Source organism: Capricornis sumatraensis, chromosome 3 (genome assembly GCF_032405125.1).
Source record: "Capricornis sumatraensis isolate serow.1 chromosome 3, serow.2, whole genome shotgun sequence".
Taxonomy (NCBI): Eukaryota; Metazoa; Chordata; class Mammalia; order Artiodactyla; family Bovidae; genus Capricornis; species Capricornis sumatraensis.
Genome location: NC_091071.1, coordinates 157,059,723 through 157,348,080, shown reverse-complemented (window position 1 = coordinate 157,348,080; position 288,358 = coordinate 157,059,723). Strand labels below are relative to the sequence as shown.

At 40.1% G+C, this 288,358-nt stretch overlaps 2 protein-coding genes across 3 annotated transcripts; both read left to right on the top strand.

The window, feature by feature from the left end:
• The first annotated feature begins 47,061 nt into the window (after positions 1-47,061).
• CUL3 (cullin 3) lies at positions 47,062-152,762 on the top strand. Of its 2 annotated transcripts, XM_068967170.1 has the most exons (16): positions 47,062-47,168; positions 77,358-77,555; positions 102,523-102,636; positions 120,563-120,723; positions 121,385-121,499; positions 124,567-124,795; positions 128,677-128,822; positions 129,564-129,740; positions 131,130-131,300; positions 131,905-132,012; positions 136,209-136,333; positions 136,922-137,018; positions 138,510-138,644; positions 145,372-145,558; positions 149,379-149,524; positions 151,693-152,762. In XM_068967170.1, exons 1-16 carry the CDS (start codon positions 47,103-47,105, stop codon positions 151,822-151,824), a joined length of 2,307 nt encoding a protein of 768 aa, XP_068823271.1. In that variant the 5' UTR covers positions 47,062-47,102; the 3' UTR covers positions 151,825-152,762. The 2 variants fall into 2 exon arrangements, with proteins under 2 accessions (XP_068823271.1, XP_068823272.1); XM_068967171.1 differs by lacking the exon at positions 77,358-77,555 and having other exon boundaries at positions 47,103-47,168.
• An 80,225-nt stretch (positions 152,763-232,987) lies between these two features.
• On the top strand, positions 232,988-246,417 carry FAM124B (family with sequence similarity 124 member B). The gene is made up of 2 exons (XM_068966864.1): positions 232,988-233,719; positions 245,764-246,417. Exons 1-2 carry the CDS (start codon positions 232,988-232,990, stop codon positions 246,415-246,417), a joined length of 1,386 nt encoding a protein of 461 aa, XP_068822965.1.
• Positions 246,418-288,358: the final 41,941 nt, after the last annotated feature.

Genomic DNA, 288,358 nt, shown 5'->3' with positions numbered 1-288,358 from the left:
TTCACCTGGGTAAAAATGTATATATCTGTGTGTGTAAAGAAAAAATATGAGGATACAACACAATCTGACCAGGGCTCTTCTCTTCCTGCCATTAAAGTTCACCAAGTTCTTACAATTTACTGTATTTTTGAAGAATTTTTTCTTAATTTCTAGAAATTTTGAATAACCATTTTTTAAAAATCTGTCAGTAAAAGACATATGATCAAAAATATAATATTAATTATATAATATCATTATCCAAATGTGGATATAATATTATCCAAATGTGGCATAATATTTATTTTCTACCCATTAAACTATTTTCAAATCAAAGGGAATATAACTTTATTTAATTTGGTCATTTTTCTTATGAACAACTAGGGAATCTGTATCGCACCCAAAACAATGTATTCAGTAAAATCACAATATGAATTTCATACAGAATTAATTGTTGTTATACTAATCACTTTTTACCACCCAAAGGGCTAGCATGGAGCAATGAAAGCAAAAAGAATCTTTAAAAATAACTTCTTTGAGAATATAAATACGGATACAAAAGTAAAAATAAATAACGACTTACATAAAATGCTCTCCTTTTCATTGTTTCTAGTGCATGAACATGAAAAGAAGAGGAAGTGAAGTGCTGTAATAGTAGCTATCTCTGAAGAGGTGGATGGTGGGTGGTCTTAACCTTTTCCTGCACATCTGACTTTTCTGTAATAACAACCTCATAAAAGAGGATGTGGCCAAAATGAGGGAGTAGGAAGACTCTGAACTCACCTCCTCCCAAGGACATACCAAAATTACAACTATTTATGGAGCACTTATCTTTGAGAAAAACATGAAGAGTAGTAGAAAAGAATTTTCACAGCAAAGACATAAGGAAAGAATCACAACATGACGGGAAGACGGGTCAGACATAATATAATCAGGATCCACAGCCCTGGGCCAATGACTCACAAACAGGAGGGGGTCACAGTCGTAGGGGTCCTCCCCCAGGAGCTAGAGGCCCAAGCCCATCATCAGGCTCCCCAGCCTGGGGGATGTCCACTGGGAAGGTGATCCCCCAGAAGTCTGGCTTTGAAGACTGTCAACGCTTGTGTTTGGGAGAGCTGGAGGCTACAGGAAAACAGGAACTTCACTCTTAAAGAAGCACACAAAACCTCACGTGCTCTGAGTCCAAGCAGAGATGATAATCTGAAAAAAGCCTAGGTCACAACCACTGGAGAGACAGAAGGCACCTGGAATTCCCTGGGGACCCTGGAAGCAGCCATCTTGGGAGCTTGTTGTATCAGAGCCACAGCAGAGCCAGCATTACCAGCAAACACCATTAGCACTGAGACACAGCCCCAGCTGCTGGCTGGCTGGCATCAGCCTCCAGGTCTGCAGGCCACACAGACGGACCCCCAGAGAACTGGCGCCACCCACCAGCGGATGAAAGAAGCTCAGCGTCCCCATGGCCTCACAGGCAATTGCTAAAGAAGCCTATCCACCTTGCAGCAGGCCCCTAGCCACCTCAAGAGGCAGGGCGTCACAGCCAACCAGGCCCAGGGTTCAGCCCCACCTACGGACACGCCCACTGCAGTCAGCCCCACCACAGCAGAGGAGAGCATGCAGCCTACACAAGGGGCACTCTTAGAGCATACAGCTCAAGCGACCAGAAGGGAGTGTGCCGCTGGGCCGGTACATAGGCTGACTCCTGCTGCTGCTGCTGCTGCTGCTAAGTCATTTCAGTCGTGCCCGACTCTGTGCGACCCCATAGACGGCAGACTACCAGGGGACTACTGTGTATAAAATGGGCTTCCCTACTGGTATGATGGCAAAGCATCCACCTGCAATGCAAGAGACTCGAGTTCGATCCCTCACTGGGGAAGATCCTCTGAAGAAGGGAATGGCAACCCACTCCAGTATTCCTGGAAAATCCCATGGACAGAGGGGCCTGGTGGGCCACAGATCATGGGATCCCAAAGGAATCCCACACGACTTAGCAACTAAACATCAATATATAAAGCAGAAAACTAATAAGGACCTAATGTATGGCACAGGGAACTCTACTCAGTACTTTGCAGTAGTCTATACGAGAAAAGAACCTAAAAAAGAAAAGAATGCACATAAAGGTAAGTAAACTGAATCACTTTGCTACACACCTGAAACTAACACAACATTGTATATCAACTATGCTCCAATAAAAATTTTAAAAAGTAATAATTACCTAGCCATAAACAATTATTCACTAACATGACAAGAAATAAAATAACTTTTATTTTAAAAAAGAAATTTTACTCGCTAAAAGAGTAGTATAGCACAGCTAAAAGGTTTAGATACACTTTAGATTCCTTTTACTATTAGTAGAAATATTACTGAGAAATCTACCTATTTTTCTTATTTTTTTCTTATTCACAATTGCACTCATCAGCACATGCTAGTAAAGTAAAGCTCAAAATTCTCCAAGCCAGGCTTCAGGAATACGTGAACTGTGAACTCCCTGATGTTCAAGCTGGTTTTAGAAAAGGCAGAGGAACCAGAGATCAAATTGCCAACATCCGCTAGATCATGAAAAAAGCAAAAGAGTGCCAGAAAAACATCTATTTCTGCTTTATTGACTATGCCAAATCCTTTGACTGTGTGGATCACAATAAACTGTGGAAAATTCTGAAAGAGATGGGAATACCAGACCACCTAACCTGCCTCTTGAGAAATCTGTATGCAGGTCAGGAAGCAACAGTTAGGACTGGACATGGAACAACAGACTGGTTCCAAATAGGAAAAGGAGTACATCAAGGCTGTATATCGTCACCCTGCTTATTTAACTTCTATGCAGAGTACATCATGAGAAACGCTGAACTGGAAGAAACACAAGCTGGAATCAAGATTGCCGGGAGAAATATCAATCACCTCAGATATGCAGATGACACCACCCTTATGGCAGAAATTGAAGAGGAGCTAAAAAGCCTCTTGATGAAAGTGAAAGATGAGAGTGAAAAAGTTGGCCTAAAGCTCAACATTCAGAAAACGAAGATCATGGCATCCGATCTCATCACTTCATGGGAAATAGATGGGGAAACAGTGGAAACAGTGTCAGACTTTATTTTTGGAGGCTCCAAAATCACTGCAGATGGTGATTGTAGCCATGAAATTAAAAGATGCTTACTCCTTGGACGAAAAGTTATGACCAACCTAGATAGCATATTCAAAAGCAGAGACATTACTTTGCTGACTAAGGTCCATCTAGACAAGGCTATGGTTTTTCCTGTGGTCATGTGTGGTGTGAGAGTTGGACTGTGAAGAAGGCTGAGCGCTGAAGAATTGATGCTTTTGAACTGTGGTGTTGGAGAAGACTGTTGAGAGTCCCTTGGACTGCAAGGAGATCCAACCAGTCCATTCTGAAGAAGGTCAACCCTGGGCTTTCTTTGGAAGGAATGATGCTAAAGCTGAAACTCCAGTACTTTGGCCACCTCATGCAAAGAGTTGACTCACTGGAAAAGACTCTGATGCTGGGAGGGATTGAGGGCAGGAGGAGAAGGGGACGACAGAGGATGAGATGGCTGGATGGCATCATTGACTCGATGGACATGAGTTTGTGTGAACTCCGGGAGTTGGTGATGGACAGGGAGGCCTGGCGTGCTGCGATTCATGGGGTCGCAAAGAGTCAGACAGGACTGAGCGACCGAACTGAACTGAATCTTGGGCTTCCCTCATATGTCAGTTGGTAAAGAATCAGCCCACAGTGCAGGAGATTCCAGTTCAACTCCTGGGTCACGAAGATCCACTGGAGAAGGGATAGGCTACCCACTCTAGTATTCTTGGGCTTCCCTTGTGGCTCAGCTGGTAAAGAATCTGCCTGCAATGTGAGAGACCTGGGTTCGATCCTTGGGTTGGGAAGATCCCCTGGAGAAGGGAAAGGCTATCCACTCCAGTATTCTTGCCTGGAATAGTCCATGGAGTTGCAAACAGTTGGACACAACTGAGTGACTTTCACTTCACTTCGCTTCATACATAATCTTAAATTAAGCTGAATTTTGTCATATAATAGCAGGTGGTGTTTACTGTTTCCTTCCATCTGGTATATATGAGTTTAATATGAACTGTGTATAAAGGTTTGCTAATAGGTAAACAGATTTGCTAAGCCATAGGAAGAGACTAATTTATAACTATAACCACAGCTAACAATACATGCAGTGTTGCAGGTGAGTTGTAGATAAAAATGCCAGGCAAGCAGTCTTTGGGATACATGTGCAAGGACTGGGAATTGCTTTTTGTTCAATTCAATTGCAATTGACAAAGGAAGGTTTTTAATAAAATCTCAGAATTCTGAGACATTCCTGGTATTGGACTAGAGAAACATAAGGATATTATCAGAAGGGGGTTTTCTTATCACTTATGAGGGAAGCCAAAGTGAAAGGGTTAGTCCCTCAATCGGGTCTGACTCTTTGTGAACCCATGGACTGTGGCCCACCAGGCTCCCCTGTCCATGGGATTCTCCATGCAAGAATACTGGAGTCGGTTTCCATTCCCTTCTCCAGGGGATCGTCCCAACTCAGGGAATGACCCAGGATCTCCTGCATTGCAGGCAGATTCTCTACTGTCTGAGCCATCAGGGAAGCTCCATACCTGGGAAAATGGAAATCTGAGGAAAGGGAGATTAAGAATTTCTGCTTTCAAAAAATTGGTAATAAAGTCTAATGGAAACATGTGGACAGTGAGTACACATGCAAGTACGTGGAAAGTGGAGATTTTAACATAGCAATACTTTCCTCTATACATAGATTTCTTTGACACTACATCTTTGCATTGTTGTTGCTCAGTTGCTAAGTAGCTCAAAGCATTGGAGCTTCAACTTCAGCATCAGTCCTTCCAATGAATGTTCAGGGTTGATTTCCTTTAGGATTAACTGGTTTGTTTGGGCCACTGAGGTGTCTCAAGTGCCTACTTAGAGTGTAGGACTGACTTGAACTTGGAGTTTCAAATAAGAAATGTGCAGCTTGCAGGATTTGGTTATTTTAGAATCCTAGACTCCAAATCAGGGCAACACATCACCTTTTATCATCTTTCATAAATGTTTTGTTTTGCTGGCTATTTATTTCATTGTGTTTTATTATTGTTTCTGTAGATCCGAGACAACACTAACTGTATATGTCCCAATAAAAGTGCATTATTATGTAACCCACAGGGTAGACTTTTTTTCTTTGTCCAGAAGGCATTCACTGTCTGCAGGATGATTCTTCTGGACCCCAGAAGCCCCTGATGAGGTCTCTGTGTGACACAGGAGTAACGAGACAGAGGAAAGACAGCCCTCCTGCTCATGGACACTGTCCCAGGTGCCTTTGGCTGAAGCTACCTTGGAGCTGACTCATTGAAGAATTAAGGCAGAGCTTGCAAACAAAACAAAAACCACACAGAACCTTTTGGTACAGAGGGCAATTTTTTTTTCTTTTTTGAAAATTTGAGTCTAAAAGCCTTTAGGTGAGACACGAACTCACCACAGCCCCCAGCTGTCTTACAGTTGGCTGCCTCTGACTTCTCTGATACCTCTGTGGTCCCTGAAGGCCCCTGGAGCAGGTCTCTCCCACCAGATTGCTTATATTTATTCCAAAGCTGCATTGAATACAGAAGGTAGGGGTGGGATCAAATGTTGTAGCCCGTGTTAAGATGCCAGTTCTTTTATTTTTTAAATAAAAATTTATTTTCTTGAAGTTTAGTTGATTTACAATGTTGTGATAATTTCTGCTGTACAGTAAAGTGGTTCAGTCATGCACGTATATACGTTATTTTTTTCAATTTTTTTAATTGGAGAATAATTGCTGTACAATGCTGTGTTGTGCATGTTCAGTCACTTCAGTGATGTTCGACTCTTTGCAACCGCATAGACCACAGCTTTCCAGGCTCCTCTGTCCATGGAACTTTCTAGGCAAGAATATTGGAGTAGGTTGCCATGCCCTGCTCCAAGAGATCTTCCCGACCCAGGGATCGAACCCACAGCTCCTGCATCTCCTGCATCACAGGCAAATTCTTTACTGCTAAACCACCAGGGAAGCCACAATGTTGTGTTAGTTCTTGCTATACAGCAAAATGTAAACAGGTATACATATACAGTCCTAAAAGATAATGGTGTGAAAGGGCTACACTCAGTATGTCAGCAAATTTGGAAAAGTCACCAGTGGCCACGGGACTGGAAAATGTCAGTTGTCATTCCAGTACCAAAGAAGGGCAATGCCAAAGAACGTTTAAACCACCACACAATTGCACTCATTTCACATGCTAGCAAAGTAATGCTCAAAATTCTCTAAGCTAGACTTCAACAGTACTTGAACTGAGAATTCCCAGATGTTCAAGTTAGATTTAGAAAAGCAGAAGAACCAGAGGCCAAATTGCCAAAATCTGTTGGATCATAGAAAAAGAAAGGAATTCCAGAAAAATATCTACTTCTGCCTCATTGACTATGCTAAATCTTTGACTGTGTGGATCACAACAAACTGGAAAATTCTTCAAGAGATGAGAATAGCAAACCACTTTACCTACCTCCTGAGAAACCTGTATGCAGGTCAAGAAGCAACAGTTAGAACCGGACATGGAACAACAGACTGGTTCCAAATAGGAAAAGGAGTACGTCAAGCTTGAGTATTGTCACCCCGCTCATTTAACTCCTATGCAGAATACATCATGAGAAATGCCAGGCTGGATGAAGTACAAGATGAAATCAAGATTGCTGGGAGAAATATCAATAACCTCAGATATGCAGATGACACCACCTTTATGGCAGAAAGTGAAGAGGAAATAAAGAGCCTCTTGATGAGGTGAAAGAGGAGAGTGAAAAAGCTGGCTTAAAACTCAACATTCAGAAAACTAAGATCATGACATCTGGTCCCAACACTTCATGGCAAATAGATGGGGAAACAATAGAAACAGTGAGAGACTTTATTTTTTGAGGGGCTCCAAAAGCACTGAAGATGGTGACTGCAGCCATGAAATTAGAAGATGCTTGTTCCTTGGAAGAAAAACTATGACAAACCTAGACATGAGTATGAAAAAACAGAGACATCACTTTGCTGACAGAGGTCAGTATAGTCAAATCTATGGTTTTCCCAGTAGTCATGTAAGGATATGAAAGTTGGACCATAAAGAAGGTTGAGCACCAAAGAATTGATGCTTTGAACTGTGGTGCTGGAGAATACTCTTGAGAGTCCCTTGGACTGCAAGGAGATTAAATCAGTCAATCCTAAAGGAAATCAACCCTGAGTATTTTCTGGAGGGACTGATGCTGAAGCAGAAACACCAGTACTTTGGCCACCTGATGCAAAGAGCTGACTCATTAGAAAAGATCCTGATGCTGGGAAAGATTGAAGGCAGAAGGAGATGAAGGCAACAGAGGATGAGATGGTTGGATGGCATCACTGATTCAATGGGAATGGGTTTGAGCAAGCTCTAGGAGATGGTGAAAGACAGGAAAGCCTGGCATGCTGCAGTCCATGGGGTCGCAAAGAGTCGGAATGACTGAGTGACTGAACAACAATAACAGCAACATACATATATCCCCTCTTTTTTTCAATTTCCTTCCCATTTAGGTCACCATTGAGCACTGAGTAGCGTTCCCTGTGCTATATAGAAAGCTCTCATTAGTTATCTATTTTATATGTAGTATCAATAATGTATATATGTCAGTCCCCATCTCTCATTCATCCTACCGCTCCTTCCCCTTTGGTATCCATATATTTGTTCTCTAAGTCTGTGTCTCTATGTCTACTTTGCAAATTAAATCACTATGCCATTTTTTTAGATTCCATAAATATGTGTTAACATTCCACATTTGTCTTTCTAACTTACTTGATTCTGTATGACAGGCTCTAGCTAGGTCCATCCACATGTCTGCAAATTAGACGCTCCGTTTGTTTAAACCTCATTATGGCTAAGAATTGATACCTCACTTTCTTGGGTGAGGGGATAGCCCCATGAGGAGGCATCTGAAGCGTTCGGAGTGAGTTTCTTCCCAACCCTGATCTCTCTTGTTTCCCATCCTGGATCCTCCATTCAACCGTCTTCCCCTCTAATATCCCATCTCCTTTATCTTTCCAGGGTGCTTCTTACCCCTCCCTGAAGAAATAACCAGGTAAATTCCATATCCCCAGGCACCAAGTGTCAATGGCAATAATGATGGTTAACAGGGATAGAGTTTATACTATATACAATATAATGCTGAGGGAATTGTTAACCATAGTTTACATAAGAAGACGTTGAGGCTTCAGGCACAAATGAACTTCTTGGTGCCACAGGCTGTGGGATTGCAACCTAAACTGCCTGTCCTGGACCCTCCACCACAATATCTCTTCTGCTTTCTCTCCCATCCGTCCAATACTTTCTGCTCTAATGGAAAGAGAACTGAGCTCTGACTCAGGCTGTGAAAGTCTGCCCCAGAGAAGGGAAGGCAGAAAAGAGGAAAAGCGAGAGTCTTTCTTCAAACCCTGATCCCATACCTACCCACTCTTATACCTCCTCTGCTGAGAAGCAGAACCAAACACATTCACCAAGACGAAGACCTATTTTCTTCTGACACTTGGCCTGAGGGTCAAGAATAGAAACTCATATTCTCCCATTATTTATGCAAAGTAATATCCTAATCTTTTTAGATCTAGAAAGCAATTGCTCTCATTTTTCCTCTCATCACACAACACAAACCATCTTTGTGAACCAGATAGTGAATAATACAAGGACAACACCACCTTTCCTAAAACAGGAGGCGGGGGAAGGGAAGAAAGATGTAGGGAAGAGTCTCAGTGTTCCTTTGATAGTTTAATATACAATTAATTTAGATTAAATATTGATGTATTTTTAATATGATGTGTAGAGTCTTTAACACTTATACACAAAAGGGGGAAAAAGACACCAAGAAAATGCAGCCTGATATTTGGTCCTAGGGATTCAGAAACACCTATAAATCTCAAACTTGGCTCTGTCCAAGTGGATCCTAAGAGGCTGGCTTCTTTCAGGGAAGCTGGGCTGTGTAGGCCACATTGAGAGGCCTGCTAAGCTGACCCAAACCTCTTGTCACCTGGGAGTCCATCCACGTGATTGATGGTAATCACAGAGACTTTTTATAAAAGTTAAATAAATGAATAAGAAAATAAATAAAGGCATACATACATTCATACATTCGTAATGTATTCAGGGTAGACATCCATTCAAAGCTAAGCAAATTAACAGGCTAGCTGAATTGCCCAGAAATTGTTATTTCATGTGGGTAGCATAAGACAGTGTGTTAAATACAAACTATCGTTGACCCTAGAGGAACTTGTATTTAAGAAGGGGAGGAAATTATGCCTTAGAGCATTCATTTTTTAAGCTCTTTGCTATCTATTTGGGTGAAAGACCATATAAAGACCGGTAATCACCATTATCACTAATCACCTGTCACTAGAAATCTTTTTCAGTTTACCATTAGCATTAAATGTGAAGCAAGAAGCAGGCTTATTAAGTCCTAGAGGAGATGTTAATTCTCTATAGACATACATAGTTTACAAAACACTTTTGATATTCTAATGTGGACTCTATGTCTAATTGCTTAGGATCCAGTCCAGCTTCACTTTTGTGCATGGAAGTGCCTGCTAGTTCCTCAGATCTGGTGTTGTGTAACCTGGGCTCAATTAAGTTCTGACCCAGTTAGATTCTACCTGATTATCCAGTTACCAGGAAGACTGATAACTATCCATATGTGCTAGACAAGAATGTTCATGGTATGGATGTCAAAAACCTCAAAATTCAGAGATTCTAGGCCCTGAAAGAGAAAAGCTATGTATGCTTGTGTTGCTGCTAGTTGCTCTTTCTGACCCCATGGACTGTAGCTTGCCAGGCTTCTCTGTCCATGGAATTCTCTAGGCAAAAACACTGGAGTGGGTTGCCATTCCCTTCTCCAGGGAATCGTCCCGACCCAGGGATTGAACCTGGGTCTCCTGCATTGCAAGCAGATTCTTTACTGTCTCAATCAACAGGTAAGCCCTTATGTCTGTTTACTAGACAGTGAATAAAATCCTCATTCACTTATTCTGCTTCATTCATACAAGTGCTTAACACAAAGTGGAACCCAGGGAAGAAGCATGAAAAATGTTAGTTGTTGTTTTTAAGTAGAATGACTTGTGGCTTATTGGCTTCGTATTTAATGAAGTTGTTTCCAGTGATCTACTGACTTTATTTTTCGAGAGTTGAGATAGTCTATCTTTCTCAAGAGCTTACTAAGCAGACTCAGATTCCAGTTGCCATATATCTAGATTGTCATTTCATGGTGTGATCTCCGTCTTGACACTCTATGTCAACTAACACTCTATGTCAACTTGACACTCTATGTACAACTAAATTAACCTGCTACTTGACTCTGGAGCCTAGGACTTACCTAGCAACCAAAGAATATTTTATAGAAAAACATGGCAGCTTTCCTCCATGGTATTCTTCAGTTCAGTTCAGTTCAGTCACTCAGTCGTGTCCGACTCTTTGCGACCCCATGAATCGCAGCACGCCAGGCCTCCCTGTCCATCACCAACTCCCAGAGTTCACTCAGACTCACGTCCACTGAGTCTGTGATGCCATCCAGCCATCTCATCCTCTGTCGTCCCCTTCTCCTCCTGCCCCCAATCCCTCCCAGCATCAGAGTCTTTTCCAGTGAGTCAACTCTTCGCATGAGGTGGCCAAAGTACTGGAGCTTCAGCTTTAGCATCATTCCTTCCAAAGAAATCCCAGGGTTGATCTCCTTCAGAATGGACTGGTTGGATCTCCTTGCAGTCCAAGGGACTCTCAAGAGGCTTCTCTAACACCACAGTTCAAAAGCATCAATTCTTCAGCGCTCAGCCTTCTTCATAGTCCAATTCTCACACCATACATGACCACAGGAAAAACCGTAGCCTTGACTAGACGGACCTTAGTCAGCAAAGTAATGTCTCTGCTTTTGAATATGCTATCTAGGTTGGTCATAACTTTTCGTCCAAGGAGTAAGTGTCTTTTAATTTCAGGGCTGCAGTCACCATCTGCAGTGATTTTGGAGCCTCCAAAAATAAAGTCTGACACTGTTTCCACTGTTTCCCCATCTATTTCCCATGAAATGATGGGACCGGATGCCACAATCTTCGTTTTCTGAATGTTGAGCTTTAGGCCAACTTTTTCACTCTCGTCTTTCACTTTCATCAAGAGGCTTTTTAGCTCCTCTTCACTTTCTGCCATAAGGGTGGTGTCATCTGCATATCTGAGGTGATTGATATTTCTCCTAGCAATCTTGACTCCAGCTTGTGTTTCTTCCAGTTCAGCGTTTCTCATGATGTACTCTGCATATAAGTTAAATAAGCAGGGTGACGATATACAGCCTTGATGTACTCCTTTTCCTATTTGGAACCAGTCTGTTGTTCCATGTCCAGTCCTAACTGTTGCTTCCTGACCTGCATACAGATTTCTCAAGAGGCAGGTCAGGTGGTCTGGCATTCCCATCTCTTTCAGAATTTTCCACAGTTTATTGTGATCCACACAGTCAAAGGATTTGGCATAGTCAATAAAGCAGAAATAGATGTTTTTCTGGCACTCTCTTGCTTTTTTCATGATCCAGCGGATGTTGGCAATTTGATCTCTGGTTCCTCTGCCTTTTCTAAAACCAACTTGAACATCAGGGAGTTCACAGTTCATGTATTCCTGAAGCCTGGCTTGGAGAATTTTGAGCATTACTTTACTAGCATGTGAGATGAGTGCAATCGTGCGATAGTTGGAGCATTCTTTGGCATTGCCTTTCTTTGGGATTGGAATGAAAACTGACCTTTTCCAGTCCTGTGGCCACTGCTGAGTTTTCCAAATTTGCTGGCATATTGAGTGCAGCACTTTCTAGTTAGAATAGGAAAGAGGAGTCCAAGGTGGCAGTGGCTAAAAGACAGACAAAGAAAGGGGTAAAGCCCACAAAAAGGGAATGAAGGAAAAATCCGTAGGCCAGGGTGAGAACCTCAGATGAAACAAACACACCTCCTTCCTGACTAGCCCTAATACTCATAGGGCAGGCTCAAGGAGGAGGAGATAAAACATATAAAAAGTGGGATCCAAGATTGGTTGAGGCCTCTTCTTGGGGGTCAGCCCACCTTCATGCCTCTGGGTATACTATCCTTAATAAAACTCTGAGCTGTAACCAAACTGTAACATTGGTCCATCATTTCAAATTTTTGTTGCTGTGAGACAGAATGGAGCAAATGAAACACTCTCCCAACAGTGTGTTCTCTGAGATTACAGAGACCCTGGAAAGTCTAAATGCCTCAGCTTACCTCTTAAAACCCTTAACAATCTGATACCACTCTATATTTCCAGCTTCTTTACCTAATTGTTCCCTATATGAACTTGGGCTACAATGGATCCAGGCTATATAATGATCTCTGAATCTCAGAGTTAATCTAGAAAATTTACTGACTACATTCATTTTACTGACTCTTGTGCTGTACCTTTATTCATGCTTTTTCATCTTCCAAAAGTTAATTTCTTCCATATGCTACTTACATTTTAAAGTTGTCATAGATGGGTTTTCAAAAATGTATCTTCCCAAACTCCCTTTCTTGCCACCTACCACCACCCACCATCCACTCCATCCTGCTAGGGCTGCAAAAGAAAGGGGTATAGGGGCCCATGTTTTTACCATGTGTTTCCAGTCCTACTCTCAGCTGAGTGAATTGTGTTGGGTGCATAGCTAATCAAACTGGACCAATCAGAATTTCCTCTTGGGAATCTAGAATTAACATAGAGTCAATTCAACATAGAAAGTTATGTAAAACTCATCTAGAGTCTCTTCTTGAGTTAGTCCCTTACCAACCCAAAGTCATGCATAAAACAAAGTTATGGAGGATCAGAAAGCAAAGAAAGTTGGTTGGCCAAACAGAAGAGAGCATGCTTATGAAATTATGTGCAGAAGAAGAATTATTCAGCCACCAAAAGATAATGCAACCTTGGCAGCTCCCCAGGTTACAGCGCCATTTCCAGCTGGATCTCATTTATGTGAGAGCTCCATTTCCTAAAAATAAACCCTCCTTTCAGTTGGAATTAATTTGAATGAGTTTCCATCCCTTACAACCACCTAGATTTGCCTTTTAAAAAATAGCTCTACTTAGGTCTGGTCCCCTTGTTGCTTTTCTTCTCAAATTGAGGTATGTGGGTGAGGTAGTGGTATGCTGACCAAACCTTGGCCAGGTAAGATAAGATAAGCATGGCAGTTTCTCTGGAGCAGTTATTTTCCTGGCAGATTTTTGAGGGAATGTTAATTAATGGAAAGATTATTATTACATTGTTGAATTCAAAAATTGGATTAAATGTAATAAAATCAAGTAGCTTAAAAAAAATACCTACACTTAGATGACAACCCTTCTACGGTTGTTGTTTAGTCTCTAACGTCATATCCAACTCTTTGCAACCACATGGACTGCAGCATGCCAGGTTTCTCGTCCTTCACTATCCCTCAGAGTTTGCTCAAACTCATGTCCACTGAGTCAGTGATGGCATCCAACCTTCACTTCTGTCACCCTCTTCTCCTCCTGCCCTCTATCTTTCCCAGCATCAGAGTCTTTTCCAATGAGTTAGCTCTTTACGTCAGGTGGCCAAAGTATTGGAGCTTCAACTTTAGCTTCAGGATCAGTCCTTCCAGTGAAAATTCAGGGTTGATTTAGGATTGACTGGTTTGATCTCCTTGCTGTCCAATGAACTCTCAAGAGTCTTCTCCAGCAACACAATTTGAAAGCCTCACTTCTTTGGCATTCAGCTCTCTTTATGGTACCCTCTTCTATGGTACTTTGAATTGTCCCAACTGAAACAATTCTTGCCTTGCTATGCTACCTTGTCATGAGCTGCCTGATTTTCTATTCTTACTGTCTCCTAGTCTCTGCACATACACCCCTCTAAGCTTAACCCCAACTCTAAGCCCTGGATAAATCATGTATTATTATCTGGGGAAACCAGAGAAGGCCTAGTTCAATTGCTCAGTACTACTAGACTTCAGCTTGTTTCTGTCACCAAACTCCCATCTTTGTCCTTGGTTTGATAATTTGGTATATGACACCTTTCTAAATTGATCCTAACTAGTTGTCTTCTGAGAGTCCAGTTCTAAGGCAGGGGTTTTGCCAGACCTCTCTAACCTTAGTAACCTCTTGGTACTGGCAGTGGTGTTCAAGAAGTGACTTTGGCATATGGTGTTATCTTTTATCACAATCTGATAGGCAGGTGGAGTGGCTTGCATCTAGCATCTCTTGAGTCCCGAGATGCTGATAAACATCCTACAGTTGCACAGGACTGTTGCCCACAACAAAGAATCATCCAGCCTAAAATGTGAATAATGTGAATGTTGAGAGTACTGGTTAAATGACCTTTAGCCAGTTATTTAACAACTGTATGCTTTAGAATTTCCCTCCATGAGAATACAGATCTATTTCTTGTAGGGTTATCACAGCACCTAACATAATGCCTTTAGTACTTTGTCATGATTCAGTTCAGTTCAGTTCATTTTAGTCACCCAGTCGTGTCCGACTCTTTGTGACCCCATGAATCACTGCACGCCAGGCCTCCCTGTCCATCACCAACTCCTGGAGTTAATTCAAACTCACGTCCATTGAGTCAGTGATGCCATCCAGCCATCTCATCCTCTGTCGTCCCCTTCTTCTCCTGCCCCCAATCCCTAGCAGCATCAGAGTCTTTTCCAATGAGTCAACTCTTCTCATCAGGTGGCCAAAGTACTGGAGTTTCAGCTTCAGCATCATTCCTTCCAAAGAAATCCCAGGGCTGATCTCCTTCAGAATGGATTGGTTGGATCTCCTTGCAGTCCAAGGGACTCTCAAGAGGAGTCTTCTCCAACACCACAGTTCAAAAGCATCAATTCTTCGGCGCTCAGCCTTCTTCACAGTCCAATTCTCACATCCATACATGACCACAGGAAAAACCATAGCCTTGACTAGACAGACCTTAGTCGACAAAGTAATGTCTCTGTTTTTCAATATGCTATCTAGGTTGGTAATAACAATTCTTCCAAGGAGTGAGCGTCGTATAATTTTAAAAAAATATATTGTTAAATAATTATACCATTATCTAACTATTCCTTCCTTATTCCATCTATACTTCAGATTTGGAAAAGTTTTTGGCAGCGATGAATTCCATGTTTACTCATCAAATCTCTTAGGATTCTGGTCTTTGATCGCATTTGTCTCAATTTTAAAATAAGATATCTTGATGAAACTTTTTACAGTGGTAAAATACAATAGCATAAAATTTAAATTTAATCATCTTTGTTGTTCAGTCTCTCAGTTGTGTCTGACTCTTTGCGACCCCATGGACTGCAGCACACCAAGCTTCCCTGTCTGTCACTCTCTCCCAGAGTTTGCTCATACTCATGTCCATCGAGTCAGTGATGCCATCCAACCAACTTGTCCTCTTTCGTCTCTTTTTCCTCCTGCTTTCAATCTTCCCCAGCATCAGAATCTTTTCTAATGAGTCGGCTATTTGCATCAGGTGGCCATCTTAACCATTTGAATCATCTTAGCCAGTTTTACGTGTCCAGTCCTGTGGTATTAAGTACATTCATATTGTGCAACCATCACCATCATACCTGTCCAGAACTCTTCGTCTAGCAAAACTGGAACTCTGTACCCATTAAACAATAACTTCTCATTTCCTCCTCCCTCCTACCCCTGGCAATCACCATTCTACTTTCTATCTCTACGTACTTGACGACTCTAGGCACTTGTATAAGTGGAATAGTACACAGTATTTGTCTTTTGATGAATGAGTTATTGCAGTTAGCATAATACTGTTAAGGTTCAGCCATCTTGTAGCCTGTGCTAGAATCACATTCCTTTTTAAGACTGAATAACATTTTATTTTATGTACATATTTTTTGCCTATACATTCATCTGTCAGTAGAAAGTTGGGTTGCTTCTATGTTTTAGCTTGTTGTGAATATAGTTATACAGCTTCAGTGAATATAGTTATACAAATATCTCTTCAAGACCATTCTTTCAATTTTTTTGGGTACACACCCAGAAGTAGAATTGTTGGATCATTGGTAATTCTAATTTTAATCTTATAAAGTACTGCCATTTTGTTTTCCATAGTGGTGTACCATCTTATTAATACTTTCCCACCAACAGTGCACAAGTGTTCCAATTTCTCTAAACTCTCATCAACACTTGTTATTTTGCATTTTAATGTGTGTAAAGTGTGAAATTTTGATTTGCATTTATGTAACAACTCATATTGTCACCCTGCTTATTTAACTTATATGCAGAATACATCATGAGAAACACTGGGCTGGAAGAAGCACAAGCTGGAATCAAGATTGCCGAGAGAAATATCAATAACCTCAGATATGCAGATGACACCACCCTTATGGCAGAAAGTGAAGAGAAACTCAAAAGCCTCTTGATGGAAGTGAAAGAGAGTGAAAAAGTTGGCTGAAAGCTCAACATTCAGAAAACGAAGATCATGGCATCCGGTCCCATCACTTCATGGGAAATAGATGGGGAAACAGTGGAAACAGTGTCAGACTTTATTTTTCTGAGTTCCAAAATCACTGCAGATGGTGATTGCAGCCATGAAATTAAAAGACTCTTACTCCTTGGAAGAAAAGTTATTACCAACCTAGATAGCATATTCAAAAGCAGAGACATACTTTGCCGACTAAGGTCTGTCTAGTCAAGGCTACGGTTTTTCCAGTAGTCATGTATGGATGTGAGAGTTGGACTGTGAAGAAAGCTGAGCGCTGAAGAATTGATGCTTTTGAACTGTGGTGTTGGAGAAGACTCTTGAGAGTCCCTTGGACTGCAAGGAGATCCAATTAGTCCATTCTAAAGGAGGTCAGCCCTGGGTGTTCTTTGGAAGGATTGATGCTAAAGCTGAAACTCCAGTACTTTGGCCACCTCATGTGAAGAGTTGACTCATTGGAAAAGACTCTGATGCTGCTAGGGATTGGGGGCAGGAGAAGAAGGCGACGACAGAGGATAAGATGGCTGGATGGCATCACGGACTCGATGGACGTGTGTCTGAGTGAACTTCGGGAGTTGGTGATGGAGAGGGAGGCCTGGCGTGCTCCAATTCATGGGGTCACAAATAGTCGGACACGACTGAGTGACTGAATTGAACTGAACTGAATGACTCATTGGAAAAGACCCTGATGCTGGGGAAGATTGAAGGCAGGAAGAGAAGGGCACGACAGAGGATGAGATGGTTGGACGCCATCATTGACTCAATACACATGAGTGTGAGCAAACTCTGGGAGATCATAACAGACAGGGAAGCCCGCATGCTGCAGTCCATGGGGTCGAAAATAGTCAGATACGACTTAACAACTGCACAACAACTGTTAGTGATGTTGGGCATCTTTTTGTTAGCTTGTTTGTTACTTGTATATCTTCCTGGGAAAAAGGTCTATTTAAGTCCCTTTGTCTACTTTTGAACTGAATTGTTTGTTTTTTTCTTCTTGAGTATTAGGAATTCTCTACATACTCTTTATACTAATCCCTTATCATATATCTATATATATATAATTTGCACATAATTCCTCCCATTCTGTGGATTATCTTTTAGTCTGTTAATAGTGTCTTATGATGCACAAAAGTTTTCATTCTGATGAAGTTCAATTTGTCTATTTTATTTTTTATTGTCTGTGACTTTACAGGCAATACTCAACAAATCATCCCCAAATCCAGTGTCATGAAGCTTTTTTTCACACATGTTTTTCTGAGCTTTGTGGTTTGTATCTTGGGACAAAATTTTGTAGCCTAAATATGTCCTGTGTAAAACATACATAGATGAATTACTCATCTGCAAAACCCAAAGATAAGTAGCTACTGTATCTGTACTTGTGCACATGTGTGTACCCAAGTACTCGTGCATGTATGTTAGGGTATCACTTGCTGAAAGAAATAGAAAAAGTGTTTAATACTAGTACAGGAAAATATGGACATATTAGAGTGTATAGGTGGAGAAGGCAATGGCACCCCACTCCAGTACTCTTGCCTGGAAAATCCCATGGGCAGAGGAGTCTGATAGGCTGCAGTCCATGGGGTCGCTAAGAGTTAGATACGACTGAGCAACTTTACTTTCACTTTTCACTTTCATGCATTGGAGAAGGAAATGGCAACCCACTCCAGTGTTCTTGCCTGGAGAATCCCAGGGACGGGGGAGACTGGTGAGCTGCCGTCTATGGGGTCGCACAAAGTCGGACACGACTGAAGTGACTTAGCAGTAGCAGAGTGTATAGGCTAATGGCTAAACAAACAAACCCCCAAATTTTCCAGCTGTTCAAGCTAAAAAAGAAGTTTATTTCTTACTTGTGTAATATCCAAAGCAAATTTGATTGATTGATGGCAGGCTTTCCTCAAAGTGATGATCCAAGGACCCATACTTCTTCCTTCTTGCACCAGCTTTCATAGGCTGCATGTTCATTTGCATCAAGCTTGGGAAAGGGGGCAGAGAGTGAAGAAGCCACACGTGCTTCACCTTAGTTTAGAAGTGACATGCATAACTTCTATTCCCAAGTTTTTGGCAATATCTAGTCACTGGGCCCTTGCTAGATGAAAAGTAGCCAGGAACTGAGGTTCCTTAAGAACATAACTGTTGCCCAGTGATTGCTTTGTCTTTGGGATTCAATATGGTAGCCACCAGACACATGTGTGGGTATTGGATGCTGGGAATGTGGTTCATTCAAACTGAAATCTGCTATGAGCATAAGGTGCATACCAGTCTTTGATGACTTTAGCATGAATGAAAGGATATAAATATCTCATTGATAACTGTTAGTGGTTACATAAAAAAATGGCAAGATTGTGAATTTGTGAATAACTGGGTTAAATAAACTATGTTGTTAGAATTAATTTTACCTGTTTCTTTTTACTTTTTTACCAAGGCTACTAGAAAATTTTAAATTACATATATGGCTTATGTTCTATTGGGTTGGCCCAAAATTCATTTGGGTTTTTTCCCCATAACACTTAAGACCCAAACGAACTTTTTTGGCCATTTTAATATTTCTATTGAATAGTCTTTCAATGGAAACCAGCCTTCTCTCTTATACAGATTATCTCACAGGCTTGAGATAGGGAGTGTATCTGAGCCATTCACAGAATCCAAAGAAGGGGACTTGGAAAGCTCTCTTGAATCAAGATGTGTGCTGTCTCTCTTTCTCTCTTTCTTTTCTCTCTCTGGAGCCACATGGTTACTGGTGTCTCTCTCAATACCTACTGATTTGACTCTTCTCTTTCTGTCTGTCTCTTTCATCCCTGTTGCAATCAGCTGGGGTCAGGAGGCTGAGGTCAAATGGCTCGCTGCCCATTCACCAGAAGCAATGGAAACAGGCTCTCAGGAAAAGGGCATGAGTAGGTCAGGCAGACTGACTGACATGTTTGCTCAGCATGTAAATGTGTAGAGACTACACGGGCTTGGCAACTGTCAACATTCCCCAATTTTTATATTTAAAAGACTATATTTACTCCGAGGATTTTATAAGAACTCTGTGTTGAATAGATGATAAATTTAATCTGAGGGTATACTATTTAACTCAAGTCATCTCTAATGAGAACATGTAACTAATTTTATTTCTGGGGTTTGTAGCAGTGCCCAGAAATAGTCAATCTCATGGACAAAGCTTAAATTTCCAGCAGTGTACTTTGGGCTCAATATATATTCACAGAATGTCAATTTAGCCCATAGGACCAAGTTCATTAAACCATATGCTGAAATTATGTGAGAGTACAAAATTAATAAATGGGTGATATACCCCCAAATATAACTCACATCTAGAACTGGAACATTTGAATTATAATGCCTTTCTCTGGAGTTTAATTAATGTCTCCAAGTAGCCTCTGTTAGAATATGTACATATGGACTAGAGAGATTACCAGATGTGTTTATATTCTCAGGAAGCATTTATATGCCAGACACTGTCCTAAATCTATGATCACCACTAACAATTTATCGAAATGGGTTTTTCAAATTATTCTCTTCCATCTAGAAAAAAAATGGGGCCCATAAGGAATGGAATTAACTTTTGTTAAAGCAGGATTTGATTAGCCTCAAAATATGTCAGACTTCCTAGATAGCTCAAGAGGCAAAGAATCCGCCTGCCATGCAAGAGATGCAGAAGACATGGATTCAATCCCTGGGTTGGGAAGATCCCCTGGAGAAGGAAATAGCAACCCACTCCAGTATTTTTGCCTGGAAAATCTCATGTATAGAAAAACCAGGCAGTCTATAGTCCGTAGGATCACAATGAGTGAGACAAAACTGAGCACGCACACAAGCGCACATGTACAGGGGTCCCTGTAGAAACTGGACAGCCAGTACATGCACTAGGATCCTGGCCATCAGGGAGGGAAGAAAGGCAGGAGATGATGAAGAAAGAGGGGATGGAAGTGTCACCAAACACACATTTTGCATTCTTTATTTTTCTGATGCAACCAGAGCTTTGACAGTGGTAGTCCTTTCGCAGGTGCAACCTCGCAGCCTTGCCTTGAGGCTATGTCCTTCAAAGTAGGGAGGCGTCTCCTCAGTCTCTGAGATTCTTTTGGACTTCTGTTAGTCAGTGGATGACTTTCCAGAAATGAGCTGACATTTCCTGTGGCATTTTAAGGATGCTGAGTGTGGCTGGCTGCAAGCTGAGCTGTTGAGGATACATACTTTGCCTTTTTCTCTCCTACAGAGCTTACTCAGAGTCCAGTGGGGGTGTGGGTCTGCCAAGAGAGGCCTCTACTACACAGTGCATCAAGCTGGACCTTAAATCTCCTACTGACATAATGACCTGCCTCCCAAGAAGCCTAGCCTATTCCCAAGGGGGATCCTCTTACCCCTTCACTAAGAGGAGTTGGGGTATAGTTGCCAGCTTGGAATCGAGACAAATTCCAGCCAGGATATTTGCCAGAAAGTGGGAAGTAGCAATGCAAACAGCTCAGATATCTTCTACTACTTGTGGATGGCTTTGAGGGCTACACATAAATCTTGATGGAATCACTGGCCTTATGATTTATGTAACAAATAGTAGTTCTTAGCTTTCTAGTACATGTTCCTGAAATCAAACACACATCTTACAAATAACGTTTGACTACTAGAGCTAGATTATTAGCTCTATGAAGTCAGGGACCACTTCTGTCTTTATTGTCTTGTTTTTCCTACTATCCTTAGAGCTAAACACTGATTTAATGAATGAATGAATGAACAACAAATTTACTTATACTCTTGGTGATATGTTGTTTATATTTATCATTTTTACTATAGTCATTCTTTTAAGGAAGAATAAGATCTGTTTTACTTTATTGTGTGTCCAGGAGACAGCTTTATCAGGGAACCACTTACTAAAAATTATTGCTAATAAACAATTGGATGGGAATGATTAGAGTTTTAGTTGTAGAGAACAAATAATCCTTTGCTCTAAAGAATGGACTTCTTTTTTCCACTTGCCATGTTGAAAATAAAAATTAATGGAGATCACAGAGAAATAATAAATAGTATCTGCCTCAAACTCTATCATGTGGGGAAAAAAAAGGAACACTTTCACATACCCTATTTCATTTTATACGTAAAGGAATCTTCTCAGAAATAGAGCTGAGATTGTCATCTGTTTTATTAATAAAAGAGTAATTTAAGATGCAGATAGTTGTGTACATCTCCAGTAAAACCAAAAGGGTTGGGGTCACTAATTGCAACATCTTAATTTTGATGGCTCATCTTAATTTTGAAATCTGGATACAGATTTCTGTGTTGACTCTTAGGTTACAGACACAATTGCAGCCAAAATCATTACTTTATGTCTGACTCCTATGCATCCCTCAGATCTCAATTCAGATGTCTCTTCCTCAAGGAAGTCTTCTCTCTATTTCTCTATGGGCTAGATCTGGTCTCTCTAGAAATGCTCTCAAAGTACCTGGTAGCCTTTGTGAGTGTGTGCTAAGTCACTTCAGTCGTGTGCAATTTTTTGTGACCCCACGGACTGTGGCCCACCAGGCTCCTCTGTCCATGGGATTCTCCAGGCAAGAATACTGGAGTGGGTTGCCTTGCCCTCCTCCAGGGGATCTTCCCAACCCAGGGATCGAACCTGCATCTCCTGCGGCTGCTATACTGTAAGTGGATTCTTTATCCTTGAGCTGCTGGGGAAGTCAGGTAGCTTCTGTACATGGCACTTATCACACTTGTCTCTCACAGGCTTTTTCAATGGCATTATTTGATTACTACTATTATTAGTAGTAGTAGTATTTGGCGGCATTATTCGATTACGAAGAAGCATTCTGTTTTTACCTTGTTATTCCTGGAGCTTAGCACACAGTAAGATTTGGTAAGCATTAATAAGTAAAGGAATAAGGGCTTACTGTATAGTACGATGAACTATACTCAATATTTTATAAAAACTTATAAGGGAAAAGAATTTGAAAAAAAATATATGTCTGTATGTGTATAACTGATTCACTGTGTAGTACAGCTTAAACTAACACAACATTGTAAATCTACTAAACTTCAATTAAAAATAAATAAATAATGGAGAAGGAAATGGCAACCCACTCCAATATTCTTGCCTGGACAATCCCATGGACAGAGGAGCCTGATGGGTTGCAAAGGAGTCCATAGGGTTGCAAAGAGCTAGACACAGCTGAACCACTGAGCACATTACTAAGCAGGAAGGGAGCGTACCTAAAGGGAGAATCTTCTGTGTCTGCAAAAAAATGGGTATATGTTTTAAACAGAATAGTGGGGAGATATATTTCAAATAAGAGTTTTCATCAGAATCTTAAAGAGGTCTATTAAAATTTATAAATAAAAAAACCACTGTTCAGACCAGCACCAACTATTTTACTATGTAAATATATAGATTAGTGGTATCTTTTTAGATTATCACATGTCTGTGCTGTGAGCAGGAGAGTAGAAAGGAATAAATAAGCAGAGGTTCAGTGCCGTCATATATATAGTATCAATGCCATTTTATAATCATGGTTTATTATTTTAATTTGCCATCTTAAATCAATCACTTTACATAAGTTAGTGACTTCTTTTTCATGCACTCTACTGATGCTGTAGTACTTAAAAGATTTTTAAGCAATTTAAAATTGTGTCTACCCCTTCTTCTTTCATCATTTGGATTCTAATCTCAATTCTTTTTGAGAATTAGTTGAGTTTTGCTTTTCATAATTAATTTCAAATTAATAAAGCATCAGTTCAGTTCAGTCGCTCAGTGATGTCCGACTCTTTGCGACCCCATGAATCACAGCATGCCAGGCCTCCCTGTCCATCACCAACTCCCGGAGTTCACTCAGATTCACATCCATCGAGTCAATGATGCCATCCAGCCATCTCATCCTCTGTCGTCCCCTTCTCCTCCTGCCCCCAATCCCTCCCAGCATCAGAGTCTTTTCCAATAAGTCAACTCTTCGCATGAGGTGGCCAAAGTACTGGAGTTTCAGCTTTAGCCATCATTCCTTCCAAAGAAATCCCAGGGTTGATCTCCTTCAGAATGGACTGGTTGGATCTCCTTGCAGTCCAAGGGACTCTCAAGAGTCTTCTCCAACACCACACTTCAAAAGCATCAATTCTTCGGGGCTCAGCTTTCTTCACAGACTAACTCTCACATCCATACATGACTACTGGAAAAACCATAGCCTTGACTAGCTGGACTTTAGTCGGCAAAGTAATGTCTCTGCTTTTGAATATGCTATCTAGGTTGGTCATAACTTTTCTTCCAAGCAGTAAGCGTCTTTTAATTTCATGGCTGCAGTCACCATCTGCAGTGATTTTGGAGCCTCCAAAAATAAAGTCTGACACTGTTTCCACTGTTTCCCTATCTATTTCCCATGAAGTGATGGGACCGGATGCCATGATCTTCGTTTTCTGAGTGTTGAGCTTTAAGCCAACTTTTTCACTCTCCTCTTTCACTTTCATCAAGAGGCTTTTCAGTTCCTCTTCACTTTCTGCCATAAGCGTGGTGTCATGTGCATATGTGAGGTTATTGATATTTCTTCCGGCAATCTTGATTCCAGCTTGCACTTCTTCCAGCCCAGCATTTCTCATGATGTATTCTGCATATGAGTTAAATAAGCAGGGTGACAATATACAGCCTTGATGTACTCCTTTTCGTATTAGGAACCAGTCTGTTGTTCCATGTCCAGTTATAGTAAACATCAAGCAATCAATAAATAAAAGAATAAATAAATGTTGGCTTTTTAAAATGGAGTTTAATGTCCAAGGAGGAATTCATTGAAAAAGCAAGAATTGAAATCCATTTTCAGAGGATATGAATTGATGTTTACATTTCAGAAGTAAGAATAATTTTAAAAATTTAAATAAATGCAGCAAAAAGATATTTCAAAGTTATTACTAAATAAATAAAGATGTATTATTTTTATAAGTATATATATATACAGACTACTTAAAACATTTAAAATAGTTTCTTAACACCCATAAATCTGTAATACAACTTGAACTTTTTTTTTTAACTTGACTTATGTACTTTCTTAATAAGAGCATCGGTTAAATCATGAATTTTATTTATTTTTTTCTCCCTAATGATCTGTTTTTAAGATAAAAACATTTGATTCGTATTATCTATAGTAATATGTTTTATTAAAATGATGCTGAGAGAGAAAGAAAATGGCTATAAAATTCAAGAAATAAAAATAATGCTATAGTACATATGAATTAAGTTTATAGGAAATCTTAATCTACCTCCTACTTAGAAAAATTTTATAGGCCAGTAAGACATCAAAAAAAAAAAAAAAAAACCTCTTTTAAGTTGACTAATGGAAGAAAAGAATGATTACAGGTTTTTCTAACTTTTCTTGGTCTATAATAAAAATAAGTACCATTTAATAGAATTCAAATGTAAGACATTTAAATGTGGAAAAAAAGAAGTACCTAAAAATAAAACGTCTCATTAAAACTGTCAAAATCTTTCAGTCTAAACACTGGTAAGATATTTATAGAAAGATTACAACTTTCTTAACTTTTAAAAAATATCCACATATATACTGCATTAAGATAGCTTCAGATTTAGACATAGAATATAATATCTAAATTAGCAACTGCAAAAGTGAAAAAGGATTTTGGGCAAAATGCTTGAGACAATTTCCTCAATATAAAGACTTAACATAAAAACTTAAAAGTCTTAATTTAAGACACATAATACATTTATAAAAGTGAGAATTCTTTAAATAAGAGATTAAAAGTCAAAGCAGAGCAAGGCAAGAGGACTGTTTGGGAACAATTAAAGGTAATGGAGATCCAGGATTTTATTAGATTAGGAAATAGGCAAATCTGTAGACCTTTGAGGGCTTCCCTGGTGGCTCAGCAGTAAAGAATCCACCTGCAATGCAGGAAATACAGGTTTGATCCCTGGGAAGATCCCCTGGAGGAGGGCATGGCAACCCACTCCAGTATTCTTGCCTGGAGAGGAGCCTGGCAGATTATAACCCATAGGGTCTGTAGAGTCAGACATGACTGAAGCCACTGAGCACACAAGCATGCATAGACCTTTGAAGAGCTGGTTTCCATAAATATGTCTGTTCCTTGGTAAACCGTGCTTTCTTTCTCTTGTGTTTAGCATAACAGCAGAATTTTACCAAGAGGATTACTAAAATTCTTGAGTGTTTTCCTTTGGTGAATTCCATAGCTACCATGATGCTGATTTGCAGGAGCCTAACATAAATGATACATAATGCTAAAAAACTGAGTTTAAAATATACTTCTCTTTTATATTCTCATTCCCATAATAGAAGAACAGAAAACTGAGTTTAAAACTGCTGTGTTACTGACACTTCAAATAAAGTTTAATTGGTTTCTCTGACAAAGCAGTTAATCTTAAAATTAAAGAGTTTAGGAGTGCTTAGCCCCTTAAAATTCTCTAAAGAAATTTAAATAGGAATAATAAGTTTTAAACACATCTTGACAGCCAATGTTGGCCCTTGACAAACACAAATATAAATACACCTTGAATCTGTTAAGAGTCCATCACAGGCAGTTACTAAAATCAGACTTCTTGATGTTTGGGCATTAGAAGTTGACCTCCAGGATATCAGAGAATGATATGGAAATACTAACCAATCAATAAATGTCATCTTCTTCTATAACAATAGCCAACATTTTATTCTGTGCTTAGGAAATGCTATGACCTACTTTAAGTATTTTACATGGATTGAATCTGGAATCCTTCTCTCAACCCTAGATGGTTGGAGCTATTATTATTTCCATTTTATGGAGGAGGAAACTAGGGTTTAAACAGGTTGAGTGACCTCCTAAGAATATATTGATAGAGGATGTCTGTAGCAAAGGCTGTGGGTGTGCCAATTATAGTTCCTTGGCCTTATCAATGTAGTACACACCCAGGCCATACTTCTAACTGCCAGGGCCTGCTGCAGGCCGCTCTGTGTATGTTTTGCTGCATGTTAGACAGGCCAGAAAAGCCTAGAATCTGTCCCAACCTCCTCCCAGGAGTCCTCAATCAACGATGAATGGGATTTGGTATAAAATATCTTGAGTCCCTCCCTCCTCAGGCACATGTTCTATACTGCCTCCTAAGAGTTTCTGAATGGAATTAAACTTTTGTTACCCACAGTTATAACTTACTTAAAAATTCATCATTTATTGGCAGTCTTCCCTCCCCTTTTTTTATTTCCTTACTTCCTACCAGTGATGTCTGGGATTACCTCCCAAATAAACTGTTTTCTCTCATATCCTTATCTCAGAGTTTGTTTCTGGAGGAATTCAAACTAAAAAGAGTCCTAGACATGATTAGAACCCAGACAGTCTGGCCACAGAGCCTAGTGTTTATTCCTACCACATGCTTCCTATTCTCTCAAAAAGGTGATATATATTTTGTAAACCTGGTCTCAAGACATGAGAGGCAAAAAGGTTTTGTCTCTGTTATACATCCCAACTTCTTATCAAGAACTGTGAAGGGTCTGAGATTTTACGTTTCTTGCCAACAAAGAAATTAGCCTGCCATAGACTAGCCGAGTTTTGCCAAGAGAACATGATGGTCATAGCAAACATACTTTTCCAACAACCCAAGAGCTCTATACACGGACATCACCGTATGGTCAATGCTGAGATCATATTGATTATGTTGTTAGCAGCCAAAGATGGAAAAGCTCTAAAGTTAGCAAAAACAAGACCTGGAGTTGACTGTGGCTCAGATCAGGAGCTCCTTATCGCAAAATTCAGGCTTAAATTAAGAAAGTAGGGAAAAATCACTAGGTCATTCAGGAATGACCTAAAACAAATCCCTTATGATTATACAGTGGAGGTGACGAATAGATTTAGGGATTAGATCTGATAGACAGAGTGCCCGAAGAACTATGGATTAAGATGAATAACACTGTGCAGGAGGCAGTAACCAAAACGATCCCCAAGAAAAAGAAATGCAGAAAGCAAAATGACTGTCTAAGGAGGCTCTAAAAATAACTGAGGAAAGAAGAGAAGTAAAAGGCAAGGGAGAAAGGGAAAGATATAACCAACTAACTGCAGAGTTCCAGAAAACAGCAAGGAGATATAAGAAGGCTTTCTTGAATGAACAATGCAAAGCAATAGAAGAAAACAATAGAATGGGAAAAACTAGAGATCTCTTCAAGAAAATTAGAGATATCAAGAAAACATTTCATGCCAGGATGGGCACGGTAAAGGACAGAAACAGTAAGGACCTAAGAGAAGCAGAAGAGATTAAGAAGAGGTGGCAAGAATACACAGAAGAATGATACAAAAAAGGTCTTAATGACCTGAATAGCATGATGATATGGTCACTCACCTAGAGTGGAACATCCTGGAGTGTGAAGTCAAGTGGGCCTTAGGCAGCTGTGTTATTAATAGGAACAAAGCCAGTGGAGATGATGGAATTCCAGCTGAGCTATTTCAAACCCTAAAAGATGATGTTGTTAAAGTGCTGCACTCAATATGTCAGCAAATTTGGAAAACTCAGCAGTGGTCACAGGACTGGAAAAGGTCAGTTTTCACTCCAATCTCAAAGAAGGGCAATGCCAAAGAATGTTCAAACTACCTTACAGTTGCACTCATTTCACATGCTGGCAAGGTTATACTTAAAATCCTTCAAGCTAGGCTACAGCAGTACATGAACCCAGAACTTCCAGATGTATAAGCTATGCTTTGAAGAGGCAGAGGAATTATATATCAAATTGTCAATATTCACTGAATCATGGAGAAAGGAAGGGAATTCCAGAAAAATATATACTTCTGCTCCATTGACTATGCTAAAGCCTTTGACTGTGTAGGTCTCAACAAACTGTGCAAAATTCTTAAGAGAGATGGAAGTACCAGACCATCTTACCTATCTCCTGAGGAAATCGTATCTGAGTGAAGAAACAGCAGTTAGAACCAGACATGGAACAATGTACTGGTTCAAAACTGGGAAAGGAATATGTCAAGGCTGTATAGTGTCACCCTGCTCATTTAATTTTTATGCAGAGTACATCATGCAAAATGCCAGGCTGGATGAATCCCAATCTGGAATCAAGATTTCTGTGAGAAATATCAACAACCTCAGTAATGCAGATGATACCACTCTGATGGTAGAAAGTGAAGAGGAACAAAAGAACCTCTTGATGAGGGTGAAAGAGGAGAGTGAAAAAGCTGGTTTGAAACTCAACCTTAAAAAACTAAGGTCATGGCATCTGGTCCCATCTGCTGCTGTTGCTAAGTCGCTTCAGTTGTGTCTGACTCTTTTCAATGCTTTGAACTGTAGCCTGCCAGGTTCCTCTGTTCACAGGATTCTCCAGCCATGAACACTGGAGTGGGTTGTCATGCCCTCCTCCATGGTAAATAGACGGGGGAAAAGTGGAAGTAATGACAGATTTTATTTTCTTGGGCTCCAAAATCACTGAGGACAGTGACTGCAATAATGAAATTAAAAGATGCTTGCTCCTTGGAAAGAAAGCTATGACAAACCTAGACAGTGTATTAAAAAGCAGAGACATCACTTCGTTGACAAAGGTCCATATAGTTAAAGCTATGGTTTTTCCAGTAGTCATATACATATGTGAGATTTGGACCATAAAGAAGACTGGTGTGCTCAGTTGCTCAGTTGTTCTTTGCAACCCCATGAACTGTAGCCCACCAGGCTCCTCTGTCCATGGGATTTTCCAGGCAAGAATACTGGAGTGGGTTGCCATTTTCTTCTCCAGGGAAATAAGACTGACCAGAGAAGAACAGATGGCTTCAAGTTGTGGTGCTGGAGAAGACTCTTGAGAGTCTCTTGGACAACAAAGATCAAGCCTGTCAATCCTAAAGGAAATCAACCCTGAATATTCATTGGAAGGACTGATGCTGAAGATGAAGTTCCAACACTTTGGCCACCTTTTGCAAAGAACTGACTCATTGGAAAAGACCCTGTTGCTGGGAAAGACTGAAGGCAAAAGGAGAAGGGGTTGGCAGAGGAAGAGATGATTAGATAACATCTCTGGATCAATGGACATGAGTTTGAGCAAATTCCAGGAGACAGTGGAAAACAGAGGAATCTGGCATGCCACAGTCCATGGGATTGCAAAGAGTCAGACATGAGTTAGTGACTGAAGAGCAACAGTTTCATGAAGACTGACAGAAGACACAAAACTCCTGGGTCAGAGACAAGAGCTCTGCTCTATCATACACAGCAGTGATAGTAGCTAAAAAATCTGCATTTGCTCCCCAAGGTCCGTTTCCCACAGGATGACACACACAGGCCCAGATGGATAACTACACATACAGCGGATTGTGTTATGGGAGAAAGGACCCTGAGGTTAGAAAACCCAAACCATTTATACAGGACAATAAACATGACTGTTCTTTGCTCCAGAGATAGTCACTACCTCTGTCTTTCAAGGCTGTTAACTATACCAAAATCTTTGAAAAGATAGTCCATAATAGAGGAAATCAGCGTCTCACTTGAAATGTATGTAGCTATGCAAGCCACTCATAAAGAACTGTCTTTTTTGTTCTAAAATCACAAAAGTTTGTTCCCAGTTTCATCACACAATGGAAACATAATTATGCCTTACAGAAAATGGTGAAAACAAATGGCAAAGTTTAAGAACTGTTCATTGCATGGTCTTAGTTTTTATAGTTTTGTCATTTTGTTTTCAAGGTATAAACGGGCTTTCCTGGTGGCTCAGATGGTAAAGAATCTGCCTGCAGTGCAGACCTGGGTTCCGTCTCTGGGTCAGGGAAGTCCTCCGGAGGAGGGCATGGCAACCCACTCCGGTATTCTTACCTGGAGAATCCCTTGGACAGAGGAAGGAGCCTGGGGAGCTACAGTTCATGGGATTGAAAAGAGTCGGACACAACTGAATGACTAACACTTTCACTTTTCAAAGTATAAACACATTTTCCTTTGATGCCGGCAATAATCCTGTGAGGTAAGTAGTTATTTCCATCAGTCAAATGACTCGGAAGATAAAGAGCTTCATTATAGTCCTCTAGTGAGTGGTGGGCCCACAGGTTAAACCCAGGATTTCTTATTCCCAAACTACCTAACATTTGACCAATAGCACTAGAGCAGATGAGCATCTGCTGAGAACTTAAAACCTGAAAGCTTTAGTGGGTCTCTTTATTTCCTCGGTGCTGCCACACTCCCATGGCAGAATTTTGGGGGCAGAATTGAAGACATACGTTGGAAGGAACACAAGTGGAGGAAAGGATATAAATATGCCCTCTTTGTCTTTTGATGCTCAACTTCCCTTTTCTACATTCATTTTTTTCCCCCTTTTGGTGGTTTGCACTATATAAATCAGTCATTGCTTAAAAAAAATCCCACAACGACATGGATTTGGAATTAAACTGTGAAAAAAATCCATAATTATCAGAATTATAGCATTTTCACTCAAATGGATGGATGCAATACATATTTATTTTAGAATTTTGTGTGTTTCTCCCACCGAGAAGTGTGCACAATTTCAGTGCATTCAAAACTTCAAGGGAATTTACATTTTTGGACATACTGTTCATAGCATCTTGGTGCTGCTGTTTATGACATATACAATACCTGAAAAAAGTATACAGATCAAATTCTGCTGTATTGTATGATAGTTGGAGTACATTATAGAAATCTGTTACTTAAAAGAATCCTATAGTGAATCCATTTTGTAGCCAAAACCAAAACCAAAAAACTGTACTTTGAGAGAGATTATGTGGCAAAAGCCTTGATCAAAGAGTAGAAATTCTGGGATTCTCCTTTGTGTCATTTGTACCAAGGAGCGGGAAAATTTAATCTCTAAACGTCTCTAATTTAAATGTCCTTTTCCTGGGGACTTCCATGTTAGTCCAGTGGGTAAGATTTCACATTCCCAATGCAGGGGGCCAAGGTTCAATCCCTGGTAGGGGAACAGATCTCACACATGGCAATGAAGATCCCACAAGCCACAACTAAGATCTGACCCAGCCAAATAAAGTAACTTTAATAATAATAGATTTGCCTTTCCTGGAGTACAGTGACTTATGTGGTTTGCCTCTCAACTGTGCCACTTACTGGATATACATTTTCCTGAAAGTCATGTAACCTTTTTATATCTTTTCCTAACTAGTGAAATAAGGATAATAATATGTACTTCAAATAGTAATTGTATTACATTAAATTAGAAAATGGGCTTCCCTGGTGGCTCAGCAGTAAAGAATCCGCCTGCAATGCAGGAGATGGGTTCAGAATCCCTGGGTCTGGAAGATCCACTGGAGAACGAAATGGCAACTCACTCCAGTATTCTTGCCTGGAAATTTTCATGGACAGAGGACCCTGGTGGGCTACAGTGCATGGGGTTGCAAAGAGTCAGACATGATTTAGCAACTAAAGAACAATAACATACTAAGCACTCATACTTTTACATACTAAGCACTCAATAAATTACAGTCAATACCATTAATTCTACATTTTCATGTATCAAGTTCACTTACAGTGAGACTTCTTATAACACATACATTTTTTGGACTCTTCAGTTAAATCTGACTATAAGCAATTTTTTTCAGTAGTCACATATAGATGTGAGAGTTGGACCATAAAGAAGGCTGAGCGTGGGAGAATTGATGCTTTTGAACTATGGTGCTGAAGAAGACTCGAGAGTCCCTTGGACTGCAAGGAGCTCAAACCAGTCAATCCTAAGGGAAATCAGTCCTGAATATTCATTGGATGGACTGATGCTGAAGCTGAAGCTCCAATACTTTGGCCACCTGATGCAGAGCACCGACTCGTTGAAAAAGATCCTGATGCTGGGAATGACTGAAGGAAAAAGGAGAAGGAGGCAGCAGAGGATGAGACGGTTAGATAGCATTACTGACTCAATGGACATGAATTTGAGCAAGTTTCGGAGGTAGCAATAGACCAGGGCTATTGGTGTGCTGCAGTCTACAGGGTTGCAGAGTCGGACACGACTTAGCAACTGAACAACGAAATAAGTAATTTAATCCACACATTCATATTTTTTCTAACATTTTATTGAAAAATTTTAAATCTACCTAAGGTTGAAAGAAATATGCTGTGAATACCTATCCACCCATGGCCTGCATAGTACAATTAACATTTCCCTGTGCTGTGCTTAGTTGCTCAGTCATGTCCAACTCTTTGTGACCTCATGGACTGTAGCCCGTCAGGCTTCTCTGTGCATGGGGATTCTCTAGGCAAAAATACTGGAGTGGGTTGCCATGACTATCAAGAATATTTATATATTATCAGGTATCTGTCCACTTACTCCTGTATCCATCCAGCAAGGCTTCTTTTCTAATGCAGTTCATATTCTATGGAAAACATCAGTACACTTCTCTCCCAAAAATATCAGCCTGCTTATTGTTAAATAGAATCCAGACTTTGTCTGGGAGTCTTTTTTTCCCACTTGGGGTACAACTTTACATATAAGGAAACAATGCATTTCTTCTTGTATTCCAGGGTGATTTAAATATTTCAAATCAACTCTTTTGTGGTGACTTAAATACTCAAGTTAAATCACCAATTATATTTGCTATAACCCATAATATAATGCATTGAAATGCCTTCAAAATCCTGGTATCAAATAGCAAGCTTGTCTGATAGGTCAGCTGAACTATATCAAGGTTCTCTTTGCTGATTGTTTGATTTGAGCATTTTCAGTTTGATCTTGTGTCATAAATCCAAATCTATCTGGTATATCCATTTGTAAGTTAAAATATAAAGAAGTTCTACCACAAGAAAAAAAATTATAAATTTGTAACTATGTACTGTGATGATCATTTCACAGTAATCATCATATTGGACACCAGAAAGAAATAGAATGTTACCATGTCAATTATATCTTGATTTTTAGAAAGAAGAAAAGGAAATAAACCTATAAATATATAATAAAACCTCAAAAAATAGAAAAGAGAATGAATATTGCAAGTCAATAAAATCAGCATGATGACAAGGGTCATGTTCTGGTTCTCCAGCTTTTGTTTGATTCTACCATGTCAAAGCACTTAAACCCAATAGTTCCCACGTGTAACACTAAGGGGACAATGTGGATAATGACTGATGAGATCCCCTACCAAAGGAAGGGTTTTGGCAATCTCAGTCTTTTGGGGTGTGCTCCAAGAAAAAAGATTTCAACAAAATTATCCTCTGACATGTGCCTGTTCACCATGTTTTATAATTCACACCTACTCCCTCTCATAATATATTTGATGTAGAAAGTAAGCCCTGGACAGAAAACAAAACAAAAACATTCCAGTACTGTTATTGAAAAAAAGCAACACATAATCACAGTTGGGACTGTCTCACATATCTATCTATACATTCTGGTGAGCTAAAGAAATGAATTTCCCTTCAAAATCTCTGTTTCTCTACCATGTGAAGAACATACTCAGCAAAACTCAATTTTTCCTAGCTAACTTATGTCTTAAAAGACATAGAGATGATCTTCGTGAGTAAAGATCACAGCAATCTTATTACATTTAAGACAGAGAGATGGTCTTCGTGAGTAAAGATCACAGCAATCTTATTACATTTTCAGATCATCACTGAGAATGGCAAAATACAGTTATCTCTCAGCATTCAAAGGGGATTAAGCTCCAGGACCACCATGGATGCTCACGTCCCTTCTGTAAAGTGGTGAAGTATTTGCATATAACCTATGTACATCCTCCTGTGTACATCAAATCACCTCTAGATTACTTATGATACCTAATACAGTGCAAAACTAATTGCAATGTGTGGCAAAGTCTAGCTTTTTGGAACTTGGTGGAATTTTTTCCCCCAAATTATTTCGTTCCTTTAATTGGCTGAATCCCTGGATGCAGAACCCTTGGATACAGGAGGTCAATTGTAGTTTGTCAGGGTCTTAGGCAAGGACTCTCCATCATTCAGCATTTGGCAACATCCACTTAGGGCCCTTAAGTACAGATCACTAAGGAAGATACAAACAACAAAAAAAAATCCCTCTCTCCAAATTTTAGGGAGCTTCATCCTATTATCCTGTGTGGAGTAGAGCAGTGAAGTAGATGATTCAGCAAGAATATTAACTATTTGTGAAAGATGCAGACTCTAGAAATGGATCAACCTGAAATTAGAAAAAAGTGTTTGAATCCCTCTCTCATGATTTATTAATGCAGTGACCTTAGGCAAATAACCTCTCTCAGATATGACAAGTTACTTAATCTCTTTGAGAGATGACTTTCTGATAGGTAAAATAAGAAAAACCATAAAATACGAGCAGATTTCTATTAAGTTCTTATTATTTGCATGGTCTAAATTTGAACTAAGAGTGTTGAAGATTCCTTAACTGATTTAATATTTACAGCAATCTCACAAAGTAGGTGTTGTTACTATCTTCTTCTGTAGGAGAGCCCAGGTCGTTCAGCTTGAGTGCAGTACCTGGGCTTGAACCCAAAGCCCTTCATTGTTTTATCCTAGTAAAACTGAATTGCACAGGGCTGCTTTCAAGAGAAGTGAGCAAAACTGAGGCATGAAAGACATGTAGTAGATGTTCAATCAACGGTAAGCTTCCCTCCTTTGCAACCTAAATAAGAACGTCCAGAACTTATACTTTAGATATTTTTTAAATTTATCTATTTATTATTGAAGTATAATTAATGTACAATATTGTATGTTACAGGTGTACAATATAGTGATTCACAATTTCTAAAGGTTAGATAGTGCCTTACTCTTAGGAAGTTAGTGAATCAAGCAAACTAAACAATAGATCAGGAATCGATCTGACCTAAACATCAAGTACGAACTTCTATTCCCAAAGGAAAGCTTCCTTGTTACACCATCTCTTTACATCTCTGGGGGACACACACCTTTGCTCTCAAATAGTAAAGACAGGATCAAGAGCCAGAAGGGCTCCAGAATGATTAAAAAACCTTTTAACATCAATGAAGTACAAACATTTCTGAGCTAAATATCCCGATACAAAGTTCTCACATTCCTATTCATTCCCTTGTTGTTGTTTAGTCGCTAAGTCATGCCTGACTCTTTTGCAATCCCATAGACTGTAGCCTGCCAGGTTCCTCTGTCCATGGGATTTCCCAGGCAAGAAGACTGGAGTGGACTGCCATTTCATACTTCAAGGTATCTTGCTGACCTAGGAATTGAACCCTCATCTCTTGAGGCTCCTGCATTGGCAGGTGGGTTCTTTACCTCTACCACCACATAAGAATACTATTGTGGGTTGCCATTTCCTTCTCCAAGGGATCTTTCCAACCCAGGGATTGTACCCATGTCTCCTGCATTGGCAGGCAGATTCCTTACCACTGAGCCGCCGGGAAAGCCCACTCACTCCCTTAGGAGGGTCTAAAATGATCCCAAAGTCATACTTGATTCTTGGGAATCTTAATTTCCATTGTAATGTGGAGAGGAGCCAATCTCTCACCAATAAACAGGAGGTGGAGTAAAGAACACAATCCCAGGATTCCCCTTGCAAGACAAGCCAGGGAAAGAGGAGATCCCAGAGGGCTACCGGCCTTCTCCTGAGAGGCTTAGTTCCTGGTTTCTTCCTCATATATTGGTTCAAGTAGGACACATGTTTGAATTTCATCATCACATTATTTTTCTCATGTGTTTTACATAGACATGCTTGTCTTACTGGAAATCTAAGCAAATTGATACAGCAGTTTTATCTCCTTTTTTAAAGATGCTATCCATCTAGGAAATTTGCTTGTTTTCAGGTACACTTAGTTTCTGTGATGTAACAATTAATGCCAAGGTGTTAGTGGCTTAATGTAGTCTACTTCCCATAGACATTTACTTTTTTGTGTTTTATTTTTATTGGAATATAATTGCTTTCAATGTGGTGTTAGTTTCTTCTGTACAGTGAAGTGAATCAGCTCTATGTATACATATATTCCCTCCCTCCCTCCTCAGCCCATCCCACCCTCCTAGGTCATCACAGAGCACCAAGTTGAACTTCGTGTGCTTTACAGCAGGTTCCCACTTGCTATTTTATACACGGTGGTGAATATATGTCAATCCTAATGTCCCAGGTCATCCCACCTTCCCCTTCCCTGCCTGTGTCCAAATGTCCGTTCTCTAAGTCTGCATCTCCATTCGTGCCCTGGAAATATATTCATCTGTACTATTTTTATACATTCCAGAATGTTCATTGCAACACTATTTACAGTAGCCAGGACATGGAAACAACCTAAATGCTGCACAACAGATGAACGGACAAAGAAGACGTGGCGCATGCATACAATGGAATATTGACTCAGCCACTAAAATAAATGAAATAGGGTTATTTGTAGAGACATGGATGGACCTAGTGTCTGTCATACAGAATGAAGCAGGTCAGAAAGAGAAAAACAAATATCTTATATTAACGCATATATGTGGAATCCAGAAAAAGCATTACTTTTGAAAAAACTTTAGGCATGCTTTATCCAGTAGTGGAACTGATGTCTTTGGTCTGAGAATGGGGTGCCACGGGGGCTTGGAGAGACAGCACAGAAACTCTTTCGATATATCATGGCTAGCTAGCTTTCTTGTCCATCTAAGCGGATGGCTGGTTTGATTTCTCTGTGTTTTTGTGCATTTCATTTCCTTTGTGTTTGAGGGGAGCATTTTGGAGGGTGGAGAGGCCTCTCCATCACCTGTCATGTTGCTCTGTGTGGGCACCCACCTTGTGCGCATTTGCCTGTGGTGGTCCTGATCTATAGATCCCATTAAAGCAGGGAGCAGAGAATAAGGTTTCTTCAGTACCTCTGAAAGAAGCCTGTGACCCCTGAGAGAAGTGTGCAAGTGTCTGTGTACATGTGCACGCCCGTGGCATCTTTTTGAGACAAGCTGCATCTTTCTGTGGATTCCTGGCAGTGATACACTTCTCTTTGATTTCCTTTTCTGTGTTTGAGAGCTATCCTTTCACTTCATTGTAGTTTGAGGCCTGAGATCATGCCCCTTTATTCACACACACACACTTCCCTTTCCTTAAACTTAATCTCCATGTAGACTCTCTTCACAGATAAATAAACGTGTTCTGTACTCGTAGTTGACTCCGAAAATCCATTTTACCCCAATGATTAGCATAAACTAAGGTCACTCTCCTTGCTACTGAGTGGGTTAAAATATACATGTAATCTAGTCTTGGCCAATGAGCCACAAGAGAGTCTCCTGCTTCTGGGAACAGCTTTCTGGCTCATTACACAGAAAGACAATTCTCTCCTTCCTGCATTGTTGACTTTGTTGTGTCTGTAAGTGATACAGACACACACACAGATACAGAGGTGACTGCAGCTACCTCTCCATCAGTCCAAGACCAGGGCCGGGAAGATTGTCACAAGGCTGGGCTGGAGCCTTGATGTACCATACCTAGAACCCACGCTAACTTTGGACTTGCTATGTGAGACAGCAGATATGATTGTCGCATATGCCTGTCTGAGTTGAGTTTTCTCTTACTTGCAACAAAATTAATTTGGCTGATTCAGATACGCTACTTTTTAAAATTGTATATATTATTTGTTTGTTTGGCTGTGCTGGGTTTTGCTGTTGCACGCAGGTTTTCTCTGGCTCTGGTGTGTGGGCTCCTCACTGCTGCAGCTCCTCTTTTGCAGAGCACAGGCTCTAGGCACATGGGCTTCAGTAGAGTGGCACAGGGGCTCATTAGTTGTGGCTCATGGGTCATAGAGCATGCAGGCTTCAGTAGCTGTGGCTTATGGGCTCAGCAGTTGTGACACATGGGCTTAGTTGCTTCATGGCAAGTGAACTCTTCCTGGACCAGGGATTAAACCTGTGTCCCCCGCATTGATAGGCAGATTCTTATCCACTTCACCACCAGGGAACTCCTCGGGTGTACTATTTTTATGGACAACCATAATTGTTCCGTGGCTTTGGTATAACCACTTGATAACTGCTAATATTCTTTGAGTTCAGACCATATGCCAGGTATTTATATAAAGGAGAGTATGTTGGCTTGTTTTAAAAAGTGATGTTTCTCATAATCAGTTCATTCATAATCCTTCTCCATTCCTAGCCATGGTCACTTGTTACCACATTAGTTCAAATGGTAGATGTGTAAATGCACCAAAAACTGATGGTGAATGAGTTGATCAAACGAGAGTCTTATGGACCATTTCTATTACTTCTAAAAGTCTGGACACAATTATGGAAAGAACTGCCTACTTATCAATAGATATAAAAATACTTTAGATTTTAATATAGCATCATACTTTCAATCAAAACCTTAAGGACTAAGTTGTTATCTGAGATTAAATCAATGCAAGCGTGTCAAGGGGAGTTTGCTATCCACTCCTTTTAAACTGAGGCTTCCCAGGTGGCTTGGTAGTAAGGAATCCTCCTGCCAATGCAGGCGATATGGGTTTGAGTCCTGTGCTGGGAAGATCCCCTGGAGAGGGAAATAGCAACCCACTCTAGTATTCTTACCTGGGAAATCCCATGGATAGAGGAGCCTGGTAGGTTACAGTACTCACACTCACAGAGTTGGACACGACTGAGCGACTGAGCATGCACGCCTTTTAAATTTGCATTCTGTTAATATTATTGGCAAGTATTAGGGTTAAATGAAAATTTAAAAACATGTGCTGAAGTATAATAAAGGTGAAAAGTGATGAGAACACAGAAGGCTTAAGGATGGATTTAATTTGTCATGTACTTAACACTGACATGAGACATAATTTTTCAGTTGTCATGATGTCAGTTTGAACCTCGCTGCTCTCTTGTGCACAACAAAAGTGACATGGCAGTGGAGAGAGAAAAGCGGAAGTGCACATGATGATGAATTGCACCACGTGTAATTTATATATCCACGGTTTATGCTTTATATGCTTTGGAAGGTAAGAACACAGCATAAGACAGATCATGACAAGGGACAGTTGGGTTACATTGCTTTGCGTGTTTATTTTTTATTTTTTTAAGTCCACTGCCGGCCCTTAAAACAAGCACAGTAGATTTACAATTTTAATCCTAGAATTGTGGTAAAGTCAAATCTCAAACTACAGAAAGGATATCCTAATTGTATAAAAGTTAGTGAAGATTTTGATTTGCAATTTTAATCCTAGAATTGTGGTAAAGTCAAATCTTAAACTACAGAAAGGATATCCTAATAGTATAAAAGTTAGTGAAGATCTTGACAAGGCTGGAAAGTCAAAGCAAAATTCCCATCATTGTTTCTCCTTTTCAGTTGTTTTAGAAGACTTGCTGCTCCTGGGTCTCCCTGGGAAGACAGATACCTTGGGAGCAAGTTTCATAGGTAAGAGACAGCTAGGAAATAGGCCTAGAGAAGTGAAAGCTGCAGGGAAAATGAAAGCTGATTGGAAAGTGATATGATTGAGAAGATGATGGTCGTATAGATACCAGATACAGATGACAGAAAGGCTACTGTGTAAGTGGTGATGGTACTTCTGCCGCCGGGGAAGAGATCAAGCAAACAGGATATGATGGTGGCTGCAGGAATGAAAGTCAAAACACAGGGTTAGAAATCAACCATGGAACGATTGTTCATGTTCTTTGAGTTCAAACTGCATGTCGGTGTTGTGCCAAATACTCAACCTCCATTGTTTCTCTTAATCCTCATGTTAGCCTTGAGAAGCTGGTATTATTATTAACCTAATTTCACGGGTGAAAATAAACGGTACATTTATTGATACAACGGACATGAACTCGGGCACACTCCAGGAGATGGTGAGGGACAAAGAAGCCTGGCGTGCGGCAGTCCATGGGGTCTCGAAGAGTCAGACACGACTAGGTGACTGAACAGCAACAAAAATTGATACATTGCAGAATTTGGTTTAGAATCCAGGTGGTCTGATTCTAGCGCGGGCATGCTTAACCACTGTACTATATTCTTTCATAGTTTAAAATTTTAGTGTATGGGTAATGCAATCACTGTTTGTCTACATGATAGGTTTTCAAAATAATTTTATTTAGTTGTGCTGCGTGGGCTTCTCGCTGTGGTGGCTCCTCTTGTTTCAGAGCACAGGCTCTAGGGCTCACTGAGTTGTGGCTCCCGGGCTCTAGAGCACAAGCTCAATAGTTGTGGCACACGGACCTAGTTCCTCTGTGGCACGTGGGATCTTCCCGGACCAGGAATCAAATCTGCATCTCCTGGGATTCTGTACCACCGAGGCACCAGGGAAACCCTATATGATAGTTTTAATACAAATTAGAAAAGGGCCCTGCCCACCACCGAGGGAAACACAGACTCACAGCTGCATAGTTTAGAGGGCAATTGGCACTTCTGATCAAGGAAATAGGTTTCCTTCCTTCAGGTAATGACAGCCCTTGCAAGCACACCTGCTTTGGATATCAGTTCTATTGACCTCCTCAGCGAGGCATCTCCTTATTGCGCACAGACTTTACAACTACATGAAGGGGTTTAAATAAATGTGTATTTTATTTTTATCAGTTAAGTCTTACAAGAACTCTACACAGGTATTCCCTGTTCCCTTCTCCATTCTGCTCTGTGTTCAGGAAGGCTGACCTTTATGGGCTCCATTAATGGCTTCCTTGCCTTCTGGCTTCCAGTGAGCTTCATCCAATGGGAGGTTACCAGCCAGAAGTCTAGAGGAAGGAGAAGAAGAGTAAGGCTGCGGTATTTTCTCCCCTGTCTGCCTACCTATTGAGCCGGCAGCTTGGGTCCTCTCCTAAGGTCTCAGCTTCTCAGACAGTCCTGTTCCAAAGCTTCAGAGAGAATTCTGCCTCCAGGTTCTGGTGGCTACTTCTCGTAGCCCTTCTAGTCTGGAAGGGATGCAAATCTCCCTTCTGTTGTTAGTCTTGAGATGCTTCATCATCCCGTGGCCACTCCCTAACTCTGCCCACACTTCTGTAAATAGTCCCTGAATTAAACTCGCCTCAAGTTCCCTGTATGAGCGAGCCATCTGTTTCTTGCCAGGACCCTGACTGATACACAGTGGAAACAAACTTTGACTATTTTAAGTGAAAATGGAAATTGGGGAAAGCATGTTAGGAGTCACAGAAAGGCAGGGAGGTGGAAGATCAGGGTTGGAGAACAAGCAGGAACCCAGGGATCTCTGGAAAGCTGAAGAGCAGAAATGACACTGAAGACATCCAGTGGGAGGCACCTAGGCCACCCACTGCCACTGCCTGTATGCCTACCAAGTGTCCCTGTGTCCCTCAGCTGCCGCCTCAAGGAGAAGGCCTGCTCGCCTGAGTCTACATAATACATCCCCATGTTGAGCTGGGCAGTGGAAAGTGGGCATGAGGCCCCTTTGGCTATTGCGATAGGAAATGGACACCACTACCCACCAAGACCACACCCAACAGTTGAATCCTTTAAAACAAGAAATCAGGAGATGCTGATAGGAAGTACCACCCCCCAAACAAGGACAAACATAACTATAAAAATTAATAAAATAGCGTGAAACTGCCTTAACAATACAAGCATCTAAAGCAACTTTTCCCAAAAAATGAAGGTTCATGCAGAGGTAGGCACTTCTCAACAAAGTCCCTCAGCAGAGAAGGACAATATCTAAAGTTCTTATACATGAAAAATCTTTACAAGGTTTTAACCTGGGTGAGATATAAAGTTGACTGTTTCATCTTAACAGGGTGTCCACATTGTCCGTTTCTTAGAACCATCCATTAAGTGGATTGTCTGCCCAAAAACCAGTCATTCAAGAACCAGGAGGTTCAGATGCCAGTAACTTCAAATCAACTTATTGGTGGGAATTAACTGATTATATCAACTTGGGGCTAGAAATCGGCCTCAACAATTTAAAACAATAATCTGTAAGTTTCTTAAAGGTAATTCTTCATCTCTACCAGCACTATTGAAAATGTAACAATAAAGAATATAGGTTTACTGTGAACTCAAAACAAACAGCTTATTGAAGAAATTGAAAGATAATACTATTCTATTATATTTGTTGACTGTTGTATTTATAGTTCACACAATTACTAAGTCTAGCACAAAATTTAGACTATTTACATTTATAGTCCTTTGGAACTGCATTTTATCTCATCTTCAAAATTAACTTACTTCACAAAGACAGAGCTGAACAGTTATAAATTTCAACATGCATTTTACTCATCACAAAAGAAAGAGCAATACATATCCATAATTGTCCCCCAGAGGTTTCTTGATATAGTTACTGTTACCAGTAAGAGGAAATTATTTGTCTTCAAAATAAAATTACATTGACACGATGCCTATAATTTTTAATTGAGAATATGTATTCTGTTAAATTAGGTTTGTCGGTTGTATATATAGACATTTTTATTTTCAAAATATTAATTTACTGGATAAATGTGGATTAAACAGAACACTGTCCAGGCCAACTAGAAGATTTCCAGAGCTGCCAGTGAGATGATTTTGTTTAGCATGACATGTGATAAAAAATTGAGATGTGTTTTTTATGATACAATGGGCATTTAAGATTTTAATTCAAGATGTAACTTGTTTCCTATGCTCATAGGTCTTACATGCTCTTGTGTAGATGATATACATATAAAAAAACAGTAAAAAGTAGAAAAGATCTACAGTTTTTATGTCTGTGATTATGTTGTCAATCCAATACTCCTATAACATGTCATCTTATAAAGCAAACATGAATGCTAATGCTCTAAACATGTACAAATTTAATGGCCTACAATACTTACTAGTTGCCTGGTGGAAACAAGGAAGAAAGGAGACCGAGCCCTTCTTTTCAAGGGCGTGATAATATCTACAGATCTTTCCCTTCCAATCTGAAGAATGTGCATCTTTCCCTAACACAGCCTTTGCTGCTTAAAGCCAATGAGCAGATCTTTCCAAATAAATTGGTAGGCTGTCAGCTGTTTTAATAAGCAATATCTGCAGAATCAAATCACTAGGTATGATGCAGTGATTAATGTGGCTTGGTATCCTGGATACCTGGAAATTCATGGCCAAGAAGAAGCTATTGCCTTTCACTGGCTTCTCACAGTCTGTACTGCCCATCTCTAGACTAGGATGTAGAAAAGAGGCTGGTCCACTCAGCCTCCTGGCTTCTCTGACTGCACGTGCTCCCTGCAAATAAATGGAAATGGGGCCACAATTCTCCTGTGTCAGGACACGGTCAGCATAAGTGGGAATACCAACTGGCAGGCATGTAACATCTAGTTGGTTCCTAGTCCCGCGCTCCTTTCTCTGCTGGATCAGGTGGCAGTTGACAGAAAAAGGAATATCCTGAAAGTTCATTTGCTATTTGCGGGTCAGGGAACACGACTGGACTAGGAGAATGGCCTACTGCTGCTTTAGAGGGTATTTCATAGGCATTTTGAGGATGTTGATTTTCTATGAAGGAAAAGTTCTGACTTCTGGACTATAGTGTATAAAAAAGTTATTGCCAAATCCAGCATGGACCTGTCGTTTCCAAGTTTGGGGGAGGGAGGAAGGGCTATATATTATGTGATGGTAGGTCTCATCTGTTTTATTTACCTTACCGCCCGATATATTTACCTTACAGCAGCCATTAAATGAATATCTTTTAAATAAATGTGCAGTAGAATTTTTTATGGCAGTGGCAGACAAATTCATTTTTAAGAATTTTTCTGGGTTTTTGTGGTTAACAACCTAAAGGAAGACAGTAGTGATTCTTTTAAATGCAGCTAAATTTTGCTTCAGTAAAACCATAATATGAAAATCTGAGTTCACAAAGCAAAAGGAGATTATACGCTTCACAATTACATGGATATATGCTTTAATGCAGGGGGGGTTTCCTAAATGCTGGCTTTTAGTGTGGTGTTCACGCTGGTGTTTTCTCAGGTTCACACTGAAAGAAGAAAAATCACCTCAATGAATTGTTCTAAAGAACAAACTTCATTCACAAACTGACCTTCCTCCATTTCTGTGGTTAAAATACTTTAAAAAGCAAAATAAAATAATGAAGCTAGTCTATACTTCCGGTTATTTATTTTCTTTTAATGCTCTTTTGTTGTTGCTGTGTTACTGGCTAAGTCGTGCTCAACTCTTTTGCGACATGATGGATTGCAGCCCGCCAGGCTCCTCTGTCCTTGGGATTTCCTGGGCAAGAATACTGAAGTGGGTTGCCACTTCCTTCTCTGGAGGATTTTCCCAGCCCATGGATAAAAGTGGCATCTCCTGTGATTCCTGCACTGGCAGAGGGATTTATTTTATCACTGAGCCACCTCGGAAGCCCTTTAATGCTCTTACTTGCCAAATACACTTGTCAACCCTACACTGGTTCTCTAGTGTTTTAAAAAACTACTTCATTGGTTTCTGAAATCCAAGTAAGATTCATTTTGTAAAAACATACAGCATTCTTAAAGAAACCTACATATTGAATAAAGGAAGACAGTATAAGCTGGGCCTTAATTACCAAAGACAGTAGCAGCCAACAGGTTTTGAGTGACTACTCTATGCTGAGCACTGCTTTCAGGGTTTTAAAAAATGTATTTATCATCTAAATTTGAGTAGCCCAAGGAAGAAACATTGTTTTTTATCTCCATTTCACAGATAAGGAACTCTAGACAAACAGCCTAGCCCTTGCCCCCAAAGACACAAAATACATCCAGTAAAAGAGCAGAAGGGCTTCCCAGGTGGTTCAGTGCAAAAAGAATCCTACAGTGCAGAAGTGGGTTTGATCCCTGGGTCAGGAAGATCCCCTGGAGGAGGGCATGGCAACCTACTCCAGTATTTTCGCCTGGAGCATCCCTTGGACAGAGCAGTCTTCTTACATCACAAAGAAACTGAGCCATGTGACACTGCAACCAATACAAAAACATTGGTTGTTAATATAGTCTAATAATTATGGAAATGAAGGTTCAATCAGCACACAGATTATAAACTCCTATCCAAGACTCATAGTAACTTACATTTAAATCAGAGTCCCTCCCTTTGTTAGCTTATCAGCAAAATTCTTGACCTATTTTTAGCTTCAGTATTTACATAGATATTGCTTCAAGCAACATCCTTGTTTCTTAAGCTCTGTATTATTAGCAAATACCAGAAAACAAAACAAGAAAATGTTTTCAGTAGGGCATTTCAACCAAGTAAGGGGTGAAAGCACAACACTGGTGAATCTAGTTATCAGGATTAAATTAATTTAAGGAAAATCCAACTTTACAGTGAACAAATCAAAAAGGTATATTCCAGTTCATTTATCAAAAAATAAAAAATAAAACCCCCCAGCTTCCAAATGTTTAAAAAGAATTAAACTTCAGCTTAAAAAAAGGCATTAAAAATAAAATTTAAAAGTATTAACATTCTATTAATATTCATTCCAACAATAGGTTCTTACTTAAAAATGATATCGCAAACTTTGGTGGGAACTCACATACTCCTCTGCAGTCAGAAATACAACTATAACACTACAAAGAGGTAAATTAGGGTGTAAAATTCATAATGAAAAGCAAAACTGACGAATCAAACTAGACTTTTTGAATGCAATGCCAAACTTTTATTCCCCCAAATTATCAGCAAACTGAAAAGAAAGACAAAAATTTTGGCTTTCAAAATGTATCATACTCTTAAAATGACTTGGCAGGTTAAGGTTAGGTTTCCATCATTCTATTTTCTATTTAACACCATTTACCAAAATATTGCACTGAGTTAAGGGAGTTGTTATTTCAAAGGCAACGAAACACAAATTTTAATACTAGTAAGTTCTAGGTCTCTCAGACAATAGTGAAGCAGTTTAAGGAAATTTTATGGATTTCCACCCGTCAATCTTGACAGCTGGAGTGTGCACATCCAATCCGAATACCTTGTTAGGCATACAGGACTCTACTTTCTGACACTGCATATATTAATAACTCCTGCACAAACTCTTCTTTCAACTTTCTGGCTTCTGGTCAAGTATCCATCCCTAGTCCACATGCCCTAGAAAAACACAGGAACCAGTTTCAGGACGTGCTTATCCACCTAGCACCCTACGCTCCACCCCGAGACTACCCTCCTCTCGCTCTAGCCCAGCCCAGCCAGGCGGAGCCGAACACTGCCTACTACAGTCCGGCTCCGGCTCTCGGAACTTCCCCTGCCCACTCCGTCCACGTGAACAAGACCCCGCCCCCTCGCCCGGCGCTCCACCAATCAGCAGCCCCCTCACCCAGGATCCGATCTCCAACGCTCCTCTTTCAAAAAGTCAGCTCACTCCTCCCGCCTCAGTCCCGCCCCTTTCCTACCTCTCCGCCCCGCCGGCCCACCTTCCCAAATCCCCGTTCCCTTCCTCCTCTCCCGTTGCCCTCTCCCGCTCGCAGGCTTCGCCCCGCCCCACCCGGGAAAGCGGGCTTGCCCTCTTCTCGCGAGATTTGAGCGTCCCCCTCCTCCTGCCGCGGCCGCCCGCCTCCCCCTCCTGTCCTCCCCCCTCCCCCCAATCTCTCCACTCTCCGGCTCTCCTCCCTCCCTCCTCCCCCCTCCACCCTCTGGGCCGGATCTCGTCTCGCTGAGGCGGAGGAGGAGAAGGAGGAGGAGGAGGACGTTCGGCCTGCGCAGTGAGATGTTTGTCCGTCGCCGCCGCCGCCGCCATCGCGGAGGAGCGCGATAAAGGGAGCCGAGCCGGGCGTGAGGGGGACCCCGCGGAGCCGCCGCGCCAGCGCAGTCCCCCAGCCGAGCCCGAGCCGCCGGAGACCGAGCCGCCGCTGCCCCCGCCGCGGCCGCCCAGGGGCCGGCCAGCTCCCCAGCCCAGCCCGGGGGCCGCGCCGCCGCCGCCGCCCCCTGCGTCGCCCCTCGCCTGCCCGCCCGCCTTAAATGTGACACCGGCGCCTCGGAGTGCGACCTGAAGCCGCCGCCGGGGAGGGGACGAGCACCATGTCGAATCTGAGCAAAGGCACGGGCAGCCGGAAGGACACCAAGATGCGGATCCGGGCCTTTCCGGTGAGTCTCTTCTCGGCGCCTGGGACCCTGGGTCGGGGGGCCCGGCCGACAGCCGCACGCGAGGCCCGGGCTGAACTCCCCCCCAACAGGCCGCAGGCCCGGCCTCCCATCCCCCACGCCGCCGGCCGCGGGGCGCGAGCCTTCCCGGCAACGGGGTGGCGCGGGGCCCCGGCGCGGCCGCCCTCCGGGGCCGTTCCCCTCGCCCCCGGCGTCCGAGGCCGGCGCCGCGCCCCCGCCCAGGAGCTGCGCCTCCGGTCGCCCCGCGGGCGTCGGCTGCGGCCGGGGCCCCTCGGCCGGTCCCGGCACCTCGCCGCGCTCCTGGGCTGTAGGCCCAACCCCTAGCACCTCGCTTCTGCTCGGTCCCCGGGACTCCCAGCCCTGCAGGGACCGGGACCGTCTACGTCCTCCCGGTGTGGGGCGTGTGTGTAACTTTTCACGTGAGGTTTCGCAGCAGTTGAAAAAAAATCACCATGCCTAAAGGATGGCCTGCTAAAAGATGCCGGGGACGGACCTCTCCCGCTCTTCCCCTCTCCAGGAAGGGCTCCGCCGTCCACCTACTCTCTACGCGGTGACAGACGTTCCGCGTAATGCTCTGTAGTAATACACTAACAACGTCGGTGTGTTTACAGAATCTTTCATCCGCAACCTTCCAATGCACTTTACAAACTCTCCTGTGCAGGAATGGCCTAGCCACTCAAGGGGAAGTAAGACAAAACAAATGAGACGATTGGTTCTTCATTTCCTAGCCATGGAAGCCCAAAAGAATAAGTAGTCACCACCGTGAGTTGCTTTACTCTAGCTTTTAGTGACAGCAAAAGTATTTTTGTTTAGAAACTTTTTTGGCCTTAAATTAAGTCATACCCCTGCGGTGTTTAGTATTATATGGTATAACTTTGGTTGTCGTATCTGAATCAGGTAGCCAGTGGCAAGCAATTAGAGTGTACTCTTGGGACAGAGAAACTGGACATACTTGCTCATGTCGCTTCTGTAACAGGTAGACGTCAAGGTGGACAAACTAGCAATTGAATAGAAGATTTTAAACCAGGAAAACTAGAGAAGAAGCTGTGGTTTCCTGTCTTAGAATCACAAGCACGTTATATTGAGTGGTGGGGGGCGGTGAAGAGGGTTTGTATTCACTTCTTAAAGCATGCTTTTTTCTAAAGTACAGTTCGCACTTTAGAGGAAAGATTAATGTAATTGTCCTAGTTGAGTAAGAAACCGACCTAGAGAACTTGAGGACCTCCCTGAATTCTTAAAATTTAGAAGGAAAAAATACACCTGATGCAGAATTCCCAGATGGTAATAAAAATGTTAATACCTATGTGAAGACTCTTCGGACTTTATGTAAATAAAGATAGGATATAATCAGGAGAGTTAGATGTTTTAATGCACATTAAAGGGATTTTGAATGTCTGAAGTTTTTTCCCTAAGTAATCGTGAGGAAGTACAAAGAAAGTAACAAATGTTGACAGAAGAGCACTAGTGAAGTTCACTTGCACGTTTTCCTTTATAATGATAAACAGTGAACTGGGTTTATGAATTTGTGAGTAGTGATAGTTTTCCTACTGAATCAGTTCCTACTAAATGAGCAGAATCTAGAATTATTCAGAATTTCAAATAGTTTTATACATTTTTAAGAAAAGTTTGCTATTCTTGAAGTCTGACTTCTAATACAGATTATTGTTAAAAGGTGGAATAGCTCACATTTGACATCAACTCACTGTTGTGGATATTCTGATTAATCAGCTTTATCTTTATCTATGTGTAATCAACTCTTTGATCTCTTGGTTTGCCTGTCCCTACCTGTTCTTCCACTCCTTCATTCATTTAGGAAGTACTGAGGACTGTGTGCCAGGTACTGTTCTGGGGTCTTGGGATGTATCAGTATAGCTTCAGAGAACGATATCCCTCCTTTCTGGATCTTGTATTGTTGGGAAGAAGCTGTGGGAGAGAATTTTGTTGTTCTTTTAGCTAAAGAGTATCAGAGTATGTGACAGGTTACCACACAGCACTGAAACTGACTCTCTTTTTCAGGCGCATTATGATCATGAACTAATTCAGACCTTTTCTTATCTGTAATTTGTTGCCCTCTTAAGTGTCTCTAAAATCCTTAAATGAAGTTTGCAAGTAGCTAGTGTTTGATATTCAGTACTTAGTATCTGCTAGTTTTTAAAAGTGTCTAAGAGTTTTTAATTTTCTCATGGGTATTAACATCACTCATGAGCAGTTCCTACAATGAGAACCATTGCATTTTTTTAATATGTAAATTAAAAAATCATAGTTCTTTGAACTTTCATTAAGGATGGCTACATAAAACCTCAGTGGTGTGATTTCAGTGATTTATTTGGTAAATGAATACTTAAGAGTTTCAGATTTTTTTTTCCTTCCAGGTTAGCAGTCATTTACCTAACTGTAGTCTGCATGGATTGCAAGTCAGAAGTAATAAATGCCTGTTATTCCATAAAGAAAATATTTTGTGTGTATTCATGTGTGCACACTTAAAACTACTGTATTTTACCATTTGAGATAACAGCTACTCTAAGGGAAATTGTAGTGTAAGCAGAGGCCTCAAATACTCCTTTCAGAGTGTTTTATAAAACTGATCTGTGAAAAAGTATAAAAATATGTTTGAAGATTGTTTTGTTATCTTTACAAAATAGTAAGTGATGGTACAGGATATTTTGTAAATGTGTAAACCTACCCCAGCTGTAGTCTCATCAGTAAAATCAGGTTCTGAGAAGTTGGTTCTTTTTAAGACAGAAAACAATGAAGAGCTTTTTGTATGTAACAGATTGATGATGGAGGAAATATTTTATTCCAGTTTGTAAACTTTGCTGCAATGAACAACATATATAGCATCTCACATCTTTTGGAGTTTTTTGGTACCCACAGTGACAGCAGGGGACACAAAACTTTTTTAAGAAAGGAAGCTGTAGTTGTGAAACTCCTGGAAACTGTGGCTTTGGACCAAAGAATGCTGTCCCAAGAAGTTCCTGCCCTTATCTCCTTGCTGTTGCCATGTGTCTCACTCCTGTGCTTCAGTTTCACTCTGTAGGATTAGTTGCTGTCAGGTGAACTTTTTGTTTTTACCTTTGTAATAGTCATTCCTCACTGTCTGTACTGTAGTTGGGTAGTTTGTCCGCATGGGCTTGAAAAGCTTGGTTGTATTGGACGGGGGGGATATGGTTGAATGGGAATACTGGTCTCTCCTCTGACTTGCCTTTTTTGACTTAGACTTCAGAGTTTAGGAGACAAATTGTGAAAGTGATTTTCATTAGAACATTTTCTGAAAATGGTTTCACTTACTGGTTTATAGAAGCATCCTCAGTCATGATAAGGAATCTCTGGCTGTGATGTGCATGCAATAATTCTAGATGAGCACCACCTGTGTGGCATGGACAATTAGAGAAGTTATTGTTAAATGGAACCCACAGAATGACTGATACTCATTTGTTATGTTGTTAAATACTTAAGAGCACAAGAATTTAAGGACAAGAGGGAAAGTTAATGTTTTTGTTTCTCCTAGCTCTAGTGTTATTTGTTAGATTTAAGGGAACAGCTTTAATGTTCAAAATAGGTTTCTTTTATTTAGAGTAAGTAGCTAAGGCAATGGCAACCCACTCCAGTACTCTTGCCTGGCAAATCCCATGGACGGAGGAGCCTGGTAGGCTGCAGTCCATGGGGTCGCTAGGAGTCGGACACGACTGAGCGACTTCATTTTCACTTTTCACTTTTATGCACTGGAGAAGGAAATGGCAACCCACTCCAGTGTTCTTGCCTGGAGAATCCCAGGGGCGGTGGAGCCTGGTGGGCTGCTGTCTCTGGGGTCGCACAGAGTCGGACACGACTGAAGCGACTTAGCAGCAGCAGCAGCTGTTGCCTAAACTACCTGGACTGTACATACAGAGAGATTGAATGAGAGTTTCGCAAATCACACAGGGCGCAGAATTAACCTCTAAGCCTGGTTTGTTTTTTATTCTTTAGTTTTTTCTTATAGGGATGTTATGGAGATATAGCATTCATTAAAGTATTGCTTTCACTTAGACTGATTTTTTTTGTATTTAATGGTTTCAAGACAGCCAGCTGTGTTATAGTTAGTACCTCACAGGCTTTAGAAGCTTAAAAATAAAAAAGATACAGTAGTTATAAAGTGTCTATTTTGTATTGTCTTAGAAAGCAGTTCTGAGGAGCCAAGAAAATTATTACCACCAAATTATTAGTACTGAAGTTATTGAATTTGAAACAGTTTTAATAGTATAGAGTATAATGTGAGAATTTGACTTGTTAAATAATACAATAGTCACACGATAAGTTCATTCAAATGAAAAAGAGAAAGTTTCATTCATTAAATGTAGCTAGGTAATAATAGTGTTTTCTCTATTTCAACAAGATTATGTAATTAAGGATAGAAAAAATAGTGTATCTTCCCATTGTGTTATAAATTGGGAGACCTCAGATAATTTTTTGCTGTTATTCGGAAAAAAATTATCTGTTAATCTTAACAGCAAAAAAATTTTGCTGTTAATCTTGGTGTTAGCAGTTTTGCTAGATTTTTATAAAAGTTATTGGACAGTTTGTAGCTTTAAATAATGGAACTTTCATTATAGTTCCTGTTTATCATTATAAAGTCAACAAAAAAGGTGCTACTGGTAAGAAATCACTGAGCTAAAACATGAATTACAGTTAATGTCTATAAGTATATTGTGAAAATTATTCAGTTGTAGTCTAGCAAAACTATGAATTCATTTTAGTAGCTTTTCTAGTTATAAAAGTGATGCATATTCATGATAGCTTAGTATCTGAACATCTAAGTAAGGTAATAATCACCTGTAACCCTGCCACTTGGAAGTAAGCCATATTAACATTTTGATGTGTTTCCTTATAATCTTTCATACATGTGTAAGCACACAGTAAAATTGAGGTACCATCTTTTTATATACTGCCTTTTAAAAAATACAGTATCTTCCTATACATTTATTTCCATATTAAATATATCAAAAACATGATTTTGAATCACTACCTAATACTCTGCAGTGCTTTGGCTTATCCATTTCCTTGCTGACAGGTTTAATTGATTCCAGTGAATACATGCTTTCTCTATTACAAACAATGCAACTGTGATTATTTAGGAGCTTCCCTGGTGGTTCAGACAATAAAGAATCTGCCTGCAATGCAGGAGACCTGGGTTGAATCCCTGGGTAGGGAAGATTCCTGGAGAAGGGAATGGCTCTCTACTCCAGTATTCCTAGCCTGGAGAATTCCATGCACAAAGGAGCCTGGCAGGTTATACAGTCCATGGGGTTGCAAAGAGTTGGACACGACTGAGGGACTAAACAGATTCACTTTTTCACTTAAGATTATGGAGTTGCTCGACTCAACATAACTGATACACTGACCAACCACATTGACCTCCAGAAAGGTAGGAATAATAATAGTTCCACTTGCAGAATGCTTATAATGTGCCACACACTGCTCTCTGTGCTTTGCATGTGTAAACTAATTTAATTTGCATAACTCTATAGGATTCTATCATCATTTTTACAAAAGAGGTCTTGAGACGTTAAGTAATTTGCTTAAGGTCACTTTGCTTGGAAGTAGCAGAACCTAAGGTTCTTTTTAACCTAGGCAGTCTGGCTCTAAAGTGAATGCTTTAGGAATTAATTATATCTCTCAAGGTTGTACTTCTACCCTGTAACAGTGTCTTAGATAAGATATCTTTAATTTCATAGGTGAAAAAATAGTACTTGAATGTTTTAATTTGTATTTCTTTGCCTACTTAAAAGAGTAAAACTATGGGTAGTCTGTAGGGAATTTTCATGTAGTTTTACATTAGAGTATTCAGCATAGGTTTTAGAAACCTGACTAAAAAGTAAAGAGACTAGAGAGCATAATAGTTAAGAGTATGGGCTCATACACTATCAGAGTTTGAATGTCAGCTCTACCTTTTTCTAGTTGTGTTATCTTTAACAAGTTACTTAACCACTTCTAACCTCAGTTTCTCCTCTGTAAAATGAGATTGTAGGACTTTACATGGCTGTTGTGAGATAGAGAGTCAAGCATTAGAACAGGACCTAACACACAGTGGAAAATTGTTATACCAATATTTAGTCATGATTCTGCCACATTTTGGAGAAGGGAATGGCACCCACTTCGGTATTCTTGCCTGGAAAATTCCATGGACAGAGGAACCTGATGGGCTCCCATCCATGGGATCACCAGGGTTGGACACAACTAGGCGACTGACCACTCATGCCACAATTTATATGTTAAATTGAAGGTTAGTTTTGCAGGTAATTTTATTTGCTATACTGTTATTCTAGTGATGCTGCCAGTTTTGGGTACTTACATTTTTAGAACTTATAGTTTGAGAAGCTTGCTGCTGCTGCTAAGTCACTTTAGTCGTGTCCCACTCTGTGTAACCCTATAGATGGTAGCCCACTAGGCTCCCCCGTCCCTGGGATTCTCCAGGCAAGAACACTGGAGTGGGTTGCCATTTACAGATTCAGTCTGTGGACCACATTAAGAAATCAGTCTCAAAGTATATGGGTTTGATACTGCTGGGGTGTTTCCAAAGAATGCCACTGGCTCTTGTAGGGTGGGGGTAGATTCAAAAGAGAAAATACAATATTGATAGTTACTCATTGGGGTAAGTGTATAACCTTTCTGCGATAACTTTATTGAAGGAGTACACACTTGGTGTGTACATTCTAATATACATTAAAGTAAGTGTTAGTTGCTCAGTTGTGTCCCAACTGTTTGGGACCCCTTAGACTGTAGCCCCTCATGCTCCTCTGTCCATGGGATTCTCCAGGCAAGCCAGCTGCCATTTGCTATTCCAGATACGTACATTAAGTGTTTATCTAAAAGTACATTTTGTTTTTATTTCCTTCCTTCTTTTCTTCCACCCTCTTTTTTTTTTTTGTTTCATTCATGAACTAGGTTGTGGTTCCTGCCCGAAGTTTATACCAGATCCCCTTTTCAATCTTGAAGTGTTAGACACAGTGTGGATGGTTAGTGAATGATTGATTAAATGAGAAACTAGTCCTTGAAGCCAAACCGCAGGAATCGATGACTTAGCTAAGTCGATTCTGGGAGTATTCCAAAATACTTGAACTCTTTTTCAGCTGTAAGTGAAGCCTTAATTTGTAGGTCATTAATGATCATCACTTTTCCTTAAACGTTAGTTAGCCTAGTCTCCTAAAACAGTGACTTGAAAGTAAAGATGTAGGTGTGTATTGGCAGTTACTTTGGATTACGTGTCAGAAGACTTACTTGCTAGCCTAGTCTTTTATGTTCACTAGCTTTCTCTACATTTTACTCCCTCCACCATGACTTCTTCCTCCCAGCCAGTTAACCATACCCGGTAAGGCCCTTCTTTCACGGCAGATTGACTACCATCTGCCATCTCTACCTGTTCTGGGAATTCTTTACCCTCTTTTCATCTGAAATTTACCTTTGACCTGAGGATACAGGCTTATCTTCTTGAATTGAGGTGTCCTATTTCCTTAGAATCCGTGAATCATTGGGCCCAGATGCTAATGATTGCCGCATCTATCACTTTTGTGGCTTGGGCCCTTCTGTACCATTCTTTGAGTGATTCCTATGACTGTCTCCTAACCTCTTACACATGCTCCCTCAGTCATTGAAGACTTGCATGCGTTCATTACAGATATTCTCTCTAGTTTAAATTGTAACTTTATACAGTGCGTGTGGGCAGACATTCATTCATTTATTTTAATGTATGTTTATTGTGTGTTCCTACTGGTACTAAATAGTAATGATGGGACAGATCTGGCCTCTTGTCTATTACTGTGGTCTTCACTCTGTCTTGAAACTTGTTATCCGCTACTTTAGAAATCTTAAAACTTCGTACTACATTCTGTCCTAGCTCCTTCATTTATTAGATGTAGGACTTGAGCAAATCACTTAACCTCTGCCTGTTTTCTCTTGTAAAAGAGAAGAAAACAATAGTACCTACCTCATCAGGTAGTTGTAAGGATAGGGTTAATACATACACAGTTCTTACAAGTGGCACATAATAAACACTATAAATAAATGCAACCTGTTCTTATTGAATTATTCTATCCTACGTGTTGCTTGTTTTCTTCTCACATTAAATGTGCCCTGGGATCTCAAGAAGACCCTTTTCATTCTCCCAGGCTGTGGGGCCTGATACCAGTTGCCACTTCTTTCCTGTTGTCTCCCAGGGCAAGGCCAGAAATATCAGCAAAAATCATCTTGAACCATTCCATTCATCTGTCTTCACTGCTCATATTTTTTAAGACTATTGGGCACTCCTGGAGAAAATTCCAAGATTGTGGTCTCTAACCTTGCTGGACTTTTCAGTGCCTCTGGGCAATTTTTTGTGTCCCTGTGAGCTCCGGCTCCCTTTTTCCTGCTTGAAACTATTTCAAACTTTAGTCATTGTCCTCAAGCTCTTTATTGAGAATTCTCTTCTCTCTCTTCTTCAGGAAGCTTAACTACTAAAGTTATCTTGTGTAAGTACCTTCAGCTTTGATCTCTTTCAATTTCATTCATTAACCTGTATCTTTACTTATTCTCAACTCCTTCCCTTGGGTCTCAGAGAAGTAAGATGTTCCTTTTTCTGTCTTCTCTACCTGGTAACTACCATTCCATCTCCTTTCATAGCCCCATCTTCAGAGAATAGTCAGTATCTCCTTTATTAGAATGTGATTTTCTTTAGAGAAGGCAGCAGGGCTCTTTGTATTGATCTTTGTCAGTGCTTTACAGTAACATCCAACAATATTGAGTGAATGAGCTGACAGACTCTTTCTAGTTCGTTTTCCCATCTTTTAGATGGGCACTATAGCAATCTTTCTCACAGATTAATTGTGAGGAATAAAAGAAATAATATTAGAAAGTGCTTGCTAATAAACAGTAACATCACTGAGACTGCGAAAATCATTTTTTAATCATAAAGTTAGTATTTTCAAGCATAAAAGTAGTGTGTTCATGTAGAGCAGGTATTATCAAATTACAGCGTCTCTGTGCTTAGTCGCTCAGTCGTGTCCAACTCTTTGCCACCCCATGGATGGTAGCCCGCCAGGCTTCTCTGTCCATGGGGATTCTCCAGGCAAGAAGACTGGAGTGGGTTGCCATGCCCTCCTCCAGGGGATCTTTCCAACCGAGGGATCAAACCCAGGTCTCCTGCATTGCAGGCGGATTCTTTACCATCCGAGCCACCAGGGAAGCCCTAGGACCCAGGAAGCCTAAGAGGGGTGGAGTGGGTATCTTCAGAAATCTCCCTCTCTAGCCATTTAGAGCCATTTTTGTATTCTTTGCATAGAAGATTTCATTTTTAAAAGTTCTCTGTTGTTTTGAAATCAGTGAGCAATCCAGCATTTTTAAAGTTGAGAGTCCTACTTTCCCAAGTTGATGCCATTAATGAGAAATTGAGAACAGAGTGTGAAGTTGCTTTAACCACTAATCCAGAGCCTTTTGCTACAAGAAAACATTCCTTCTTTCTTTCTTTAAAGTTGAAAATAAAATTTGTTAATTTGACTTTCATTTATTTAAGTGAACTTTGAGTAGAGCATGGAGCTGAGTTTGCTCTTTAGATGAGAAAGGTTATGGCTAAGCAAATGACTTCAAGAGATATCTGTTACCTACTTTAAGAAAATACAAGATTCCTTAGAGATGCTTTTCTGTAAAAGCAAGCCATCATTTCTAAGAGGAATGCTTTAACATACTGATTGCAAGTCATTCTTATCTGAAGCAGCTCTTAACTGAGCAATACTTAGCCTCTTCTCCCTATCCTCTTGAAAGTAATAATGAAAAACTCTTCCCCCTTTGCTTTTCAGTTTAATAGTATGAGAAGTTGCTTTATAAGATTAATAACTGCATCATGTCGAATGTCTACTTTGTGCTAGGCTCTGATTTAGGCTCTTTGAACTGTAATTATCTCAAATCCTCACAACAGTCTTTAGATGTTACTTCTGAAGGACTGATGTTGAAGCTGAAATTCCAATACTTTGGCCACCGGATGTGAAGAGCTGATTCATTTGAAAAGACCCTGATGCTGGGAAAGATTGAGGGCGGCAGGAGGAGGGGATGACAGAGGATGAGATGGTTGGATGGCATCACCAACTCAGTGAACGTGAGTTTGGGTGAACTCCGGGAGTTGGTGATGGGACAGGGAGGCCTGCTGTGCTGCAGACCGTGGGGTCGCAAAGAGTCAAACATGACTGAGCAGCTGAACTGAACTGTTTTAAATCTGTCCTGTGGCTCAGAATGAAGTGAAAGTCGCTCAGTCATGTCCAACTCTTTGTGACCCCATGGACTGTAGCCCACCAGGCTTCTCTGTCTATGGGGTTCTTAAGGCAAGAATACTGGACTGGGTTGCCATTTCTAGTAAAATAATGTGTATTACATATACACCTGCAGAAGGGCAGAGCTGGGATTCAGATCCCAGGTGTATCTGACTCAGAAATTCATGTTCTTTCCATTACATCACACTACCTTAATTATATTCAGTCAAAAACTTGCTAGATTCTGAAGAAGGAAATGGCAACCCACTCCAGTATGCTTGCCTAGTAAATCCCATGGACAGAGGAGCCTGGCAGGCTACAGTCCATGGGGTAGCATGGAGTCAGACACAACTTAGCAACTAAACTGCCTTGCCATATGTAATAAAAGTACTGTTTTTTAAAAAAATTTTTCTAGTTTCTGAAATATTTACTTTCCTAACAGGAATATATTGGGAAGTTAATTCTAAGCTTGCCATTTAAATGATTACCCAGGGGTGGATCCAGGGCCCCTGAAGCTTATACACTTCAGTACTCTCTGTATAAAAAGAACTTAGAGTTAGTTTCCAGGTCTTGGAAGGAGCTTTTGTAAGTTTAAACCTCTCTAGATTCAAAGTGTGTGTACCTCTCAGATACAAGTTTTAAGAACTTTGACTCAATGGAGTCCTATGTTCAGTAAAATTTGACTATTTTATATTGCTTAAGGGGGTCCTAGTGTGTATTGACTTTAATAAAGCAGTCAAAATAATAGCCTATAAGAAAGATACATTAGTTGACGTATTTCTAAGTTAACACTTTGCTTTTTAAGTTGAAGATTCATAGGACACATTTTTAGACTTTTTTCAGTTATTAGAAATTTATCTTGTTAAACATTTTAAAAAGTGATTCCTTGAGGTTAATGTGTTTAAGTGAAAGTGAAGTCACTCAGTCGTGTCCTACTCTTTGCTACCCCATGAAGTGTAACCCACCAGGCTCCTCCATCCATGGAGTTTTCCAGGCAAGAATACTGGAGTTGGTTGCCATTTCCTTCTCCCCAGAATCTTCCCGACCTAGGGATCAAACCTGGGTCTCCCGCATTGCAGGCAGATGCTTTACCATCTGCTGCTGCTGCGTCGCTTCAGTCGTGTCTGACTATGCGACCCATAGACGGCAGCCCACCAGGCTCCCCCGTCCCTGGGATTCTCCAGGTAAGAACACTGGAGTGGGTTGCCATTTCCTTCTCCAGTCATAAAAGTGAAGTCGCTCAGTTGTGTCCGACTCTTAGCGACTCATGGACTGCAGCCTACCAGGCTCCTCTTCCGCCCATGGGATTTTCCAGACAAGAGTGCTGGAATGTGTTTAAATACCTTATAGATAATTTTTTGTGTCTCAGAATATACTAAGAAGTAGGTTAAACAGTGTATGAATTTTGGAATACAAGGATCAGATACTTTAAAATAGTTTGCTTTTCTTCATGCTATGTGCAAATGAGATATGAAAGAAGTGTATTATTTTGATGAGCGTTGTTCAGTTGCTAAGTCATGGCCAACTCTTTGTAGAGGACATGGCTTCCCTGTCCTTTGCTATTTCCCAGAGTTTGTTCAAACTCATATCCATTGTGTGGGTGATGCCATCCGACCATCTCATCCTCTGTTGCCTCTTCTCCTTCCCTCAGTCTTTTCCAGAATCAAGGTCTTTTTCCAGTGAGTTGGCTCTTCGCATCCAGTGGCCAAAGTATTGGAGCTTCAGCCTCAGTCCTTCCAATGACTATTCAAGACTGATTTCCTTTAGGATTGACAGCTTCAGGAGATTCTTGAGAGTTCTTTTCAGCACCACCATTTGAAAACATCAATTCGTGGACTCTCAGTCTTCTTTATGGTCCACCTCTCACATCCATACGTGACTACCGGAAAAACCATAGTTTTGACTCTATGAACTGTTTTCAGCAAAGAGATGTCTGCTTTTTTTAGTATGTGTTGTTTGCCATACCTTTTCTAAAGGAGCAAGCATCTTTTAATTTTATGGCTGCAATCACTGTCTGCAGTGATTTGGAGCCCAAGAAAATGAAATCTGTCATCGTTTCCACTTTTTCCCCATCTGTTTGGCATGAAGTGATGGATCTGGATACCATGATCTTAGTTTTTTGAATGTTAAGTTTTAAGCCAGCCTTTTTACTCTTTCACCCTCATCAAGAGACTCTTTAGTTCCTCTTTACTTTCTGCTTTAGAATGGTATTATTTGCACATCTGAGGTTGTTGAGATTTCTCCCGGCAGTCTTGATTCCAGTTTGGGATTCATCCAGTCCAGTATGTCACATGGTCTACTCTGCAGATAAATAAGCAGTGTGACGGTATACAGCCTTGATGTACTCCTTTTCCAATTTTGAACTGGTCCACTGTTCCATGTCCGTTTCTAATTGTTGCTTCTTGACCAGGTTTCTTAGGAGGCAGGTTAGGTGGTCTGATATTCCCATCTCTTGAATTTTTCAGTTTGTTGTGATCCACACAGTCAGTTTTTAGCATAGTCAGTGAAGCAGAAGTAGATGTTTTTCTTGAATTCCCTTGCTTTTCTCTGTGAGCCAACAGATGTTGGCAATTTGATCTCTGGATCCTCTGGCTTTTCTAAATTCAGCTTGAATATCTGGAAGTTCTTGGTTCATGTACTGTTGAAGCGCAGCTTGAAGGATTTTGAGCATTACCTTGCTATCATGTGAAATGAGAGTTTGAACGTTTTTTGGAATTGCCTTTCTTTGGGATTGGAATGAAAACTGACCTTTTCCAACCTGTAGTCAGTGCTGAGTTTTCCATATTTGCTGGCATATTGAGTGCAGCAGCACTTCAACAGCATCATCTTTTAGGATTTGAAAGAGCTCAGCTGGAATTCCATCATCTCCACTAGTTTCGTTTGTAGTAATGCTTCCTAAGACCCATTTGACTTCATATTCCAAGATGTCTGGCTCCAGTGAGTGAGTGCACCATTCTGGTTATCCAGGTCCTTAAGACCTTTTTTTGTACAGTTCTTCTGTGTATTCTAGCCACCTCTTGGAAGCAAATCTCTTCTGCCTCTGTTAGATCCTTGTCGTTTCTGTCCTTTATTGTGCCCACCTTTGTATGAAATACTCCCTTGATAGCTCCAGTTTTCTTGAAAAGATCTCTAGTCTAATAACAATTAATTTGATCCTATTTGTTTTCATATTTTAATTGTTAAAAGCTAAAAAGAATTTAGAGAGAATCTGTTCTAGATCTTACATAATAGATGGGGGACGCGGAGAACTGGAGAGGGTGATTTACCCAGAGGATACTCATGTCTTGAATTTACTGAAGAACCATGACTTAAAAGCCTGGTTTCTGGTTAAAAACTCTTTAGGCCAAACTAAAAAAAAGCATGTAGCCTTGATAATTTGGTGTTAATATTAACCTATTAATTATTAATTAATTTTGTAGTATCAGACACTCAGGTGATTTGAGTTAACATGGTTTAACAGAAGGATCCGTAGCTCAGGACTCAGGGATTCCTTCATTGCTTTAACTAACAGAATAATTTTGGATAAACTCCCTAGCTTCAGTTTCTTCATTTGTAAAATTAAGAGATTTTAAATTGGGGTTTCCTTAGGCTCATTTTTGTTCTTAAAATTTCAGTCTAGAAACTGAAAGCTGGTGTGTTCTCCTGTGCCCTAGAACATTCTGTGATGTTGCAAATGTCACCTGTCTTTTCAGCTTTAGAATTTCTTTAGAATAAGAATGGTATGTTTCAGTGATGATGATTAAATGCTAATATAAAGGAGTGGAAAAGTTGATTATGTTCTTACATACTTCTTTTTGTGTAAGTTGGTATTTTAGAGAAATTTTGAGATGTGTTGTCAGATTTTTGTAATAATTTTATGAGGTAGGCCTTTTGCTGCATTATCACATTTGGTTTATAGTTAGTCATTCAAAGACAAAGTTAAGTAACTGTAGCAGCTTATACTGTTTTACTTTTTCATTTTTTTCCCCTCTTTGGATTATGTGTAACTTATTCTGGTGTAAACTAATTTGTTATTGTCTAACCGTTTATACAGCTGTACGCATTATTTCCCAACCCAGGGATCGAACTCAGGTCTTGGGCATTGCAGGTGGATTCTTCACCAGCTGAGCCACAAGAGAAGCCCACACATATCATAGTTTTAGAAAAACTGGGTTTACCCACTAAAAGAAACTTTAGAGATGAAGCTACAGAGAACAAAGGATTGTCATTTTTTAATTAAAATTCATAGTTTTAGATAGTAGGATAGAAATATGAAACTCAGACATGCATTTAGACGTGAAGTATTTCTGTCTGCAGTATTGCTACTACTACTTTGAGATTTCATCCAAAATACATGATTCTTGCTTTTCTGTTATTTTTGTTTTCCAGATAGATGTTTAAAGAGCTAGTTTATACTCATGACCTCTTATTATTAATGTTTGGGATTTAATGGTATATTAAGAAAATAGGAAATGTTTTTATTTTAAATTGTTGATCTCATAGGTATAATAACTTCTCACAAGGAGAGTCTTTGAAGAGTTCTAGTGAATATAAATATTGTATTCTCTGGATAAAAGATGTTTTAGAATGCCAAATAACATGTCTTTATCAGAGAAGAAGCACCAATAGGATAGTGACAGACTTCTTGACACAGTGAGAATATGTAACAATTGCATCTTACTTGTTGTGGTCATTATCAGACTATGAAATGTTAGATATACATTTTTTCACATAACATCACTCACAGAGGTAACAGTTGAAAGAATATTGTTCATACTCGTTGTCAGTTGTGACTTAACAGAACTTTACAGGCTAATTTGAAAACTTAACGTCTTTGAAAGAAATTACTTCAAATTTTTAAATTGATTTTTGAACAGCCTACTCATTGAGAACTGAAATGCGGATTATAATAATTGAACCTTCTGTTGATTTAGCTTTCTCATTATAAATGTTACTGTTCTGTAATTTAGTGATGTTAGATGCCAGTTGAGTGTAGATCAGACTTAATTTGTAATTTCATGGTATTGTTTCAGGCTGCTGTGCTTTTCCAATTGATAATCTAGCTTTCCTTCCTTGACATCAGTCATTACATTTGGTAGTACAATTCCAGCACAGAAGGCTGTGTGTTTCTTCTTTGTAAGAAAGGAATTTATTGAGCAAGGGTTATACGTCAGATACTTTCACAAACTTTCTTAATTGCTACACAATGTACCACCTTCTCTCATTTCTCTTGTTACAAGCAGATGAGGAAAGTGAAGTTGAAAAGTTTAAATAACTTGCCTATAGTCTGAGTGTGTCCCACTGCTCTGTTTTCCTCAAAGCTTGGATCTTTGACTATCTTTTTTGTGGTTGAGAATACTTAAAGATTAAGTGATGAGCAAATGGGATTATTGTAGACATCATAAGTCGTTGTGTAGCTATAGGTCATCAAATAAGATTCATCATTATTACTAACTCTTAACGGGACTGCCTTCAAATTATCTAGGCATCATGACATGTATTAAAAAGGATACAGTGAAATAAGAGAACAGGCTTGGTACTACTTTGCGATGCTTATAATCTGGGAGGGAATGTCCTTACAAAATTTATAGTTTTAGTTGTATTTGTCTAGAATATTGCCATTCCTCAGATATTTGTGCCAAAGCAACATTTTTTTTTTTTGAAGCCGAAGCTCAAAATTAAGATCAAGCATTTTTCCTTGTTTATTTTTTTCTAGCTGTGTCATTCTGAATTGCCTGGAATTTGAAATTCTCACCCTTTTCCCCCACCCACCCTGTTCTATATTTCTTGTTGAAAATTATTCACGGGGGACTAAAGACTTCTTGTCCTCTGTGTGTAGTGAATGTGAAGAATACAGTTTTCTTCATTTTAGTTTTAATTGCCTCATGCTGCAGTTCTCCAGCTCTCAGTAATTACAGAACCTTCAAGATGTGTGAGTATATAATAGACATCCTTTTAAATGTAGCATTTTGAAGGTTATGTTTTTATATCTTTTAATGTAGATGAAAAGGCAGAGATGTTTGTGAAAGAAAAGAGATTGTTAGTGTTATTTTTCTTATTTATACTTACTAGTGAGGACACTATAATCCTGGATTGGGTACAGGTAGGGGGATAAAGTTCACTATTTGTTTTCTATTTCTATTACTCTTTGGAGGTCACTTAAAAAAAATAATTTATGGCCACACTTCACGTGAAATCTTGGTTCCCCAACCAGGGATCGAAGCCATGCCCTGTGCATTGGGAGCTTGAGTCTTAACCACTGGACAGTCAGAAGTCCCTTTTTTCTTTTTTTAAAAAATATTTTATTTGTTTGAAGGTCACTTTAAAAAAAATAGTGTTAATTTGGTTTCTAAGAGGTCTCATTAAACCTTTCTTTACTTGCTAAAGGAACTTATTTTGCTGAACACTTTGTAACTTGAACTTGCTGGGGAAGCATGCAGTATGTTCCTAAAATTGTGTGTGGTCTGTGTCCAGCTCTGTGACCCCATGGACTGTAGCCTGTCAGGCTACCCTGTTCATGGCATTCTCCAGGCAAGAATACTGGAGTGAGTTGCCATTTCCTACTCCAGGGGATCTTCCCGACACAGGGATTGAACCTGTGTCTCTTCCATCGGCAGGCAGATTCTTTACCACGAACCACCTGGGAAGCTCCATATACCTAAAATTAGCAAACATTAAATGTGTATATAAGGGTGTGTGTGTGTGCATTTTATTGTTTTGCTGAAGCATTGTTAGCACATTCCTTCCTGAGTGTATTTGCAGTTATTGCAGTGTGAGTAAGTCGGTTTCTCCAATGGGATTAAATTCTACCCAAATAATTTGGAAAATTACTTTAAAATGTTAGGGCTTTTAAATGACTCTGGTGTTTTTTAATGGTCAACGTTGATGACTTCAGAGTTTAACATTTAGTTCTTTTAACTTTCGCTAACAGTCAAAGTTGTGTTCTCTATCAAAGATGGGTGAGACATTCATGCATCAATTCATCACTAGTGTAGTTATCTAGCCACTGTTGTTGACATGTTCACTGATGCCAAGACCAAAACATGTAGGAACCTGCACTTGAAGCGTATTCCCTTGGGTGTATTGTTTTTGTACTTACTTGATTTAGAGGAAGATTGTAGTTGTGGACTCCTCCTGAAGAGCTTTTTTATCCACTGTTTTTGTCCTGCTGCTGCTAAGTCGCTTCAGTCTTGTCTGACTCTCATAGACAGCAGCCCACCAGGCTCCCTTGTCCCTGGGATTCTCCAGGCAAGAACACTGGAGTGGGTTGCCATTTCCTTCTCCAATGCATGAAAGTAAAAAGTGAAAGTGAAGTCGCTCAGTTGTGTCCGACTCTTAGCGACCCCATGGACTACAGCCTACAGGCTCCTCCATCCATGGGGTTTGCCAGGCAAGAGTACTGGAGTGCGTTGCCATTGCCTTCTCCAATTTTTCTCCTAGTTAATATTAATTGATAAAATTAATGATTAAACATCCTTCTGAAGCATTTAGTTAGGTGAATGGGAAAATCTGAAAATACTTGATATGTGAAATTTGAGAATCCTTTGCTTGTACATTATTTGAAAAGGATAGTTGATTATTTTAAAATTAAAATTATACTACTAGATAAGCACATTAAAATATTTCTCTGTTTCATTGTGCTTAGTAAACTCAAATGTTTGTGTTTTCAAAATTGCATTGGTATAACATAGGTAAAACAGCACTCCCCAGACATTTGTTTATGGCCTTCTAAGTGACATTGAAGAAAAATGCATAATCCCTTAAGTATCTCATAGTCTAATGAAGGAAAAAGATTCGTAAATGGATCAATTATGGAGTAGTATGTGAGTGTAGTGATAGATATAACCTGAGTGTTATGAAAAAGTTGGGAGTTGTTAGCTTTGCTTGAGGATTTCAGGGAGGGATTTTTGGAGAATGTGACACTTGAACTGTGTTCAGAAGCTATGTAAGATATCAAGAGGCAGAAGAGGAGTGTATAAAGATGAGAGGATGGCGTATGGAAGGGAGGTATGACAGTGCAGGAAGTGAATGTAAGATAGGTCGCAGTGAGTGACAGATGAAGTTACAGAAGTAGGCATAGACTGGATCATCAAGGGTTGTGTTTGCTTTTAAAAGGGCCACTGCCTCCCCCCACCCATGCTAATAGGAGCTGAGTTTTGAACAGGGCCATGATGCTCATGTGTTTTATTTTAAAGGGTAGATTTTGAGGAAAATAGATTCTAAAAGGTTATTAGAGTCCAGTTCATGATGCCTGGAAGACTGTTGCAGTGATCTAGAAGAAAGTTTTAGGGCAGCAGTATTCAGGATGAAAGAATGGAAGCATGTTTGAGAAATCTCTTGAGCCTGATCTTGGTATCCCTTGATGACTGGATGAGAGAGAGGAAAGAAGAAAAGTTAAGGCTTATGCTTCCAGCTTGTATAACTAGGTGGTTTGTGTTGGCCACTACTGAACTAGAGAATATAGAAAGAAGATTTGAGTGGGTTTGAAGAGTTGAGTTTACCAGAAAGTTTGGACATGATAAATTTAATTTGTGTCTGGAGGATTTTGTTGGGCATGTCCAGCAGGTAGTTGAATACCATAGTTTAGACTTTGGGATTACTGCTGGGCTGGCAGTATAGATTTGGGAGCAATTAACACGTAAGCCACTAATTTATCTTCTTTGAGAGAAATCTGGTAACAGCTACTGACCCACCATCCAGAAAAGAAGTGCACACACAAAATTTTGCAAAATTTTCTATGCAGTTTTAGGGGACTCCAGAATCCCTTGCCAGTCTAAAACTTTATATATTTTAGAATCTTGGTAGTGTTCATAGTAGTTGTAACCCTTATAATGAATGGAAATGCACGCGGACCCAGTGTAGAGTGAAAAGAAGAACCAAAGACAGAGCTCTGGGGATTAAAGTCACGTAAATGACACTGGAAGAATAGGCGATATGAAGTAGGGGGATACTGTTTTTGAAAGAAGGCTACATTTTATTGACTTGCATTTAGCATAGTTGTGCTCTTGTTCAGTCCTTTAAGTTGTATCTGACTTTTTTGCTATCTCATGGACTATAGCCTACTGGAAACAGTGGCAGACTTTATCTTCTTGGGCTTCAGAATCATAGTTGTGTTCTTAAGCTACTTTTGTTTTAGCTGTTTATTTGCTAAGCTTGAAAAACTATGTTTTTTCCCCTGACATTTGATTTCCATAGATGAGAGTTCAAGAGATCCTGTCACTGATGGTCAGCATGTGAGGGATTATATAGTAGTCGCTCAGTATCTTTGGGGGACTGGTTATAGGACCCCTGCAGATACCAGGATCTGCAGGTGCTCAGTGAAGTGCAAGTCGCTCAATCATGTCTGACTCTTTGCAACCTCATGGATTATACTATACAGTCCATGGAATTCTCCAGGCTGAAATAGTGGAGTGGATAGCCTTTCCTTTCTCCAGGGGATCTTCCCAACCCAGGGATTGAACCTAGGTCTCCTGCATTGCAGGTGTATTCTTTATCAGCTGAGCCACCGGGGAAGCCCAAGAATACTGGAGTGGGTAGCCTATCCCTTCTGCAGCAGATCTTCCCAACCCAGGGATCACACCGGGGTCTCCTGCATTGCAGGTGGATTCTTTACCAGCGAAGCTATCAGGGAAGCCCTTGAGGGTGCTCTAGTCCCTTGTATAAGATGCCAGAGTACAGTCTGCTCTGTATTTGTGAGTTCCATGGATACGGAGGGCTGGCCATACTGTGCCCTGGCCTGGGCAGAATTTACCAACATTTGCATTTAATCCTCATGATAGTCTTTTGAGATAGATGTTGTTATTAAAAAAGTGAGGAAATAAAGGTTTGTTGTTATTTAGTCAGTCAGTCATATTCAATTCTTCTGCTACCCTGTGTACTGTATCCCGTTAGGCTCCTCTGTCTAAAGGATTCTCCAATATTGGATTGCCATTTCTTCCTCCAGGGGATCTTACTAACTCAGGGATCGAACCCACATGTCCTGCATTAGCAGGCGGATTCCTTACCAGTGAGCCACTAGGGAAACCTCTTAATAAAGATTTAGAGGAGTTAAGTAATTTTGCCCAAGGTTGTTTGACTTAAGCATTTAGCAAAGGCATGACAAATCTAGGCATCGGTTCAGTTCAGTCGCTCAATCTTGTCAGACTCTTTGCAACTCCATGAACCCCAGCACACTAGGCCTCCCTGTCCATCACCAACTCCGGGACTCCACCCAACCCCTATCTCCATTGAGTCGGTGATGCCATCCAGCCATCTCATCCTCTGTTGTCCCCTTCTCCTCCTGACCCCAGTCCCTCCCAGCATCAGAGTCTTTTCCAATGAGTCAACTCTTCACATGAGGTGGCCAAAGTACTGGAGTTTCAGCTTTAGCATCATTCCTTCCAAAGAACACCCAGGGCTGATCTCCTTTAGAATGGACTGGTTGGATCTCCTTGCAGTCCAAGGGGCTCTCAAGAGTCTTCTCCAACACCACAGTCCAAAAGCATCAATTCTTCGGCACTCAGCTTTCTTCGCAGTCCAACTCTCACATCCATACATGACCACAGGAAAAACCATAGCCTTGACTAGACGGATCTTTGTTGACAAAGTAATGTCTCTGCTTTTTATTGTGCTGTCTAGGTTGATCATAACTTTCTTTCCAAGGAGTAAGCGTCTTTTAATTTCATGGCTGCAGTCACCATCTGCAGTGATTTTGGAGCCCAGAAAAATAAAGTCAGCCACTGTTTCCACTGCATGGTGGGCAGCAAAATCTATGCTCTCTACTATTAATGATATACTGTACCGTGTTTACCAAGATTGTTAGTGATTACTGATACTACTGCTTTACCCAGTTAGCACAGAGGGATGGGAGGTGAGTCCAGTGGTTTGGACTAGATTTGAAAATACGGATTCTCTTCCAGCTCTGTGATTTTGGGGTAAGTCATTTAAATTATCTGGGCCTGTTTTTGTCTTTGTTTTAGATTGCTTCAGCAATCATGAGAAGAAACATTTTGTCCTGTGTCTTCACCTCTACCTATAATGCACAAATATTGAGGAAAATATACATAACATCTTGGATTTTAAAATAATTTATATGTGTGAGATGGAGAAGGTAGTGGCACCCCACTCCAGTACTCTTGCCTGGAACATCCCATGGATGGAGGAGCCTGGAAGGCTGCAGTCCAAGGGGTCACTAGGAGTCGGACACAGCTGAGCGACTTCACTTTCACTTTTCACTCATGCATTGGAGAAGGAAATGGCAACCCACTCCAGTGTTCTTGCCTGGAGAATCCCAGAGACGGAGGAGCCTGGTGGGCTGCCGTCTATGAGGTTGCACAGAGTCAGACATGACTGAAGTGACTTAGCAGCAGCAGCATATGTGTGAGAAATGATTCTTTAAGAGTATTTGTACAATATTTGAAACATTAGTTTGTATTTTATATTCATAACTTCTATATTTTATACTAAAAGTATCTTAAAAATACTTTACTTTCTAATAGAAAATTTAGTAACTCATGCTGAGTACAGACCCTCCTATATGTTTTTTTTAGCTACTATGGGATCTTCGTTACAGAGCCTGAAAAGATCATTTAAGGTTTTGCTGAAATTTTATTTAGCAATATAATTATCTCTGGCATTTTCAGTCCACAGTAACTGCTCTTTCTTTGAAAGAGTTTTGAACATTCTTTATATGTTCAATATTTAACCTCAGGAATGGTGTCTGTCTGCTTTATTGTAACCTCTATATATACCGTCAGCAAACTGTTAAAACCACATTGCACATGTATGGACTGTTAGAGGCCATCATTCTCACATTGTCTTGTGGCCTTTATTTGTGCAAAGTTGTAAAAAGCCACATCTTATTTATATTTTACATGGATGGCATCCTCTGTATAAGGGTATCTGATAAAATAGGTTGTAGTTTAGATATAATGGTAAAGTCTCTTAACGCTGTTTCAGAGAAGTCTCTGATAGACCTGGATTTGAATAAGGTTTGAGAAACAAGAAAGTTGTTGTTTTCTAAAGAGTTCATTTTTAAGCTCTCCAGAAAAGACAAGAATAATAAGACTTAGTTTGAGTCATCTGCCTAAGAATCCTCTTGACTGGGAGTTGAACTTGTTTGACTGAAAAAACTGTTTTGCCTACCTACTCCTTCCTCTTTTCACGTTCATACCCTTTGGACAGGACTTGAAGATTCTTTTTTTTTTAAATGTCTTTTTAAAGATCTCTTTATTGAGATAAGCTGTACATATTAAATGTATGCAACTTGATGAGCTTGGAGGTAAGTATTCATTTGTGAAGAGATTGCAATATACGCAGTAAATATATCCATCACCTCCAAATTTTCTTCCAGCCCTCTTTGGAGAGGATTTTATTAGCTCAGTATCTTATCCATTTCAAGTTAGAAGTAGACATGAGTCGAATGAGTAATTGATGTAGTGTTTCCCTGGTTGTGAACAGAGAACTTGTAGGCTTTATGTGGCCTGAAAAGGGCTGCTTAGTCAGAGAGAAGTAGAAAATTTATCAACAAGTGCTTGTTAAATGCCAGGTATTATTTTAATGGCTGAGTTTATTCAGTAGGGAGGAAAATCCCTGCTTTCATGGAACTGATATTTGAGTGGGAAGAGAGAGACCAGGAAAAGAGATGTGAGGTTGGAATTTGATGGTCACTAGTAGGAGAGAGGGGCCTCCCTGGTGGCTCAGTGGTAAAGAATCTGCCTGCCAGTCAATGCAGGAGACACTGGTTCCATCCCTGGGTCAGGAAGGGTCCCCTGGAGAAGGAAATGGCAAACCACTCCAGTATTTTGACTGGGAAATCCCATGACAGAGGAGCATGGTGGACTACAGTCCATGGGGTTGCATGTTGTTGTGGGAGACAACAGCAAGTAGGAGGAGGCTGCTGCTTTAAATAGAGTAGACAGTTAAAACTTCATTTTAAGGTGACTTCATTAAAGACTAAGCAGTGTTTGTGTTTGATAAGGGGATGAGCTACGCAGATAGCTGGGGGAAGACCATTTCCAGACAGAGAGAATGGCAAAAACCACCTTGAAGTGAACTTGTTTATCATGTTGCAAGGAATAACAAGGAGGCTGATAGGGCTGGAACAGAGAGAGCAAGGAGAAAGGATAGATGAAGTCACAGAGATTATCAGGTCAAATAAGAGTTTGTAGGATAGTGTTTAGGACTCTTAACTCCTGGAGAAGTCACCCACCGAGGGTTGTGAGCAACCAAGTGACATGATTTGGCTTGTTTTCAGAAGGGTCACTCTGATTGCTTTATGATAGTGGGCCAAGAGGAGAAACAGACCAATTAGGAGATGGTTGTAGTAACCTGAGAGATAGTGGTGGTTTGGATTAGGCTAGTAACAGGGGAAGAAGTGAGGACTTAATTTTGGGTGCATTCTGAAGATCAGTTCAGTTGCTAGTTGTGTCTGACTCTTTGTGATGCCATGGACTGCGGCATGCCAGGCTTCCCTGTCCATCATCAACTTTCAGACATTGCTCAAACTCATGTCCATGAAGTCAGTAATACCATCCAACCATCTCATCCTCCGTCATCCCCTTCTCCTCCTGCCTTCAGTCTTTCCCAGCATCAGGGTCTTTTCCAATGAGGCATTTTTTCACATCAGATGGCCAAAGCATTGGAGCTTCAGCATCATTCCATCCAATGACTATTCAGAACTGATTTCCTTTGGGATGGACTGTTGGATCTCCTTGCAGTTCAGGGACTGTTATGAGTTTTCTCCAGCACCGCAGTTCAAAAGTATCAATTCTTTAGCACTCAGCTTTCTTTACAGTCCAACTCTCACATCCATACATGACTACTGGAAACACTACAGCTTTGACTAGATGGACCTTTGTTGGCAAAGTAATGTCTCTGCTTTTTAATATGCTATCTAGGTTTGTCACAGCTTTTATTCCAAGGAGCAAGTGTCTTTTAATTTTATGGCTGCAGTTACCATCTGCAGTGATTTTGGAGCCCAAGAAAATAGTCTGTCACTGTTTCCATTGTTTCCCCATCTATTTCCCATGAAGTGATGGGACCAGATGCCATGATCTTAGTTTTCTGCATACGGAGTTTTAAGCCAGCTTTTTCACTCTCCTCTTTCATTTTCATCAAGAAACTCTTTAGTTCCTCTTCACTTTCTGCCATAAGGGTGGTGTCATTTGCATATCTCAGATTATTGATACTTCTCTGGCAATCTTGATTCCAGCTTGAGCTTCATCCAGCTGGCATTTCTCATGATGTACTCTGCATAGAGGTTGAAAAAACAGGAAATAGGGTGACAATATACCACCTTGACATACTCCTTTTCCAATTTGGAACCAGTCAGTTGTTCCATGTCTGGTTCTTGACTTGTGTACAGGGTTCTCAGGAGGCAGGTCAGGTGGTCTGGTATTCCCATCTCTTTCAGAATTTTCCACAATTTATTGTGATCCACACAGTCAAAGGCTTTGGTGTAGTTGTTAAAGCAGATGTTTTTCTAGAACTTCTTGCTGTTATGATGATCCAAAGGGTGTTGGCAATTTGATCTCTGGTTCCTGAACATCTGGAAGTTCTTGGTTTATGTACTGTTGAAGTCTCACTTGGAAAATTTTGAGTATTACTTTGCTTGTGTGTGAGATGAGTGCAGTTGTGCGGTAGTTTGAACATTGTTTGGCATTGGAATAAAAGCTGCCCTTTTCCAGTCCTGTGGCCACTGCTGTGAAGTCACCCAGTTGTGTCCGACTCTTTGCGACCCCATGGACTGTAGCCCAGCAGACTCCTCCATCCATGGAATTTTCTAGGGAAGAGTACTGGAGTGGGTTGCCATTTCCTTCTCCAGGGGATCTTCCTGACCCAGGGATCAAACCCAGGTCTCTCACATTGCAGGTAGACGCTTTACCGCATCTGAGCCACCAGGGACACTGCTGAGTTTTCAGAATTTGCTGGCATATTGAGTGCAGCATTTTCACAGCATCACCTTTTAGGATTTGAAAGAGTTCAACTGGAATTCCATCACCTCCACTAGCTTTGTTTGTAGTGATGCTTCCTAAGGCCCACTTGACTTGGCACTCTAGGATGTCTGGCTCTAGGTGAGTGATTGATCACACCTTTGTGGTTATCTGGGTCGTGAAGCTCTTTTTTGTATAGTTCTTCTGTGTATTCTTGCCACCTCTTCTTAATATCTTCTACTTGTGTTAGGTCCATACTGTTTCTGTCCTTTGTTGTGCCCATTTTTGCATGAAATGTTTTCTTGGTATCTGAATTTTCTTGAAGAGATCTCTGGTCTTTCCCATTTTGTTGTTTTCCTCCCTTGCTGGTCTTTGGAACACTGCATTCAGATGGATATATATATCTTTCCTTTTCTCCTTGCCTTTTGCTCTTGTCTTTTCTTGGCTATTTGTAAGGCCTCCTCAGACAACCATTTTGCCTTTCTTTTTCTTGGGGGTAGTCTTGATCAGTGCTTCCTTCTTATACAGTGTGAAGAACCTTCATCCTTAGTTCTTCAGGCACTCTTATTAGATTTAATCCCTTGAATTCATTTGTCACTTCCACTGTATAATCGTAAGGGATTTGATTTAGGTCATACCTGAATGGTTTTGTGGTTTTGCCTACTTTCTTCAATTGAAGTCTGAATTTGGCAATAAAGAGTTCATGATCTGAGCCACAGTGAGCCCCCGATCTTGTTTTTGCTGACTGTGTAGAGCTCCATCTTTGACTACAAAGAATATAATCAGTCTGATTTTGTATTGACCATCTGGTGATGTCCATGTGTAGGGTCATCTCTTGTGTTGTTGGAAGAGGATGTTTGCTATGACCAGGATTCTCTTGGTAAAACTCTGTTAGCCTTTGCCCTGCTTTATCTTGTACTCCAAGGCCAAACTTGCCTGTTAACTCCATGTAACTCTTGACTTCTTACTTTCGCATTCCAGTCCCCTGTGATGAAAAGGGCATCTTCTTTTGATGTTAGTTCTAGAAGGTCTTGTAGGTCTTCATAGAACCTTTCAACTTTAGCTTCTTCAGCATTACTGGTCAGGGCATAGACTTGGATTACTGTGAGATTGAATGGTTTGCCTTGGAAACAAACAGAGATCAATGTGTTGTTTTTGAGACTGCATCCAAGTACTGCATTTCAGACTCTTCGGTTGACTATGGGGGCTACTCCTTTTCTTCTAAGGGATTCTTGCCCACAGTAGTAGATACAATGGTCATTCGAATTAAATTCACCGATTCCAGTCCGTTTTAGTCACTGATTCCTAATGTTGATGTTCACTTGTGCTATCTCCTGTTTGACCACTTCCAATTTACCTTGAGTCATGGACCTGACATTCCAGGTTCCTATGCTGTATTCTTCTTTACAGCATGGAAATTTAATTCCATCACCAGTTACATCCACAACTGGGCATTGTTTCTGTTTTGGCTCTGTTTTGTCATTCTTTCTGGAGTTATTTCTCCACTGATCTCCAGTAGCATATTGGGCACCTACTGACCTGGGAAGTTCATCTTTCATTGTCCCATCTTTTTGCCTTTTCATACTGTTCATGGGGTTCTCAAGGCAAGAATGCTGAAGTGGTTTGCCATTCCCTTCTCGAGCAAACCACGTTTTGTCAGAACTCTCCAATATGACCTGTCTGTCTTGGGTAGTCTTACATGGCATGGCTCATAGTTTTGTTGAGTTAGACAAGTCTGCGGTCCATGTGATCAGTTTGGTTATTTTTTTGTGATTATGGTGTTCATTCTGTCTTCCCTCTGATGGATAAGGATAAGAGGCTTGTGGGAGCTTCCTGTTGGGAGAGACTGACTGTGGGGGAAGGTCTTGGTGAGGGGCTATCCTCAGTAAATCTTTAATCCAGTTGTCTGTTGATGGTCGGGGCTTTGTTCCCTCTCTGTGGTTTTTAGCCTGAGGCCAACCTATGGGTAGGGGCAGTTACAGTCTTGGTGACCTCCTTCAAAAGGTCTTGTGTGCGCACTGTTGTATTCAGTGTCCCTGACTCTGCAGCAGTCCACTGTTGACCCACGCTTCCACTGGAGAGTCCTGGACTCTCACAGGCAATTCTGGTTCATTCTTTTGTGGGGACACTGCTCCTTTCTCCTGGCGTGCACAGAGTTTTGTTTGTACCTTCCAGGAGTCTGTTTCCCTAGTCCTTTGGAAGTTGAATAATCAAATCCCACTGGCCTCCAAAATTAAACTCCCCAGGCATTCTCAGTCCCTTAGCCGGATCCCCAGGTTAGGGAGTCTGTTGTGGGTCCTAGAACTTTCTTGACATTGCTAGAATTTCTTTGGTATAATTGTTCGGCAGTTTGTGGGTTGTCTGCTTGGCAGCTCTGTGGTGGGGCTAATGGCGCCCTCCTCCAAGAAGGCTTAACCTCACACGCTGCATGACCAAGGTCTGCTGCAGGCAAAGCCCCTGTCCCCGTGGCAGGCCACTGCTGACCCGTACCTCCTCAGAAGACACTCAAACACTCAAAGGCATGTCTGGCTCAGTCTCTGAGGGGTCTCTGGGTCCTGATGCATACGAGGTTTTGTTTGAGCCCCCCGAGCGTCTCTGGCAGGTATGGGGTTTGATTCTAAATCTGATTCTGCCCCTCCTACTGTCTTGTTGGAGCTTTTCCTTTGCCCTTGGATGTGGGGTATTTTTTCTTGGTGGGATTCAACAGTATCCTGTCGATGATTGTTCTTTAGCAAGTTGCAATTTTGGAGTTCTTGCAGGAGAAGATTAGTGCACATCCTTCAGTCTTGAAGACTGAAGATAGAGACAGTAGAATTTCCTCTTGGATTAGTAGTGAGGTGATAGACTAAGGAGGACTGACTGCAAACTTTTTGGCCTTAGCACCAGGAAAGATGGAGTGGATGTCTTCTCAGCTGGAGAAGACTGTAGGCATGCCAACTTAGGGGAGATTAGCCATTCTGTTCTAGATGTGATTGAGACACTTAGTAGATTTTCAAGTACAAATATTGAGTTAGAGGGCTGGATATGGGAACCTGGTATTAAGTGGTTGGTGGGAGAGGGTGGCTCCAAACAGGATATGTAAATTTTGAGGTTGACTTAAAGCCAGGAGACCGGATGAGTTAACGTCACCTGAAAACTGAGTTTGGATAGATAAGAGGTTCTGATGAGAGTTGGAGGTTGTGGTGATGAGTAAGAATCAGTAAGCAGACTGGCAAAATAGGAGCAAGTGGAATAGAAAGAAAAACAAGAGATGGTAGTGCTTGAAAGGCAAGGGAGGAATCTGTATCAATCTAAATAATTGGGTCTTTCAATTGCTACCAGAGTGGTCAAGTAAGATGAGAAGTGAGACTTTGTTAGAGATAGCATTGTGGAAGGTCACTGGTGACCTTGTGTAGAGTAGTTTCTGTGAAATGGTCAAGTGTGCATGTGTGCTAAATTGCTTCAGTTGTGTCCGACTCTTTGCGAGCCTATGGACTGTAGCCCATCAGGTTCCTCTGCCCAAGGGATTGTTTAGGCAAGAATACTGGAGTGGGTTGCTATTTCCTTCTCCATGGAATCTTCCCGACCCAGGGATCGAACCTGCATCTCTTATGTCTACTGCATTGGCAGGCGAGTTCTTCACCACTAGCTCCATCTGGGCTGGTGAAATGGTAGATATGAAAGCCTTATTAGAATGGATCCAAGATACAGTGGGGAAAATGTGACCTGGGGATAATAAATATAGAAGTCATCTCCCTAGCTCTGTGATTGTGTCGTAAGTGAAAAAGGTTTTCTGGTGGTGGTGGAGAAATATATGGGATTGTGAGGATTTGTTTGTTTTTAAGATGGGAATCTGAGGATATAAATTGCAAATGGAAATTACTTAGCACAGAGGAAAATTTTGATGATGCTGGAGAGGTCGATTGCTATAGGGAGGTCCTTGAATAGATGATTTGGGATGGACCTAGAGTAGTACTTGTTAAACTTTGTTTTGTATAGGTATCACCTGGGGTGCTTGTTAAACTGCAGATACACTTCCGTTGGTCTGGGATGATGTCAGTTTCTGGTACCTGTGCTATAATTCGAGTATAAGAACTTAGCACTTCAAGCACAAGAGCTAGCAGGTTATGTTGGTGTACAGTCATATAGGTCAGTGGATATGACACTCTCTTCAGGTTGTTTCTGTTTTCTCAATGGAGCAGGAAGCAAGTCATTATCCTAGGGTTGAGGATGGAGGAGACAGTATAAAACCATCTAGGAAAGTAGAGTTAGACTAGAAAAGTAGAACTGTGGGATTGTATTAAGGGCCCACTTACAGTTAGTGGTTATGAATTTAAATTGAGATGGATTGAATATGGTTGTATGTATGTATGTCTGGTTACATTCAGCTGTGTGAGTGCCTGTGAGGGTAGGTGGGCAGTTGGGGTGTAGAATGGCAAGTATTTTGAAGTGGGGAAAAGGGGCAAGTTATTTATGGGTATATGCAACAGTACTCAGAAATGACAGACCATGGAATCTAAACTGGGAAAGGAGGAAAATGAGAGAATACTAGGTTAAACAAAGAAAATGTGTGGATTTATTGTTGTTTTGTTTTTTAATTGCAGATCTCCTCCTCATCTTTAATTTGCTAAGGAGCTCTGCAGATCTTCAGGAGAGGAAAATAGCATTCATGTCCCCAGTGTTCTTTCATCAAGGAACATCTGAGCTTATATTCTACTAAATAAACTTAGGGAAAAGGATGTCCTATATTTTTGGCTAAAACAAGTAGTAACATCAGGAATTATGATTTTATTTAAAGTGGAGGGTTGTGCTGCAGATAAGGAGGGAGGTCTTAAAATGATATTTTAAAATCGCTTCTTTCTCCTCTAAGAACTATTTTAAATGTATCCCATTGTTTCTGTTAAAATAGATTGTTAGCATCCTTGTAAGTCATAGCTATATGTAATCGTAATAATATAATAAAATATTTACTATATGGACAAATACAGAAAGATTTTCAACCATTGGTTTTTTCTTTTTTTTTGTCTCTTTCTCTCTTTTGGATATTACAGATGACCATGGATGAAAAATATGTAAACAGCATTTGGGACCTTCTGAAAAATGCAATTCAAGAAATCCAGCGTAAGAATAACAGTGGTCTTAGTTTTGAGGAGCTCTATAGAAATGCATATACAATGGTTTTGCATAAACATGGAGAAAAGCTCTACACTGGACTAAGAGAAGTTGTTACCGAACATCTCATAAATAAGGTATCCAACTTTTAAAGGACTGTTGCTAACTGTATTCAACCTAGAAGTATTATTTTTAAAGGTTCCAGGAAGCCTGTAGAAATAATAGTAGCTATGTTGTAAAACCTCACTTAAAAACTTATAATCAGCTAAACTAGAATTTTTGATAATTGAAGGAAGGTGGAATTTGTGATCTTTGATAAATATAATTTCAGAAATAAGTTTAATATACATATGGTTGTTTATGAATAAGTTAATTATAGATCATTATTTTCTTTAAAATGCTTATCTGCCTATTTTAGTTTTGTCTTCTTTGTATATTTGAAAATAAGATGACTACATTGTTTAAAAAATGTTGTCTAAGACTTTTTACGAAATGAAATTGGCCTTATTCATTTTAACTGAGTTTTATTACAATGAATAGGAATTTTTAAAGATAAATTAGTGTTGGATTGTTAACATTATAAAATGGTTCTTTGGTTCCAAAAAGATGTATTTGTTTTTTTTAGAACAAATGTTTTTTATAAAGCAGACTCTTCCACTATAAGTATGTCCTGCTTTAAGATTGTCAGATAAGATGTAAAATACCACAGATAAATAAAAACTTCTCAGAGTTTTTGCGTGGTATTAGGGTATTTGTTTTTTAAATTTTGTTTTGAGAAAAATGGAAAAGTTGCATCAGTAGTACAATAATTTCTTTATACTGTAGATTTACCAGTTGTCGAGATTTTGCCACATTTTAGCCAATCTTCTATTGGTATTTATTACTATTATTGGTATTATTTTTATTGCCAGACAGAGAATTAGTTTTAGATTCATTTATACTCAAATGCTTTGGAATAGTTCTCCTAAGAACAAGGAAATTCTCTCACTTAACCAAAGAACAATATTCAAAATCAGGCAGTTTAACATGAATATAAAACTCTTGTCTACTATGACCCACATTCAGATTCACCAGTTGTCCCTTGTGGCAGTGATGTCCTTTATGGCAGTATGTTTTCTGATCCAGGATCTTCATCCAGGATCACTCACTCAATTCCTCAGCCTGCTTTTGTCTTTGAGCACATTGACATTTTTGAGAGTATAGGTCAGTTGTTTTGTAGATTGTCCCTCAGTTTTTGGTTTGTCTGATTGTTTCCTCATGACTAGTTTCAGGTTGTGCATTTTTGGCAGGAATTATACATAAGTGATGTTGTGTCCTCAGTGCATCACATCAGGAGGCACATGATGTCAGTTTATCCCATTATTGGTGATGTTAACTTTGATCACTTGGTGTCCGCCAGATTTCTCCACTGTGAAGGTACCTTTTTTCCCTTTGTAATTCATAAGTAATTTGTTCAGATATATTTTGAGACTGTGTAAATATCCTGTTCCCCAAGAAACTTTTCATGTGATAGTTTTAGCATCCATTGATGATTCTTGCATGAATCATTATTTCTACAATGGTTACAAAATAATCACTTTATATTTCTACTCTTCTGTAATTCTTTTCTCTTAAATGGAATTACATGAGCAGGTAACTAGTGTCTCATGAAGCAAGGTGATTAAGTTCTTCATTCATTCAGTAGTTTTTTGTTGTTGTTGTTGTTAAGTGCCTAACTGTACAACTTTCTAAGAAAATGTAGTAGATGCAAAGAGATATGATGCTGTCCCTTTCCAGGTTTGTTTTTGTTTTTATTCTGATGTGAGAGAAGATATACATATTTAGATAACAGTGTGTGGCATCAATAAATGGCTTAGGTATTCAGATAAGGAGATACTACCCTGGGCTGTAAGAGTTCATAGGAAAGGATGAAATTGAACTGAACCATGAAAAATTTCGAATATAAGTGAACAATGCAGCAGGTGTTCCCAGGATGTCAGATGTCTCATGATTATACAGAAATAAACTTTTCGGTGGTAAGTAGAGTTGGATTGAGGTGTGTAACAGTTTATTGGGCTTAGTGGAGTGGAGTGTTGCAGAGTTGATTTGGGAATAGCTTGGAGAAAAACTTGAATGCCAAGCTAAGGAATTTGGACTTTACAGTGGAGGTTTATTGGAGGTTTTTAAGTGGATGATAATACGACAGAATATTTTAAGATTAAGATGAGAGCGATATAAAGTAGAATTGAGGGAATGTATGTGCTAGAAACAGAGGAAGACCTGGAAAAAGCTAATTAAGATGATAGTCTAAAAATGTGATGTCAACAATTCTGAAATAAGACAAGATAACATTTAGTTACTGGGAGAGAATTACGGTGCTACCAAAAGAATTATTGTGAACTTTGGTGGAAAACGGATTTAGAATGGGTAGAGGAGATGACAAATTTTGTTTTAGGTTAATATTGGAAACTTTTATAGTTAGAGGTCAACTTAGAAACCATTTTACATGTGAGGAAATTTGTGTGAGAGATTGTAATAAGGTGTCCAAGTAGAGATATGGTGGGTTTGAAGCTTGGCAGGAACTCAGAACTGAAGAGTGAGATCTGACATTTGGTAGCCTGCACTGAGGAATACGTGTTGGGAGTTCAAAAACGAAAATCCCAGAACCAAGGGATGAAACTTCAAAAGCAGACTATGGTGAACAGGTGTGAAAAATGAAGACTAATATAAGAATCTTGGCATCAAAAAGAGAAGAAAAGTAGAGTGGGAGAGGTTTGTTTAAAGCTGTAGAAGAGAAGTTTGGAGCAGCTGAAGCTTTGGATATGAAGGGAATGTGAAATGGAACAGTGGGGAAGAAAAGGTAGAAGGGGAGCAGATTCTCACAGGGCATGATGATAACGAGCCCAGCTGAGTCTTGCTTAGCGTTTACTGTGTGCTAGGTCCACTCCGAGTGCTTTTGAATATGTTCACTTAGTTAATGGTCACAACCCAAGGAGCCAGATACTGTTATTACCTCTATTTAAAAATGAAGGAACCCCGGCACACAGTGTTGGTTATTTGTCCAAATACACGAAGTTAGGGACTTCCTGGTAGCTCAGATGCTAAAGAATCTGTCTGGAATAGAGGAGACCCATGTTTGACCCCTGGGTCAGGAAGATCCTCTGGAGAAGTGATTGGCAACCCACTCCAGTATTCTTGCCTGGAGAATTTCATGGAAAGAGGAGCCTGGCAGGCTACAGCCCATGGGGTTGCTAAGTGTTGGACACGACTGAGCGACTAACACTTCACTTTCACGAAGTTAGTAAGTATCCTAGCTGAAAACAGTATTCAAGCATTGTGGCTTCAGGCTGAATCCCTAACTTTTGTATAAATCTCCTCCTGAGGCATAATGAATGGATGAAGATGCAGTAAATATGCTGAAATTAAGGGTGCATGTGGAGTTTCATGAAAATTGCCTCAGTGTTTATAAAACTGTAATCCTTTAAATTTTAGTTCTTGGTTTATTTATGGTTAAAATCAAGGAGTTGGCAGGAGTATCTTTGAGATGTTTTAGTTCTAAAACTACTGCAAGTCTAATAATTAAGCAGTGTATCTTCCGAAAATGAGATGAAGAAGCTTGGAGTAGCTCCTGTGGGGAATATACTAAGGAATTGGCAAGTGAGGGAAAAGATATCTCTGTGGGAGTTGGCCTGAATGTATGATTTATCTTTCTTCCTTTTGTTTTTTTCTTTTTTTTAAGAAGTGCTTTGCAGCTTGGGCACAGATGTAGGAAAAAAAAACTCTATGTGCTTTGATTCAAAAAGTGAGGAGAGGAGGGAAGGTCAGAGTTAATGTGACAGATTTTTGGACTCTGAAACATGGTTAGGTAGAAATTGGAGTCATGTGAACAATGACTCTGGTAATTAAGAGCTTCAGTATAGTCTCTTAAAGTGGTCCCATATCTAAGATTAACTGTTATTTCAAAATATAGCCAGTTCTCTACAGTATATTCTAGGGAACATATATTCAAGTTGATTATGCTAAAGAATTAAAAAGTGAATATGCTGAACTTTTATTTCTCCTATAAGTATTAATGAAATAGCAGCAGCATCTGAAGATGTTCTTAAAATTTTTTTTTTTCTTTCACAAATACTCATTTGACCACCTCAAGCTAGTTACTTTCTGACTAGGAAATATGCCATCATCAGCATATCTGATGATTTCTTTGTTTCAGTTGAATTAAGTTTTTGAACCTCTGCTGGTATCTATGCTTTCATTTTTCTGTTTCCTCTTGATCTTATTTCATTTTTAGTTTGATTTTATAAGACATTTTAATCGTACAAATACAGTACTCTCTGAAGGGGACACTGTTACAAGAAGTCTTAACTGGCAGAGCCATCCTACGGTAGCGTAAATACTTGTCCTCTGATGTGGAAGTCGATTTGTTCTACCAAATAGGACTTAGGGATGTTACTGATACAATGTGCAGAGAGATAGTTTGCATGTAGATTAATAGTGCCTGTTTCTACATTGTACCTTCTGCCTGGAAGTTAAGAGAATGGTTTAGGGTTCTGTGGTATCAAAGTTATATGTCTTCAGTCTCACAGAATATATCCCTTTTTATGGTTCTGGAAGTGTTCCTACAGCTTTTTGTTCAGTATGCTTTGAGCAGTTAGCTGAACTGCCTAGCTAATGATGTATTTTTTAAAGCAAAATTATTTTCCATTGAAGTGAACCTTTTAGTGCTGTGGTGTAGATAGCCAGGACTGTCTTTTCACGTTGAAGAAATAAGCTTGCTACATTGAAGCACACGTAGAAGTTATAGGCTGTTTCTTTCTTGGTAGTATATTCTTTCTATCTGTAGAAGAATATTTCCCCAAGAAACTGAGACCCAAAGGAATTCAGTAAATTTCTCAAGACCACAAAAACAAAACCTACTGTGTGTTGTGACCTTCTCTGCCTTGTCATAAATATGAAAACATTTCAGAATTCTCAGGGACTATTTTTTTTCTAACTCAAATACCTTTAAAGGCATGATTATATTGGAGAAAAAAAGATTATGCTACTTTTAAGTTTTAAGGATTTTAAAATTATAGGTCATTTTGTAAAAGCCTCAAAAGTATCCTTGTAAAATTAATCATCACCAAATTTAACATTCAAAAGTAGTATTTGCTGGACTGGCTTGGGTGTAAGAAATACTAAATAGAATGCATCTGATTTCTGCATTCATGGAACAGATAAACAAGTAAATGTTCTATTACTTGTGGGAAGGTTAGGTTAGGATGGAGCCATGTTTTTTTAATGTTTCTGATTTTATTTTATTTTTCAGCTTGATTGAGGTATAGCTGATGAAATTGTCAAATTTAAAGTGTTTTTTTTTTGAGTCATGTCCTTTTAGAAGATTCCTATTTGAGATTCAGATTTCATAGAAAGTCTGTATAGAGGACTTAGCTTTTCTTCTATACACTGCTAAGAACTCCATAATAATAAATAATAATAGATATAATAATAAGAGTTTAATAATGAATAATTTAGAAGTAGATGCAGTGAAAAAAAGTACTGGATAGAAAGTAGGGAGAATGAGGCATTAGGCCTGATTCTACCACTAAATATTGAACCAAGTTACTAGATTTTTCTGGACTTAAGATTATTAATGTATAAAATGATTGGGATTAGTTTTGTTAGCTTGAATGAGCATTAAATTTATATGATGATTATGTACCTTGATAATTTTGGGTTACTTAGGAAAATGATAGTTTTTGAGTTTACTGTTGTCCTTTCATGTGCCATAATACATGTTTAGAATAGAAGTTTTCCCATTTTTAATTGTTTCTTAAGGTCAGGAGAAACTCTTTGGTTTTAATATAGAAAGAACTTTATTATCCTAATCTTGTTATGATTAACAAGTTGCTTAGATTTGCCTTAAGGTTAATTTCCCTCCTTTTCCCCCAAATTTCTACTCTATAGTAATAATAAGATAGTCTCATAAGTGAGTTTATAAAAGCTAATTTCTGTACTGTAAAAGTTTGTTCTTTTAGGAAAATAGCTGAACAGAAAAGATGTTGACTTTTCAACTCTACTAGAAAGTTTATTATTGGTAAAAGGAATATTTATTCCAGTGGTTTTCAAAGTCCTTCTATCTTGTTCTTCAAATAATGTCTTACTTTGATGGCATCAGTGTGAGGAAGACAGAGTAAGAGGAGCTTCATCCTCTTCACTTTTCATTCATTCAGAAAACTGCTTATTGAGGATCTGTTAATGGCAGGCACTGGGCTATGCGTTTGTGTTAAATCAAAGATCTCCATCTTTCTGAAACTTAAGTTAGAGACTTACATACTTGAATCTGTGCCTTGTAATCCTGATCAGTTCTAAGCACTCTGTTTTTCAGGTAGGAAAAATGATGCTTTGAAGAAGAATAATTTCAATTTTTAAGTGACTTGTTGATTGTGTGTGTGTGTGTGTGTATAAATTCTCTTTGTAGAATAACATGCTACTGTTTTTATTTTGTATGTAGGGTCACCTTTGCTGAAAATGATGTTTCTGTGTAAACTACTTGCTCAGTTTATTAATGTTTCTCCTCATCTTTAGAGGGAGAATGGGAAGAACTGGAGTTTTAAATACTATGTTTATTCATAGGTAAATTTAAATGTTTATATAGTGGTACTAATTGTCTGAGGGAATGAAGTTGGTAATTTTATGGTAAGCTCTAGACTGTTTTGTAGGCCACTTACTTAAGTAGACTTAGCTTTTATAATAAAGTTCTTATTAGTGCTTTTCTTTTCTTTCTAGGTAAATATAAATGGATGTAGAGGCACCTTTTAAATAGCATTGTATGTACAAAATATATCGTAAATATAGTGATTGCAGTGAATTAAAAAGGACATTGATAGAAACACTAGGCAATAAGATTTTCATTAGCAAAGACAGATTCAGTTCAGAGGTCCCACAGATACTGAGTCTCTCCTGTGTCTTACCCACCAGAAAAGAATTAAGATACAGTGCCTATCAGCAGGAAACCTCACCTCCCAGTTTTAGTGAGGTAGTCAGATTTGAAGGGGAATTATTTTGCCTGAAGAATTCAGGGCAAAGTAGAAAGAGGAGGTCATGTTTGATGAGCCTTAAAGTATTATAGAAGATTCATCATGTTAAACATAGGCAAAAGATAATCTCAGTAAGGGAAATGGCATGAATAAATAAAAAGGTAGGTAGGTAGGTGCATAGTATGGTGGACCAGTATAAGTTTAAAGGGAACATAAAGGACTTCACTTGGATTTGTAGGAAATGAGAATGGTAAAGTTAGCTGGCCTAACTTTGTAGGGGATTTGACTTTTACTCTGTGGGTGCTAGGAGCTATTGGGTTTTAATCTTCAAAAAGCCTGAAGTGGAAAAGATGAAGTAAAAGGTTTAAATAGAAGTTCCATTTTCAGTCATTCATTGCTACTTATCTTTCATTCTCGTGCCCTCTTGTCCTTTTTTAAAATTTAAAGTTGTTGGAAGAAACTAAGAACCCACTGAATGTTAGAGTCGCTTAGAGTGACACTGACAGTCAGAAAGAAGAGGAAGGCTCTCAGCTAGGTGTACAAACCCTTAAGGAATAGGATTGGAAAGAATGACTTGAATATAAATAGGATGATCCCCAAAGAGATTATTAGTGATAGGGATAGGGTGAGGAGGAGGGATTAATGGAGGGTCAGAAAGATAGCAGTCAGAACATGAGGGGGGTAGGAAATTGAGTAGTTTCTACTGTAAAAGGATTGAAAGAGAAATGCTGGGGTAGAGCCGAGTTTAGAGTGTAGTTTAGTAAGTGCACCCATGTTAAACACCAGCTATTCCTGCTTGAATTGTGGAGTAGACTATAAGCTCTGTGAGAGCAGTGCTCATAGTCTTGATTATATTTTCTAGTGATGTTCTTTTAATATCTATTAACCTAGGGCTTGTTTCATTCATCTTTGTGTCTTCTGCTCTCCACATGCTGCTAAGTCGCTTCAGTCGTGTCCGACTCTGTGAGACCCCCATAGACGGCAGCCCACCAGGCTCCCCCGTCCCTGGGATTTGATTCTCCAGGCAAGAACACTGGAGTGGGTTACCATTTCCTTCTCCAGTGCATGAAGGTGAAAAGTCAAAGTGAAGTTGCTCAGTTGTGTCCGACTCTTAGCAACCGCATGGACTGCAGCCCACCAGGCTCCTCCGTCCATGGGATTTTCCATTCAAGAGTACTGAAGAGGGGTGCCATTGCCTTCTCCGGCTCTCCATATAGTTGGCATCAATAATTGTCTATTGAAATGAATCTCTAAGAACAAATAGAAATAGAATCAAATGGAAGCCATTATGGTTTATATCTGTGAACTGCCGACATCTGTTTTGTCTTCTGTATATGAAGTAATACTTCTTCCTACCGAAGGTCATTACTGAATCCTAACTACTATAAAGCAGTGTTTCACCATTTTAAAGTGCAGTTTAGTTTTGGGGCTGACTACCTTTGATTTCTTGAGTCTGGAGTCTGTCAGTTTGCTGGGAACTCTACATTGTGTGATCTTGTAGAACTGTGTTTTTTCTCTTCATGATACCCGGGAGAGAGTAGTTGCTGTATTGCCATACTTTGTATATGTTTTACTATTTTGTCAGTGTCCCTGTTGTTCAGAGTTCAACTATGGCATTAATGCTGTAATGTACTGGTGCTTTTAATGTATTTAATGTATTTCTTAAACATTGGGGGGGGGGAACCATTGGGAATGAAGTACTTGACAGATGATAATCGTATTGTCCTTCTGTGGTATACTGCTTTGTTCTTGGTTCTCCTTTCCATCCATTGGGTAAAAAGCTACCATTTTTCAGGGCGTGACTTCATCCTTAAATCCTGGTTTTCCAAGTTGTGTTATTTTTTTAAAGTTTTTAAGAAAAATGTTTTTAAAGTAAGAATGTATTTTTTTTTAATCCAAAATTTAGGTGTTTTTTAAAATCTTTAACATGTAGCAAATTTTCTTTATGGAACTATGAAAACCTGTTGTCCTAATAGGCATCATGTGCCCCTGCTTTGACTTCTTTAATACTGTTCATTGAATTCTACTTTGTGTTGAGGTCATATGGATGCTAATATTAGGCTCCTCCCTTCTACCCTCCTCTGTAGAGATTGTTAAGTGAGTGCATTTTATATTCCCCATGGTGCCTAACACCCTGCTTGCTTGTTGAAACTAATCTTTAAATATTAGAATTGTCAGCTCAGGGAAAAAATTTTATGTATCCATTTAAATTAAGACCTTCATTTTGGACACTTTGTGAAATTTTTAAACTTACGTTAATAAACTATGTATACTTAATAAACTTACAGAAGAATCTTTTGACAGTGGTCACAAAAAACGTTTCCCTGAAATGGCTGTCTTTTAGTTTTGATGATACTGGTATGAATCCTCTTATAAAGGTGGCCAACCTTTATTCTAAAAATAAGTGAAAATAATGAGAACAGTACTGTGAATCTAGAAAATATCAAAAAGGCAGTGAATTTTATTCCAGTCAGGAATCTGTCATTAGTGAATTCTTAGACAGTTTAAAGTATCTACAAAAGTTAAAATTAATTCTCCTAATCTTTAGTAGGATAAACCTACTAGACAGTGTATTGAAAAGCAGAGACATTACTCTGCTGCCAGAGTCCATATCCTCAAGGCTATGGTCTTCCCAGTGGTAACATGTGATTGTGAGAGCTGGACTGTAAAGAAGACAGAATGCCAAAGAATTGATGCCTTTGAACTGTGGTGCTGGAGAAGACTCCTGGAAAGTGCCTTGGACAGCAAGATCAAACCAGTCACTCTTAAGGAAAATCAGCCCTGAATACTTGTTGAAAGAACTGACACTAAAACTGAAGCTCCACTATTTTGGTCATCTGATGCAAGCAGCCGGTTCACTGGAAAAGTCCCTGATGCTGGAAAAGATTGAGGGCAGGAGAAGAGGGCATCAGAGGATGAGATGGCTGGAAGGCATCACCGATGCAATGGACATGAACTTGGGCAAACTCTGGGAGATGCTGAGGGACAGGGAGGCCTGGCATACTGCAGACTATGGGTTTGCAAAGAGTTGGACACGATTGGTCGACTAAACAACAGCAACCTTTAGTAGAAGTTTGCTTTGAAATACAAAAGTCTTAAGGTTGTTATATATTATGAATTAGCTACATCTATTCATCAGATTTAATGGAGGTTGGCTGCATTATGAACTCCTCAAAATATGAAGTAAAGTAATTCTTTCTAGTTATGGAGAGATTTTGTTCTTGAAAAGAAAGGAAGGAAAGCAGTAATCAAGTGGAAATTGAGAGTTGAGAATCAGTAGTGTATAAAATATGTGAATATATATGTATGTGTGTGTTGTTTCAGAAAATTTTCTGAGCATGTTGTTAAAATGCAGATTATGATTCAGTGGGTCAAGCTTACAGATGATGACTGTGATGATGAGGATATTGACCATAATTCTACTCTGTGCAGACGACATTCTCAGTAGCAAGATTCAAATAATGTTATAAATAATGTGACAAGTAATATTTTAATGGAAGCAAATGCTTATGTGGCATTTAATGTGGGCTGGGCACTGTTCTAAGTATTTTATGCATGTTGGCTCATTTTATCCACAAAATAACTCCTTGAAGTAAGGGCTATTTTATAAAAACTGATAAACAAATGAAGGTTTCCCTGGTAGTTCAGTTGGTAAAGGATCAACCTGCAATGCAGGAAACCCCAGTTCGATTGCTGGGTTGGGAAGATCCACTGGAGAAGGGATGGCCTATCCACTGCAGTATTCTTAGGCTTCCCTGGTGGCTCAGTAAAGAATCCGCCTGCAGTGCGGGAGACCTGGGTTTGATTCTTGGTTTGGAAGGATCTTATGCAGAAGGGAACAGGTATCTATTCGAGTATTCTGGCCTGGAGAATCCCATGGACAGAGGAGCCTGGCTGGCTGCAGTCCATGGGGTCACAAAGAGTCAAACATGACTGAGCGACTGACACACACTATCATTTCCACACAAATGAAGTCGCTCGGGGTCACACATCTACCTAACATTGGCTCTATGATTTGAATCAGGCAGATGGGGTTTTTAGCATCTGTATTCCTGTGCTGCCTTTATTTATCATGTAATCTTTTAAATCAAGAATCTTTGCATAAGGGGAAGAGCTGTGAAGCGTTTTTCAAAGGATGCGTCAGATTAGGAGCGATATCTTCTACACTTCATGGCTTGGCTTCTGTTGAAATTCACTTATATATTAAGCCACGTTTATTGATAGGTTTATATCACATCACTTCATATTTTGAGATCTTCAGGAATTATTTTTTAATGACATTTTTAGGAAATCCCTGCCTGCCTGCTTAGCTGTGTCTGACTGTGACCCTTTGGACTGTAGCCCACCAGGCTCCTTTGTCTATGGAATTCTCCAGGCAAGAATACTGGAGTGGGTTTCCATTTCCTTCTCCAGGGAATATCCTTGACCCAGGGATCGAACCTGCATATCCTGTGACTCCCGCATTGCAGGTGAATTCTTCACCTATTGAGCCACCAGGGTAGCCCATTTTTTGGAAAAATAGGATTTATATAACTGGTAAAATTTGTAAAATGATAAGTTCCCAGATTATATATGCAGGGCTCTGAAAAATTCAAATGCTGTGAGAACTTCAATGCTATTTTTGATCATGGTAAATGTTGCCTATTTTTGTAAATACTTGGTTTCATCAGGTGAAACAAGCAGTATGTTTTGGAATTTAGAGCCAAGAAAAAGGTACGTAGCGAGTATCCAGTGACTCTTGTCAGTCTCAGGCACACCTTGTTTTATTGTGCTTTTGCTTTACTACATCTAGCAGATAAATGCATTTTTTACAAATTAAGGGTTTATGGCAACCGTCTTCAGCGGGTTTCTGATGAACATTCCTGATAGGTGGGAAGAGGTCAAAATACCATATGGACACAAGTTTGGAAGAAGTTAACTCCTTGGATTACTTTGAAGGGCTCACAGTGTAGAATAAGTAACTTCAGATGTGCAAATAGCAGAAAAAACTAGAATTACAATTGGAACCTTAAAATGTGTTAGTCGTTCAGTTGTGTCCAACTCTTTGTGACCCCAAAGACTGTAACCTACCAGGCTGCTTTGTCCATGGCGTTCTCCAGGCAAGAATGCTGGAGTGGGTTGTCATTCCTTCTCCAGGGGAATCTTCCCGACCCAGGGGTTGAACCCACATCTCCTGCATCACCGGAATCACAGGCAGATTCTTTACAGTCTGAGCTACAAGGGAAGCAAGATGAAATGTACTTCTGGTACAGATACTGTCAAGGCTGTTGACATGACAAAAGGTTTGTTACATTAACTTAGTTGATGAAGCAGGTTTGAAAGGACTGACTCCACTTCTTACTGTTCGTAAAATGCTGTGAAACAGTGTTGCATGCTACAGAGAAATCATTCTTGAAGACTATTCATGTGACACACTTCATTGTCATCTTATTTGAAGAAATTGCCAAAGCCATCCCAGCATTCACCAGCCACCCCTGATCAGTCAGCAGCCATCAACACCTTGGCAAGATCTTCACCAGCAACAAGATTATAACACCTTGATGACTCAGATGATGGTTAGCTTTTATTTGCTACAAAATATTTTTAAATTAAGATCAGTTCAGTCGCTGAGTCATGTCTGACTCTTTGCGACCCCATGAATCGCAGCATGCCAGGCCTCCTTGTCTATCACCAACTCCTGGAGTTCACTCAAATCATGTCCATCAAGTCGGTCATGCCATCCAGCCATCTCATCCTCTGTCGTCCCCTTCTCCTCCTGCCCCCAGTCCCTCCCAGCATCAGAGTCTTTTCCAATGAGTCAACTCTTCACATGAGGTGGCCAAAGTACTGGAGTTTCAGCTTTAGCATCATTCCTTCCAAAGAACACCAAGGGCTGATCTCCTTCAGAATGGACTGGTTGGATCTCCTTGCAGTCCAAGGGACTCTCAAGAGTCTTCTCTTAACACCACAGTTCAAAAGCATCAATTCTTCAGCGGTCAGCTTTCTTCACAGTCCAACTCTCACATCCATAACATAACCACTGGAAAAACCATAGCCTTGACAAGATGGACCTTAGTTGGCAAAGTAATGTCTCTGCTTTTGAATATGCTATCTAGGTAGTAAGCGTCTTTTAATGTCATGGCTGCAGTCACCATCTGCAGTGATTTTGGAGCCCAAAAATATAAAGTCTGACACTGTTTCCACTGTTGGCCCATCTATTTCCTATGAGGTGATGGGACCAGATACCATGATCTTCGTTTTCTGAATGTTGAGCTTTAAGCCAAGTCTTTCACTCTTCTCTTTCACTTTCATCAAGAGGCTTTTGAGTTCCTCTTCACTTTCTGCCATAAGGGTGGTGTCATCTGCATATCTGAGATGATTGATATTTCTCCTGGCAATCTTGATTCCAGCTTGTGCTTCCTCCAGCCCAGTGTTTTTCATGATGTGCTCTGCATATAAGTTAAATAAGCAGGATGACAATATACAGCCTGGATGTACTCCTTTTCCTATTTGGAACCAGCCTGTTGTTCCATGTCCAGTTCTAACTGTTGCTTCCTGACCTGCATGTAGGTTTCTCAAAAGGCAGGTCAGGTGGTCTGGTATTCCATCTCTTTCAGAATTTTCCACAGTTTATTGTGATCCACACAGTCAAAGGCTTTGGCATAGTCAATAAAGCAGAAATGTTTTTCTGGAACTCTCTTGCTTTTTCGTTGATCTGGCAGATGTTGGCAATTTGATCTCTGGTTCCTCTGCCTTTTCTAAAACCAGCTTGAACATCTGGAAGTACACAGTTCACATACTGCTGAAGCCTGGCTTGGAGAATTTTGAGCATTACTTTACTAGCATGTGAGATGAGTGCACTTGTGCAGTAGTCTGAGCATTCTTTGGCATTGCCTTTCTTAGGGATTGAAATGAAAACTGACCTTTTCCAGTCCTATGGCCACTGCTGAGTTTTCCACATTTGCTGCCATATTGAGTACAGCACTTTTACAGCATCATCTTTCAGGATTTGAAATAGCTCAACGGGAATTCCCTCACCTCTGCTTTCTAAGGCCCACTTGACTTCACATTCCAGGATGTCTGGCTCTAGGTGAGTGATGATACCATCGTGATTATCCGGGTCATGAAGATGTTTTTGTACAGTTCTTCTGTGTATTCTTGCCACCTCTTCTTAATATCTTCTGCTTCTGTTAGGTCCAGACCATTTCTGTCCTTTATCGAGCCCATCTTTGCATGAAATGTTCCCTTGGTATCTCTAATTTTCTTGAAGAGATCTCTAGTCTTTCCCATTCTGTTGTTTTCCTCTATTTCTTTGCATTGATCACTGAGAAGGGCTTTCTTATCTCCTCTTGCTATTCTTTGGAACTCTGCATTCAGATCTTTGTATCTTTCCTTTTCTCCTTTGCTTTTCACTTCTCTTCTTCTCACAGCTATTTGTAAGGCCTCCCCAAACAGCCATTTTGCTTGGTCTTGATCCCTGTCTCCTGTAGAATGTCACGAACCTCCGTCCATAGTTCAACAGGCACTCTTATCTATCAGATCTAGTCCCTTAAATCTGTTTTTCACTTCCACTGTATAATCATAAGAAATTTGATTTAGGTTGTACCTGAATCGTTTAGTGATTTTCCCCACTTTCTTCAATTTAAGTCTGAATTTGGCAGTAAGGAGCTCATGATCTGAGTCACAGTCAGCTCCCGGTCTTGTTTTTGCTGACTGTATAGAGCTTCTCCATCTGTGGCTGCAAAGAATATAATCAGTCTGATTTTGGTGTTGACCATCTGGTGATGTCCATGTGTAGTCTTCTCTTGTGTTGTTGGAAGAGGGTGTTTACTATGACCCGTGCGTTTTCTTGGCAAAACTATATTAGCCTTTGCCCTGCTTCATTCCGCACTCCAAGGCCAAATTTGCCTGTAACTGCAGGTGTTTCTTGGCTTCCTACTTTTACATTCCAGTCCCCTATAATGAAAAGAACATCTTTTTCTGGTGTTAGTTCTAGAAAGTCTTGTAGGTCTTCATAGAACCGTTCAACTTCAACTTCTTCAGCATTACTGGTTGGGGCATAGACTTAGATAACTGTGATATTGAATAGTTTGCCTTGGAAACGAACAGAGATCATTCTGTCGTTTTTGAGATTGCATCCAGGTATTGCATTTCAGACTCTCTTTGTTGACCGTTATGGCTACTCCATTTCTTCTAAGGGATTCCTGCCCACAGTAGTAGATATAAGGGTCGTCTGAGTTAAATTCACCCATTCCAGTCCATTTTAGTTTGCTGATTCCTAGAATGTTGGCATTCACTCTTGCCATCTCCTTTTGACCACTTCCAATTTGCCTTGATTCATGGTCGTAACATTCCAGGTTCCTATGCAATATTGCTCTTTATAGCATCGGACCTTGCTTCTATCACCGGTCACATACACAGCTGGGTATTGTTTTTGCTTTGGCTTCATCCCTTGATTCTTTCTGGAGTTACTCCTCCACTGATGTCCAGTAGCATATTGGGCACCTACTGACCTGGGGAGTTCCTCTTTCAGTATCCTATCATTTGCCTTTTCATACTATTCATGGGGTTCTCAAGGCAAGAATACTGAAGTGGTTTGCCATTTCCTTCTCCAGTGGACCACATTCTGTCAGACCTCTCCACCATGACCTGCCCGTCTTGGGTTGCCCCACGGGCATGGCTTAGTTTCATTGAGTTAGACAAGGCTGTGGTGAGTGTGATCAGATTGACTGGTTTTCCGAGAGTGTGGTTTCAGTGTGTCTGCCCTTTGATACCCTCTTGCAACACCTACTATCTTACTTGGGTTTCTCGTACCTTGGATGTGGGCTATCTCTTCACGCCTGCTCTATGCACTGTTTAGACGTAATACTATTGCCCACTTAATAGCCTACTGTGTAATGTAAACGTAAATTTTATATGCACTAGGAAACCAAAAAATTCGTGAGACTCGCTTTAACAAAAAAAATCTTTGTGACTTGATTTGTTGCAGTGCTTGGTTTGTTGCAATGGTTTGGAATCAGAACCATGGTATCTTCAAGGTATGCCTGTATTTTTAAAACAGTGGAAAACCCTGCTTTTAAAATCACACAAAACTGGTATAAATCATATTAATTAGGGGAAAGAGCCCACCCTGAAATGGTTCTAAGGCATTGCATGAGTGCCATTGATCTGATCAACCTGTCATATTCCAGGAAGAGAAACTACAGAATGTATAGGTTAAGTAACTTGTTCAAAGTCTTTGTAATTGCCCTCGGTAACTGCAAATACAAATTTGATTGTTTAGCTCCTGAGTGAACACTGAAATGCTATAGATTTCTAAGAAGTCACACCTCTTAACATGATAGTGTTTCCATGGTACCCTTAAATGTTTTCTCTCTCTTTTTTTTTTTTAGCATATGCACCATATTATTCATGTACCTTTTGATGTTTTTAATACATGGTATATATTTCCGTGGAAAATAATGCCAAATACAAATGTCTGTATTTTTCAGAGGTTTATCTCTATTGGAATTAAGTTTTGTCCCGAGTTTGAAGATTTTTTAAAGCAGAAAGTCCTTTTCAGTAGTCCATATCATCATTAATTATATGGCTTAGTTCTTGTTTCAGTAAAGTTGAGAATTAAAATCTTAATTACTACTTTTAGTTGATAAAATTTCTTGGTGTTACCTAGGTATTAGGATTGGCTTGCTGGGATTTGCTCCAGGCATTTAAACCTTAGAGGGTGAAAAGGTTTTAATTAATGATGAAGAATAAATATGTGTGTGTGTGTGTGTGTGTGTGTGTTACAGAGTGGGAAGTTTATGTGTAGACTATAACTCTCTAGCCATGAGCTGCTGGCCCAAGGGCAGCCTGCTTGTCAGTCCTTTCAGCTCCCACTCATGCTCCTACCTGCTGCCCTCTCCTGTCATTACCGTTTCCACTTTCATACCTTCGCCAGTAATCTGATTGATTTGAGAATGTATTTCTTACAACTTGGATGTCAGTTTATCATTGAACACAGTGAACTTACATTATTATGGCATTGAAAAATAAAGGCTTTGTTTTGATTTACTAATCCACTTTAATCTTCACTGAGGGTGTAATGAAAAGGACTGGGAAAGCTCTGTTCACAGAAATGGAGGATGTAGTATGTCCATTTGAATTATTGAAGAGGCCTCTGTAAAGTTTGGTGTACTCAAAATAATGATTCTTCATTGTTTGGCATTCAGGTTGCTTTTATGAATAATGATTGTGGCATCATCAGTTCAGTTCATTTGCTCAGTCGTGTCTGATTCTTTGTGACCCCATGAATCACAGCACGCCAGGCCTCCCTGTCCATCACCAACTCCTGGAGTTCACTCAAATCACGTCAATCGAGTTGGTGATGCCATCCAGCCATCTCATCCTCTGTCATCCCCTCTCCTCCTGCCCCCGGTCCCTCCCAGCATCAGGGTCTTTTCCAATGAGTCAACTTTTCACATGAGGTGGCCAGAGTACTGGAGTTTCAGCTTTAGCATCATTCCTTCCAAAAAACACCCAGGACTGATCTCCTTTAGGATGGACTGGTTGGATCTCCTTGCAGTCCAAGGGACTCTGAAGAGTCTTCTCCAACACCACAGTTCAAAAGCATCAATTCTTTGGCACTCAGCTTTCTTCACAGTCCAACTCTCACATCCATAACATGACCACTGGAAAAACCATAGCCTTGACTAGACGGACGTTTGTTGGCAAAGTAATGTCTCTGCTTTTGAATATGCTATCTAGATTGATCATAACTTTTCTTCCAAGGAGTAAGCGTCTTTTAATTTCATGGCTGCAGTCACCATCTGCAGTGATTTTGGAGCCCCCAAAAATAAAGTCTGACACTGTTTCCACTGTTTGCCCATCTATTTCCCATAAAATGATGGGACCAGATGCCATGATCTTTGTTTTCTGAATGTTGAGCTTTAAGCCAACTTTTTCACTCTCTACTTTCACTTTCATCAAGAGGCTTTTGACTTCCTCTTCACTTTCTGCCATAAGGGTGGTGTCATCTGCATATCTGAGGTGATTGATATTTCTCCCGGCCATCTTGATTCCAGCTTGTGCTTCCTCCAGCCCAGTGTTTCTCATGATGTACTATGCATATAAGTTAAATAAGCAGGGTGACAGTATACAGCCTTGATGTACTCCTTTTCCTATTTGGAACCAGTCTGTTCCATGTCCAGTTCTAAATGTTGTTTCCTGACCTTCATGTAAGTTTCTCAAGAGGCAGGTCAGGTGGTCTGGTATTCCATCTCTTTCAGAATTTTCCACAGTTTATTGTGATCCACACAGTCAAAGGCTTTGGCATAGTCACTAAAGCAGAAATAGATGTTTTTCTGGAACTCTCTTGCTTTTTTGATGATCCGGCGGGTGTTGGCAATTTGATCTCTGATTCCTCTGCCTTTTCTAAAACCAGCTTGAACATCAGGAAGTTCACGGTTCACGTATTGCTGAAGCCTGGCTTGGAGAATTTTGAGCATTACTTTGCTAGCATGTGAGATGAGTGCAATTGTGTGGTAGTTTGAGCATTCTGTGGCATCATAGCTTATGTTAATAATACAATAATGAAACGGGACCCAATTTGAGAACATAAATGTTGCAAGTTTTAAAAAATAAATATACAATAAAATTATCCTTTTAATTTCATGTACGATTCTGTGAATTTTAACCCATGTATAGGTTTGTATAATTGCTGTCACAGTCAGTATGGAATATCCTTCAGCCCCCCCAACATTTCTGGTTTTCCTTTGTAGTCACATCCTTCTTCCACCCTTAATACTTGGCAACCACTGATCTGTCAGTGTAGTTTTGTTTTGTCAATAATGTTGTATAAATGGAATCATACAGTTTGTAGCCTTTGAGACTAACTTCTGTCATTCACATAATTATTTTGCAATTGAGCCAGTCTGTTGTGTATATCAATAGTTTGTTCCTTGTTGTTGCCGGATGATATTCTCTTGTTATCAGTGTATCAGTTTGCTTATCCATTTACCTATTTATTTATTGCAAGACATTTGGGTTGTATAGTTTCTTCTGGTTGTGAACAGAGTTGCTGTGAACATTTTTCTGCAAGTTTTTGTGTGGATACAGGTTTTCCTTTCTCTAGGATAAATTCCTAGGTGTGGGATTGCTGGGTCATATGGTAATTGTATATTTAACTTCATAAGTTACTGCTAGACTGTTTGCTGGTGGGATTGTGCCATTTTGTATTGCTGCTAGCAATGTATGAAAGTTTTAGCTGTTCAGAATCTTTGCCAGCACTTGGTACTGTCAGTATTGTAGCCATTCTGATGTATGTGGGTAGTGAGTGGTATCTCATCATGCTTTTAATTTGCCTTTCCTTCCTACCTCATGTTGATGAACATCTTTTCATGTGCCACATTGCCTTTTTATATCTTACTTGGTTGAGTGTCTGTTCAAGTCTTTTTCCCATTTAAAAATTGTTTGCTTTCTTTATTGAGTTGTAAGAGTTTGGGTTTTTTTTTTTTTAATTCTTGGTACAAGTCATTTGATACTTTCTCCCTGTCAATAGTTTGTCTTTTTATTCTTTTAAGAATACTTGCAGAACAAAAAATTTCAGTTTTGATGGAGCTCATTTTATCATTTTTTTTTCTTTTATACCTCATGCTTTTGGTGTTAGGTTGAAAAGTGTTTAAATCTCAGATGACATTTTTTTTCTTACATTTCATTCTGCTATACCCTTTTTCTTTGAATTATTGTGGTGTTTCGGAAGTGAAATGATACAGCAAGAAATTTGTCTCTTAAAGTAAAGGTTGATGTTGAATGTTAACAATGGCCTAAGAAAATCAGAACTTAGAACCACATATAGTATGATTATTATTATTATTATTAGAAACATTCATATTGAGGAACTTTTGCAAAGGGAAGGAACAAAAATGGCTGGTTTAGCTCTTAAAGTTAAAAGGCCCCTAATCCTGGCTGTTATATCAGAATCACCTGGGTAGCTCTTTAAAAACAAGAATACCCAAGATTCTCTTTCTCTTAGATCCTGTGTGGGCCCCCGACTTTGTGTGTGTGTGTTAGTCACTCGGTTGTGTTCAACTGTGCGGCCCCATGAAACTGTGGCCAGCCAGGCTCTTCTGTGCATGGAGTTCTCCAGACAAGAATGTTGGAGCGGGTTGCTGTTTCCTTCTTAAGGGGATACTCCTGACCCAGTTCTCCTGCATTGCAGGTAGATTCTTTACCATCTGAGCTACCAGAGAAGCTTTTTAAGATAGGCTCTCTTTTTTAAAGCAGTTTTTGATTCACAGCAAAATTGAGCAAAAGGTATAGAGATTTCTATATGCCCACTGACACATGTACAGTCTCCCCCACCACAAGCATCCCTGCCAGAGTGGTGCAGTTGTTACAGTATTGAACTTGGAACACTGGCTTATCATTATCACCCACAGTCCATCATTTACATGATGTTTATTCTTGGGGGTGTTTATTCTATGCGTCTTGGCAACTGTTTAATGAAATACCATTACAATAGCATACAGAATGTTTTCACTGCCCTAAAAATCTTCTGTACTCTGCATATTCATTTTTCTTTTCACTCTAAGCCCTGGCAACCACTGATCTTTTCTACAGTCTCTTAAAGTTATGCCTTTTCCAGAATGTCATGTGATTGGAATCATATCGTACGTAACCTTTTCAGATTGACTTCTTTCATGTTGTAGTATGTATTTAAGGTTCTTCTGCATCTTTTTTTTTTTTTTTCCATGGGCTTGATTGCACATTTCTTTCTAGTGCTGAGTGATATTCCATTGTCTGGATGTACCACAGTTTTATTTATTCACCTACTGAACGGCATCTTCCTTGCTTCCGGGTTTTGGCAGTGACAGGTAAAGCTTCTATAAACATTAGTGTGGGGGATTTTATGTCGACATATGTTGTCAACTCCTTCGGTATTTACTCTGGGAAGCATAATTTTCTGGATCACATAGTAAGAGTATGTCTAGTTTTGTAAGAAACTGCCACTGTCTTCCCAAGTGGCTGTATCATTTTGTGTCCCTCCCAGCAGTGATTGAGCATTCGTTCCTATTGCTCTGCATCCTCACCAAATTTGGTGTTGTCCTTGTTTGGGATTTTGGCCATTCTAATAGATGTGTGGTGGCATCCCATTGTTTTAATTCAGACATTGAACATCTTCTTAAATGCCTATTTGCTATCTGAGTATCTTTTTGGTGAGGTGTCCAGGTCTTGCCAGTTTTAAAAGTTGAATTATTTTCTTACTGCCGAGTTTTAGAAATTCTTTGTGTATTTTGATTAACAGTCCTTTATCAAGTGTATTGCTTACTCCTTGGAAGGAAAGTTAGGACCAACCTAGACAGCGTATTAAAAAGCAGAGACATTACTTTGCCAACAAAGGTCCGTCTAGTCAAGGCTATGGTTTTTCCAGTGGTCGTGTATGGATGTGAAAGTTGGACTATAAAGAAAGCTGAGCGCAGAAGAATTGATGTTTTTGAACTGTGGTGCTGGAGAAGACTTTTGAGAGTGCCTTGAACTGCAAGGAGATCCAACCAGTCCATCCTAAAGGAGATCAGTCCTGGGTCTTCTTTGGAAGGACTGATGCTGAAGCTGAAACTCCAATATTTTGGCCACCTGATGCGAATAACTGACTCATTGAAACAGACCCTGATGCTGGGAAAGATTGAAGGAGGGAGGAGAAGGGGATGACAGAGGATGAGATGGTTAGATGGCATCACCGACTCAATGGACATGGGTTTGGGTGGACTCCAGGAGTTGGTGATGGACAAGAAGGCCTAGCGTGCTGCAGTTCATGGGTCTCAAAGAGTTGGACTTGACTGAGCGACTGAATTGAATTGAATCAGGTGTATGTATCTTTCCTAAATATTTTCTTCCAGTCTGTCTGGTCTTCTTATTCTCTTGATTGAAATCTCTTAGTCTCTGTAGGATTCTGTCTCTTTGCCAGGTTTATGATCTATTGTTTTAAATTACTGTGTCTTGCTTTATCCTTTGCAAGGCTAGATACTTTGCATAGTCATCAGTTTTCAGCTACTGCTTTAGCCTCTTGTCACAGCTGGTACATCATCCTGCTCTCAGCTTCCATGATCTTGTTAAACTTGTTCTTCATCGTCTCATTCTTCACATTCCAGCTCTTCATCTGCATAATGTTCATATAGATTTTTAAAATAATGGATCTGGTCACAATATGATTGGCAGGACCCTTTGGTTCTGATACCACCTTTATCTCAGGGTCCTTTTTCCCCTTTGCCTTTGCTAGTGCAGAAACTAATTATGGTTTTGGTAGGGTGTAAGATTAATAGTGTTACATATCCCCCACTTTCTGTTTCAAACTTTCTGTATTGTTATGTTAATAATTTGTAAGATAAAGGTTAAATGTTTTGTCATTTTATGTGTGTTTTGCTTTATATGCCAGCTTAGTCTTGAAAAAGCCTGTTTTGATCTTCATAAACATTAAATTTTCATCTCATTCTTACCATTTTATTGTATGTTTGGACAAATAATCTTTCACTTTTCATATATGAGTACAAAGATACTTTCTGAAACAGTTTTAAAGGAACAATTTCTTGCTCAGAGTGATCTGAATAAGAGATGATTGCAGCAAGTATATTTAAGAGCATTTATCTTTCATCTTTTAGTCATATCTGTGTGTGATCATTCAAAAATAAATACAACAAAATTAACTCTTAATAGCAACTTCCTTTCTGCTGAGTAGAATTCACTATTACTGATCTGTCAGGATAATTTTTTGAAGTATAATGCAAATAAAGCAGTGTTATCATTTATAACACTGTGTTAGTTGGTTGCATTTTAATTTTGTTGAAAGGCAGTATCTTATACTTGCTGATATATTTTTAGAATATAATTAGTGGTTACAGAAAATATGCCTTATTTTATAACTTTTAAATTTAATAGGTAAATTTTTCATTTATTCAGCAAATATACCAAGCACATTTTTGCATTCTTAAATCAGAATGACTTTATAAACAGAGTTAACATATAACTTGCTTTTATAACAAAGGGAATATTTTCACTTAAATCCTTTCAAATGATTAATTTCTAGATTTTCTGGTGTTTAGAATGTATAATACTGTTTCTCTAGTATTATCATGATTTTAATTTAATTGCTGCTCAGAGTTTAGAGGGTCAGTGAATATGAAGCTTGATGAAGAATTTTGTAAATAGGCACATTTTCAGCTTGCCTGGGGTTTTTTGTTTAGCATATGGGAGCTTGCATATGATGTGTGGTTGACTTAATTACTTGAAATATAATGTTTTACCACTTTGCATGAAAGTGTTTAACATAGTACTGTCAACTGATACGGATGTTTATCACTTTTAATATTGTCAACATATTTATGGAGTAATCTCTTGGTGATATATTTAAAGTCAAGTAGCTGAGTCTTGTGAACAAGAGTATATAATAAAATTTTTAATTATGTGGTATAGACTAGTGGTTTTCATACTGGATGTTTGGTAGAATAGATTAATTGTCCCACCAGTAAAATCTCCCACTATTTTTCTTCTACATGTAAGAAAACATAAATTACAGTTTTCTTAGCTTCTGCTTTCTCTCCCATGTGTTGAGAATTGTGTGTGTGTGTGTGTGTTTTAAATCTTTGGCACTTAAAATCACTTTATTCTAGTTCTAATACACATGTTTATTTACACGTGTTTATAATTTGGGTTTTAGGTGTCAGAAAGCACTGTGACTTCAGATTCTTCCCAGCCTGAAAAAGTTAAACCACTGCTGTAGATTATCTATGGTAAAGAATGTTTAGAGATTAAAAAAAAAATGTCTCTTTAGGCTGGAGTTACTGAGAGTTGAGGTGGACCGTGGCAGATTGGTTGGATTTGAAAAACTGGCATTAATCGTCCCAAAGTGTCATAGGAACTTAGAGGACAGATGCAGTACTTCATGACAAAGCTAAAACCAGAGTCTAGATTCTGTTTCCTAGTCAAAGAATTTTTCCATTGGACTGATAACATAGCAGAAAGAAGTAATGGTCAGTAACCTGTTACTGGAGAAGGTGTGAATATACTTGCGGATTGTGGGAAAAAATTCCTCAAGTCTTATCAGAATTGCCTTTAAAGGGTATTTCAGACTGGAAGGAACTTTACGCAAAGGCAGATATGGTGAAAGAACTTACCTTGTTGGAGGTGAATCATGGTATTGGAGGGTAGCGATGAAATAAAGGGTCTTTTATATGCCAGGCACTGTTCTAGATGTGGGAGGTACACATCAAGAAGAGAAAAGCCTTGCTGCAACAGAGCAATAGTAAACAGATAAATATGTAATATACTGGTAATTAGTGACGAATACTATGAGGAAAAATAAAGCATAGGGTGAAGAAGTAGAGGTATTGTTATTAAAATAGGATAGTCAGGAAAGACCTTTTTGTGGAGGTTAAACTTGAGTAGAAGAAAAGGAGGGGGAGTGAGCTGTGTGAACTAAGCAGAGATGGCAGAGCACGTTTGCAGTACGCAGCTTCATGGTAGTTGGAGTGCATTAAGTTAGTATATTTTATGCTCATTGTATGTTTGCTGAGTGTTAGGCACTGTCTTATGTGTATTTCAAGTGGTAATTCAGTCCTTAAAACAGTCCTGTAAAATGGATACTATTTCAGATATGAGGAACCTGAAGCATGGTGATGAAATAATTTACCCCAGGTTGCACTCCTAATCAGGGAACTGGTATTCAAGCCCAGGTAGTTTGACTCCAAAGTCAGTGTTTTTGACCATTTTTCAAAGACGGGGGAGGGGTAGTGTAGTAGAAAGTCTAACTGGAGTGCTAGAGCCTGGGACCAGTTCTGTGGCACCTTTGTAGTTCTTTTGTAAGTCTTTAGGATTTTATGCTGACAAGTTACATCATTGGAGGGTTGAGAAATGCCCAGGGGAGGTTGCTTTATGATTCTGGAGGTCAAGAGACTGGTCTGGACTGTACAAAACGTGTTTTGTTAGTTATCTGTATATAGGTTATATTATAGCTTACTTCTACTGGTCTGTAACATGTTTCTTTGATTTAAAATTGAAGATTTCACTTCATTATTTTGTTGAACAGATAATGTGCATGTATACATATGAGTGTGCATTGGGTGTATAAACAAACTGTAATGAACCCTTCTGTTAATAGGTGCGAGAAGATGTACTAAATTCATTGAATAACAACTTTCTTCAAACGCTAAATCAAGCTTGGAATGATCATCAGACAGCTATGGTGATGATTAGAGACATACTAATGTATATGGTAAGTAGAGCTTTGTTGTTTTTCCTTTAAGTTAAGCATTTCAAAACACAGTGTCATTTTTTCTGTCACATTTAGTTAGATTGTGCAACTCAGTGTGGAAAACGTTTCTTTTTTTTAATACCGTTTATATCATAAGGGCCAACTTTAGCTTATATGAATAAAATCTTAGTTGTTCGTATACTTAAGGATTAGAAAGGAAAAGATGTAATCTAGCACTTAAGCTTCAATATGGGAAATACTGAAAAGCCCATCCCTGAGTAAGGGGAGTTGAGTGGCAACATGAGAGATGAAAGCTAAATATTCTCTTGCAGATTTTTAACCCTAATGTGTTTATGTTTTCGGTTACAGGAGATACTGTATTAATGCAACTTTTTTTTGTAATAACTGTACTCTTAATAGCTGCCATCTGTCTCTCCCAATAGTATATGTGTATGCTCAGTCGTGTCTGACCCTTTGTGACCCCATGGACTGTAGCCCCCTAGGCTCCTCTGTCCATGGAATTGCCCAGGCAAGAATACTAGTGAGTTGCCATTTCCTCCTCTAGGGATGTGTGTTTATATGTGTACATGTACACACACACACACACACACATATGTATATATATTCTTCAGATATGTATTCCCTTTTTGACGTATAACTTTTTTGTTTTTAATCATTCAAAAAAAGACCTTGTTGATCAAAACAGGAAAACATTGACTTGAGCTAGATTGTTTAATAGCTTTCAAGGAGATTAAAAACTATCAGGTTTTTTAAAAAAAATACAATTATTAAAGATTCGTCAAGCTTCATTATTGGGTCTGCAGAGTCATCAAGCCCAATAACTTGTTTCTTAAGTGTTTATGGTTGGGAATTGAATTTACGTCTGGGAATAGGACTTAATGATTTTCTTCCAAGATTCTACTCTCTGCTTTGGAATTTTTATTTTCAGTTTCTTTAGTTTTTGATTATTAGTTGTAATGGTGAGAGTGGATCCTAGTTTCTTTAGTTGGTAGAATGAGGCAGTCTTTGAAAAGAATTTCCAGTGAGATCAAAGAACTATAAAGTTTTCTGTTCTGCTGAGTGAATTCAGTCAGGCCTATTACCCCAGGATTTGTGATGCTGGGAAAGATTGAATGTGGGAAGGGAAGGGGGTGCCCGAGGATGAGGTGGTTGGATGGCATCACTGATGCTATGGACATGAGTTTGAGTAAGCTCTGGGGGTTGGTGATGGACAGGGAGGCCTGGAGTGCTACAGTCCGTGGGATCACAAAGAGTGGGACATGACTGAGTGACTGAACTGAACTGATTGGCAAGAGCATCAAAAAAGGGCTACATCATTTTTCAGGGTTTTGGGAAAAGGTTTAGCAGATTATTTAGCCTTTCTGAGCCTCATTTTCCTCTTCACAACAGTTATCTTAATGTGGACATTTTGAGGTAAATGAGGTAGCCTGTGAAAACATATCATAATGTTTAGGATTTAAATGTGAAGTGACTTCGCTTACTGCTGTCTTCTTTAAGTTCCAGATTTGTTGAGTCTTTGAGTTTCAACACAGACACTGAGATAGAAAATCACTTGTGATTTTATAGTCCATTGCTCTGTTGATAAAAGGAGTATTTTGAAATAATATATACTTTTATACCCTGTGATTTCTTAGAATTTCTATTTTATTTCAGCACACACACTGCATTTTTTGTTGGTGGGGGCACAAAAGAAATCTCAGACTTTGAATCCTAGCTGTTATGTGACTGTAGTCAGGGAACTAATTATCATAATCAAGGAACTAATTATTATTCCTTAGCTTCATTTATAAAATGAAAATAATATTGTACTCATGGGTAGAGTAGCCATGAGGCTTAAAGGAGCCCTTCATGTGAAGCACTCATATGGCCTGGACTGTAGTATTTTGTTCAGTTAGAATTAGTAGTAATATTTTCCTTCATCTTTTCATCAAATCCATGCGGTAGTGTAACAGCCCTGGATAAACCCAGCCACTTGCCTTCCTTGGGCTTCTGCTGGTAGAAATCCCATTTGGGAAACCTTGTACTATGTGTCCATTTTCATGAACTTCCTCTACCAACCTTCCACACTGCCCAGAAGTCTCTAGTCAGCTCATTCTACCACTTTGAAACAATTATTTCTCTTCAAGCCTCCTGCTATCCTGCTGGTCCCCTTGCTGTTAATAAACAATCTCATCTGCCTTTCAGGGAAAGAGAAAGCATCAGGTAGAAGCTGTATTTATCTCTTGCCTCTGAGTCTGCAAGTTTCCCTCTACTTTCTCCGCCTTCTCAGAATAATATCCCGCTAAATTTTCTCTTGGACCCCTCCACTGCCACCTAGGATCTCCCATTACTATTCACAGCTAAATGTCTCATAGCAAGTGTTGACACTTGCTGTCTCTCTTTTCTCATCGGTTTGAATCTACCTGCAAGGTAGGAGACACAGATTCAGTCCCTGAGTCGGGAAGATCCTCTGGAAGAAGAAATGGCAAACCACTCCAGTATTCTTGCCTGGGAAATCCCATGCACAGAGGAGCCTAGTAGGCAAGTCCATGGGGTCGCAAGAGTCAGATACGACTTAGCGACTAAACTACCACCGTTCATTTTGAGTATATTTCAGTCATGCTTCTACCTCAACTCTTCTGTTCTGTCTTGCTCCTGTCTGCACATCTCTGAAAACAAAGCTCACTGCTAATCCTCACTTGCCTTGATTTTCCAGCAGCATTGGCACGCTTGAGTACTATTATTCTGGCATGGTTGGGTGCTTAGTTTCTGCGATCAAGTACTCCCTTGGTATGCCTCTGCCTTTCTGTTTCTTCTCAGTCACTCTTCTTTCTCTTCTTGCCCCTTAAAATAGAGCCATCCGTGGGGCTCACCTTAGGCTTCCCTCTCCTGGTACATGGTGCTCACTTCCCTTGACTCTCTGTAGTGCCTTTGTGCACATGACGCCTACCTTCTCTCTCCAGTCTCATGCTCTGAGATTCAGACTCGGAAATTCTTTGATCCAGCTGGTGGCTCCCTTCACTGTCTAGAGAGAGTTCACACTTGGCATTTCCAAGTGAGCTCATAATCAGTGTGATTCCATTTGATCATGACAGGAACCTGGGAATTAATCTTGTCAGTTTCTTCTCCCTTTTTTCCTACATCATATATCTCTAGAATGTGTAATTTCTTATTTTCATATCTGCCACTCAAGACCAGAGCACTTAGATTTCTCAGTAGCTAGTCATAGAACATTCATCATGCTCCCCTCTCTTCTTTTTTACATTGTTCCTAGAATTATTACTTTAAAGTGCATGATTCTTTCTCATCCTTCTCGCTCATCTTGGAATATTCACACCTGTGTTCTGTTGGGAGATGTTTCCAGAATGTTTCCTCTCTTTGTCATGAGTTCCTACTTTGAGGCTTTGCTTAGATTTCTGGTAAGCATTCCTTGCTCCATGCTTGGTACTGCCCGTGGCCCCAGCTGCTCTCATTGTACCTAGCGCTACTCCCTTTGTAGTATTTATCATTACTAGCAAGTGCTTAAAGCCTCACTTCCTCGCTCGACTGGACTGGGAGTGGTGGGGACGGGGCAGTGTTTGTATCATGGCTCTGTCTCCAACACCTAGCACAGCCTCCTGCACAACCTAGGCACTCACTGCATCTTAGAATTACTATACACATTTGTTAATAGATAGTGCATTTTTTCAAAATGCTTATTACAAATGCAAAATTTTAGATTTAGAAAGAGGTTAAAGTGATGTATTTTCATATTCTATAGATGTAATTCTTTCATCTTTCATTCTCTTCATTTTGCCTTTTTATGTGTAGTATTCTGGGCTTAATTAAATAAGTGTTTTTTAAAAATTAAAGTATAATTAATTTCAGTTAACACTGAAATGTGCAGAACTAAAGTGTACAAAGTTATTTTTGACACATGTATGCACATGTGTAACCAGTGCTTCAATCAAGATAAATTCTTCTAATTTTCCAAAAACTGCCCCCCCCAATTTTTTTATATTGACATCTCCGTTATTTTTTATGAAGCTTTTACCCTCATTCCAGACTTACCAGATCACTTTACCTGCTAGGTAAGACATACACCTAGGCAGATTCTTCTTCCTGTGAATACCAGCTCTGCCTGTTGGAATTTTAGAACTCAGGCTCACGGGAGAAGAGCAGGCGCTGCGCTGTCTCCCCGCCTTCCTGCTCCTCAGCTCGCTGACTTTACTCTGACAGGGAGAGGTCCATGTCTAAGATGTGCTGTCTCCCCGCCTTCCTCCTCCACGGCTCGCTGACTTTTACTCTGACAGGGAGATGTCTGTGTCTAAAATGCGCTGTCTTCCCGCCTTCCTGCTCCTCAGCTCGCTGACTTTCATTCTGACAGGGAGAGGTCTGTGTCTAAAATGCGCTGCACCAGCCTCAGTGTATATATACTGTGGGAAACACTGACTCTTGAAAGTGAAAATGGAATAACAGGTTACATGGAGGCAGCTATCGGTCGAAATTTGTCCCTGAACACTTTGTTGTTGGCAGGTTCAGCTTTCTAGAAAGAAAAGTGTACACATACCTCAAAATGGAACATGTGATTCTGCCACTATACTTTTTCTAACATTTGAGACTTAATTTACCTGTATTTAATCTGCTTTATTTTTAATTCATCCTTTTCTTTAAAAAAAGTTAACATGTTAAACTTCTAAGATTGGTTTGGGGCTACTTAGTATGTTTGCTTTTCAGTTTTTTAATTTTATGAAGAAAATTTGTCATATAATAGCTTTAATTATCAAAATAATCCACAGGTATATTAATATTTGCATATTTCTCCCCCTGTAAACTATAAAATAGCTATTATATCAAGGGAGAAATTAAATGTATGGATGGCATTCTGTAGCTTACTTTGGAGCAATTAGAATTCATGTCAAAAGAAATAGGAAAGCATTTCCTATTGTGGTGTGGAAGGTTAATGGAAGGTTAATAGAATTTTCTGCATAAAACTTTGTCATGATTTTCAAAGATACTTTCATATTTTTACTTATTTATCTGTATTTCCAGTCATTTTTACAAATAACAAAGATACAGTTCTATTGAGGTTATCCTTAAAGACTAGAAGCTATAAATTCAAAGTTACGGGGGGAGAGTTGACCAATGGATCACTGCTTCTTTGAGCTATTAGGAAGGTCATTAGGATGGGTGAAGAGGTGAAGTGGAATGTAGGAAGAACTTTGTGAAGAGGAGAGAAGCCAAGGATGGTCTCCTTAATAAAGTAGACCATGAGACACTCAGTTACTGGTCGCAGAAGCATGTGAGGTACTGAGGAATGTGGTAGGCTGAGTAATGGACTCCCAGATAACGCCCATGACTAATCTCTGGAACCTAGAGATTGTCACCATACACAGCAGAAGGAACTTTGCAGAGGTGATGAGGCTGAGGATCATGAGATGATAATTGTCTTAGGTTATCCTGCAGCAGGCTCTGTATAAGAGAGTTGCAGGAGGGTCAGAATAAGAGAAGGTAATATGATGACAGACAAAGAGATTGGAGTGATATGCTTTGAAGATGGAAGAGGGGAATACAGGTGACCACTAGAGATTGAAAGAGACTGGGAAGTGAAACCCCCTCAGAGCCTCCAGAAAGAACCGGTGCTGCTGACATCGTAATCTATCCTAGTGAAACTGTTTTCAGTCTTCTCAACTCGGGAACTGTTACAGAGTAAATGAGGTACTGAAGCTGGTTGTTTGTTCAACAACAATGGGAAACTAACACACAGGGAGGTTTGGAATATCCCCTGTGCTGGGTCAGCCGTCTAAGTGGATCATCTGTAATTGGGAGGGGATAATTTAAGTAAGTTGGCACAAGGTTTGTATAGTGACTGCAGTCAGTAGCCTTTATACTTTGTTTGGAGGGACTTAGCAGTCTCAGAGAAGAATATTCAAAAGCTAAGGAAAAACTACTAATTCAATTTGGCTTATTGGGTACGGGGAATAATTCTAAGATCGTAGCATTGTTAAAATCGTTGATTGTCAATCTGTGCTGTTTTAAGAAGCGGGCAATTGAATCACAAGTTCCCAGGAAACAAGGATTCGGTGTTGGGGATCAGGAGACATGAAGTTCTAGCTGAAGTGAGGAGCTGTTGAAATGTACACAGGGAGAGGTGGGAGGAAAAAGAGGACCTTTAATACCAGAGATATTTGAGGTCTTCTAACGAGGAAGCTGAAAGTCTGTCCATCCCAATATGTGGGTGAAGGGAATCCTGATAAGGTGGGAGGTGGAAATTTAGGCATCTGTAAGGAGTGTGTCAAATTGGTCGTTATTATGAAAATTACAGTTATCAGAGGTGATAGATATCAAGGAACCAAGTTGAGAGATAATATGAGCTGTTTGCTAAAGCTACTAAGGATTTGTATGTCCTTGGATACCAGAAGATAGGATGAGAACATGGAGATCACAGAATTTGAGAGTCTGCATTTTCTTTTGTAGATTTTGGTACTTCTTAGATTCAAAAAATACTTCTTCCTTACTGTATTCTAGATTGAGCACTGAGAAAAGTTTGAGAACAGCTGTATTCTAGAATAGCATTTAAGTTTTCTCGGTACTTTCTCTGCTTTCAAAAGGATACCTTAGAAGGAAATAGGATGTGGCTTTTGAGCTGTTAAGCTTCACAGTTTTTAATTTTTTTTTTTTTCTTTAACTTACTGCTTTTGCAAGAAGGGCCTGTATGAGAGAGGTTCCCCATATGTGCTCTAGTTTTTGCATTTGTGACTGATAGTATAATACCTTGGTATCTTTTTATGGTTAGTCTAGATTGAGCACTGAGAAAAGTTTGAGAACAGCTGTATTCTAGAATAGCATTTAAGTTTTCTCGGTACTTTCTCTGCTTTCAAAAGGATACCTTAGAAGGAAATAGGATGTGGCTTTTGAGCTGTTAAGCTTCACAGTTTTTAATTTTTTTTTTTTCTTTAACTTACTGCTTTTGCAAGAAGGGCCTGTATGAGAGAGGTTCCCCATATGTGCTCTAGTTTTTGCATTTGTGACTGATAGTATAATACCTTGGTATCTTTTTATGGTTAGTTCAGAAGCCAAGTACTGGGCCTTCATGTAAAATAAAACCAGGGCAACATCATAAATACTGTAAAGGTTAAGCGTATTGGGCTTGATAGTTAGGATTTCCTTCCTTGCCATCCATTTAAAAAGTTCCCCTTTCAGCAAATTAATAGAACCATAAACACTTTTGATTACTTACACCCTGTGAACTATTTTTGTGTGTATGCAGTGATGATGTAGCAGTCCATGACATTGAGTTTAAGGAGGGAGGCAAGCTGGTATTAATCCATCATGGGTAGGTCCTGTGGAGGTGCAGTCATAGAGCACAGATATCTTGGTGTAAAAGGAAGATGAAACTTTTGTCAATAAAGGAGACTTCTCCACACGCACTCATACACACACTTACATGTTTATGATAATTTATTTACACAGGGTTTAGCTAACATTCATTTACCTTTGTTGCTTATGTGGATAAAGTCATTAATTCAGCAGGTATGCAGTGAATGTGTATTATGTGTCAAACACTATTCTAAACAACTGGGTTTCTTTTTCCAGTTTCTTCTGTCATTGGGCAGTTTTATGATGTGGACATCGCATTTGGGTAGATAATCCTGTTTTCCCAAGCCTATAATTTAAGAAAAGTGATTTTTATCAATGATCCAAGTGTAAGCTATGAAAACATTTAGATATTTTAGCACTGTTCCTTTTCTCATTTTTAAATTTTGAATCTGATAGTAAAATTCTCATTAAAGAAGTGATTTTCTAAGGATTTAGATACCTAATTGTCATCAGAAGTCATTTAAAACCATTGTTATTAGAATAGTTAGACACTCAGCAAAAATATTAGATACTGTAGTAGTTACAGCAGTTATTCTAACCACTAATTCAGAAGTCCTCTTTTAATTTTTTTAAAAGCACTTTATAACAGGAGGAAGGAAATGGTAACCCACTCCAGTATCCTTGCCTGGAGAATCCCATGGACAGAGGATCCTGGCAGGCTACAGTCCATAGGGTCACAATGAGTCAGATATGACTGAATGATGAACACTTATGTATCAAATTAAACTACACACTTGCCCTTTTTTTTTTAATGTGGGTTTTCTGATTTTTTAAAAAATTTGTGAGAGTTCTTGGTATGTTCTGGATAAAAATACTTCATCAAATAATAAATGTATTGTGAGATATTGTCTTTCATTCTAGACATGTCTTTTTTCCTAATGGTGTCTTTGAAGAGAAGTTTTTAATTTCAGTTGATTTCATTTTTTTTTTTTTAATTTTAAAATCTTTAATTCTTACATGTGTTAGTTTTTCAATCTGCAGTTGCTGGAGAAAGTGTTGTGTATATTATCAGTTGGTCAGATTTACTAATCAAGTTCAGATCTTACATCTTTACTAATTTTTTTGTCTGCCTGTTCTATCAACTACCAAGAAATATTAAAATCTTCAGATTTGGTTTGGGTCTTATTTCTCCTTTTAGGTTATATATTTTGAAGTTTTGTTACACAGTGAATATAAATTTAGGGTTATATCCTTCTTTGTCTTTAGTAATACTTCCTGCTGAAAGACTACTTTGTCTAATATTAATATGAGCTTTCTTATAATTAATGTTTTCTTAGCAAACTTCATCCCACTCTTTGCTTTTCACCTTTTTGTCTGCTTATATTTAAGGTGTGTCTCTTGTAAGTACCCAATAGTAACATGCGTTTTAACCCCATCTGATTATCTTTGCTTTTAAAATGGAGTGTGTAGTTCTTTTGCATTTAATGTGATGACCGACACATTTGGGGTTATGTTTGTCATCCTACTGTGGTTTTCTTTTTTCTGTTTGTCTCATCTGTTCTTTATTGATTTTTTTTCCTTTCAGTTTTCTTTCTTTTAGGTGAGTCAAGTATGTTTTATTACTATACCCCCTTCCCCCATTAGCTATTATTTATATATGCTTTTATTATTGTTTTAGGGATTTAGAGATTACAACACAGACCCTTGACTTACAGTTTACTTATATTTATTTGTTTGTCATTGGTTTGTTCTTAAACACTTCTGGATAGTTTGAGTATAGAGTACTTTGACTTGCTGGGGCTTTTTCTAGTTTTTAGACATTAGATCCTGGGGTGTTTGTTTTGTTGTGCTGGGAACAGACCTGTTAACTATTCCAACATTGTATATGAAAATTTGTGGAGGCCCTGAGTAATGATAACCTTCCTTCTTAGGAAATGCAGTTTTCTTCTGGCAGACAGGCACAGTATGGGCAGATCACCATAATCTAGATGGAACTCGCTTTTAGGCTTTGTTAAGGTTGATCTGTTTTTAGTTTGCCTTTTTGTTTTCTTCAGACCATATTTTACTCACAGAAAAAAACCCTTCTGGGGTCTCAGTCAAAAGCCTGAGTTGTTTACGGTTTGATCTCCACATTATTGTGCCTCGAGATGATACTGACTTGTCCCCGCTGCAGGTCTGCAACAGTCTCTGATCAGCTCTTTAGTCTGCCTGTGCTGCTTTCTGTTCGGAGTTTGGTGTCTCATCCATGCTTAGATGATGTGTCAGTAAATGTCTCAATGAAGTTTGCTTGCACAACTTTGGTTCTTTTCTTTAGACTTTTGCCTCGGAACCCTTAGCTACTTGATAGCCATTCCACCTGTGACTTTCTGCTTGCTGCTGTTGCTGCTAAGTTGCTTCAGTCGTGTCTGACTCTGTGCGACCCTATAGACGGCAGCCCACCAGGCTCCACCGTCCCTGGGATTCTCCAGGCAAGAACACTGGAGCGGATTGCCATTTCCTTCTCCAGTGCATGAAAGTGAAATCGCTCAGTCGTGTCTGACTCTTAGTGACCCCTTGGACTGCAGCCTACCAGGCTCCTCCGTCCATGGGATTTTCCAGGCAAGAGTACTGGAGTGGGGTGCCGTTGGCTTCTCCGACTTTCTGCGTGGCCTCCCAAGTATTGTGAGAACAACAGATGACCCAAGGGAATGAGTGAAGGCAAACATTGGACTCTTCTCAATATACTTGCCTTTTTTCCAGAATATTGGTCTCGCAAATCCAGATGGCTTTTGGTGTTCTTTCATGCTTTTAAACAGTATTTGTTTGTGTGTTTTATTTTAAAATACATATAACATAAAAAACTTTTAAGTGTACAGTTAAAATTCAGTGATGTTAAGTACATTCATACTGTTACACAGCTATCATTGCCTCCATTCATCTCTAGAATTTCACCTTGCAAAACTAAAATCTGATACCCATTAAACAGTAACTCCCCATCCCCCCCCACCCTATTCCTCAGTCCCCTGGTCTCCACCATTGTACTTTCTGACTTATGAATTAGTCCACTCTAGCTACCTCTTAAAAGTGGAATCATAGAATATTTGTCCTTTTGCAACTTGAGTTTCATCCATGTTGTAATCTGAGTCTGAATTTCTTTTCCTTAACAGATGAATGGTTAACAGAGGGAAAGGGGAGTGAGGGCAAGGCAAGATGGTGAAGCTAAACTGTGGTGAGCACGTTGTAACTACCATCTTATTTTCCATAGCAGCTGAACAATTTTACATTCCCAGCAACAATATTCAAGAATTCCAATTTCTCCATATTCTCACTATGTGCTTGTTCTTTTCCCTTTTTTTCCCTTTTATTTTAAAGTTGCAGTATAATTGCTTTGCAATAGTGTGTTAATTTCTGCTGTACGGCAGTGTGAGCCAGCTCTATGTATACATAGTGTGTTTCCCCTGGGCTGACCTCTGCGCTGTGTGATGGCTTCTTGCTGACTGGCTGTTTTACACGTGGTAATGCACATATGTCGTTATCCCAGCATCTCCTTTACCTGCTCTGCCTGCAAGTTCATGCTCTACACGCACATAGGTTCATCAGCATCGTTTTTCTGTGTGTGTTGATACACAGTGTTTGTTGTTCTCTTTCTGACTTCTTCACTCTGTATGACAGCCGCTAGGTTCTTCCACATCCCTTCAGATCACTCGATTTCAGTCGGGTTATGGCCGAATAATATTCTTTTGTATATACGTGCCACGTCTTCTTTATCCTTTCATCTGTCGATGGACATCTAGGTTGCTTCAACGTCCTGGCTGTTGTAAATAGTGCTGTGGTGAACATTAGGGTACATGTATCTTTTTGAATTATTATTTCTTTTTAATAGTAACTATCTTCGTGGCTGTGAGGTAGTATTATTGTAGCTTCTTGTCAAAGGAGTTTGGTTTATAAAGGGTATTCTTTCAATACGAAAAGTGAAAGTACATGATAATAGCTTTTGGGAGATAGGTGTTATTTTATATTGAAGAAACAAACACAGATGTTAAGGTCACACCTAGTAAATGGTAGAGATAGGATCAAGACAGCCTGTCTGGCTCATAAATCTGTGCTTATAAACACTGAAGTATATAGCTTCTCTGATACAGGTGTTCTTTTCTAAAAATCTTACAATCTCATTATTAAAATTCTTATGATTCTATTAGGGACAGTATTCTAGCGTTGTTGCTTTATTCCCCACCATTACATTGGTGAAATTTTGCAATAGGAAACTGCTTTTATTTTGTGATTTGGTGCAATTTATATAGCTTTAGAGAAACATGACTAGGGGTTTGTTTTGTCACATATTCTAAGATACAGTTCTTGAGGTGAATGGGAATTATTTTAAAGTAGAATTTCTTGGGGACTTCCCTGGTCGTTCCAGTGGTTAAGACTTCATTTTCCAATGCAGGATGTGTGGGTTCCATCCCTCCTCAAGGGGCTAAGATCCTACAAGCCTCATGGCCAAAAAACCAAAACATAAAACAGATGTAATAATATTGTAACAAATTCAGTAAAAAGACTTTTTTAAATAATAGAATTTCTTGGAGCTGCACAGCCTTAAACGGCCTTCACATTCCCAAGAGGGAGATTGGGGTCCATTTTACTATTGGTGGAAACTATGACTTTGAACTTTAGTTATGCAGCTAAGTTTTCAAGCCAGGTTTTTGGACACTGTATTCTGTGCTTTTTCATTCACTTTATCCATAATTAACCAGTTACATTTCTGTTAAATTCAGAAGTGTTAATCTGGGCAGTTTACTGTTTCATATCTTATGGATGCCTTTTCAGCAGTGTAGTCAGACACTAGCGTTCTGTAAAAATATTGGGACACTTCTTCAAACATTGCTCTGATTAGACTTTTTTACTCCTACTGTAAGCTCTGCTGTAGAATCTTTTTGTTGCTTTTCTGGGTTTTTGTTTTGTTTTTAAATTTTCTATTTTTGTCTTCATTGTGTTAAGCCATCTTAACATGTGGGTAGAAGGTGAACTCTGTTTTTGAAAACACTTAATTTATTACTTGTTGGTAAAGGATTGCCTGGTGATTAAATTTGGGAAAGTAGGTTCAAACCTACAGTAGCAACTTGTTACAGCGGTATTTTCTTGTGTGTGTGTTTTCTATTAAATGATTTTAATTTTTCAGGATTTATCTCTAGTTCATGAGTAGGATAAATATTTAGTATTTATAAAGATTTTTAACCTGATTTACATTCCTATTTTTCTATTCTCTTGTAAAAAAAAATAAATGAAAGCAGTTATAGGTCATCTTGCCTTGAGATGTGAGAAAGAAAAATGAGTGAAAGTGAGAGAAGAATTAAGTTTTATTAACCATCTTGACAATGTACTTGATAAACCAACTTTCAGAGCTATCCACTTCGATTCAAAAAGTGGTCTTTGCCTAAAGAGCTGCCATTGGTCATAAGTGGGATCAAGCAGGGAAGTGGAGACAAATGAGTATTAACTATAACTGCCCCTAGTTCCTTAGTGTCGTTATGGAAAGTACTGAACTACTGGAATTTGAAGCAAAAAAATGATGAAGATCTGCCCTAAATTTTATAATTGAGGCAAAGGAATGTTGTATATATATTTGTAGTACTAAGTTTTCAGACTTGAATATTACCCAGAGGTTAGAATTTGCTCCGTGAGTACCCATTTAATCTTACAAGAAAACATTGTTCAATGAGACTAGATAAGAATGATACTGAAAGAGCTTAAATTTGTTCTTTCCTTGGCTTTTTCATGACATGATGACTGTTGATTAAAAATATTTCCCAAACCATTTCTTTTGGGTAAATTAAGTAGTATGAGTTACTTTTTGAACTTCATTACCAAATTTTTGTTACTGTTTTATTTTTATTTATCCCTTACTCATGAAACTGTTTAGCCCACTTACACAGTCATTCCTTGACTTTGCATAGATTTAGCTTTCCTAAATTTTTTTTTTTTTTTTGGATAGTGTGTCTTGGACCATCTGAGAATACTTTGCATTCTGAGTTTGACCTTTCATATATTAGTTAGGTATTTAGGTATCGAGGTGAATTAGGTGTCTTGGTGAAGCCAACAGTTAAGGGGAAAAGGTTTGCTTAGCCTAGGAATAGCAGTTCCCGAGAGGGAACCATAGAGATTTAAATGTAGTTTTATCTCAGTAGTGATGAAACATGGATTTTTCAGAACATTTTTGAATTCAGAATGCCTTAAAAAGGCATTTATTTTGGCTTTAAAAAGTCAAATAGAAGCAACCACCAACTTTCTACCTCTGCTTATCTCTCTAGTAGATAACTGACGGAAGTTGAACTCATACAAATTACATTTTGGTCAAATTAAATATCACATAGACATATATACAAAATAAAAAGTCCTGCAGTGATTTAAATGATTATAGCTAAATAGATACTGTATTAACATAAAGTTAGCCATTTATTTCTTAACAAAGATTCCTATTAGAATCTGTTACGAAATGCTCTTGTGTACCCACAGGCTGAAGTCCTTCTGATAGTGCTTAATAAACAGTAAAAAGATTTAGCACGTTCATTCAGCAAGTATTTTCATATTTATCATGTGCAGATCACAAGTTTATTGTGAATGTGATCCTGCATTATTGCTCATGTACATGTAAACACCTAGATGTGTGCATGGGTAGCTTTTATTTTGCTTGATGGCTATCAATCACATGCACCAAACAATATAAATGACCGTTTGGTATTACTGATTTTAAGTAGCCACACACAAGTTGCAGGTTTTCTTTCTCTATTTGTTAGTTCTCTGGTATCCATAGTCAAAATCAGGGTTAACAGGTTTTCTTAATATTATGTCATTTAATTATGATCATTATATACACCTTGACAGCCTCACATTGAAAGACAGGGTTTAGCATCAGTATTTCCTTTGTCCTCAGTCATTTTCCATGGATGTAAATTTTGTGTGTTTTCCTTGAATACCCCAGCCATGTGTTCCCATTATACCTGGCTTCTTTTACTCTGAAGTGTTGTTCGTCTCTGTATGCAACATACCTGAAGAGCTTATCAGCTGCACCAGGCTCCCTTTCTGTCTTTTTGCCAGAAGACTCAAGATAGCAGGTTCTATAGGCCATTTGGTTATAGAATGATAGCATCACTGTGTTTAGGATTGAGAGGGGAAAAACCCAGGCCAGAGGAGCCTGATAACAGAAAGGAAAGGAGTAATAGTGATACATGTCTCGATCCTTAGTATATGCTAAGTCTTGATCAGAGAGTTCAGCTTCAAAGGAAATCAGAGTTTTAGGGAGTATTTTTACCAGCCCTTTGTGTTACCCAGGACCAGAATGGATAAATGACTTACTCAGAATCATACCAGCCATTAATGGTAGGGCCAGACACCTTAAGAAGAATTCTGTAACTGATATGTCCACTTTAGAAAGCAGTTTGGCTATTTCCATGTGGCCAATACTTCTGCTCATAGAAATCTATTAAAAAAATAAAAATGAAGGCATACATCCTACAAGAAGATTGTACCCAAGTGTGCATGGCAACATTACCTGTAGTAGACTGGAAACAACTGGTAAACTGAAACAGCCCCAGATATCCATTAGCTGATAAATGGGTAAACTAAATGTTGTATATCCATGCAGTGGAAAACTGTTCAGCACGGAACAGGAATGAAATACTAATATGTAGTACATTAATGAACCTTAGCAATCTTATGCTTAGTAAAAAATCAGACTCAAAAAGATAACATATTATATGATTCCACTTCTATGAAATGTCCAGGAAAGGAAACTATAGAAAAAGCAGAGGTGCTGATAGTGATGATTAATGCCAGAAGGGCTGGAGGGATTTTTTGAGTGATGGAAATATATTCTATAACTGGGTTATTGCAGTGATTACACAGTATAGAAATGTACTGTGAATTATTGAACCATACTCTGACAATGAGTGAATTTTTTATGGCATATAAATTAACTACAATAAAGCCAAAATTTTTCACTTTTAACACTTTTAATTTATTCTGAAGGTTACATTGGTGCGTCTTCTGTTCTGTAATTTTTAAAGGTAAAATTGCCTTTCACCAAAACCAATAAAATCCAATATAGTTCTTTGACGTTTCTCTTAGCCTAAATTAGAAACATTTGGTTTAAGAAAGAGGTATTTTAGAAGGCATATGTTAAATTTGCTAATATGTATTATGTATATGTATGTTATATATCTCCTACAAGATGTGCTGCTGGTCACAGAGGCATGTAATACATTGATGCTTAACAGTACCTGTTAGAATTGACAGTACTCTCTGCTCTAGCTGTGAAAAGCCTGATTGATAGATGTTCTGTCAGTGCTGTCCCGCTACTTTTCAGTGTATCTTCTCTGTCTTGTTCTTTTCAGTCGCGCTTTCCTTACTGAGAGCCAGTTGTGTTTGTTTTCAGACTTACTTATGCTAATTGTACTTCCTGTTTCTACATAATTTTATATTGTGTCAGTCAATAGGATAGTGTGTAAAACAATACAGTTTGTCATTTGGCAGACTAGATTGAATGTTTTGGAAAGACTTGACAAAGGCAAATCGCTAAGTATTGGGTTATTTGGTACTTTAAAGGTCTAGGGTGGGAAATAAAAATTTAGAAGGCCTTTTACAGTTGGATTGTTTCACAGTTGTCTCTGGCCATGATCCACCTTAATAAAACTGAAAGTGGAAATGCTAGACAGTTTATATTGAATGAGTATATTTGAGAAAGACAGCATTGACCTGGAATGACAGGACGCGTGTTGAAATAAAAAGTATCTTAGTGAACGTGCACATGTTTTAAAATAAAATGTTTAAGGTGCAGGTGTGGTGTGTGTGTGTATATGTGGTAATGGTTTTCCTGTTTTACCACTTTAATTAATCAGTTACTGGTTTTGATGGCATTGGGTAAGAGTGATTCTGTATTTGGTCCAGATTCTGTACCATAGAAATTTATGTTCAAAATTGAAAAAAAAACACATTTATAAATAATTTATGCTTTAATTGGAGTGACTTTTTATAATAAAGATAATTCTCATTGCTTTATGAATTACTAGGTTTTTGTCAGTTTTCATTGAATACGTTTTGTTTTATGCTGAAAAGTAAGCCAGAATCAGGATGATACTGGAGGGTGGGGGAGAGTTGGACCTGGAGATCATGAGTAAGCTTCAGGACAAGTGAGTCCGTTAAAAAAAGAGGGATGTGCACAGGGTGAAACTTAGAATTTAAGATCTCGAGGAAAGAAGTGTGAAATTCTGGAATTTATTGAAGTCACCGGTGAAAATTTTGAACTTAACTGAAGTTGCTACCACAGTTTGAAAAATGTGGTATAAAATGCAGAAAGTGAGCACCAAAGATTAACAGAAGAGCAGCTTTCCTTGTAGCAATTACGAATGGACCATTGTTTGAGATGAATGAAAGTTGGAGGAATAGTGTTTGTGAAGAGAGGCTATACTACTCATAAAAAATTAGATAAAAATTGGTTAGAAAGGTCATGAGTACATGTATATTTTATGTAGAACTATAATATTTTTATATGTTTGCATTTTGTGTATTTGTATTTTTACATTAAAAAAATAGAAATTCCCGCCATTGGGGAAAAAAAGATGAGTACCATTTAATGCCTATATGATAGAACTTCTGTTCATGTTTACTTACGTTGTACTTTATTTGGTATTGCTTTTAGTACAGTGTTTCTTTGAAAGTTCAGAGATAGAGTTTAGTGGATCTTGTTTGGGAATTACAAATTCCTTTAAGAATCTGGTGAAAGCTATGGACTCTTTCCAAAATACTTATGTATTAATATGAACAAACACAAAATAATTTAAAATTTTTCAGAAGTTTGCAGACCCACCAAAGCCCAGAGAGATCCTGGTTAAGAACAGAATGGAATTCTGTTACTAATCCTTTTGTGAATGAAAAAGAGTAGTTTTATTTCAGTGTATCTTGGTGTAAATACAGATTTCTAAGTATTTCACAAAACGAGACTTCTGTGACCAATAATTTTGGATTATCTGTGCTATATTAAGTGAAACACTGGTAAGCATGCTGGTATGAACTTTAAGATAAGATGACTGCCTACTAGTAAATAATCCGAATTGGCATTAGCCAGGGGTGTTTGAATTATGTAATACTGAATGCTGCTCTGTTGTAAGCATTTAGGAACTTTTAACATTTACCAATAAGCAGCCAACTTAAGTCACATGTATCTCTATTTCATTTAGCTCTCGATTTTATTTAAAGAGTATCACCTTCAGGTACAGTATTTAGGAAAATAAGAACCATGTTCACGCAGGGTATGGCTTTGGGGAAAAAGGGAGACCTGCCTGCCTGCTGTCTACCTTTCTCCTCTCTCCTTTCTGCTGACTTGTCTCTCTCCCTGGGTGGAGTGCTTTTTTCCCTCCGTTTTACTTACGGTATATGGGTGATCTTCACCTAACGCCATTGCTTCAGTAGCCATTGTAAATAGTAAATACTTAACTATGAATAACTTTTATGTAACTTGGGAGGTACTAGAAAATTCCATGCTGCCTGGAGTGTTTCTCACCTGAAAATTGACCACTTTTGAAATTTTATTTCCTTTGTTTTTATAACGCAAAATGATTATTTTTATGTACGCAAGAGTTGTACTAATGTTTATATTATGATTTTCTTTTAACTGCAGGACCGTGTATATGTACAACAAAATAATGTGGAGAATGTCTACAATTTGGGATTAATTATTTTCCGAGATCAAGTTGTACGCTATGGGTGTATTAGGGATCATCTCCGGCAAACGCTATTGGATATGATTGCCAGGGAGCGGAAAGGAGAAGTCGTAGACCGGTATGACAGTCTTTCTACTCTTTGGGTTTCAGTTTCTAGTGGTTATATCTTGAGAATTGATTCACTGTCTTAATTTTAAGTTTGTCTAGCAGCAGCATGTTATATAAAAATACTCAAAAACCTTATATCACAGTTAGCAAAGTTAGCTAGATTTTAACTGAAAAGCACACATTTGTTTTTAGAAGAAACCATCCTAAGCTTTTGTTGAATATATCTTTAAGAAGCAAATCAACCATTAATCGTCTTTTTTATTTTTTTGTGTATTTTTTAACGCTGACATTTTGTTCTTTTTCTTTCTTCTGTTTGATACCATGTTTGTCTCTTTGTCTTTTTTTGAAGGGGCTTTTGGTTAGCATTTATTTTTAATATATGTGAAGAAAAAAATGTCGAACATGGTCTAAAACGACCGAGAACTTGTACCCCTTTTGTTAAGTCATATTCTAAGTTACAACAGCATGAGAACAACTTGAGATAAATAACTATACAGTGTGCTTTCCAATTAAAATTGTTCTAAATCCTTATGTTTTAAATCGATTGCTTATGGGAGATTGAGCACTTTTGTTAAAGTTGTTCTGAAAGTCTTTCTGGCTACTTCTATTGCATGTTTCACATGACTTTTGAGTGTGTTTTTACTATCAAGTGGTTTAACTTCTTTTGACAGAGGCGCTATAAGAAATGCTTGCCAGATGTTAATGATATTAGGTCTCGAAGGACGATCAGTCTATGAAGAAGATTTTGAGGCTCCTTTTTTGGAAATGTCTGCAGAGTTTTTTCAGGTAATCAGTTATAAGATATAAATAACTTATATATTTATTTTTTTAAGATATAAATACATACTGAAAAGTTATGACCAACCTAGATAGTGTATTCAAAAGCAGAGACATTACTTTGCTGACTAAGGTCCGTCTAGTCAAGGCTATGGTTTTTCCTGTGGTCATGTATGGATGTGAGAGTTGGACTGTGAAGAAGGCTGAGCCCCGAAGAATTGATGCTTTTGAACTGTGGTGTTGGAGAAGACTCTTGAGAGTCCCTTGGACTGCAAGGAGCTCCAACCAGTCCATTATGAAGGAGATCAACCCTGGGATTTCTTTGGAAGGAATGATGCTAAAGCTGAAACTCCAGTACTTTGGCCACCTCATGTGAAGAGTTGACTCATTGGAAAAGACTCTGATGCTGGGAGGGATTGTGGGCAGGAGGAGAAGGGGACGACAGAGGATGAGATGGCTGGATGGCATCACTGACTCGATGGACGTGAGTCTGAGTGAACTCCGGGAGTTGGTGATGGACAGGGAGGCCTGGCGTGCTGCGATTCATGGGGTTGCAAAGAGTCGGACACGACTGAGCAACTGAACTGAACCGAAGATGTTCTTAAGATTACCATATATAGTTACTAATTTAAACATTTTGACCTTTATTGTCCTGAGGCCCATTGGGGAAATGAGTGCAAATTTTATACCCTTCAGCACACCAACCCTACATGCTCATATTCCAGTGAACGAGTTTATTGAAAATAAATTGAAGAGGTTGGACTTAGACATATAATTTTTAAAAATTTTATTTTTTAATTGAAGGATAATTGCTTTATAGGATTTTGTTGTTTTATGATTTTTAAAAATTATATGCATATGCATTTCCCTAATGGGGTGATTAGGACTTCGCCTTCCAGTGCAGGGATGTGGGTTCAGTCACTGGTCAGGCAGCTGATATCCCACGTGCCTCTCTGCCAAAAAACAAAACATAAAACAGAAACAGTGTTGTTAACGAATTTAATTAAACCTTTAAAAATGGTCCCCACCAAAAAAAAAATCTTTAACAAATTTTATGTTTATATGTTTATAAAACATATAAACTAAGGAGTAACCTTACGTTTTATAATATTTATGTTTGCCATAAATTCACAGGCAGTACATCACCGATGAAGTCTCATTATTCAGGCTTTTGGTAATTTACTAGTAAATATAGATTAGATAATAGGTATGATCCCATAGTGCATATATTTGTGTTAAAATCTATTGATGAGGAAATTATAAGATACAAATTTGCAGCTGTATCTACAACCCCAAACCAACTGAATGGCCAAAAGTAAGGATAAACTAGTACTGATTTGTAATGAAATAACAATGACTGAGTACCGTGACACACGAGACAGTCTTTACAGAGTCATGGTAATTGGGTATTCTTCCTGAAAGCCTCAACCATCTGAGCAGTTTGTAGTAGGAGCTTTGTAGTACTGCTGAAGTAGACTCAGTTAAAACTTTACTGTTCAATTTCAGTAATAAGCTTTTTAAAAATAAGCAGAAAGTTACAGTTACTCTACAATAGGTCATTTTTAAGAGCCATTCAGTTCAGTTCAGTTCAGTGGCTCAGTCGTGTCTGACTCTGCGACCCCATAAATCATAGCACGCTAGGCCGCCTTATTCATCACCATCTCCCAGAGTTCACCCAGACTCACGTCCATCAAGTCAGTGATGCCCCCAGCCATCTCATCCTTTGTCATCCCCTTCTCCTCCTGCCCCCAATCCCCTCCCAGCATTAAGAGCCATTGGATGTATGTAAATGTGGGACTCCTGAAATTTTGCTGTCACTTACCAATAAACAAAAAAAACATACTTGCACACTGCTGCCCACATCACCCTACCACCACCCCCGCCACGGTTTTTAAAAATCAGTTTGTAACCTGATATCAGGAATATTTTTATGGCCTGTACTGGTGAGCCTGAACCATGCTTTATGAAATACTAATTTTGTGATGTAGGAAACAGTCTTTATTTTCTAATAATGCAACAACTAGTTCTGGATATTTTTGACAGTGTTTTTACATTTGCATTTGTTTTAATTTCTTTCATTACAGTGTAGAAATAAAGTAGAAAATTGTTAAGTCGCTCAGTTGTGTCTGACTCTTTGCGACCCCATGGACTGTAGCCCACCAGGCTCCTCCGTCCATGGGATTCTCCAGGCAAGAATACTGGAGTGGGTTGCCATTTCCTTCTCCAGGGGATCTTCCCAACCCAGGGATTGAACCCAGGTCTTCTGTATTAGAGGCGGATGCTTTAACCTCTGAGTTTCCAAAATATATTACAGTGATATATGTATTAATGTAATAGTGAAGTGGTTGTCTCACCATGATTTTTGTTTGGTGTGATAATGTGTATTCTTAAAAACTTTAATTATTTCAAACTACTTTTTATTAAGAGAATGGAAAATACTATTAAATTTGTATATCATTTATATTAACATGTCTAATATTATGTAATTCTTAGATATATTTGTTAATTTTACTATGAGGTTAAAGTTAGTAGGGTCAGCATTTAAAACTTACTGAGATTTCTCTGTAAGACTGGTATTAGCAGACAAGATTGATAGTTATTGAAAAGCTCTTTCTCAGACTTTATATATATTCCTTTGAGAGTGGGAATAGGGTGGCAGGAGGACTTTAGTAACTTCCAGTATGCCAGCAAAACTGTGTGATAAATAGGATGAATCTTTTTAGGCATAATTTTACATTAAAACAAAGAAGAATTTTTCGCTCTCACTTGGGGTCAGATGCTTCATTCTGTAGTTTCAACTTTTACTGGCATGTGCTTGCTTTTTCTGCTATTCGGAATACACTGGCAAAGTTTGAAAAATGCTACTTAAGGATAATGTATTAATTTAGTTGTATGTAATGCTTTAAAGGATACCATGCTTATGATAGGAGTATATATAGACAGTATATAAAATGTTAATAGTGCTTGGGATATTTAGTTTGGTTTATGAGAAACACTGTAGAAACCCAGTTGAAAGCAGAAGCACATTTTGCTGCTTTGTTTAAAAAAGAAAAAAAATCATGCTTTTTGTTTGCAGATGGAAAGCCAGAAATTTCTAGCAGAAAACAGTGCTTCAGTATATATAAAGAAAGTAGAAGCTAGAATTAATGAAGAAATAGAACGAGTGATGCACTGCCTTGACAAATCAACCGAAGAGCCGATTGTAAAGGTGGTTGAGAGGGAACTCATTTCCAAGCACATGAAAACTATAGTAGAAATGGAGAATTCGGGGCTAGTACATATGTTGAAAAATGGCAAGACAGAAGGTAAGTGTTAGCAATTGAAAAACAATTAAATTCTTGTAGGTCTGCCAGGTTCTCGGTTTGTTGGTTTTGTTTTTTTTTTTCTATTGAAGATTATGAATATCAGTTTTTAAGAAGTCATTATGTTTGATTACTTTATCACTGTTGGTACTTTGATAGAATTTTACAGTAAAGCTTTACACTTAATAAGGTTTCTAGATGTTGCTAGTGAATTGAATAGCTGCTTTTTTCTCTCTTCAGTCTGCTCACTTTGTGTTTTTCTTAACCCAGAAGATAAGCCTGATAATGTTCATGAGGCCGGTGAGCTCCTGACCTGCTCCTTACTTTATTTTTATATGCCAGAGCATTTAGACTCTTTTTTTCATCCACACTCTCCACAGTCTGAAGTTCCAGTCTTAAATTTTTGTATGCATTCCTTTGGGGAGTTAGTTGTGATAAGGGAACCAAAATGCAAAAATTTACGTGTCTTGCATGTCGACGTGTTTAGAGGAACTCAAGTTATAGACTGAAAAAGGAGAAAGGAGTATTGTTTACAAGTAAACATTTTGGAGATAACTAACATTTACTCTCTTTTTGACTATTTACCTTATTTTTCTGAAGTGATACTTTTTGATGAATACCCTGGGACAAATTTTGAAAAACAGTCATGTCCTCATTCTTAATTTCTGAAGCTTTGCATTAAAACTATGACTTGCTAAGTCACTGATACAGTATTAAAAGGGCTTCCTAGATAGTGCTAATGGTAAAGAATCTGCCTGCCAGTGCAGGGGACGCAAGAGATGTGGATTCAGTCCCGGCGTCAGGGAAGATCCCATGGACAGAGTATCCTGGTGGACTGTCTGTGGGGTTGGAAAGAGTCAGGCACGACTGAGCAGATGAGCACACAGAGCACATGGTATTAAAAAGTAAATCTGGTGCTGGGTGAAGTCTTAGCGACATTTTAGCCACCTACTTATGAAAGAAATACATACTGTCTATGACTTATGACCCTACCTTGACTCCCTAGATAGAGAGTGAAACAGTTTTTTAAGTTAATAATTTAAAAGAGAAGGGAAAAGAAAGATGGTGGGAAGAGAGGTTGTTCCATTCTTCCTCTAGTGGAATCTTTGCCTTGTATTTTTAGATGATTATGTTTCTGTATACGTTTTAAGTTCCAGAAAAGTTGTATGTAAATTTGTTGTCTTTATTAAGCAGAGAAGTTACTTTTTAAAACACCCTCCGATAAAGCTTTTCTGTAAAAGCAAAACAAAAGTCATTTTAAAGGATATTTTCCAAAATAAGCTACTCCTGGATGCCCATTGTCAAAGTCAGGGATTGGCAAAATTTTTTTTCTAAAAGAAATATTTTAGGGGTGTGGACCATTCAGTAAACTACCCATCTCTGCTATAATAGAAAGTAGGCATAGACAGTAACATAAATGAATAAACTTGTATTCCTATAAAACTTTGATTTTTATTTTTAACCATTTAAAATGTGAAAAGCATTCTTATTTTGTGAACTGTATAGTAACAAGCAGTGGCCTGTACTTGTTCCATGGGCTGTAGTTTGATGACCCCAATCTTAATGATCTCTGGCAGATTAGGACTTTATGAAAAGCAATTTTCCTTACTTAAACAGGATGAGAATCAATTTTCTAATATATTGTTTAGTTACTGAGTTAATGCTTTCTTCTTATTCATGTTTGGTGGGGGTGGCTAAGAGTGGGGAGATTAAATGGGTTTGAAGATTAAGAGGCTAGGAAATGTTTGATGGAGAGATTATTGAGCACACCTGAACTATAGTATCGGTAGCCTGCATGGAGACTTGTGTTAAAGGCTATTAAGTATATCTAACACATGGCAACTGCTTAATAAGCACCTAAATGATAGAGTATCAGAATAGCCACTTACCATAGTTTCTATTTAGTGCTTAATGTTCTCAGCAAGTAAGCAGCTTTCTGTGATGCTAAATTAAATTTAAAAATCATGTCTTCAGTTTTGCTGGTTTTCCACTAGAAACCTAATTGCAAAATGTCTTCATTATGCTAGGACCTGCTCTTGAACAGTATGTCAAGAATATGTCAGAGATGCAACTTCACCATTATGAAGCCAAATGTCTTATAGATCAGAAAGTGAAAGTTTTTTTTCCCACCATGAGTGGAGGATTAGTTGGATTGATAATGAAATGCATGTGGTGCTATGAAATTAAGTTCAGATAGTATCATTTTATTGTTTCAGTGTAAACAAATAATATTTAATTGCTTGCCACATAATTTTTCTTCTCTTTCACTTTCTCCACTATGCCATCCATTTATTTACAGTGGATTACATATAAGAACTTTTATTAGTTTATATACAGTTAAATATATAACATATAAACAAAACTATAACAGCATAGGAACAAAGAAGACAAAGTTGGAAACTATTTTGTTAGAGGTATTTGATAACAAAAGCTTACTATAGTACATATCCATAAATTTCTGTTGCACTTGTAATATATATTTTTAACATGGGCAACTTGGTTATAATTTATACCAAATGTGAGAAACTATAAGATTTGCTCTGTGTAGATTATTTTGGATATATATTGTTGATGAGAATACTTTGTCCAAAAACTTGGCTTTTGAAAGTCATTGAAACAAATTTTGAAGCCCTTTTTATAAAAGTTGCATCCATGTATTTTTAGGATCTAAATTGCTCTTATAAATACAGACAAGGTGGGCAAATTATAGCCTGTCTCAGATCTGGCCCACTACCAGTTAGGCTGGAAAGAAAGTCAAAAGAGTAATATTTCGTTACACATGAAAATTATATAAGTTTTAGATCTCAGTGTCTATAAATCAAGTTTCATTGGAGTACAGTCATGACCATTCATTTATGTATTAGCCATGGCTTCTTTCTGGCTACAGTGGCAACATTGAGTAGTTGCAACAAAAACCATATATGATCCATGGTTTAAAACATTTACTGTCTGATGCTTTACAGAAAACAGCCCCTGATCTAGAAAGTGCTGTTCTAACTCCATTTTTAAAAGTTCTCAGTTATAAAACCTTTTTTTATATTATTGTTAAGTTTTGACATTGTACTCTTCCAGTAAGTTCTTATTTCAGAGATACATTAGACATACGGGAAAGCAGTATCTTAACTCCACCTTTTATTTCTGTAAAAGGCAGTTTAGAGTTTTCATTCTAAATAAAAACAATGTAGTGAGAAAAGCCAGTTTTTCAAATACAGATATTGGCTTAGATCATCTCCTGAAAAATATTAGGGATTGCTCCAAGGAAAATACTAAAACATAGGAGTTTATACTGTAAGTTTCACATGAATTTTACCATGGTGTGTAATGAAATTTATTTCTTGCCACTATTGGCATTGAACTTTTGAGATAGACATGCTTCAAAATATCTGTAAGACTTCTTGGTTTTTAAAGTTCTACTTTATTACATTAACTGTCAGTTAAACCACATTTATTTTTTTAATTGGACATACCAAATTTAAAGTTATTCTTTTGATAGTTGTTTTGTTGTGTTACTAGTTTCTAAATTAGAATTATATTGGATAAATTACATAGGGACCCAAAAGTTCAGTTTTCCTTTTTTGTGATTTTGTTTCTTATGCTATTTGGACATCTCTTCCATGCAAACCAAAACTTGCTACAACCATTTATTGATGCTTAGTATCTCATCTGTATGATATATTTTGTAAGTTGCAATAACAACCATTAACTAGCTTCCCCCATCCCACCCCTATTTTGCTGGAGTTTTGGTTTTGAGTAGTTTTTTTTATGTGGTCATCAAATTATCATAATGGAGCTTCTTTAAATATCACAAATCAGCATGAGCAGATATTCAGGGTTTTTTTCTTAATCTTTAATGTGGCCAATTTGTGTGTTCGTTCTGATTGCAGACCTTGCTTGCATGTACAAGTTATTTAGTCGTGTGCCAAATGGTTTGAAAACGATGTGTGAGTGTATGAGTTCCTATTTGAGGGAACAAGGTAAAGCCCTTGTTTCTGAGGAAGGAGAAGGAAAGAATCCGGTAGACTATATCCAGGTAAGTAAATACGGAAGATTCTCTTTATCATAAAGTAATTTTGTCATGCTAAAAAGATCACTTTTACAAAGTGATGTAGTATGTATTTTGACTGAGCTGTTCCAGTGGTAGGTTAATATGTGTAATTATCGTAAATATTTCAGGAATTTTGGAAAGCACGTATGTTTATATCAGGGAGCCAAACTCAGCCACTTCTTTTTATGTATTAGCTTATCTGATGAAGACCTTATTTAAATAGTGTCAAGAATGAAAGTTCGTTCTTCTTTGTATGCCTTAGTGTTTATATACCCTCATGTGTTAGAAAAAATAATGTTTTAGTGACTTTTTGTTTCAAGATATTTTGCTTTCAAACAGTACTACGAATATATTATGCTCTCAAATTTTTGATGTTTTAGTATCAGCAGTCAGCTTTCTCTGTGTGTATTTTTAAAGCTGATTTTCTCAGGCACACCCATTCAGTCAAGATAGAGGAAGGTAGGGAGAAACGGTGAAAAGGATCTTTGTTTCATCTTTAGTAAAGTAATACATAAATGGAAGATAGAATACTTTTCTCACCACTGATGTTTTTAATACAGGCTTAGATATAGGCTTAAAAATAACAACATAGAATCTGTAAGTTTAACACTGAATGCACACATTTATTACTAGCAAAGTCAAAAATAAATGTGTAGTTACACATGTATTGTTTATAGAAAAATTAACATGTATCCTAAGTTTCTTTTTTCTTTTTTTATTTGGAAGGGCTTGTTGGATCTGAAGAGTAGGTTTGATCGCTTCCTCCAGGAATCGTTCAATAACGACAGGCTCTTTAAACAGACTATTGCGGGTGACTTTGAGTATTTTCTCAACCTCAACTCCAGGTCCCCTGAATACCTCTCATTATTTATTGATGATAAGCTGAAAAAGGGAGTCAAAGGGGTAAGTGTTAAAGCATTTGAAAGTACATTAAGTTTTATTTGTAGATGTAACATTAGGAAATAAAATATAAGATTAGACAATTTTGTATATATAAAATTAAACAGTCTTTTGCTATGCTTGGGCTTCCTTGATGGCTCAGAAAGTAAACAGTCTACCTCCATTGTGGAATACCCAGGTTCGATTCCTGGGTTGGGAAGATCCTCTGGAGAAGGGAATGGCAACCTACTCCAGATTTCTTGTATGGAGAATTGCATGGACAAAGGAACCTGGCAGGCTACAGTCCATGGTGTCACAAAGAGTTGGACAGGACTAAGTGACTGACGCTTTGACTTTTCACTTTTGCTATGCTTAAATGTGCACTGTGATATTTGAAAGGATTGTTTTAAGTGCTTGAAGTGGTCAAAAGTACTTTGACATTTCATGTAATGTGTCATTGGCATCAGAAACAACCACACAGCCATAAACTTTAGATTGTAAGGGTTATGTATGTTACAAGAGATAATAAACTAGAAGACAGTTATGCATTGCACATAGAATATTGCTTACTCTTACCTGGTTCTGGAGGTTATGTATCCAGTAGTACTTGAGTGTCAAGAATTTGAAGGCCTAGTCTAGAATAAGTATCAGAAAATAGTTTGACAACATATATGGAAGCTCAGTTTCAAGTATTTATAATATATGTGGGACCTTGGAAGTGCACTATAGCACAGAAATCAAAATAAACAGATTGGGATTATGTGTAAATTGGTCTTGCTGACTTCATCTTGGGATTTGTGAGACATAAGGGTAAAGCAGCAAGTAGGTAGTAATAGCAGAGAAACAAGAGGAAGATTACCAAGGATACCGAATAGAAAAGACACATCTAAGTAGTCTTCCGTAATTTTTAATATAAACTGCATACAACCTGCCACAGTATCATCTTGCCCTTGTTTAAAAGATTAGGGGCAAGAGACCTTTTTGCTTTGGGAAATATAACATATTGTTATGCTTCTCTTTGAACAATTTCAATTTTGAATGAGCTCATATAAATTTTGTCCAATATGTTTTACAATGCAAGGGCACTGTAAAATTCTCTTATGTGATTAAAATTTCATTTCAGCTATTCTCAGTCATCCTTTAATCCAGCCATGTATCAGCCTCTCCCTTTCAGAGTTAGCCCACTGGGGAGTGGAGCGCCATTCCAACTTCTGATTCACGTTGCACTAGTTCAGAATGTAAGAGCGAGCTGTAGGAAGTGGGCCATATTTTCTCACATTAGATCTCCTTTCTGACCTTGGTCAACCAGATATTTATGTTTGTTATTAATGTTGTTTTAAAACTGAACTGTGATGCTGTTTTTGTAGAATTAAAGCTGTGTAATTGTTAAATTGTCTTCTGATTGATTTGCAGCTAACAGAACAAGAAGTAGAAACAATATTGGATAAGGCAATGGTCCTTTTTAGGTTTATGCAAGAAAAAGATGTATTTGAACGTTATTATAAGCAACACTTGGCAAGGAGACTTCTTACAAATAAAAGTGTTTCTGATGACTCTGAAAAAAATATGATTTCTAAGTTAAAGGTAAGGTGTATTTAAGATGGAACGGAGTGCCCTTAGCTAATGTTTATCACATAATTGAGCACCAACAAACAAATAATTGGGAAATAATTGATTTAAAATATTTGTTTTTGTAAATGAACAAAGCTAGATTTTGAGGGACTTGGGGTTTCTTTCTTTTTTTTTAAGAGAAAGTTGTATTCAGATTTGTTCAAGTTCTGGGACATTCACAGTGTACTGAAATTTCTCTTGGTGAAGCAGATACGTTTATGGCAATCTGAGGGAGGATCAGTACAAGGAAAGCAGTAAATGGAGTATGACAGACTCACAGAGTGTGATCCATAGGCCACCGGTACCCATATCACCTAATATGGGTGTTTCTTGTTAAAAACAGAGAGTTCTGGGCCCCACCTTCAGTTGGCTTTATGGAAATCCCAGAGAGAGTCTGGAAATTTGCATTTTAAAATAAAATTTGTAGGTTATTAATCCCACTAAAGTTGGTGCCTACAGGCGTAAAACAACTATTAGAAAGATTGAGAAAGGATGGCAGTAACATGGAAGAGTTTGTATGTTTCCTCATAACAAAATCCATCATTTGTTTGTGTATATTTGTGTTTTTCTTCTACAGACTGAATGTGGATGTCAATTCACATCAAAACTGGAAGGAATGTTTAGGGATATGAGCATCTCAAACACAACTATGGATGAGTTCAGGCAACATCTACAGGCCACTGGGGTGAGACTCTTCATTAATTTCTACTTATGTAAATGTTTTTTATATACAGTGTTTTGTAATAGGTATTTTCATCCATTTAGATAACTGAATTGCTGGTGTCATTTCTTTAAATGTCATTAGAGACAACATATGTATTGTCTGTGAGGGCTTTAAAAATTATTTCCCCCATATAACCTGTTTTCCTAACTTTTCTAATCTTAAAATATATTCTCATTCTTAAACAACTTAGTTTATCCTCCCTACTTGAAGGAATGCACTGAATATTTAATAAATAGAGTTACTTGGCTGTTATAACTGTTATAGATTATGGAAAGAATACCAGGCTTAGGCAAACTTCTTGTTGCTTAGTCGCTCAGTCGTGTCTAACTCTTTGTGACCCTGTGGACTCTAGCCAGCCAGGCTCCTCTGTCCATGGGATTTTCTCAGGCAAGAATACTGGGGTGGGTTGCTATTTCCTTCTCCCGGGGATCTTCCTGACCCAGCGATTGAACCTGCATCTCCTGCATTGGCAGGCAGATTCTTTACTGCTGAGCCTCTGGGGAAGCTCCCTAGGCAAGCTTACTGAGTTTTAATACTTTTTCTTTACCCTAGGATGGTACTGTCTTATAATTGTTACCTGAGCTTTTTGTACCTCATTATTCTTATTCATGTGAAAGATCGGGATAAATGGGCCTGACATCCTCAGGGTTGGTAAAGGGTGACCTGAGTAGAGCAACGCTGATGCTGGTGTGTTGTAAGTGTGCTTTTGTATTGTGATTGCCAGAAGGCAGTGAGCTGCAACTTACAGTAAGACTTTTGAGTCCAGTGAAGTTTTTGAAAAGATTTCAGTGGGGTATAATGAACTTTAGGATTTTCTCTTTTCTTTTTTGTTAAACTTTTTCAACTTTGCATTCACCTTAAGGTTTTTTTTTTTATAAGTGTCCAAGTACCTTTTCTGTGATAGTTGAAGGCCTTTTGATTGAAAAATTACCATCTTTGTTTACTGTTGACCATTCTGTGGAGATCAGTCCTGGGTATTCATTGGAAGGACTGATGTTGAAGCTGAAACTCCAATACCTTGGCCATTTGATGGAAAGAGCTGACTCATTTGAAAAGATCCTGATGCTGGGAAAGACTGAGGGCAGGAGGAGAAGGGGATGACAGGATGAGATGGTTGGATGGCATCATCGACTCAATGGACATGGGTTTGGGTGGACTCCAGCAGTTGGTGATGGACAGGGAGGCCTGGCGTGCTGCAGTCCATGGGGTCGCAAAGAGTCTGACACTACTGAGCAACTGGACTGAACTGAACTGATTCTTTTGCATTGGGATTGTTCAACGCAATCATTTTATCAGATTCTGTTTCTTTCTATGAAGTTTGTGCATTTTCTCTTCTTCCATTTTGACTGTTCAGATATATCCTGCACTTTATGGTGGAATATTCGTTTCATAATTTGTTAACCCTTTAAGTAGAGTACTTGTCGAGATGCTCAGAGTTATATATCTGCTGATCTTGTTGCAGCTTCCACTTTGTAGAGCCATTATTTGCATGCATTTCCTCACTATTTTGTAATTGTTTATACACTAAGAATCTTAAGCTTTAAGTCTCCTAAGCCTATATTTTCATTAGAAAGATTTGATGAAAAGTGACAGAGTAATCAAAACAAATCTTGAACTTTCTGAAATCTTGGAGCCCTTTTAAAATGTCACCAATCCTCAGATATTTCTGTTACTATCTTAAAGGTTCTTGACCTGTTGAAATAGAATGACTTCTGTTTACTTTCAGAAGTCATATAACAAGTACTTTCTTAAAATTCTGAATACTTGTTGTATACTTTATTTAGACAAGTCATATTTATTATGCTGAAGGAAATTTTAAGTATTTGTGCATTATTTCCTGTGTTTTACTTTTTTCATGGGGATAAGGACAGGAAAACCACCTTGCTGTCATATTTCTGTTCATTTATATCAACAAATTATATCCAGACAGACTTTTCCAGTACCTTGTCTTTGTGTACTTGTCTCTGTCATGTAGTGTCTTTGCAAATAAGCTGAATGGCTTAAAAATATTATTACAATAGCTAGAAATAAAAGGTCCAAACCATTAGAGCAATAGTTCTTGAGGTTCTTTCTCTTTTTATTTTTATTTTTACTTTATTTTACTTTACAGTATTGTATTGGTTTTGCCATACATTGACATGAATCTACCACGGGTATATACAAGCTCCCAATCCTGAATCCCCCTCCCACCTCCCACCCCATATCATCTCTCTGGATCATCCCCATGCACCAGCCCCAAGCATCCTGTATCCTGTATCGAACATAGACTGGCACTTCGTTTCTTACAAGATAGTATACATGTTTCAATGCCATTCTCCCAAATCATCCCACCCTCTCCCTCTCCCTCAGAGTCCAAAAGTCCGTTCTATACATCTGTGTCTCTTTTGCTGTCTCGCATACAGGGTCATCATTACCATCTTTCTAAATTCCATATATATATATATATATGTGTCAGTATACTGTATTGGTGTTTTTCTTTCTGGCTTACTTTGCTCTGTATAATCGGCTCCAGTTTCATCCATCTCATTAGAACTGATTCAGATGTATTCTTTTTAATGGCTGAGTAATACTCCATTGTGTATATGGACCACAGCTTTCTTATCCATTCATCTGCTGATGGACATCTAGGTTGTTTCCATGTCCTGGCTATTATAAACAGTGCTGCGATGAACATTGGGGTACATGTGTCTCTTTCAATTCTGGTTTCCTCGGTGTGTATGCTTACTGTTTCTGTGCCAAGCATTGTTCTAGGCACTGGGTATACAGCAGAGAATAGACAAGAATCCCTACCTTGATGGAGCTCTTTTTAATCTGGGAGGCCTGATGGTAAACAAGTAACTACAGAACACTTCAGCTGGTGATAGGAGATGTAGAGGATCACTGTAGCCAGGAAGAGTGGTCAGAGAAGGCCTCCTTTAAAATATGACCTTTTGAAGAAAGACTTGGAAGATTAGGGAGCAAGATATGTGGGGATATGAAAAAAGAGATAAAAGACATTGTTATTTGGGTGCCCCTTCCCTGCTTGCAAACGTGTAAATAGTTCTCAGGCCTCTTCCATTCATCATCTAAGCATCTTTGCTGTGATCTTTCCTATGTGTCATCTAAGGTTTCTGGGTTCAATTCTTTATAATGGAGTAACTCATTTAAGAGATATTTATGAAGAAATCTAAGTGTGGAATACGTCTTGATATTTATAAACTGGTTTTTCTGTTTTAAAAATTTCACTGAATCATTCAGGATACATAAAAATGGAACAAGCTGTGAATCTTAATGATAAAGCTGAACAGTGATTGTTGTTCAGCTGACTATTTTCGACCTCATGGAGGGTAGCATTCCAGGTTCCTCTGTCCTCCACTATCTCCTGGAATTTGCTTAAACTCATGTCCGTTGAGTTAGTGATGTTATCCGCCATTTCATCCTCTGTTGCCCCTTCTCCTTTGGCCCTTAATCTTTGCCAGCATCAGGGTCTTTTCCAGTGAGTCAGCTGTTGACATCAGGTGGCCAGAGTGTTGGAGCTTTTCCCCTTTAATAATGTCTGTTGATGTGCTTTGTTACTGTTTTCTTTAAAAATTATCTTGTTAAGAAATCTGTTTAAAGGGAAAAAATAACCTCATTGTGACAGTAATGCTAGCATGTATTTTATAGAGGCAGTCAAACATTATGCAGATAGTTAGAGAGCACCTACTGTGTAGAACTGGGCCTAGCATCCTGTGCAAAGATTGGTAGAATGTGAGCTATGTGTGAAAATCTGAAAGTTTTGGTCAGTTTAGTTGAAATGTTAGAAATATGTTGTTTCTGTATTAAGATGGCAGGAGTACTTAAAAACTGAGATGAAAGGTATTATTCTAGAATTTTGTCTAAAATGATACTGGTATGACCCCTTGGCATTTTATCTGGAAAAAATCTTAAAGGCCGCAAACTTTGTACATTTCAGTGACACCAGTAAGACTAAGCAAACATCTTAAGCAATAAAATTTGCCATAGTTAAAATTAGGAAAACATTGGATGAGTCTAACTTTTAAGAAGATGTGTTTTATTTGCTGGCTGTTGGACCTGGAGATAACTACTTTGATAACTGTAACTCTCACAGTGGCTTGGCAATAGATAGCACCTCCTAGCTAACTTGGCGGGGGGACAATTTCTTCTCTTTGCCACAGGTATCTTTAGGTGGTGTTGATCTCACAGTCCGGGTGCTCACAACAGGATACTGGCCCACTCAGTCAGCCACACCAAAGTGCAACATCCCACCAGCACCAAGACACGCTTTTGAGATATTCAGAAGGTAAATGTAGATCAAACTTTGTATTTTTAAGTACAGATTGTCCAGAATTGAGATGAATCGTAGCAGTTAGTAGTGTCCCTGATTGAAGAGGAATATACTCCATTTTTTAATCTTATTTACCCTTTATGCTTTCAGTATGTAAGGATGAATTGCATAATCTCTTTTCAGAGGAATACTAATACCCTTCTTCGGCATTAGTGCATAGTTAGGAGTATATTTTGTATTGTTGATATTTGCCACTAGCTGGGGGTGAATTGTTTTGGGGTTAATTATGGAGAAAGGTTGTCTTATGAACTGCAGTGGCTGAGCAGCAGCCAGGACAAATAAATATACCAGTAGAAAGTATTTAGTGTACTACCTTTATCACTTACTGTCTAGCTAACTTAGGTCTGTCTTTTTCTGTCTCTTTTCCCCCACCCCTTAATTTATTGTTTCTTTTCTATAAAAAATTGGAACTGAACTTGATTTCTAAGATTTTGTTTAGCTTTTGAAGTCTCCCTTACATAAATGTTTGTTAAAGATTGGAAGTTTATAATTTCAAATAAATAAGTTAGGTAATTCTCAAAAACCTGGTTTGATTTGCCGAAGGTTTTACTTAGCCAAACACAGTGGTCGACAGCTCACACTCCAGCATCACATGGGTTCTGCAGATCTCAATGCCACCTTCTATGGACCAGTTAAAAAGGTAAATATTAATAGTTTGAGCATATTTTTATTTAATAACTTAGAAATGATTAGTTAGTTATGTTGATTTGGGTAAATTATTTATTTCTCTTATGTCCCTGCCTGTTTCAAATATTTAGAAGAAGGAAACGTCAACTTTGATTCTTTACTTCTATTCCTTCAGTTACTAACTTCCTTTGACATTATGAAGACTATGCCAGTAGCCTTCCTTATGGAATAAGTAATATAATTACATTATTTATGAGATTAGACTTGAGATAGTATTGCATAATAAAATGTAGATTGATTTGAGAGCATACAAAAACCATGAGTCCCTTTTCAGAATTCTCAGTTTCCTATAATCCTTATTTCCAATAAATTGAAATCAGGAAAGCTAACAATTAAGATTTGTGAAATGTGCAAAATGTTATCAAAGTGATTATTTAAAAATTAGCAATACACTAGTAAATTGCCTTCATTTTTAAAAAATTATTTCTTTTTTGAATGTAAAATTGTGAGCTTTTAATTTACTTTTCATTGCTCGGTATAAATAAAATCACAGTCATTTGCCTTAAAATGGCAAAATAATAAAAAGCTTTTAAAAAAATCATTGAAGAAAAAAATACCCAAGTTGTTATCTAGGCAGCAAGTAAGTTTCATTAAACGTTTTAATTAAAATCTTAACTTTTATATGTCACTGTAACACCAAAGGATTTTTTTTTAATACTGTGAAAATGCCTACAGTTACAAAACTACATATTGTAGTTTTTTATATTTAATTGAAATGGGAAATATTCCTTAGAATTCATTCAGCTGAATTACGTTTAAGACTGTTATATGTCTATTTAGCTGTAAGTGGGAGGGTCAAGGATATTAACTCACTCAGCTTTTAATTCTTGCTTGATTGCTTCTCTTTTAAAGGAGAAGCTTTTTTCTTAAATAATCATGTTAGCTTCTGCAGTTTTATTAAACAGATAAGTAGGTTTTGAAAAGATAATTCATATGTTAATTATTGAGGACTAAATTTGTACTTTTAAATCATAGAGCAGCAGTAGGCTTTAAGGATGACAGAGATTCCCCCCTCTCCACCCTTTGCTATTATTTAATCTCTTACAGTGATCAGACCATGTAAAAAGAAACCTCACCCTACTACTTTGGGCTGCAGTATAATAGCAGCGGTATCTTAAAGTCCAGTATTATCCTTGTGTGTCCTATTACCGTAAATTTTAGCTATAAATAAAAGGAATTATTGATTCATTACTTGTTCAGATAAATTAGCGTGTTCATAATAGGAAAAAATGGGACGGTCCCAAATAAAGACTGTGTGTGTGTTTACACACACATATATACATATACACTTTTAAAGTAACATTTCTTTTTTATGTAGGAATGAGTCCTGTCATTTTGTTAAGGCGGGTTTGGGCATTGCAGAGCTTATTTCACAAACATACTGATTAAGTTATCAGAAGATAATTATATCTTGGTTCTATTTTTATGTTTAAAAATTAAACAGGAAGATGGATCTGAAGTTGGTGTTGGAGGCGCACAAGTAACTGGCTCTAATACACGGAAGCATATATTGCAAGTCTCCACTTTCCAGATGACCATATTAATGCTCTTCAATAATAGAGAAAAATACACATTTGAGGTATGAGTTGGTTGTGTGGATTTTACCTTGTTGTGTTGTTACTTGAGTCTTTCTTGTTTGAATAACCTAATGTAGAATTATTATTGAAAAGGATTTGAGTAATAACCTTTCAGAATATAATCGGAGAAAAAGTATAGCATAAAATTGGACCATGGAACCATGAAACTGTGAACGTTATATACTCTTGGGTCATGTTTCATTGGGTTTTCTAAGTCAACTTTGTTGAAATAGTACGTTTTATATAGTAAAACATAACTCCATCTAAGTTCACAGTTTGAGTTTTAACAGATATAGTCACCTCTGTAACAAGCATCACTGAATCAAGATACAGAATATTATTTTGTTGTTCAGTCACTAAGTTGTGTCCAACTCTTTTGCGACCCTGTGTACTGTAGCCTGCTGGGGTCCTCTGTCCATGGAAATTTTCAGACAAGAGTACTGAAATGGTTTGCCGTTTGCTTCTTCAGGACATATTCCTCACCCAGGGATGGAACACACGTTTCCTGGCAGTTGGATTCTTTACCACTGAGCCAGCAGGGAAGCCCCCATAGAGTATCTTCCCCAAATTTTTATACTCTGTTTCAGTCATTTCCCTCACAGTATCTCCAGACCCAGGCAGCCAGTTGTCTGCTTTGTATCACTGTAAATTAGTTTTGGCTTTCTAGAATTTCATATAATTGGAACCACATGATACATATCACTTTTGTCCAGCTTCTTTTACAAAGTCTAGTATTTTAAGATTAATCCATGTTGTTGAGGGTATAGTTTTCAGTAGTTTATTTTTATTGCTGAGTGATACTCTGCTACATGGATCTGTTATGGTTTCTTTATCCACTCACCTCTTGATAGGCATTTCGATTGTTGGGTTGAATTTAGATTGTAGTGAATAGAGCTGTATGTTTAATTTTTTTTTCTTTTGCACTTTGCATTACTGTGCTTTTGCAAATCCATTTTTAAAAAATGATTATTTTTTTAATTGAGGAGTATTAATTGCTTTACAGTGTTGTGTCATTTCTGCAGCATAGCATGAATCAGCTGTATGTGTACGTAGATCCCCTACCCCTTGATTAAGCCTCTCTCCCATCCCCATCCCACCCTTCTAGGTCATCACAGACCACCGAGCTACCAGGCTGCATCCTGGAGTGATTTTACTTTTTCCATTTCTACCAACAGTGTAGGAGAGCTCTGGTTGCCCCACATCCTCTCTAAAGTCTAATATTCTCAGTCTTTTATATTTCAGCCATTTTAGCTAGTGTGCAATTACACCTATTCATTGTGGATTTAATTTCTTACCTTGATTGCTAGTGGTGATGACCATTTTTTTGTTAATTCATGTGCCACTTAATGTGTCTTATTTGATGAGTTTTTTGTTTGTATAACTTTATTGGGTTGTTTAAAAATTCTTTATAAGGTGTGGATACAGATCCTTTGTCACTTCTATGTGCTATGAATATTTTCTCACAGTCTGTTATTTGCCGTTTTATTTTCTTAATTTTACTAAGAGCAGAACTTTTTAATATTGACAAAGTCCAGTAGCCACTGTTTTATGGTTTGTGCTTTTGATAGTCTAAGAAATTATTGGCTGTTGTGTGGTTTCAAAGATTTTCTTCTACTTTTTCTTCTATAATTAGCTTTTTACATTTAGATGTATGATCAATTTCAAGTTAATTTTTTTGGTATGGTTATAGGTAGGATTAAGAATTATTTCCTCTACCCACATATATTCACTTGTTCATTCAGCATCATTTGTCAAAAGCACTAACTATTCTTTTCTCATTGAATTACTTTAGCCCCTTTATTTAGAAAAAATAAAATCAGTTGGCCATATGTATGTATTTCTACACACTCGCACTGTTTCCTTACTTTCTGTCTGTCCCTTTGGTAATTTTACACTATCTTGATAGTGTCAACTTTCTTTTTTTAGAGTAACTATAAAAATATACTTTTTATTGCTTTTTTCTCCCATTAAGTCATGATTTGATTGAATTATATTCAGTTAGTCTTTTCCCATATATTTAATGAGTAGGTTGGAGTTGAAATGTGGATCATGTGATATTTTAAAATTAAGTTTAAGTGAAAGATAATAATTATTTGAAAAGATGTAAAGTTACTGCCATATTTATACTTAAGTGAAAATGAATTTTCAGATGCAGGTGAACATTGGAAGTTTTAAATTTGAAATGAGCAATTAAATTGTAGGCCTATTTTAGTACTAATCTTCATATTCCCTTTATGTGATGATAATATGGTTGAGAGATGACTATTTTTACGTGATGATGCTTCAGAGAAATATTTTGAAACCTTAGTGTTTTAAGTCAGTGGCTAAGCCAAGAGGTTTTGCTCTCGTAAATTTCCAGGTGTGTATTATGTATTACTTCGGGAAAAATGTTAATTTCGAAACACAAAATTATATGTGATTGAATCCTAAGAATATTGATTTCAAGTAAGTATTGAGTACCTTACCCAAACATTGTAAAGCTTTTCAGGCAGGTAGAAGTGAATTATCTCTTAACAGCTTAGATGTTTTAGTCTGGAGCTATCATGGATAATGTATTTTAAACAAACAAGCTACTTAATAAATACTAGATTTGGTTTTCAGAGTCCTACTTTATAAAGAGCTGGTAAAAATAATAGGATAAACAAAATCATAAATGGGTTTTCTTAAACCGTTATTGGAATGGCTAGTAATTTTAGTGGGTTTTTTAGTGGCTTTTCTCCTTCCCTGTCTGGTTGGGATCATTGAGGCTAACAAGAAGTGATTTAGGTAGAAGGAAAAATTAAGTAGAAAATTGCTCTAATATTTTAAATTTTAGCTGTGTCAAACCAGAATCCTGAGCATAAGTGGCATATGTAAAATGCCATTTCTATGGCTCTAAAACCTCTGCTTGCATCTCGAACCAGGCAATGGTGAAAAGGCTCATGACTCACATTCACACTGTGTGCTTACAGTCTGCTGCATAAGTTTTATTAGGCATTTATTTTGCAAAAATCTTCACATATTAGAGAAGATAGTTAAAAGTATTTAATAATTACTGAAGGAAGCTGGTCTCTTCAAATATTATTTCTTTATGAGTTCAGTAAAATAGAGTATTTTTTATTTAATGCTACATAACAAATCTCAGCTTCATGTTGTAAAACAGCCACTAACAATTCATTATCTTTTGTGGTTTCTTTGGGTTGGGGATTCAGGAGGGGCTTGATTGAGTTGTGGCTTGGAATCTTTAATGAGGTTATGTTAAGATGTCAGCTGGGGCTTCAGTTATCTAATGTTGTCAGGACTGGAAAATACTATTGGTATGCACCTTTTTCCACATGACTGGAAAGTCTGTTTTGGCTGTTAACCAAACTTAGCGGGTGTTAGATTCTCTCCATGTGGGTTTTACCAGACATGGTTGTTTGATTGTCCTTGTATCCTGGTGGCTAACTTTGCCTAGAGTGAGTGATCCAAGAGACCAGGCAGAACCTGCAGTGCCTTTATGATCCAGCCTTGAAAATCACATATTGTCACTTCCTTATTTTGTTGGAGTAATGTCACCCTGATAAGTGAGGGGACCACACAAGATTTAAAACGTACCACGGTCACCGTGGGCCATCTTGAGAACTGCCTTCAAAAGGTAGCATTTATTATAGTGTCACATTTAATCCATAGTAGTCAGGCTGCAGAGACTTTTTCCTCTTTTTATATATTTTTTGGAATGTAGTCCATATTGTGATTTAGAACAGCTAAAATACCAAAATATATATTTAATGGTAGTCTGTACCTTAGATTTTAGTAACTAGCATTTAATTTTTGAAAGGTATGGATATTAATACATGTTTTTCTGAATGTTATTTATTAATACTTTTTTAAAATTTCTGAGAATGAGACTAAAAGCTAATTGTTGACAGTAGCAGAATTAATGTCAGAATTTGCATAGACAATCATTAAACACCAGTGGTATTTCATTGAGAAATTATATCATTATTGTGACATAACAACACATAAAGGAAAATGATTGGAAGTACAAGGAGAAATAGGGAACTCCATTGTTACAGAAAGCCCTCACATATGTACTGATATATGTACTCAATAAAAAAGGATACTAAAGATCTGAATTAACACAACAAATTAAAATTGAAAGTTATACTGGGAACTTTGAACCAGAAATCAAAATACATAAATTGTTCTTGAGAAATAACTCTTTGCGACCCCGTGGACTGTAGCCCATCAGGTTCCTCCGTCCATGGGATTCTCCAGGCAAGAATACTGGAGTGGGTTGCCATTTCCTTCTCCAGGGGAATCTTCCCGACCCAGGGATCGAACCCAGCTCTCCTGCATTACGGGCAGACGCTTTAACCTCTGAGCTGCCAGGGAAGCCTACCTTAGGAGGCTACATAACCTTATTACTAAAACTGAACTAGGAGAATAAAAAAAAGATAAGGAAGCTGTAGGTTATTCAAAAGAAATATACAAATCTTAAATAAAATATTATTAGCAGGTTATATTCAGCAGTGTGTTGAAATAATAATCCACCCTATCCAAGTAGGGTTTCTTCCTGGAATACAGATAAGGAGTTTGTCAACAGAGAGGTATTGAGATTTTATAATAATAATACAATTAACTGAGCAGACATGAGTTCAAGGAGAAAAATCAATGATGTCTATGGATGTACACAAAGCATATGAGAAAAGTCAGTCCTGATTTCTTATTTCCAGATGGGGTACTCTTGGCCACCTAAGAATAGAAAAAAATGCCTTAATGGCATAAAGGTGTACGTAATGAGAGATCTAATAAGCAAGCAGTAATTAGTAGTAAACCTTAGACACCTTCCCCTTAAGGTTAGAAACGATTTATACCTGCCTTTACTCCTACTGTCCAGCCTTGCTCTGCAGGTCCTAATGAACACACTAAAAAGGAAAAAGGAATGAGATTTACAAATATCAAGAGCTGACAAAGTTTATAGACAGTATGATTGTCAAGTATAATAATCAACTGAGAAACTATTCTTTGAGGAGAATTTGGTTGAAAAATCTTTCTATAAATCAGACTTACTAATAGTAAGTCCCTTCTCTCTGCATGAGAATTAATTGGAAAATGACATGAGGAAAGGGGTATTTTAATAATCATAATCTTTCTGGGAATCATTCTAACACAGGAAGTACAAGACTTAAACCAAAAAGAGAAAAGAATATGGAAGGGTAAATGTACCTGAATGAGAAAGGTATGTGTTATAAAGGAATTTGGGTTTTTCTTTTTTTAAGTCATCTATAAATTCAGTGTCTCAATCCAAACCTGTAGATTTATTTTCTATGAAATTTGACAACTGATCCCAAAATTCATCTGGTCAAGGGAATGCACAAGAGTAGGCAAGGAGGGGCAGGGGTTTGGAGATGGGAAAGCCCAGTAAGAGGGAAAGGAATATGTCTTAATACCCAAACATAACTCGAAGTTAAAATTGTTTTTAACATGTGTGAACAAATAGCTCATTTGAACAAAACAGAAAGTCCAGAAACAGAGTAGTATTATACAGAAGTGTTTGGGATGTGATAAATTTGCCATTTCTAATAAGTGGAATTGAAATAACTGCTAATTCATTTGTGGGAATGGAAAGAGTAGTTCCATATGTCACATCAAATGCAAAATCATAATCGAATTCCACTGATCTATTGAGATAATAGAGATTTATTTATTGATGAAGCATGAATTTCTACCTAAAAAGGCATTTCTGGTTCTTTGACTCTGGTTAAACAATAATATAGGTAAATAAGTCACTTTTAGTATGTACATAATAATTAAAATTAACATTGTTTATTAAGAGCACATATTTAATTTGCTAGGATTGATATTGATGTGTCTAAAGTATGTAGACATACAGAGATGATTGGAAGCTAAGGAATGTGCATCGTCACTAAAACTGACAGGTCTCTCAGTCCTCACCTACCTGCAGTCCTCTGAAAAAGCCTAATGGTATTCCTCAGGATCTTGTTAAAGGACGATGACTTGCTCCAGATCAGTTACATAGTCTAAATAACACCATCTTTATGCCCATTCTTCCTGCGCTCCATTTGAGGGGAAAAAAACAGCCTTATACAGTGAATCAAAATGATACATCCCAGTGTGAAAACTTGAGCCATGCAGTACCTGTCGATGTATATCATACAGATGTACAATTCTCTTCCTGTCCCACTGGCATAAAAAAGTATACAACGAATTTACTGCTTTTCATGTTTAATACAAAAATTACCAAGTATTTAAATTTTTTTTCATTTGGTTATACAGGCAGTAAATATGGTTAACTTGGATTGTAAATCTTTGATAGTATACTTTGCTTATTTCTAGGGAAAAGTTGCTAAGCAAAGAGTAGTATGGATAAACTTGGGAGGAAGATTGTAGAGTATTTCTAAAGTTAGCATTTGTATGTTGGTTAACACTTTATTTTTACCTAAATATTAAAGTAAGCCCCTGCTAATCTCTGTTGGATGACATTCTTAGACTGGACTTTATATCCCTGCAGGAAAAAACATAGCTTTTCGATGTTCTGTGACTTGAACCACCTTTTTCTCTAGTGTGTTCAAATAAGTGAGATTTTAGTGAAGTGTCATAACAAAGTTTTTTGTTGTGAATTATTTCTTAAATGGAATTACCTCTCAACTACTGCCTGGTCAATTTTACTTACTAATTAACTAATTTAATCTTTCACACTGTTAATCTGTCCTGTTAAACTCTGTTAATCTGGTGAAATTTCAGGAAATTCAACAGGAGACAGATATCCCTGAAAGAGAACTTGTTAGAGCCCTGCAGTCCCTCGCCTGTGGTAAACCAACACAGCGGGTCCTCACCAAGGAGCCCAAGTCAAAGGAGATAGAAAATGGTCACATATTTACAGTTAATGATCAGTTCACGTCCAAACTACACAGAGTCAAGATTCAAACAGGTATCTGAAATTATCTTTTTCTCTTAAAAATTGCATACATATTTTTTCTTAGAAGTTCTTAACGTTGGATTTCTATTTTTTTAAAAGTAACGTTTTTCTGTCTGCTGCATGATACATAGACTTAAGAGATAAAGTGACTTTTATCATTGTATGTTCCTGTCAAAATGCAGTTGAATCCAAGTTCAGTAAGCATTTGAAAAACTAATTCATAGTGTGAACAAATATTATTTTCATATGGTTTTCAGCAAGTGAAATACAATTTTATGAATGTTTTCTTATAAAAAATTGCTTTTAACTGGTTAACAACTATTCAATGAAGTCTGCTTTTAAAACTGATTTACAAATTTTTCAAAATTGTGAGTTATCTATTTAAAATTTAATCTTTAGATGCAGCTATTTATATTCTGATAAATATTTGTTAAATTTCAAAACTTTAGAAACCATATTATTTCTCTAACTTAAAAACAGAGATAACCCTGTTGTGAACAGTTTTTGGTCCAGCTTTTTTTAGGATGACAGTAAACGTCCTATCTATTGTATATTTAACAATGTAAGGTGTATATTTTCTATGTATTTAAGAAGGCAAAAAAGCACTTCACCTTTGCTGACTATTTAAACTCTTAGTGTAGCTTGCTACCTGGTTTTTAGATGAGCTTCCCAGTGATAATTTGTCCAGTACATCTAATATATCTGTGTAATAAAACCTGTTTATTAATCTAATAAAATCTGTGTAATTCATATCTGTGTATTTTAAAATAAGTTAAGCGTTTAAAATGACTTCAATTTTCTGATTTTTATATATTAATAATAAAAGATAAAGTCTTAAAATTTTTTAAATATTAAGTATACAGTTGATTGCCAGAATACACTGATTCAAGAACTTTGTATATACACTTTAGTTTTTCTTTTTGACTCTAAATAGGATATTTTTTTCACAGCAAAGTGGTATCTCTTTACAGCCATGACTACTTAGTTTATTCATTGGAACCGATATCATTGATCCATATCTTTGGGACACAGATGTATGTTAAAAAATAGAATAGTGCTAAAGGGTGGTTGTGGAATAAAATATCTTTTTCACTAGTGTAAGACATAAGACTGCAGTTTTGGGCAGAGTTTTGGATTTCAGAAGTTACTTGTATCTCAGATTTGGAAGATGTGTGGTGATATAGATCTGAATTACCTAGCCTCAGCCTGCTTAATCCTAAATAAATGTCTTTGTAATTCAAGATTATATCATGCCCAGCTAATATTGTCAGATAGTATTATGATTATTTTAAAAAGTCATCTTCATAGATTTTTGATTTTTGGTGTTAAGTATGTAGTATATATGTATATAGTATTTTAGATTTCATTAAAAAAGAAATACAGTTAAATGTGATGAAAAATTTGACTAGATGACCTTTTTTAAAGTTTTCAGCTATCAAATTCCATAAAGAAAAACGTGTTTCATTTTTGAAATGGTACTTAGAATCTATCTTGGCTCTTACTGATTTTTGTGGAAGTTAAAATTTTCTCTCTGGTGCTAAGTATATTCCTCCTGATACATATAGATACTTAGGTACCCACTTAGGCAGCAAATATCCTTGTTATGCTTCTCTTAAACACATTATGCCAGGCTCTGGGAGTGAACTCCATCCTCACATTTTTAAAAACATAATCCACAGTCTTGGAGTATATTTATTTAGGTGACCAAATTTAGATGAAATAAGTGTGTTGTTAAAAAAAATTTTTCCCTCCACTGTTTTATCTGTTTTCACATCAGCAGAAAAAGTGAAAAATGCTGTAATAGACACTCAATTAAATTTTGCCACATTTGCTTAAGCACCTTTATTTCTACCTTCCCATTCTCCCTCTTCCTTCATATATATTTATAGTTCCTGCAGCATTTGGACTTAATTTGCAAACATCGTAACACTTTTCCCTTAAATACTTGAGAATATACTTTTCTCAGAATTAAGATTTTACCACAAAATTGTACTATATCAGACCCAGAAATTAATTATTAATTAGAAATTAATTCCAAACATCTATATGTATTACCCATATTTGCATGTCCACGGTTGTTTCATTTTCATAATCATATTTTTTGGGTCCAGGATTCACTCAAGAGCTCCACATTACAGTGATTTTAATGTTTCTTTAGTTCTGTTTAAACCAGTGTCTGTATCTTTGTTTTTCCCCTTATGGTATGGAATTTTTGAAGAAAAGCATTTTTCTCCTTTAGTTGAGCATTTTAATCTAATTTTATTCTTTTTCTTGTTAATGTGTTGATTAACTTGGGAGAAGACCCTGAAAGTAGGATTCTTAACCAAGGAGTTCTAATTAGAAATAACTGAATGGGCACATCAGAATGATCTTCTGAATTGTAGTCTGCTGTCTCATGGGTGTGCCCAGGCCTAAGTCAGCAATATTTTATGTGGTACTTTGTAATATTTCAGTTTTTACTCCAGAAACTTCACATCTATCTACTATTGATAACCAAATAAACTTCATCAATTACCACTTTTCTTTCTCTGCTACTTCGATTAGAGCAAGGTTATAAGAGAAAGAACTGTTATACTTAAATCTTGAGAAGTTGGCTTGAAGACTGGGGAATAACAGAGTGAGACTACTCCAAAAGAGTGGAATGTAGTTTACATTGTTGTTCAGTTGCTCAGTCAGGTCTGACTCTTTGCGACCCCATGGACTGCAGCATGCTAGGCTTCCCTGTCCTTCACTATCTCGTGGAGTTTGCTCAAACTCATGTTCATTGAGTCAGTGATGCCATCGAACCATTCCACCCTCTGTTGCTCCCTTCTCCTCCTGCCCTCAGTCTTTCCTAGCATCAGTGTCTTTTCCAGTGAGTCAGATCGTCACATCAGGTGGCCAAAGTATTGGAACTTCAGCATCAGTCCCTCCAATAAAAATATTCAAGGTTGATTCCTTTAGGATTGACTGGTTTGATCTCCTTGCAGTCCAAGGGACTCTCAAGAGTCTTCTCCAACACCATAGTTAAAGCATCAATTCTTCAATGCTCAGCCTTTTTTATTGTCCAGCTCTCATATCTGTGTGATTACTTGGAAGAACCATAGCTTTGACTATACGGACTTTTGTAGGCCAAGAATGTCTCTGCTTTTTAATGTGCTGTCTAGGTTTGTCATTGCTTTTATTCCAAGGAGCAAGTGTCTTTTAATTTCATGTCTGTTGTCACCCTCCCCAGTGATTTTGGAGCCAAATTAGTGATATTGTGACATTTAGGAATTACTAACATAAATGACAAATTGTTGAATAATTGATGAGGTGTCCAAATGGAGTTTTGTTAAGAGACATTCTGGTGATACTTAAAAATTTTTTTATTTAGCTAGCTAAATCTTGGCAATACACGCTCTTTTGTCCTCTTAAAGTCCTCACATTTCTCCCATTTGATGTGGTTTTGGTGAGGCTTAACTTGAAGTCATATTGGTAAGATACTACTTAACATCTGGAAGTCACAAGCAGTGAAAATTCTTTACTGATAATCTTACTGCTAACTATATGTGGCTACCATTTTTCTTCTAGGAAAGGAATCATTCTAGTCTATAAAAATAAAATTGGTTTTATTATCTCTCTAAAATTAAGCTTCTAATATTTAAAAAGAAAAATCCAGAATTAAATTTAATATTCAGTAAACTTTGAATTAGGTACTTTTTGTATGTTTATTTGAATAAAAGTATGTGTATAGTATATATTCAGAGGTTGAAATGGGTTTTTTTAGGTTAAGGTTGCTTATAAATAATTTTTCATTGTGTGTGAAATTTGCATGATAATCACATGGTAAATGTCTTTATTTCTCTTGTAGTTGCTGCCAAGCAAGGTGAATCCGACCCAGAAAGGAAAGAAACAAGGCAGAAAGTAGACGACGACAGAAAACATGAGATAGAAGCTGCTATAGTGCGGATAATGAAATCTAGGAAGAAGATGCAGCACAATGTGTTAGTAGCAGAGGTGAGGACCCTTCCAGACAGCACTGATGTGGAAAAGGCAAAATCACTTTAACAGCTTAAACTTAGGAAAGTACTGTTGTATTTTAAAATACAGTCTTCAAATTTGAAAATGGAGTCAATTAACACAGTATTAAAAACCTGGCACTTTCTTGACAGTTAAGCATAGCTGAGCATCAAATTATGTGCACACCTTAAAAACAAACATGCTTGTAGTAAAGATGTAAGATCTTTGTGAAGCCATTGAAATAGTGAGGAAAGAGGTGATTAGGGTTGAATAAAGTATTGGGTGAAGATAGAGAACCAAATGAAGACAAATGGGAAGAGAAACTGACAGCATAGGAAATGAAAAAGAGGAGTGGAGGATGACTCTGAGGCCCCTAGCTTGATTGGCTGGATAGAGGTTGGTTTCTTTAACTGAAAAGGGAAGGGGTATGCACTGCTGTGTTCCACAGGTCAGTTAAAATCATTTTTATAAGTTGACTTTGTATTACATTGACAAAGGAAGAGAATTATGGGTGAATGGTCAGTAATTTCAAAAATCATTTAAAAACCAAATCAAGTAAACATTTAATATGTGTTGGCAATTAGGTGACTGATTAGTTTTCCCATTTTCATTGGACTGGTAAGAGTGAACATTTGGTGGCAGTGCCTTGAGAAGTAAATGGAGCTAAAACCAAGTGAGTGGCTTGTCCTTTGGGATGCTGTCTTGTGGGAAAGGCCACGAAGAATAACACCTAGAGGATTATGTGTTGAGGTGAGGGCATCTGAACATTTTTTTTCTAGATGGGATCACTTTGTGTTGCATTTATAGTCTAAGGATAAAGAAAGGATGCTTAAAAACAAGGAAAGAACAGGGATGAGGAATAATTGATGTACTAAAGTCTAGAAAAAGAAAGGCAAGAGAATTGTGTAGAGAACGCACAGGCAGTTGATGTGTTAATGAATGCTACTGAATACCTCTTCCTGAAACCCAGGGCAGGAGGCAGGGGTGTTTCTAAAGAAAGGTGGATACATGCTTGGATAAACAGGTTAAGTGCAACATGGTGGGATTTAGAGGAATTTCACATGAAAATGACTTCTTTTCTTACGTAAAACAGGATGTGAGGTTATGGTGCTTGGAAACTTGCTATACTATAAATTTGTGCTATCAGTCTTTACCAGAGTTTGGCAGCCTTTTTTTAAATGGCATGAAAGCAGCTATAGATAACAAATGAGGGTGGCTGTTCCAGGAAAAATTTACAACAGGCAGTGGGCTGTATTTGCCTGTAGGGTGCGATTTGTTGACTCCAGGTCTACACAAAAGGTATAAAAACTACAACTTAGTAAAGAACTGAATGGTGGCTTTTGGGGTGTTGTAGAATGGGTGCTTATGAAATAGAACCAAAGGAATTGAAGGTACTGTTGTGACTGCAGCTAAAGTGATCTTACATGAAAGAAGGAGGTAAGATCAGAAGGATTTAGATTCTCATCTCTTCTGGTTCTGTTTGCTACTTACAACTTATCATTTTTCCTCTCTGGCTTATTTTCCACTTTTGTAAAATGAGACAGCCAACTTTGCAGGGTTAAGGGTATCAAATAAATATATAAAACAGACATATATAGAGAGTGTTTAGTCAGGTTGCGGCTACTGTGCTGTAGTTAACTGTTTTATTATTACTAATGTAACGGCCTAGAATCCTGACAGCTGTTGACGAAAAGAATACTAACAGTAGCACTTAACTGTGGGACAATGCATTATTCTGCATCACATCTATTAACTCATTTAATATACACAACAACTTCATGAGGTTAATAATTTCCCAAGGACCCAGGGCTAGTGAGAGAGCTGGAATTTGAATCTGAATTGGGATAGTAACTTAGAAGGCGCTCGATTATAGCTTCAAAGTGGTTAAACTGTAGGGTGGTAATAAATTGATATGAATTTTTCCAACTAATTCATCTGCTAATCCATTTGCTAATCCTCATATGAGGAGATATGTTCTAGTCAGCCACACAGGACGTTTTCAACAGTATCATTTTTAATTTTCATAATCAAATTACTGAAGTTTGATCTGAGTCTTAAAATGGTACATCATTTCATTTCAGAGATAATTGTGTGTTTATATGGAAATATTTTTTGTTTCCAATTTTCTGGTAGAAGTTAGTTTATTTTTTAACCTTCTCTTTTAGGTAACTCAGCAGTTGAAGGCTCGATTCTTACCAAGTCCAGTTGTTATTAAAAAACGTATTGAAGGACTTATTGAGAGAGAATATTTGGCACGAACACCTGAGGATCGCAAAGTATACACATATGTAGCATAAAATGCGTTCAGAAACTTGATTTATTATTGGACTGTACTCTTCGCATGGACTGGGAAGTTCTTTTAAATCATTAAATATTAAGACGACCATCTCTTCTATTAAATTACAGTACATGTTCTAGACCATTCAGATCAAGCCTTTACTCCCTTTGAGAGTTTTCAACATCAGTTGATTGAGCTTCAGGCTTTACAACGTTTATCCCTGTAGAGATCATCTTTACAGTTCCTCGGGAAAATGTGAATGTGCTGAGTTTTGTTTTCAATACTGTATGAAAACAGGAAAAAATAAAACAAAATTTAGAAAATACAGCTCATTAAAATAAAAATTGTTGGATTTCATTTCCCCAGGTCTTCAGTGTTCATGTAATTGTGTTTTTGTAGCGTTGCTTAGCACTTTGCACATTGTATAAGTTGGGTAACAATAATGGTAAAAGCAGTGACACGATTCCCAGTTATCTCGCTCTGCTTAAGGCATTTCTTTAGCTCGTCTTGTTTTAATTTAAAGGTTTGATTACATACAGAGACCCAAGCATAAAATTTGAGCATGCTTAATTCTACCACTTGCACTTACTAATCTAATAGCCTTATGACCAGGAACCTTTGTTTTGGGCTCAGTACACACCCTGATTTGATTTTTCCCTACTGTAATTTGAGATGTCCCAAATTCTTAACAATGATTAGGTTTTGTTCTGCATTATTTCTAGAGAAAGAAAATATTTTAGTATGTATAAATTGTACAATAATTTTTTGCTGTTGTATGCACTGCTAATAGTGGATTGTATAGGGCAGTGTTTATTTCATTTATTGTAGGCAAACACAAATGAGTTTAGTATACATATACTCACTAATTCACGTATGTCAGAGCACAAAGTTGGCAGCTGGTTATATTTAATTCAGCCCCTCTGAAAAGCACATGTGGTCTACACTTTGTTTCTAAATATCTTAGGTTCCCCCTCTCAAATATATATATTTTGGTGAAGCTGGGATCCACTGTTAATTTTCTGCTTCAGAATGCATTCTAAAGATGCAATAAATATGATTACCTTAATATTTTTTAATAAGATCTTCAGTTCTTGCAGCTGCAATTTGGAAAGTGATTAAGCAATATTTTTCAAACCTGATGATTCTTGGATCTTTAGCTCTTATAATCCAAAGAGTCATCATTTTATGTTTTCAAAGATGTGCTTTGTGCTGAAGATTCACGTCAGTTATCTCGTGCTTCCAACTTTCACCAATATTTTTTACCTGACTGATCTGCCAAGGATTATAGTTCGCTTTAACTTCAGAGTATTTTTATCTTCAATTTTATTTAATTTTGTTTCATTTTGTTTTCATAAGACAATGTTTCAGATATGTAATTGGGGCAAACCACTATAGATTTCTGTTGATAGAAAGATGAAATGTTACTAATAATGTCACCAACTGACCCTTGGTTGACTATGGTAAACTGTTGATACATTTATTAGAATGTATGTCTCAGAAGATGATATCTGTTTAAATTTATGGTCAAGTTAAAACTGAATTCTAATATGGATTAAAAATTCCACATAAATATTTTTTCCCCGTGCGTCTTGGGTTATAATTTTCCTTTCAGACTTGGAAATATGCTCTTATTGCATTTAATTTCGTCTCCATTTGTACTGTAGAAATACAGGCCTTATGCTCTTCTCAGTGCTTTCCAATTTTGCATGATATAGTTAAGATACAAGTGAAAGCTATCATGAACGTTATTCTCAGGATGCTTTGACCATACTTGAGCGGTAGTCAGTCAGGTGTAACATGGGAAGGTGAAAGGTTTCCCTTTCAGACTTTACACAATTGGAATTTCTGTAATTATAGGGTGTTTATCTACAAGAAAATACTGGTATTGCACATTTCATTATTTTTTTTAATTGGTCTCAGTTTCCAATTAAATGATTGATATATATATATATAACTTTAGGGAATAGAATACTTACTGTCAAGTTAATATGAAAGATGTAAAAACTTCCATTTGAAGTCTAAATGAGACATTAAAACAAAAATTTAGGTTGTGGTTTGAATTATTAAAAATCAGTCAAGTTAAATTTGTATCATCGTCTCAAGTATGGATATACAAATCACATGTAGAATTCAGAGACACTTGTTAGTTTTGGAGAACAGGTTTGGTATCTATGCTTCTAAATGCTTAGAAATACATTAAAACATTTCTGAATTACAGTTGAGTTGAACGATCAGTGAATGCAGCCATTTTGCATTCATTTGCATTTCAGTCAATTGCAGTTGAGTTGAATGGTCAGAAAATGATGCTGTACTGAAAAACAAAATTGGATCACCCAACATGTTTTAAATGTTTTAGTGCATTAGCTTTATTTTAGTTCATAAAGCTCATAGTGATACATTTTGACTTTGCTTTCTTTTCAGCAAGAGGTCATTCATGCTGTTCTTTGTTTTTTAATGTCTTAATCTCAAACAATGATCCTAACCATTCATTTAATCCTGTTGATGTGAATAGATTTTGGTGACTTACTTGAAGAATTTTAAGGAGGATGGATACATAGTTTTCCAATTGCAAAAATGATGTACTCTTTGTCCACTTGTTTAATTGTAATTCTCTGCTATCATTTTTGAATCCAGGACAGTGTTTATTTTGAATTGTTATATAGTTATATTATTTAAAGATTGAAAACTCATTGCAATTAGGGAACACACAGCCTCACAAAATAAACTTGTGGTTGTGATTGTAAGGTTCTTATGTCAGTGAATTTTAAAAGGGGGCGGGAGAGGGATGCATGTCTTGCTAAAGGGTATATTAAAATCACCCGTGTAGCACTGTAAACATAGACAGGTACCACCACCACCCCCAAAGATGCTGGTGTACTCTCTTGGCAGAAATCTCGTCATAGCAAAGCACTGATGATGCTTCTCCCTCCGGAGTGTACATTGCATAGCAGGAAAGGCTTAGGTGACAGGCAGTGACCTTACAATTATGTCTGCATCCCTAGGAGACTAGTTTGCATGATGTCAGCCTTCTAAGTATTTAGTTCCCAGTTCTGGAAAACAATTGAATGTTCATTCCAAGTAATGCTGCTTTTGTTTACAGTTTTAAACACATACTTTGAATAAGCATCACAAGGTTTTATCTTTGCCTGCCTTATAGCCTTGTTTATCACAGCGTCTGTCTACAATGTGGGAGACTCGGATTCAATCCCCGGGTTGGGAAGATCCCCTGGAGAAGGAAATGGCGATCCACTCCAGTACTATTGCTTGGAAAATCCCATGGACAGAGGAGCCTGGTAGGCTACAGTCCATGGGGTCGCAAAGAGTCGGACACGACTGAGCGACTTCACTTTCACTTTTCACTTTCACTTTCATCTCATGAGTGCTATTTTTGTCCAAGTCTAGGGAGGAGAGCAGTGAACGTACCACAGTTGTAGATCATGTATTCAATATGGTGCATATAGTCAGGCAGTACGTATTTCGTACACTATCAGTATGAATATTAAAACATTTCGGGTTAGCAAAATGGTTTAAATCATTTCTGTTCCCCAAAGCAGAAACAAATATATAAGTGTTAAGCAGTGATACAATACTTACCACCATGTGCCAGATGGTATTCTGAGTGCTTTGTGTATGTTGTTTAACTTAGTTGAAACATGGTCTCCATGAGATGAGAACTGTTGATTATACTAGTGTTGCCCAAGCTTAATACTGCTTGTTCAGTCACTTAACTTGTCTTGTTTCTTTGTGATCCCATGGACTGCAGCACGCCGGGCTCCTCTGTTTTCCCCTGTCTCCTGGAGTTTGCTCAGATTCATGTCCATTGAATTGGTGATCTAATCATTTCATCCTCTGCCTTTTCCTTTTGCCCTTTCCTTTTGCCTTCAGTCTTTCCCAGCATCAATGGAAAAAGGAGTTGGCTCTTCCATCAGGTGGCCAAAGTATTGCAATTTCAGCAACAGTCCTTCCAATGAATATTCAGAGTTGATTTCCTTCAGGATTGACTAATTTGATCTCCTTACAGTCCTAGAAACTCAAGAGTCTGCTCCAGCACCACAGTTCAGAAGCATCAATTATTGGGCATTCAGCCTTCTTCATGGCCCAACTCTCTCACCCATACATGACTGCTGGAAAAACCGTAGTTTTACTATATGGACCATTGCTGGCAAAGTGGTGTCTGTGCCGTTTTTATACGCTGTCTAGGTTTGTCATGTCTCCTTCCAAGGAGCAAGCATCGTTTTAAATTCATGGCTGCAGTCTCCATCTGCAGTGATCATGGAGACCAAGAAAGGAAAATCTTTCTGCTTGTACTCTTTCCCCTTCGGTTTGCCATGAACCGATGGGACCAGATGCTATAATTTTAGTTTTCTGATTTTTTTTAAATTTAATTGGAGGCTAATTACTTTACAATATTGTACTGGTTTTGCCGTACATCAATATGAATCTGCCACGGGTGTACAAGTGTTCCCCATCCTGAGCCCCCCTCCCACCTCCCTCCCCATACCATCCCTCTGGGTCATCCCAGTGCACCAGCCCCAAGCTTTAAGCCAGCTCTTTTCACTTTCTTCTCTCACTTTGATAAAGAGGCTCTACTTCTGGGCTTTCTGTCATTAGGGTGGTGGCATCTGCATGTCTAAGGTTATTGATATTTCTCCTGGCAATCTTAATACCAGCTTTAGCTTCATCTGGCCTGGCATTTTGGATGATGTACTCTGCATATAAGTTGAATAAGCAGAGTGATGATATACAGCCACCTTGTACTTCCCCAGTTTTGAACCAGTCTGTTTTTCCATGTTTGATTCTAATGTTGCATTTTGACCTGCATACAGGTTTTTCAGGAGACAGGTAAGGTAATCTGGTATTCCCATCTCTGTAAAAGTTTTCCAGTTTGCTGTGATCCACACAAAGGCTTTAGCATAGTCAATGAAGTAGATGTTTTCCTGGAATTCTTTTGCTCTCTGTGTGATCCAGTGAATGTTGCTAATTTGATCTTCTGCTCCTCTGCCTCTTTGCACCCCAGCTAGTACATCTGAAAGTTACTGATTCATATACTGCTGAAGTCTAGCCTGAGGGATTTTGAGCATACCTTGGTACCATGTGAAATGAACACAATTAATTGTACAGTAGTTAGAACATTCTTTGGCATTAGAATGAAAACTATCCCTTTTCCGTCCTCTGGCCACTGCTGAGTTTTCAAAATTTGCTGACATTGAGTACAGCATGTTAAAGCATCATTTTAAATAGCTCAGCTGTCACCTCCACTAGCCTTGTTCACGGTAATGCTTCCTAAGGCCCACTTGACTTCACACTCCAGGATATCTGGCTGTAGGTGAGTGACCACACCAACATGTTTATCTAGGTCTTTAAGATCTTTCTTGTATAGTTGTTCTGTTAGGTCTTCACTGTTTCTGTCCTTTATTGTGCTCATCATTGTATGAAGTATTCCCTCAATATCTCCAATTTTCTTGAAAAGATCTTGTCTTTTCGATTCTATTTTTTTCTTTATTTCTTTGCAATGTTCAATTAAGGCCTTCTTGCTATTCTGTGAAACTACATTGAGTAGAGTGTACGTGAAGTCGCTCAGTCATGTCCGACTCTTGGCGACTCCATGGACTGTAGCCTACCAGGCTCCTCTGTCCGTGGGATTTTCCAGGCAATAGTACTGGAGTGGATTGCTATTTCCTTCTCCCAGGGATTGAACCCGAGTCTCCCACAGTGTAGACAGATGCCTTACTGTCTGCGGTCTCAGCCAAAAGGCCGAGAAGCCTTTTTCCCTTGCCTTCCGCTTCTCAGCTATTTGTAAGTCCTCCTGAGACAATCACTTTCAATTCTTGCATTTATTTTTCTTTGGGATGGTTTTGGTCATTGCCTACTGTACAATATTTTGAACCTCTGTCCATAGTTCAGGCACTCTTAGATTTAATTCCTTGAATCTACCCATCACCTCAACTGTATAGTCATGTGATTTGACATAGGTCATATCTAAGTGGCCTAGTGACTTTCCCTACTTCCTTCAATTTAAGCCTGAATTTTGCAATAAGAAGCTCATGATCTGAGCCATAGTTAGCTCCATGTCCTGTTTTTGCTGACTATAGACCTTCTCCCATCTTTGGCTGCAAAGAACATAACCTGATTTTGGTATTGATCATCTGATGATGTCCATGTATAGAGTCATCTCAGGTTATTGGAAAAGTGTTCTTAACGAAGACTCTGCATGTCCTCTTGACAAAACTCTGTTAGCCTTTGTCCTGCTTCATTTAGTACTCAAAGGTCAAACTTGGTTGTTGTCTGGGTATCTGTTGACTTCTTACTTTTGCATTCCAGTCACCTATGATGAGAAGGACATTTTGTGTGTGCACGCGTGTGTTAGTTCTAGTTCTTCAACTGCTTAACTTCAGCTTCTTTGTCATCAGTGGTTGGGGCATAGACTTGGATAACTGTGATGTTGAATGCTTTCCCTTGGAAATGAACCAAGGTCATTCTGTCGTTTTTGAGGTTGCACCCACATACTCCATTTCGGACTCTTGTTGACTATGAGGGCTACTCCGCTTCTTGGGATTCTCACCTGCAGTAGTAGATACAGTGGTTCAGTTCAGTTCAGTCCAGTCGCTCAGTCGTGTCTGACTCTTTGCGACCCCATGAATCGCAGCACGCCAGGCCTCCCTGTTATCACCATCTCCTGGAGTTCACTCAGACTCACATCCATCAAGTCCATGATGCCATCCAGCCATCTCATCCTGGGTCATCCCCTTCTCCTCCTGCCCCCAATCCCTCCCAGCATCAGAGTCTTTTCCAATTAGTCAATTCTTTGCATGAGGTGGCCAAAGTACTGGAGTTTCAGCTTTAGCATCATTCCTTCCAAAGAACACCCAGGACTGATCTCCTTCAGAATGGACTGGTTGGATCTCCTTGCAGTCCAAGGGACTCTCAAGAGCCTTCTCCAACACCAAACTTCAAAAGCATCAATTCTTTGGCACTCAGCCTTCACAGTCCAACTCTCACATCCGTACATGACCACAGGAGAAATCATAGCGTTGACTAGACGGACCTTAGTCGGCAAAGTAATGTCTCTGCTTTTGAATATGCTATGTAGGTTGGTCATAATTTTTCTTCCAAGGAGTAAGCGTCTTTTAATTTCGTGGCTGCAATCACCATATGCAGTGATTTTGGAGCCCCCCAAAATAAAATCTGACACTGTTTCCACTGTTTCCCCATCTATTTCCCATGAAGTGACGGGACCAGATGCCATGATCTTCGTTTTCTGAATGTTGAGCTTTAGGCCAACTTTTTCGCTCTCCTCTTTCACTTTCATTAAGAGACTTTTTAGCTTCTCTTCACTTTCTGCCATAAGGGTGGTGTCATCTGCATATCTGAGGTGATTGATATTTCTCCCAGCAATCTTGATTCCAGCTTGTATTTCATCCAGCCAGGCGCTTCTCATGATGTGCTCTGCATAGAAGTTAAATAAGCAGGGTGACAATATACAGCCTTGACGTGCTCCTTTTCCTATTTGGAACCAGTCTGTTGTTCATGTCCAGTTTTAACTGTTGCTTCCTGACCTGCATACAGATTTCTCAAGAGGCAGGTTAGGTGGTCTGGTATTCCCATCTCTTTCAGAATTTTCCAGTTTCTGGTGATCCTCACAGTCAAAGGCTTTGGCATAATCAATAAAGCAGAAATAGATGTTTCTTTGGAACTCTCTTGCTTTTTCTATGATCCAGCGGATGTTGGCAATTTGATCTCTGGTTCCTCTGCCTTTTCTAAAACCAGCTTGAACATCAAGGAGTTCACAGTTCACATATTGCTGAAGACTGGCTTGGAAAATTTTGAGCATTACTTTACTAGCATGTGAGATGAGTGCAATTGTGTGGTAGTTTGAGCATTCTTTTGCATTCCCTTTCTTTGGGATTGGAAGAAGAGATAAGAAAGCCTTCTTCAGCGATCAGTGCAAAGAAATAGAGGAAAACAACAGAATGGGAAAGACTAGAGATCTCTTCAAGAAAACTAGAGATACCAAGGGAACATTTCATGCAAGGATGGGCTCAATAAAGGACAGAAATGGTATGGACCTAACAGAAGCAGAAGACATTAAGAAGAGGTGGCAAGAATACATGGAAGAACTGTACAAAAAAGATCTTCACAACCCAGATAATCATGATGATGTGATCACAAATCTAGAGCCAGACATCTTGGAATGTGAAGTCAAGTGGGCCTTAGAAAGCATCACTACGAACAAAGCTAGTGGAGGTGATGGAATTCCAATTGAGCTATTTCAAATCCTGAAAGATGACGCTGTGAAAGTGCTGCACTCAATATGCCAGCAAATGTGGAAAACTCAGCAGTGGCCATAGGACTGGAAAAGGTTATTTTTCATTCCAATCGCAAAGAAAGATACAATGGTTATCTAAATTAAATTGGCTCATTCCTGTCCATATTAGTTCACTGATTCCTAAGATGTTGGTGTTCACTCTTACCATCACCCGCTTGACAATGTCCAATTTACCTTGATTCATGGACCTGATATTCCAGATTCCTATGCAATATTATTTTTTGCAGCATTGGACTTTACTTTCACTATCAGACACATTCACAACTGAGAGTCATTTCTGCTTTGGCCCAGCTACTTCATTCTTTCTGGAGCTATAAGTAATTGCCCTGCATTTTTCTCCAGTTGGAAAAGGAAATGCCAACCCACTGCAGTATTCTTGCCTGGAGAACCGCATGGACAGAGGAGCCTGGCAGGGTCCACAGGGTCAAAAGAGTTGGACAAGACTTAGCGACTAAACCACCACCTTTCCCAATAGCATGTCAGATACCTTCCGACCTGGCAAACATACTGGAGTGGTTTGCCATTTTCTTCTCCAGTGGACCATGATTTGTCAGAACTCTTCACTATGACTGGTCTGTCTTGAGTGGCCCTGCACAGCATGGCTCATAGCTTCATGAGTTACCCCAGCCCCTTCACCAGGACAAGGCTGTTACCCATGAAGGGAAAGTGAAGGTTACTACTAGGAAACGGCAGAACCTGGAATTGGGTCTGGATTTGATCCTATGTCTGGCTCCTAGCTTATCTTCCATATTGCAAATTGACATTTTCTACTTAAAAATTTATCATTTATTTTGTACCTCATTCATGAAAAAGATGTTATGGAAAGCTAAAGGCAGTATAAAAGCATGGAACTTAAAGACTTTTGTTGATGGAGTCAGAAATGGCAACCCACTCTGTATTCTTGGCTGGAAAAAATCCCATGGGCAGAGAAGCCAGCAGGCTACAGTCCATGGGGTCACAAAGAGAGAGACTGAGCGACTGAACATTATTTGTTGATCACAGTTTTTAGTAGGAAGGGTATATAGGGAAGGTAATGGCTACTATTCTGGAGTCTCAGTGAATTTCTTATATATTTCAGTGGGCAACATGGATAGATGCTTTATTTAAAATTAAATCTTGGATTTAAAGAAACATTTTACTTTTTGTATGCCTGTCCTGTACCAAATCATTTAGCCAGAAGTAAAAGGAGACCTAAGAATTAACAAGTAATAATGGTAATGAAGCCAACTTGGGGAAACATGAGCAGTTACAACAACTTAAAACCCCATTCATTTAATAATTTTAGATATAGCCAGTTTGTTTGTGAATGAGTGACTTGATCCTCAGTATTGGGGTCTAAATTGAACCTCCAGTAAGCCACACCAAAATAACTCTGTATGTGAAGAGCTTAGAGTAATCTTACGTTTTAGTCACAGTGAAATTGTCAAATTTCAATATTCAGGTAAAGTACAATTCAAATAATACATAAAACTAAGAATTTTTACAGTGTGGGAAAATTAAAATTTTAAGCCTTAAAATTCTTTCTGTAGTTGTGATTCTTGAGGAAATGCCTCAGCATCGTGTCTGGCATGTGGTGGGTGTAGGCACTCAGTAAATCTCAGATGAATGTGCACAATAATCACGAAATGATTTGAAAGAAAGTCTTAGAAGAATTGAGCTTTATAAAATTCATACTAGAGATATGACAATATGGTATAAGGGTTATATATATATATTTTACTTTTATAAATGAAATCACTTGACCTTTGATTTTTAACTAGGTAAAAAGTGGGAAATGCAGATCAACTGCTGGGTTCCTCCAGATGGTATTAAATGCTTATTTTTGCTCTCTTGACTCAACGTCCTATGGAAAAAAACTCAGACTAGTGATCTAAAAACTCATGAGCCCACTTAGAGCTAATGAGGTGCAGGATTTTAGGCCCAAGTTTCTGAGTCCAAAACCCGTGCTTCCAGCAAGTGTTCATGTGTCCTCAGTTGTTTCTGCAGGCAGTGGACAGAACATGGATTTGGATCCGAAAGGTGATTGTTTTGGTGAGTATTTTGGTGAAAGTTTGTGTTGGCTTCTTCTGAAAGTGTTCTGTGGAGAATTTGATGTTGTGAAACTTCTATAGATCCTGCACAAGAGAAAAATTGGCGATTATCAACTGTGCATATCACTGTATGTGGTATACATGACTTATTTTTGTCTATAATAAGTTTATAGAACCGATGTAAGGTATCCATATCTGTAGAATTAATCTTTCATTTCCTGCCTGATGCGATATCCTCTGTATTAAAAAAGATAGCCACTGGACTGATTTTATTTTATTTAATGGAATAGAATTGTAAGCGGAAAGAGAAAACTTACCTAAAGGGCATGGAATTGAATGAGGAATAGGACTGCATTTTGTTGCAGTGTAGCTCTAGCAGTCAGCAGCCAGTGTATGTCACTAGAGATTGTCAAGAGCTTATTGCAACTTCTACATCGGAGAAGGCCCTTAAGAAAGTCTACAAATACTATGTTTATAGTATCACTTTTAAAAAAAATTCCCTCAGGCATTTTACAGTACTCGTAAGAAGAGCATTCTTACTATTCTTTGACCGAAATTAGTATTATCGAAATTTGTATTAAGGCATCTAATTCACCAAACTGACTTGAGCTAATTAAAAAATAATTCAATCCATTCTCAGAAGAGGGAAAGGTTGCAGTAGCTTTTAAAAGCGGTTCCCGAAGAGGAATGACAACTGCTTCACTGTTTTAAAGCCTGACTGCTCACCATAGTTTCTTAAGGGAGCTTTAAACAAAACAAAAACATAACGCCTCTTGTAGATTATGATTTAGTAGGCCTGAGGTGATTCTTCAATGCAGCTAAATTTGGGAATCATTGCTTTAGATTACATGTGTTACAATAAAGCATATGATGTCCCAGTTTTACTAATTGGAGAAAACATTCCCTTGATAATGTTATGCAAATTATGAGATGTTCTTACACATGTTTCATGCATTTATTGAGCCTCAGCTGATTACGGCAACATGTTGGTCAAGTCAAGACATTTGATTACCAAGTGAGCCAGTTCATTTCAAGCTACGCATGCTCACAGATCACAATATTAATTGCAACGAATCAGTGAATCCTCATAATTGCAGGGGGGAACATCGGGATGCAGTGTCCTCATAGTCAAAGGGAAGGCTGTGGTCTTGAAAAATTTTTTTAATTAGGCCTTTCTGCTGGGAGAAATTAAATTTAGAAACCAGGTGTTCAAAGCCCAATGACCTCTGTCCCATTAGTATGAGTTTAGATAGCAACTTAAAAGAGTGATTCTAAGAAAAAAGTCAGTGCCTACTGAACCTATCTGAATTTTTTTCTCCCATAAAGATTGATTGGTTGTGAATCAGTTTATTGAGATCTGGGTGACAAAGAATTGGTACATTTATGTTGTCAGCCTTGTAAAATCACATGTGAGGGTAAACCATAGTCTGGCTATCATCAGCATAACCCCAATGGTGCCAAGTATTTCCAGGGAGAGTTACTCTGGTTTGAGGAGCATCCACTTAGTCTGATTGAGGTGCCTCCCTTAAGGCCACAGGAATTGCTCCTTCAACCCCAGCATGTACATTACACAGCCTGTTAATGTACTGTTTACTTCTCCACTGGCCTCAACTATAAATCCAGTGGTAGAACAGGGTGCCAAATGGCATTATTTCTCCTGAGGGAGATTTTCCCCTCTGTAGCTTCACTTAGTGGAGAAGGCAATGGCACCCCTCTCCAGTACTCTTGCCTGGAAAATCCCAGGGGCGGAGGAGCCTGGTGGGCCGCAGTCCATGGGGTCGCGAAGAGTCGAACACAACTGAGCGACTTCACTTTCACTTTTCACTTTCATGCATTGGAGAAGGACATAGCAACCCACTCCAGTGTTCTTGCCTGGAGAATCCCAGGGACGGGAAGCCTGGTGGGCTGCCATCTATGGGGTCGCACAGCATCGGACACGGCTGAAGTGACTTACCAGCAGCAGCAGCGGCTTCACTTAGAGTATTTGGAGCTTGAATTTATCAAAGACATGCTCGCTGTCACTATAATACCTCATAGCATGATACCTGCCACTTAGTTCTCAAATTCTAACTTCATTCCACCCCTTAATAGCAGCGTTCACTTATGAGGCAATGGGCTTCCCAGGTGGCACTAGTGGTAAAGAATCCGTCTGCCAATTCAGGAGATGCAGGAGACTCAGGTTCAGTCCCTGGGTCGGGAAGATCCCCTGGAGGAGGGTGTGGCAACCCACTACAGTATTCTTGCCTGAGAATCGCATGGACAGAGGAGCCTAGCTGGCCACACTCCATGGGGTCACAAAGAGTCAGACATGACTAAGTGACTGACACACACACACAACTTCCTTCTTTGGTTTAAAAAAAAAAGTACATACTAGAAAAGCAAAAACATAAAAATATGTCTACATATATACAAAAATGCTGCATCAATCCCAAACAGCCAAAGATTTACCAGATTTGTATTCTTTTCATAATTTCTGGTGTCAGTTTTCTGTAACTGTGTTACACTCATGTCTATACCTTTCTGAGAAGTGAGTGTATACATAATCTGACCTGTCTGATGATTCTGGGTCAATGGACAGCTGTAGTAAAGTTTTGTGCCTTTTGTCTGGGGCTTTTTTATGGCCTCCCTCCAACTCTGGCTGAGTCTGCCTGCAAGTTGCTTCCTTGTTCAGTGGGCTTGCCTGTTAACAGCTTCCATGCTTCTCCTGTGCTAGAGATGGGGAAAAAAATAACTGCAGTGGCACAATTGCTGTTCAGAAGGAAATGAGGCTAAGACACTAGGAGGGAAGGAATCAAGAGCCTGGCTTTGCTAGAGTTTGCCAGGCAATTTGGGTTTGGACTCCTGTTGATTCAGACAGTAAAGAATCTGCCTGCAGTGCAGGAGACCTGAGTGCGATCCCTGGGTCGGGAAGATCCCCTGGAGACGGGAATGGCAACCCACTGCAGTGTTCTTGCCTGGAAAATCCCTATGGACAGAGGAGCCTACCGGGGTACAGTCCATGGGGTCACAAAGAGTTGGACACGACTGAGTGACTTAACACTGTCGCTTCTAAAGTGAGGAAATCGAACCTCCGTAATGTGTATGTGTGCCTGTGCTCACTCAATCGTTTCTGACTCTGTGAGCCCATGGACTGTAGCCCTCCAGGCTCCTCTGTCCATGGAATTCCCCAGGCAAGAAAACTGGAGTGGGTTGCCATTTCCTACCCCAGGGCATCTTCCCGACCCAGGGATCCCTATCTTCTGCATTGCAGGTGTCCCAGATGGTGCAGGAGTAAAGAATTTTCTGCCATAATAATGGTGTGTAATTGCATAATATGAAATTGCCTCTGTATTGACTTCTAATTCTTTAAAAGCTTGTCAGTCCAGGTTTACTAAAACAAACAAAAAAAGACCTTTAAAAAGTAGTGAAGGAGTTAAAAGGGGTCTGTGGAGGATAGGGTAACAATAGCAAATCTCAGAGATTCACTATTGAATTTATTCAAGACAGGGTATATGCAGACAATTTATAAGATGTGCATATTTTCAGAAGTTCCCAATATTCGCAATGAGAACTCGCCTTCATCCACAGGTGGAATTTGGTACTGCTGTTAGATGAACATTCTCAATGTGTTACCTAGTTTGTATATCACGTAACTTACTAAATTTAAGAATGTCAGTGTAATGAAATATATTTAAATTAATTGAATAATGTTTTGCACAGAATTAATTTTTTTATATTATGTGTCTCTACATAGTGAACCATCTTTCATATGTATCTTCATTCACATTTAGGTGTATATCTTCTATATGCCAGGTAGTGTTTTATTTAGGCCCTCGCGACTCAGAAGTGAACAAAACAGACAAGCCATGCCCTCAAGAACAGTGCACTTGGGACTTCCTGGCAGTCCAGAGGTTAGGGTTCCACACTTCCACTGCAGGGAGCGCGGATTCCCCTGATTGGAGAACTAAGATGCTGCATACGGCATGACATGGCCGAAAAAAAAACCAGAGTACACTGAGGAGAATTGTCAAATAAAATTATATAACATGCATAAGGTGATAAGCACTGTGAGGAAAAATAAAAGTAGCTCGAAGGCATGAAGAGGGCATGGTGGAAGAGAGTTCTAATTCTGAATAGAATGATCAGCGTAGGACTGTCTTACTGAGAAGCTCGCATTTGAGCTAGATATGATCTGGAGGAAGTGAAGGAGCAAGCACGCCATGCCACTATTTAGAAAGAATGATCCAGGCAGAGAAATAAAACAGTTCACAGACTGGATTAAAGTGTCAAAGCAACAGACATGGGGCTGACTTCACTGTGCAGAGTCTCAGGGAGGGAAAGAGAGAAGTGAGAAGTAAGAAGGGGCCAGATGGCGGAGGGCTTTGCAGGCCTCAAAAAGACTGGCTTTTACTTCCAGTGGAATGGAGAACCACTGCAGGGGGCTAAGCAGAGGAATGACACCCTCACTCATTCCTTTAGAAAGATCACTCTAGCTGCTATATTCTCTGAGTACTCCAGTAATCTGATGGGTTTACAAGTAGCATCTGATGGATAGGATGTGGGCAGAGAGAGAAAGATGACACCAAGGCTTTTGGTCTGAGGCACTGAAAACATAGACTTGCTATTTGCACTAGTGGTAAAAAAAAAAAAAACAAAAAAACACCTGCCGATGCAGGAGGTCTGATCCCTGGGTCTGGAAGATCCCCCAGAGGAGGGCATGGCAATTCACTTTTGCCTGGAGAATTCCATGGATGGAGGAGCCTGGCGGGCAACAGTCCATGGGGTTGCAAAGACTCAGACACAACTGAAGCGAGTTAGCAGACAATAGGGGGAGAAGGTGAGTAGGGTAGTTTTCTTTTTTCATTTTGTTAGACATTTTTACATTTATCTTTTTTTTTTTAATTTATTTTTCAGAGCAGTTTTAGGTTCACAGCAAAGTGGATCATTTTATTTTCAAGGAGGGGTGAGTTGAGTTCAGTTCAGAACCTGTTCAATTTCACTGTCTAGCACACAACCAAATGTACACAGTGGGTTGGATATGCACATTTGTGGTTTAGGGCAAGGCTGTAGGGTGGCAATAATGAATTCCAAAGCTGTCAGTGCATGCTAAGTCAGTTCAATTGTGTCCAACTCTTTGCGACCCTATTACCGTAGCCTGCCAGGCTCCCCGGTCCCTGGGATTCTCCAGGCAAGAACACTGAAGTGGGTTGCCATTTCCTTCTCCATGCAGAAGAATGAAACTGAAGTCACTCAGTCGGGTCCGACTTTTAGTGACCCCATGACTGCAGCCTACCAGGCTCCTCTATCCATGGGATTTTCCAGGCCAGAGTACTGGAGTGGGGTGCCACTGTCAGTGGGTAGATGGTATTTAAAGCCTTGGGACTGTAAGGAGGCACCAAAGATGTGTGTCAGTTTTCCACGTGTTGCCTCTCAGCTGCAAATACACCCTTCATCTGTGCCAATGGACCTGTATCCTGCATCCTTTCTCCTTTGCCTGCTGACACGTTTGAGCTCTGCCAGTAGAAGGTATTGAAGGGACATTGCATAGGGGAGAGGTTTATTGTCCTGGGTTTGCTGGTTCTCTTTTCCTCCACCTACTGCTCAGCTTGCACTGTTTTCCCAGTGCCAGGTGCCCCCAGGGTGTAGCCCTCTCCAGCATCTGGCCACTTCCCCCAGTGCTTTCTTAAGCCCCTGACTCAGGCTTAGCGGCTTGACTGGGCCCCAAAACGGGGTGGACCTGCAGTCTAGCTGAGACCACTGCCCCCTCACCCTCTCCTTAGTGAACGAGCCCCCTAACTTTCCTGCCATGCAGCATTCTAGCCATCTGGGCCCGGCCATGCACAGACAGTCACTAGGGCTCGCAGCTCCTGGATCACCAGTCTCTACAGTGGTCCCCCAGCCCTCTCTGCACAGACCATCCCCTCTGTGCACCAACCCCCGCTGTTAACCCAGCGAAGCGTCTGCTCAGCTGCGCTCTGGGGCTTGTTTCCCACGGCCTTCCTGACCCGGACACTACATTCCAATCCTGTACCTGCAGTGACACGACTCCCTCTGCACACCTGCCTATCAGTGTTGGCTTGCCTGCACCCTAGAGGGTTGTTCCTTCTTTGCCAGGTGATAAAGGGCCAGGAGATTTCTCCTTGCAGTGGGCTGCAGCCACACCTGCTTCACTAGGACTGAACCCCCTTTCACAACTGTCCTTTGAGCATGCTTCCTTAGCTCCAAGGTGCCCTTTAGGGTTCTCAGGCAATCTCCACAGTTACTTTCCCCAAATGGCTTAATAATTCCTCATTTTAAACTTGCCCTGTTTAAGTTACTGTGTGGTGTCTGTCACCTGATTGGACCTGGATTAATACCATAGTTGAGAGGAAAGAGAGAAGTTTAAGGATCTGAGCTCTGAGTCACCTTACCAGTAAGAGGCTGAGAAGAGTGATAGTGTAAGCAAGTGGCCAGGAAAGGAGAAAAAGCAAAAGCATATGGCATTGCATCACAGAAGCCAAGTAAAGAGCATTTCTATAAAGAAGTAATCATGTCATGTATATACAATGGAATAATATTCAGTCCTTTGAGAAAGAATAGAATTTTGCCATCTCCAGCAACATGGATGGACTTGGAGGTCATTATGCTAAGGAAATAAGTCAGACAGAAAAATAAATACTGTGTCACTGACATGTGGAGTCTAAAAGATACAACAAACTGGTGAGTATAACAAAAAGGAAGCAGACTCACAGGTGTAGAAACCAAACTAATGGTTACCAACGGGGAGAGGGGAGATGGGAGGTCTTTACAGCAGTAGGGGGTTAAGAGGTATAAACTACTACGTATAAAATAAGCTATAAGCATGTATCGTACAACATGGGGAATATAGTTAATATAATAACTATGAATGATGTATAATGTATAAAATGGTGGATCACTATATTGTACACCTGTAACATATATAATATTGTACAGCAAAGGTCTTTGAATCAAGTTTTAAAAAGAAGGAAGTAATCAACTATATTCAAAACAGCTGGTTAGTCATGCGTGCAGAGAACTGAGAATAAAACACAGGAGGTAGCAATGTGGAGACTATGAGTAACCTTCACAAGAAGCAGAAAACTTAGAGCATACAGTTCATCTACCAACCTCCTACCCAAAATATCCTTCAGATCATTTATCCATATATAACTTCCCAAGTTCACTTTAAATATCATTATTTATTAGTTGTGCCATTGTATTTGTGAACTTTTAGGGCTTTGTAGTATTTTTTTTTAAAAAATAGAAGCATCAGTTATTGTAAGCATAGAATATTGAGATGTCTTTTTATAATTCTCTTTATGTATTAATTTAATAATATTTATTGAGCACCTATTGTGTGGCAGGTATTGGTCTAAGAACTGGGACATGGCATTGAAATTGGGAAGCAAATTGTACTCCATCATGAAGCTTACATTTCGGTGGGAGTAACAGGTAATAAACTAGTAAAGAAACACCTAACTGGTGTTTTCAGACCCATATGTGCAGTGGAAAAAACAGTGACAGGAATAGTAGGGAGTTGCATTAAAATTACACCAGTGGGTTAGAAAAGTTCTCTCTGAAGAAAAAGCATTTGAGATAAGACCCAAAGATGGAGAGAGATGAACAATGATCTGGCCAAAAAGTATTTTAGGCGAAGTGTGTGGCAAATAAAAAGGACCAGAGAGCGGAAGCTTTATGGATTCAAAAGATAAGAGAGCAGCAAATAAATGAAGCACAGAGTGAAATTTGGGAGGGAAGTGGAAGGCAAGGGGAAAGATAGGCAAGGGGACTTCCAGTTCAGCCATGATGGAGTAACAGGGATAAGATTTACACTGTAACCCTAAATCCAGAACTGTGACCCCTGAGAAAAGGGAAAAAAGCCAAGTGAACCCTATAATTGCAGTAGGTTCTTAGGGGGAGATAGTTTCCAGGCTGAACTATGGGGAAAGAGCAATTCAAATAGAGCCTGGCAACCTTTCTAAGTTAATGAGTCCAAGATCAGAGTTTCAGAAGGTCAAATATAGGCTAGAATTGGTGGGAGAGGAGACAACTTCACCAAGAGAGCCCTGGGCACCTGCAGACATGTCCTCTCAAGTCTCTGGTTGAATATTGAGCTGAGCATTCAAGAGAGGAAATACCCAGGGCTGGGGAAAGGCCCATCGGAAAGGAGAAGGCTGAACAGTTCTGATGCCCACACAGGACTGGGAATGCTTTGTGCCCGCATCAGCCAAGGGGAAGAGTCTCACAAAATTCAGGGCACTGGGTCAAGTCCTCAGAAGTGTACCAACGTACTAGTGAAGCACAGTGAGCTGTAGACAAAGACATACACCAACAAAGATCAAAAGCAAACTTCAGAAAAATCCAACAGAGTCCAAGTATTTTAACTGTGAACCAGTATTTAAAGGAATGCAACAGTATTTGTTATTCAGTCACTCAGTCGTGTTCAACTCTTTGCGACCCTGTGGACTATAGCACGCCAGGCTTCCCTGTCCTTCACCATCGCCCGGAACTTGCTCAAACTCATGTCCACTGAGTTGGTGATGCCATCCAACCATCTCGATCTCTGTTGTCCCCTCCTCCTCCCGCCTTCTATCTTTCCCAGCATCAGGGTCTTTTCCAGTGAATTGGCTCTTTGCATCAGTTGGTCAAAGTATTGGAGCTTCAGCTTCAGCATCAGTCCTTCCAGTGAATATTCAGGACCGATTTCCTTTAGGATTGACTGGTTTGATCTCCTTACAATCCAAGGGACTCTCAAGAGTCTTCTCCAGCTTTACAATTCAAAAGCATCAATTCTTTGGTTCAACAATATTTTAAAAAATACAACAAAATCCTTTGATCAATGAATAAAATTCACAGTATCTGACATCCAACAAAAAGATTATGAGACATGCAAGGAGTGTAAAATGATCTGCAAATGGTAGAAAAATAAAAGAAACAGACCAAACAGACCCTTGCCTGATGAAACTAGCAGGCAAGGTTTCTAAAACAGCCATTGTGAATATATCCCATGTATTCAACAAGGAGAGAAAAACAAGACCGTAAAAGAGAAGAGAATTAGAAGATGTCAAAAAAAATATGTCAATGGAACTTTTAGAGATGCAAAATACAACATTTGAAATAAAAATATGCTGGATGTGATTAGATTAGACAGCAACTTGACACAGCAATAGAAACAATCCGAAAAGAACAGAAAAGTGAAAAGCAAATAACAACAACGCATCAGCAACTTGTGGGACAATATTAAGTCGTCTAACATATCTGTAATTGAAATCCCAGTGGGAAAAGAAGAGGAAAGGGGAAAATGAAGAAAATTCTCATAATTTTAGGAAGATCACAGTGGTTGGAAATCAGTGGTTGGAAAACTATAACTTAAGGATGAATTATTTCCTAGAGCCTATTTTTTTTTAAGTTAGAAAATTCATAAATGTACATTTATTCTGGAAATACAGTTACTAGAGTCCTTGATATTTCAATGATCATTCCACATAATGTAATATTCACAACACATAGTCTTGTAAGTCCACACGAACTCATGCTGACATTCTTTTCAGATAAGCCATAACCATTTCTTCTATTAAATACTGTAATATCCACTTATATTGTAAACAAAGTACTTGAGTTAAACTATTTAAGTACTTGAGCAAAATAACTTTCAAAAATTTAGAAGAGGAAGACAATGATTAAAAAAAAAACAAAAACACATCTGGATTATCAAACCCCCAAAAATGAGGCCACTATAACCTAGTGTTATACTAATGGAGAAAATGGCCATATTAAGACAGTTCATAATTATCAATGAAAATATCATTAAATATCATCTGCAATTTTTAAACATGCTTTCTCAAATAATAGACATTTATTTTGAAAGTTTTAAAGGCAAAGGGGATAGGCATTAAAAGCTTACATTTAAACTACTAGTAGATTTTATTAAAAAAAAAAAAAAAGCTAAGCTGTAGTTACTTCCCCAATAAGGAATGCCAAGTACCTTTTATTCCTAAAGAAATTACTAGGAAATATAACCGACCCTTACATTTGTAGCTATTTCGTAGTAGCTGTAAACTGAATTATTCTGACGCTTCCAAACTGAGTCCTGGAGCCTATTTTTGTGAATAAAGTTTTCCTGGAACAGAGCTCTGCTCATTTTTGTGTTGTTTATGTATTATGGCTGTTTTTGAGTAGTTGGGATGGAAATTATGGGGTGGAAAGCTTAAAGTATTAATTTACTATCTAGCCCTTTACAGGAAAAAAGCCAGGAGACTGGGAGAGGAAATAACTTTACAGGACCTGGAAGAAATTTTGGAGGTGGATGGTATTGTTCTATATCACGAGTGGTCATTACATGATTTGTCAAAACTCATTGTCAAATTCGTTGTCAAAACTCATTGAATTGGGCTTCCCTGGAGGTCCAGTGACTAAGAATCCGCCTTGCAATGCCGGGGAGACTGGTTTCATCGCTGGTCCGGGAAGAGCCCACATGCCGAGGAGCAGCTGTGACCGTGTACAGCTGCTGAGCCCACGTGCCCTGGAGCCTGTGCTCTGCAACAAGAAGCCACCACAGCGAGAAGCCGACACGCCGCAACAGTGAGTAGCCTTGGCTCGCCACAACTAAAGAAAAGCCTGCAGGCAGCAGTGAAGGCCCATTACAGGCATAAAAATAAACCTTTAAAAAATGTTTGAAGTGAATTATTATACTGAAGGTAGGTGCTCAAATCCCTCCCACCCCAATTGTGAATTAGCAGGTGCATGGGGCAAAAGTGTAGCCTAGGAACGTACTAGGCTACATTATATTTTCACCCTTCACCTAGTTTCTCACTCCAGTGCCTCAGCTAATGTGGAAAAAAAATACTTTCTCACCGCTGACAGCTACAGGTGGGTCCCATCTGCAACTCTGGTGCCATAGGTATTAACTGAAATAATACAGATGAGACTGGCAAATTTGCCATCAGTTATCTTGCTGGGAGAGCCTCACCTACCAAGTGAATTCCCTCTGGTCATTATGAGAAAACAACAAGCCCCACTGGCTTCCTAAGCTCAGGCGGATCACTTTTTAGCTTCCAAGAGATAAAACCACCCCAACATCCTCTTGCAGTGAGACCAACATGAATACTAACAGAGTCCATGGTCTCCAGCCATACAGTCAGGCTCCACCATCCTAGGTGAACATGGAGACAGACAGTAACATGAAACTTGAGCAGCATCAGTCACTTGAAAATATGATGCCAAATCAAATAGTTGATAAATGGTCCCAGTAGATGGTTAGATGGCATCAGCGACTCAATGGTGATAAGTCTGAGCAAGCTCTGGGAGATAGTAAAGGATAGGGAAGCCTGGTGTGCTGCAGTTCACGGGGTTGCAAAGAGCTAGACATGACTTAGACAACAACAAGGTAGAATTAACACAGAAAGCAGAAGAGAATTTAACAGTATTTCATCGTGTATTTTTGTGTTGATTTCAGGGCTGCTGCAACAATAGATAAATCTTGTCATAAAAAGGGCTAACTACAAAAATAAGACTTCTTTCAAATGAAAAGATGGAACTGTCAAAAAATTTTAACTTATTAGAAATGCTGATGGAAAGAACATTCCCCAAAATGAAAATAGTGATTTATATTTATAACTCACTGAATGAATTATTTACCCTTATAAATAATGACTGAACAACAACAAACTGTTTCAGAGTGCAGAGCAGAAAGACAAAGAAAAAGAATGCATAAAAGGAAAGGTAAGACATAAAAACAAAGCAAAGAGACCCCATAGTCATGAAATAGGAATGCTAGGAAACAATCAAGCAGATGGAAAATAAGCCCCCAAAAGAAAAACAAAAGCAAAACAGAACAGATACTCAAAGGAAATTTCCCCAAGTCCAAGAGTCATATGAATTCCAATTCAATACGCTTCACAAATGTTTGGCAGGATTATTGAAAAAATTGAAAAATACATTTGATTTCCAAGGATAAAATAAGCATTTTCCAAAATAAATACAAAATATAGTTTGACTACAAAGGGAAGAGGATCATGCTGACATCAGAATTCTTATTTGCAATACCAAACGCCAAATGCAACATGCAGTGGGATGGGCAAATTTCTGAGGACCAAACACTTTCTGAGAGTTCCATATCAGACCAGGAGTCATCTCTGAGGGCAAAAGAAAGACATTTTTTAGACCAGACACGTAACTTTCTGGAAAGAATTATTTTGAGAGTCTCCAGCTAAAGGTAAATATGAATCTGAATTCAAAAAACAAGTGCTCAGTCATGTCCAACTCTTTGTAACCCCATGAACTGTAGCCTGCCAGGCTCCTCTGTCCATGAGATTCTCCAGGCAAGAATACTGGAGTGGGTTGTCATTTCCTCCTCCAGGGAGTCTTCCTGACCCAGGGATCAAACTTCTGTCTCGCACGTCTGCTGCACCGACAGGAGGATTCTTTACCACTAGCACCACCTGGGCAGCCCTTGAAAAACACAGGGAAATGAAAACATGTTATCCAACAAACTAATGTTGAGCAATGAAACTCAGGCTCCACCCCAGACCTAGTGAATCAGAATTTTTAGTTTGGCAAGAAGCTGTGCTCTTAAAATAATTCTGAACTCCCTTACAACCACCAGCTGCTGAGGAGTGAACGGGAAAAGTTTTAAATTCTAGTTCAAATTAATTCTATTCCAATTTGCTTAAAACATTAATGTATACAGTCTCTAGATTTAAGTCAGTTTATTGAGGAGAAGGAGGGGCTAATGGCAGTCCTGTTTCTTACCACCCACTCCGCCTTGTTTTTTCCTAACATGATATCTGGGACATGGGGTGGGGCCAACAGGGCCTCATGTTATTTGAAGGTAAAAGGAACCCCCCTGATCTCAAATCAGTCCTTGGTTGTGCACTTGGGTCTTCTGAGAGGTGCATGGTCCTGTCCCACCCTGGGCTTCCTGCTGGTGTCTGGCCTCCGGAAGTGATGAACTCACAGTGTTCTTTGTAGGATCTGTCAGCGTCCAGCTGCCCCTCCCTCTTGTCTCATCAGCCTCCCTTCAGTTTTCACTGAAACTGAGACCCTCATGCACACCCTCTATCCCAGTTTCAGCTCAAGCAATCCATCATGGCCTTTATCTGCTGGTCGTCAGCTCAGCATCCCTTACCTCAAAGGATGCAAATGCAGATTGGAGCCACAGGTTTAGACCTTCCAGTTGCATAACTACACTGTCCTCCCTTGTTAGACCAGGGCTTCCCTGCCCCTCAGCCTCCTTCCACAGTCCCAGGTGGGCGTAGAAGAAGCCTTGCTATCCTGTTAGCACAAGTTTCCCTCAACAAGCCAAGGCTGTAGGAGAAACTGGGACACACACGTGACTCCTTCCTCCCAGGTCACAATCTCCCCTGACCTATTTGATTGGTTTCCAGCCACCTCCCCAGCACTAGCAGGGACTAATTCCCTTTATGCCTTCTGTTTAATATCCTCAACCTCTGATTCCAAATTCTTGGCTAATCTCTAGTGGCAGACCAAATTATTTTCTATGAACTTTGGGAGAAATACTGCTTTGTGGTTCAAGCCTAGCATTTGATATATTAAATAGAAGCAAAGGAATTTAGACATTTCTTTGTTTTCAACTGACTTTCAAGCATATTTGCCTATTGTCTTCCTGCAAAATGCCATTTAAATGTCAGAAACTGAAAACTCTTTGTTCATCATTTTATTTCTTCTCTACAAATGAAGCTTAATAATTTTCACCAACATCTCTTGTTGGCAGATGAACACCTTGGTTTTATATACGTAGGAAAAGCATTTTTCACGAAGAGTTGGACATGCCTTAGTGACTAAACAACAACAAAAATAATTTTTAAAATAGAAGAGCATAATATAAAAAATAAGCAGAAAATTTAGTAAAATGTTTTGAGTTCTGCTTTTTCTTTTGGCCAGTGAAGCAAGATTGAACATTAATAAATAAAAAGATAACAAGATTAATCTCTTTGGGAAACTTTAGATTACTCTTCTAATTCCTTTCAAGAAATCAAAGTTGAAACTAGAAGCTTTTTAGGACTGAATGACAATGGGAATATTGAATACAAATAACTATGGAATTCAGCTACAGTCATACTCTGGAGAAAATTCAGGATTTAATGCCTTTGTTATTAAACAAGAGACTAAGCATTCAACTCACTCACATAATAAAAAATAACACCATAAGAAATCTAAAGAAAGGAAAAGGATATAATAAATATAAAACTTGAAATTAATTGATAAGCAAGCAAAAGTAGAAACAATGGATAAAACTAAGAATCTGACCTCTGGTGGGAGTGAAGGGATTAATAACAGATACATTTTTAGAAAAACAAATTGGTTACCAAGTTCACCGGAAAGAACAAATAAAGACCACTGGTTAAAGATGCAAGACTGAAAACATGCATTTAACCTTCACTCCCTCCTGAAATCCTATAAAAATGAGAATAAAAGTATTTTTCTCTTTGTTTGATTTTTGCATAAATTCTCAAGAGGGCAGAAGAAAGCAGTAACCAGTGTTAGGATCTGCAAAGCAGATGGATCATGGCAGCAGACTTAGCAGCTCCTAAAAGCTGAATCCTAAACCTGGCAGTAGAGAAAAATCAAGCAGCAATCTGACTTACATTGTGTGTATGCGCATGTGCGCTCAGTCATGGCCGACTCTTTGCGACCCCATGGGCTGTAGGGCGCCAGACTCCTCCTCTATTCATGGGATTCTCCAGGCAAAAATAATGGAGTGGGTTGTCATTCCCTTCTCCAGGACATCTTCCCAACTCAGAGATCAAGCCTGCATCTCTTGCGTCTCCTGCACTGGCAGACAGATTCTTTATCAGCTAAGCACAGATCTTTCAGTCTTGGGAATTGAATATATTTAGAACCTATGAAAGTGGATGAGAGGTGAAGCAAAAAACTGGAGAACGGATTCCTTATCTCTTTGAGAAGTTAGAATTTTGATACGATCTCCGCCATCTCCAAAGTCTTTTTACTGGCTCCCATTCCCAAAATTGGACTGGAATTTTTTGCTTCCTGGAGAGAGCAAACAGAAGATACCAGAACAAGTTGAGGGTGGGAATATTGTGCTGAAGACAGGAGAGTAAATAAATAAAAGCTGAGACAATGAAGACGAGACTTGCAAACTTCCTCCCCAGCAGAACCCCCAGAATGCTGGCAGCTGGCAGATATCCTCCAGGCAGGATGGACTGACTTCCTCCAGGCAGAAAAATATGCAAAGTGAAGGAAGAGACAAACAGGTATTGATGTCAGGGGTGACTGAAAGAACTAGCCTACTCAGAGCTTCTTAAAGTGAAAGCCACGCTGGACAAGACTGACACTTGCATTCCGAGCTTCCAATCTTCTTTTTGGTTATGTAGTCTAACAACCAAAGAGAAGAGTGTATCATATGAGAAACCAAGACCAACAGGGAAAAGTTACTTGCAAGTCACAGAGAGACTCTCCAGGAAGAAAAACAAAATTCACAAGAACTGTCAGATCATCAGAGGGCTAAGAGAAGATAAAGTGCATGCATGCATGGGTGCTCAGTTGCTTCAGTCGTGTCCTACTCTTAGCGATCCTATGGACTGCAGCCCACCAGGCTCCTCTTCCATGGAGTTCTTCAGGCAAGAACACTGCAGTGGGTTGCCATGCTCTCCTCCAGGGGATCTTCCCAACCCAGGGATCGAACCCGTGTCTGTCTCCTGCATCTTCTGAAGACTCATTTACCCACTGAGCCACCTGGGAAGCCCAAAGATACAGTATTAACGGAATATGAACAGGATGCTCTAAGAAAAAGAGCATTGAGAGAGCAAAGAAAGACTATTAGAAATTAAAAATATCACAGAAGTGAAAGACTTAATGGAAAAATTGGAAGATTCATTTGAGGAAATCTACTGGAAAGCAGGGAGGAAATAGGTGAGAAAAGACGATTGGAAGACTGGTCCAGGAGGTGGGATATCCAAAATAAGAGAAGCTCCAGAATGGGAGGGCAGAAACAAACAAAAATGGAGGGGAACACCATCAGAGAAAAAATTCAAAGAAATCTTCCTGGGATTGGATGAACTTTTCAAGAATGGGCTTACTGATTGCTCAAAATAGATCCAACCCAAAGTATATCATCATATAATTTGAACAGACTGATTACTAAAAGTGAAATAGAATCTATTTTTAAAAAAATCTCCCTATAAATAGAAGTCCAGGACTGTATGGCTTCATAGGTGAAGTCTACCAAGCATACAAGGAAGAAGTTAAACCAATCCTGCTGAAACTCTTCCAAAAGACTGAAGAGGGAGAGAATACTCCCAAAGATATTCTGTGAAGCCACCATCACCCTGATACCAAACCAGATAAAGATTCCACCAAAAAAGAAGTTTACAGGCCAATATCTTTGATGAATATCGATGCAAAAGCTCTCAACAAAATATTAGCAAACCAAATCCAACAACACATGAAAAACATCATACACTGCAACCGAGTGGGATTCATCAGTGTCGCAAGGACAGTGGTTCAACAGAGCAAACCAGGTGGGATTCATCCCAGTGTCATAAGGATGGTTCAACAGAGCAAACCAAATCAGTGTGATGCTTCACATCCACAAAAGAAACGACAAAAACCAAGCAACTATCTCAACAGATGCAGAAAAAGCAATTGATAACAATTCCAAGTATATAATGAAATTGCAGAATACTAGAAACAGAGAAAAGAACCCACAAGTTTCCAGAGAGAAAAAAAGTTTTTACCCAAATGAAAGTGAAAGTCAATCAGTCGTGTCTAACTCTTTGCCACCCATGGACTGTATAGTCCATGGAATTCTCCAGGCCAGAATACTGGAGTGGGTAGCCTTTCCCTTCTCTAGGGTATCTTCCCAACCCAGGGATCGAACCCAGGTCTCCCACATTGAAGGTGGATTCTTTACCAGCTGAGCCACCAGGGAAGCCCAAATAGCAGAATAAATTTTATTTCTTGACAGCAACATCGGAAGTTAGAAGACAATAAAGAGGTGTATTCCAAATTCACGAAAGATAATTTTCCAATAAACGTGAGAAAAACTACATAATATCAGCAATAAAAAAGGAAAATTTAAATATCAATGCCTATTTTCCATTTGTATAATGGAAAAAGTAAAACATGTTGATACTATTCAGTGTTGGTAAAAATAATAGGAAAACAGGGACTTCTCAGGTGTTCCATCGAGTCATTAACACTCAATGCTTCCACTGCAAAGGGGTCAATCCCTGGTTGGGGAACTAAGATCCCCCATATTGTGTGGCATGGTTAAAAAAAAAAAAAACAGCTCATTGTGCAATTTTTTGATGAGATCGGGCATGTTCACAGTGGTATGGCCATAGGCCAATGAGCTGTTTTTTGTTAATAACTGAAATACACCATGGTCCGTGCTTACCAAAGGTCAGTCTGGTGTCGAACTTATACTGGGTCTGATAGGGGATATAGGAGCTAGAAAATACCGCAATTATGTAATTCATTCATTATCCATCCACCAAACCTGATGTGTTTAATACTTTTATTGTACTAGGAGTGGCCTAATATAAAAAATAAATAAAACCTTTTGGAAGGATTATGCACAGGCTTGGGACGATGAGTCAACCTTACTCTCAAAGAGGTCCTGAGATTATTATGAGTTTGGGTTTCATTTATCCCATCTGTAAAATGAAGGTGTTGGATGATTCAGTGTCTAAATTCTTCCAGCCCTATAATGTTATATTCTTCAATAGCTCAAGTATGTTTTATATGTGCTGTACACCAATCAAGCCTTTGTATCACTATGGCATAAAGAAACCACGTATGTATTAGTCTGACTCAATCAAGCTTTAGGTGGTACAGTGGAGTCCAAATGATTCACGTTTCAGTTGTCTGATGAGAAGGTAAGTTTATGTAAAAGTTCTGACATCCATTGTTTAAGGGATAAAGATACTTCCCCACCCCCCCACCCCCCCAGGAATGCCCTAAAGTCCATATGACACCAAACTTCTCCAAACAACAGGGCATACCCAATTAACATTCCAGAATCAAGGCAATTCCAGTATTTGATTACCTATTCTAATTCCAATGGAAACATACCAAGGAAAATGAATAGCAAACTTTTTTTTTATATATAAGCTCAGGAGTGTTCCTTGTTGGCGCATTGTAAAAGAGAGCTCTAACATGAAACTAAAATATTTCTGAGAATTAAGTAAATGTGTTTAATGGAGGAAGATAACCTCCTAGGTATTTTAATAAATGATGAAACTATACTGTAAATAAAAGCTTATTTAAGAGAATTTCAAGTTGCATCTAAAATAAAATTAAATGCAAACATTAAAAAATCTAAAAACTAGCAAGACTGAATTTTTTTAATTTATTTTTTAATTGAAGGATAATTGCTTTACAGAATTTTGTTGTTTTCTGTCAAACCTCAAGGATTGAAGTTTTTGGAATTTACATTTTATATGTTCAGAATTTTGGTTACAGAACCAGCACATTATTTTGTAAATACAGAAACAAGAAAGAGATTGCTTTATTTGGAGAAAAAATTATTCCTTCCAATAGTGTATTTCAGAGTGTCATCTGTTAGCTGCCTCTCTCAGAATTTCTTGTGATGTTTGCTGAAAAAAAGAAAACAAGCCCTGCTGTCTGTACTTCCCCTGATACCACTAAAACAGAATTTCTGAAGAGTGGACCTGGGAATTTTCAAATTTAACAATATCCACAAAGTTTTCTATCACACATTAACATTTGAAAATACAGTCTTACCAAGCTTTTCAAGTTTGTATGTAAATGTCCTGGGCAGCTGTATTATTTTTCTAGATTCCCCATACATGAATTAATGTACCATATTTGTTTTTCTCTTTCTGACTCACTTTACTCTGTACAACAGACTCTAGGTCCATCCATGTCTCTACAAATAGTACAAACAAACTTATTTCCAGGGTAGGAATGGAGACCCAGTCATAGAGAGCGGACATGCAGACCCAGAGGGGGAAGGCGTGGTTGTCATTCAGTCTCTCAGTCGTGTCCGACTCTTTGCAACCCCATGGACTGAAGCATGCCAGGCTTCCCTTTCACCATCTCCTGGAGCTTGCTCAAACTCATGTCCATTGAGTCAGTGATGCCATCCAACCATTTCATCCTCTGTCATCCCCTTCTCCTCTTGCCTTCTATCTTTGCCAGCATCAGGGTCTTTTCTAATGAGTCTACTCTTCACATCAGGTGGCCAAAGTATTGGAGCTTTAGCTTCAGCATCAGTCCTTCCAATGAATATTCAGGACTGATTTCCTTTAGGATTGACTGGTTTGATCTCTTTGCAGTCCAAGGGATTCTCAAGAGTCTTCTGCAGCACCATGGTTCAAAAACATCAATTCTTTCGTGCTCAGCCTTCTTTATGATCCAACTCTCACATCCATTTATGACTACTCGGAAAACCATAGCTTGACTATATGGTCCTTTGTTGGCAATGTCTCTGTTTTTTAATATGCTCTCTAGGTTGGTGATAGCTTTTCTTCCAAAAAGCAAGTATCCTTTAATTTCATGGCTGCAGTCACCATCTGCTGTGATTTTGGAGCCCCTCAAAAAATAAAATCTTTCACTGTTTTCATTGTTTCCCCATCTATTATATGCCATGAAATGATGTGACTGGATGCACGATCTCATTTTTTTTTTTTAATATTGAATTTTAAGCCAGCTTTTTCATTCTCCTCTTTTACCTTCTTCAAGAGGCTCTTCAGTTCCTCTTCGCTTTCTGCCATAAGGGTGGCATCATCTGCATATCTGAGGTTATTGGTATTTCTCCCAGCAATCTTGATTCCTGCTTGTGCTTCATCCAGCCTGGCATTTCACATGATGTACTCTGCATATAAGTTAAATAAGCAGGGTGACAATATACAGTGTTGATATACTCTGTTCCCAATTTGGAATTAGTCTGTTGTTCCATGTCTGGTTCTAACTGTAGCTTCTTGACCTGAATACAGGTTTCTCAGGAGGCAGGTAAGATGGTCTGGTATTCTACCTCTTCGAGAATTTTCCACTATTTGTTGTGATCCACACAGTCAAAAGCTTTAGCGTAGTCAATGAAGCAGAAGTAAATATTTTTTCTGGAATTCTCTTGCTTTTGCTATGATCCAGTTGGTGGGTGGGATAAATTGTGCAATTAGGATTGACATATATACACTACTATGTGTAAAATAGACTGCTGGTGGGAACCTGCTATAAAGCACAGAAAACTCAGCTTGGTGCTCTATGATGACCTAGAGGGGTAATAAGGGTGGGGGGATAGGAGGGAAGTCTAATAGGGAGGCGAATGTATGTATACATATAGCTGACTCACTTTGTGGTATAGCAGAAACTAACACAACACTGTAAAGCAACTATAGTCTAATAAAAATAAAAATTAAAGAAGTCATGGGCAGCTGGCATTTGTACATTAAAGTTTCTATGTACATATCATTTTAAATATAGAGATACTTTTGAGTCATAATCCTATATAAAAATTTGTATTTTATATTTAATAACCTCTCAGACCATTATTTTAAGCTATCAAAGATATGTATATATATGTGTGCATGTGTGTATATCTGAGTTTGTGTGAATGTGTAAATGTGTAAGTACACACAGAGGAACTATTCACCAAGTTTCTTATGCTGCCATAAGGTTTTGTCAGAAGCTTCAGTGGCTGCGCTTGAGTCTGTCTAGTAGAGAACAAGGCATATCAAGGGAAGAGACTGTGAGGGCAAAACTGGAACCAAGAACCCCGTCTCGGCTGCCATAAAAGGCTGAGCTGAAGATTGCCTTGGGGATGCCACAGGCTATTTCTTCACATTCACTGTAACCTGGGGCAGGCTGGGGTGAGAATATGCAGCTCTTCACCTGAAAGCTGCAGGCAGATTTACTTGAATTCCAGAAATATGGTGGTTAAAGCAGAGGGAAGGATGGCGGGACTGGTAGACTGAAAACTCTTGATTCAACAGGGTAGGTGACAGGAAGACACTGCAGTTTCCAAGAGAAACATCAGACAGATGCCAGAAGAATACCGGGTAAGTTTAAATTAATAAGGAAAAAAAAAAAGAGTGAATGCCCTTTAACGATTACCATTAAAATTAATTAAAATTTCCTTTGTAGAAATGCTGTTTGATTTTTCCAAAACATTTCGGTTCTAGAATATCACAGCTCACACCACTGTTACATGAGTCACTCTTATTCTCTCTCATTATGCTCTCCAGTTAAAAATACAGCATATTGGGACAAGTGTCTGATTTTAAAGTCTAAAATCTAAAAAGTAAGAAAAAAATTAAATTTGTGTGACATTTAATATTTTAATTAATGAATTTCTCTGTATAATGTCTCAAATAATGTATAACGCAAACAATTTTCTGCTTAAAACACAGAAATAATACATGAATTCACTTGAAGATTAATGTTTTCCTATCACTGAGTCTTGTCAACAAATGTTTAATCCTAATTATAGCTCCTTATAGCACTGTTGAATGTTTGCTACATTTTTTTAAAGTAAGAGTGAATTATGGAAGGAGTGTTATTTACTTACAAGCCATGTTTTAGTGTGACCTCAGTCCAGATAGAGGGGTACACTATTTGTCCCAGGCATGCGTGCCAAGTTATTTCAGTCATGTCCAACTCTTTGCGACCCCATGGACTGTAGCCCACCAGGCTCCCCTGTCCATGGGATTCTCTGGGCAACAATGCTCAAGAGGGTACCCATTTCCTCTTCTAGGGTATATTCCTGACGCTGGGGTCAAGTCCGTGCTTCCTTCATCGCAAATGGATTCTTTACTATCTGAGCCACCAGGGAAGCCCAACATATCTGTTAAGCCTTATATATGGAAGGTTGACCCAAACTGATGAACCCAGTCAAGCCCCTGCTCTGGGTTTTGCGTGCGCACGTGTGTGTGTGTGTGTGTATTTTGCCAACATCGCGTTCATATGCCTTTGGTGGAGTCTGCGTTCTCGTTTCCCCACACTTGGCATCATGATCTACTGCCAGACACAGAGTTACTTGGCACATTTGCATAACCTGTCTGGCTTCTGAAGGCAACTGACTCTGTATCTCCTGATAAAATCTATTCCAACTCCAAAATCTGTAATAAATAAGCACTTGCTGAATCCACCAGGGGTCAGCACACCAATCCTTATCACACCAGTATCAATACAAGTTGAACCAAGAAAAAAACTATAAAGATTGGAAAAGCCAAATACTTCTGAATACTGTTGAAACTTGCATATGCCCATGATTTTATTTTTCCCCTTTCAGGCAAGTTGCCACATTTGCTGGCTTTGTGCTGCTTTGATCCTTTCCTCTGAGGACTAGGAACTTAATAGCCATTAATTCTAAGTTCCAGTCAAGCAAGATGACTCCAGAAGTTAACCTTTCAACTCATCCCCCTTGCTCCAAACCCAAAGGAATGACAGCTAGCTCATAAAAAGGAGAAGCCATTAATACGAATTTGGGATCAAAGACAAGACAAATTATTTCTGGATCAAAAATGGATCAGAAATGCAGTGCTGTGAAGAGCCAATGCCACACAAAGTTCTTTATTAAAATAATTATTGGGACTTCCCTGGCAGTCCAAATTAAACTCCACACAGTGTGGGTAAAACTCCGCACTGTCAGTGCAGCGGGGCCCGGGTTTGATCCCGGGTGGAGGAACTAGATCCCACTTGCTGCACCTAAAAATCCCATGTGCTGCAACTAAGAAAGACCCAGCACAGCCAAAATAAATAAATAAAAATAAATATCTTAAAAAAATTATTGAAACATATACATTATTGGAAGGAAAATGAGCTCAGAGAAAAGGTATGGAATACAAAAAAGCAAAACCCAGGAGAAGCACAGAAACTGATAAAATATAAGCAAATGTTTATAAACTATTAACTGTAAAAAAATTCTCATTTTTTTTCCTTTTTTTTTTTCAAGAAGTACAAAACCAAATTCTAGAACAATAAACTGAGGAAGTAATGTCAATGGCCAGATAAAGTATGCTAAAGGCTTCTTTGTTATTTTTGTTCAGGACAAAAGCCAAATTATTGAACATTTTGGATTATTTAGAAAAATGTGTGGTCTAATGTGTATGTTAAACAATAAAAGGGAAAAAAAAACCTAAAGACAAATAGTCAAAATATAAAAACACTATTAGTAGCTTTCTACCATGAATGGGGGAAATACAGAAAAGTATTAATTCAATAAAATTCAAAAAAGGGGGAAGAAAAAGATAAATGAAGATGAACAGAAAATTAAAACTAACAGAGTAGAAATAATTTTTAAATCAATCAATCATCAAAAAATGGAAAATAGAATAAAATATAAACAATAAGATTATATGACTAAATTAAAATTTAAAAGCTAAGTATAAGCAAATAATCACTTAGTCGTGTCCCACTCTTGCGACTCCATGGACTGGAGCCCACCAGGCTCCTCTGTCCATGGACTTCTCCAGGCAAGAATACTGGAGTGGGTTGCCATGCACTACTCCAGGAGGTTTACCCGACCCAGGGATTTAACCTGGGTCTCCTGCATTGCAGTTGGATTCTTTACCATCTAGTCTTTCTAAAAAAGATATAGTTAAAATAAAACCACTCATAAACTTTTCAGCTAAAGGAATGGGAAAACTTATCTTCAGTTAAGTTTATTTCACTTCAGTCGCTCAGTCATGTCTGACTCTTTGCGACCTCATGGACTGCAGTACCCCAGTCTGCACTGTCCATCACCAATTCCTGAAGCTTACTCAAACTCATGTCCATTGAGTTGGTGATGCCATCCAACCATCTCATCTTCTGTCGTCCCTTTCTCCTCCTGCCTTCAGTCTTTCCCAGCATCAGGGTCTTTTCAAATGAGTCACTTCTTCACATCAGATGGCCAAAGTATTGGAGATTCAGCTTCAGCATCAGTCCTTCCAATGAATATTCAGGACTGATTTCCTATAGGATGGACTGGTTGGATCTCCATGCAGTCCAAGGGACTCTCAAGAGTCCTCTCCAGCACCACAGTTTGAAAACATCAATTCTTTGGTCCTCAGCTTTCTTTATGGTCCAACTCTCACATCCACTAGATGGACCTTTGTCGTAAAGTAATGTCTCTGCTTTTTAATATGCTGTCTAGATTTGTCATAGCTTTTCTTCCAAGGAGCAAGGGTCTTTTAATATGGCTGCAGTCACTGTCCACAGTGATTTTGGAGCTCAAGAAAATAAAGTCTGTTACTGTTTCCATTGTTTCCCCATCAATTTGTCATGAAGTGATGGGACTACATGGGAAATAGACAGCCTATTAAAATAGACAGCAAACCTAGACAGCATATTAAAAAGCAGAGACATTACTTTACCGACAAAGGTCCATCTAGTCAAAGGTATGGTTTTTCCAGTAGTCATGTATGGATGTGAGAGTTGGACCATAAAGAAAGCTGAGCACCAAAGAATTGATGTTTTCAAACTGTGGTGCTGGAGAAGACTCTTGAGAGTCCCTTGGACTGCAAGGAGATCCAACCAGTCCATTCTGAAGGAGATCAACCCTGGGATTTCTTTGGAAGGAATGATGCTGAAGCTGAAACTCCAGTACTTTGGCCACCTCATGAGAAGAGTTGACTCACTGGAAAAGACTCTGATGCTGGGAGGGATTGTGGGCAGGAGGAGAAGGGGACGACCCAGGAAGAGATGGCTGGATGGCGTCACGGACTCGATGGATGTGAGTCTGAGTGAACTCCGGGAGATGGTGATGAACAGGGAGGCCTGGCGTGCTGTGATTCATGGGGTCACAAAGAGTTGAACACAACTGAGCGACTGAACTGAACGGATGGGACTAGATGCCATGATTTTAGTTTTCTGAATGCTGAATCTTGAGCCAACTTTTTCACTCTCCTCTTGCACCTTCATCAAGAGGCTCTTTAGTTCCTCTTTGCTTTCTGCCACAAGAGCAGTGTCATCTGCATATCTGAGGTTATTGATACTTCTCCCAGCAGTCTTGATTCCGACTTATACTTCAGCCAGCCAGGCATTTCTCATGATGTACTCTGCATATAAGTTAAATAAGCATGTTGACAATATACAGCCTTGATGCACTCCTTTCCCAATTTGGAACCAGTCTGTTGTTCCACAACAGTTCTTACTGTTGTTTCTGACCTGCATACAGATTTCTCAAGAGGCAGGTCAGGTGGTCTGATACTCCCATCTCTTGAAGAATTTTCCACAGTTTGTTGTGATCCACATAGTCAAAGGCTTTGACATAATCAATAAAGCAGAAGTAGATGTTTTTTCTGGAACTCTTTTGCTTTTTTGATGATCCAGCGGATGTTGGCAATTTGATCTCTGGTTTCTCTGCCTTTTCTAAATCCAGCTTGAACATCTGGAAGTTTACAGTTCATGTACTGTTGAAGCCTGGCTTGGAGAATTTTTAGCACTACTTTGCTAGCGTGTGAGATGAGTGCAATTGTATGGTAGTTTGAGCATTCTTTGGCATTGCCTTTCTTTGGGATTGGAATGAAAACTGACCTTTTCCAGTCCTGTGGCCACTGCTGAGTTTTCCAAATTTGCTGGCGTATTGAGCGCAGCACTTTCACAACATCATGTTTTAGGATTTGAAATAGCTCAACTGGAATTCCATCACCTCCACTAGCTTTGTTCATAGTGATGCTTCCTAAGGCCCACTTGACTTCACATTCCAGGATGTCTGGCTCTAGGTGAGTGATCACACCATCGTGGTTATCTGGATCATGAAGATCTTTTTTATATAGTTCTTCTGTGTATTCTTTAATATCTTCTGCTTCTGGTAGGCCCGTACCATTTCGGTCCTTTACTGAGCCCATCTTTGTGTGAAATGTTCCCTTGGTATCTCTAATTTTCTCGAAGAGATCTCTAGTCTTTCCCGTTCTACTGTTTTCCTCTATTTCTTTGTATTGATCAATGAGGAAGGCTTTCTTATCTCTACTTGCTATTCTTTGGAACTCTGCATTCAAATGAGTATATCTTTCCTTTTCTCCTTTGCTTTTCGCTTCTTTTCTTTTCACACCTATTTGTAAGGCCTCCTCAGACAACCATTTTGCCTTTTTGCATTTCTTTTTCTTGGGAATGGTCTTGATCACTGTCTCCTGTACAATGTCATGAACCTTTGTCCATAGTTCTTCAGGCACTCTGTCTATTAGATCTAAGCCCTTGAATCTATTTCTCACTTCCACTGTATAATTGTAAGGGTTTTGATTTAGGTCATTTAGTCTTGTTTTTGCTGACTTTATAGAGCTTCTCCATCTTTGGATGCAAAGAATATAATCAATCTGATTTTAGTATTGACCATCTGGTGATGTCCATGTGTAGAGTCTTCTCTTGTGTTATTGGAAGAGGGTGTTTGCTATGATCAGTGCTTTCTGTTGGCAAAACTCTATAAGCCTTTGCCTTGCTTTATTCTGTACTCCAAGGCCAAATTTGCCCATTACTCCAGGTATTTCTTGACTTCCTACTTTTACATTCCAGTCCCCTATAATAAAAAGAACATCTTTTTCTGGTGTTAGTTATACAAGGTCTTGTAGGTCTTCATAGAACCGTTCGACTTCAGCTTCTTCAGCATTACTGGTTGGGGCATAGACTTGGATTACTGTGATATTGAGTGGTTTGCTTTGGAAACGAATGGAGATCATTCTGTCATTTTTGAGATTGCATCCAATTCAAGTTCTTCATTTCAGACTCTTTTGTTGATTACGATAGCTACTCCATTTCTTCTAAGAGATTCTTGCCCACAGTAGTAGATATAATGGTCATCTGAGTTATAGTCACCATTCCAGTCCATTTTAGTTCACTGATTCCTAGAATGTCAACGTTCACTCTTGCCATCTCTGTTTGACCACTTCCAATTTGCCTTGATTCATGGACCTAACATTCCAGGTTCCCATGCAGTATTGCTCTTTACAGCATTGGACTTTACTTCCATCACCAGTCATATCCACAACTGAGTGCTGTTTTTGCTTTGGCTCCTCCTCTTCATTCTCTCTGGAGTTGTTTCTCCACTGATCTCCAGTAGCATATTGGGCACCTACCGACTTGGGGAGTTCACCTTTCAGTATCCTATCTTTCTGCCTTTGCATACTGTTCATGGGCTTCTCAAGGCAATACTGAAGTGATTTGCCTTTCCCTTCTCCAGTGGACCACATTTTGTCAGAACTCTCCACCATGACCCATCTGTCTTCAGTGGCCCTACATGGCATGGCTCATAGTTTCACTGAGTTAGACAAGGCTGTGGTCAATGTGATCAGATTGGTTAGTTTTCTGTGACTGTGGTTTTCATTCTGTCTGTCCTCTGATGAAGAAGGATAAGAGGCTTATGGAAGCTTCCTGATGGAAGAGAGTGACAGAGGGGGAAGCTGGGTCTTGTTCTGGTGGGCGGGGCCATGCTAAAGTAAATCTTTAATTCAATTTTCTGTTGATGGGCGGGGCTGTGTTCCCTCCCTGTTATTTGACTTGAAGCCGAACTATGGTGGAGGTAATGGAGATAATGGGGACCTCCTTCAAAAGGTCCCTCGCAGGCAGTGCCCCTAACCCTGCAGCAGTTCACCGCCAACCCAGGCCTCTGCTGGAGACTCCTGGACACTCACGGGCAAGTCTGGGTCAGTCTCTTGTGGAATCACTGCTTCTTTCTCCTGGGTCCTGGTGTGCACAAGGTTTTGTTTGTGTCCTCTAAGAGTGTGTTTCCCTGTCCTGTGTAAGTTCTTGTGGCTCTATGGTGGGTTTAATGGTGACTTCCTCCAAGAGACACTCAAACACAGTTCTGTCTCAGTCTCTGTGGGGTCTCTGGGTCCTGGTGCTCACAAGGTTTGTTTGAGCCCTCTGAGCATCCCTGGTGGGTAGGGGGTTTGAGTCTAAATGTGATTTCATCCCTCCTTCCATATTGCTGGGTCTTCTCCTTTGCCCTTGGATGTGGGGTATCTCCCCAAAGTCATTCCAGTGCCACATAGCCACTGCTCCAGTGCTGGTTTATCTTATATATAACTTATATACAAATAATAAAAACAGTCACCCTAAGAATAGCAATATCAGTTGCAGACAAAAAACAATTTATGGCAAAAACATGGATAAAGCAGGAAAGAACTCAGTAATAAGACGACTGTATAGTGCTTATGAGTTCCTATGCACTTTAGAAAATGCCTTAAAATATAGAAGATAAAATTAATCTGCATAAGGAAAATAGACAAACCTTATATTGAGGTGTTTTAACACATCTCTATAAGATAGTAATTGGTCATAAAATAATAAAAAGTGTGAGGTCATGGAAATGAAAAAATAAAAATAACAAGTTTGATGTAATGAATTATTTTCAAAAATATTGACCATATAACAGGTAATTAGGTCTAAACAAATTAAAACACATAGAACACAGACCACATTCAAATAATTAGAAGAGAAGTGAAGTGAAGTGAAGTGAAGTGAAAGTTGCTCAGTCACTTTGTGATCCCAAGGACTGTACAGTCCATGGAATTCTCCAGGCCTGAATACTGGAGTGGGTAGCCTTTCCCTTCTCCAGGGTATCTTCCCAACCCAGGGATTGAACCCAGGTCTCCCGCATAGCAGGATTCTTTACCATCTGAGCCACAAGGGAAGCCCAAGAATACTGGAGTGTGTAGCAGAGAACTCAAGAATCAAACAGTAGCAAAATAAATAAGAAACAATAAATATATGTATGAATAAATAATATACACACACTTCTAGAAATTCTTCAATGCATTTGTGAATAATTTCTGAATTAATTTGAAAAGAGATCACAATGGAAACTGCAGCATGCTTAAGACCAGAATGATAATACATTTGTTACATATCTAAATTAATGGATTGCAGCAAAAAGAATTAGAAACATATTTTATAGACTTAAATTCACCTTTTAATGAACTTTTGAAAACAAATGGGTAAAAAAGCATTGAATTAAATAGCAAACCTCCCCCCAAAATCCAGTAAATATAAAGAGTAAAAAGAAGAAATTTTAAAGAACAGGAGCAGAAATAAATAAGGTATAAAAGAAAGAAACAGTATCAACAAAATAAAAAACTAGTTTTTTGATTAAACCAACAAAATGGAAAACAATAAAAGAGTAACACACACGATCAATATTAGGAATTTTAAAAAAGGACACAGCTATAGATTTAATTGAAAATTTAACAGCATACATGAACATTAAAACCTTTGATAAACTGAAAAAAACTTTAACAAAATATTTACTTTTCTAAAAAATGAGTGTCAAAAACTGACCCCAAAAGACAAAGAAATTCTGAATAAACCAGTAAACCATCACAGATATTAAATTAGTAATCAAAAAGTTAGTAATCGAAATCTGTACGGTCAAGAAGCAACAGTTAGAACCCAGCATAGAACATGGTTCCAAATTGGGAAAGCAGTACATCAAGGCTGTATATTGTCACCCTGCTTATTTAACTTATATGCAGACTACATCAGGCAAAATCTGGGCTGCATGAAATACAAACTAGAATCAAGATTGCTGGGAGAAATATCAATAACCTCAGATATGCAGATGATGCCACCATTATGGCAGAAAGTGAAGAGGAACTAAAAAGCCTCTTGATGAAAGTGAAAGAGGAGAGTGAAAAAGTTGGCTTAAAACTCAACATTCAGAAACCTAAGATCATGGCATCTGGTCCCATCACTTCATGGCAAATAGATGGGTAAACAGTGGAAACAGTGTCAGACTTTATTTTGGGGGGCTCCAAAATCACTGCAGATGGTGATTGCAGCCATGAAATTAAAAGACACTTGCTCCTTGGAAGAAAAGCTATGACCAACTTGAAAAGTATATTAAAAAGCAAAGATATTACTTTGCCAACAAAGGTCTGTCTAGTCAAAGCTTTTCCAGTAGTCATGCATGGATGTGAGAGTTGGACTATAAGGAAAGCTAAGTGCTGAAGAATTGGAGCTTTTGAACTGTGGTGTTGGAGAAGACTCTTGGGAGTCCCTTGACTATAAGGAGATCAAACCAGTCCATCCTAAAGGAACTCAGTCCTGAATATTCATTGGAAGGACTGATGCTGAAGCTGAATCTCCAATACATTGGCCACCTGGCAAGAACTGACTCCTTGGAAAAGACTTTGATGCTGGGAATGATTGAAGGCAGGAGAAGGAGATGACAGAGGATGAGATGGTTGGATGGCATCACTGACTCAATGGACATGTTTGAGTAAGCTCCGGGAGTTGGTGATGGACAGGGAAGCCTGGCGTGCTGCAGTCCATGGGGTTGCAAAGAGTTGGACACAAGTGAGCAACGGAAATCAAAAAGTTCTCCTGGCATTCTCTTTCACTTCCTCAAAACAACACCAGGGCAGTTGATTATTCTGGGGCTGAGATGGGAGGGTAGTTTTACTAAACTTTAAGGAGTATTTATTCTATCTGAAACTAATTCAGAGGAAACAGAAGGAAATTATCTAGCTAATTTTATGAGGCTAACAGAACCTTGGTATCAAGACAGAATGAGAACAACATAAGCAAAGAAACACATAGGCAAAGTACACGTATGGTTTAAATGCAAAAATCCTAACTAAAATGCTAGTAAATTTAATTCAGAATTAGGTCCCATCACTTCATGGGAAATAGATGGGGAAACAGTGGAAACAGTGTCAGACTTTATTTTGGGGGGCTCCAAAATCACTGCAGATGGTGATTGCAGCCATGAAATTAAAAGATGCTTACTCTTTGGAAGGAAAGTTATGACCAACCTAGACAGCATATTCAAAAGCAGAGACATTACTTTGCCAACAAAGGTCCGTCTAGTCAAGGCTATGGTTTTTCCAGTGGTCATGTATAGATGTGAGAGTTGGACTGTGAAGAAAGCTGAGCATCGAAGAATTGATGCTTTTGAACTGTGGTGTTGGAGAAGACTCTTGAGAGTCCCTTGGACTGCAAGGAGATTCAACCAGTTCATCCTAAAGGAGACCAATCTTGGGTGTTCATTGGAAGGACTGATGCTGAGGCTGAAACTCCAGTAATTTGGCCAGCTGATGCAAAGAGTTGACTCACTGGAAAAGCCCCTGATGCTGGGAGGGACTGGGGGCAGGAGGAGAAGGGGATGACAGAGGATGAGATGACTGGATGGTGTCACTGAGTCGATGCACATGAGTTTGGGTAAACTCCGGGAGTTGGTGATGGCCAGGGAGGCCTGGTGTGCTGTGATTCATGGGGTCGCAAAGAATCAGACACGACTGAGTGACTGAACTGACTGAACTGAGGAGGATAAAGTGGAAACTAAAAAATGCCTTTTTTGAGACTTTCCTGGAGGTCTAGTGGTTAAGACTGTGGGCTTCTGCAGGGGACATGAATTTGATTCCCTGATCTGGAAACTAAGATCCCAGGATTTCACATGCTGCATGATGCACCCAAATGCACAATAGACAAAAAATGTTTTATGCTTTTTTTGATATGAGCTCAGCTGTCACACCCCAGTTTTCTCCTGGTCATGAGCACCAGCCCTGATTCAGTGCCTCCGTCTCCTACACCAGGGGCATTATAGCAGAAGCTGAGGACCCCTCGGTGCCACCTTGGGGCTGGCTACCACCTCCAAGTGCCTTTTTGGAAATTAAAGAACTACATAGGATGTCAGTTTCTCTAAGAAGTGCTACTGTAGTATAATTTTTTAAAGCCCACTATTTGTTTAATCCATATCTGATCACTGTTGCTGTTGAGTTGCTCGACTCTTTTGTGACCCCATGTACTGCAGCACGCCAGGCTTCCCTGTTCATCACTATTTCCCGAGTTTGCTCAAACTCATGTCCATTGAGTCAGTGATGCCATCCAACCATCTCATCCTCTGTCGTCCCCTTCTCCTCCTGCCTTCAGTCTTTCCCAGCATCAGGGTCTTTTTCAGTGAGTCGGCTCTTCACATCAGGCGGCCAAAGTACTGGACCTTCAGCTTCAGCATCAGTCCTTCCAGTGAATATTCAGGACTGATTTCCTGTAGGACTGACTGGTTTGATCTCCTTGTTGTCCAATGGACTCTCTAAAAGTCTTCTCCAACTCTCTTCATCTAATACCTACGGATTCCTCCATACCACACATTGGGAAATCTTTCAGTTGTTTAGTTGAAGGGAGTATTAAGGAACCCAATGTTCATAGCACCTTAGAAATTGGACCACATTTTGTAAAATAGACTTCCCTGGTAGCTCAGATGGTAAAGCTTCTGCCTGCAATGCAGGAGACCCAGGTTCGATCCCTGGGTCGGGACGATCCCCTGGAGAAGGAAATGGCAGCCCACATTGCTGGCTACAGTCCATGAGGTCGCAAAGAGTCAGACACAACTGAGCGGCTTCACTCACTCACTTGTAAAATAGCTTCCTTTTGAACTTTTTTGAGTGTTTGGGATGTAATGGAACATCTGATTCATTTCTTGAGGCCAGTCAGTGAAAGCCCAGTATGAAGAGGTCCTTTCTGTTCAGGTGTTGGTAACTCATCTCTTTAGACTCAAGACTGGGTATGATTCTCTAGCCTCCAGGTGTAGGTACAGGTCTGAAGGGAGCCCTGGAGGATGCCATCCTGGGGAAAGAGCGGAAGGTCGAGTCAGAAACTCCTAAGTCTCTTTCAGCTCCTAAAATTCCCTTATTCCGACTTCAGTTAATGCCTTTGGGCTTCTCCCTTTAAACTCCTGGCCTCTTGCTTGTTCTTCAAAAGGTATCAGCACTTTGAAAGAAACACTGGGTGGTCCTTTACAGCATGTAACGCTAAAATAAATTAATAACCCCCATTAAGCCTGGATCTTTCCTGGTGGCTCAGTGGTAAAGAGTATGCCTGCAATGCAGGAGACGTGGGCTCAATCCCTGGGTCGGGAAGATTCTCTGTTGTAGGAAATGGCAACCCACTCTTAGTATTCTAGGAGAATCCCACTGACATAGGAACCCGGCGGGCTACATACAGTCCATGGGGTGGCAGAGTTGGACTGGGTTTAGCGACTAAACAACAACAACTACAACAACTAAGCCGCGGGTTTTGTATGTGGACAATTCCCAAGACTTCTTATGGAACAGGTAGAGGAAGTGAAGTCACTCAGTCGTGTCCGACTCTTTATGACCCCATGTACTGTAGCCTACCAGGCTCTTCCGTCCATGGAATTTTCCAGGCAAGAGTACTGGAGTGGGTTGCCATTTCCTTCTCCAGAGGATCTTCCCAACCCAGGGACTGAACCCGGGTCTCTTGCATTGCAGGCAGAAGCTTTACCATCTGAGCTACCAAGGAAGCCCCGAGGGTAGAGGGGGTCAGAGCCAAATTGGCATGAAAAACTAAAGAGGGGTTACACCCAGCGAATCGGGAAATAATCGGTCTGAAAGTGAAAAAGGCGGGCCAAAAGAAAATACCAGGCTCTGTTTAGAGTGAGGGTTTCACCTTTTCGGCTCTCGCCTCCAGGAAGCCTTCCGGGAGAGCGCCGCCTCTCCGCGGCCCCATCAAAGCCTGGATGGACCGGGTCCCTGGTGGCCTGACCATCGGTCTCGCTTTAAGCCAGGGCGCAGGCCAGAGGGGCGAGGGGTAAGGGTGGGGGTCGGGGGCTTGGTGCCCGCAGTAGGGCCCTGGTCCGGGCTGAGGCAGGCGAGTGACCGTGTGAACGCGCGCAGGACCTGGGCGCGGCGGAGCGGCGCCACATCCAGTCCGGTGATGACCGGGTGGAACAGCTCGAGGGGGACCGAGGGGAGCGCAAAGCCACGGCGGCGGCTGCCCCAGCAGATCCGGCGGAGTGGCACATCCCGCAAGGCCTTTTGTGCCAGGGGTTCTTGGGCAGCTTCCACGTGGCCGGTGCCGGGATGGTGGGTTGCGGAGGGGCGGGCAGGACAGGGCCGGAGCCTAGATGGGGCGGGGCCAGAGTCTGGGTGGGGCGGGAAGCCGAAGTCCTCATCCAGCCTACAGGGAGACTCGCCTGGCACCGGTGGGACCTGAGTCCCTGGACTCAGCCCGCGAGAGAGGCGGGCTAGAGGCGGGATGCGGGTGGGCTGGGGGGACCTGGCGTGGCTTCTTTTCTGAATGCGGCCAGCGAGATTCCCTGGACGTCAGCTTCTATTTCCTCTCTGTCATTGACTATAGGTCCCGGGTCTCTGGGTCTCTGAATGGACTCTGATTGCCCTGTTATTCTGCTTCTTGAATCCTTAGTGCCCTTTCTTTGGCTTCCCATTTTTGGATTCTCCTGATACCGTCTCCCATGAACTGAACCCCACCCCCCAACCCCACCCCCCAACCCCACCCTCATCTTTAATAGCGCACAGAGGTCACGTGGTGCCTTACACAGAGTTCCACTCAGCGTCCGCCCCGATCCCCTCCCAATGACCATCAAGAAAAGATTCAGAAGAGGGGTTAGAGACCAGGTCCTCCAGCTAGGTTCTCACACCGGGCCCATGATCACCCGAGCTCCATCCATCTTCTTTGGACGGGAGTTTGTGGAAATGCACCCTTTGGCCCAGCTCTATCTCGCCCTCCTTCTGTTATGACTTTTCACCTGGATACTTAAAAGCTACTTACTTTGTCTTCCCTTGTACTAAAAGGTGAGTGATGATACCAGCACTATTCATGGAGAAGAAGTTAAAGAGGAGCGAGGGTGGTGACTGGGGATGAGGGGTGGGGTTGGGGAGGAGACCAGAGGGATCTGAATGAAAGGCCAGCAGTGCACGCGCACCAGCTGGGCTTGAAGAGAATGTGCAGCTTCAAGTAACTGAAGTATCCGGGCTGCTGTTTCTCCTCTCCTTTCTAACTTGGGGTGATCACGTTTTGCTCCATAAAGACCACCTCCTTACGTGTTACTTATGTAATGTTGAGCCAATGAAAATAAAAATTCAATGGTGATTTTCAGGAAAGGAGTACGTCAAAGCTGTATATTGTCACCCTGCTTATTTAACATATGCAGAGTACATCATGAGAAATGCTGAGTTGGATGAAGCACAAGCTGGAATCAAGATTGCCGGGAGAAATATCAATAACCTCAGATATGCAGATGACACCACCATTATGGCAGAAAGCAAAGAACTAAAGAACCTCTTGATGAAAGTGAGAGAGTGAAAAAGTTGGCTTAAAACTTGACATTCAGAAACAAGATCATGGCATCTGGTCCCATCACTTCATGGCAAATCGATGGGGAAACAATGGAAACGGTGACAGACTCTATTTTCTTGGACTCCAAAATCACTACAGATGGTGATTGCAGCCATGAAATAAAAAAATGCTTGCTCCTTGGAAGAAAAGTTATGACCAACCTAGATAGCATATTAAAAGGCAGAGACATTACTTTGCTGACCAAGATCTGTCTAGTCAAAGTTATGGTTTTTCCAGTAGTCATGTATGGATGTGAGAGTTGAACTGTAAAGAAAGCTGAGCACCGAAGAATTGATGCTTTTGAACTGTGATGCTGGAGAAGACTCTTGAGAGTCCCCTGGACTGCAAGGAGATCCAACCAGTCCATCCTAAAGGAGATCAGTCCTGGGTGTTCATTGGAAGGACTGATGCTGAAGCTGAAACTCCAATACTTTGGCCACCTGATGTGAAGAACTGACTCATTGGAAAAGACTTTGATGCTGGGAAAGACTGAAGGTGGGAGGAGAAGGGGATGACAGGATGAGATGGCTGGATGGCATCACCGACTTTCTGGACATGAGTTTGAGTAAGCTCTGGGAGTTGGTGATGGACAGGGAAGGTTGCATGGAGTCACAAAGAGTCAGACACGACTGAACAACTGAACTGAACTGAATGGTGATTTTTTCCATGTGCTTGGCAAATTAATACCTGGGAGGATAAAGGCTCAAGTTACAGGGGACCTTCCGCCAGATTAGCTCAGTAACTGTGTGTGGGGATAAGGAGTTAGAAATCGCTTAGCCATTTGAATCTTGACACTAATCAACAAGATTCGAGTGTCAGTAGACCAGAACCCTGTGCAAGAAAGCAAAATGCACAAGGGTCTTTATGTCACAGCTTTAAGCTAAAGAGGATTGGGCAAAAGAAAAAGAGAAGAAAAAAGCAAAAACAAAAACCCAAAGCATCAACTGAGGAGTGAAGAAAGGCAATTGTGGGTAAACCCAGTTCAAGAGCGATCACTATGATGAGCTGCATAGTTGCAAGCCGAAGATGGGAAATGCTTGTCATTTTAATAATGAATCATACAAAATATTTTTGGACTGAGATTATTTTAATCCCACTGCTCTCTTCTTTGTAATACGACCTGATAGGGGAGCATGGCAAGGTCAAAATCTATCAGTTTGAATCCTAATTCAGGTTTTCCCAGGCCGCATTGCCCCTGGGGTAGAAGGAGGGGGGGAGGGGGAGCTACCAACCTTTCAGAGTCTCTGTTGGTTCATTAGCTAAACAGGATTGTGTGCGAATTAGATAATAAACAGAGCCTCTGTACACCTGGTAGCTGCTATTAACAAATATAATTGTCATTACTAAAATTACTAGTCATATTAATAAACTACTTTGTTAGAAATGATGCCATGGCTTTAATGGGCACTCAGTATATCTCTTAATTTTTTAATTTTTTTTTTTTTTAGTACATATTTTCTTGTCTGGAGAATCCCTTGGACAGAGGAGCTTGGTGGGCTACAGTCCATAGGGTCTCACAGAGTCAGACATGACTGAAGTGACTTAGCATGCACATATTTTTAAAGAATAAACAAATTCTCTTTAATACTGTCTCTGTCTTGTTTAGTCACAGACTTCCTGTTTTATCCTAAAGGCAATATTATACAAACTAAAATACTGGCATTTACGTAGTTTTGATTTGTTCTATTTAAGAATAATAGACAAATTTACAGACTGTGGCTGTAAGAAGCTGGTACAACTCTGTAATCTTATGAAAGATAAAAGAATGAGACAGGGAAACAGGGGACTGCCTAGAGTCACAGCTTCTCACTCTTAAATCTTTGCTGATTTGGGGGGTTTCCCAGTTTGTCTGTCATTCTCAAGGTCAAAATCTAGCTTTCCCAGGATGCCAAAGCACTTTGGAATGTTAGTGGAAGATATTCTTCTTGACCCTGGAATCCTTACATCATCCCAGGGGCTGTTGCGGAGAGAGGAGAATAATTAAAGAGTAAGTAAATTAATATTGTTCTCATTCTCCTGTTAGGGGCCATACAATGGGATTTGCATTACAAAGGTGGAATTTACATGATAAAGAAGTCCCTTAAATGTTTTATAACTCAATCCTTTTAGGCAAAGTCTGCTACAGACTTGCCTTGACTGACTACACGTTCTTTATAAAGCATTCCACAGAAAACTAAGTGAACAGTGATATGAAGAATGCTTTTTGGAGTGAATCTTAAAGGACTTGATAAGTGGAAGATCATGGTGGTGGTGGGGGCCCAGCGGGGTGGGATGTATGAACAAAATCCTCCGGAAAAAGGTGTACGGTATTTAGGAGTCTCTCATCTAGTGCCGGTGTAGAGGTGGTGTGTGAGCTCAGTCACTTCAGTCATGTCAGACTCTTTGTGACCCCATGGACTGCAGGCTCCTCTGTCCTTGGAGTTCTCCAGGCAAGAATGCTGGAGTGGGTTGCCATGCCCTCCTCCAGGAAATCTTCCTGACCCAGGGATCAAACTTGCATCTCTTATGTCTCCTGCCTTGGCCGGCAGGTTCTTTACCACTAGCAGTAGAGGTGGGAGATCGGAGAATTTGCTCTGAAGATAGGAATTCACTCACAAGTGCAAAGGGGGAAGGGAGAGCGGGATGGGTTGCTGGGAATAAACTTTACAGCCCTGGACCAGAAGTTTAGCATGATCAGGAGCACATGGGAAAAAAATGACAGCATTCAAAAGGAAGTCATTGTGTTGTTGACTTGAAAAAATATTCACAGCCTAAAAGTTGAGAGTTATCTTTTTAGGAATTCAAAATTCCTAGGAGGCAGGAGGAATATCTCAGGAGGCAGCATCTCAAGTGACCCTGAGAGAACTGTTGTGAGGAGGTGAGGGGAGGAGCCAGGTTATACAGCAGGTTTGCAACAAAGGGCAGGTGGTCTGAGCATCAAAAGATGAATGTAATTTAAAAAAAAAAATCAGATATCCTAAATTAAAGAATTTTTTGATTTTCTGGGAAGATGCACAAGTCTGGATTCACTGAGATCATCCCTTTCAAATGCATCAAACCATCAAAACTGGGATCAGCGTCCTATGTTTTTCACAGCCTGAGCTTCCATGGGGCTCACCTTAGGGAGTGGCTGCAATCTGATGGTCTGTGTGTGCTCAGTTGCTCAGTCATGTCCAGCTGTTTGTGACCCCATGGACTGTATCCTGCCAGGTCCTTCTGTCCATGGAATTTTCCAGGCAAGAATACCGGAGTGGGTTGCCATTTCCTCCTCCAGGGGCTCTTTCCAACCCAAAGATTGAACCTGTGTCTCTTGAGTCTCCTGCACTGGCAGGCGGATTCTTCACCACTGCACCATCAGGGAGGCCCAAAGATACTTTTCTCCTTCCTGAGCACCCCTAGGGTTCAGTAGCTCACATTGGAGGGCTGCAATCCCTGGTGACTGTGCTATCCTTTCTTCCTGATATGGCAGGAAATACTCCATTTCTCAGTGTCTTCAGTGGCTGCTCCAGAATTTCTAGTGTGGGAGCTGATGGGCGACAGCCACCTCTTTCCAGATACCTCAGAGTATTTGTCTGGAAGTTCTCTGCAGGGCAAATGCTGCTTTTACTTAGATTACATCTTTATTCAGAGTGGCTCACTGTAAATTAAAGAGATAGGAGTGACTAATTTGCTGCCTCTCCCTACCATCGCTTTATTATTTAGATTGCTTTGATTTAAAAAAAATGCTAATTGCTAAAAAATTAGATTTTGTTATAAAGATATTAAGGAAATTAGAGTCCTAGTTACCTCCCACAGAAACCCAGCCACCCTCACAGAGACTGTAAAAGAGTCATAGTTGGTGGCAGAGCAGAAAAGGACCGAGTGCGGACCCAGGCTCCCACAGGAATCCTCTGTTATCTTCCTCGGGGACTTGGGGTCTTTGTGTTCTAGTCCCACTGCTGCTGGTCCAGGCGATCTTGCTTCCTTCCAGGGTCTCTTTAATATCAGCTGTCTGTCTCTGTGATGCTCAGTCACACCTCCCTGGAAAGAATAGTCTTAGTCTCCATGAGGCCAGAAGAGGCCTTTTTCTCCTCCAAGGTTGCAGTGGAGGGAGTTACCTTGGAAGACTGCTGTTTAGAACGATCTAGGGCTGTTTCGCAAAGCAGGGTGTGTAGGAGGCCCCTTTGGAGAAGGGGCCTTGGCCTCCCCAGGAAATCTGCTGCTTTCCATTCTGAGAGTGGAAAGGACTGGGGAACTGGCCCAGCTCCCCTCAGTCTCAGAACCTACTGAATATGTGGGTGAGAAAAGGGCCTCAGAGGGTTTGAGAAACAATATCATCTTAAAAAACAATCACCCTTCATACCATTGCTGGTGGGACATTCAGCCTACCTTGCAAAATGACAAAATTGTAACACAACAGCCGTTCCCTTTGATGGAGATTTCCTACCTGCAGGAACTTCCCCTGCTCTTGGCATCACATATATGTCCTTTTCCTCCCTGTGATGAGGGAAGTGCTTCTAATATAACCGGTCATACTTTACAGACGAATCATTTATTTCTATGGAACAAACCACCTTGAAACTTAGCAGACAATGACTATTTGTTCAGGTCTGGAGAGGTGGGTGGCAGTCAGGGATTTAGGTAGGGCTCAGCAGGTCAACACTTCTCTGCTCTGAGCTGTTAGGGGCCTTAGTGGATCTGTATGTCTGAGACTGGCTGGGAAGCTTTTTAAAAAAATAATATTAGCATCACTAAGCTGGAAAATCCAAGATGGCCGCAGTCACATGACTGGGGTCCCAGTGCTTGCTGTTGGCTGGGGGGCCTTGGGTGTCTCCCTGAGTGGTCCCCCTCTGTCTTTCTCCATGGTCCTTCATCCTTTGGTAGTCTAGCCTCAGTTTCTTCACATAGTGGCTGGTGTCTGAAAGTGCAAATATGGAAGCTGCAGAGCCTCCTAAGGGAGAAGCCTGAAAGTCACATAGCATCACTTCTGCTGCATTCTCTTGGGCAAAACAAGGCAAAGAGACAGCCTAGGTTGCAGGAGAGAGGAGATGGAGCTGCTTGTGCACACAGGGAGGGGAGGACCATCTACTGTAGGATGTGAGCTTACTGAAAATAGCAGAACCACCTTCTGAATTGAGGCTTACCCTCAAGTTTATGTTTGCTATTGCCTCAGATGTCTCAGTAACAGAGAGGTCAGCTCTGGAGTTTTGCTTGATTAGAAATGTTTTCTGTTGAGATGAAATCTGCTCCTGGTTCTAGAGTGGTGATCTGCACTCGGACTCTTTAAACCTTCCTACTGTTATGAAATGCACTATTTTTCCTTTTCCTGTCTCTCTATCTCTCTGTTTGTTTGTTTGTTTGGTCACAGCTCATGGTATGTGGGATCCTAGTTTCCCAATGAAGGACCAAATCCGTACCCCTTGCATTGGAAGCTCAGAGTCTTAACCCCTGGACTCCAGGGGAAGTCTCCTATTTTTCCATTTCAAGGATTGACTGATAATGATTCAGACAGAAGACCTCAGTGGTCAAGGACACATTCACCTTTCTGCTGTAAAATGTTTGTGTCCTGGGACAGGACAGAGGAGAATGTTGCAAAGATTCAGAGTGAAGGCCCTTAGAATAAATACTCTGTCTCTGTGGACCTGTCTCCCATAAAATGATGATGCTCACAGCAGCAAACAATAATTTTTCTTCTAGCCTCTCACCCTTTCAAACATGCGTCATTCCAACTATTTATCCTTTTTCTACCTGGATTCAGTTCAGTCCTATAAAAGACATTTTATAGGATTACACCTTTATCATTTTTGAAAAATAGAAACAGTACTGAGAAACTTTTCAGAAAAGCTTGAGCCACCAGAATGCTTAGCAATGGGCTCCTGGACCCTGTCTTTTTCTGGTTAACTGAATATTGAGCTTTCATCATTTCACCCCCTGTTGGAAAATAGATTTTGTTGTTCAGTCGCTAAGTTGTGTCTGATTCTGTGACCCCATGGACTCTAGCCCACCAGGCTCCTCTGTCCATGGGATTTCCCAGGCAAGAATACTGGGGTACATTGCCATTTCCTTCTCTAGGAGATCTTCCCAATCCAGGGGTTGAGGCTGCATCTCCTGCACTGGCAGATGGATTCTTTACTGCTGAGCCACCAGGGAAGCCCACTGGAAAATATTAGAGAATGTATTAATTTAACTGACTGCCTTTGCAATTATAGTATATGAAACACATCTGAATTCTGGCTCCCGAATGAACATTTCTATACTCAGTGTCAAGTTTATGAACACTTTCTTCAGAGGGAGCTGTAACATGACCAAGCGCATGAGCTCAATATGGAGTTCCCAGAGTGACTTGTTGACAGAGTCTTAGTGTAACTTTCCTCTTCTGGATAAAATTAAATACAGCCCCTCTTTTCAAAGAATGCTGCCTACTTGGAGATTTTACTATCAACAGAAACAAATACTTTCAACAAAAATGAAGGGAAATTATTTTGCCATTGAATCATGGAGAATTTTATTCTTGTTTCATCTGACTCTTCAAGAGGAAATCAGTAATTAGTATGAGGTTGGTATGCAATAACACGGAACCCCGCTTCTTCCTGAAAGGAAGTCCTGAACAATAGGGGATATGAACTTTTACTGGACTATTATTATAATGCATAGGCATACCTGTCCAGACACATTCTTCCTGGAACTTCCATTTCTGTTAAACTTTTTATCTTTCACACATTTCCCTGTCAGAGTCTGAATGCCCTCGGAAAGATAAGATTTGCACTTATAACTATAAAAGTAGTTCCAGGACTAGGTGATATTTGTATTTGATTGGACAAAGTTGGACTTTGAAGAAGACTTATTTGATTCGTATTTTAAAAAGAAAACCCTTCTGATACAGTGTCATTATTTATCCAATCAAGTATGGTTTATAGACTAAAAATTCCATGTGCATTTTCCAACTTAGTGTAAAATCAGGAAGTGTGATAAGCAGAGATATTCTGCACTTATAAAAGTTAGAGCTCTTTCTATAGTTAAAAAAATATGTTTGCATATATATTTTGGATGTTACATCAAATTGTTCCACAGCTGTCTTTGTTGCTTCCTCTGTGTTTGGCCTTTATGAGTTCCTTTATCTGTCTATTCATTTATTTATTTATTCACCAAGCTTTGAAAAACCTGGTATCTGTTGGGCACTGGAGATCTAAGGATGAATACAGCTGTAGTCCTTCCCCTCTGGAGATAGACACTGAAGGATAGTTAGCAATAGGGCAAGTATTATCACATCAGTATGAATGTGGGGAGCTTTAGGGAAGTCAGGGAGGGCTTCTTAGAGGAAGAAGGTCTTATGCTGTATTCCTAAGAAAGAGCAGGAATTCACCAGATACAAAGTGGGGGTGAGGCGGGAATGCTTGCACACGTGGATCAGGCCTAGGGATTTGGATTTAGAACTCACAATGGCATAGGGGCCAGGAGAAGCCATACATGGTAACATGTATGCCATTTACATATCCATTTATATATAGCTCTTCTGACACAGCTCACGTGTTCAGAAGAGAAAGAGAGGAAAGACAAAGACCTGGGCAGGACTCCCTGGAAATCTGGGTCTGGAGGACTCTGGACCTTTTCTGGGTCTGGAGGACTCTGGACCTTTCCCTCTGGAGTGATGACAATATTCTATCGAGCCTGAAGTTGTCCTACTTGTGTTTGGACTATCTGTTAGGAGGCCAGCACATCCAAAGGGGCAGTGGTTCCTGGGGACAGGAAGAAAGAGCTGCTCCTAAAGGGTGGTTGGGGATGAAAATCAGTTTTGAGGAATTCGCAGAGGAAAGTGTTCCAAGGCAGGGGAGCACTATGGCAGGATCAGTGTCAGATGGACGCTGTGAATAGCATGGACTATGGGAATGCAAGCCAGATCTGGGTTGAAAAGCAGCTGCTTCTAAATGTAGCTGCTGTTAATTGAGCATTTACAGTGGGCCTCATCCCTCTAAGCTTCTCAGATGGATGTCTTAATCCTCACGGCAACCTCGAAAGTGGGTAATACTGTCATCTGCACCTCCCCAGTTGTGAAGTATCTTAAAGAGATGACATTACTTGCCTTACATCACACAGTAGTGAATGGCAGTGAAGACTGATGATTCTGTGATGAGTGCCTGCCTCCTGGGGCTGCAGTTGTTATTATGAGCATATGGGTTAGGTTTCATCAGGAAACAGATGGGACCTTCAAACTGGGTAATTTGGGAGTGAATCTAAAACGGTGGGGCTTCCCTGATGGCTCAGATGGTAAAGAATCTGCCTGCAGTGCAGAAGACCCGGGTTCGTTCCCTGGATCAGGAAGATCCACTGGAGAAGGGAATGGCTACCCACTCCAGTATTCTTGCCTGGAGAATTCCATGGACAGAGGAGCCTGATGGGCTACAGGTTATGAAGTCGCAGAGAGTCGGACATGACTGAATAACTAACACTTTCAAGACACTGTATTAGTAATAAAGAAACTAAATAGGAAGGTTTAGGGAAGCCACCAGGAGCAGCGCAAGACCTCCAGGCAAGGAGTCGGTGTGCCAGGAGGGGAGAGGACAGCGGGGGATCTTGGAAAGGGCCGTGGATAGGAGCTGTGACCTTCAGAGGCGGGTGGCCTGAAGATGACCCTGAGATGACCCTGCAGGGAGGGAGCCAGAGGAGTGATATCCTGCCCTCATTGCCCGGCAGCTCTCAGATCCCATCACTGCCCAAACAACCAGACGCTAAGGGCAGGAGGTCAGTCTCAGGACACAGAGCAGGGTGGAGAAGGGTGGAGGATGGAGCAGGGGGACAGTGAAAGCCCCCAGCATAGTCAGGCCAACGGGGCTGGACCGACAAAAGCTGAGCAGCAAAGCCAGGTAGAGTTCGTGGTCCAACAAGCCTGATGGTACCCTCAGGGCAGACGACTGGAACCTGTGGTGCTGGGCAAACCCAGGAAATCTGGCCCAGGGCATCTTTGTGGTCCCTTTTGGGCTACAACCCCCTCAGGCATCTCTTTTCAATTCTAGGATTCGGAGGGTTGACAGTGAAACAAACCCTACACTTGGCAAGGCGATGGGTTCCCGGTTTCCAGGACCTCAGGCTCTACCATGGGACTTCCTGACGCCTGTTAAAGAAAAACTGTCAGATTCCTCCAGCTGTTCCCAGCAGTCAAGTACATGCGGATAAAGAGATGCTGGGTTAGGACCTGGAGACCATTTAGAAAGGCTCTTACCTTCATGCTTCAGAGAAGAGAGAGATGCGTGTGTGTGTGTGTGTGTGTGTGTGTGTGTCTGTGTCTGTGTCTGTGTCAGTGTGTGTGAGTCAGTGAGTGAAAGAGAGAGAGAATGAATGAATGAATGGGCTGGATCCCATAGGATAAAACCAGTGTCAGAGCTGGGGTTAGAGCCTTTTTTGGGTGTCCTCTGCACAGTTTTATTATGCATGCTCCCTACTGCCCTGGAGCACCAGGACCCATACCTAGAACTGTCAAATTCTGATTTGGGTAGCTCTGAATTCCATTCATTTATTTGTGAAAATTAACACAACAGGAGTATTTATTCATATCTTGCAATGAGCTAAATTAGATGAAAGTGGGAAATGATCACTGCAGACATTTTTTGAGGAGGGGTGAAACTGTGGTGAACAGTGTCTATTGGCTGACCATCAGCCATGTCCCTGCCAACCTGCACAGATCACCAGGGACACCTGTGCCCCCCCCAGTGGGTTCTGGGCTGGTAAGCTAAGTTTCCAGTTCCCCTGGGTTTTGCTTAAGAACAATTCTTATGTTAGTTCTTTCACCTGGAATATATCTTTTCCTTTTCATGACATTGGATTCTCCTTTTACTTAAAAATTTCTATCATTTCAGTTTATGCCTTTTATAGTAAGGATACTCCAAACTTGTATGGGTGGGACACACAAGTGGGAAGATATAAAAATGTAAGTAGAAGCCCTCCAGGCCCCTCTGTCCATGAAATTCTCCAGGCCAGAATACTGAAGTGGGTAGCTGTTCCCTTCAGGGGATCTTCTTAACCCAGGATTGAACCCAGGTCTCCCACACTGCAGGTGAATGCTTTACCATCTGAGCCACCAGGGAAGCCCAAGAATACTGGAGTGGGTAGCCTATCTCTTCTCCAGTGGATCTTCCTGGCCCAGGAATTGAACTGGAGTCTCCTGCAGTGCAGGCAGATTCTTTACCCTCTAAGCTACCAGGGCATCCCTTGAACCTTACATACTAGAAATGTTTTTATGGAAGTTGAAATATTTGACTAATTTACAAGCTGTCCTTCCATGATCATTTAGGAATTTAGCATAACTAAAGAGACTGTATTTAACAGTTTGCAAAATTTCTCAAATCTATTGGATTGACCAAGAAGTTTCCACAGCATCTTATGGAAAAACCTGAATGAGTTTCTTGGCCAAATCAATATTTCATAAACAATTTTTATTTTGTCATATGATAATTCAAAGCAATTCATAGCCTTTAAAAAATTCCCTGGTGGGCTAATGGTAAAGAATCTGCCTGTCAATGCAGGAGACGCAAGAAATGCAGGTTCAATCCCTGGTCTGAGAAGATCCCTTGGAGAAGGAAATGGCAACCCACTCCAATAATCTTGCCAGGAGAACCCCATGGGCAGAGAAGCCTGGTGGGCTATAGTCCATGGGGCTACAAGGAGTCAGACATGACTGAATGATTGAGCATTACACTACAAAAAATTATTAGAGGTGACTAGTGCCAAATATTGAGAAGGAAAACAGGAAACCCTTGTTCTAAATTGGCATCTTCTTTGTTCAATCAAATCAGCATCAAACTTGTGGGATTTACTACTCAAGAGGAAAATGTCTCTTCTGACTCCACTGATTTCATCATTTTAAATCTGGTGGAGCTTTGATTCTGTTGAGCCAGTTAAGCTGTGTTCTTGGTCTTCCAGTGCTTTATCTTAATACCAGGCAAATCCATCATGGCTAGCAAATGTTTACTGAACAGAACCAAATTTATTGAGCATTCTTACGTGCATGCAACCATGCCAGGCATTGTGCAGAGCAGAATAGGCTGGTAAGGCAGCATCTCCACCGCATGTAGGTTTAGAGTCTCTTGAAGGAGATATCACTATCAGTGAAATGACCGGGAAATGGTTAAGTAGAATGAACACGTGCTGACTACTTATGGTGCTGAGTTGCTTAGCGCTCTGCTCTGGACTGTCTCTCTGTACTCATTTCCTTGGTGATCTTAGTCAAGGCTTCTTATTTTAAGTAAAATTATCTTATTATATAAGGAAGATTATATTGTACAGGGTTGTGATTTACAAAAAACAGTCAAATTTCACTTATGGCTTTTAATGGCTTTAAATACCATTGATATGCTTCTGACTCTCGAATGTGTGTCTTCCACTCCAAGTTGTCCCACTTGCATCTCAAACTCATAGCCCAGACCCAACTTACTCCATGAGCAGGCACTGTCCTCCTGGGAAATGACATCACTGTCTACCTGACTGTTCAAGCCAGAAACCTGGAGTGTCTAATTTCTCTCCTTCCCTCACCCTCCTTATCCAGTTTCCTCCAAGCCTGGCTGGCCCCACCTCCTCTACCTCACGAATAATTTCATGGATTTTTCACATCTCTGCTGCTTCCTTCACTGCATTGTAGTAGGAGCCTCCTAGCTGGTCTCCTGACCCAACTCATTCTCCTCTGTGGTTACTGCCAAAAACATAAATCAGAGTCTGTCACTTATTTGAAATCCTTCACTAGAGTCTATACGTGAGTTAAAATTGGATAGAACCGTGCATGTGTACAAATGAATAAACACATACAAAAAATCTGTAAAGCTAAATAGGATCTGTAGTCTAGTTAGCGATGTTGTATTGATGTCAATCTCCTGATTTTGATATTAGTCTCTTGTAAGATCCTACACTTGGGGAAAGCTGGGTGAAGGGTACATAGGGATCTACACAACTTCTTATGAGTTTATAATTAGTTAAAAAAATCAGATTTAAAAAATTTGCTCAAGAATGAAGAAAACTATTGGCTTTGTACTTCAGCAAGTCCAGCTCCTCACCATGGCCTGTGGAAATCACTGACTGCTATGGTTCCTGCCAACCCTTTTCCAACTCCTCCCAATGTTATTGTTCCATCAGTTACACTTTCTCAGGTACAAGGGATTCCTGGCAGTTCCTAAGACATAGTGAACACCTTTCTGCTGCAGGACATTTGCACATGCTGTTTCATGTGCCTACAAATGGTATCCCCATGGCTGGTTCTACTTCGTCCCTTGGAAATGTCTTTCCTGGCACCTGACACCTATATTGGACCCCACTTGGCTCCTTTCCTTAATAGAACTCTTTGTGTTCTGTAAGGAGAGCTTGCCTAGTATTCATTGGAACATATAGCCTAGTGAGAAAACATCAGTGATCTCGTTTGTTTTACTTACTACTGTATCCTTGGTCCCCAGCATGGTGTGTGGGCAATCAGTTCAGTTCAGTCACTCAGCTGTGTTTGACTCTTTGCAACCCCACGGACTGCAGCACACCAGGCCTCCCTGTCTATCACCAACTCTCAGAGTTGACTCAAACTCATGTCTGTTGATTCGGTGATGCCAACCAACCATCTCATTCTCTGTTGTCCCCTTCTCCTGCCTTCAATCTTTCTCAGCATCAGGGTGTTTTCCAATGAGTCAGTTCTTCACATCAGGTGGCCAAACTATTGGATTTTCATCTTCAACATCAGTCCTTCCAATGAATGTTCAGGACTGATTTCCTTTAGGATGGGCTGGTTGGATCTCCTTGCAGTCCAAGGGACTCTCAAGAGTCTTCTCCAACACCACAGTTCAAAAGCATCAATTCTGTATTCAATACATCAGTTCAGTTCAGTCGCTCAGTCGTGTCCGACTCTTTGTGACCCCATGAATCGCAGCACGCCAGGCCTCCCTGTCCATCACCATCTCCCGGAGTTCACTCAGACTCACGTCCATCAAGTCCGTGATGCCATCCAGCCATCTCATCCTCGGTCATCCCCTTCTCCTCCTGCCCCCAATCCCTCCCAGCATCAGAGTCTTTTCCAATGAGTCAACTCTTCACATGAGGTGGCCAAAGTACTGGAGCTTCAGCTTTAGCATCATTCCTTCCAAAGTAATCCCAGGGTTGATCTCCTTCAGAATGGACTGGTTGGATCTCCTTGTAGTCCAAGGGACTCTCAAGAGCCTTCTCCAACACCACACTTCAAAAGCATCAATTCTTCGGTGCTCAGCCTTCTTCACAGTCCAACTCTCACATCCATACATGACTACAGGAAAAACCATAGCCTTGACTAGACGGAACTTAGTTGGCAAAGTAATGTCTCTGCTTTTGAATATGCTATCTAGGTTGGTCATAACTTTTCTTCCAAGGAGTAAGCGTCTTTTAATTTCATGGCTGCAGTCACCATCTGCAGTGATTTTGGAGCCCCCCAAAATAAAGTCTGACACTGTTTCCACTGTTTCCCCATCTATTTCCCATGAAGTGATGGGACCAGATGCCATGATCTTCGTTTTCTGAATGTGAGCTTTAAGCCAACTTTTTCACTCTCCTCTTTCACTTTCATCAAGAGGCTTTCTAGCTCCTCTTCACTTTCTGCCATAAGGGTGGTGTCATCTGCATATCTGAGGTTATTGAGCAAACAAACATGTTTAGGGTCCCAGAAAATGAAGATGTCAGTGTTGAAAGGAGCTTGAGGAAAATATTTTATAGAGTGTTGAGGTCCTTTAATGGACCAGAACCTGGTGGTCTGGAGTCAACCGATAAGAAAGTAAAGGAGAGATAAAGAGGCTGATATTCCTTGGTTTACGCAGAAAGCCAATAAAGCCCCTGCATGGGGCTTGCTCTGTTCACGAAGGCCTCAGGCACCCTCTTGATGGGGTGAAGGTGCAGAGCACCCCCTTGAGAGGGTCTTAGAAGCCCGGGCAGGAAAGTGAACTCAGAGAGCCTCTGCACTCCAGGGGATCAGCCTGAAAAAGAGAGGGGGGGGGGGAGAGAGAGAGAAAGAGAGAGAAAGCAAGACACAGGGACCAAAGCTCTGATGGAGCAAAGGTGTTTTAATCAACATGGTGTAGGCATATATACTGTAGTTATTCTCAGCAAAGATAAAGATTAAAATTCCAGACTTACAAAACATAGGTGATCCATATTAAAGAGAGAGAGAGTTGTAAATAATCACTTTTATGATATGGTTCATAAAAAGGAAGAGGGTACTTACTTATCACTGTACAGAAAATGCCTGGATTCCTCAGCCCCGGGAGAGGCTTGCCTCTCCTCTTAATTCCTGAATATTCAGGAATTAATAAGGAACAGAGAATTCCTGACAGATCCAAAACAGCACACAGGAAGCCTCCTGTTAAATGCTTCCTGACAATAGAGCTTGCTAAAATTTGAATTAATAATGAGTATCTGGTGTAAATGTTGTATTCCATGGACTACTATTCAGGATGAAGAATGAAACAACCACAAAGAATGAAACAATGTCATTGACAACAACATGGATCTACCTATAAATTATCATACTAAGTGAAGTAAGTCAGAAAGAGACAAATATCTTATGATATCACTTATATGTGGAATCTAAAATATGACACACATGAACTTATCTGCAAAACAGAAACAAACACACAGACATAGAGACCAGACTTGTGGTTGCCAAGGGGGAGAGAGTAGGGGAGGGATGCATTGGGAGTTTGGGATTAATAAATGCAAACTGTTATATTATATATGTATATACACATACACACACACACACACATACACACACATATAACTGATGACTGTACACCAGAAACTAATACAGCATTGTAAATCAACTATCCTTCAATAACATAATTTAAAATTTAAAAATTCTATCTTCAAAACATAAATGGATAAGTACAATTCCATTTTATGTTTTATCTGTTTTGAAAATTTGCAATCTATTTTAAACCAATTGCAGGAACTACCGCAATGTCTAATATTTTAAGTCTCCCCCTATAACATCTGAATTTATTGAAACTCATTTTTTCTGATATTTTTGTGTGGGTAAAAGGAGGGAGATGATGCATATAAGTTACTTTATTTAAATATATGTTTCTCCTTATTGAAGTTCAATATGCACATTTCAGATAATTTAGAAGATACAGAAAGACAAAAATAAAAAGAAATGTCAGTTATCCTATTCTCCAGAGATCATCACTGTTCACACTTATATTTTCTTACTGCTCTATGAATATTTCTCTACCCAAATTAGAAACATACTATATATGAAATATCATACCTTAGCTTTAAAATTTTAACATGAATGTAAGCAGTTTTACATCAGTAGATACTTTTTGAAAAAAGCTTTTCAAATGATAATGCCATAGTTTACAGAGTGAGGTGCACTTCAGTTTATTATTATCCAATTGGAAATTTAGGTTGTGTTTTTTCTCCTTTCACAGATTTACAATGGGATGAATATCTCTGTCCACAAATATTTGTCAAAGTTTCTAATATTGGCTTAGAATAACTTTTTAGAAAGAGGATTATTGAGAACCTTTTTTAAAGTTCTTGATATTTGGCCCAATTGTTTTCCAAAGGAAAAAAGAAAACAAAGACACAAATCAAAATCTGCATTCCCCTAGCTATTCCTTTATTACAGAGCCGCTATGGCATTTTACTTTATTCTAAACCCAAACTGATATGACCCAGCCCATGTGAGATCCCTTCCCAGAGATATATTATGTGGGTACCAGAAGGCCTCACACTGGGGTGACCCTGCGTAAGAAATGATCTCAATGCATGGATAATCCAGCCAATATTATCCTTTCTCCTTCATGTTTACTTCCTTATTACTCTAGGGAGAAGTGTTAGTATTCAGGTCTGGTTTCCTGAACCTTCAGTTGGCAAGAAAAGTGAAGGAAGTGGGTTAGTTTAAATTCCCAGGGTATTCCTTTGCATCAGTAAAAGTAACAATGTTTGAATAGACACCTGTATTTCAGCCGGGCCCCATGGTGCCTGAAGAATTTAGGGCATGATTAAAAGAGTTGAAAGGAAGCAGTGTCAAAAGACCTAGAAAATCTAGTGTGTCGAGAATGAAAACAGGATTTCAAGCCTTTGAACTTCACATGTCATTCACAGCTGTGCATCCTGGCAGATTTGGGCCACTAGGTAAACATCTTTGGAAGAGAAGCGTTTGACTTGAGAATATTTTTGCACCTGAAGGAAGCTGAGCAACTGCAGTGACAATAGGCTGACAAGTTTTCTGAAAATCAGTTATTTTTATTTTTAATGAGGTAGGACATTACTGCACGAGTAAAATGAATATTTTTGGCTCTTCCATCTGTGTCTTAAGTACTAAGTTTCAAAACTGTGTTGGCCGAACACAGTGAGAGTTTTTTTCAGTTTTGATTGTGGTAATTACCAACAAGTAAACAATGTGTGTGTGTGTGTGTGTGTGTGTGTACACAGTGAGCACGGATGTTAGAATTATACATTCTGTAGACCAGGGAATCCAATATATCCAGGTAGGTTGGAAGTTTCTGCTCAGAGCTCTTGAGAGCCTCAGTGGTGATGAAAGAGGAGTCGCTCAGTAACCTCAGAACAACAAAGCTTGGCGTAAGTATCCCTGTCTTCAAAGCAGTAATTCTAGTGGAGTTCTGTTTCTTTACCTCTGTATTTCCTGTTGTTCCAGAGCTGATGTGGCTAACAGAGATAAAAATCACTGTGCATGTGGCGTGCTTTCCTTGGAAGGAATGCTAGGGTGTGACTAATTACTAGGCAAATGGACAATTATTTCTTGAGAGTTTTTTTTTCAGCATGTTTGTTGATACAGTGATTAGGCTATTTATAGTAATCTTTTCAAGCAGTTTCTGCATCTTTCCTTGTGACGGAAAATAGATAAAATTCATAGAGATTTGACGATGGGGTGTAAGAGTGCTAGCTCTTTTGGTAAGAATGTGGTGCTAATGAGGGCATGATCCCCTGAAGATCAGAAGAGCAGTTCCATTAGTACCGACAGAGAATTCTCATCGTCACCAGCTATGTCAGCTTGTTGTTATTCATCATCAGAGGAGCTGTATCAGTGGGAAAGGATGGTCCAGGGCAAACTTTTCACCGTCTGTGGTTCACCTCCTGGTGATGAGTTGTCTCCATTACCATCCTAGAACCTGAGGATTCTCTTCTTAGAGAAGAAAGAGAATTAACAGATTCTCATGGTGCACCTCTGGCTTTTCCTTGAAAATGCCAGGTATCAACGGGCCAAGCTAACACTTCAGGGAACACATGTCATTCCCTGTGGTCACAGGAGGGAGGAAGTGACCTGAGTGGTACAGGAAGTGGTGCGGGAAGCCCTGATAGTGCTAGTTTTAAACACACCTCCTGTCTGACAGTCAGGGGCTTGCTCTGGGCACAGCTATCACCATCCAACAAGCACTTGGTCAGTATTCACTGCTGAGATCAAGAAAGATTGAAGCTACCCTTGCAAAACCTCATCAGACCATCCATCACCTTCCCTCCCACCCAGGGGATAATCTAGCTGGCCTAACCAACTTATGACGGAGTACAGGAGGCTAACAAAGGGATTTTCTGATCATGTCTTTAAACGTGCTTTCTAATTTAAGAGCAGAACTTGGCTTTTTACTCTCAAGCTCTTTCCCATTATATGTATTATTATTGCTCAGAACTCTATTGTCCTAGACCTTCACACATCCAAAACTGAAGGCTGTTGAAGACATTTTTATTTATATTTTTGGCCATGTCATGTGGGATCTTAGTTCCCTGATCAGGGATCAAACCCAGATCCCCTGCATTGGGAATTTGGAGTCTTAACCACTTGATTGGGAAGATATTTTTACAGTTAAAGATAATACCGTAAACTATGTTTATAAAATTAGCAATCTTCCCTTTCAGGGGATAAAGTGAAAGTAAAATCACTCAGTCGGGTCCGACTCTTTGTGACCCCATAGACTGTAGCCTACAGGGCTCCTCCGTCCATGGGATTTTCCGGGCAAAGGTACTGGAGTGGGTTGCCATTTCTTTCTCCAATTTCAGGGGATACTAATGCCTAAATGTAAAATGTTTCATTTCTCTTAAGGAATATAAAAGAAATATAGCTTCCACTGAAATAGACATGACAAACCAATTCAAGGGATGTCTGAAGGAAGGTTGTTCTTTCTCTTATGGGAATCTCAAGGTCTCTTTGTTTGGAGGGCCAATGAGTACAGCAGAAAGTAGCTAATTTACTTCACTTATTATTTTTACTTAACTATTTTAAAGTTCTTATAACATGACACTTCTCCCTTAAATATGGGTTGCTGCTGCTAAATTGCATCAGTCGTGTCCTACTCTGTGTGACCCCATAGACAGCAGACCTCCAGGCTCCGTTGTCCCTGAGATTCTCCAGGCAAGAACACTGGAGTGGGTTTCCATTTCCTTCTCCAATGCATGAAAGTGAAAAGTGAAAGTCAAGTCACTCTGTCATGTCCGACTCTTAGCGACCGCATGGACTGCAGACTACCAGGCTCCCCCATCCATGGGATTTTCCAGGCAAGAGTACTGGAGTGGGGTGCCATTGCCTTCTCTGAAATATGGGTTACGCATCTCTAAAACATCTCCCTATCTTACCACAAGATCTAACAACAGTAATTCCTCAGTTGTATCTAAGGGGCTTCCCAGGTGGTTCAGTGGTAAAGAATCTGCCTGCCGAAACAGGAGATGTAGGTTTGATCCCCTGGAGAAGGTATTGACAACCCACTCCAGTATTCTTGCCTGGAAAATCCCATGGACAGAGGAGCCTGGCAGGTTACATTCCATAGGGTCGCAAAAAGTCAGACATGACTGAACACGCACACACAGTTGTAGCTAATGCTCATCTTCTTCCCCTGCCCAAATGTGCCCGCTTGTCCCTAAATGTCACTTCAGCCAGTTCAGTTGCTCAGTCGTGTCCAACTCTTTGCAACCACATGGACTGCAGCATGCCAGGCTTCCCTGTCCATCATCAACTCCACTTACTGTTGGTTTATTTGAATCAACCAAGTCTCCACATTGCATTTGTTTATGTCTCTTAAATCTCTTTTAATCTAGAACCATCCCTTCCCTCTTTCTTCACTCCATTGACTTAATGAAGAAACATCCAGCTATTTCATAACAATTAGTTTCATTTTATTAATTGCTAAACAAGAAGGCAACCACAAGGGGCAAATTAGTTTTGCCAACTTAATGAAACCAGCTGTCTTCATTCCATGACTAATATTTTTGGTCTGGGGTTTACTGATATTCAGCCTCAAGAGCAAAGGAAACAAAAACAAACCCTGACTTTGACTTGAATTTGACTAGCAGTTCTATGGCAGAATCCCTGTGATTTGGTTCATGAGTCTCTGAATCCTTGACTGCTTGTCACTGATTGGTACCCAGTCACTATGAATGCCCAGTGTAGTTTTCATCTACCCCTCATGATATTCAGGTCACTTTTCAGACAGCCAACATCCTTTACCTGTGGGTTGCTTTTCAGAAAGTATGCAAGCCCCTACCAGTGCTATAAAGTATCTCCGTGGAGCCTGTATGACTTAGAAAGATATTTACTGATTTTCCCTTTTACTTGGTTGCATCTTACATTCTTCGGTACCCTTTTCTCATATGGAAAAGAAAGCCCCCATGACAGAATGGTAGTTGGTATTAGTATTCCCTCCAGTAACTGGTAATCTTAAATCTTAGAGTGCACATGTATCAGGATGTGGAGAAAGGGTCCTTTATTCCAGTAGGCTCCAACCTTTATGGCACCAGGGACTGGTTTCATGAAAGACAATTTTTCCATGGATAGGAGGATGGGAAGGCCTTCCTGTGTAGCTCAGTAAAGGATCTGCCTGCAGTGCAGTAGTTCAGTTTAGTTACAGTTCAGTTGCTCACTCGTGTCCAACTCTTTGCGACCCCATGGACTGCAGCATGCCAGGCTTCCCTGTCCATCACCAGCTCCCAGAGTATACCCAAACTCATGTCCATTGAGTCGGTGATGCCATTCAACCATCTCATTCTCTGTTGTCCCTTTCTCCTCCAGCCTTCAATCTCTCCCAGCATCAGGGTCTTTTCCAGTGTCAGTTCTTCACATCAGGTGGCCAAACTATTGGAGTTTCAGCTTCAGCATCAGTCCTTCCAATGAATATTCAGGACTGATCTCCTTTAGGATGGACTGGTTGGATCTCCTTGCAGTCCAAGGGACTCTCAACAAAGAGTCTTCTCCAACACCACAGTTCAAAGCATTAATTCTTCTGTGCTCAGCTTTCTTTATAGTCCAACATGACTACTGAAAAAAACCATAACTTTGACTAGATGGACCTTTGTTGGCAAAGTAATGTCTCTGCCTTTTAATATGCTATCTAGGTTGGTCATAGTTTTTCTTCCAAGGAGCAAGTATCTTTTAATGTCATGGCTGCAGTCACCATCTGCAGTGATTTTGGAGCACCCCCTGCCCCGCCCCAGTAAAGTCTCTCACTGTTTTCATTGTTTTCCCATCTATTTGCCATGAAGTGATGGGACCCGGATACCATGATCTTAGTTTTCTGAATGTTGAGTTTTAAGCCAGTTTTTTCACTCTCCTCTTTCAGTTTCATCAAGAGGCTCTTTAGTTCTTCTTTGTTTTCTACCACAAGGGTTATGCCATCTGCATATCTGAGGTTATTGATACTTCTCCCGGCAATCTTGATTCCAACTCGGCATTTCGCCTAATGTACTCTGCATATAAGTTAAATAAGCAGGGTGACAATATACAGCCTTGATGCACTCCTTTCCTGATTTGGAAATACTCTGTTGTTCCATGTCCAGTTTTAACTGTTGTTTCCTGACCTGCATACAGATTTCTTAAGAGGCAGGTCAGGTGGTCTAGTATTCCCATCTCTTGAAGAATTTTCCACAGTTTGTTGTGATCCACACAGTCTAAGGCTTTGGCATAGTCAATAAAGCAGAAGTAGATGTTTTTCTGGAACTCTCTTGCTTTTTGGATGATCCCAGTGGATGTTAGGAATTTGATCTCTGGTTCCTTTGCCTTTTCTAAATCCAGCTTGAACATCTGGAAGTTCACAGTTCATGTACTGTTGAAGCCTGGCTTGGAGAATTTTGAGCATTACTTTGCTAACTTGTGAGATGAGTGCAATTGTGCGGTAGTTTGAACATTCTTTGGCATTGCCTTTCTTTGGGATTGGAATGAAAACTGACCTTTTCCAGTCCTGTGGCCACTGCTGAGTTTTCCAAATTTGCTGGCATATAGAGTGCAGCACTTTCACAGCATCATCTTTCAGGATTTGAAATAGCTTAACTGGAATTCCATCACCTCCACTAGCTTTGTTCATAGTGACGCTTCCTAAGGCCCACTTGACTTCGCATTCCAGGATGTCTGGCTCTAGGTGAGTGATCACACCATCGTGGTTACCTGAGTCATGAAGATCTTTTTTGTATAGTTCTTCTGTGTATTCTTGCCACCTCTTCTTAATAGCTTCTGCTTCTGTTAGGTCCATACCATTTCTGTCCTTTATTGTGCCCATCTTTGCATGAAATTTTCTCTTTGTAGCTCTAACTTTTTTGAAGAGATTTCTAGTCTTTCCCATTCTGTTGTTTTCCTCTGTTTCTTTGCCTTGATCACTGAGGAAGGCTTTCTTATCTCTCCTTGCTGTTCTTTGGAGAGATAAGAGCTTCTATAAGTCTCTTATCCTTATCCATCAGAGGGCAGACAGAATGAAAACCATAATCACAGAAAACTAACCAAACTGATCACGTGGACCACAGCCTTGTATAACTCAATTAAACTATGAGCCATGCCATATAGGGCTACCCAAGACGGATGGGTAATGGTGGAGAGTTCTGACAAAATGTGGTCCACTGGAGAAGGGAATGGCAAACCACTTCAGTATTCTTGCTTTGAGAAGCCCATGAACAGTATGAAAAGGCAAAAAGATAGGATACTGAAAGAGGAACTCCCCAGGTCGGTAGGTGCCCAATATGCTACTGGAGATCAGTGGAGGAATAACTCCAGAAAGAATGAAGGGATGGAGCCAAAGCAAAAGCAACACCCAGTTGTGGATGTGACTGGTGATGGAAGTAAAATCTGATGCTGTAAAGAGCAATATTATATGGGAACCTGGAATGTTAGGTCCATGAATCAAGGCAAATTGGAAGTGGTCAAACAGAGATGGCAAGAGTGAACATCAATATTCTAGGAATCAGCGAACTAAAATGGACTGGAATGGGGGAATTTAACTCAGATGACTCTTATATCTACTACTATGGGCAAGAATCCCTTAGAAGAAATGGCCATCATAGTCAACAAAAGAGTCTAAAATGCAGTACTTGGATGCAAACTCAAAAACGAAAGAATGATCTCTATTCGTTTCCAAGGCAAACCATTCACTATCACAGTAATCCAAGCCTCGACCAGTAATGCTGAAGGAGCTGAAGTTGAACCATTCTATGGAGACCTACAAATCCTTCTAGAGCTAACACCCAAAAAAGATGTCCTTTTCATTATAGGGGACAGAAATGTTAAAGTAGGAAGTCAAGAGATACCTGGAGTAACAGGCAAATTTGGCCTTGGAGTACAAAAGGAAGCAGGTCAAAGACTAAGAGAGTTTTGCCAAGCGAACACACTGGTCCTAGCACACACCCTCTTTCAACAACACAAGAGAAGACTCTACACATGGACATCACCAGATGGTCAATACCGAAATCAGATTGATTATATTCTTTGCATCCAAAGATGGAGAAGCTCTATACAGTCAGCAAAAACAAGACTGGGAGCTGACTGTGGCTCAGATCATGAACTCCTTATTGCCAAATTCAGGCTTAAATTGAATAAATTAAGGAAAACCACCAGACCACTTAGGTACGACCTAAATGAAATCCCTTATGATTATACAGTGAAAGTGAAAAATAGATTCAAGGGATTAGATCTGCTAGACAGAGTGCATGAAGAACTATGAACAGAGGTTCATGACATTGTACAGGAGGCAGTGATCAAGACCATCCCCAAGAAAAAGAAATGCCAAAAGGCAAAGTGGTTTTCTGAGGAGGCCTTACAAATAGCTGAGAAAGAAGAGAAGTGAAAGGCAAAGGAGAAAAGGAAAGATAAACCCATTTGAATGCAGAAATCCAAAGAATAGTAAGGAGAGATAAGAAAGCAGTGTGTGAGACCTGGGTTCAATTCCTGGGTTGGGAAGTTGCCCTGGGGAAGAAATGGCAACCCACTCCAGTATTCTTGCCTGGAGAATCCCATGGACAGAGGAGCCTGGCAGGCCGCAAGAGTCCAGTGCGACTTTGCCCTATCATTTCTTTCTAGGAGGGAGGGAAGGTGGTTTCAGGCGGTAATGCAAGCAAAGAAGAGCCATGCGGAGAGGCAGATGAAGCTTGGCTCACCCGCCACTCACCTCTTGCTGTGCGGCCTGCTTCCTAACTAGCTGAGGACTGGTACTGGTGCACGGCCTGGGGGTTGGGGACCCCCTGCTTTATTTACAATGAAGGGAAATTGCCACTTAAAAAAAAAATAGGACTCCTATCTAGGCAGTATTTAGTAAATGGTACTCACTGTTTTGCCAGTTAAGGTTAGAGGTTATCCTTTCTTGCACCTGTGGACCAAAGTGCATCCATTGGCTTGTGTTCTAGTTCCAGTTAAACCATATTAAACTGGGAGACCCAAGGCAATCCACCCATTTTCCTTAGCCTTATATTCTCAGTCTAAAAAATCAGGAGGGACTTCTGTGGTGGTCTAGTGGTTAAGAATCCACCTTTCCACACAGGGGATTCAGGTTCGATCCCTGGCCAGGGAACTAAGACTCACTATGCCTCGAGGCAATTAAGCCTGGGTGCCACAACTGCTGAGCATGCGCTCTAGCATCCATGTGCCGCTGCTAAGACCCGATGCAGCCAAGTAAGTAAATTAAGAAAAAAAAGTCAGGGGATACGACTAGACTTCTAAGCTCCCGTCTAGCTGTTGAGCTTGATGACCTCATGACGTTAATAGTAACTTTAATTTTCCCATAGTGTCTCTTGCCTCCTCCCCTAAATAATCTCTTGCAACAGGCGCTTGCCTCTGAGTGTGTTGGAAGCCTCTGTAATGGTTTGGGAGCCATGAGTCAAGATGTCCTAGTTCTTACCCTTCAAGTATGACTTTGCTAAACAGGTAATTTCTTGTCTAGTTTTACCCACAGTAAGTTTCCCACATATAGTAACTACTCATCTTTTTAATTGAAACCAGTGAATCTAAATCTATTTATGTTCAAATGTGGGTTATCAGAGGGTTGCCTAGAATTGGTTACACTAAAAAATATATGGACCAAGCAAACAAGCTGGGACTGAAGAGTACCAGCTGAAAATGCAGCATACACAGTGTCTGAGCTAAAAAAAAAAAAAAAAAGCATTTTGGAAATCAACCCTGTGGCAGTGCACACGTAGGCTCTTTTCTTCACTAATCCCCACGGCAACCAAGGGTAGAACCAGCCCATTTGGGAAGGAGCAAAGAAACTTAATTTTGAGCATAACAGAGCAATGATTCCAAACCAGGTCTTCCCCATCCTCAGGCCAGTTTTCTTCCCTGTGCCGCAACTCAGCCTTTTAAAGTTGTGTATTTGAGCAGTATTATTGTTTATACTTAGATTGTGTGTGATTCAAGATCTGTTCTCATTTTTTCTCATGCGTTATGCTACAGAATAGATACCACAGACACATTTAGAAACCTTTTCAGAATGATTCATATTGGGAGAAAAATCAAGCCACATGATATTTGTATCAGGTAGCCATAGAAACTGCAACTTCAATCAGTGTCTCATAAAAGTTCTTTTGTGAAGTTGAATAGACCCAAATTCCTGCTTCGTGGTTTAAAAACCCATCGGTTATTAATGTGTACGGTTATTTCCCCATCTCTTCTATTTTTGCTGTGTGGTTGGCACAGCCGTGGCCTTTGGCAGCAGCTGGGATATAAATATAAAGTGGGAATTGAGGCCCATTGGGAGTGGAAGAACAGCTGACAGAGCAGAGCAAAGCCCCAAGCTCTGCAGGGCCGACCAACCAGCCCAGGCTTGCTGGTTTCGGTCTGATTGACTTGTCGGCTTTGTGCTGAGCGAGGGAGCTTTCATGGTTTAAACGTTGGCATGGGAAGCGGTGTTTCTTGCCCTGAGAATATCCATCTCTATTTGTAATCTACATGGTAATTAAGGTCAGACTTTTTGATGGAGCATCATCTGTGGCAGAATTTGAGGCGCGGTGTTCTATTATATCCCTCTTTCTAGAGTATTTTAAAAGCTGCACGTTATATGTTAGGAAAATGTTTAACAATTGTTTATGGTTCCCAGTCAGCTGGCGTCATCCTTACTAATTCATAGATGTGTTACTTCATGAATGCAAGTACTTAAGTTGGCTATGTACCTGTCTATCACACAGATGAGAGTTCATGACGTTTATGATCCTTTTTGCACAGACTGGCAGGATTTTTTGTCATTGTTTGTTTCTTCGGGATTGTTTCTTAAGCTTCTAGTAAGAAAATATTGCTATAGCTTATTAATTATAGTTTACCTGTAACGCAAATTGTTGACAAATAGCTAACATTTTTCCACTCGGGGAACAGAAATCAAGTACATTGTACAGAAATTTTGCCACATATATTCAGCTAACAGTGAACAACTTTCTGTAGCAAACATTTTTGAAATGCTCAGGTGTCAGCACACAGTCCCCAGTTTGGAGAACCTCAAATTTTCTGTAAAATTATTACTATTATAACAGAAAATGAAAACATCAAATAATTAAAAGTTATTTTGCCTATACATATTCAGGTATCATATGACCAAAACTTCTGTGCTTTTATGTTTTTCCATCTGTTTCTCGATGTTCTCATCTGTAAAATGAACATAAGCATAGTACCTACTTCATAAAGTTGTTGTGATGTTTAAATTAGTTAATAGATCCAATATTTAGAACAGTGCCTGGCACACAGTAAATATTCAATAAGTATTAGAGTTATTATTATTTGTCTGATACTGTCAGAACTTTCTTCTTTCCGGGGTTGCTAGGAACATTCTGTATCATATGACATCTTCTGAAACTCATTTATGAAAACTTTCTAGCCACACCCAGCTAAACCTGCTCTTCCTGCAAAATTTCCTGTCTTAGCACATGGCACCAGCAGCTACATGAACAAACCCTTCATTCCACCACAGGGCCTTTGCATGTGCTGGTCCTTGTCTTAGAATGTCCTTCGCGCTTCTCCCAGGTAAATTCTGCTTCTTTTCAAGATCACAGCTTGCTTATTCTGAGATGGCCTGTTTGACTTTCCTGAACAGGGCAAATATTCTACCCTGATGTCTGTAATGTAACACAGGTACCACTTTACATTTCACTGAGTAATGATTTGATCAATATTTGTCTCTGCCACTGGAATATAAACTCCATGAAGACTAGGGCAGCATTAATTTTTGTTAGTTATAGTGTCCCCAGCATCTAATCCTGTGCCTGAATTACATGATAGGTGCTTAGAAACATTTGTTGAAAAAATGGATTAGAAGACTGCAGTTCATATATTACTTGAATTTGTGCACATATTAATTCTAAAAATAATACATGGTATTTGTAATGAATATGAGTAACATAGAAATACATGAAGAAACAAAGAAAAGAAATATTTTTTTATCCTGTAATCCCATCTCTCAGAAGTATCCTTTATTGTCACTCTTATTCAGACTTGGTTTATATCCTTTAGACTTCCCTCCTGTATTTATCAATCATATACATATATACATATGTATGAAATCAGAATCTTATGCTGTATACAAAGGCTTTCAATTCACTTAATACTATACTGGAGCTATCTTTCTAGGTTGATACATAGGAAGATTTTTTTTTTTAATATGGACCATTTTTAAAGTCTTTATTGAGTCTGTTACAATATTGCTTCGTTTTATGTTTTGGTTTTTTGGCCTTGAGACATGTGGGATCTTAGTTTCCTGACCAGGGATCAAACTTGCATCCCTGCATTGGAAGATGAAGTCTTAACCACTGGGCCACCAGGGAAGTCCTGAGGTTGGTAGGTAATAGGTCTCCCTCATTAAAATAATAATGAAATACTTCAGAAAGGTCTAGAAACAATATAATGAGCACATCTGTACTCACCACCCAGCTTGATAAATAAAGATTATCAATACATTGATCATATCCCCCTGAAACATTTTGAATTTAGTGCTTCTTGTCCCCATGAATTTCTTTATTTTTTGCCCAGAAGTTGAAAATTGCTCAGTCATGTCCGACTCTTTGTGACCCCATGGACTGTAACCCGCCAGGATCCTTTGTCTATAGGATTCTCCAGACAAGAATACTGGAGTGGGTTGCCATTCCCTTCTCCAGAGGGTCTTCTTGACCCAGGGATCGAACCTGGGTCTCTCATGTTGCAGGCAGGTTCTTTACCATCTGAGCCACCAGGGAGGCCCATTCTTTCACTACCTAGGTTTATATCTATCACCATGCAAGAGTTCTTGCATGTTTCCAAATTTTATAATAATGGTATCATTCTATATGTATTTTCTGAAACTTGATTTTTCACTCAAATTTGTGTTTATGAAATTCATTCAAACTGATGTGGGTAGTTCAGGCTCATTCATTTCCCTTGATTCTAATGCAAGAATGTGATATAAATAGTTATCTATTCTTCTTTTGGTGAATTTGATGGTTCCCTCTCCCCCACACTCCTTTTTCTGGTGTTTCAATCAATGCAGTTATGAAACATTCTTGAATCTGCCTTCTTTTGTGTGTATGTGAGAGAATTACTCCAGAGTCTACACTCGGGAGGGGAAATGCTGAGTGCAGGGTATGGAGCTCTTCAGCCTTACTGGATGGCGTCAGTTTGCTTCTCCCAAGTCCTCTCATTGTTTCTTACAGTTGCATAGTGTTCCATGAAAATAGTGTACACTAATTTATCCATCATTCCTTTTGCTAGATACCCATTTGTGATACCCAGTAGTACCCATTTACTGGATATTATTTGGGGAGTTAAAACCCATATTAAATATAAAATCTTTCATAAAGAGATGACTACACTAGCAGAACACTTGAGAGCTTGGATGGCCCTCTAGGGTATTTTAGTTTATTTGATTCACTCCATCAAGTGGAGAGGTGGGTCAATTATTATTATTAATAATAATTTTATTTTTATTTATTTATTTAATTTACTTTTGGCTGTTCTGAGTCTTTGTTGCTGTGTGCAGGCTTGCTCTACTTGTGGTGAGCAGAGGCTACTCTCTAGGTGTAGTTCATGGGCTTCTCACTACGGTGGTTCTCTTGTTGCGGAGCGTGGGGCTGTAGGGTGCTCAGGCTTTTGTAGTTATTGCTCGCAAGCTCTAGAGAACAGGCTCAGTAGTTGTGGCTCAGGGGCTTAGTTGCTCTGCTATATATGGGATCTTCCTGGACCAGGGATCGAGCCTGTGTCTCCTGTATTGGCAGGCGGTTTCTTTACCACTGAGTCCCCAGGGAAGCCCAAGGCAGGTCAATTATTATTATTGCTACTTTTTATCTTTAATGAATGATGAAACCAAACCTGAAGGATTAGAAATTCCAGGTCCTCGCTGTGTGGGCAGCAGAGCTCAGTGGAGTGGCTCACATCCCTGGCTCACAGCTTGTTCTCTTCTCCTCCTCTGCCTTCTTACACAGTGCAGAGAAAGAATGTTGCTTACCATTCCAGTTCTACAGGGATCAAGCCTTTAGCCACTTCATGCATTGCACCCTGAGGGGAATTCAAGATGGAGAAAAACAGGAAGCAGTCTGTGCTTTGGACATACCGGCCCCTAGATAGTTAAGATGCATGTCTATGGAAAAATTACAACAACCCCAGATTCTTTCATCTTCCAGTACATAGAAAAGCACTAAAATCAGTAACAGAGATGTCTGTTTTTTGTGACTAGCAGTAATCTTATTAGGCTTGACTACATGTTTTTCCCAGGAAAAAGGTTCATGTATATCTGGCTCCTGCCTCACCTTTTTTTAGTAGCTCCTCAAAGCTATTTGAGAAGCTGTCTTCCGTGTTATCGTCCTCAACAAGATCGTGGATAAAATCTAACTCACAACTTTTATGTTGTGCGATTTTAGTTCAGTCAACAACAGCTACTGAGGGGTTCAGTCAAGAACAGTAACTGGTCAGAGCCTTAGAAATGATGGCAGAGCAGAAGACCACCACAAAGATGATGGAGGAAATGCACCTTCTTTGTTGCACCTGTGAAAACGTTGGGTATCTGCTCACAGGCTCTGTGACTGGACTGCACTGTCCTGGGAAAGGGGAAACAGATGGCAATTTAATAGGAAGCCTGATAGCATTGTTTGGGGTTGGGCAGTGGTGATCCTCTAGGGAGCCAGGAAAGAAATGTCAGCTAAGAGCCACGCCAGCCTGGAGAAGAAGCTTGCCGTGGCCACTTTCTCCCTCCCCTTCTCTGCCTGGAGGAGCCCAGAGTGGGGCGGGAATCGTAGAGGTTTCCATTGTCTGCCTGCCACTGGTTCTAACTACCTGGAGAAGCCAGAAGTTCTGACCACAGGGTACAGGCTGTGTGTGTGTGTTTTAGGAGAAGGTCTGGGATGGTGATTGCTGAGTATAGGAAGAGTATCGAAGCAGGAATGCTAAGGATGGAGAAACACGTGAACCAAGGTGTCCAGGGCATGGGACCCAAACAGTGTGTATAATGCCCAACCCTCATACCTTCCTTTCTCCTTTTTATGTGCTGACATGAGTCTTGAACTTGAATGTCTCTCACCTGACTATATGTATGCAGCTTCTGTGCATGTCTTTCCTTGGGAGTGGTGCGGAAGCATGTTTCAAAAACCAGAGATGACCCAGAGGGATGGTACGGGGAGGGAGGTGGGAGGGGGCGTTCAGGATGGGGAACACGTGTACATCCGTGGCAGATTCACGTTGATGTATGGCAAAACCAATACAATATTGTAAAGTAATTAACCTCCTATTAAAATAAATAAATTTCAATTAAAAAAAAAAAACAGAAACCCAGGCTCTGCCACTAGCCAGCTACGTGATGCTGGGAAAGCCCCTTCGCTTCCCCACAGCCCTTGTATTTTAGAAGATGCCAAGATTCCTTCTTCCCTGCAGATTCCTTCTATCTTGTGCCTGCTCTGCAGATACAGGGTTGTAGGCTGCTGTCAAGGGTTTAAAAGTGAGCACACCACAATCCCATCTCAACACCTTTTCTCCAGCTCCCACCTCAAGTTCTGAGTTTCTAGCTCCTGCCTAGCAAATGAGTATCAGACAAAGAGTCAGAGTTAAGGTTGTTTTGGGAGCGAGGAAGAGGCTAGAATGACTCAAAGTCTGCTCAGTGCTTCCTCTGAATTTCCTCCATTGAGGAGGTAGACTGCGTCACAAGTGTTATTCTGTGATACTGAGTGTTGTGGTCTTTCCGGCCAACACTGTCTCCTGAAACCCTCACAGCCTAAGACAGAAACGCCCATGCTGGTTGTGAACAGTGAGACCATTCTTCAGTTCTCTCTGGGTGTCACTCATGTGCCCCATGTCCCTTATTCTGCACTCCAGGGTCCCGTCTGCTTGTTGCCTTTCCTGTTCTCATTGTGGACTCTCCAGCTGCATCATCATGTGAATTCCCACAGCTGCCCAGAAGTCAATGGTTCCCCACCCACCTTTTCTGATCTGTGGCTCCCCTCTAGGTTCCATGGTAAATGGCCACCAGACATCTCGACTTGGGTGACCCACAAGCATCTACACTCATCATCCAGAACACACTCCTCAACTTAACTCCCAGCTGCTGCCTTTCTCCAACCCTCCCTACTTGATGGCTGACAGCCTCAATTGTAAATACCACACTGGGAGGTCCCTTGGTCCCATCACTGCAGCTTTCTGCCCATATCCAATAAGCCTGTCCATTCACTTTGACTTTCCATATCTCATTCCTATCCAGGTTTTCCTCAAAACATGATTTCCTTTTCAAGACAGTTCTCAGCTTGAAACTTTCTGTGGTTCTGCTCCCAGTAGAAGAAATTCCAAAGCCTTTATGATGACTTTTGAAGCCTGGCTGCCTTTCCAGCTTCATCCCCCCATCTGTGTTCTCACCCAGCAGCCACCTTGAGTTCAGTCCACGGATCAGAGGCCCCTTGCTCTCCGCAGGTGTATATAGCTTGTCCCCAGCAACTTCCTCTTCCTGGAATTCCTCCTTCTTCCCCACACCCAGTCTCCTCACCTCCCTGGCTCCTTTCCTTCCCACCTTCTGGGACTTCAAATAGCATCTCCTCTTTTTTTTTTTTTTTAAAGGATTTTCTTTTTAACTTTTTGTTTTGAAATCATTTTCAACCTATAGAAAAGCTGCAAAAGTAGTGCAGAGAATTCCATCTACCCTTCTCCTAAGCCCTCCTAAGATTAACAACTTTCATGAGTATGTCTAGTTACCAAAACCAGGAAAACACATTGGTATTGATATTACTAACTAAACTAAGCACTTTTTCCAATTTCACTCATTTCCCCGCTTATCTCCCTCTTCTATTCCAGGATCCAATCCAGAATCCACATCCCATTTGTTTGTTGTGTCTCCTTCGTCTCCTCCAATCTGTAACATTTTCAATTTTATTCTTCATAACCTTCAGACTTTTGAAGAGCACTCATCATTTATTATGTAGAATGTCTCTCAGTGTCAGCTTGTCTGATGTTTTCTCAGGGTTTGACCAAGGTTATGAACTTCTGGCAAGACTTCCATAGAAGTTGTATGTCTTATTACTGGTATTGTTAACCTCAGTCACTTGATTTCCCTGATGTCTGTCACAATGATGTCTCCACTGTGGAGTTACTGTTTTGATCTTTTTCCTAAAAGATCAACACAAAACAGGGATGGCACTGAAGGATTTTAAGCAAGGGACATGATGTGTTTAGTGATGTGTGTTTCAAAAATGCCCTCTTTATTGCAGCATGAAGAACAGGTTAGAAAAGGCTAGAATGTACCTGTAGGGGGTTGCTTCAGGGTATAATACAGTCCCCTATGTGATGATAAAAGTGGGGAGAAGTGGGCAGATTTTAGAGATATTCAGAGGGTAATATCATAAGGCAGGTTAATGAGATCAGGCAGAGGTTCTGATAGAATTGGTTTGCAACTGGGCTTGGGCAAAACCTCTTGAAAAGCACCCAGATGATTGTAATGTTCAGCCACACTGAGGTCCATGGCCAGCCCACAGCTTGCTCCAGATGGGCTTCAGGTTAATGCCACTCAGAGTGATCAAAGTCAAGATGCTCAGGGTCTCCCAGGATACACGGGGAGAAAGGTGGAGGTGGGGGTCCCCTGCCAGCTTCTCCTCTTCCTTGGTCTTCCTTGACCCTCTTGTCTAGGGTTGGTGTCTCCTCCTAGGAGTTTCCGTGCATCCTGCAGTGACCTTGATCCCTGATGACATAATTGAAGTTGCTTCTCTAAAGCAAGACTTGGTGATTATCTGTTCTCTGCTGTGGGCAAGTGGTGACTGTCAACATGTGGGATAAATAGACAAACTTGATAAAGAGAGAAAGAAGCTCAAAGTTTTCTTGGGGTGCAAGTGGGATCTCAGGGTTTGAATGTCTCCTGGTGTATTTATGAGATTTCCCATAGGGACAAATCCCAGAGGCCTTCCATGGGTTCCAACAAACCCTCCTAACTAGCTGATTTTTTAGAGTTCCTGGCAGTGCCTGTCACCAGCTTCTCCACTTTGCTGTGAAGAGTTGACCAGTTGGCTGCCGTCCAGAAGCTGATGATTGACAGATACCTGGGCATCTTTTCCAAGTTTCAGGGAATAAAAAGGTAGTGAAGAGTGTCAGCTGTCCAGGTACTGGGAGGCAAAGCTGATGACTTCCCCTAATATTTCCACCTGTGCTTTCAACAGAGGCAGTGTGTACAAATGAAAAGTACCGTGGGTACTCTTCAGCTGAATCTGGCCACTGTGATGGGTGGAGGGGGCTATGAGGAATGGATGTTATTACTGGATGTGAGGGATGGGAAGGGGTCAATATTTTAGGTTGTTCTTGGAGAAATAATAACCGCAGAGGCAGCCAGTCAGAAAGGAGGTTGCTGCCCCCCAACCACCTGTTTCTTGGCACTTAGGCAGCCATTAAATTACAGAAATCTTTTCAGTCCTGACAGAAATGACAACCTCACGAGGAAAAAATAATGTTTTAACGCTAGATGGAAGATTAAAACAACATCAAGGAGGAAAACCTTTTCTATATAAGGGCTTAAACACTTGCCTTCTGCAAAATGTTGTGAGTTATTATCTTTGTCTCAGGGGTATAATTTTTCTTCTCGAATCTTTAAAGTTATTTCTAGAATGGCAAACACTGTTCCAAAAACCATGTCTAAAGTCTTGAATGCCTGCATCAGCTCTGTGAGTGAAGGACAGCAGAAAGGAAAAGGTAATTGTGCTGAGGAATGAGAAAATTACTGTCTTCACATGCCAGTGTGGAACTTAAATTCTTCAGAAATATAATGCCTTTAAAAAGTCTAATGATTTTGGAAAGTTGGAGCAAAATGTATTCAATTACTGAATCACAGATGGTAATTAAAAATCAATGTATCTGTAATAAACTATATTTATAGATTTTCCAATGCAAAATGTATAGGATTTACAAAACTCAAATGATGAGAAGTATAGGTTAGATTTAGGAAGGAAATCTGAGGGGCTTCCCTGGTGGCTCAGTGGTGGAAAGCCCTGCCAATGCAGGGGACATGGGTTAGTCCCTGGTCTGGGAGAATTCCACGTGCCACGGAACAACTAAACCCATGCGCCAAACGTGTCGCAGCAACTGAGAACCACGCACCCTAGAACCCATGCTCTGAAACAAGAGAAGCCACAGCAGTGAGAAACCCACACGCCGCAACTAGAGAGCAGTTCCTGCTCACCACAACTAGAGGAAGGAAGACCCAGCACAGCCAAAAATAAATACATACATAAAAATTAAAAAAGGAAAAAAAAAACTGAGTGGAAATTATTCCTTTCTGCAGATAACAGTGCTGTGCTTAGTTGCTCAGTCATGTCCAACTCTTTGTGACCCCATGGACTGTAGTCCGCCACCGCCAGATTCCTCTGTCCCTGGGGATTTTCCAGGCAAGAATACTGGAGTGGGTTGCCATGCTCTCCCCCAGGGTACCTTCCCAACCCAGGGATTGAACCCAGGTCTCCTGCATTGCAGGCAGATTCTTTACCATCTGAGCCACCAGGAAACCCACAGATAAAAATCAGTTCAGTTCAGTTTCTTTCATGTCCGACTCTTTGCAACCCCATGGACTATACAGTCTATGGAATTCTCCAGGCCAGAATACTGGAGTGGGTACCGTTTTCCTTCTCCAGGGGATCTTTCCAACCCAGGGATCAAACCCAGGTCTCCCACATTGCAGATAGATTCTTTACCAACTGAGCCACAAGGGAAGCCCAAGATTACTGGAGTGGGTAAACTATCCCTTCTCCAGCGGATCTTCCCAACGCAGGAATTGAACTGGGGTCTCCTGAATTGCACTAAAAGCATTAATAAATAGCTTTTTAAAAAATTACAGTTAGAAAAATGTGCTTGTCTACATTTTTAGTAGCACAGCTATCAGAATTCCTAATGATTTTTAAATGGATATTTAGAACACATTAGGGTAGGTGTTATGTTTAGAGCTTGGGTGTTATTGAGTATTAGCCATGCCTTCCTCCAAGGGATCTTCCCAACCCAGAAATCGAACCCAGGTCTCCTACATTGCAGATTCTTTACCATCTGAGCCATCAGGGAAGTTTATATATTTAGAGCTTGGATGTTCTTATTGAGGATTATTCAGTTTGAGATTCAACAGCACACAGAGTCTCTGAGAAATAAATGTCCTTAATGAGAACACTTGGGCAGCCTTTCCTTATATTCAGGGAGAAAGTCCAGTCTGGGACATCTGGGTCCCAGAGAGGTACCTTCTCCCTGGCTCACAGTGGGGCCACTCACTCAGTTCCTGGATTCAAATGTTCCCTCAGCCGCTTTTAGCTCTGAGACCTTAAGCAAGTTACGTGACTTTTCTGTGCCTTAGTTTCCTTCTCAGTAATTTGGGGACAATGGTCTCTTTGTAGGTTTGCTGGAGGATTAAACCAATTTACGTAAAGTTCTAGAACAGTTTATGACTGGTATGTAGTAAATCCTCAACAGAGTGAACAAGGATTATTATTGACCTTAGAAAGATCTCACTCTTTCTAAAGAATGGGCTTGAGTAAATATCTTTTGAATACACTTGGCAGCAGAGAGAATTATTTTCAGAGAACAGTTAAAATTATTTGGATATAGTAACTTCTCTTCAAAGCCCAGGCATCCATTGTTCAAGAAGAAAATTAAAAGACAAAGGGGGAAAATTCCTGGCCAAGGGACAAGTTGGGAGGATTGTTTTAAAGCAGTCATTGTGTTCAGGTGGCCTGGCGGGCTACTGTAAACAGGGAGGGAGGGAAGGAGGAAACCAGAACCCATTGTGGGCCCAGAAAATGGATGTCTTTTCAACTAAACAGATTGCTATCAGCCTCTCACAGCCGATTCTTATTCCTTTTTGCCTGGTCATTTCCTTTACCGAGTGTCTGTAAGAACCACCCACTCGAGTGTTTCTCAGGATTATAGGTTTTTAGGTCAAACAGAAACCCAGGAGTGCCTGACACAGCCCTGCACTCGCAGTTACATTATACACCGGCTGGATGACATGGACCCCGCTGCTGGTGTGTGTCTCATGGAGGCTGTTGTCCCCGAATCTGTGGAGATTCTCTCACAGTGTGGCCGGCAGCGACCAGGCATACAGGATAAGAGCGTGGCTCTGAAGTCCTGAAGCTTTCCTGTTGGGCTGAAGGCTGAATGTAGGAACCTCCCACCCCTCCAATTCATTTCAGAAGCCGAACCTGCGGGCCCCATTCGCCAGCATCCTTTGTCATCCTCAGCATCCACAATGGATGAGATACCGGAGCCCCCAGCCATGACTGTTCACCTCCTGGCCAACGCGGGGCAGGGCTTGCTTTTGCAGCAAACCCTGGATCAGCTCCTAGATTGCATTTGCCCAGATATCCGTCTCTTTCTTGTGTCTGAGCGGGCCAGTCCAGTGAAATACTACGACAAGTGCTACTCCAAGCGGTCACGCTTCCCGGGGATGTCTGTTCTGCTTTTCTTGCAGGAGAACCTAGGTGAGGAGAGGCTTTTCCGCGTGCTTGACTCCCTACAGCATTGGCCGTGGCAGTGCTACCCCACGCAGAACATCCAGGGAAGACCCTGCCCCTACATTCTTGCCAATCAGGAATTCTACAGTCTGGACAGCCAGATGCCCATCTGGGGCGTGAGGCAGGTGCACTGTGGCACCGAGATCCTGAGAGTGACACTCTACTGCAGTTTTGATAACTACGAAGACGCCATCCGGCTCTACGCAATGATCCTGCAGAGAGAAGCCACCTTGCAAAAGAGCAACTTCTGTTTCTTCGTGCTCTACTCCACTGAGACCTTCGCCTTGCAGCTCTCCCTGAAGCAGCTGCCCCTCGGAACATCGGTGGACCCCAAAGAGGCTTCAGTGTTGCAGTTCAAGGTCCAGGAGATTGGCCAGTTAGTGCCTCTTCTACCCCATCCCTGTGTCCCCATCAGCCGCACCCGGTGGCAAACACAGGACTATGACGGCAACAAGATTCTGCTTCAGGTATGTCTGTTTGGTCTCTGTGATCTCTAGATGCCCATGTAGCCGTGTGATTTGACAGCCAAAATCATGTTGTGGTTTTCAACCTTCTTTGCTTGCCAGGATCTCTGGGGAGCTTTCAGATCTTCTCATGTCATGACTTCACCCCAGATCAGTTAGACTGGAATCTTTGGGGGCACCTAGGCTTGGGTATTTTTTGAAAGCTCCTTGGATAATGCTAATATATAACTTATAGCACAGTTGAGAGTCACTGATTTAATCAAATCCCCTCATCTGACAGAAGAGGAAGTTCAGATGCTGTGAGCTGGTAACTGACACAAGTAGTTTGCAGTAGACTCAGACAATGTCCCATTTTTCAGATTTTCCTGTAACCATGCTCCTTAACTAGACACCAATATTTTTCCCACTCTTCCAGTTCAGAAATTTTGTTAGTTCTTTCCATGTGAACCTAAGAAAGCTGAAGTTATAATTAAAGTTGGGAATGTTAAGTATGTTAAGCTTCCCTAGTGGCTCAGTTATAAAGAATCTGCCTGCCAACGTAGGAGATGTGGGTTTGAGTCCTGGGTTGGGAAGATCTCCTGGAGAAGGAAATGGCAACCCACTCCAGTATTCTTGCCCGGAGAATCCCATGGACAGAGGAGCATGGTGGGCTACAGTCCATGGGGTCACAGACAGTCAGACATGACTTAGTGACTAAAACAATAACAACAACAAATGTTAAACATGCCATCCTGTTGACCTAACTTTTAGGTATCTTGCATCACTCTGAAATTTTACCCCAAATCAATTTAGATGGTTAGAACCCTTCAAAATTGAGAAAAGCTTGAATTAAAAAATCTTCTGGTAAGCATCCTACTGAAAGCAAGCATAATTACAGTTACCACAAGTCATTTCTTATACAATATTATGTGGCAGTTGAACCTTGCCACTTAGTAGCTCCATGATGTTTGAACCTTGTTTCCTTCATTAGCACAATGAGGGTAGTATAACATCTTCCTAGAGGACAGGTTGTTATTTACACTAAGTGACCTGACATTTATAAAGAGCTTAAGCTAGTGCCCAGAAAGCAATTTTAGCTCTTATTGTTTATATTATGCCCTGCTAAGTTGCTAAGTCGCTTCGGTCGTGTCCGACTCTGTGCTACCCCATAGACGGCAGCCCACCAGGCTCTGCCGTCCCTGGGATTCTCCAAGCAAGAACACTGGAGTGGGTTGCCATTTCCTTCTCCAATGCATGAAAGGGAAAAGTGAAAGTGAAGTCACTCAGTCGCGTCCAACTCTCAGCGCCCCATGGACTGCAGCCTACCAGGCTCCTCCGTCCATGGGATTTTCCAGGCAAGAGGACTGGAGTGGGGTGCCATTGCCTTCTCCGATATTATGCCCTAGACTAAGTATTTCACTTTGATTATTTTATTTAGTCCTTCTTACAACCTAGGAAGTTTTACAAAAGGCAAAACCAAGGAGAAGAGGTACCAGTTACTTGCTCAAGACACAAGATTAAGTGTTTACCTGGCTCTGAAACCAGGCAGTTAACCACCACAGTCCAGTACTCTGTAAGTGTGTGCGGGCAGGGAGGTGTACATGATATCCACAGCAAAGTTTCTGTCCTTGAGAAATGGTCAGGAAGTGCTTTAAGACCTACTGGATAAGGTAAAAACAGGCTAAAAGATGAATTATCTTTCCCTTTGATTAATTTTATTCTCATCAGCTTTGAGTTATTAATAAAATATGAGTCATATTGATTCTATATGAAATGATCTCTAAATCCTTTACCTTCTCATTCACACAAGGCAGATAGGCACTGTTTCTGTTAGTTGCCTATTATATAATTCACTAATTTGCAAGGCGTCTAAAAATTTTCCTTCAGTCTTAGTTAATCTCCAGAATTCAAATCTCTCTGTCGAGCAAAAATGTAATAAGTGTGTGCAGCAGGAGACACATTTCTGTTTTAAAGGCCGACTGACATTTTTACTTCTGAATCATGGCTTATACAGCTTAGCTCCATTGGAAAGTTAGGTTGAATTTGGGGAGTGCAGAATAGTTTTTTGGATAAATATTAATGAGGTTAGGCTTTTGCAAACAAAATGGGGAATTATCTTCTGGAAACTTCTATTTCTGGTGTCATATAAAAGTCCCTGAAGAATTAATGTACAAAGGATCGGATATCATACACTATATAAGATAAAACATTATAGCTACTTCACTCCTATAATGGGGTGAATTTTTCAGGATATGAAACCCATTGCAAACTTCCTTTTGGGGAGAGAGAATGAGGGGTAAATGCATTGGCTTTGTGTGTGCATGTGTGTGCACGCACGTGTGTGTGTAAGCCTTAATTTTATTTCTTTTTTAAAATTAAATTTTTTATCTTTATTTTTTATAAATTTATTTATCTTTTAATTGAAGGATCATTGCTTCACAGAATTTTGTTGTTTTCTGTCAAACATCAAGGTGAATCAGCCATAGGTATACATATGTCCCCTCCTCTTGAACCTCCCTCCCAATCCCATCCCATCCCTCTAAATTGTTACAGAGCCCTGGCTTGCGTTCCCTGAGTCATACAGCAAATTCCCATTGGCTATCTATTTTACATATGGTAGTGCATATGCTTCCATGTTTTTCTCTCCGTTTATCCCACCTTCTCCTTCCTTGCTGCCCCTGTGACCATAAGTCTGTTCTTACATTGTTTTTTGTGCTTAAGTAGCCTGGGTCTTAAGAAGCAGGCCTTGGAGCTGACTCTGAGCTCTGCCACTTCCCCAGATAGGCCACTGTGGTCAGAAGCTGGCAGCCAGCAACTCTGAAGATGATCCATTTGAGTTCTTCACCCCACAAAGGTCCCCTAAAACTTCTGGACTTCACGTCAGTTGTACCAGCTTGGATCAGACTCTCTTCTCTCTCGAATGCACTCAGTCACTCACTCAGGGGAATGGGGTTGTGTGGATAGCTTAGTTCTGAGGCAGAGGCTCTCCTCTCCTGCTTCCTTAGGTTTTTTCTGGACTCAGACTCTCTTGGGACTCCTGGGGGAGGGGGAACAAGAATCCCCAGGGAAGATCAGTGAGGGGACAAATTATGGGTAGCACAAATGACTGATGTCCACCAAAGGAAAAAAAAAATAATAATACAATGCAGGAGATCTAAGTTCGATCCCTGGGTCAGGAAGACCCCTTGGAGAAGGGAATGGCAACCCATTCCAGTATTCTTGCCCGGAGAACTCCATGGACAGAGGAGCCTGTTGGGCTACAGTCTATGAGGTCACAAAGAGTCAGACATGACTGAGGGACTGAGCATGCAGGAATGCGTTTGCAGGAGAGTCCTAATCACAAGTTCACTTCTCCACATGTAACCCTTCCTCAGGGCGACGATGGATGTGTGTTGAGGGGGTTTCAGGGGGTGGTTTGCTAGATCCAGTGAGCGTGGTGGGCAAAGCTTCCCTGAGGAGTGAGACCTGGCCCTGCCTGAGCTGGATAGCCCAGAAGGAAGTAGCCAGATGGAGAGGAGAGGAAAGTGTTCCAAATGGAGGAGATGATGGGTGAGAATATGTAGAATAGCATTTTCTTAGCCATCATTTTCAGAAGGCACCCTATAGTCCCATGTGGCTGGAGAGAAGGGAGGGGGTTGGGGGAAGAGGATGGGAAGGTGGGCAGAGGCTACATCCTCAGGCACATGGTCAGCCACTGGGGGGTAAGCACCATGAGGATGGAGACTGTTTTTGGTCCACTCCTGTATTCCCAGTACTTACAACAATGTCTGGCACATGGTAGGCAAAATCATTCTTGGGTGAATGAGCAAAAGCCTTGCCAAGTAGCTTCTATTTTATCCTGACTATAATCAGCAGTCACTGATAGAGCCTCTGAATGGTAGTGACACGTACAATTTGCATTATGAGATCAAAACGGGGGATATACATGGAGGTGCTTTGTACAGTGGAAACTGTAGTATAATTATTGTCTGTGTTAGAAGGATGCTATGTGTCTCTCCATGTATTTTCCTACATGACCTCTTGTCAGTGCAGACCGTCTTATGCTTCTCAGAGCCTGGGATATGTGTTTTAGACAGACTGATATTAGGGTACATAGTAGATGCTCAGTAATGAATGAATGTCTGAATACATGATCAGGAATGTCAGTGTTTAGTCATTCACCAAGTACTTATTGAATGCATATCTTCAGTTCAATTCAGTTCAGTCGCTCAGTCATGTCCCAATCTTTGGGACCACATGATTCGCAGCACGCCAGGCCTCCCTGTCCATCACCAACTCCCGGAGTTCACTCAGACTCACGTCCATCGAGTCCGTGATGCCATCCAGCCATCTCATCCTCTGTCGTCCCCTTCTCCTCCTGCCCCCAATTCATTCTTTCCAAAGAAATCCTGGGGTTGATCTCCTTCAGAATTGACTGGTTGGATCTCCTTGCAGTCCAAGGGACTCTCAAGAGTCTTCTCCAGCACCACACTTCAAAAGCATCAATTCTTCGGCATTTAGCCTTCTTCAAAGTCCAACTGTCACATCCATACATGACCACTGGAAAAACCATAGCCTTGACTAGACGGATCTTAGTCGGCAAAGTAATGTCTCTGCTTTTGAATATACTATCTAGGTTGGTCATAACTTTTCTTCCAAGGAGTAAGCGTCTTTTAATTTCATGGCTGCAATCACCATCTGCAGTGATTTTGGAGCCCCCCCCCAAAATAAAGTCTGACACTGTTTCCACTGTTTCCCCATCTATTTCCCATGAAGTGATGGGACCAGATGCCATGATCTTCGTTTTCTGAATGTTGAGCTTTAAGCCAACTTTTTCACTCTCTACTTTCACTTTCATCAAGAGGCTTTTTAGTTCCTCTTCACTTTCTGCCATAAGGGTGGTGTCATCTGCATATTCCCAGCAATCTTGATTCCAGCTTGTGTTTCTTCCAGTCCAGCATTTCTCATGATGTACTCTGCATATAAGTTAAATAAGCAGGGTGACAATATACAGCCTTGACACACTCCTTTTCCTATTTGTAACCAATCTGTTGTTCCATGTCCAGTTCTAACTGCTGCTTCCTGACCTGCATACAGGTTTCTCAAGAGGCAGGTCAGGTGGTCTGGTATTCCCATCTCTTTCAGAATTTTCCACAGTTTATTGTGATCCACACAGTCAAAGGCTTTGGCATAGTCAATAAAGCAGAAATAGATGTTTTTCTGGAACTCTCTTGCTTTTTCCATGATCCAGCAGATGTTGGCAATTTGATCTCTGGTTCCTCTGCCTTTTCTAAAACCAGCTTGAACATCAGGAAGTTCACAGTTCATGTATTGCTGAAGACTGGCTTGGAGAATTTTGAGCATTACTTTACTAGCATGTGAGATTAGTGCAATTGTGCGGTAGTTTGAGCATTCTTTGGCATTGCCTTTCTTTGGGATTGGAATGAAACCTGACCTTTTCCAGTCCTATGGCCACTGCTGAGTTTTCCAAATTTGCTGGCATATTGAGTGCAGCACTTTCACAGCATCATCTTTCAGGATTTGAAAGAGCTCAACTGGGATTCCATCACCTCCACTAGCTTTGTTTGTAGCGATGCTTTCCTAGGCCCACTTGATTTCACATTCCAGGATGTCTGGCTCTAGATTAGTGATCACACCATCATGATTATCTGGGTCGTGAAGATCTTTTTTGTATAGTTCTTCTGTGTATTCTTGCCACCTCTTCTTAATATCTATGCTTCTGTTAGGTCCATACCATTTCTGTCCTTTATCAAGCCCATCTTTGCATGAAAAGGGCTACCCTATTCTCCACTTGGCAGTTTTCATCCTACAGTTTGACTCCTTAGTGGATGTATCTGTTGTTGGGTGTCTGACATAAATTAGGGGGGCTTCCCTGGTAGCTCAGCTGGTAAAGAATCTGCCTGCAATGCAGAAGACCCTGGTTCAATTCCTGGGTTGGGAAGATCCCCTGGAGAAGGGATAGGCTACCCACTCCTTGAGCTTCCCTGGTGGCTCAGCTGGTAAAGAATCTGCCTGCAATGAGGGAGACCTAGGTTTGATCCCTAGGTTGGGGAGATCCCCTGGAGAAGGGAAGGGCTACCAGCTCCAGTATTCTGGCCTGGTGAATTCTATGGACTGTATAGTTCATGGGGTGGCAAAGAGTCGGACATGACTGAGTGACCCTCACTTTCATAAATTTGGGGAAATTCTCAGTCATTATTGTTTCAAATATTTCTAGTGTTTCATTCTCTCTCTCTTCTTCTGGTATTTCCATTGAATGTCTATTACTCTTTTTGTAGTTGTCCCAGTTTTTAGGTTGTCCATTCTGATTTGTAGGTTTTGTTTCAGCCTGTTTTTTTCTCTCTGCTTTTCTTTTTCAAGCACTTTTTTGATATGTCCTCCAGCTCAGAGATTGTTTCCTCAGCTGTGTTTGGTCTACTAAGAAGCCCATTAAAGCATTCTTTATTTCTGTTAAACAGTGTTTTTTTGTTTGTTTGTTTTTGTTTTTTAATCTTTTTGGTTCTTCTTTTAGGATTTCTATCTCTCTTTTCAGATTGCCATCTGTTCTTGCATGCTATTTACTTTATCCTTTAGAGTCTTTAGTATATTAATCAGAATTATTTTAAATTACTGGCCAGATAATTCCAACATTCCTGCCACATCTGGTTCTGATACTTGCTCTGTCTTTCCACTGTGCCTTTTTACCTTTTGTAATGTCTTGTGATTTTTTTCCCTGATAGCCAGGATGATGTAGGAGACATAGGAACAGCTGTAAATAATACTTTACTGATGTGGTGGCAAGGAACTGGGGGAAGGGAGTCATTCTAAGATTAGGTCTCAGTCTTAATGAGTCTATGCCTGGAACTTCACAAGTGTTTACACTTTTTTTCTCTCCTCTTAGGTGGAAGAGAATGGCTAGAGTGGGCTGGAGTTGAATACTTCACTTCTCTCACATGAAAGGCTAGAGGAAGCTGGAGTTGGGTATTCCTCTTCCATGGGTCAGTTCAGTTCAGTTGCTCAGTCATGTCTGACTCTTTGTGACCCCATGGACCACAGCACACCGGGCCTCTCTGTCCATCACCAACTCCTGCAGTTTACCCAAACTCATGTCCATTGAGTCAGTGATGCCATCCAACCATCTCATCCTTTGTCGTTCCCTTCTTTCTCCTCCTGCCCTCAATCTTTCCCACCATCAGGGTCTTTTCAAATGAGTCAGCTCTTTGCATTAGGTGGCCAAAGTATTGGAGTTTCAGCTTCCATGGGTCAGTTCAGTTCAGTTCAGTTCATTTCAGTCGCTCAGTCATGTCCGACTCTTTGTGACCCCATGAATTGCAGCATGCCAGGCCTCCCTGTCCTTTACTGATTCCTGGAGTTCACTCAGACTCACATCCATCGAGTCCGTGATGCCATCCAGCCATCTCATCCTCTGTCGTCCCCTTCTCCTCCTGCCCCCAATCCCTCCCAGCATCAGAGTCTTTTCCAATGAGTCAACTCTTCTCATGAGGTAGCCAAAGTAATTTCAGCTTTAGCATCATTCCTTCCAAAGAAATCCCAGGGCTGATCTCCTTCAGAATGGGCTGGTTGGATTTCCTTGCAGTCCAAGGGACTCTCAAGAGTCTTCTCCAACACCACAGTTCAAAAGCATCAATTCTTTGGCGCTCAGCCTTCTTCACAGTCCAACTCTTACATCCATACATGACCACAGGAAAAACCATAGCCTTGACTAGATGGACCTTAGTTGGCAAAGTAATGTCTCTGCTTTTGAATATGCTATCTAGGTCAGTCATAACTTTTCTTCCAAGGAGTAAGTGTCTTTTAATTTCATGGCTGCAGTCACCATCTGCAGTGATTTTGGAGCCCCCCAAAATAAAGTCTGACACTGTTTCCACTGTTTCCCCATCTGGGTCAGTTAAGCTATGATAATACACCAGCATATTAGACTTGGGTTAACTAGTTCCCCCAGAAAGAAGGCTTTTATTCTTTTTGGCCACACATGTGGAAACCATGCAGTCTTTTTTTTTTTTTTTTCCTTCAATGTAGGAGAAATCCTCTCTTGCTATTTCTTAGAATCACTTTTAGTAAGAGACAGTATTATTTTCCCTGTATGATGTCAGATTTTCCTCAACAGCTTGATCATGTTTCATAGATGCAGAGCCTCTTGTTTCTCAAGTGTTTGGAGCCAAATGTGTGGCAAATACTCTTTCTGTTCATCAAGGTATTTGCTAATGTTCCTTGAAACTCAAAAACACCTAGCTCTCAATCTGCAACATTTTACAAATATTTCTTAGAAAGATGTGCTCTAAATAATAAGAATCTCTAAAAATGCATTTCAGTTGCTTCTTCGGCAAGAGAAGCTTCATTTTCTCTCAAGATTTATCTCAATCACTCAGCATTATGTTTCTCCTGAAAATTCTTCACTCCACTGCACAAGCTGCATTTCTATAGTAAAAATTTTGTACTTTCTTCTACCATATGGTCTAAGGACTTCTCTTAAAAAAAAGAAAAGTTGGTGTCTTTCTCTTAAAGATTGCAGAAATGACCATCCATAGGATAGATGTCCTTCTGCAGTTTCTTGAAAAGATTTTGTATCCACTTAATGGCTAATAATTAGGGGACATACATTTCTACACACAATTTGTTAGGCATTAAGCTTTATCGTGAAGAAGGCTGAGCGCCGAAGATTGATGCTTTTGAACTGTGGTGTTGGAGAAGACTCTTGAGAGTCCCTTGGACTGCAAGGAGATCCTACCAGTCCATTCTGAAGGAGACCAGCCCTGGGATTTCTTCAGAAGGAATGATGCTGAAGCTGAAGCTCCAGTACTTTGGCCACCTCATGCGAAGAGTTGACTCATTGGAAAAGACTTTGATGCTGGGAGGGATTGGGGGCAGGAGGAGAAGGGGACGACAGAGAGTGAGATGGCTGGATGGCATCACTGACTCGATGGATGTGAATCTGAGTGAACTCCGGGAGTTTGTGATGGACAGGGAGGCTTGGCGTGCTCCAATTCATGGGGTCGCAAAGAGTTGGACACGACTGAGTGACTGAACTGAACTGAACTGAAAGCTTTATTTATTTATCCAACAGACATCTAATGATTACTTACCACATGTTGGGCATTGTGCTAAATACTGGAGATAGAGTGATCAAGATGGTGTATAAAGTCCTAGCTCTTCCAGTTGGCAAAGTCTAGAAGAAGACACAGAGAATTTGAGCACACAACTGCAGAATAGCATGGTGACTATGAGGACATGGAAAGTACAGGCTGCCAGGACAGCAAGTAGTATGATTAATGATGATGATAGTAGCCAACATTATGTTTAGGAACACTATGCCCCGGGCACTGTTACAATTTAAACTTCTCAGCAACTCTCTGACATTGGTACTTATTATCATCTCCTTCTATGTATGAGGAAACTAAGGTACAGGAAAATTAGGTAACTTGTTTAAAGTTCCACAACTAATATGTGACAGAACCAATATTTAGGGGTACCTCTGATGGCTTCCCTGGTGGCTCAGATGGTAGAGAATCGACTTGCAATGCAGGACACCCAGGTTTGATCCCTGGGTCAGGAAGATCCCTTGGAGAAGGAAATGTCAGCCCACTCCAGTATTCTTGCTTGGAGAATTCCATGGACAGAGGAGCTCGGCAGGCTACATGGGATTGCAAAGAGTCAGACACCACTGAGCGTCTTTCACTTTCACTTTCTCTTATGGTAGCTCAGTGGTAAAGAATCTGCCTGCCAATACAGGTGACACAGGTTCAATCCCCGGTCCAGGAAGATCTCTGGAGAAGGAAATGGAACCCACAGCAGTATTCTTGTCTGAAAAATGAACAAAGGATCTTGGCTGGTTACAGTCCATAAGGTCACAAGGAGTCAGACATGACTTAGCGATTGAACAACAACCACCCAGATTCAGTGACACGGAGAAGGCTTCTAGGAGGAAATGATGTGTAAGCTTGGAGTTGACAAAAGGTAGGAGTTTTCAGGAAAAAGAGTCAGAAGTGACATATCCCAGACAGAGGAAATAATATACAAAAACACTGGCATTAGGAAAGAACAAATAATGTTCCAAGAATTGAAAAAGGCTCAATTTTGACAAGAGGAAGAAGGGGTGAATTAAGCTGGAGTAAGAAAGGACAGGTTGTGAAAGGTATTTGTTTTTGTTCAGTTTATCAGTCATGTCTGACTCATTGTGACCCCATGGACTGCAGCACGCTAGTGTTCCTTGTCCTTCACTATCTCTTGGAGTTTGCTCAAACTCATGTTCATTGAGTTGCCACCCAACCATCTTATCCTCTGTTGCCCTCTTCTCCTCCTGCCTTCAATCTTTCCCAGCATCAGGGTCTTTTCCAGTGAGATGGCTCTTCACATCAGTTGGCCAAAATACTGGAGCTTCAGCTTCAGCCTAAGTCCTTCCAATGAATATTCAGGGTTGATTTCCTGTAAGATTATCTGGTTTGGTCTCCTTGCAGTCCAAGGGACTCTCAAGAGTCTTCTCTAGCACCACAATTTGAAAGCATAAATTCTTCGGCACTCACTCTTCTTTATGGTCCAACTCTCACATTCATACATGACTACTGAAAAGCCATAGCTTTGACTATATGGATTTTTATCGGCAAAGTGATATTTCTGTTTTTTAATACTCTGTCTAGCTTTGTTATAGCTTTTCTTCCAAGGAGAAAGTGTCTTTTAATTTCATGGCTGCAGTCACTGTCCACAATGATTTTGGAGCCCAAGAAAATAAAGTCTGTCATTGTTTCCATTGTTTCCCCATCTATTTGCCGTGAAGAGTATGAAAAATAAAGTGTTAGTTGTTCAGTTGTGTTCGACTCCATGAGGCCCCATGGACTATTGCTCACCAAGCTCCTCTGTCCATGGAATTCTCCATGCAAGAATACTGGAGTAGGTTACCATGTCCTTCTCCTGGGTATCTTCCTGACCCAAGGATTGAACCTGGGTCTCCTGCATTGCAGGCAGATTCTTTACCACCTGAGCCACCAGGGAAGCCGCGAAGGGTATGGTGCTCTATTTAAGGGATTTGATTTTATCTTAAGAAGAGTAGGGAGCCACTTGAAGCAGGAGGGTGACATGATAAAACTGTTTTCAAAGCTCCTCTGATTGTAGAGTGGAGAATGGATTAGAGGGAGGCCAGGAGCACCCATGAGGTGTCCTGACGGATGGCTGTTGCAGTATTTCAATGAGTGACGCTGACATCTGCCCTAGGGTTAATGGCAGTGGACATGGAGGGACAGGAAGACCTGAGAAGTCTCTGGAAGACAGAGTCCATGGGAATGGGTGACATGGAGGATGAGGAAGGGAAAACGAAGCTCTTGCTTGGCTAGTATGGAGCAAATGATGCCAGGTTCTATGAGAGGGAGAAGAGTTAGCAGAATAGATTTAGTGAGAGGAGGGCAATGAACTCACCTTTGGACGTGTTGAGTTTTAGGAGATTGTGCCTGGATGACGGTTGGATAGATAAGTCTGAAGCTTAAGAGCTGGATCTGAACTATAATGACTTTCCAATGCCTTCATCAGTTAGATAATAGTTGAAGGCATGAGATTTAATGAGATTTTCCTGAGAGAGTGTGCAGACTGAGAGGAGAAGATGGCCCAGGTTAGCACTGAAGAACTATGTCCTGTGACGAAACTGAGAGGGGTGGATGGAAAAAGAAAATCCAGAAGAACGTAGTGACATAGAAATTTAAGGAGAAATCTTCAAATGTAAAGGAGAAGGGTCAGCCTTGTAAAATTCCAATAGAGTGCAGGTAAAAATTGGTGACACAGAGGCTGCTCTAGACTGCATAGTCTAATATCAATCCTGAACAATTTCTGAATGTGTAAATAGCCAGATTCCAGTTCCAGAAGAGAAAAACTTTATTGGATTAAATAAAAAGGTAGAATATAATGTCCAGGAAGCAAAGGGGGCAGCTCATCCTGTTGAAGGACTGTACCTCTTACTTCTATTCAATTCAACTGACTTTATTGAAAGTCTGCATGAGCACAGCATGGCAGAAGCCTGAGTATGATGTAATCTGTTCTTGGCACTTAGTTAATGGAAAACATTAACTCTTCTCCTTGCCCTGTAGGTCCAGTTGAATCCAGGACTTGGTGTGAGGAATGGTGAGCCTCCTTTGCTGAATGACACCTTGGGAGCTGACACTCTTCCCCAAGGCTCCAGGCTGATCCCTGTCTCTGCAATTAGGACCCTAGAGTTGAGGAGTCGAAGGAATCGGGGCAGAAGGTTCAAGGTGGGCTCCCTGGAGCGGCCTGAGCCTGGTGGGTGGCCAGCGTCAGACGGTTCCGGTGACACTTCGTGGAAAAGCCCTGGTGGCTCAGCTCAGCCCAGCAGCCCAGCCACGGAATCCCAACCACAACTGTCTTCTCTTCACCTCGAACCCAGGGCCAGAACGAAGGTCCTCGGCCAGGAAAACAGCTTCGAGAAGCTGGAGGCAGAGACCAATGTTGACACCGGATTCACCGTGGTCAGTTCGGAACACAGGCCATCTTTTGCAAGCAGATTTCCTAGGAATCTTCAGACCCACCAGCCACCATCATGCTTGTCAACCTCTTTCTCAGGGTCAGCTGCTTCCAAAAACAACAGGATCTTTAAGGAAAGGGTTCACCCCCTGTCACTTGCTGGCCAAAGGGACCTTGGTGCTAAGAAGATACTCTCAGAATGTCCCCTTCCCCTGCCAGTCCAGGGTGAAGCAAAAGAAGCAGAAGAAGAATTCTTTATATAGCATAAGACGACTGTGGTTTTCTAAAACTCGGGATCAAATAGGATGTTCTAGAAATGGAGCACCGACCCAGAATCAGCCTGTTTCTTGTTCATCTGAGGGGGCCTGAATGTGAGCCATGCATGGATTTGCATCACTTCTATTTCAAATATTCCAAGTTTAGTGGCACTGAGTGGTGTTGACGAGTGGTTTGCTGTTGTGGTCATGAGGGAATGCAGCGAATGCACAGGGAAAAAGCCCACTGGCTCAGATCCTTGGGGACACTCTAACCCAGCTGGGTGTGCTGAGTTCAGCATCTATCAGGATAATTGCATTGTATGCAAACGAGTCGGATGTGTTATGCAATGCTGATTAGTGACTGTAATTTGGTTTTAATTTTTACTTGGGTTGCATAGCTCATGCCCCCGGGATAGCATTGGACTATTTAATCTTTAGTGTTTTTTTAATTTTTATGTGACCTCATTTGGTAACTAGGTCCTGTTCACCACGAACCCTCCAGTGATTTTTGCCTTGAAAGTTGTTTGCATCTGGAATGAATTAACATGCAAAATGTTTTGAAAATTGCAAACATTTTTTTCCCCCTGTTTAATGAGCAGCAACCCTGGAAGCCAAAAAAATCAGGTTAAAAGTGAAAGCTAGGCTCCAGGGTTTTCTCGATCCTCCATTTCTTGTTTGTTTCTGTACTACTCTAGTGGGGCCAGTGGTTCATATAATTAAGTAGAGAGGAGTGGGACATGACTGAGCAACTTCACTTTCACTTGTCACTTCCATGCATTGGAGAAGGAAATGGCAACCCACTCCAGTGTTCTTGCCTGGAGAATCCCAGGGACAGGGGAGCCTGATGGGCTGCTGTTTATGGGGTCGTGCAGAGTTGGACACGACTGAAGCGACTTAGCAGCAGCAGCAGCAGCAGTGGGATGTGACTGGATGATTCGAAATCTAGACGGAGTGTGGCAGGAAGATTGCATTGGTTTCGTCACTAGATCAGGACTTGGGTTCTTTTGGCCATGTACAAATTGCTAAATTCCGTTGTAATTCTCATTCATTCATTATACATTCACTGAGGCAGCAAATTGTATCAAACACCTCCCTTTGAATAAGACATTGACATATGGTGCATATAGGTTCTGTGGCCATCAAACCCAAAACTTGCTTATGGTTTTGCCTTATGATAAATCCATTCTATCAGCTTTTAAGAACATGTTGGAATGCAAACATTTCCCTGGGAAACCTTTCCACAACTGATGCCACACTTGCTGCGTCAGATTGTATGAAGAACCTGAGGATGAAGATTGGGCATACTGTGAACTGCAATTAGGATCATAATGGACAAATACTTAATTGCTCACATGGTGTCTTGTTTGATTGGGTTGATACTCACATGTTCAAAAACACCTGAGGTCTGTGTGTTTCAGTTAATTTAGGAGGTTATTTTATTCCAAGAACTTCATTTTCCAAGACAGATGTTAAGTGACTATAAATACTGATTTAGCTGGATCTTTTGAAGACCCTAACACTTACTACACCCAACTGCAGAGAAAGGTGAGTTCAGACTTAAGGATGAACCTCATGGTAGCGAGAATGGACTGGGTTTAGGTGCTCTGTCTGTCTAAAAGAATAGACATGGAAGACGGCTGCAAATGGACAAAGACAAGACTTATAAATGGATTTTTGTCCTTACACTGTCAATATATTCTCATCCCCATATTTTTCTTTCCCTCAGATTAGAGTTAGATCTTAGAATGTGGAATGAAGAACTTACTTTTAGTATAGTTTTCTATAATAGGTGTTAAAAAAAATTAAAGTCTTATTTAAACTGAACTATTGAGCTGCCTTGAAAAGCACAGCAGGAAGTTTTGAGGTTTCTTTCTGGCTTTTTGAGGTTATCTAATTCCTTTAACATAATACATGGGTAAGAATAGAAGTACGTGGAAATCATGAAGAATACTGAGGAATTTGAATAGTAACTTACAAAACTGACTTGTGAAATAAGAGTGTGCTCGTAAAATGTCACCTCTATCCTCCTGGTCATGACAAGAATTCAATTTACCACATGATAGAGAAATACCAGTGGGTAGGAGAGAAATACCAGCGGGTGGATGAGAAAGGCCCAAATTTGAGTCTCAGTTTTAAATTTTTCTATTTATATGTGACCTTAAACCTTTGATCTTCTGTTGCCTTATCTTCTGTACCAAGGTTGTTAGAAAAATCAACATTATGCATATGAAAGCATTTGGATATTGTTAAACACTGTAAATATGTAAGATATTATAATTTCAAATGATCCTTCATACCCATATTTTTAAATGTATTAACAATAAATGATTTTTTAAAAACAACCTTTAGTAAAAGCAATGATAAAAGACAAAAAGAAAATCCAATTCTCTCATATTTTTGCAATATGTGTCATTTATGTTTATATATCTGGAGGAAAATTATAGGATCAAATATATCCTAAAAGTTCTAAAGAGATTACATATAACAAGAGATAAACTATTAACTAGTCTAATCCAATTTATCAAATTGTCCAGATTCTTTACTTACTTGTACTGTATTTCTTGAAATGTAAAATGTATCATGAGGGACTTCTGATGATCAGATAATTTTATATTTTTTATAGGTATATTAAAACTCAGTTGCATTTCAGTTGTTTGGCTCTTTTTAACCCCTATAGTATTCACATTTTTTTGCAAGCATTATTTGGATATGGCTAAACATTAATAGAAATGGTAACATTTGGAAGCTTGCAAATGTGTTTGTTAGAGGAAGTTGTCATTTAGTTACTGAGTCCATGGACTGTAGCCTGCCAGGCTCCTCTGTCTATGGACTTCTCCAGGCAAGAATACTGGAGTAGGGTGCCATTGTCTTCTTCAGGCAGTATTCCCAATTCAGGAATTGAACCTGCATCTTCTGAAATGCAGGTGGATTCTTTACCACTGAGCCACCAGGGAAGCCTGTTAGGGGGAGTAGAGAGGGAAGGAGAGGGACACACCTTGATTGACAAAAGTAAGTGAGCAAGGGTCTCAGCTGCACCCCATCTGTCCTTGGCTCTGACGGTGTTACAGAATCCAAGCTTGTGCAGCTGGCCACATGACAGGCCAATAAATCCAGAGACAAATTACTGATGCAAGGAATAGCGATATTATTCAGAAGCTGAGATGATGGTGGACAAGTGTCCCAAAGAACCATCTTGCCTGGGTTTTGGATGCTAGTTTCTTTTATAGAACAAAGGTGGGGCAGAGGTGAGGATGTAAAGTAAAAAGGGTGATATGTTGTTGCAAACATTTCCTGGTTCTGGGGACTCTAGAGTGGATGTATTCATTTCTTTCTTCCCGCAGTCATTCTTAGGTGGGCTTGGTCAGGAGGTTTCCTGAGAACTGAGCAAAGATGTTTTAGTTTAACATTAAGGCACAGGAGATGGGGTTTCCAGAGATGGGCCATTATGTATACCTTAAGCTATAGGCAACATTCCTTTGTAGTGATTAACTTATAGAAAAAGCGATACAAAGGTTAGAATGAAAGAAACATCCAATATGGAGTCAGATTGGTTCTCTATCACAGCGGGGCTTTGTGGAAGTGACCTTGGATCTTTCACCACTGACAACCCAATTACATATGGGAGGTGCTGGAGGCAGGGGTGGGAGGAGGTGAAAACCCCTTCCTTCCCTCCCAGGCAGAGATGCAGAAAGGGGAGGGAAAGGGGAGAGAAAAGAATGGGTACAGACCCATTGTCTGTTAATTGAAAACTCCTAACTTTCATCTCCTTGTTATAAAACCTAGCCAGAAATTCCTGGGATAACTTAACCTTAACCCTGGATGCCTTTCTTTCTTTTTTTGACTGCCCAGGGGCTTCTCTAGTTGCAGAACCTGGGCTCAGTTGTCCCACGGAATGTGAGATCTTAGTTCCCCGACCAGGGATCAAATCTGCATTCCCTGCACTGGACTGAGTATCTCCTGCTTGGTGGCTCAGATGGTGAAGAATCTACCTGCAATGCATAAGTCATAAGTTCAATCTCTGGGTTGGGAAGACCCCCTAGAGAAGAGAATGGCTACCCACTCCAGTTTTCTTGCCTGGAGAATTCCATGCACAGAGGAGCCTGGCAGGCTACAGTCCATGGGTCGTGAAGAGTTGGACACGGCATTGGAAGGCAGATTTTTAACCACTGGACCACCAGGAAAGTCCCCCCGCCCACCCCCGGCTATCTTTCTTGTCTTATCTAAGCCACAGTGTGCGGATTTTTCCCCTCCTTTTCCTTTTCCTTCTTTCCCCGTACCCCTCCCTTTTCATTCCTTTATCTTTCTTTTCCTTCTTTTCTCTTCCTTCTCTTTTCCTCCCTCTGTGTCTCTGTGGGGGTGTGAATTTGATACTCTCTTCATTCTTCACTCTGTTTAAAATACTTCGTCTTTGTAGCATCTCCCAAGATTCCTCAGGTGTTGACCTGTAGCTAGAACTTCTGACAGCTTGCCTTGGCTCAGCTCCGAGAGGATCAGATGGAAGGTTTACTTTTTCTCTGAGGACATTCTCTCCACCTTCCCATTCATTGCTGGGATCCCGCTCCGGGGCTGTTCCACCTGCATCACTTAGAAATGAGCCTGTCTCCTCCCATGGCTTGCTCCTTCTTTTCACATCTCTCCAACCTTTCTCTGAGGTCTGGAGATACTTCCTGAGCATTTCTCACAATTAGCATTTTAAAATATTGTCCATCATTTGTGACAGGAAAAAAAAAGGTGCTAATGAGGATTTATGTTATTAAGAACTCTAGCCTGCTAAACTTTATTTCAAAAACGTTGAGAAGTCTAGTTATTCCAGGGAATCTATCTGACACAATAAGGTCTCTGCTTAGCATGAACAAGGTATCCTATTTGAAGATTCCATTTGCCAGAGGTGATTCTGAGGTTTTTAAGAACAATAATTGTAAAGAAGAACAATAATACTAAATCTTGAATTGATGATGACTGACTTAAGAACTTCCTTCCTAGGTGGGAGTTTCTCGCCTATGTATTTCCCGCTTTACACCAAGCCTGTAAGGTAGGTGCTACAATGATCCCCATTTCACAGATGAGAAAACCGAAGTACAGAGAGGTCAAGAGCCTAATCAGGAAGGGAGATCTCTGTTTCCATGTGATGCCTCCCTGCCTCCACACCTTGTGTCCTGACAACTGGCATGCCGCCCTCGTTTCCTCCTTACATGCCCCAGACCTGCCCTGGTGGGCACCATCTTGTCCTGTAGGTCTTAGGGTCCACGCCCTGTCAGGACAGGCCTGACTAAATGATACCCTATTAAACCATCCTGGGCACCAGACGCTGCTGCGGTCCTACGATTGTGGTTGATGCATGCTAATGTCTATTATAAATCACAGTCCTTTTTATATCCATTTCCACGGGACAGCATTTGCATCTTGCAATTTTCTCTTGCTTTGCGCAATGGTCTAAATTACGAAACTAAATGTGACTCAATCTTAGCAGGACTGGACTTTTTAGTGGAGTGTGTGAACGCTTCCCTTGTTTTCCACTGGAGCATTAATCTGCCAGTAGAGGGCACTGTTGTGATACAATCGAATGACTGCAGGGGGCCTCTCCAAGCTTTTCCCCTCTGCTTCAACGCAAGAGAGTACGACAGAGATATTTTAAAATTAATTTAAATTCAGGAAATTTCCCCATAGGAGACTCAGCAGGAGGTAGACCCCCCTGAAACACTTTCCATCCTTGCATCCCTCGAGGTAGTCACGACGCCAATCTGGTGTTCTCCCCTGGAGGTTTGATGTGGGAAAACTCCTTTAGGCTCGGGGGTGACGGGCAGAAGTCCCAGGGAGAAGTGATGTCAGCCTTTGGCTTTGGAGCTCATACCCCACACTGGTCCAGAGGCCTGATTTTGGTTGTGATTCATCCTCCTTTTGTTCTTTTGCATTTTTGGAGTCCGTTCTCCCAGCCTTCTGATAAATCCGTTCTCATCTTGAATCATTTGCAATCAGTTCTGTTCTTGCACCAAATAACAGAGTGAAACCGAGTGAGACAGAGTGAGATCGGGGTTCGGGTCAAGCACAGAATTGGGGCACATCGTTAGGGAATTGCGTTTCCAAAGGGATAAACAAAGCTGTTTAAAACCGGTCGTTTGGGGGTTCAGTGTCTCTTTGAAGTTCTCTTGGCTTTGATTCTTTTCGTTTGGGATTGCTTCTTTCTTCTCCCTCACGGCTGGGACAGTAAGAAGACCCACCCCCGCCCCTTTAGCAGGCTAAGAAGGCAGCAGCAGGGGACTCCCGGGGCGGGGGGGGCAGAGTCCCTTCTGAGACGCAGGCCTGCCTCTAGACTTGTCTAGGGACGGTGGAATGAACCCTACGTGCTACATGTGGTCTGGCTTAGGTCACCAGGAGGACAGGACCTCCACTTAGTTAGAGCCCTTTGGCGTATAAGCAAGAGAGACTGAGAACTTAATTAAACAAAAAAGGGAAAGAAGGAAAGCTACTGGATCCTTTAACTGAAAGCTTCCCTCAGAGAACCATAGCCCCAGGGTCACTTTCCGCCAGCAAAGCCTCCTAGCGGAGAGACCAAGTCTTTTCTCAGAGTTCCAGAGAAGCTTCTCTGATTGGTCTGGCCTGAGTCACATGTCCATGCTTGGCTCAATCCCTGTGCCCAGATGATAGGATTCTCTGATTGGTGAGGTTGTGGCTCGCTATCTATTTATGGGAATGAGATTTGGGGGGATCCAAGAGGGGGGGTTAGCCCCACTTGAACAAAGTTTTCAAGTTTATTGACTATGCCAAAGCCTTTGACTGTGTGGATCACAACAAACTCTGGAAAATTCTTAAAGAGATGGGAATACCAGACCACCTGACCTGCCTCTTGAGAACCCTATATGCAGGTCAGGAAGCAACAGTTAGAACCAGACATGGAACAACAGACTGGCTCCAAATTGGGAAAGGAGTACATCAAAGCTGTGTATTGTCACCCTGCTTATTTAACTTAAATGCAGAGTACATCATGAGAAACGCTGGGCTGGGAGAAGCACAAGCTGGAATCAAGATTGCTGGGAGAAATATCAATAACCCCAGATATGCAGATGACCTATCCTTATGGCAGAAAGTGAGAAGAACCTAAGAGCCTCTTGATGAAAGTGAAAGAGGAGAGTGGAAAAGTTGGCTCAAAGCTCAACATTCAGAAAATGAAGATCATGGCATCTGGTCCCATCACTTCATGGGAAATAGATGGGGAAACAGTGGAAACAGTGTCAGACTTAATTTTTTGGGGCTCCAAAATCACTGCAGATGGTGACTGCAGCCATGAAATTAAAAGACACTTTACTCCTTCGAAGAAAAGTTATGACCAACCTAGACAGAATATTAAAAAGCAGAGACATTACTTTGCAACAAAGTCCATCTAGTCAAGGCTATGGTTTTTCTAGTGGTCATGTATGGATGTGAGAGTTGGGCTATAAAGAAAGCTGAGCACCAAAGAATTGATGCTTTTGAACTGTGGTTTTGGAGAAGACTCTTGAGAGTCCCTTGGACTACAAGATCCAACCAGTCAATCCTAAAGGAAATCAGTCTTGAATATTCATTGAAAGAACTGATGTTGAAGCTGAAACTCCAATACTTTGGCCACCTGATAGGAAGAACTGAGTCATTTGAAAAGACTCTGATGCTGGGAAAGATTGAAAGTGGGAGGAAAAGGGGATAACAGAGGATGAAATGGTTGGATGACATCACTGACTCAATGGACATGAGTTTGAGTAAACTCCAGGAGTTGGTGATGGACAGGGAGGCCTGGCGTGCTGCAGTTCATGGGGTCTCGAGTCAGACACGACTGAGTGACTGAACAGAAAATGTGGGTTCCCACAGGAAAGGGACTTTTTATTTATCAGAAATATTGAGAAGAGATGTTGGCAGACAATAGAAGCAGATGTCCTTTGCTGACTGCAACTGTAGCTGGTAAGGAAGGAACACCTTCTGTGTGGTCTCTGTGAGTAGAAATCTGGATGTAGCTCCTGGATGTGCCTCTTCCTTGCCACGAGCCTAGTTTTTTTATTTTTTTAATAAAATGAATCTGGGGATAATTTTTTAAAATTAATTTATTTTATTTGATTGTGTTGGATCTTAGGTGCAGCCCACAGGCTCTTTGTTGCAGCATTGGTTGGGGCTGGGTGCTCGTGGTGGGTGGGGATGGGGGCTTCTCTAGTTGTGGTGTGTGGGCCTTGTTACCCCGTACATGTGGGATCTTAGTTCCCTGCATTGGAAGGCAGACTCTTAATCTCTGGACCACCAAGGAAGTCCCAAAGAACATAGTTTTGACAACGTGAGACCTCGCATCTGGCTTCCATCAGCCCATTTTGTTTTCTTTTAAAACCTGTATTACTTTCCTAGAGTTATTGTAACAAATGACCATAAACACCATGGTGTAAAACAACAGAAAGTTATTCTATCACAGCTCCAGAAGCAGTTGTCAGAAATCAAGGTCAGACATGGGGCTGCTCTGCATCCAGAGACACACTGGAGAATCCCTCTCTGCCCTGTCCAGCGTCTCCAGGCGTTCCTTGGCTGTGGTTGCAAAACTCTCACCTCTGCCTTCATGTCCACGTTACCTTCTTCTCCTTTATGTCTCCCTATGTCTCTTATCAGAGAAGGCAATGGCACCCCACCCCAGTACTCTTGCCTGGAAAATCCCATGGATGGAGGAGCCTGGTGGGCTACAGTTCATGGGGTCGTGAAGAGTCAGACACGACTGAGCGACTTCACTTTCACTTTTCACTTTCATGCATTGGAGAAGGCAATGGCAACCCACTCCAGTGCTCTTGCCTGGAGAATCCCAGGGACGGTGGAGTCTGGTGGGCCGCTGTCTATGGGGTCACACAGAGTCGGGCACGACTGAAGCGACTTAGCAGCAGCAGCATGTCTCTTATAGTGACACTTGATATTGGATTTCAGCACCCTTTCACCCTATACATAATTCAGGATGATCTCCTCTCAAGTTCTTTAACTTAATTATATCTGTAAAGACCCTTTTGCCAAAGAAGGTCACGTTTACAGGTGCTGGGAGTTAGGAGATGGACACGCCTTTTGGGGGGACCACCATTTGACCCACTGTAGAGCCCCTACAATGACATGGTTTACCTTGTTCTGGTTAGTTATCTGTTTGTATTGTCTGTCACTCTACTTTAGCCCACATTTCTCTCTCTGTCTCTCTCACACACATGCACAGGCACACATATACACACACAAATATAACCTCCATCAGAGGTAGGACCTGTCATCTCTGTGACTGTAGTCATAAGACCTAAAGCAGTACCTAAACCAGAGTGGACAGTGAGTGTTGATTGAAAAAAAGGATGAAAGAGTTGCTTTTCTTAGATTTTGTCCTGTTACCATGGGGGCAGGAGGAGAAGGGATGACAGAGGATGAGATGGCTGGATGGCATCACCGACTTGATGGATGTGAGTCTGGGTGAACTCCAGGAGTTGGTGATGGACAGGGAGGCCTGGCGTGCTGCGATTCATGGGGTCACAAAGCATCGGACACAACTGAGTGACTGAACTGAACTGGAACTGGACCATGCCATCCATGTATTTAGTGAGCTCCTAACCCACTGCTTTAGTGCTGGCATGTATCAGTGTCAGTCTTCCATTTTAAAATTGTCTATTTGTTTATTTTTGGCTGCACTGTCTTCTCATTTGCGTGGCCTTTTCCTGATTGTGCCAAGTGGGGGCTCCTCTTTTGTCCTGTGTGAGCTTCCCCTGCAGTGGGGTCTCCTGTTGCGGAGCATGGGTTCTCAGCACTTGAGTTTCAGTAGTTGTGGCTCCCCAGATCTAAAGCACAGGCTCAGTAGCTGTAGCACACAGGCTTAGTTGCTTCGTGGCACACAGGATCTTCCCAGACCAGGGACTGAACCAGTGTCCCCTGCATGAGCAGGTAGATTCTTATCCACTGTGCCACCAGGGAAGTCCCTTCAATTTTCATATGTACTCTCTGAGGCCTTTTTTTTTTTTTTTTAATAATTCTGGGTGAATGCTTCTGCCCTTTAATTCAGAGCAACAGAATTTATGTGCCAAGTGATGAGCTAGATGCTGCCCTAGGAGTAGATAAAAACATGTAGAAATACATATTGCCTAGGTTTAGCCTTATTATAATTACCAGTCCAGCTGTAAACAATATTGACTTTTCCCCCTCCTCCCAATATTTGTCTCATCTCAAATTGTACATTAAGCTAGCAGTCCTTGGGCCATGTGTGCTCAGAGTCTTTAAGTATCTTTTCGATCTAACTCTCCTTTTTCAAGTCAGTCACCTTCCTCAATTTTTATTTCCTGAACTCAGCACTGAACAACTGAGACTTGAAAGAGAGGCTTTAGCTGGACTCCAAATTGGTTCTAATAGAATGAAAAGTAGGAGGCTAAATCTTATTTTTGACTGCCTTAGTCTATTTTTTTAAAAAAATTATAATTAACATGCTTTGCCACCCAAGCAGTTCCCAGCACCTACTGGGAAGAAGTATGAATGGAGTAATTGCTATCGAGAAACTTTCCAGACACAGAAATAATTGAGTGACAGCAGTGATGCCCCCACAGCTTTGCAGATTGGTGTGTGACCACCATACACACATGGAGGGTTTTGAAACGTCTTCTCAATAAATCTCTTTTGAGCACCTACCTCCGAGCAGTACAGGGCTAGACACTTAGGAAATATTTGCCTGGTTTGGGACTGGAGGGATTAGAATTGATTCTTGCAATTTTCTCATGAGAGAAAAGTTCTCACATTTTTGAAGAAAGTAGTCAGTGTACACTAGAGAACCAGGCTTCAATTAAATATGTTGCACATTGCTGTGCTAAACGAGCAAGCTTTAGGAGGGCCCTGCAGACACCACAAAAATGTTCCCCAAGTGCAAAAGCATAAAAACATAACTGCCTTGCTTAGATGTTGCCCTACAAAACTTAACAGAGGACTCCTAGGGAAAGAAGAGCAGATTGCGTTGATCCAGGAGATTCATAATTAGTGAACAAATCACTGCCTTAAATGGTTACTCAGTGGTTTTTCCTGCACAGAGTGGGGGCAGAGTTTGTTTTCAGTCACACCCATGAAAATCTTGCTGAGGCCGAGTAATTTAGTGTAAAATTTGACTTTGGGACTATTTGCAGTTTGCCTAGGAAAATGAGGAATTCCAATGAGGCCACTGAGGCCTGCTTCATAAGGAACTTCTTTTTCGTTTTGTTGTGAGCATAATTTAGCAAAGAAGCAAAAGTTTAGCTGTGTCCTGGGATGTCTTTATTAAAGCTGAAGTGTTCCAGCATCACCTCTTGAATTCAATATGTTGGACACTATTCAGTTATACTGCAGACTGACATTTTTCTGTCCTATATGGTGCTCAAATGAAGATGATTAATTTCTGCATCTGTTAGGTTTTTGTAAGGACACTGCTGCTGAAAACCTATGAGCTAGATGGGGAGGAAAGGTACACAGTGGAAACAAGCCAAGATGCTCTTGGCTGTCACTTGTGACTATGACCGGTTCCCTCGCTCCAAGAGGAGTGAGGGTGAATGTGCCTGGGAAAAAGGCAATGAGGAAAGATATTTTTAAATGTATTAAGAAAGAGGTGCCAGAATCTCAGAAGTTTTTACAGAAAGGCAAAGGCTTTGTTTCTTTGAGTTGATAGCTCTGTAGTCTCTGCTCAATTATCCCTGGGTCAAACTTCCCCGGTGATGTTAGTGGTAAAGAATCTGCCTACCAATGCAGGAGATGCAAGAGACTCAGGTTTGATCGCTGGACTGGGAAGATGCCCTGGAGGAGGACATGGCAGCCCACTCCAGGATTCTTGCCTGGAGAACCCATGGAAAGAGGAGCCTGGTGGGCTACAGTCCATAGGGTTGCAAAGGGTTGGACATGACTGAAGTGACTTAGCATGCATCCCTGGGTCATAATCACACAAAGATCCAGTGAGGTCAACTTCCACAGGATAAATGAGTGACTCAGGGAGTGGGAGTGACTGGGGGTGCTGTTCTGCCCCAAGAGAGACTGAAGGCAGAAATGAGGGCTGTGTCTGTGGTTGCTAATTTTATTTTGCAGACAGGGGGCAGTTGGGGGAGAAGGAAGGAATGAGTCTCCTCGGATAGAAACCAACCACAGGAGCAGGAACGAGTACAGAAATCAGGCCAGAATCTGCTCTCAGCTACCAGTGGCCAAGGCAGCAGGATCTTTTGTTTAAAGTGACAGGAGCTGAACCAAATTTCCTGATGCTCTGTGGATGCGTTGCCAGGGGGACAAGTGAAGGATGTGGAGCATCCTAGACACGGTGGCTTAGTCAATGTGGGCTCAGAGCCAAAGTCCACTGGCTTCAGGCCTGGAACTAAGATGAAGCCCTGGAGACAAGAGAAAGTGACACTGAGGTGTTTGTGTGTGTGTATGTATGTGTTTTGTCCACGTGCCAAGCGGATGCACAGGTCTTTAGTAGGATAATAATCATCACTCAAGCATAATGAACACTCAATATGTCCAAGGTGATGTTGCTTTTTAAAAAAATATTTCCTTACTTGGCTGCAAGGGCTCTTAGTTGTGGCATGCAGGGTCTTTGATCTTCATGGCAACATACAGTATCTTTAGTTGTGACATGAGAACTCTTGGTTGTAGCATGTGGGACCTAGTTCCTTGATCAGGGATCAAACCCAGGCCCTCTGCATTGGGAGCATGGAGTTTTAGCTACTGGATCTCCAGGGAAGTCCCTAAGGCCCTGTTCTAAGACTTTTTCAGTGTACAACTCAAAGTCTAAGATTTTTACATATACGTGGCTCAGTTCAGTTCAGTTCAGTTCAGTCGCTCAGTCCTGTCCAACTCTTTGCGACCCCATGAATCACAGCACACCAGGGCTCCCTGTCCATCACCAACTCCCGGAGTTCACTCAAACTCATGTCCATCGAGTCGATGATGCCATCCAGCCATCTCATCCTCGGTCATCCCCTTCTCCTCCTGTCCCCAATCCCTCCCAGCATCAGGGTCTTTTCCAATAAGTCAACTCTTTGTATAAGGTGGCCAAAGTATTGGAGTTTCAGCTTCAACATCAGTCCTTCCAATAAACACCCAGGGCTGATCTCCTTCAGAATGGACTGGTTGGATCTCCTTGCAGTCCAAGGAACTCTCAAGAGTCTTCTCCAACACCACACTTCAAAAGCATCAATTCCTTGGCACTCAGCTTTCTTCACAGACCAACTCTCACATCCATACATGACCACTAGAAAAACCATAGCCTTGACTAGATGGACCTTTGTTGGCAAAGTAATATCTCTGCTTTTCAATATGCTATCTATGTTGGTCGTAACTTTCCTTCCAAGGAGTAAGCATCTTTTAATTTCATGGCTGCAGTCACCATCTGCAGTGATTTTGGAGCCTCCCAAAATAAAGTCTGACACTGTTTCCACTGTTTCCCCATCTATTTCCCATGAAGTGATGGGACCAGATGCCATGATCTTTGTTTTCTGAATGTTGAGCTTTAAGCCAACTTTTTCACTCTCCTCTATCACTTTCATCAAGAGGCTTTTTAGTTCCTCTTCACTTTCTGCCATAAGGGTGGTGTCATCTGTATATCTGAGGTTATTGAGATTTCTCCCAGCAATCTTGATTCCAGCTTGTGCTTCTTCCAGTCCAGCATTTCTCATAATGTATTCTGCATATAAGTTAAATAAGCAGGGTGACAATATACAGCCTTGATGTACTCCTTTTCCTATTTGGAACCAGTCTGTTCCATGTCCAGTTCTAACTGTTGCTTCCTGACCTGCATATAGGTTTCTCAAGAGGCAGGTCAGGTGGTCTGGTATTCCCATCTCTTGAAGAATTTTCCAGAGTCTATTGTGATCCACACAGTCAAAGGCTTTGGCATAGTCAATAAAGCAGAAGTAGATGTTTTTCTGGACCTCTCTTGCTTTTTCCACGATCCAGCAGATGTTGGCAATTTGATTTCTGGTTCCTCTACCTTTTCTAAAACCAACTTGAACATCTGGAAGTTAGCGGTTCATGTATTGCTGAAGCCTGGTTTGGAGAATTTTGAGCATTACTTCACTAGTGTGTGAGATGAGTGCAGTTGTGCGGTAGTTTGAGCATTCTTTGGCATCGCCTTTCTTTGGAATTGGAATGAAAATTGACCTTTTCCAGTCCTGTGGCCACTGCTGAGTTTTCCAAATTTGCTGGCATATTGAGTGCAGCACTTTCACAGCATCATCTTTCAGGATTTGAAAGATATGTGGTTCAGTGTTAAAAAAAAAAAAAATTCCACCTGCCAATGCAGAAAATACAGGAGACATGGGTTCGATCCCTGGGTCGAGAAGCTTCCCTGCAGGAGAAAATGGCAATCCACTCTCATATTCTTGCCTGGAAAATTCCATGAACAGAGGAGCTTGGTGGGCTACAGTCCATGGGGTCACAAAGAGTCGGACACGACTTAGCCAGTGAGCGATTACATTTGTTAACTCATTTAATCCTCGTAACAACTCTGCAAGGGAGGTACTATTATTATCCTTATTTAACAAATGAGGAAACTGAGACAGAATATTAGTACAAGTTTCTACTTGTGCAACAAGATAGAGCTCAGCCTGAAAGGTCTGTAATTCCCGACTCTATGTTGCCTCACTATATGTGAATATATGACTGATTAATGGTCCCCAAAGACATCCACTTCCTAGTCCCTGGAATCTGTGGATATTACTTGGTGTGAAGAAAGAGACTTTGCAGATGTGGTTAAGAATGTTGAGATGGGAATATTATTCCGGATTATTATTCCATGGTGTCTAAATATAATCACAAGTTTTCTTACAAGAGGGAGATTTGACTACAGAAGAGGCAGAAGGTGCTGTGATGGAAACGGGGGAAGAAGGTGATGTGATGGGAGGAAGGAGTCATGAACAGGTGGCTTCTAGAAGGTGAAAAAGGCAAGGAAACAAACTCTTCTCTAGAGCCTCCAGAAGAGCCAGCTTTGCTAACATCTTGGTTTTCACCCTGCCAAACCCATTTCAAACTTTTGGACTCCAGAATTTGAAGATAATAAATTCACGTTGGTTTAAGTCACCAGGCTCATGATAATCTGTTACAGCAGCTGTAGGAAATGAATAGACCATGATTCTCAACTCTTTTCATAGAAAAGCATAAAGGTGATGCCTGTCCTCAAGGCATATACTCACATTTTGATACCCTTGGCTCCCACCAAATTAAACAGTGTATGTATCAATATGTGTTGATATGTGTGTCTGTGTATGTGCATGCACGTGTGTGTTTGTTTGGTCATCTGTGTTATTTATGTTACACATGTATTGATTCCTCTAAGAGGTGGTAAGCCCGGGAAAAGTACAGCTTGCCTTAAATTATCATATTTCCCAAGTCATACAACAGGGTATTTAGCTCATAATAGATGTTAGATAGTAATTGCCTGCATTATGTTGACAATCATGTCTATGGGTAAAATTTATTCTATAACATTGACAACATCACTATTTAAAGACTATCTTCAGGGGCTTCCCTGATGTCCAGTGATTAAGAATCCACCTTGCAATGCAGGGGTTATGGGTTCCATCCCTGGTTGGAGAACTAAGATCTTGCATGCCGTGGAGCAACTAAACCTGTGGGTTGCAACTCCTGAGTCTGCAGGCACCAATTAAAGAGTACGAGTAATGCAACAAAGACCTTTGTGCCACAACTAGGACCCTATGCAGCCAAATAAATAAAAAAATAAAAACTGGTCTACCTTCTTTAAAATAAAAACTATCTTCAATCTAAAATACAGGTTTTATTAATATTCAGGGATTGAGGGGGCCAACACAAGATTAGTTTCACGCACAAATAGTTTATTATTCTCCCTTCCCAAGAAGAGGGGGCAGCATGCCATGCTATGCAGGGCCACATGGCTCCAGGGTCGGTCAGAAGAGGAGGGAGAAAACATGCCCAAGAGCCTTTATTGTGGTGTCCAGGGAAGGAACAGGTGAGACAGGTCTTCAGGTTTAGGACTGGCTAGTTTGAATATTTCAGGCTTCCCTGGTGGCTCAGATGGTAAAGAATCCACCTGCAATGTGGGAGACCTGGATTCAATCCCTGGGTTGGAAAGATCCCCTGGAGGAGGGCATGACAACCCACTCCAGTATTCTTGCCTGGAGAATCCCCATGGACAGAGGAATCTGGTGGGATACCATTCATGCGGTCGCAGAGTCAGACACGACTGAGTGAGTAAGCACGTTGGGGGTAGGGGTAGGATCAGTCAGCTGGTACCTGGCCCTGGAGTGAGTAGGATCAGGCAGATTGGTCCAGTGTGAAGAATTTGGTGAGAGCCAGATTGAGGTGATTGAGATGTGGGCTCTGGATTGACTGTTTTGTCAGTGAAAGGCTTGCTCTCAGGTAAGTCTTTTAACTATCTCTAGGAAGTGGCTAGTCGTGAGAGGTGCAGTCTCTCCAGGCTCAGCAAGGCTCCAGATGTCAAAGCATCAGAATAAAAAGACACACTTAATTCAAATGAAGAAACCACTTCTGGACATACAGAACAGTTAGAATATGATGGTGACTGTTTCCCTGAGCACTTGTTTTGTGCTTGGCCTCATGCCACGTGCTTTGCATGTGTGAACTCAGAACCTTCTGAGCTGGTGATATTCTAGCTAGGTTAAGTAACTTGCCCAAAGGCAGTCTGTTGGTAAATGCCTAAATTAGGATTACCATCCTAGACCGTCTGGCTCCTGAGACCCGCAAAGGGGCCCAGTACTTTTGATGAAGGTGGCATATGGTTCAATTGCTCAGTCATGTCTGACTCTGTGACTGCATGGGCTGTAGCCTGCCAGGGCCCTCTGTGCATGAGATTCTCCAGGCAAGAAGACTGGAGTGGGTTGCCATTTCTTTCTCCAGGGGATCTTCCTGACCCAGGACTCGAACCTGGATCTCCTAATTTGCAGGTAGATTCTTTACTGACTGGGCCATCAGGGACGCCCTGAAGGTGGCATGGGCAGTTCAAAAACACAGCAGAGGTAGGAAATGAACTTGGTGAGAAGGTGGGTGCAGAGCTGACTATATATTCTTCTCAGTGGGGAGAAGAATGAAATATTATGTCTATTTAAAAATTCTTCTTCTTTTTCTATTGTAGCTTAATTACTTTACAATGTTGTATTATTTTCTTCAGTTCAGTTCACTTCAGTCACTCAGTCGTGTCCGACTCTTTGCGACCCCATGAATTGCAGCATGCCAGGCCTCCCTGTCCATCACCAACTCCCGGAGTTCACTCAAACTCACGTCCGTCGAGTCGGTGATGCCATCCAGCCATCTGCACAGCAAAGTGAATCAGTTATATGTAAACATATATACTCCCTTGTGGAACTCCCTCCCACCTCCCACCCTATCCCACCCCTCTAGGTCATCACAGAGCACAGAGCTGAGCTCCCCATGCTGTATAGCAGGTTCCCACTAGCTACCTGTTTTACATACGGTAGTGTACATACGTCAGTCCTAATCTCCCAACCCTCCCTCCCTCACTGTGTCCACATGCCCCTTCTTTATGTCTGCATCTCCATTTCTGCCCTGCAAATAGGTTCATCTGTACCATCTTTCCAGATTCCACATATATATGTTTAATTTATTTTTTATTATTCTTTCTTTGTTATTTTTAAAATTATGAAATCGTGATAACACATTTACAGAAGACTTGGAAAATGCAGAACAAAGTTACATATGTAGTTCCACTATGTGAAAGCACTCAGTCATGTCTGACTCTTTGTGACCCCATGGACTATACAGTCCAGTGAATTCTCCAGGCCAGAATACTGGAGTGGGTAGCCTTTCCCTTCTCCAGGGCATCTTCCCAACCCAGGGATCATACCCAGGTCTTCTGCAATGCAAGCAGATTCTTTTACCTAGCTGAGCCACAACAGCTATTTTTTAAAGTAGATGAATTAAGATTTTTAGTTGGAATTTCAATATCAACTAAAAATCAATAGAATTCATAGAATGAACATACAGAATAGTAGAAGGATATAGTAGTCCTGAAAAGCACCATGAACCAATTCAACATAGTTAAGATTTATACAGTTTCACACAATAGTAGAATGCAAATTCTATTCATGTTCTCATAGATTATAAACTAGGAGACACTGGAATATAACCAGGGACATAAAACAAAGTGCAAGTTTTCAAGGTCTAAAGGTATTGAAATCTGCCGGGGTCCAGTCCTGGTGGATCCAGGGTAATTTGAAGCGGGGATGGAGTCGGTGTCTAGAGGAAAATTGTTTAATTAAAGATATGGAGAGAGATTAGAAAATAGTGTAGTAGGAAAATTAGCGGAGAAAAGATGCTGAATAACTTGGTTTACATGGAAAACCAATAAAACTCCGAGACAAGGAGTTTGCACCACCTACGTAGGCCACAGGTGTCTTCCCAGTCTCCCGAAGGAGCAGAGACACAAAGTGCCTCCCCATTCAGATCTTAGAAGCCCAGGCAAAATTAGTAGGCCTAGCGAGCCTCTGCGCTCCAGATGGGAATTCAGCCAGAAAAGGAGAGTGAGAAAGAACGACAGGAGGGAAACCAGTCTTTCTAGGAACTGGTCCGTTTTTTTATTTTCCAGGTCCGCTTTTATACTTTTCGTTGTACATAGAGATAAATGTAAGAAACAGAGTCATGCAGGGTCAGCTGCTCTGACCCTTATCTAAAGACAGTATTCTTTGCATATCTTTGTTCTTATAAGAGTCTTATGTTTGTTTAAAATATCTTCTGGTCTGGAGACCGATTAACATTTTATGGCCCCATCTTTCTTTCTATTGATAAAGGTTAGTCAATCAGAAAACTTGTTTTCCCTTAAGATCTACTTAGTCTTAACATAGTGATAAAGTTACATTCTTACATAACAAGGATACAATGATTTATAACAAAGAAAGAGGAGTACAGTGATTTATAACAAAGAGAAAATTCATGAACTCAAAAGTCTAGTATTGCTAACATCAAAACTACTGTATTTCCTTTTCTACATTCCAATTACATTGATTAACATACTCCCAAGTGCCTAAGGATATGGAGGCCCGGCGGCAATCATTAACTCAGCAATGAAACCCTTCACCAACATGATTTTTATCTTTAGAAAAACCCTATGCTAACTAAGACTTTCAAAATACTCCAAACTCTCTGTGCTGTTTATGGTTGAGAGGTTGTAAACAATCATGTATGTGGTAGCAAGAGTGTGGATAATCCTGTCACACAAGCTAGTCTGCCAGCAGAGAGGTTTGACCTGAGACACTCCTTTTATATGCAGGAGACTATTAACTGGAGCTCTAAGTTAATTTTCCAGAGAAAGGTGGTCGGGGATAGCCCCTGTTAATGTCAGAAGAGTGTAGTATAACAGACAGATTTTGGTTTCGGTGGGTAGATGCTCGAGCAGATCTAAGGGACTTCTTGAGTTCTTGATCCGCCTTGCCTGCATGACCTTGTCATGGGTGGGGTTGGGGAGTCCTTGAGTCCTGACCCGCCTTTGCCCATCAGGGCTCTTCCTCATGACCTTTACCATGGGTGGGATCTCCCGTGCTGGCTCCCGGCAGAAATCATAGAGAGTCTGTTCTTTTATCACTGTGGAATTGTATTAGAAATCAATATCAAAAGATATTTGAAAATAACTCACATATTTTCAAGGGCAGTGTGACATTTACCAAGAGCGATCTTTGGCTTAGCCATTGAAAGCCTAAATAAAGTTAGAAGACTGAAAAAACACAGAGGGTGATTGCAGAGGAGAAAATATTTAAGTGAGAAATTAGTATCAGAATGAGAAATTATGTGTTTTAAATGAATGAAAAATACCTACACACAAAATCTCATCAAGCTTGAAGAAATAAATCCTCTGTATGATACTGTAGTCTGGTATGTGTTCAAATGGACCTGAGTTAGTTGTCTTACATTAGAATGCACTTCTTAAAGAAAAATGGTATTAAGGCTTGGCTTTAGTCAGTGGGTGGGCTTCCAGGTGTGGGCCATGCCAGCACCTCCATCCCAATGACCAGGCTGGGAGCAGAAAGAGCCTGTCCAGGGAAGAGGTAAGGGAGATGGATCCAGAGGGTGCAGGGCTGGCAGGCTCACAGCATGTCTTAAGTGTCATGGTCACTTGCTGGTCAGGGAGGACAGCATTTCTGAAGGGTCAGAGTGGGGTGTTTGTGGAGGGAGGTCAGGTTCTAGCCAGGCAGTCTGCAAGAACAGGAGAGAATAAAGTGGGTTTGAAGAACCCCTGCTGCTGGTGGTAATGTATTACAAGGAGCCAATTTTAGACCCTTCTCATCTGGAAGCGTCCCAGACCATGCCTTACCAGAGCTCTCCAAGTCAGTACAATGCTAGACAGCGCCCAGGATCCACTCAAGTTTCCGTCTTGTTCTGGAAGCCTAGACTTTGTGTTAAAGTGAGCCTGGTAGGACTGTATCAGAACCAAGGAACTGTGGGCCTCCCTCAGAATAGCATTCAGAAATAGTTTTACAATTCAATTCCATTGAAAAAATCGACCCAAATGGGGGTAGCTGTCACACATCTGCAATATGCACTGTCACCATTTTTTGTTTATTAAGCTTTTTAGAGTTGATTTACCATATTGTTAGTTTCAGGTGTACAGCACAGTGAATCAGCTATACAAATACAAACATCCACTCGTTTTTAGATTCTTATCCCATACAGTTCATTACAGAGTATTGAATAGTTTCCTGTGCTATACAGTAGGTTCTTTTTCGTTATCTATTTTATATATAGTAGTGTGTATATGTCAATCTCAATCTCTCAATTTATCATTATCCTCCCTTCCCCCCACTGGTAACCATAGGCTTGTTTCCTACATCTGTGACTCATTTATAAAACAGAAATAGAGTCACAGATGTACATTCTCTCTGCTTTAATAAGTATCCACAAATCTCAGAACATCAGTCATCTATATTATATGAGTAGGGGACTATTGCCACCTTGTGATCAGAGATAGAAGTGTTTTTATTCTGGGAGTTGATTATGTCATATTAATATTTCATTTCAATATGAATTAGCTACTTCATCTGCTTTTGAACAATTCTTTTTCTTGTTTTGTTGCTTCACATATATTTAAAAGAATTTGTACTAAACTAAAAACTAAAACAAAACTCCGCCTTAACCCAAAGGGGGCAAAAAACCGCCCCAAACCACTAGGAGCAAGGGAGGGGCCACCGTCACTAAGGGTTTCTGTGCCACGCTGTGTGTGTGCTCTCAGTCGCGTCCGACTCTTTGTGATCCAATGGACTGTAACCCACCAGGCTCCTCCGTCCATGGGATTCTCCAGGCAAGAGTACTGCAGTGGGTTGCCATTGCCTTCTCCGATGGTTCTACTTAATAAATCTAGTCTTGAAAAATGTTAACTGAATTTATAAATTGAATTATATTATAAAAGTGTCCCGGAAACTGATTATTGGAAGTGAAAGTGGAGTTGCTCACTCGTGTCCGACTCTTTGTGAACCCATGGACTGTAGCCCGCCAGGCTCCTCTGCCCATGGGATTCTCCAGGCAAGAATACTGGAGTGGGTAGCCACTCCTTCTCCAGGGGATCCTCCTGACCCAGGGATTAAACTGGCATATTCTGCATTTCCTTCACTGGCAGACTGATTCTTTTACCACTGAGCCACCTGGGAAACCCAAGTGCTTCTAATCCACACCTATTTTTCTCAGATGAGGTGAATCTAGTGAATTTGGAGCCAAATACTGAAAACAGTTAGACACTTGTCAGATTAAATTCTAGCCACTCTACACACCCTTTCAGGTAAATATTAAAAAGCTCTCTGAATTTAATTTTGAAAGACGCTTGGAGATGCCTCCGAGTTTGATTTAGTACATTTAGCAAAAGGGATGAAAGGGTTATTAAAAAATCGGTTTAAATATTTTATAAACTTTATTATTATTATTAGGGCTTCCCATGGCACTAGTGGTAAAGAACTTGCCTGCCAATGCAAGACACCTAAGAGACATGGGTTCGACTCCTGGATCGGGAAGATCAAGTTTTTGGCCATGCTGCACAGCTTGTAGCATCTTAGTTCCCTGACCAGGGCTTGAACCTGGGCCATGGCAATGAGAGAACCGAGTCCTAACTGACAGGCCACCAGGGAATTCCCCCAAAACCTTACTTAGAAAGAATATTCCCAACCACTAAAAATTTTTAAAAATATATTACTGACAGGAAAACTTCACGTTGATTCTAAGGTAACATAAAACTTTTTATGCTTCAGAAAAGAGAACCCCTACCCTTGGCATGGGAAGATCATGGATTTTAAATGTCATCTGGCTCCTATGCAATTTTATCCATTTCTTTCTCATCAGGAGCGGCTGCAATTTGGCCCTTCCTGAAGGCCACCTGTGGGTGGTTATGAACTATTTTCATGAGAAGTTGTCCTTATAATATTTCTTTCTGATCTTTTATTATTGCTCATTGGACTCTTCCATCATTCTCTGCCTCCTTCATCTCAGCACACATCACTTTTTTCCTGGTATCTATTGTTCTTAACCTTTTAAATGTTGAAGTATAGTTAATTGACATTGTTATGTTAGTTTCAAGTGTACAGCAAGGTGCAGGTTCTTTTCAGATTCTTTCCCATTATAGGTTATCTATATGCAAGATACTGAGTATAGTTCCCTGTGCTATACAATAGGGCCTTAGTGGCTATTTTGTATACAGTATTGTGTATCTGTTAATCCCATACTCCTAATTTATCTCTTCCTCCATCCCCTTCAGGGCTTCCCTGGTGGCTCAGTGGTAAAGAATCGGCCTGAAACTCAGGAGACATGGGTTTGATCCCTGAGTTGGGAAGATCCCCTGGAGAAAAAAATGGCTACACACTCCAGTATTCTTGCCTGGGAAATCCCAAAGACAGAGGAGAATGGTGGGGTCACAAAAGAGTGAGACACTTCTTAGAAGCTAAACAACAATCATTCCCTTTGATAACCATGTTTGTTTTCTATGTCTGTGGTCTCTTTCTGTTTTATAAATAAAGTTATTTGCATTTTTAAAGATTCTACATATAAGTGACATAATATGATATTTGACTTTGTCTGACTTACTTCATTTAGTATGAGAATCTCTAGGTCAATCCCTGTTGTTGAAGATGGCATTATTTATTGTTTTTTTTTTAATATCTAAGTAATGCTTCATTGTGCATCTACACACACACACACACACACACACACACACACACATATATCCTGCATCTTCTTTATTCATTTGTCATTGGACACTTAGGTTGCTTCCATGTCTTGGCTATTGTAAATAGTGCTACAATGAATATGGGGGCAATGCTCATAACTTTGAATGTTGTTATATACCCTGGAGAAGGAAAAGGCTACCCACTCCAGTATTCTGGCCTGGGAATTCCATTGACTGTATAGTCCATGGGGTCACAAAGAATTGGACACGACTGAGTGACTGAACTGAACTGAACTGAGCCTGGTCGGATAACTGAAGTGTTAGTTTGAAACATATCCTGAACAGTGATATCATTCTAACTTTCCAGGAAAAAACCCAGAGACTCAGAAAAGAAATGACTAATGTTAAAACTACTCCCTGTTTTAATATGGCTCATGGGACCCTGTGTGGATCCAAGACTAAGAGAAGAATCCTTTAGCTGCTCTGGTGTAATACTCAGATAGCGAATTAACTAGGGTTTCCTGAGGACATGATACCCCAGGTCCTTGTTATTCTGCATACCTTTCCATCAGAGTCAGGCTGATTTCTTGGGTGGAGTTATTGATTTCTGGGTCAGTGCCAAGACAGCATGTCTGAGGCCCTTCCTAAACCCATGCCCTCTTAATCCTTATAATTACAGCATTCTTTTTAGTTTCCAGCTCTGAAAAATGTTAGCAATTTTGTGCTCAAGAGTGCAGGATTCTTGTATCACTAATAGCTTCCATTACCAGCTGAACCTCTGATCTTTCTCACTGACTGTTCAATCTTTCTGAAGCCCTGGGCTGGGTTCCTGTGTAGGAAGTGCTGAGTGGACAAGGGTCTCCAGGTCTGTCCAAATAGGCTCTGGTGCCCCAAGACTCAGGCATCACCACTCCCACATGATACTTGTTATACACGTTACTCTTAGAACTTTTCATGTAGTTCTTATTCTCCCAACTAAATTGGAAACTCTTTCAGGGGCGAGGAACCTATCAATCACCTTCACCTCTCAAGGAAGCCCTGGAAATTTATAGGAACTCAGTAGTGTTTGCAACTGATAATCAGATAATGAAGAATGAGGAGGAAGGGGAGCAGGAAAAGTCAGTAAGGGACAGATATATATAGAACCAGGGGAATCTGAAGGGCAACACGAAGACTCAAGGTTCAAAAGCCCTGGATTCAAGCAGGATGGTCACATCTAGTGCAGTCCTGGGCTGATGACACTTTGATTGGCATCTTACCATTTCCATTTAGAGTTTGGGGTATCTAGCAGGAGACATCAGAGAGGCAGGTTGTTCACAGGGCAGGAAAGAAGCCAAAGAAACTGGTCAGCAGAAGGCAATGAAGATGCTTCCCTCCACTTGCTGTTCTCACCTGGGTCCTGCCCTCACGGGCTCCGGTAACCCGAGGATCCACAGACCAGGGGTCTCCTCCCTGGCAGAACCAGTGAGAGGCCACTACTAGGCAACTTTGGGTCTTGCTGGTGGGAAAGTTCTAGAGGTCACCCTCTCCTGCATTTAGACTTTTTTTGTTTTTACTAGACTGTCCCTTGTGTCCAGGGTGGTGGTTAGAGGTATCTTAAATCACTGACGTCAAGAAGATCCAGGGGCCAAGGACAAAGTGCCAATGTCTGGGGGACCTGTATCAGGGCAGTAGATGGAGCAGCCAGACCAGCCCTGTGCCCAGAGGGGGACAACCAGGACTGAGCTTTGGGGTGGCTGCTGTCCCAGCTGCTGCTTCTTTTCTGTTCTTCTGCCCAGAGTTTCCTCCCCAGGTGGATGGGTCTGCTCCACCATCCACTGAGAAGGACAAAAAGGACCAGCAGCTCCAGCAAAAGTTTGAGCATTTAAGCTATGGTAGTGGGTAAGTCTGGCAACAGGTGCAAAGCCATAAGCAGGGCAGGTTGGTGACAGGTGAGGGACGTTGTAAGCCTGAGGCCTCATGGCAGGTGCCACAAAGGTTAGGGAGGCACAGAAGCAGATGGGGAAGGGAACCAAAGTTTTCTGCAAACCTCCTCAGGCAAGGTCCTGAGCTAGCATTTTGCGTCTTATCTCACTGATTTGCTCTTACTTTTCATTATGAAACATTTCAAACATGCAAAAGAATACAGAAAATAATGTCATGGATATTCCCATAGCTGCACCTGAGAGATGTCAACACGTAGAATTTCTCGCCATCTCTTCTGAGGTCTTTATCAGCATCTAGGCCTTCAGTCCTTGAAGGCGTTGCCTGGGGTATGTGGTAGAAGATCACCATTTTACTACAATTTTAAAAACAAATGAAGAAGCCAGAATAAATATTTGACTTCCAAGGAGGCCAATTGTAATGTGGTTCTTGTCTTTGATATCTATTTGTATATTCTGTTATTATCTTCTCTCTTCTTTTTTGAATTTGGCATTTTAATTTTTAAAAATTTTATTGGAATATGGTTGATTTACCATATTGTGTTACCTTCTGCTGTTCGGCCAAGTGAATCAATTACACATATTCATATATCCACTCTCTTTTAGATTCTTTTCCCATTTTGGTCATTAAAAGAGCACTGAATAGAGTTCCCTGAACTATAGAGTAGACTCTTATTTCCAAAAATATTTTAATGTTTTTTTATTATAGGAATTTTAATCATAATTCTCCTTTCTTATATAACTGTTTCTGTTTCCCTGTGCTTTCATGATTTTTTTTTCCTTTTGTGTAGTTGCAATCATGTAATTCTGAATTCTATTTCTTCTCTGCCACAGCCACAAAATATTCTTTCATAAACTTACTCTATGGTTAACATTCATAGAAAATTGCTGTGCTTACCTGCCATTCTGTTGAGCTTGTGTGCCCACATTTCCTTTGGGGAAAATATTAAATTATTTCTTTTGGCTTTTGCTTTATTCCTCTTTCAGTTCCAAGTTATGATCATGAAGATATTTTGGATGCATAGAATTGAGCAGATCACACTCCTAATTTCATGGCATATAATCACAATTATTTTATGTTGCAATCTCTCTCTTAGTATTTTATTTTCCTCTTTCTTCAGTCCTAGTTCCTAAGCTTATTTTCTTCCTTATGTCTGGTGTATTTACTATATACCTTTCCAAATGACTTTATAAGTTTCTTTATATATGTGTTCATAAGAAACATGTACTACTTTCTGTTTTAGAAAACGTACTTAAATGGTGCGTGCATGCATGCTCAGTTGCTAAGTTGTGTCTGACACCTTGAACTGTAGCCTGCCAGGCTCCTCTGTCAATGTGATTCTCTAGGCAAGAAAACTGGAGTGAGTTATCATTTCCTTCTCCAGGGGATCTTCTTGACCCAGGGATTGAACCTGGCCTCCTGCATTGGTAGGCAGATTCTTTACCGCTGAGCCACCTGGAAAGCCCAAATTAAATGGTATCATGCCCTAAATCAATTCTGTTCCTTACTTTCTTTTTTCATTGAACACGTGGCTTTTGAGATCTGTCCATGATGCTGTATGTACATCTAGGTCCTTCTTACCTCCTTTCTTTTGTACGTGTGGTGCGCAGTTTACTCATCTGTTCCTGTTTTTTTAAAATTTTTGTTTGTTTGGCTGTGCTGGGTCTTTGTTGCAGTGCAGACTTTCTCTAAGTGCCACACATGTTTAGCTGCCCTACGACATGTGAAATCTTAGTTCCCTGACTGGGAAGTTCCATCTGTTTCCATTTTGATAGACACCTTCATGATCTCTCACTCCTAGAAGCTCCAGCATTATACTCAGCCCATGAGTACATTGTCTCTTGGGAATCTTTAGGAGAATTTTTCTGAGAAGTAGATTCAGGAGTAGAAAATCTGTGTCTGAAGGTGTATGATTCTCTGTTTCACAAAATCCTGCCAGACTATTATCCAAAAGGTCATACAAGCTGCTATAGCAGCTCATAGGGTTCTTATTTTTCCACAACCCAGCCAATGAAAGATTTCATCAAAATTCAGGATTTTTACAATCTGGTGGGTAAAGATAGTATCTCATGATTTTCTTTAATTATTATTATTTTCATTTAAAAATTACTGAAATAGAATTTATGTCCAATATTGTATAAGTGTCCAGTATAGTGATACGGAATTTTAAAGGTTATACTACATTCGTGTGTGTGAGAGAATGCGTGTGTGTGTGAATGTACGTGTGTGCTTCGTCATGTCCAACTCTTTGTGACCTCATGGACTGTAGCCCACCAGGCTGCTCTGTCCATGGGATTTCCCAGGCAAGAATACTGGAGCAGATTGTCATTTTCTACTCCAGAGGCTCTTCCTACCCAGGGATTGAACCTGCATCTCTAGCGTCCCCTGCATTGGCAGGTGGATTCTTTACCACTGCACCACCTGGGAAGCTCCACACTGCATATTCATAGTTATTACAAAATATTGGCTGTGTTCCCTGGGTTGTACAATGTACCACTGTAGCACATTTTATAGCTAATAGTTTGTATCTCTTAATGCCCTACCCCTATATTTCTCTTCCTCTTTCCTTTTCCCCACTGGTAATCGTCAGTTTGCTCTCTATATCGGTGAGTTGTCAGGGTTGTTTTAATATACATTTCTCTGTTGCTGGTGAATGGTTAGTTTCTTTTTCATAAATTGCATATTACTATCCTCTGTCTATTATCCTATCTGGTGTCCTGACTTTTCCCTCTCTCATTTGTAGGAGTTCCATCCATACATTAAAATTGCTATAATCTACCTGATTCTTTTCTAATCACATCAAAATTGGACTCAAAAAAAGAAAGAAAAGAAAAGAAAAGGACTCCAAACAATTTATCTATGTCTAAGTACACTGACACAGAAAGTTACATATTGGTTGCCCTAATATGGCCTGTCAATTTCAAACCTGGAAGAGAAGATGAAGAGGTTGCAAGATGGGAGAAACTCTGAGCTGCAAATACCGGTCAGGATGCTTTCATTTGCAAGCAAGAGAAGCTCGAGCACGTGTGTGGTGTGTGTTCTCAGTCGCTCAGTCGTGTCTGACGCTTTGCGACCTTATGGACAGTAGCCCACCAGGCTCCTCTGTCCATAGGATTCTCCAGGCAAGCCTACTGGAGCAGATAGCCATTTCCTCTTCCAAGAAATCTTCCCAACCCAAGGACTGAACTGGTGTCCCCTGCATCTCCTGCATTTGCAAGAGAATTCTTTCCCACTGAGCCACCTAGGAAGCCCAGCTCTAACTAATGTAAGTATAAAGGAGGACAGTATTGGCTCACAAAAGTTCAGGGATATCAGGCTTCAGGCAGAATGGACACAGAGGTTTAAAGAGGTTATCTTTTCAACTCTTGCTGTCTTTGCCTTGATGTGGGGCAGGGTTCCTCTTGAGAGTAACAGAGACCACCCCTGGGATCTCCAGGCTAATGGGTGCTCAACATCTCCATGTCAAAGGCAGTGTTTTGGTGTAACCAAGGGAGGTATCTGTATTCAAGATTACTCAGAGTCTAAATGGCATATACAAAATTAATATTTGACTGTAATGAGTCAAAATTTGACTTTATTTTGGTAACTTTAATAGGTCATCAAGTCCTTTCTACTAGTCTTTCAGTTCAGTCGTTCAGTCGTGTCTGACTTTGTGATCCCATGAATCGCAACATGCCAGGCCTCCCTGTCCATCACCAACTCCCAGAGTTGACCCAAACACATGTGCATTGAGTCGGTGATGTCATCCAGCCATCTCATCCTCTGTCATCCCCTTCTCTTCCTGTGCTCAATCCCTCCCAACATCAGGGTCTTTTCCAATGAGTCAATTCTTCGCATGAGGTGGCCAAAGTATTTAGTAAGTGACAAATTTAGAAACTGAATTCTTCCTTATGCTTTAAAAATTAAATTATAGATCTTATCATCTATTTATAAACCTAGCAAATTTTAACAGTCACTTTTAAGTGTATTTTTATAATCTAATAAAATTCTCTTAAATGTTTAGACTTTATTTTTAAATTTAATACATTCAGTTTTTTTTTAAGTCCTTCAAAGTCTGTTTAACAAACTAACCTTCCCAAGTACTTAGATGTTCTGATAAATCAAATACATTAAAACTTTACACGTGGAGAATCACAAATTTGCTTAAATGTTCTCCTACTGTTTACAACCTTACTCAACTCTTACTCCTTTCACCTAAAAACACTCAGTTCAGTTCAGTTCAGTTCAGTCGCTCAGTCGTGTCCGACTCTTTGTGACCCCATGAATCGCAGCATGCGAGGCCTCCCTGTCTATCACCAACTCCTGGAGTTCACTCAGACTCACATCCATCGAGAACGTGATGCCATCCAGCCATCTCATCCTCTGTCGTCCCCTTCTCCTCCTGCCCTCAATCTCTCCCAGCATCAGAGTCTTTTCCAATGAATCAACTCTTCGCATGAGGTGGCCAAAGTACTGGAGTTTCAGCTTCAGCATCATTCCTTCCAAAGAAATCCCAGGACTGATCTCCTTCAGAATGGACTGGTTGGATATCCTTGCAGTCCAAGGGACTCTCAAGAATCTTCTCCAACACCACAGTTCAAAAGCATCAATTCTTTGGCGCTCAGCCTTCTTCACAGTCCAACTCTCACATCCATACATGACCACTGGAAAAACCATAGTCTTGACTAGACGGACCTCTGTTGGCAAAGTAATGTCTCTGCTTTTGAATATGCTATCTAGGTTGGTCATAACTTTTCTTCCAAGGAGTAAGCGTCTTTTAATTTCATGGCTGCAGTCACCATCTGCAGTGATTTTGGAGCCCCCCAAAATAAAGTCTGACACTGTTTCCACTGTTTCCCTATCTATTTCCCATGAAGTGATGGGACCAGATGCCATGATCTTCGTTTTCTGAATGTTGAGCTTTAAGCCAACTTTTTCAGAAAAACTCAAGTCTAAATCAGTTACCAAATGCCCTGCTTCATTGGAGTGACTGGCTTAATCTAAGTGCTCAGATGCTCTTGAACATTACCAGTGCTGAAAATATCCAGTGTGCTCGGTTGTTTTGTTTACATATTTGATGAGGTTACAACCAGATGTCTTGGTCAGGACATAAGATCTGGGGTAACATGCCTGGGGAGTATTTTTCACAAACAGGGACAAACAGAGCCCTCTTTCAGGACCATTGAGCCAAGAGGGACTTTGAGTCCATGCTGGTCAAATGGGGTGGCCTTGCAGCCCTTCTCAAATTACTGTACACATTATTTAATTCTGAAATTAAATTTGAGACTATTAATTCCTTGACCAGATGCTTTCAACATTGGATTGGATTCAACTATTAACTTTTATTCTATTCTAAATTTTTTCATATTCTTTTTATCTACACCAAAAAACCAAAACCTTTTAATACTCTTGTGAAATTGTTTTTGATAGTTGCTAAGTCATATATGACCCTTTTGTGACCCTGTGGACTGTAACCCACCAGGCTACTCCATCCATGGGATTTCCCAGGCAAGAATACTCAAGTAGGTTGCCATTTCCCACTCCAGGGAATCTTCCTGACCCAGGGACTGAACCTGAGTCTCTTGCATCTCCTGCATAGACAGGAGGGTTCTTTACCACTGAGCCTCCAGGGAAGCCCAATTTTATGACTACATCTGACTTTATTCTGTAGCCCTCTGAAGAATTGGTCAGGCTCTGCTGTCACAAATCCTAATTCATACTAATGACACATCACAGCAGAAAAATCCTCTTTCCAAGAGTAAACTACAATTTCAGATGAGAAAATCCACTTAGTATCATGAGTTCATTTTTGGAATAATTTTGTATCCTGAACTATGAAATATTTGGAATGACCTATCCTGAAAAAGAAGTTTTCTCTTCTTCATGCTGACATTAGGAAAAAACATGCATAAAAATATAAAAATTTATTAAATGCATGTTTAATTGTATTTTTATTTATAAAAACACTTTAAGTAATATATTTATAATTAACATCTACATATTAAATTATGAGTATATATCTTATAGGTATTATCTGGTGCATAAAATCATGATATAAAAAGGCATATGCATTCCTCTTTTAAAAGACAGATGTTGAATTTTATCAAATGTCTTTTGGAAATAATGAAGATGATCCAATTATTTTGGAAATAATGAAGTATATATACTCTCCATATAATTTTTCCATGATTTATTAAAGTAATGATTATAAGATGGTAAATTATATTAGATTTCTTATTGTTGAAACTTCCATTACTAATATGAATCCCACCTGGCATCATGTATTATTGCTTTAAAGTGCTGATAGAATCTTCTGGCTAATAGTTTGTTTTATTTCATTGATATTTATCATTGAAATTTTCTTTTTCATGTATTTTCTTGATAAGTTTTCAATTTCATATGTAACTCAAATGTTTTTTAAAATGGGAAGACTCCTCCTTACTCTATGCTCTGGAACAATTTAAATAAGATCAAAACAATCTATTCCTTAAAATGTTGATAGAATTACAATTGTCACTTGGTAGACGTGGAAATTGGTTTCAGAATCAACAACAAATACCAAAACCTAGTTGACTCTCCCTGTCCACAGTTACACATCCCTAAATTCAATCAATCTCAGCTTATGTAGTACTGCTGTATTTACTGAAAACTATTCTCTTGTAAGTGAACCCACACAGTTCAAACCTGTGCTGTTCAAGGGTCAGCTGGATTGCTCTTTCATTCTCTCTCTTTTCTTCTATGGGAATTTGCTTAGAAGTCTTATCTTTTCTTTAGTATCTGTTAATAATGGATATTTTCTGAGGCAATCATTAGTTCATGCAAATCTACAAATTGTTTAGATTTGAGCAAACTGCTCTTTAATTTTTGAATGCTTTTGAATTAGATTATTTCTCTATCCTTATTCTTATTTTATTTACATGCACTTTTTACCTTTTTTCTTGCTTAGATTAGATTAGGGTTCCTTAGCCTTGGCACTACTGACATGTTGGGCCCAGTGATTCTTTGTTGGGGTGGGGGAATGTCCCAATAGTGTAGTCTGTTTAGCAGCATCCTTGAATTTGACTCACTGAACACAGCAGTGACAACCAAAATGTCTGTTGGGGCGTGCATAGTGCTCGGTCATGTCCGACTCTTTCCAACCCCATGGACCCACCAGGCTCTTCTGTCCGTGGAATTTTCCAGGCATGAATATTGGACTAGGGTGCCATTTATTTCTTCAGGGAATCTTCTCGATCGAGCAATTGAAACTGCATCTCTTGTGTCTCCTGCATTGGCAGGCAGGTTCTTTACTACTGAGCCAACTGGGCTTCCTGTTGGGGTCAGGGTGGGGCAAAATTGCCCATGATGAAAACTACTAGATTAGATAAAGGTTTATCTGGATTTTCTTAATTTTCATTTTGCTTCTAAAGAACAAGCTATTGGTTTATTCTTCTAGTTCTATCATGTTTCAATCTCAGTGATTTCTGCTTTTTCTTTCCTATTTCTTTTGGACTTTCTTTAGATTCACTTTATTTATGTTTGTCTAGATAACTGGGTTGGATTCTCATTTATTTATTACTGCACTTCCCTGTTTCACTCTATGTTGTCAACTGGGTTTCAAGTGGGCTTCTGTATCTCCCAGCCCAGCCCATGCTCAGAGATCTTTCTGTATCACACTCGAGGCTTTCCCATGGATATTTCCTCACTTTGGAGAAGTTTGTGCTTTGCCAGTTCTTCCCAAAGTTCCCAACTCTCTCCATTATTTGGGTTTTTAGTGTTTTCTATTCTCCTCAAAAAATGAGTTGCCATTTCTATCTTTTTTGTTGTGTGCATTTGATTCTTTTCAGAGTGGAAACAATGGTAGAAACACCTTTCAACATCATATAGTCTCAAATCTGATATGCTAATTGCATTGTGTCTGATTTGAGCAAACTATATTGTTGACAGTGAGCCGTCAAAAAGTATGTACAGTTTGTAGGAACAGCTCAATGTCACTTGCTTATATCAACCTTCAGAACCATCATCCAGATTTTTATTTTTGACAAACTAAATTGTGCTACCACTGTATTGTTATAAACAGCAAAAAGACAAATCCTGATTGTGATGCATTGATGATTTAAAAATAATGTTTTTCTTGTCACAGAGGCATTTAATAGATGATGACCACTATAACTGTGGTGGCCCAGTACATCTAATGACTGGAAGGGACAATGGTGCCAGCTAAATACAGATGTCGAGGTGAGTTACCTGGATTAAAAAATGCTGAGACATGGGAGCTCTCTGCTTCCTTGTGGAACATAGATTTTATGGACAAAGCCTGCCAACTGCATACATTTATGAGCTTTTTGTACTCTCTTGCTCTAAATGAAATATACTCTTCATGTCCTTAAGCCATAATCTCATGTTCAAAATTTAAACTTAAAAAGATATATACCCTTCCGGTCTCAAAATTCTCTCTTGGTAGTCTAAGAGCACTTGAAATTAATGAAATTTAAACTCTTAAAATAACCACCACTCAGAGGCAGTAGTGACCGTTTTATTAAAAACAGTTTGTCATTGTTAAGTGTAATGTCAAGTCAGTTTACAGTGGTACCACCAGGGCAGAATAAAAGAACTGGTTGTTCTTCAACGTCTTATTCTTCCCACCTCATATTATTGCATATTCATGAGCAATGGGAAAGTGTGGTTTTAAAAAACTTATTTGTAATTATTATCATTATTTGAAACCAACCAAACAAAATGAAGTATAAAGTGTTCCTAAAAGTTTTTTAAAAAGTGTTGAAAATTGGGTGCACAAGCTTTCCTCTCATTTTAAAAGGAGCATGCATTGCTTTTAACAACCCCAAGAATGCTATTCATGTCAGCAAAATGATATCTTTATTATAAGAGTCATAATTCTTGGTACCCTTTAACAGTAAAAACGGTATTAATAAGTTTATGTTAACAGCAGAGGTCTCCTTCTAACTTCAAAATAGTGTGATTTTAGAATTCTAAGTCATCGACTTTTTATGATGTGGTGACAGTCCGGTAATTTCATGAGCTCTACCTTTCTTTATGAGAAACAGTGATTTGTGTGTGGGTGTTGTTGGAATACTGATATTCATCAAATTTCACAATTAGGTCTTCTGTATGGTCCTGAAGCACTTGAAAAAGGGAGGTGCTAATTGTATTGATCAAATGCACAGCTTGTATTGAGGAAGTCAGGAACAATCATTGACTCAATTCAATTAACCTGTAATACATCAAGGAGATTCAATCAGTTGTTTTGGGGTGGAGTTGCTCTTTGATGGGATAAAACTTATATCCCTTCAGTGTTTACAGCACTCCTTCCTTCCCTGTTTGCTACAGAAAATCCTTTATTTGTTGGGTCCTTTCCTCCCTCATGCCCACCCTACCCACTAATCACTGAAGAGGAGACCATCCTGTTGGCTGGGAAAGAGATTAGATTGGGCCACATAAATAAAAATTGGAGCAGGGGGCGGGGGCAGGGGAGAGAAAACAAGGTCCTTGAATTAGGGCTAAGAAGGGAGTACGAGGGTTTGTCTTGAGAGAGTTTCCTCAACAGGATGAAGAAGGACAGGAAGGAAAAAAGGTGAGTCATGATTTTATACTCATTAATATGCTTTGAGGTTTACCTGCTAAGAAGAGATTTCTATTTTAATTGCTATGAGTTGTTGAATTGTGCTTCTCTAAGTGTGACTTCCAAGAATGACCCCTCTCTCCTTTGCAGAGGAGCACTGAGATAGGCTGGGAGCTGGAACCCTTTGCTGCAGTGCTGCAGTGCTAGCAATAAAATCCAAAGAAACTATAAGAAACTAAAAATAACTGTGCATGTGCAGTTGGGGCAAATTCTGGACAACAAGACACAAAAAGACCAAAAAACCCAACTGCCACTTCTGAAGATCTGGGTGCAAAAACACGGTGTCATGAGCAAAAGCAGGGTCCTGCCCATGCCCCCTGCACTCAACACCACCAAAGGGGTGGGCAAACTTCCCCAACCCCTCTGGCCTGATCACTGGACACATCCTACAATCATCCCACATAGCATAGGAACCTCTTACTTGTTTTCACTCCCTCTTGTGACCATCAGTTCTGTTCAGTACAGTCGCTCAGTTGTGTCCGACTCTTTCAGTACAGTTCAGTCGCTCAGTCGTGTCCGACTCTTTGTGACCCCATGAATCGCAGCACGCCAGGCCTCCCTGTCCATCACCAACTCCTGGAGTTCACTCAGACTCACATCCATCAAGTCGGTGATACCATCCAGCCATCTCATCCTCTGTCGTCCCCTTCTCCTCCTGCCCCCAGTCCCTCCCAGCATCAGCGTCTTTTTCCAATGAGTCAATTCTTCGCATGAGGTGGCCAAAGTATTGGAGTTTCAGCTTCAGCATCAGTACTTCCAAAGAACACCCAGGACTGATCTCCTTTAGGATGGACTGGTTGGATCTTCTTGCAGTCCAAGGGACTCTCAAGAGTCTTCTCCAACACCAGAATTCAAAAGCATCAATTCTTCGGCACTCAGCCTTCTTCACAGTCCAACTCTCACATCCATACATGACCACAGGAAAAACCATAGCCTTGACTAGACGGATCTTAGTCGGCAAAGTAATGTCTCTGCTTTTGAATATGCTATCTAGGTTGGTCATAACTTTCCTTCCAAGGAGTAAGTGTCTTTTAATTTCATGGCTGCAGTCACCATCTGCAGTGATTTTGTAGCCCAAAAATATAAAGTCAGCCACTGTTTCCACTGTTTCTCTGTCCATTTCCCATGAAGTGATGGGACCGAATGCCATGATCATAGTTTTCTGAGTGTTGAGCTTTAAGCCAACTTTTTCACTCTCCTCTTTCACTTTCATCAAGAGGCTTTTTAGTTCCTCTTCACTTCCCGCCATAAGAGTGGTGTCATCTGCATTTCTGAGTTTACTGATATTTCTCCTGGCAATCTTGATTCCAGCTTGTGCTTCTTCCAGCCCAGCCCAATAAAGCCCGGCCTGAATTTCTTGTCTGACCTCTAGTCAATTTCTATTGATTAGGGAAAGCCAAGAACCCTCGTTGGTATCAGTGTGACACCCTTCCTCATCATGTATTCAGGATATTGCTCTATCATGAATGAAAACTGATGAAGACTGATAATGATCAGAAAAGCACTATTTATTTTTCTCGTAATAATTTTTAAAACAAATTTTAAAGAAGATTTAGCATGCATTACTATGCCCTAGATTACTATTTCTCCTACTGTAATGGTAAATGATTACTATATAATATAGGGATTCTTACTGTATTAACTCATATAACATTTGTGAATCACATAATAGGGTCCTTTGATTTTAGTGGTGGTTTTAATGTTTCTTTTCCTGATTTTTAAAATTGGTATCTTGGGGGGAAAAGATTAAAGAAGATTATAAAGAAAGAAGAAAATGTTATTCATGATCTGACTGAGATGTTGTAATTTATAATAAGAAATATATATTTGATTTTCATCCCCATTTCTGGCACAAAACTCCTAAAACCCTTGGAATCTGCTAAATGACCAAAAGATGTCTTTTGTTATGCTGATAAAGGGACTAATGGGTATAACTAAGGATTGGGGCTTGTTGCCTGAAGAACAAACCATGTGGTTAAAGTTTGGAATTTTCAGCCCCACATTTCAGTCTTGACCTCCTGGAAAGGGTGAAGGGCTGGAGGCTGGATCTGTCATCGATGGCCAATGATTTAATCAAGCATGACTGTGTAATGAAGCCTCCATAAAACCCCAAAAGGACAGGGTTTGGAGAGCTTCTGGGTTGGTGAGCACATGAGATTTGGTGTGAATGATGCACCCGGAAATGTCATGGAAGCTCTATGCCCTTACCCCATATCTTGCCCTATGCATCTCTTCCATCTGTCTGTTCCTGAGTCATATTTTTTTATAGTAAACTGGTAATCTAGCAAATAAAATGTCAGTTCTGTGAGCCACTCTAGCAAACCAGTTGAATCAGGAGCATGGACATGGGAACCTCTGATTTACAGCCAATCAGACAGAAGTACATGTGACAACCTGGGCTTGCAATTAGCATCTGAAATGAAGGGCAGTCTTATGGGCTTGAGCCATATATATTAATATATATAAAAACCTCACTTTGAAGGGTGTTGAGAAACTAGAAGGGGGAGTTCTTATCTTTGGCAAGAACTCAGTGAACGTGTTTCCTGTTTGGAAGGGGGAAGAAAAGAGAAATAAAACAGAAAAACCAAACCAAAACCAAAGGTTGGGATCATATTAAAAAGTCATAGATGCCAACTGAAAGAGCTCTCAATGAACAAACTAAGATATTTTCAGCAACAAAATAAATAATAATTGTCTTGAATTTTAACCCAAAGAAGAAAATACATATTCATGAGTGCATCCTGATTTAAATAAATGATTAAATAAATAAATGAATGAAAGGAAAGGCTGACACTTCCTTACAGAAGAATTCTAATTAATAAATGGAGGAAAGAGAAACAGAAAAATCACCATTAGAGTATTGCAATAATCATTGCTGAAGGCAAAATCCACTGATAAATGCTAAAATTCATGGGGAAAGTTTAAGAAGAAATAGGATATTTCCCTTGAAATATCTCCCTTCAAATACTGATTAATTACCATGGTGGCTTTAACATATACCTATTAATACAAGTTCTTTGACAGGCCTTCTTTCAGGAGGGTGAGCTTATCTCCTGTCCCCTTGAGTGTGAGGTGGATTCTGTGAGTCATATCTAATTCAAGGGTATGGAAAGGGAAAAGTAGAAAAGTAGTGACTCCTTAGGGCCAAGCAATGAAAGTTAGCATCACCAGCAATAAGACATGTTGATCTCACCAATGCCCTGATATGATAGGATGAAAAGGGCTCCTTGTCGTTCTGGTAAACTTCCCAAAATCTACCACCTCATCTAATCACAAGAAATCATCAGCCACATTCAAATAGCCTAAGAAATGCCCAGTCAATATTCTTCAAAAGTGTCAAGGTCATGCAGGACAAGAGGAGACTGAAGAACTGTTGCAGATTAGAGAAGACTAAGGAGGTGATGACTAAATGCCACGTGATGGCCTAGACTGGATTCTGGGACAGAAAAAAGACATCCATATAGAGCCTGGAGCTTAGCTAACAGTATTGCATCAATATTAGTTTCTTAGTTTTGTCAACTGCACTATGGTTATATAAGACATTAAAATTGGGGGAGATGTGATGAAAGGTATATAAATGGAAACACTGTACTATCTTTGTGATTCTTCTATTAAGTCTAAAAGTATTTCAAAATAAAAGTTAAGAAAAAAAGAACTCAGTGAATGAGAGAGAGTTATAAGTCAGCCAATAAAAAGCCATGGACTTGTTTTTAAAGAAGTTTTTATTGGAGAGTAATTGCTTTACAATGTTGTTTTAGTTTCTATTGTACAATGAAGTGAAGCAGCTATATCCCCTTCTTCCTGAGCCCCTTCTAAGTCACCAGACAGCACCGAGCTGAGTTCCCTGTAGTATGCAGCAGCTTCCCACTAGCTATCTATTTTACACACAGAAGTATATTATATGTCAATCCTAATCTCCCAATTCATCCATGGGATCTTTGTTTATTATTGCCCTCCCAACTTACTTTTCCCACTGCAAAATAATTCTCTTGTTTTTTGCTGAGGACTTTCATGTGGCTCACCATGGTTGCAGACTCTGAACTGTAACTCTTTGCTGATCCCCAAAAAGCCCATTATTTTACTGGCAGTCTATTTGCTGTAGGTCAACATTATATAGTCTTTTTCCTCCACACAGAGTCAAACTGTGTTTTAAGTTTTATATACTATTTTTCTTTAATGACATTGTTGTTGTTGGAAGAGTAGCCTCAATTCTATGAGCTATAGTTGAATTTTCTTTTGTAAGAGAAGGGGATAATGGATATTTGGATCCACCTAGTGCTCCCTGTTTGGCTTCCCAGGTGGCACTAGTGGTAATGAATCTTCCTGCCAATGCAGGAGACGCAAGAGATGTTGGTTTGATCCCTGGGTTGGAAAGACGCCCTGGAATAGAAAATGACAACTCACTCCAGTATTCTTGCTTGGAAAATTCCATGGGTAGAGGAGCCTGATGGGCTACAGTCCATGGCGTATTGGGCAAAGAATCTGACACAACTGAGCGACTAAGCACAAGCACAAGCCAGCTCTCCCTGTTACAGACCCTAGGAGTGAAACAGCTGAGTCAAAAGCTCTTTTACCTTCTGAAGAGCCCTTGATATAAGTGGCCAATATGTTCCCCAGAAATGTTTTTCTACTTTATTCTCTCCAATAAAGTGCAAATGTGTTTGCTTCATCTAGCTCTTGCCAACATTAAATATTATTATTGAAATAAAATATTTGACAGTTTGACAGGAAAGGTGGTCCAGTGGTTAAGACTCCATGCTTTCACTGCAGGGGGGCATGGGTTCAATTCCTGGTCAGGGAACTAGGATCCCACATATGTCACACAGTGTGGCCAAAAAAAAAAAAAAAAATCACTGTATTTGTATATTTATGACTATTGGTAGGGCTAAATTTTTTCATACATTCATTGATCATGAATTTCTTCTTTGTGAATTGTTTTTTTATGTCTTTAGCACACTTTTTTGATATCTGCATTCAGATACTTGGGGTATTATAAAATAGCAAATGGAAGGTGAACTTACTTCTTCTGATGCTGAGGATTAAAAGCAACCTGAATGCAAACAACAGACTTCCTTTAGGCTCATAGAAAACTCTACTGAAAAATAGCTTGATGGTAATTGTTAATTGACTCCTTTATAACTTAGGAAATTCAAGCTCATATTGGCTTTATCTGGATGATGCAGGCGAACCAGAAAGTCTAGAAAATACCCTCCACACAATTACCCATGGATTTTCTAAATTCTTAGGAAACAGTGAAGAAATGCCAGCTTATCTCTTTCAATTAAGAGCTACTCTTGGAGTTAGGCTGATAAGTCAACTGCCCTGGTACTGCATGCAGAGTGCATGAGGAAAGACCATTTGTGATGGGAGAGAATCTGGAATTCACATCCAGTGCCCATGATGGGAAGACGCACTCAAAATGAGACTTGAGAAATGATAGCTCTTCCTGCTTTCTGCTGCCTGTATTGATGTGTCACTATTAACAAAAAGTTCTTTTTGTTCACTTTCAGTAAAATGTTTAAAGTGAAAACACGGGGAAAAGTCTCAATATGCTCTAAAATTTTTATTTTGGGCTCATAGTCAGGCATATATTAAGTGATAGGGTCTGTGTGGGGATTCATTGTTAAAATGGCTCATTGTGTTCACCTTGCAGACAAAAGATAAAGTCACAGTGACCCATGAAACTAACCACATTGCTTAAGCAACATCCTGTTTTCACTGCTAGCATTTACTTTCCCAAGTCTACGTGACCACCCTGCCCTCCAGCTCTCTCAAGATTCCCTTACTGCCAGACTCCAGTTGCAAGCTAAAGATAAACTAACCATCCCGCTTCAGGGGACCCAGTTTCCCATCTATGGGGTATAAGAGGGACCCATCAGAAGGAAGGGCTGCTGGTTCTTCTCAAGGGTCACTCATCCTTTTGTTTCTCTTTAATAAATTTCTTTTCTTTGACTGATTGCCCGGCTCATTCTCTTTTTTTCTTTTTCTTTTTTTTTTCTAGTTTTAATTTTTATTTTTACTTTATTTTACTTTATAATACTGTATTGGTTTTGCCATACATTGACATGAATCCACCATGGGTGTACATGAGTTCCCAAACATGAATCCCCCTCCCACCTCCCACCCCATATCATCTCTCTGGATCATCCCAGTGCACCAGCTCCAAGAATCCTGTATCCTGCATCAAACATAGACTGGCGATTTGTTTCTTAAATGATAGTATACATGTTTCAATGCCATTCTCCCAAATCATCCCACCCTCTCCCTCTCCCTCAGAGTCCAAAAGTCCGCTCTACACATCTGTGTCTCTTTTGCTGTCTCGCATACAGGGTCATCATTACCATCTTTCTAAATTCCATATATATGTGTTAGTATACTGTATTGGTGTTTTTCTTTCTGGCTTACTTCACTCTGTATAATCGGCTCCAGTTTCATCCATCTCATCAGAACTGATTCAAATGTATTCTTTTTAACGGCTGAGTAATACTCCATTGTGTATATGTAACACAGCTTTCTTATCCATTCATCTACTGATGGGCATCTAGGTTGTTTCCATGTCCTGGCTATTATAAACAGTGCTGCGATGAACATTGGGGTACATGTGTCTCTTACTATTCTGGTTTCCTCGGTGTGTATGCCCAGCAGTGGGATTGCTGGGTCATAAGGCAGTTCTATTTGCAATTTTTAAAGGAATCTCCACACTGTTCTCCATATTGGCTGTACTAGCTTGCATTCCCACCAACAGTACAAGAGGGTTCCCTTTTCTCCACACCCTCTCCAGCATTTATTGCTTGCAGACTTTTGGATAGCAGCCATTCTGACTGGTGTGAAGTGGTACCTCATTGTGGTCTTGATTTGCATTTCTCTAATAATGAGTGATGTTGAGCATCTTTTCATGTGTTTGTTAGCCATCCGTATGTCTTCTTTGGAGAAATGTCTATTTAGTTCTTTGGCCCATTTTTTGATTGGGTCGTTTAGTTTTCTGGAATTGAGCTGCATATGTTGCTTGCATATTTTTGAGATTAGTTGTTTGTCAGTTGCTTCATTTGCTATGATTTTCTCCCATTCAAAGGCTGTCTTTTCACCTTGCTTATAGTTTCCTTTGTTGTGCAGAAGCTTTTAATTTTAATTAGATCCCATTTGTTTAGTTTTGCTTTTATTTTCAGAATTCTGGGAGGTGGATCATAGAGGATCCTGCTGTGATTTATGTCGGAGAGTGTTTTGCCTATGTTATCCTCTAGGAGTTTTATAGTTTCTGGTCTTACATTGGAAGTTTTGGCCACAGCAATCAAAACAGAAAAAGAAATAAAAGGAATCCAAAT

What these genes read in the sequence shown, in the direction of transcription:
- CUL3 (XM_068967170.1), top strand. Translation starts at nt 47,103, where the DNA reads ATGTCGAATCTGAGCAAAGGCACGGGCAGCCGGAAGGACACCAAGATG. An exon ending in ATCCGGTAGACTATATCCAG is followed by an intron (nt 128,823 to 129,563) that starts GTAAGTAAATAC and finishes TTTATTTGGAAG; the next exon opens with GGCTTGTTGGATCTGAAGAG. An exon ending in CAGAGTCAAGATTCAAACAG is followed by an intron (nt 145,559 to 149,378) that starts GTATCTGAAATT and finishes TTTCTCTTGTAG; the next exon opens with TTGCTGCCAAGCAAGGTGAA.
- FAM124B (XM_068966864.1), top strand. Translation starts at nt 232,988, where the DNA reads ATGGATGAGATACCGGAGCCCCCAGCCATGACTGTTCACCTCCTGGCC. An exon ending in GCAACAAGATTCTGCTTCAG is followed by an intron (nt 233,720 to 245,763) that starts GTATGTCTGTTT and finishes CTTGCCCTGTAG; the next exon opens with GTCCAGTTGAATCCAGGACT.